Here is a 281,307-nt window from a genome sequence, read left to right as displayed (position 1 = left end):
CATTTTTCACTTTCACTTGATGAGGGCCTTCACTACATCTGTGAACCTCTTCACCTTGGCCATATAAGGCAGCATATCCACACTCAGATTGCCCTCCCACTTAGGGGTGGGGTCTTGTCTGGTGGACACACCAGGGGTCAGGACCTTGGGGTACCTGAGAATCCCACCCCCTCCCCTAGACAACAAGCGCGGGCCTCACTTGCAGGGGAGTGTGTATGCTGCAGTTTCTCAGAACAGGGTGGGGTGCTGTGTACTGCCAAGGACACGCCGCAGGGGACACAGCTGGTTGGAGGGGCTGCGGGCCCAGGAGCAGGGTGAGCCAGAGGCCACGCATCACCCTCTGGCTGCCTGAGGCTGAGGAGGGGCCTGGGAGGGGCTGAGTGAGGTCTGCTCCACACAGGGGTGTTGGGCAGGCATCCATGTAGTCCAGAGAGCAGGGGCGATCACCCTACCCGCCTTGGGAAGCAGCCTGAACTCCCGGTGCCCACAACTCCTGCTCAGCTGCCTTGGTCTAGGGCCACCCCTCTGGAAGGGAGGGGAGCGTTTGAACCCAGAGCCCCTCTCAACACTGACAGCTGCCCCCAGGCCCAGGGCGATCCTGGAGGGCAGCTCTCCCCAAGCCACACCCCCTCCCTGAGCCTGGTGCCCACTGTGGAGGCAGCCAGGAAAGGCTCTGGGACGCACGCAACCACAAGTGCATCGTTTTTCTGTCTCAGCCTTCTCGAGCTCTTTCTCACGATGTGAAGACTATTATTTCAGGCCCTACCAAACCCTGCTATTTCCATGAGGTTTCCAAGGAAGGCAGCCCATGAGTCATTCTTGCCGGGGTGATGGAACTTTGAACAGCATCCACCGAAGCAGACGTTTGTACAGCAGGTTTAACTAGAGCCCTTCTCTGTAATTCTGCCGGCAGCAGGCGCAGCAGACTCAACTGGAGAGTGTTTCTGGATGATCGTTCCAGAGGCTTCTGCACAGGTGTACTCTGACGGGGCAATGGGAGGGAATTCCCTGAAGGCCTAAGTGCAGGGGGGCGGGAGAGGCCCTCAGACTCTGTTGCAGACCCCGGAGAGTCCGGCCAGGGGACATCAAGGCCACAGGCAGAGTGTCTGTCTCAGTCTGATGGTCAGGTTGGGATGCCCATCTGTCAGGGTGCTCAGCTGTCGGCAGTCCCGCCCACCAGGTGTGTGGGGACAGTGAGTGACACCAGGGGACATCAAGGCCGCAGGCAGAGTGTCTGTCTCAGTCTGATGGTCGAGTTGGGGTACCCAACCATCGGGGTCCTCACCTGTCGGCAGTCCCACCCACCGGGTGTGTGGAGACGGTGAGTGACACTGTCTTGGCTTTCCTACTTGTTGACATCTTGAGGAAGTGTTGACGCAGACACTACACCCCTGGCCTGGCTAAGGTTCATAGGTTTGTCTCTTCAACCCTGCCCCACCCACCTACCAGTCCCCTGAGGAGGGGGACAGGTATCTGTGGGGCTCCTCAGGCTGAACCGTGGCCGCCCACCTCTCTTGTATGATGCTGTGATGGGCAGCTTTGCCTTTATGCAGAAACAGTGTTTTTCCCTAATGCCAAAAGTGACAGGCCTGCAGAAACAGGAAGAAACTGACTTCCCAGGGAGCAGGCCCCTTGTTAAACAAGCATGAAGACTCTCAGACTGGTGACAGCAGAGTGCAGACCCAGCTTGGGGTCCCACGTGCCCTCGAGGTTCTGGCTGGCTGAGTAGCCCCAGGAGCATAGGGCAGGCACGACTCTCATGCTGGCAGTACGGTTGGCCTCATTCAACCGGGACACCGTGCACTACCACTCCCAGCTGGGCTGGCACTCTTCTTGGCCAGAGAAGATCTGGCGAGTGCCACGGTCGCATCTTGCCTGCACGGCATAGCTAGATCCTCCCAGGCTTTGGCGGGTCCCTTCGGAACCACAGGCTTCCCGGGAAGATCCTGGAGCCTGTGTCCATTCACCCTGGAGAACCACTATCCTGGGAGGATGCTGGCAGCAGGACCCCTTGTTTCTTGTTTGTTTCCCAGTTTGATGGGGGAATTGTGAGTGTCCCATGGGCTCAGGGATGGAGGCATCCATGAATGCAGCCCCAGGGGACGACTATCAGAGGGTGGCCCAGTGCCCTCTTGCAAACAGGGCAGCCCTGGATTTGGGGACATGGTGGGCCAGTGGCCCCTGGAAGGCTTGTTCCCTCCTGCTCCTTCTGGAAGGTGTCCCCAGTCAACATGATCAGAGGGCATGCTGAGAGTGTGCCCCAGAACTCAGACTCCCCTCCTGACTCACTGTGGGGGTGGGCAGGGCAGAGGGAGGGTCTGCAGTTCAAAACTGTGCTGTAGAGGCTTCTTGGGTTCCCACCCACCTGGCAGTCTGAGATGGGATGTCACCTCCATGTGGGAGGCTCTGGTGGGGGGACATCAGCCATCCCCTGGCTCTGGCTGCGCCGTGGACTGGCCCAGTCAGTGCCACAGCCAGGTCAGGCCCAGACCCCACTTGTCCTGCCAGATGAATGTTGGGCCTTCCATGAAGCACGCTGGCAACTGGCTCAGTGGACCCCGAGATGGGTCTGAGATAGTGACCGCCCTCGTTCCTGCTCAGCAGTTCAGGGGGCACGCGTGGTGCGTGGCTGGCCTCCAGCAACACTGACTTCAGATGAACAATGTGTCCCGTTGGGTCTCAGCCCTCCGCTCCATAACTGGGACCAGCAGCACACACACACAGGGTGTAACGCCAACACCTGCTTTGCTCAGAAACCCTGCTCTCCATGTCACCTGGGGACAAGTTCAGAGTAGGGGCTGTGACCTGAACATTTACGATCGGAGACCTGGGATCCAGGCCAGGGGTAGAAGCGCTTTGTCCTCAGTCCAGCCTGAGGGCTTCAAAAGGGCAGAGTAGGCAGGTGGCTGTGAGTGGGACCAAGTGAGTTGACGGGAGGCCCTGACTAGGGAGTCAGAGGTGGGATGTGGGGGTGATGAAGAGTCAAGGGGCTGAGGCAGGTATTCATTCCAACCAGGGTGCAAGTCAAGGGTCCCCAGCTGAGGTGTACCAGGTCATGGGGCTGGCGTGGTGGGTGTGAGCAGTGCCTGGGGGGTGGGGAGAGGGAGGGTGTTAACATCACACAAACACATCCAGCTTGTTCTCATCAGGATGGACTTTATTGAGAGCATCCAACATCTCATAATTACAAGAGAAGGCACGTGCACGGCAGTGGCCATCCGTTCTGGATGCCCCCACGTGGCGAGTCCCCACTGCCCAAGGCCAGAGCCCACCCCTGCCCTGAGAACTACAGGGGGCCCCACAGATGAACCACGCCTTCCCCGGGGCTCCCAGGGCAGATGAGCCTCAGTGGGTGCAGCTCCCTCTTCCCGGAGTCAGGGGTCTTCCAGGTGCTCAGCCAGCTCCCCTTGGGTCTGTGGACCCTCAGATCCCACTGGACGCCAGTGCCCGTCACTTCCAACCCAGCGAGAACAGGCAGGCACTCCCTAACGGGTCAGACGGCCCCTCCTCCCACTGCACTGTGGCCCCAGGACAGCCCCTGGGACCACGGTTTCCCCATCAGCAATGCTTCCCAACAGAAGAAAACCTAAGGAAGCTGTCCCTTCCCACCCAGCTGCTGCTTCTGACTGGGTCCCCGTCGTCTAGCCCCTCATGCAGGGGCAGCATAGACCCCTGCATCGTGTGGGGCTCTTGACAATGGACACAAAGTGCCTTGCAGACAAGATGTCCTGGAGGCAGCAGGCGGCCTGTCCCTACAGCTGCCTTCATTCTCGAAGTTCCCTGAGGTTGACAGAAATCCATCCCGTGACCGAGTCACAACTGGCATGGAGAAAACACGTGAGCAATGCCCTCACCTTAACAAGAGTGAACCTGTCATGGAGGACACGCCTGCTCCCACACCAGACTTCGGGAAAGCATTTATTAGGATGGCCGCAAAGCCCACCCTGAGGAGGAGCCACACGAAGGTGGTCCTGGGAGACAGGAGGCACCCAGCCATGACCCACCCAGCAGAGGGCACAGGGCGGTCTACCCAGCAGCCTCTCCTGCCCCTGCCGGGTGCCATCTGCAACAAGATTTTGGCTTCCCAGGGATGCAGCCCTGTGCCTGGGCTCAGCCTGGGGTTGTCCCCAGAGGCTGCAGCTGGGAGCCCCCTTCCCAGGTTCGGGAAGACACTGGGCTTCAGCGCAGGGTCCCGCTGACTTGGGGTCACTCCATGTCCTCCTGCAACTCCTGCTTGTGCAGGCTCTGGAGCCGGCTGACCACGGTCTGGTGGACGGCCTCCAGTCCCTCGATGTCCAGCTCTTGCAGCAGCATCAGGATGGCTGTCAGGATGTTGTTCTGGGGACAGAGAGTCACTGCCTGAGAGCCACATCTGTGACACTGGGCCACCCACACTATACACACACACACACACATCACCAGAGCACAGCCTTCAGAGGGGCAGCCTTCCAGACAGACCCAGGCGGACAGAAGCCGTGGCCGTGGCTGGGGTACAGCGCTTGCCGCCTGCAGGGACTTCCTACGAACTGACTCACCTCCTGCTCACAGCCCTGAGGCTCAGAGAGGCTGAGTAATGGGCCCTCATCACACAGCTGGTCAGCAATGGAGCAGAGATCAGAAGCAGGTGATCAGTAACATGTGCTCAAATGCACATGGGGTTAGTGTGTGATGAGCACACACGTTCACATGACCACACCTGGGTTCCACCTGCATTTGAGCAGGGAAACACCACTTCTACTGGGAAAATCCGGGAAAGATTTTACACGAAGGGGCTCTTTGAGCTGATCCTTCTTGTGGGATGACTGGAGGGATGGCCACAAATCAGAGCATGTGGCCCATGTGGACCCGCTTGGGATGCTGGCCCCTGGCATCTGCAACGCCCTAAGGCTCCTGCTCCCTCAAATCTCACTAACTGCCCATGTCCCCAGGTCTTCCTGGCCACTAGCACCCACACTCAGAAGATTGTGGGGGGCTGGATGCCATAGGGCCACCCAACCTGGGTGACCACAGGGACCCCTGGAAGCAGGGCCAGACCCTTCTGTCCTCTGCTTTCAGAGCAAGCATCCTGTTTGAGCAGGTACGATAGTCTTTTGCATGTATCTATAGCAGGCACGGAGTCGAACCAGCACCTTCAAACCCTGGTCCACTCTCCTCGGCAGAGGCCTTGCCATGGGGGTGGGGTTGGGAGCTCCTGGCCTTAGCCCAGCCGCTGGGCAGACCTGCCACCGGCGACAGTACACACCTGGGGCTCCTCCTGAAACGCGTGGAAGGTGTGTGCAGGGACCCGGAGCTGTCCACACAGCCACCTTGCGGAAGAGCAGGCTGTGGTCCCAGGGGGCAGTGGCCCTCTGGGGCAGGGCCGGGTGAAGGAGACTGGCCACAGGCCCACTGACTGCTCTCTGCATCGGCCTTTGGCCCGCGGCCACACCCACCGCAGCCCTGGGGGGACGCCTTCTGGTGGGACAGGGCCTCTGTGTGTCCACCTCTGCACCTCTGGTGAACTCTGCACCCATTTCAAGCTGTCGCTGCACAAATGAGTGAGGAGGCCCTGCTGTGGCTTCGGGCAGCCCTGCTTGGACGTGGCGCCGGCCTTTGTGAGCCCACAGGGAGGTCACAGCACCCTACGGCGTGCGTCAGGCCGAGCAGGGGCTGGAGCAGATGCTAGGGGGTCCTGGCCATTCCCACAGACCCTGGTCCTGTTCGGACAGCCCCTCCCCTCGTGCCCAGATGGCGAGGTCCCCTCCAAGTTCTCCCTGCCAAAGACTGGGTCAGGGGATGGCTCCGAACCTGCTGGGGGGAGGGGCACACAGGGAAGCTGCTGTGCCGGCCAGAGGACATGGAGCGAGAAACAGCTCTGCCCTTCGGAGGTAGGGCGGCCCTTGAGCAGGGACGAGCCCGGGCACAAGCCGCAGCGACTCGAGCAGCAGATGGAGGAGACCCTGGAGGGAGCTGGTCTTCACTGATGTACCCCTGCCGCCCACGTGACCTAGCTCAGCCAACACCCGTGACCCTCACAGGGAAGGCTGTGGAGGCCTGCCCCGCCCCCGCCCCTGCTGGAGCATCCCCACCTCCGACAGCAGGCGGAAGGGCTCTTTCCAAGCAGCAACCTCTCTGGGTCAAGCACTGCCACAGTGACCTTCCCACCCCCTGGGCCCGCCCTTGGCACAGCCCCCTGTGCTGGGGACCCCACTGCCCACACAGGCACCCCCTCTCTGCTTGCCATGTCTGACCAGCTTAGATCTGGATGCAGACATTGGACCCAGATGGCTGGCATCCCACCCCCTGGGACCTGGCTTTGTGCTTCACTGCAGTGTCTCCAGCCCCGTCTCTCAGCTCTCAGCCCCCACTGTCCACATTCTGGGAAGGGGGAACCAGGGCCACCTCCGGCCAGGTGGCCTCATCACACTCACCCTGCTCGCGCAACTGCTTGTGGCCTCCCGCTGCGAGAACGGAGGAAACCGGTCCCGGGACGTGGGCTTCAGGCCAAGCTGCCCCTGGTCGCTGCTGGCAGGAGGAGGACAGTGGGGCATGAGGCCTGAGGCGACTGGAGCCCAGCCCTCACCGTCCACACATCTGTGGGTCCAGGCCTGGCGCCCCAGGGCTCAGGGAGCAGAAGACTCCTAAAAGTAGACCCTGCCCACCTGCAGGGAAACCGCCACTCCAGACTCTGCTTCTGGGGTTTGGGAGCAGTGGACAGGGGGGTGGGGCAGCACGACTTCTCTCAGCCCTGGGGTCACCTCCCTCCCCCGGAGCTCACACAGGACGGGGGCACTAACACACACGACATGAGCCCCAGACACAGAGGGGGGCCTGCAGCTGCCCCTGCCAGGCGACAGCCACATGCCCTCCCGCCACGCCATGGGAGAGCCACACACCCTCCTGCCACGCCACAGGACAGCCATGTGCCCTCCTGCCATGCCGCGGGACAGCCAGCAGGTGGCCCTCGTTTGCAAGTGGATGCCTGGCCTGGGGCCCACTGAGAACAATGGTCTTCACCATGTTCTCCCGTCCAGTTTCTGCCCACAAACATCCATCAGCTGAGGTGCCCTGTGGGTCAGAAAGGGCCCTTCCTTGGCCTGCACGCCCTGCCATCCCCAGGACTCCTGACCAGTGGCTCGGGTGGCCAGGGCCACAGGGCTTCCCTCCCGTGCAGCCAGCCCCATATCTCCACCAGCTCACTGCCCAAGTCCACTGCTCCCCAGGAGGGCTGGTCTTGCACTTGGCACGAGCTGCCTGCCCTGAGCCTTCTCTCAGCCATGCAGCTGACACCAGGCGGGAGCCCAGAGCCAGACCAGAAACAAGCACACACAGCCCACCCCCAGCCCCGGAAGTGCAGTCGCGGGAGGGCCGGGAGGCCCCAGGGCTACACCTGGCCTCCCCCTCGCCGAGGCTCAGGGGATCCTGTGTCGTCTCAGTGGTGGCGTCCACAGCACTTCGGGTGTAGGACAGCTCAGGCGGGCTGCTCCCCAAGTCCTCTCTGCTGGGGGCCGTGACCTCCTCTCCCTCCATCAGCGCTCGGGACACCTCTTCCTCCGTCACAGCTGGGGGTGGGGGGCAGTGCAGAAGCATCAGTGGCTTCACCGCACATGAGCCCACCCGGCCCAGCCTGGCTGTCCCCTCGGCTCAGCGCGGTCCCCTTTGGAGAGGTGGCTCAGTCCTCAGGCCGGCCTCTCGGGCACCTGTGATGGGGCGGGGGGGATATAAGGGCACCCACCCTGGTTGTCCAGCTTCTGCAGCTGCGGCAGGGTGCGCAGGACGGTCATGCGGTAGAGGTGGGGGCAGGTGCCACAGCAGGGGTTCTCGGCCAGCCAGAGCACGCGCAGGCGCGGGAGGCCCTTCAGGTGGACGAGCTCTGCCAGGCTGGGTATGCGGTTCTTGCGCAGGTACAGCTCGCTTAGCTGCCGGCAGCGGCTCACGGGCTCCAGGCTGGAGATGCTGTTGACACTGCATGGACGCGGCCGTCAGTGCTGGCCCGGGGCCCCCACCCCACCACGCAGACGAGCGCTGCCAGCCAGTACCCACCTGCCCTCTCCTTAGGGTGGAGGGCAAGGGAACCCGTAGGCCCAAGAGAAAGCTTCACCCTCCAGCTGCAGTGGGAGTGGCAGCCCCTACTCTGTTGAGGCTTCGAGGAGTCCATGTCAGGGTGGGAGTCCTCCCCGACAGGACAGGGGACTGAGGACTCCGTGGGACACACCAGTGAGCCCAAAATGGGCAGTAGCCAGGAAAACCCATGGTGAATCTAAGCAAGCCCATTCAAGCCCCACACGACCATGACCTTAGCACTGAACTTCGAAACCCCATGTTCACAAAAGAATTAACTACAGAATTAAACTGAGCGAACCAGAAAGAGGAAATCACCCAGACACCAGGCAGAGACCTGCAGGTTTCAGCTGACAGAGCAGGGTCACCTCCTGCACACCCAGATGGACCAGTCATGAATGCAGGCTGTTTGAGGTGGGTGGCTGACCATAAGCCTCAGGCCGTGCGGGACCTGCCCGTCCTGCCAGACTGTCTGGACCACTCTCCGTTGGATGCTGGGCTGGGCATCCTAGCATCACTGCCACCACACCTGACACTGTCACTGAAGCAGCGGGACAAGGGCGCCACCGTCTCAGCACAAGTGAACCCAGGCTCTGGGATCCTCACAATGGGGGAGCCACACAAGCCTTCGGGGTGGAGGCTTCGGTGAGGTCGAGGGCTTGAGCCGGCAGGGGCTGAGAGACCCCTCCTTGACCACTGGGCTATGGCTGCTGTTGCTACAGATCCATACATTGGATCTGTATACACTGGACACTGTATGTCCCCAGATCCATACATTGAGATCCTGACCCCCAGTGCAGTGGTGTGAGGAGGCGGGGCCCCCATGGGTGGGGCCAGCGCTCTTGTGAAACGGACCCCCAGAGCTGTCCGAACCTTCCGCCAGGTGAGGAGACAGGGCGCCGTCCCCAGACACTGGTTTTGGACTTGTGGCTTCTGAACTATGAGGGACAAATGCCTGTGACATCCCATCAGAGCAGCCAGACCCGACTAAGCCTTCCCACCCACGGGCACTGAGTGGGAACGTCATCGCACAGGACTGCCGCCCAGTGGCCTGGGGATGGTGGCTTAGCCGCAGGGCCCCCCAGTTCCAGCAGGACTAGAAGTCCAGGCCACAGCCCCGGGCACTGTCCCGCTTCGGGCCGCAGCAATGAGAACCCCTGTGGTACAAGGGGCCTCAGGCTCAGAGGCTGGGGACTTGCCCCAGAGCCCTCGGACAGCACTTGGCAGAGACGGGGTTAAGTCCACGCCTGCTCCAAGTTTCCTACTATTTGGGGAATGAAAGGTAAGGCCTTCTAGGCGCACATCCCCCTGACTGTCAGCTTCACTGACAATCATGACAGGTAAGTGACAGCAGACACCAGGCGCTTGCACACACTGGCTGCTCCGTCTTCCCCACTGCATCGCCTCCTCCTCGCCTCCCACCTCTACAGTCACCATCTTACAGCTGGGGGAGCTGAGGCACAAGGGCCGAGCTGGGCCCAGGCAGGGAAGGGGGCTCCAGGCCCACTCCTTCATTCATTCCTTCATCCTGCAAGCAGGTGCCAGCCCCAGCCTGTCAGGTCAGGGCTGGGGGTGGGTGAGCACAAGGTGGGTGGCAGAAGGCACCCAGGGTGACCCTCGAAGGCACAAAGGACAAGCGGGGTCTCAGGAAGGACAGGGTGGCCAGTGTGATGGGGAAGGTAAGTCTCAGGACCTGCATGGGAACCAGGGCCTGCGACCCCACACGACCCCACACACAGGGCAAGTCCCAAGACCTTCTGAGCTGCCAAGCAAGGAGTTAGCCTTCATTGCAGCGCTTCAATCTCCACATGGTTTACATGTGGGGACCTGCAGAAAGCACTCCAGCATCTGCAGGGGCAGCCTCCTCCACAGACCCAGAGTGGGTGGGCAGAGTTCAGGTGGGAAGAGACTTCCTCTTTCCCTCACCTTCCAAATGCCCCCACCCCACCTGGAGCCTGGAGCCCCAAAGGCAGCATTTGGCTCATTCAAGGTTTCCTTAGTCTGTTAAAAGGTGTATGACCCTGGAACAGTAACTATTATCAAGGACAGACGATGCGGTGCAGGAAGTTGGCAGAGCTCCGGGCACTGATGGAGCCAGGAGGGAGACAAGGCTGGCACTGGGGGCGCTGGGACAGACACAGCCACTCTGGGCGGCACCCCATGACCCCGGGACAGGCGGGGAAAGCTCAGGGGGAGGCCTGGGTGCCCTCCAGGAAGGAGAGCAGAGCTAAGGAGCAGCTAAGCCCTGGTGCCACCTCGGTGTGGCCTGCAGAAGCAGCCCTCCCAGACCACAGTTGGGAGTTATCAAAGGATAATCAGTTATTTAGGTTATTGACCAGCCCATGGGAGGGATATGGACACTCTCCTCATCTTCCAGCCCTGGTGACTTAGGAGGGATGGCCAGCCGGGGTTCAGTACCTGAGGGTGATCACTTCCAGGCTGGGCATTTCTCGGCAAATGGAGATCTACAAAGGAAAAGAAAGTGACTGCAAACATCACAGGATGCTGGCATGTGACATCACACCTCTCCAGCAGCCAAGAGAACCCAGGGGGAGCTGCTGCCCAACCCCTGTCAAGGGCCCAAGTGGAGAAGCCTCCCCCCTCCCAACTAGGAACACGCAGGGCTTTGCAGCCCACTCTCCTCTGCAGCCTAGACGTCCCCTCTGCCTGATGGAGAGATGGCACCCTCTCCACAACTCCAACCAGCATCATTACCACCAAATGCTGCCAGCCATCGAGATGGGGCATTCCTAACTGTAGATATCCTCAAAGGATCTCAGTGAGGAGATCTCAATGGACAGAGAACCTTTCTCTCTACTGTCCCTGACATCCAAAGAAAGGACAGAAGCCCCTTCTTGCCAACAGAGCTGTTCTGATATGGAGACAGGCTCAAAACTAGACGTGAGAACGTGTTAACACTGACTTAGGGGAAAGGGGCAGTGGGGCACAAGCTGGTCCACGAAGACCCTGTAACCTGCAAGGCTGATGAGCAGTGGAGCCCCGAATATGTGTGTGTGTGTCTGCCAGACAGCGGGCATGGGGCCAGAGGGGCCTCCTGACATCAACAAGCTGTCTGGTCAGAATGCTTCACATTTCCAGTGGATCTATTTTCTGCTATAGTAGTGTTTTGCTTTGTTTTTGCCGTTACAGAATCAGGTGCAACAGGCTTTTCTGGAGGGCTCGGACACTCAGAATGTCCAACTTTGCTTTTCAGGACAGGTACAGTTCAAGTTCCAAAACAGAAGTCAATAAGAACCAACTGCTGGGCACCACACTCGGTGTGAGCTGGAGACATTCATCCCAGGACTGGGGGGTGGGGGTGGGGGTTGGAGTTTGGAAGAAAACGAGTCACAGACACTCAGCTCTGCCCAGCTCCTCTCTCTGCCCCTGCCCGGCCCTCATCTATTCCTGCCATGGGAATAGGGGGTGAAGATGGATCTGACCAGGGAAGGGGCTGAAGTGAGGAAACTCCTTAGGGACATGAAGTCCAAGAACCTATTAAAAAATTTAAAAAAGACCCCCTCCCCCAAGCCAAGTGCACTGCTCCTTAAAAGTCAACCAAGCCCACGGTGCCCTTCCTCAGGTGGGAGAGGTCTGCATCCTGGATTAGCCCCCTCCTCTGTGAGGCCTGCTTCTCATCCGCAGGAGGATGTGTGAAGGGATTTCAGAATTAACTTGGGGCTACAGAACCTCTTTTCACAAGTGGTTCTTCCTTACTAAAGCTGCTAAAGTAACAAATGGACGGGGGCCTGGATGGGATAGGTGTGGGTCTGTCCACTTAACCCTCCTCCCAGGGATCAGGGACCATTTGGAGATGATCAGCATGGTACTTACATCAGTGAGACGGCTGCCCCTGGGGAGAGAAAAGACATATGCACTTTTAGTTTATCAAAGCTGAATAAAAAAACTAAAAACAAAAATTAATGACAAACGTCTACAAACTTTAAGAGTCTACGACTTTGGACTCCCCTGGTGGTACAGTGGATAAGAATCTGCCTGCCAGTGCAGGAGACATGGGTTCCATCCCTGGTCTGGGAAGATTCCACATGTAAGTAAGCTTGTGCACTGTAACTATAGAGCCTGTGCTCTAGAGTCCATGAGCTGCAGCCCAGGTGCCTACAGCCTGTGCTCCGCAAGTGAAGCCACTGTGATGAGAAAAGCCCACGTACTACAACTAGAGGATAGCTCCCGCTTGCCACAACTAGAGAAAAAGCCTGCATGTAGCAACAAAGGCCCAGCACAGCCAAAAATTAAATACCTGAGTTTTTAAAAAATAATCTATACGTGAGGAAAAAAAAGCGTCTATGATTTCAATGACAAAGTAAAAGAAAACTTTCCCAGATAACTGACAAAGGTGCCCAAAATCATTTCCTGGTTGATTTTGGACAAAACGATTTGATGCTGGCGGCTCCTCTTCAGACTAAGCAGTGGCAGAGGCTGCCCCATCTGAAGGACACAAAGACTTACTCATTCTCAAGGCTGCGTGCCCAGGAATAATTCCCTGACTAACAGATAAACAAGGGAGTCTTTGTAACAGGACACGTTCAAAGGCTGAACTTATGATTTATGAAACACACTTCAGAAAGCCTGAAATGGGGTCGTTGTGCCTCCCTCCTGAGGGGAAGGCTGACTGCTCACGCAGAACAAAGGCATGCATTGTTGAAAACAAATGACAGGAATGCTGTGGCCAAAATACCAGATGTGCGGGGCAAAGAGAAAGGCTTTTAATGAGCAGGCAGATCTCACTGCAGTCGATCTGCCCAAAACCAGCAGGAGGATCACCCGCTTCTGGCTGAGTGCCAGCTGAACTGTCCAGGGCACGGAGGCACTCGGTGCCCTGCTTGGAGTCCCCAGTGAACACAGGCAGACCTTTCAGGAGTTCCAGGAGCACTCGTGGTCCTTCCTTGGCTTAGGTAGCCCTGGCCACCCTGTCTTTGAGGCTGCACTGACGCCAAAGCACCTGTATCTCTAACCATTACCTCCAAGACAGTGGGGACAACGCATCCCTACCCAGGGCTCAATTACAACAGTGTTTACTGAAGCATCACTTTGGAGTTTCAGTTTCCTTTCTTTGCCCTAGAAAGGGTGTTAACCACCTTGATCTCCCATCTCATCAGCAGGCTTGGCTCCCAGGACTGCTGGCAATTTCAGAAAAGACACCTCTCTACAGAGAACTGTCTGCCCCACTATAGCCATCTAGAAGCCCAAGAGCCAGTCTTCAAGGGAATTCCGAGGAGGGCAGGTTTGGAGCTGTGTGTGAAACACCACCGGTCAGGAGGGACGAAAATTCTGGAATGGTCTTGCCAAAGGCCCCCTGAGCTTATGCAACACCTCCCAAAGGCTGGGCGGACCAGACATGGGCCAGGAAGGTGAGGCCCAGGTGTCCCCCCCCCGCCCCCCCCGCCGCCATTCCAAACCCCTCTGCATCCTCCGCAGGCCCTTGCAGGCCCCGCTCCAGAGAAGAGGTGGCGGGCAGGGGTCCCCGTTCCAGGGCGGAGGTTCTGGACAGGGGTCTCCATTCCTAGAAAGTTCTTCCCAGTCCTGCCCCAGGGCGGGGGTCCGGGGAAGGGTTGCCGGGCAGCGGGGAGGACGCGCCGGGACGGGCTCTGGCCTCTGGTCCTCACCAGCAGTTGAGCTTCCTCACGCTGTGAAGCTCCGAGGCCTTGGCCCGGGACAGGACCATCTTCCGCGTCAGCTTCATGGCCCGCCAGGACCCCAGACGCCTCTCAAACCTCTCGCTACCTCGGCGGATGTTGGCCAGGCCGGCGCGCGTCTCCAAGGGGCGGGGCCCGCGTCGTTAGGTGCGCGTCCTGAGAGCCCATTGGCCCCCTGTGAGGGGACGGGCCGGCGCGAGTGCAGTGGGGCCGCTTGGGCTTCCGTTTCGCGTCTTAGCTCCTCCCCCACCTGCTCCGACCAGTCCCTGGAGCCGCTAGCCCCGTCCTACGCGTGCGCAGTGATGGTGACGCAGAGCTCTGAGGTAGCTCTGCGGCGACCGGATTGGAAGCGCCAGTCGGCTGTGAGCGACCTCGCCCGAGTCTCAAATCCTAACCCAGGTCCCCATCCCCACCCCCAACCCCGAACTCCAACCCCTGGCCCCAGTCCTCGCCCCGAGGCTGGTGAGTTAGAAGTGATGGTCTCTTAACTGCCCTGAATTAGGCCCCTTCACTGAAGTGTTGAAACGAGAAATCTAGAAGAGTTTTAGGGCTGCGCTGATTCCTCTCTCAGCGTTTAAGGAAAGAAGGCAGGTGCCAAAGGTAACAGAGACCTCACAAGTAGTCAGACATTTTAGAAATCAAAGGGTTGCTTGGGCTGCAAAGTACATTAAGACAGGTGTCCGAGATCTCAGACCTCAGAGGTGACAAGACCAAACTCAGCCTCACCTCGGACGCCTTTCCCACTGGACCCTGGTCCTGTGTTTGGCCTGTCCAGCCCAGTCTCAGCAAAGATCCTGTTGTCACCCCCACCCTGATCTCTGCGCACCCTCATTGTCTGATTTTGTTCCTCTTCCCTCCCTCACAAGTGGTATCTAGTATTCTTGGCCTGTCATTTGTAAGATCCTCCGCCCTTGAGGTCTCCTCAGTTAAGTTGTCACTCAGTCGTGTCCGACTCTTTGCGACCCCATGGACTGCAGCATGCCAGGCCTCCCTGTCCATCACCAACTCCTGGAGTTTCCTCAAACTCATGTCCATTGAGTCAGTGATGCCATCCAACCATCTCATCCTCTGTCGTCCCCTTCTCCTCCTGCCTTCAATCTTTCCCAGCATCAAGGTCTTTTCAAATGAGTCAGCTCTTCACATCAGGTGGCCAAAGTATTGGAGTTTCAGCTTCAACATCAGTCTTTCCAAATGAACATTCAGGACTGATTTCCTTTAGGATGGACTGGTTGGATCTCCTTGCAGTCCATGGGACTCTCAAGAGTCTTCTCCAACACCATAGTTCAAAGGCATCAATTCTTCGGTGCTCAGCTTTCTTTATAGTCCAGCTCTCCCGTCCACACGTGACTACTGGAAAAACCATAGCCTTGACTAGACGGACCTTTGTTGGCAAAGTAATGTCTCTGCTTTTTAATATGCTCTCTAGGTTGATATCCTAGTAACTTTCCATCCAATGGCCCCTCACTGCTCCTTATCTGTAAATCCCCCTAGTCCTTGTTGAATTTGAAGTTGAGCCCGGTCTGTCTCTAAGTGCAATAGTCTTGAATAAAGTCTTCCTTACCCTTTTAACAAGTGTCAGGATAATTTTTTTCTTTCACAAGGGTCAGAGGTGGCTTTGCCAGGGTGTCACAGCAATATGCGAAGCCCAGGGTCCTGGTGGGGGACTTGCCTGTATGAGGGACTCCTGGCACAACCAGGGGCCATGATTCAGTGGGGGAGAGTGGAATTTTGCTGTAGCCCGTTATGTTTATTATAAAGACAATACAGGGGATTCTAAAAGAGAAAAGCATCCCCACAGTAGTTTAAATGCTGCATTTCCTGTATTTCGTCCGGTGTGCTGTATTTTGCAGGGACATGTAGTGTTGCAAAGGGTTTATCAGTCAAGTCTTGGCCCGAGCCCCCTCATCCATGCCTGGGTTCTTCTGTACAGTGGGTGGGCCCAGCAACAGTCTTAAGTGAGTAGAACCGGTGTGAGGGGTTCGGGCAGAGAGCACGGCCAGCTGGAGCACAGGTGTCCCAGACCCACATGCCACCTGCACTGGTTTACTAGCCCGTGTGGCCACACGGGGGCTCCTCTGATCAGCTGGTGAAGGATGGCTGGCTCAGTGCTAGCTGCAGGATGTCTCCCTCTGGTGGTCCCGAAAGACTCCTGAAGGCCAGTGCCCGCAACAGGCAGCACTTCGAGCAGGGCGCTGGCCTGAGATTTGGTTTGATCCCGCTGAAGGTGTTAGTCACTCAGTCCAGAGTCTTTGTGACCCCATGGATTGTAACCTTCCCCAGGCTCCTCTTTCCATGGGATTCTCCAGGCAAGAATACTGGACTGGGTTGCCAGTCCCTTCTCCAGGGAATCTTCCCAACCCAGGGATTGAACCTGGTCTCCAGCATTGCAGGCAGATTCTTTACCATCTGAGCCACCAGGGAAGCCCTTGATCCCTCTAGCAGGCTAGTGTGTCAGCCTGTTACTCCTTTGTGAGTGCCGGCAGGAGACTGCAACTCCTGGGTCACAGGCAAAGGACGGCTTATTCCTTGTGGCACTGACACATATACATCAGTGCCCCCACATCCGAGTTTCACAGGAGCGACTTGGTGGGCTCCGTGGATGCTCACTGCCTGTGCCGTGGGCGCACATGGTACTGAGAGGGATCAGGGAGCTGTGGATCCACCACTTTTCCAGCCAGTAGTGAGCGATCCCCATCTTTGTCCAGGGGTGACGACCCTCATGTCTTAAGGTTACCAGCTGTAGGAACAACCAAAGGAAACAGCCTTGCCACCTTGGCACACCAGCAAGACCTGTAGGTGAGCAAGCGGTCTAGGGGCCCGGCCGCCACGTGGAGTGCCTGTCCGTCTGCTCTGTGTGGAGGGCAGTGTGCCGATGTTGGATTGTGCATAGGCTCACAGGCAGGTAGGGATGGCCTGACCCTGCTGGTGGTGGGGGAGGGGGGGCCAAAAGGAGAGAGATGGAGAATCAGGGCAAGGAGGTCTGGAAGGGGCGCTAGGTGTAGGCTGGCAGGTGGAGATGCTCATACCCTGCTGTGAGGCTGCGGGGCACCCACCACGGATGAGGCGCTGGACAAGCGGGTAGACAGCCCATCGATGACCGTCAGTCTCTTTCCTCAGCCAGCCTGGTACTGGCTGGTGGGTCAGACAGGGTGTGGCCATGGTGGCCGGGATGGAGGCTGAACACGGTATCGTCCCTTGGAGAGACTGGGCAGTGATGCGCTCCAGCGGGATGGACACATTCTGGATCTGGGCTTAGCTTCCTGCCTGCGGGGACTCAGCCAGTACCACGGTCTTGGGGCTCATTGTGGTTTGATCCACCAGCACAGGATCGGTCCCACACATTGCATCAGACTAGAGGGCCCACTTCAGGGACCCCAAGGCCCTTTGTGATCTGGCCCCCACCCCTTCCCCTCATCTCATGCCACACTCCCCTGGCGCACTTCCTGATGGTCCTCAAATATACGACTTGAGTTCACTTCAAGGCCTTTGCACCTGCTCTTCCCTGGATCCAGATGCCTTTCATTGATTGTTATGGCATGATCCATCACTTCCTCAGAAAGTGGATCACTTCCTCTATCCGCCCTGCTGAGAAAGGCCTTCCCAGCTACATTCCCACCAACACTGTGACCTCCAGTTCCTGCCCTGCTGACCTCAATGTTTATCATGTCCCTTGTGCTTTATGCCGTTCTCCCCGTGGACTGTGGGCCTGGGCTCTTCTCCCTGGAGCCCCAGCCCCTAGACATGGTCTCCCTGTAGTAAGGCTTCAGGAGGTGCCTGTGGGCTGGCCGACTGATGAGCATGCAGGGTCTGCAGGTGCCTTTGATGCCAGCTCTGGCAGGTTCCCAAGTCACCGTTCCCTCATCATCCACTGGGGGTAAGAAGATTTCCTTCCACGCTGGATCACAAAGTCTGCAAACAGATGTGGGAACTTGGCATGATGCGTAGTGTGTGGGGGGCCCAGGCTGAGTGACTGAGCCTTTCTGCCCTCCTCCACTGACAGTGACCCTGGCTGGTGCAGAAAGCCATTGAGATGGACGGATGGACTCTGTGGCAGAACACAGAAAGGACTTGTAGAGAGAAGAGTGGCCTGTGTTTATTCATTTTATTCCATGTCCTGACTGTCTGGGTCATTTCCACCTCCATTCTCATCACTGTCACTGCAGAATGTATGGGTAATCTGGTAGAACTTTCTGGAAGGGCACTCAGCCACTAGGGTGTCCACGGTCTTTACCCTCCTGGGCAGCACACCATGCCCACTTACTTCCATGGGCAGTCTTTTCTGATTAGACGTTTCTAGGATGGAGGCCATCTTTTGACCTCATCAATGAAGTAATGAAGGAAAACAATGTTGTCCCCCAGCATGAAGCCCACTACTCTTCATCCTCTCTCTCGAGCAGGGGTCAGCAACCTATAGCCCACAGGCCAGATCCAGCCACTGCCTGTTCTTGTAGATAAAGTTTCATTGGCACATAGCCAGGCCCTCTGCTTGTTCTTGTAAATAAAGTTTTATTGGCACACAGTCAGACCTACCTGCTTGTGTTTTGCCAATGGCTGCTCTCTGGCTGCAAGGACAGAGTTGAGTAGTTCAAACGGAGGTGCAAAACCTAACGATTTACCATCTGGCCCCCTATAAAAAAAGTCTGTAGTCCCTCTCTAGGCTTCTCATGAAGCTTCAGCACGGGCAGAGCCTGTCTAGGGGCTGGGGCTCCCAGCCCCCATACTCTCCCCTCCTTCCTCTGCCAACCCTCCTCAGCTCCTCCTCCAAGGAGCCAACAGCCTCGCCTCTCTATTTCAATGTATTATTCATGACAAGAGCGTGCCATGCTAGTCAGATCACACTCTTTTTCAGTGACTGTGGTTTTCTCTGGCTGGAAGAGCAAGGGGCTTTATGTCTTTGGCATGATGTCTGTGCTGGAACAAAGTCCTCTCCCCTGTGTTTCCTTTATCTGAACTTGAAACACCCCTCAGTCAGGATCAGTACTTGCTGATCTTGTACTCTATGGTTCCTGCTTCTTATTTTTATGGAAAAGATGTTTCATAATTGCTTTTGCAGTGGTGTCTGGCCAATGGAGCATGACCTGCTTGTGAAATATGTGGTTTTCTAGGAGGGAAGGAGCCCCAGAGGGGACACTGTGGGCACAAATGTTTTGTCAGAAGCCTGGTTCATGAGATACTCAGCCTTAAGTGATGTTCCCACGGAGGCCCTGGGATACATGGAAATGAAAGCCACCCTGTCCGACGGCTCTTCAGTTACTGCTCTCTCATGAAATATTAACTTTCCTTTAGTACGCTTTCAGACGTGAGATGACTCTCGGGCCAGAGGGCATCGGGGAAGGAGCCCTGGGTGAGAGTGTGGACAGAGCTGCTGACAAGCAGCTGTGGACACGGGTGGGTCTCCACTTCCTTCACCGGCTGACTAGGGTCTGAGATGCCTCTTAGGGGTTGTGGCCATCCGTGTAGCAGGATAACTCCCGTGATAGCCACTCACTGAGCACCTGCTGCTCTGAGGATGCAGCTGTGGTGGCTGGCGCCTATGCCCCTGCAGTGTGAAGTCCTGCAGGCCAGACCTGCAGTCCTGTGGACCAGCCATGATGGCGAGGCGCTGTGCCCTGCAGTGGGCAGCCCTGCAGACGAGAGCTGTTGGGTAACAGCCACCATTGCTGGTGCCAACCACCTTGGAAGAGAGACTCCAGTCATCTTCAAAGTACCTTGAGAAAACGATTGAGTGCTGTACAAGGAGCTCTGATGGGTTCTGACACTTACCCCAAGCTGCTTGGAAACCTCTGGGTGGCGGGCGAGTGAGACAGGAGCCAGCCATTGGCCAGTGCACCTGGGGCACTTTGGTCCATGAACCTGGCAGCTTTTCAGAGAGGCAGAGGCAGATGGGGCAAAAGGCCCTCCAGAGGAGGATGCTCTGGGCAGGAGTCTGGACACTGCATCCATGCACCCAGAGGAGGAAATGAGGGTCAGCTGGCAGCCCTGGGCCCTGCCATCAGAGGAGGCACAGGACCCTATTCACTTCCCTAGATCATGAGGCCGCATGGAGTGGCAGCCAGGAAGGAGAGGGCAGAGGGCCGCTGTGGGGTGAGAGATTTGTGGTGAGGGAGTTTGGAGTTGTAGGAAGAGCTTCGATCAGGTTTTCAGGAGTCAGCATTCAGTCCTCTGTGCTCCAGCCAGAAGGACTGGGAAGGGCCATGCAGCCGGGGTGGGGATAAGGCACCTGTGGGTCTGGGGCAGCACCTGCTGGGTGAACCCTATGCGGGGCTCCTCCTGGCACCTTGGATCCTGCCTTACAGGGAATGGGCTCCTGGCTTGGGGCCCCTAGGAAGATGGGTGAGGGCAGGAGCAGACCGGTAGGGGAAGTGGTTCACCCAGTCTCCAGGACCCCGTGTCAGACACAACCCCAGCCAGTCCTGCGCCCCACCTCCCTGCGGTTAGGACTTGATGAGAAGCGCTTCCTCCGGGTTCACACTTGGCGCCAGCCTCTTGGGAGGGGATCTGGGGAGGCGGACCGCGCTCTAGAGGGCTAGTCTCTCCTCCTGGGCTCTGGTCCGGAGCGCGGGACTGGGCGGACTGCGCTCTCCGGAGCCGTGACGCGGAGCGCGCTGCGCGGGCCCCGCGGGACCAGGGCTGCGGTCCTGCTCGGCGGCGGCGACAGCGCGAGTGACGCGCGAGCGCGGGCCTCTCTCAGCAGGTACGCACGCCGGCCTGAGGTGGAGGGAACAGAGGCGCTGCGGAGCCGCGTATCAAGGGGAGGATGCCCCAGGATCCAGGAGGAGGGTCGGGCCGGCACGAGGGTCGGAGCCCAGGCTGGGGTGCGTGGGCCAAGGGATGCGGAGACCCAGGCATCAGTCTGGGTCCGGGCGCGGGGGCGGGAGCTGGGGGTCGGGGAAGACTGCAGCAAGCTCCAAGGTGTGAGTGCGCCGGGGTGCAGAGGGCTGGGCGCGGCTCGGGCTGCGCTGCGGGGCTGCAGCGGGGTTGCGGGACTGCTGCGGCAGGCAGGCGGCTGGCCGGGTGCGGATGTCCGCTGGGCTGCGGCGCGGGGCGCAGGCGCTGCGCCACGGCTGGGCGCGGTCTGTCCGGAGGCGCCGTGTAGTGACTTGGGGACATCTGGGACTTACTTAGCTATCTCAGGCTCTTCCTCTGACCCCCGCCCCCAAGACCTCTCGGCCCAGTTCCGTGGTTGGCGGTTCCTTTGCCCCTCACCCGCGTGTGGCTATTTTTAATCTTGAAAGTGCTGTCACAGCCAGGATTTCAGGATGCTGGAGGAGGAGCGCAGGGAGCCCCTACAGGGTTAGAGTGGAGAGTGGGCGCACACAGGGCCGCAGCCACTGTGCCAGACCAGCACGTGGATCTGTTAACCGGTGAGTCTTCTGGGCTGGGGAGAGCGCGGTACCAGAAGGAGCCCTGTCTGGGTGTCCCCATGGGAACATTCACGCAGTGCTCCTGTCAGCCCCCTCACTCCTCTCTAGGGCTGCAGCTTCACGTTTTGTCAGTGTTCTGTGCTGGGCCACGTCTGTAGGTGTGCGTGTTGTTACTATATTCAGCCCTACGGGGTCAGATTCTCTCTCTTCTTGGAAGTCCTTTACTTTTAGAGTTTTCTCAACATATCTGTGCTAATTGTTGTTGTTCAGTCCCTAAATCATGTTCAGCTCTTGGTGACTGCATGGACTGTAGCATGCCAGGCTTCCCTGTCCTTCACCATCTCCCGGAGCTTGCTCAAACTCATGTCCACTGAGTTGGTGATGCCATCCAACTATCTCATCCTCTGTTGTCCCCTTCTCCTCCTGCCCTCAATCTTTCCCAGCATCAGGGTCTTTTCTAATGAGTTGGCTCTTCGCATCAGGTGGCCTAAGTACTGGAGCTTCAGCTTCAGCATCAGTCCTTCCAATGAATATTTTGGATTGACTTCCTTTAGGATTGACTGGTTTCATCTCCTTGCTGTCCAAGGGACTCTCAAGAGTCTTCAACACCACAGTTCAAAAGCATCAATTCTTCCACACTCAGCCTTTTTTATGGTCCAACTCTCACATCTGTTCATGACTACTAGAAAAACCACAGCTTTGACCATATGTAACTTTGTCGGCAAAGTGGTATCTCTGCTTTTTAATACACTTGTCTAGGTTTGTCATAGCTTTTCTTCCAAGGTGCAAGCGTGTTTAATTTTGTAGCTGCAGTCACTGTCTGCAGTGATTTTGGAGCCTGAGACAAAATCTGTCACTGTTTCCATTGTTTCCCCATCTATTTGCCATGAAGTGATGGGACTGGGTGCCATGATCGCTTTTTAAAAGTTGAATTTTAAGCCAGCTTTTCCACTCTCCTCTTTCCCCCTCATCAAGAGGCTCTTTAGTTCCTTTTCAATTTCTGTCATTAGAGTAGTATCATCTGCATATCTGAGGTTGCTAATTGCTCATGGAGAATTTTTGCTATAAAAAAGGGTAGCCAAATTTGCTTTTAGGTGATATGTGAAGAGAGCAACTGATGGTATGATCCTGGGGGAAGAACCCCAGAGAAGGTTTGATGTCCGGAGGGGTGCTGTAAGTTCATTGTCAGCCTAGTTTTCTGGACTCTCCCAGGGCCTAGACTATTGGGCAGGGGTCTGGGTGTGGTGTGGGGGGTGTGGGTGGAGGGGAGGAAGGGGGGTCAGGCCAGACTCCCCCTGCAGCTGGACATGGGAATGGTTACACATGGCTTTCCCCTTCGAAGTCTGATGAGTGGTGGGTGTGAGGAATGGTGTTTGACACGTTTCCTAGGGACCTGTTGGCAGCTGGGATTGAGAAGATGTGAACAAGCCTCTAGTGAGTGTGCTGAGATGGGCATCTACGAATCCGAAAACTGTGAATCTGAGCAAACGCACTTGAGTTTCTTGAGACTAAGTCCTTTATTGCTTCTCCTTCTGTCACTTGTCCCGTACAACAGTGGTCCCTGACCTTTTAGCACCAGGGACCGATTTCGTGGAAGATAATTTCCCCACGGAGTGGGATGGCGGAATGTTTTTGGAATGATTCCCGTGCATTACATTTATTGTGCCCTCTGTCTCTATTATTATTATTACATCTGCTCCCCCTCTGATCATCAGGCAGTAGATCCTGGAGGTTGGGGACCCTGGCTACAGGACTGAGCCCTGGAGAGTCCCGGTCCCCTTACAGATTAGCTGCCCAGTTGTGAGATTCTCAGAGCCTTCTTTTCCTCTTCTGTGACCTGGAACATTTCCTGCTGATCTGCTCCCCTGAGAAGCTGATTGTGAGGCCCCGCGAGCTGCTGACTAGGATAGCAGGCAGCCCTGTAAAGGCCACTTGGGCGTAAGCCCCCTTTGCCACGAGTGGTGTGCCAGCTCCCGAGGACCTCAGGACCAGCACACTCACTGCTTGTCTCAGTGCATCCTGGCTGCTATACAAAGACCACGTTCGGTGGCTCATAAACAGACATTTATTTCTCACAGTTCTGGAGGCTGGCCATCCAAGACTGTGTGGTTGGTGGTTCTGGAGATTGGATGTCCAAGACTGCGTGGTCATGAGCACCCACTTTGGGAGCAGACTCCTGTGTTCTCACGTGGAGGAAGGGGCCGGGGGCTCTCGGGGGTCTCTTTTACAAAGGCATTGATCCCATTCATGTAGGCTTCACCCTCCTGACCCAACCACCTCCTAAATGCCCCATAGGAATTTTAGGGGAACACAGACCATCCCATTCTGCCCCCCCAAATTATGTCCTTCCCACATGCAAAATACACTCACTCCATCCCAACAGCCCCCAAATCTTAACTCACTGCAGCATCCACTCCAAAGTCTCCTCTAAATCAGATGTGGGGAGACCTGAGGTGGATTCACCCTGAGGCATAGTCCTCTCCAGCTGTGAGCCCAGGGAACCAGACAGTCAGTGGCACTGAACTCCAGTTCATATGCTCGACAGACACACAGGAAGGCCAAAGGAACCGAAATGTAGGCGTTGAAGCGAGAAAGGTTTACCGCAGGGCTGAACAAGGACAGATGGGTAGTTTGTGCCCCCCAAATCTGGAACCCCTGAAGGGCTTCAGCAAAGCATTTTTAAAATCCAGGCCATTGGGGCAGGGGGGCAGTGATCACAGGGTATGTGATCAGCTTGTGCACGGCTCTCTGATCAGCTCGTGCACGGCTCTCTGATCTCTCACTGCTTGATGGCAACAGGGCAGGGTCTCAGGGGTTAACATCATCAGTCCTCAGGCTTTAGTAGGTCTGCGGGCTACATGCTTATAATCAAGTTATTAGCACCTTCCATTTGGTGGAGGTGGGGCTTTCACATGTGTAAAACCACGCAGCAAATGTGCAACAGAGGATGTGGGCAACACATCTGCCCTGGGACGGCCCCCTTGTAGGGTCCCGCTTGGTTGCAACAAGCTGTGTGCTTCCAGAACAGAGTGGAAGGCCAGGCAGAGGGTGGACATTCCCATTCTGAAAGGGGAGGTGGGAAAGAAGGCAGGGTGACGGGTCCTAAGAGTGCCCTTTCCTTCTGGGCCTGTGCTGGGAGGGCTGCCCCCTGAGCCGTGAGGTGCCTTGGGGCCCATCTTCCCCTGTCACGGAGGCAAGTCCCAGCCTCTGTTGACTCTGTTGAGATGCTGTCTAATCTCCTTGCTGGATGAAAATGGCCAGCCCACCTCCGTCCCGAGCAAGTGCAGCCATACCCTCTGTGTTCTTCCCTGAATTAGCTTTCTCAACCCTTTCTGTGTCAATAGGCCGAGCACCTCCCAACTCTCTAAGCTGAGTGTTTTGTGATTGGAAGTCCATCTTTAGGTCATTCCTCTCTTCTTGCATTTTCCTGTAAGTACTCAAGAGAAGCTTTGCTGTACTTTCAACACTTTGCCTACCTGTTTCCTCAGTCAAATTTCATCACTCACAAGTTCTATCTTCCACAAAACACCAGGAAAGAAGCAGTTCACCTAGCTCCTTACCTCTTGGTAACACGATTGCCTTTCCTTCAGTTTGCAATAACATGGTCCCTGTTTCCATCTGAGATGCATCAGAATGGCCTTCCCCGTCCCTCTTTCTACTAACATCTGCTTGTGACCACTTAGGTTTCTCTAAGGAGGCTGGGGCACTCCCTACAGCTCTCCTGTCCTGAGCTGTCACCACACTTGTTCTGTCTGTCCGTGGTGATGGAGGCTTTTTCTAGCACTCCGCTAAACTCTTCCACTCTGCACGTTGCTCAGTTCCAAGGCTGCTTTTGCATCTGTAGGTGTTTGTAGCCTCAGCACCCACTCCTGAAAACAATGTCCTGTGTTGTCGTGGTGCCTCCACGTGAGGAAGGTTTGGCTCCCTTCCTCTCCGCAGGTATGGGCATGTCTGGGAGTGACCCTGGCCTAGGAGTGAGGGGGCAGGAGCTGCCCAGGGGGAAGAGTGAGGACAAAGACATGAGACGTGGCCTGAGCCCTGTGTCGAGCCAGTGGCTCGACCCCAAGTACCCCAAGTGCCCAGCACTGAACTGAATGGCCCAGAAGAGGGTGGGCCAGGGAGGCCAGGTGATGGCAGGTGCCTCACTCCCTGACAAATCCCAACCCCCCTTCACCAGAGCACAGTGACCGCATGTTGAAGCTAGATGAAAAGTGTTGGGAGGGGGAACTTCCTCTGCTGCCTGCCTTGGGTTCTTATGGCTGAACTGATAATAATAGTAAAACTGACACAAGACAGATCAGCAGGAGAAAAAAAAACTAATTTAATTTCATGCACCTGGAGGTCCCATAGGAATGGGACCTAAGAAGTGGGCAAAGCAGGCAGCTTTTATACTGTTTAGAAAAAGAAACAATACACTAGTGAGGAATTGACAGGGCAATGAAACTTAAGTTTGAGGTACCCAGTGAGTGAAGGATCTAAAGAGTTTGGGCTTTAGTCAATGAAAGAAGTCACGAGGTTGGTTTACACAGGCCTCTTGGCCCCAAGTCTGCATCTCTGGTGATAGGGTCCTACTGTCTCTGGGTGCAAGGGTGCACCTTTCACAGGAGAGGTTTCTGCCCTGCTCCCAAGGAGACAGAAGGGAGGGTAAGAGTGGCCCTCTTGCGTTGGTTGTCTCTTAAGGAATTTTTGTTGTTGTTCAGTTGCTAAGTAGTATTCACCTTTGCGACCCCATAGACTGCAGCATGCCAGGCTTCCCTGTCTTTCACCATCTCCTGGATTTTACTTAAGTTCATGTCCATTGAGTCAGTGATGCTATCTAACATCTCATCCTTAAAATTCATTCAGTTCAGTCGCTCAGTCGTGTCTGACTCTTTGCGACACCAGGGATTGCAACACGCCAGGCTTTCCTGTCCATCACCAACTCCTGGAGCTTGCTCAAACTCATGTCCATTAAGTCAGTGATGCCATCCAACCATCTCATCCTCTGTCATCCCCTTCTCCTCCTGACTTCAGTCTTTCCCAGCATAACGGTCTTTTCCAAGAGTCAGTTTTTCTTAAATTTTTTAATTCAAAATAATCAGTATGTCTCTGAGGCACATTTTGGGGCCACCTATGCTGGACCCCACAATGGGCAGAGAAACGACTATCAGTGACCATCAGTGACGTCTTGTGTGGGGGAGGGTGATGTGGCCAGAAAGGGCTTCAGGGTGATAGAGGGAGGGAGACCTCATGAGCTGTCCTCTGCCCCTGTTCACACCCTTGAAGCAGCCGGTGGCAGTGGGGGCCTCCCTGGATGACACCTGGGGTGATATGGGTGATGTCCTGAGATGTCACCGTGGGCATCGTGTCTCCAGGGAAGTTCGTGCATGTATTTATTTTCACATTCGTAACCTGAGGGAAGTAGTCATGCTGCTTACTGAGGCCCTGGTGATGGAGACCAGGTCAGAGCAAGGGTTTCAGAAAACAGGATCTGTTTTACTTGGAGGGGCCGTGTCACAGAGTGCAAGTCTCTGCCACTCCCCAAACCAGCTCTGCGGGCAGTGGGGGCTTTTCTCCTTCTGGGAAAACAGAAGGAGTGACTCACGTCTGGAAGCAGGAGGCTGGGACCCCATCATGAGCACTGCGTGTGAGGACCGGGCAGTTTCTCCCCTGGTCTCGGGCTCCCGGGCATCACCAGGTAACACAGGAACAGGGCGGGTGGGCACGGTGCTCTTTCTCTGGTCCTTCACAGTGACCCAAGAGTATGAATGGGTGCCTGGGCCCCGTGGCTATACACGTGCCTCCAGACTGCCCACGCCTGATGAGGCCAGAGCTCGGGCAGTCGGAAGAATGTGCAAGCCAGACGACAGGGGGGCCCCACAGGAGGAAACACCTGACCCATCCCCCCGACCCACTGTAGCAGCCCCGATGGCTGGCTTCTCACCTTGGGTGGTCTTGGGGTGTGGCAGCTTCAAGTGGGATCTCATTCCATGACCGGGAATTGAACCTGGGCTGTGATGATGAGTGCACTGAATCCTAACCACTAGATCACCAGGGACCAGTGGCTAGAGTCAGTCACTAGTGGTTCGGTTCTCGGCTATTTTGAAGAAAGAAATCAGCAAAGAGATGAAAAGTGGTGAGGCAAGTAAAGTGTGTTTTAAGAACAGGCTACTTGCAAATAGACACATGGTCGGGTTCACAGAATTGTGTGCAGCGGGGGCAGCTTAGATCACTTATATGGGGCCATTTTCTGGGTCTTTGTTTTCCTCTGGCCAATTATCCTACTTTCTGCCCATATCTGGGCCGACGCAGGGCCCTCCACTATGTGTACATGCGTCTTCTAGCTGAGACAGATTCCAGCATGAAGGTCTCTGAGAGGTTGACAGGACATATTATGGACTAGTGCGCCTTCCTTTTGGACCCCCACCGAACGTTTCTGTTCTTGTGCAGAGGGGTGGGGGGGGAGTCTCCTTGACCTCAAGGATGAAAACTGAGATTGTCTTGGTTTTATTCCATCAGAGCTTAGCTCCTCTCTGCTCCTGCCAAGGTAATTTTTCCTTGAGATTGTTGGAAGGAGAATTTCCTCAAAATGTCTAATTGCTCACCTTGGGGCCCACCTACCTCCTACCTCATTTCCAGGTCCCCTGGCTTCGAAAGCCAGAGAGAAGTTTGTTTTGAGGTAGCAGGACCAAGCCTGTTCTGCGGAACCTGAGCCGGGCATCGGGATGGAGTCACTGGTGAAGAGGCGTCGGGATCAGGCCAGCTCCAGGGAGGAAGACAGCTTTGGGGTGCGGCCCAGGAGGGTGGCCGACCAGGCCATGGTCCCCAACCTCCGGTGGAGCAGCACCAGCCTCTGCAGGAACAGGAGGTCGCAGCACCTCTTCAGCAACTGTGAAAAGGTAGGTCTGGGGTCACTGGGTCTGCCAGGGCCCTGGTGGGGCACAGTGACCCCCTAGTTTTTCTGGGGACCACAACCCAGCAGAGGGGACTTGGAGAGAACATTGGGGGGCCCAAGTCTGTGCCGCTGGGTTGGTTCCTGTCCTGGTTCCAATTGGGAAAGTGCTGGGTAAGCCCCTACACCCACCCACCTCATTGTGTGATGACTTTGCATCCTTTATCCAACAAGGAAGGCCCGGGCACCAGCTGAGGCCTGGGTTGGCTGCACAGAAAGCCCCAGGCAGGCTTGTGTTGGGGACATTTGAATGTCACACCACTGGTTGGGTGTGAAGATGGTGTCTCACTTCTCAGCCTGGTCCCTCGGATGTGGGCGGGTGTCCTGATACTCACAGTCACCTTTGCACCACACTGTTGCTCCTGAGGAACGCAGCTCTGACCTACAAACTGTAAAGGGCTGTGAAATCCCAGGGGCCCAGGAGGAGCAGATCCCCAGGTTCACTCCTCCCTCTGGGGTCTGCACCTGAGGGCCTCTGGCAGGTGGTGGGGGAGGGCTCAGTGTCCTGTCTCTGAAGGAAGACCCTGAAGGATGTCAGGGTGCACGGGTGGGCCTGATGAGGTATGGGGTGTGGATCTAACTGCCTGAGAATCTCTCAGTGACCTTTTTACCCTCAGCAAAGAAACCTGAGTTCATGGATTCCTGACAACATCAAGAAGAAAGAATGCATATACTTTGTGGAAAGCTCCAAACCATCTGACACTGGGTGAGTGACTTGTTCTGTTCCCACTGGTGGTTCAAACGGTACAGAATCTGCTTGCAATGCAGGAGACCCAGGTTTGATCCCTGGGTTGGGAAGATCCCCTGGAGAAGGGAGTGGTGACCCACTCCAGTGTTCTGGCCTGGAGAATTCCATGGACAGAGGAGCCTGGTGGGTTATAGTCCATGGGGTCACAGAGTCAGACATGACTGACTGACTAACCCATTTCTTTCCCTCTTCCCACATGGAGTAGCTGACCAGGGCAGGGCTGACCAGGCCTCAGGAGGGGACAGCCCCAGTGTATGTACCAGCCTGGGGTGCTCGGAGCATTCCCCTCCAGACGCACCTTAGTCCTCGCTCTGCAGGAAATGGGCCTCACTCTTTATTACTTCTGCTCCTTTGTCGCCTGGTGATGCCGCCTCCACCACGGAGCCCTCCTTGACCACACACAGGATGTAACCCCTCCCTCTACCGCACTCTGTATTTGTCTTTTCTGCTGGTTGCCGGCAGCACTTCTATTATGTGGCTTTGTGGTTTTCTCGAACAAGTTCTGAGCTCTGACCGTGGCTGAGTCACATTATTACTTCCCCACTGGACAGATAGCCAGCGTCCAGCTTAGACTGTGAACAATATAGAGGAGAGAGGCATGCCGTGTCTGGGTGATGGAAGAGGATGATAATCTGGAGCCAGAGGTGCATGATCACCGACGATGATGCTGTTCCTTCTGGGATGTGCCCGGGATGTTGTCACGAAAAGTGCCCCATTTGGGGGTTCACGCTCCAGCTTGGCTCCTCTTCGGACGATAGCCCTCCTTCCTCCTCGGAGGCCATGGGGGACCCCTGCGTCAGAGAAGGTTGCCACCATGATCCAGCTGATGGCCTCAAGTTTGTATTCAGTAGTGATCAGAGTTCAAGTTTAGGCTGATTGCTCTGACCATGTGCAGAGGGCTTTGCAATGAGGTCTCTGGTTTTAGTTTTTAAAATAAGCTTACAACAGTAGCCCCAGAGGAGACTTGTGGTCCCCAGGTTTCCTTGCAGGAGTCATTGGCTCCAAAACCCTTTGAAGAAGGTTATGTGGAGGCCGGGTCTGGTCAGTAGAGGTTCAAGGGGTGCCATCTGTCCAACCTCAGCCCCTCCTGTCCTCTGAATTCTGAACAAATAGCAGAGAAATATCCACAGGAGTCAGTGAGGGTTGGGGTACAGTCTGTATCTGAGTCAGAAATGGGGCTTCTTCCTTGTTCAGTGTTTCTGTCCCTCTTTGAAGGAATGGTGCTCAGGATATGTTTGGCTCTGAAACCTTTCTTGGTACCAGAACCCATGTGAGGAGCAGCCATGAGGTAGGGGGGAGGCAGGGCGGGCTGTCACTTGAGTGCGTGTAACTCCCCGTGGCAGCTTCTTCCTCATATGTCATGAGGTGCTGGTGAGGGGAGGGGAGAGGGGGCAGAGCCCCACCTACCCACGTGGGCCAAGAGCCCTGTGAAAATTCTCTGATTATTCAACTTCTGGGTCTACAGTCTGTAGTTTCCTGCTCTGTGTCAGGCTTGGGAACACTCTGTCGATTGAAGACCTAATCTCATTGGGGGATGGTTGAAAGAGAGGAGAGGAGGGTGTGGTCTATTCTAGGCTGTTACAATTTATGAGAAAGTTTGGGGTGGCCTTGGGCAAGGACACAAGACGGCGTCCTTGTCCTGGCGGCCCCCTCCCCCACATTGGACCCAGCTTCCTCCTCCCTGAATGGAGGTGCTCACAGGTGGTGCTCAGGGGAGCCCTGCAGGTCTAGAAGTGATTTGAGTCCCCTAAGGGGTCATAAGAGCTTCCCAGGTGGCGGTAGTAATAAAGGACCAACTTGCCAATGCAGGAGACATAAGAGATGCAGTTTCAATCCCTGGGTTGGGAAGATCCCCGGAGGAGGGTATGGCAACTCACTCCAGTACTCTTGCCTGGAGAATTCCATGGGCAGAGGAACCTGGCAGGCTATGGTCTCTAAGGTCGTAAGGAGACGGACACAACTGAAGCGATTTAGCACTCCTGCACACGAGGAGTCCTAGAAGAAGGTGGGCTTGGAGTTCCCAATGGCTGGGCCAGTGCTCCCTGGCCTGAGAAGGCCCCGGCCTGAGCAGCGGGACAGGGGTACTGAACCCAGGAGACTGGGGGACAGAGCACACGGTGGGCCTTGGCCTCTTGATCCAGCCTTGGTCCTCTGCACGGCTAGTTAACCCACACAAATTTTATAAGCTATCTTCTATCTAGAACCTTATTTGGCCCTCACAAATTCTGCAGGTTAGGGGTCAGAGAATGTATTTTTCCCCCCATTTAATGATTGAGAAGTTGAGAGTCGGAGCCCCTAAGGCCACACTCTGTAAGCTACAGGGAAACCCATTTTCTCTCTCTAGGTCCAGTCGTGTTTTCCCCTGGTGTTGTTGGGCTCAGGTCTCACCTGGTGTCAGATTTTTTGATTTGCTCTCATCTGTATCTTGTCTTCTAGGTCACCTGTTACTAGCTAAAGTAGGCCTCTAAAAAAAATGTGTAGATTTCCAATTTAACAAGCTGTGAAGAACATAGTTGCTGTCTCCTCTCTGTCCTCCCAAGAATGGCACTAAAGGAGTAAAACAATTTCAACCCACCAAGACAAAGGAGGCGAGGGAGGAGGTGACAGTTGAAAAGAGGTGATGGGGTGTTCTCTTTGGGGGGCCATGTGCATCCCTCTGGCCCCAGATCTAGAAGTCTCTGCTTTGAGCCTGCACCGTGTGCTTTTTTGACCTTTTTATTTTGAAATAACTATAGATTTACAAGAAATTGTAAAGATACTGCAGATGGACCCCACGGTCCCACCAGTGGTCACTTCTACCCCACCATCCATAACCCCTGGCAATCACTCATCTGCTCTTCATTCCTGCAATTGTTTCAGTTGCTGAATGTCATATAAGAGGAATTCTTCATGAGGTGATGTGTCAAGGCTGGCTTTTTTCACCCAGTGGAATGCCTTTGTGATCCGTTCGAGTTGTGTGTGTTGGTCCTAGGCTCCTGTTTACTTCAGAGGAGCCAACTAGCCTAGATCACAATATTTGTAGTGAGGTTTCTGTAGATGACAAATAATTGGATCTTATTATTTTTCATCCATTTTGCCAATCTCTGGGGCTTCCCTGGTGGCTCAGTGGTAAAGAATTTCCCTGCAATGCAGGAGACACAGGAGACATGGATTTGATCTCTGGGTCAGGAGGATCCCTGGAGGAGGAAATGACAACCCACTCCAGTATTCTTGCCTGGAGAATGGACAGAGGAGCCTGGTGGGTTACAGTCCATGAGGGTTGGACACAAAGAGTTGGACACAACTGAGTGACCGACAATTTCACTTTCATTGGTATATGAGGACTTAAGTTTACCATTGTATTTTTTTGTTTATATTTCTCTGTTTTTCTTTTCCTGCCTTTCTGTGGGTTACTTGAACTTTTCTTAGAGTTCCGTCTGATTTGTCTATGCTATTTTTGCCTGTATCTCTTTTATAGCTTTTTAGTGGTTGTTCCAGGTACTACATTTTATATACTTAACTTATCACATATTACTGATATCTACGTGTATTGGGAAATCATACTAGTCTCCCGGTGTTGACATTCACCAGTTTGTGGGAAATGCAGAAACATTCCCACCTTTTACAATGCTTTGTCCTTCCCCATTTATATTATAACTGTTTACAAAATTTCCTCCACATACATATTAGGTCATGGTGCAATTTTCTTCAACCGTCAAACCATACTTCAGAAAATTCAAGAGGAGGAAATGTGTTTATTCACCCACCCATACTTTTACTCTTTCCATTCTTCTTTCTTTGTTTTCAACAAGTTATTGACCAGAGACAGAGCAATACACCTTAACACATCTTTCCTTACCTGAACTCTATTGACTAGAGATGTTTCAACATTCACTTACAGAGCAAATAGCTGGCTGTAGGCGTTAGTGTCTACAAAAATCCCGTGCTTGACAACAAGCTGATATTCCAGAATTCTTCCTTTTATCATTTCCTTTCTGTTTAGAGAATTTCCTCTAGCCATCCTCTTTGGGGAAGTTTGGTTGATGAAATCCCCTGCTTGACAACATGCTGATATTCCAGAATTCTTCCTTTTATCATTTCCTTTCTGTTTAGAGAACTTCCTCCAGCCATCTTCTTTGGGGAAGTTTGTTTGTTGACCAGTTCCCTGGTTTTCTTTCACCTGAGAGTGTCTTGGCATCCCTTTCACGTGGAATGATATTTTTGCTGGATGCAGAATTCTGGGTTTTGTCGTTTTCATCTTTAGAAAAATGTTGTGTGGATTCTTCCTGGCACTGATTTCTGGCTTCTGATTCAAAATCAGTTGTCCAGTTATTTTCCTCCAACAGGTAAGGTATCATTTCCGACTTTCAAGATTTTTGTTGTTAGATTTTAGAAGTTTGATGATTATGTGTCTCTGCTGACTCCATGGCTGGGGTGCCAGTCATGACTCCCCTGGGCTTCCTTTATCCCTGCCGAGGAGAGGAGCAGGCACCAGTTGCCCCTGGTGACCCCCGGCCTTTGCAGGAAGGTGGTGTGCGAGTGCGGCTACCCACGTGAGAAGCACCTGGAGGAGGCCACGTGGCCCCACGCCTTCCAGGGCCAGGAGTGGGACCCGAAAAAGCATGTCAGGGAGATGCCAACAGATGCGTTCGGTGACATCGTCTTCACGGGCTTGGGCCAGAAAGTGGGAAAGGTTGGTTTCCATGACTCCACTGCTCTTACTGGGGACCAGAGCCCACCCTAGGTGACTTCGGTGGCCGGGCCTCCCTAAGGAGGGCGTGGGAGGCTGCAGAACCCACCTGCCCAGTGCTGGGTGGGGGGGCAGGGTGGAGGGCTCTGCATGGCAAATAGAGCTACATGATGCCCTCAGGGGATTTGTTGCCAGGGCTCCAGGAGAGGTGTGGGCGGGGCACAGTAGCGAGTTCAGGGCGTGGCCTGAATGACTTTTGTCACTGCCAGGAGGGAGCAGGGGAGCACACAGCACCCAGGCGGGGTAATGGGCAGTGGGGAGGCCTTGGGGATGGCAGGAGAGTCAGCAGCAGAGGTGGGAGTCCGGCAGGTGGTGGAGCGGGGCGGATCAGGGCTCCAGGCTTGCCTGGGAGCATGGGGGCGCTGGTGGGGCCAGTGGGGGGCCCAGGCCTGGCCGGCATCTCTCTCTGGTGCTGCCAATCTCAGGGTGGTCACCGGGCCAGCAGCGTTGCCAAGCAGACTCGGGCCCCACCCCCACCCTGCTGAATCAGAGTCCCAGCCCCCTGGCTTTAACCTACCTTCTGGAGGGTTCTATGCCAGCTCTTGGGCAGCTGTGCCCTGAGGAGTCTGGGGGGGGGGGGGTCACTTGTTTCTGTGCTGCAGTTCTGGGACCCCCAGCCTCTTGTTGGCTGGGTGCGACCTTCCTCTTCGATTTCTTAGAGTCGCTGCCCACTTGGCCCACTTGGCCCAAGAGGTTGAACAAAGCCTGTTGAATGAGGTGAACTTGGCCCCACAGCCGCCTTCCTCAGCACCACCTCCAAGCCCCGCCCCTCCATGAGCTGCTGTTGGTGCATCACCACGTTGCCTTGTGGGGAGACGGGAGTCAGGCCGTGGGGCTCAGGCTGGGGTGCCCTCAACAGAGAGACCCCGGAGCTGGCCCCCCCGGTGGCCTCTCTTCTCAGCCCTTGCCTCCCCTCTCTCTCAATCCATGACCTGCTTGGAGGCAGCCACTTTTGCTTTGTCTGGACCCAGCATGAGCGTCCACCTGCCTGCCTGAGGCTGTCAGGCATGGCTGGGGCAGGGTGGCCAGGCTCTGGGTCTGGGTTGGCCAACCACTGACCCCCGGGGTCTTCTGACCTCCCTGCAGTACGTCCGCCTCTCCCAGGACACTCCCTCCAGCCTGATTTACCAGCTCATGACCGAGCAGTGGGGCCTGGATGCGCCCAACCTGCTCATCTCCGTGACCGGTGGGGCCAAGGACTTCAACATGAAGCCCAGGCTAAAGAGCGTTTTCCGAAGAGGACTCCTCAAGGTGGCCCAGACCTCAGGTAGAGCAGGGACAGAGGGACTGAAGCCCAGACCACAGGTGGTGCTCAGGCCTGGGAGTGCTGGGCAGGCGGGAGGACCCCTGGAAGGCAGAGTCAGGGCCTTGGACTGGCCAGCCTTTGTGGGTCACTGAGTTGGGCCCAGGCCCGGGCAAGGTGGGGAGTGTCTGATCAAACTCACCCACTTCCGGCCGCTGTGCCTGGCTTACTCATGGTGCAGACCCAGCTCTGGTTGGCTCCCCACTGATGATGCTTCGAAACAGAAGCATTTAGAGAAAGTTCTGAGATGCCGTGTTCCTGAGAGCAGGACAGAGGGAGGGAATGGGGAGCTGGGGGAGAGGGCAGGGCCTACAGTCAGAGCCGGGGTCACCTTCCTGTCCCCACCTAACTGAGCATCGTGGGACATCACGGGTCCTGACTGCCACTGGGAGACCTGATCGTGGTGGGGCTCACACCTGACAATGAGTTTGAAAGCCCTGGAGCAGAGAGTCTGCACAACACCCGGTGTCTCTCTGCTCCTCCCCAGGGGCCTGGGTCATCACCGGGGGGTCCCACACTGGCGTGATGAAGCAGGTGGGCGAGGCGGTGCGGGACTTCAGCCTGAGTGGCAGCTTCTGTGATGGGGAAGTGGTCACCATTGGGATCGCCACGTGGGGCGCCCTGCACAACCGGGAGAACCTGATCCACCCCATGGTGAGCTGGAGGCTGCTTCTGGGCAGGGAGGGGGGGGGGGGGTCGTAGCACAGCAGGGAGGTGGTATGGTAGGATCTTAGCCAGTGGTCGGTGAACAGGCCACCACTTGGACACCACGGTAAGTGCAGTGTCAGGGGAAGTGGCTGGATAGGGATGTGGGAGACCCAGGCTCAAATCCCCCCCCCCAACCCCCCAGATCCTGGTGACCCCAGGAGAGTAAGCACCTTGTCTGGACTCTGGTTTCCTCCCTCGAGATCATAGGATGGGTGCACCTAAGAGTTGCCAGAGCTGCTGCTGGTCTGGGGGCCCTCCTAACACCACTCTGATGAGAAATGGACTTGGCAAAGGTGTAGCTTGGCTGGGAGCATACAGCCTACCAGCATCTGGGTTGTCATATCCCTGAGCCTGGCCTTTTAGCCCAGGGCTTAATGGTTCCCTGATTCCCCTCCCATGAGCTTCTCTTCTGAGCTTGAAGACAGAGCCTTCCCGCGTCCATACACTAGGGTGCAGGCCTGAGAAGCAATTGCTTAAATGTGGGGATGTCAGTTGGAAAAAAGAACTGATTCATTCAATAAGATTTTTTGAGGACACAGCAGATTTGGCATAATGCGCACGTGGAAGCTTGGAGGGAAACACTGGCCCCAAAATAAAATTCTCCTTGACACCCTGAGGAGGTGTGATGACAACTGTCCCACGAGGTGTGACTTATGAGCGAGGCTCCGGCCTTCCTGGGGCGGGGGAGGTGTGTGTTCACTTCCTGGGGAGCGCTTCCTCTGCAAAGTGACTCCTCGTGTCACTCACAGACGCTAGTCACCAGACAGCTGGCCCCTCGGCACCTGTCCTTCCGTGTCCATGTCACAGATGTGCTTAATGGACCGGACGGGCTCTGTCCTGAATGCTGGTTACACAGAGTGGAAATCTGAGGCCGAGAGATACTGGCTGACTTCCAGCGTCACGCTCCACTTTTCTCCTCATCTGGAGTTCAGAGGACTTCCGGCAGCACCACCTGGCTCTCCTCTGTGGCATCCAGGGGCCGTGTGCACGGGTCCATAACCACCTCTCCTGGACCTGTGTCCCAAGTGACCACAGAACCGGTGGCTTAAAGCAACCGAACTGTACTCTCGCATTTCTGAACACCAGAAGTCTGAGACCAGTACCACTTGGCCAGAATTGAGATGTGGGCAGGGCCAGGCTCCCTCCAGTGGCTGGAAGCTGAACTCCCTGCCTCTTCCAGCTCAGGTGCATGCCACTTTCTTGGCTTGTGCCCGCATCGCTGCTGTCTCTGCTCTTGGTCATGTGACCTCCTCCTCGTCTAGGGACACTTGTCATGGCATTTAGGACCCACCTGGATAATCTGTGCTAAGATCCTTAGCTTCATCACATGACCAAAGACCGTGTTTCCAGATGACAGAACATTCACAGCCTCTAGGTTTTAGAACCTGACATCTTGGTGGGGGGTATCACTTATCCCGCCTGCTAGAGCACCCATTCCTGGCGTGAAAGATGTAGAGCTGTCTGTCTGTCCTGCCCACCTCTCTCCACCCACAGGGCGGCTTCCCTGCCAAGTACATCATGGATGAGGAAGGCCAAGGGCACCTGACCTGCCTGGACAGCAACCACTCCCACTTCATCCTTGTGGACGACGGGACCCACGGCCGCTATGGTGTCGAGATTCCCCTGAGGACGAAGCTGGAGAAGTTCATATCACAACAGACCAAGGAGAGGGGAGGTGAGTGGGGCCCGCTTTCCAGGGTGCTTGGAGGAGATGGGAGCGGGCTGGTCCAGGGGTCTGGGGCTCGGCTGGCCATAGCCAGGACATTTGGTGGGTGGGGTGCTGGGGTGGCCATTAGAACACACCTGGACATCTGTATACTTGGCCAGGGGATCATCTTTTCATGCCCCTTTAACAGCAGAAGGAAAGGCCAGGCAGGCACTCGGGACACAGAGCACCCTGTGGTCCCTTCACTACACACACATCTCAGTTCGGAAACCAGAGCGTGAAGGAGTCAAAGCTCAGGCTTTGACTTCATTTCCCCTGTGGCTGGGGTGGGATGGATCCTAGGGCTCTGGGAGGTCAAACACACAGGGTTCTGCACATGTTTTGCTGGTTGGTTGGACACCTTTGAGCTGAGGTCTTCAAGCTCTCCTGCATATTGGGTTGTTAGGCTGCAGCTGGCAGGAGTGGGGAGGGGCCCAGGGGATGCTCAGAGCCCACGGTCCTGAACTGTGCTCCCTGCTTCATCCTAGGCGTGGCTATCAAGATCCCGATTGTCTGCGTGGTGCTGGAAGGGGGCCCCGGCACTCTGAACGTGAGTCCTGCAGGGGATGGGCCTCTTGGGTCAAGTCCTGTGGTGGGTGAGTAACTGCCCAGAGTGCTGTGGCCTGCCTCCCATGGAAGCTGTCGGCAAGAGAGGGCAGAGAGCCTGTCCACTAACGGAGGGAGGTGCATTCACCATGCACAGTCTCTCTGGGTGGGTGTGTTGGAGCCCCCTGAGAGGCCCTGCCACGGGAGGGTCAGCCCTGGAGCTTGACCAGCACAGAGCAAAGAGGGGTTCCAGAGGGACTGCAGCCCTGTAGGACCCCCGGACAGCCTGTTGGGGGCTTCTAGAGCTCTGCACTCAGGCTCCCAGGAGGAGTCCTCAAAGTACAGCCCTTGGCACCCCCCACCCCCAGCTCCTTTACATTCAGCAGCTGAATGTAAAGCAGGTGCTGACTCATGGCCGTGGAGCTTCATGCAGAACCACTGTCCAGCAGGGAGTGTGCCTGCCTTGTGGCACTCGGGCCAAACTGACCTCTGCCATAGGATTGTAGGGTGATTGCGATTGCAGGATTGCCCTGGAGAAGCTGAACTCCCTGCCTCCTCCAGCTCTGGTGGATGCCACTTTCTTGGCTTGTGCCCGCATGGCTCCAGTCTCTGCTCTTGGTCACGTGACGGCAGCCATGGGTCCCGTCGTCCACAAGGATGAAGTGGGAGTGGTTGCTGTCCAGGAAGGTCAGGTGCCCTTGGCCTTCCTCATCCATGATGTACTCGGCAGGGAGGCTGCCCTGGGGATGGAGAGAGATGGGCAGGACAGACAGACAGCTCTACATCTTTCATGCCAGGAATGGGTGCTCTAGCAGGCGGGATAAGTGATACCCCCCACCAAGATGTCAGGTCCTAAAACCTAGAGTCTGTGAATGTTCTGTCATCTGGAAACACGGTCTTTGGTCATGTGATGAAGCTAAGGATCTTAGCACGGATTATCCAGGTGGGTCCTAAATGCCATGACAAGTGTCCCTAGACGAGGAGGAGGTCACATGACCAAGAGCAGAGACAGCAGCGATGCGGGCATAAGCCAAGAAAGTGGCATGCACCTGAGCTGGAAGAGGCAGGGAGTTCAGCTTCTCCTGGGCAACCGCTGGAGGGAGCCTGGCCCTGCCCACGTCTTGATTTGGGGCAGATCATGACGTTTTGTTTATGTTTAGTAACCTCAGGGGGTCAGCACAGGTCCTGGGGTGCCTTGGGGGGCAGGATGTGTCTGATCCCCCCAACTCCCTCTGAGGCTCTCCGGCAGGGCTGCCCAGAGCAGGCCATCCTTCCTGCTGTGGTGGTGCCCATTCCTCATGGTGCTCTCCCCCTGATCTCTGGGGGTCTCCCTCCATGTCCTTGTCTTACCCTGGGTCTCAAGGAGGGTGTGAAACTCTGGCCCAGGCAGCACCCCTTCTTTCTTCTTAACGTGTCCACAGGTTAAGGGGTGGAAACATTCCAATCTTTCATGACAGTGGTGTCAAGTGACAGGCCTGAGAGAGGTGGCATGTTGGGTGTGTACCCCATGTATATCAGAATCAGCCCCCTCCCCTCTGAGCAGAGGAACACACCAAGAAAATGTCTTCAGTAAACTTCCCAGCAGGGCTTTCCTGGTGGCTCAGTGGTAAGGAATCCCCCTGCCAAAGCAGGAGACGCAGGTTCGATCCCTGGGTCAGAAGATCCCCTAGAGAAGGCAATGGCAACCCACTGCAGTATTCTTGCCTGGAGGATCCCATGGACAGAGGAGCCTGCCAGGCTACAGTGCATAGGGTCACAAAGAACCAACCACGACTGAGCAACTAAACAGCAACAACAAACCTTCACCGTAGCCAGACAGCAGGGCTCTCAGAGAACACTCTCTTTTAGGCGGGGTGCGTGTGGGTGGGCTCATGCTGGCCCCTGTGTTGCAGACCATCTACAACGCTATCAACAACGGCACCCCCTGCGTGGTGGTGGAGGGCTCGGGCCGTGTGGCTGACGTCATCGCACAGGTAGCCGGCCTGCCCATCTCTGAGATCACAATCTCCCTGATTCAGCAGAAGCTGAGCATGTTCTTCCAGGGGATGTTTGAGACCTTCACGATCATCGAGTGGACAAAAAAGGTGAGGCTGACGGGTACGTCATTCACCAGGTGTGAACCTGCAGCCCATAGGTTAGACACTGTCAGCCTGGTCGGTGGGACCAGGACACACATAACCAAGACTCAGAGGCCCTGGCCAACCTGGGGTGGGCACGGGAGCCATCTGCAGGGGTGGGGACTGTGAGCTGGGCAGGCAGGGAGCTGTCAGCTGAGGCAGCAGGCTGCCCTGCAAGGGAGGATGTGCTGGGCCTCCGCCTGCAGAACTCCAGGCAGGCAGGTAACACGGGTATGAGCCACGGCCATCCTGGAAAGAGGACCCTGTGCCCCGGGTGGGCATGAGGCTGGTGCTGGGGCCCTAGGGGTGGCAGAGGGGTGGGGAGCCCAGATTCAGGCCACTGGGGTGCTGCAAGTGACGGCAGTGGGTAGCAGGGCCCACCTTCTGGGGTTGTCAAGGTGGGGGGACATGTAGATGTGTCAGATGGGGGCCCCCGAGTGGCTCTGGGAGCCATGTGGTGTTCTGGGGGTTGTTTCACATGCACCCCCAGATAGAGGCATCCATGGCCCACCCCGTCCTAGGACCAGCATTCCAGAGGGAAACCCATCACCAGTGGTTTTGGAGACTCGAGTCCTGGGAGGGAGCTAGTTCCACCCAAAGAGGGGACCGTCACTCCCCCGTGGGAGGAGATGCTGAGTGGAAGCACAGGGAGCTGGGGCATGACCCTGCGGCTACACGTCCAGGGACAGATCATTCAAAGAGGACCCAGCCTTGCTTCGCGTGCCTGCCTATCCTCTCTCCTTGTTTTGGGACCGTTTTAGATTGTTGGGAAAGAGCACAGGTCATAGGGGGTTTCTGTTTACCTTCACCCAGCTCCCTGCTGCCAGTACCCTACGCGAACCCAGCCCGGGTGCCAGAACCAAGCCGTCAGCTCTGGTTCATCCCTGCTGACCAGACTCGGGCTATCCGGATGGCTGGGACCTGAACCATTAGCCTGTTGTCTTCATTGACTCTTTTCTTTCTCTCTTCCTAGTGTGACATTTTCTAGCTAGCCCACTGGATTCCAAAGATTTTTCTGGAATGTTACCATATGAACTGGATGAGAGTGGGCTGCTCTGGTTGAGGGAGTGGGCGGGGGTCTCTGGGACATGGCTTTCTGCCTATCCCCTCAACTCCTCAGCAGTGAGCCTCATGGGCGCCCCCACCCCGAATGGTCTGACTTGGACCCTTCTCCTGACCCGTGGGGACTATTATAGCCCAGGGCCACGATTGCCCTGCATTTCAGTAATTTTGCTGTAAAACGCATCGGTACTTTGCTCTTCCATAGCTAGAGTGGGAGATGACACCAGGTACAGGCAGGTGAAGACCTTGCAAGACTTCTTCTAGAGACCTTACAGACAGGCTTCTTGCTGGGCTGGGAGGGGTGGTGGTGCAGGAGTGTACATGGGTCGTCTCTCCAAGTCCTGGAAAGAAGGAGCTTCTCTTTCACGTCTTTTGAGTCAGTTAGATCATCTGGGGCATTTGAAATGGGCCTCAGAATTGGTCAAATCCCCAGTGCAGATTTTGGGGGTCCTGTTGAGCTCTGCAGAGGGATGCATGGCCTGGCCCCAGCCTCCAAAGAGGGGCAGGTGTGAAGGAGAGTGGCTAGGTGAGCCCTCGACACCCACAAGGCCCTTGGCTTGTAGAGAGTGCCCCCCGCTCCTGCCACTCTCCAGCCCCTGTGGTCCTACTGACCCTGCAGTCCGGCCATGCCCTGAGCCCCGGGGGCTGGACTCACCTGTCCTAAGGTCCCCTGACCGCTGTTTCCTGGCAGGATTCTTTGTGGGATGGAGGCAATCAGGGCCTGTCTGACCTTTGGTTTCCCCAGCAGTAAGCTGGGGCTGACAAAGCAGCTGGGGTCTGTGTCTGTCATGTGCTCTGTAGATGCTAAACCAGATTGTTAAATCTCCTGCAGATTCACGTTTAAGTGCCTGACGAGGGCCTTTCAGGGCAAGTGGAGAAGCTTGGTTCTAACCACGTCCGATTTCAGGCCTTGCGGACCGTCTGTGCCCACCAGCCAAAGACCAAGAAGAGGGCTGTGGTTGCGGATGGCGGCTGGTGGGGGGAGGGCAGCAGGCAGCCCAGGGCGAGCAGGACAAGTTTCATGGGCAGCATAGCGGCCCTCTCTCTTCTGTCTTCTTGTGGCCTCAGCAGACCTCTTAAGGTTCTGGGGGATGTTTTCACTGTGGGCGTCAGGTCAGCTCCTCACGGAGCTGGTGTGTATTCGCCGGCAGGCCTTTGGCCTTCCCTCAGTTAGCTTGTAAATTATTCAGGCGTTTCTCAGAAGTGGGTCTAATCTGCTGAGGTTTAAAGGAGCTTGTGTTATCAATCCATGGCTGAGTCAAGGCATGAAAATGGTGCTTCATACATGCCAGTCTTCAGCCGGGGGGCTGCCCTTGATGGTGGCTCTTGTTCAGTGGGGAGGGGCCCCCCAGAGCTGTGATCACTGATTCACTCCACAGGCCTTGGAGCTGGTCTGCCCCGTGGTGGGTAGATGGGTGCAGCCCTGGGAGGACGTGGATATCTGCCTTTGGGGGTCTTCTTGCTGACTCACAGCCAGCACCACATTGCTGGTGTCAGGAGGAGTGCTGGCCCCCTCTCAGAAGTCCTGCTCTCTTGTCTGCAGGTCAGGGGTGACTGGGACTTAGACTCAGAGGAGTCTACCTGGGACTTTCCCAGTAAGTACTACCTGGGAAAGTACTTACTTAGTACCTGGTCAACACACACGTGCAGTAGCTACTCCATCCTGTGAATCAGGAGTAGGGTTAAATCCAGGAGAAGTTTTGGCTAAAAGATGGGGTGGGTTTGGGAAGAGAGACATTTTGGGCATTTTGGAGTTGACATGAAAGCGGGATCCTGAGGGATGGGGACGGTTGGGGTCTTAGAGGTGGAGGCAGGGTGTACAAGGGGCCCTCTAGGTGGGAGAAGTCTCTTTATAGAGGGTACAGATGCAAGAGCCATGTCCAGGCTGAGGGGAAGGGGGTGGGGGCAGGCAGGAAAGAAGGTGGGACTGGGTGTGGTGGCCTGGGAGCTGGGAGTGGAGTCTGAAGCTTTGGGGTGTGAGGAACCAGGCGAGGCCCACCCCCACCTCAGGGTGAAGGTTCAATGAAGCAGTGACTGGTGGCAGGTCTTGTCGTTCAGTCGTTCAGTCGTGTCCAACTCTTTGTGACCCCATGGACTGCAGCACTCCAGTCTTCCCTGTCTTTCACCATCTCCTGGAGTTTGCTCAAACTCATGTCCATTGAGTCGGTGGTGCCATCCAACCATCTCATCCTCTGTCATCCCCTTCTCTTCCTGCCTTCAATCTTTCCCCGCAACAGGATCTTTTCCAGTGAGTCAACTCTTCCCATCAGGTGGCCAAAGTATTGGGGCTTCAGCTTCAGGATCAGGCCTTCCAGTGAATATTCAGGGTTGATTTCCTTTAGGATTGACTGGTTTGATCACCTTGCAGTCCAAGGGACTCTCAAGAGTCTTCTCCAACACCACAGTTCAATTTTGATTGATGCTTCTGAACTGTGGCAGTTCTGGCAGCTGAGAGATGATAGGTAGATGAGATCGATGACAGCTAGATAGAAAGGTGACAGGAAATAGAGGATAGATAGCTTGGTGATTGATAGCTAGGTAGGCAGGGCCCAGGCAGAGGACCAGGCAGAGATCTTCAGTTAAGTATCGCTGGGTGTTGAACAGATACCACTGATCAGTGAGTTGGATATTCTACCCCAAAGGCCACTCGAAAACACCATGTGTTTCGTCCTCATGCATCTTCATCTTCATCACCATCTGGGCGTAGGGGCGAGGCGGTGGCCCTGGCCACATGGCAGGCGGGACTCCTGCCCGGGGCTCCGGTTCTGCATCCAGGGCCTTGGTTCTGCAGGTGCCCTTTGAAGAGGTGGGGGAACCTCATGCGGGAAATGCCTGTTGCAGATTCAAGACATCGTCCGGAGGCGGCAGCTGCTCACTGTGTTCCGGGAAGGGAAGGATGGCCAGCAGGACGTGGACGTGGCCATCTTGCAGGCCTTGCTGAAAGGTGAGGGTCAGGCGAGGAGAGGATGTGGGGGAGGAGCCAGAGTCCTAGTCCAGAGGAGCCAGAAAACCACCCATGGGCAGACATGCTGGTCAGAGAGCAGCTGGACCTTGCCAGGCCCACCTCACACTCTCCCTGGGCAGGTGGTACCAGTCACTGATGTTGGGGTTTAAGCGCCTTTCTCAACTCACCTTCTTACCTGAAATCTGAGTGCAGCCTGTACTGACTTACCCCTTCCTGGTCATCACAGTTCCTCATAAAATTCTGGGGTAGGAAGAAAGAGCCTCGGAGGTCTGTTCCTATCTCCTGTCTAACTCCTGTGCCTCCAGGGACAGAGTCCAAGTGCAGGGGAGACTCCAAACGTAGGCATCCACTAGACCAGTAGAGCTCTTGGCCGACTTCCACTCCTTAGTCTGACTGCTGCCCTTTGGCTTGCTCTCCCGGGACCCACACTTCACTCTTCCTCTCCCATTCTGGGGCGAGACCTATGCTTCCCTGTCCTTCCTGCTGGCATGGACCTCATGACATCCCTGGCGCCCAGGAGCATTTGTTCTGGGCTGAATGGCCCCTCACCCCGGATGGAGGCAGGCCCCAGGACAGCAGCCATGGCAGATGTTCATGGTAGGGGGTCAGCTCATTCACTGTTTCTGGGTACTTGTCCCTACACCATGGGTGTGGGTCCAGGCTGCTCTGCACCCTCACCCACACTTGGTCCTTTCAGCCCTTGAAGCTGTAGCCCTCCTGGTGGGTGTGAAGCCAGATCGCTGTATGGTTTGAATTTGTGTCTCTGGGCTTGTTGGCCATTTGCATTTCATCTTGATGAAGTGTCTGTGAGATCTTTTGTCCATGTTTAATTGGTTATTTGTCTTTTTTGTGGAGGTTTAAGAGTTCTTGGTATATCCTTGTGCAAATCCTGTGTTGGACCTATATGCTGGGATGTTTTCTCTTGGTTCATGGTCTGCTTTTATACGTCCTCCAAGGTATCTTTAGGGAGCAGAAGGGATATACATGTATCTATTCATTTTTTTGCCACACCAGATGGCCTGTGGGATCTTAGTTCCCCAACTGGGATCAAACCCACAACCCCCTGCAGTGGAAGTTTGAAGTCTTAACCACTGGACCACCAGGGAAGTCCTAAAGAAAGCTTTTAGTTTACCAATTGGTAACATTTTAGTTTACCAATTTTTTTCCTTCATTATTTATGCTCTTTGCACCCCAAGAAATCTTTTCCTTTCCTGCAGTTGCAAATACTTTCTTCCATAGCCACAGCCCTTTAAGTGTAGGTTTGTGATTCATCTCAGGTTACTTTTTGTGTGTGTTGTGAGGTAAGGGTCAGAGTTCTTTTTTCTTCCCTAAATAACAACCCATGTTTTAAAATGTTAGTCCAGAAAGAGCAGAAACTAGTTGGGCAAATAGTTGCACTGGTTCTGCAAACAAGGCAAAGAAGGACATGTGATGACTTTCGTGGTCTAAGTTTTGAAAGTGAATGTTAAAGTGCCTGCCTTCCAGAGAACCCTGTCTCCTTTAAACTTAGGGCAGGGTGCTTGAGCAGGACCTGGGGCCAGGGCTGGGAACTGGGGTAAGCAAGAGTGGAGATGGAAACCCAAAGACGGTCTGATGGTACCCTGAAAGTAAAAGTGATTGTATGAAGGCATATGTATGGTGGGGTCGGGGGGTGGTGGTGTGGTTTGTAACTGAGCACCTTATTTATTCAATTGAAATGATAGAGATGGCTTGTTGACCCCACCCTGACTTTGTTGGGCTTTGAAGTGGCTCTGAGACCCAGATTGAAGTCCCCAGTGCATGTGCTTCTACCTACAGCTTCTCAGAGCCTCGACCACTTTGGCCATGAGAACTGGGACCACCAGCTGAAGCTGGCAGTGGCGTGGAACCGCGTGGACATTGCCCAGAGTGAGATCTTCACCGATGAGCGACAGTGGAAGGTAAGACTGCCGGGGGCTGCCCTAAGGAGGGGCTTGCTGGGGCTTGTCCAGATTCTGGCCCTGTCCTTGGTGAGGGCACCCGGCATGCCTCCTCCTCCCAAAATGGGAGACGACAGCATTCCTGTCTTGGGGGTGCCAAGATCGGGGCCCAAAGGCTGATGGCCAAGTACATGACCCCCATGTCCCCCTCTCAGCCCTCAGAGCTGTACCCCATGATGGTGGCTGCCCTCATCACCAACAAGCCTGAGTTCGTGAGGCTCTTCCTGGAGAATGGGGTGCAGCTGAAGGAGTTCGTCTCCCAGGCCACCCTGTTCTACCTGTACCAGAACCTGGAGCCCACCTGCCTGTTCCACTACAAGCTGCACAAGGTGCTTTCTGGGGAGCCCGAGCACCTGGACCCCAGCGTGCTCTTGTACCATGTGGCCCAGGTGCTCCGGGAGCTCCTCGGGGACTCCACACAGCCACTATACTCCCGGCCCCACTCCAGCGACCGGCAGCGCCTCCTCCCGGTGCCCAGCATCAAAATCAATGTGAGTGCTGGCCAGCTTTGGAGCTCTGAAACACGCACTTTTATTGATATTGGGAAAGTCAGCTCTCGCTGTCATAACACAGATGGGGCAGGTTACATGGCGGGCATCTTCTTCTCCCTTCTCTGGAGGCTGGAAGTCAAGGTCTTGGTGCTGACAGGTGAGCTTCTGGTGAGGCCTCTCCTCCTGGTCTGCAGAGGACCGAGCACTTTCTGGCTCCATCCTCAGAGCGTCCAGTATGGCTTCCTTTTCTCCTAGGCACCCTAGGGCTAGGGTCCTGTTGGATCAGGGCCCCACTTCTATGGCCTCCCTTAACCTTAATCACGTACGTAAAGTTGTTGTTCAGTTGCTCAGTTGTGTCTGATTCTTTGTGACCCCATGGACTGCAGCACACCAGGCTTCCCTGTCCTTCACCATCTCTTGGAGCTTGCTCAAACTTCTGTCCATTAAGTTGATGATACCATCCAACAATCTTGTCCTCTGTCATCCCCTTCTCTTACTGCCCTCAATCTTTCCCAGCAGTAGGGTCTTTCCAATGAGTCGGCTCTTCATATCAGGTGGCCAAAGTACTGGAGTTTCAGCTTCAGCATCAGTCCTTCCGATGAATATTCAGGACTGATTTCCTTTAGGATTAACTGGTTTGATCTCCTTGTAGTCCAATGAACTCTCAAGAGTCTTCAACACCACAGTTCAAAAGCGTCAATCCTTTGGCACTCGATCTTCTTTATGGTCCAACTCTCACATCCATACTACTCGAAAAAACCATAGCTTTGACTATATGTACCTTTGTCAGCAAAGTGATGTCTCTGCTTTTTAGTATGCTGTCTATGTTTGTCATAGCTTTTCTTCCAAGAAGCAAGCATCTTTTAATTTCATGGCAGCAGTCACTGTCTGCAGTGATTTTGGAGCCCCAAAAATAAAGTTTGTCACTGTTTCCATTATTAAACTATTTGCCATGAAGTGATGGGACCAGATGCCATGATCCTAGTTTTTTGAATGTTGGGTTTTTAAGCCAGCTTTTTTACTCTCCTCTTTCACCTTCTTCAAGAGGCTCTTTAGTTCTTCTCTTTCTGCCATAAGGGTGGTGTCATCTGCATATCTGAGGTTGTTGATATTTCTTCTGGCAGTCTTGATTCCAGCTGTGTTTCATCCAGCCCATGTGTAAAGTCTCATCTCCAAATAGTCACACTAGGGTTGGGGCTTCAGCATATGAAAGTGGTGGACACAATTCAGTCCAGGAGCTCCCTTTCTAAGAACTTTCAACAGTACAAAAAATTATGCGGGAAAATGCTGTCCCCTGTACCCCTTCCCCTGAGCCCTGCTCACACCATTGGTGTTTGTGTGGCCAGGTCGGCATAGCTCATCTGTGTCTGCATGAGACGCACATGTGTGGCAATAACAGGAGGAGGGGTTTTCTAGTCTGAATCTTTATTTGATGGGGACCCTGCAGTTTCCAAACATTAAGTGTAATGCTGGCATCTGTGGTATATTTATGTGACTGAAACTCCTCTCAAGATTCAATAAGGTTTTACAAATGACACCTCAGGGCTGAACTTTGTCAGATGCCTTCTGAGAAGTTGAAATGCTCTTCTTCTTTGACATATGAATTTGGTGAATTATAAGTCATTATTACTTTTTATCCCTATTTTGAATCTCAACTTGATTGTAGATGTATTTAATCTGATGCTGGATTCCCAACATTTTTAGGAATTTACAGTGGTGCTAGTGTAAAGAACCCACCTGCCAAAGCAGGAGATGTAAGAGGCGTTGGTTCAACCTCTGCATCTGGAAGATCCCCTGGAGGAGGGCAGGCAACCCACTCTAGTATTGTTGCCTGGGAAATCCCATGGACAGAGGAGACTGGCAGGCTACAGTTCATGGGGTCGCAAAGAGTCAGACAAGACCAAAAGGACTTAGAGCATCAGAATGTTGTCTTTAATTGTAGTTTTATTTGGGGAGAGTTGTATATGTCAGGTTCTGCTATCAATTTTATGTTAGCTTTGTGAAAACATTGGGAAGAGTTTCTTCTTTCTCTGCCCTGGGACAGTTTATGTGGCTGGAGTTCACTGCCTCTTACACGCTTGGCAGACTCCCCTGGGAGTCCAGCAGGCCCACTGCCTTTTTGCGTAGTAACTCTGATAACTTTCTATTTTTCTTTCCTGATGGTCCTGATGTTTAGGTTTTCTGTCTCTTCTAAGATCACCGTGATTTTGCTTTTTTCCCGCTAGAAAATTATGTACTTCCTTCAGGCTTGCAAATCCGTCCATTGTCCTAGGTGAGCTGTGCCCTAGCTGAGACTGAAGTGGCTGTGGCTTGGTTTTGTGTTGGTCCTTTAATGGACCGGAACCTGGTGGTCTGGAGTCGATGATAAGAAAGTAAGAGAGAGAAAGAGGCTGATAACTTGTTGGTCCTTTAATGGACCGAAACCTGGTGGTCCGGGGTTGACGATAAGAAAGTAAGAGAGAGAAAGAGGCTGATATCCCTGGTTTACGTGGAAAGCCAATAGAGTCCTGTTCTTAGGGCTCGCGATGCTGCACGTAGGCACCAGGCGCCCTCTCGAGTGGGTGAAGGCACAGTGCACCTTCTCGAGAGGATCTTAGAAGCCCGGGCAAGAAAGTGAGCTCAGCGGGCCTCCGCGCTTCAAGGAATTAGCCAGAAATAGAGAGATAGAGAGAGAGAGAAAGAAAGAAAGACACGAGGACCCAAGCTCTGATGGAGCAAAGGTGTTTTAATCAACATGGCCTGGGCATATATACTGTCTTACAAGGTGGTTATTCTCAGCAAAGATAAAGATTAAAATTCCAGACTTACAAAACAGAAGACGATCCCTATCAAAGAGAGATTTGCAAACAATAACTTTTTCGTAAGAAGGAAGAGGGTACTTATCACAGTAATGAGAAATGCCTGGATTCCTCAGCCCCGGGAAAGGCGTGCCTCTCCTCTTAATTCCTGAATATTCAGGAATCAATAAGGGCCAGAGGGTTCCTGACAGATCCAAAACAGCACACAGGAAGCCTTTTGTTAAATGCTTCCTGACAGTTTTGTACATTCATGGTGCTAGTTTTCTTGATTCCAGTATATTTAAGATGCCTAGTTGGAAAATGCTTATGAAAGTACCAAGTGGAAGCTCATATTGAACCATGTCTGTAATTTAAGAAGATGAATTAACTTTTCTTTCTCTTTTTCATAAAGATGAGCCTTCAGACAATTTCTGAAATCACTTAAAGTGTCGTTTTGTGTGTGATGTGGGAAATGTGTTCTCTGGGAATTGCTTCCAGACTGTCTGAGGATGTGTTTATTTACAGATGGGCCAGGAAGCCTGGAATCACTGTAGACTGTGTCACTATAGACTGAGTGTGTCTGGGGCCAGAGCCCTCCCACTCACACATGGCTCTGTCTGTCTGGTCTTTCTTGCTGGTCTTCTCTGCAAGAGACACTGCAGGTTCCCTTGAGGAGGTCACAGCATGAATCTATTAACAGACTGTCTTAGAATTTTACTTCATAGAGAAAGACTTTGATGTCATCACACAAGACCAAGGAACAGTGGGATGCCTGGCGAGTAGCAGGAGTCTACAAATGATGTGGGTGGTAACTAGTGTTGCACTTCCTGGGTGTTTCTTCATGTCTCCAGAGTGGTGCTTAAGAAACCCTAGTGTGCGTGAGTGTGCATGAGAACCATCTGAGTGTTGTTGGAAAAGTGGCTTTCAGGGCTCGTCCTCCAAGGATAGTGGGGCTGAGCTCAGGTCCTGCACCCTCAACAGGTGTCCCCACCCCAGGTGGGGTCGCTGACTGTCCGCTGCTCACAGGTGCAGGGAGTGAGTCTCCAGCCCTTGTACAAGCGTTCATCAGGCCAAGCAACCTTCACCATAGATCCGGTCCGTGATCTTCTCATTTGGGCCATCGTGCAGAACCGCCGGGAGCTGGCAGAAATCATCTGGGCTCAGGTCAGCAGACTGAAACTATCAGTGGACCAGTGACAGGGCTCCAGCCCCATGGCTGCCCGGGTCAGGGGACTCTGTAGGCTCATTCCATCCCTGGAGGGGCCGCTTCTCTTCCCACTGATGGTTGGAGGGCTCAGGCATGATCTGTTACTAAGATGGGTGCTTCCCAGATGCCGTCGCCCCAGGCTGTGGCTGGGCTGTCTGGGAACTCCCACCAGTCAGCCAGGCAGCTCCTGGTCACTGGGCCTGAGTGTGGCTTCGTTGCCAATGAAGGAGACTGGCCAGGCAGCTCCTGGTCACCGGGCCTACATGGGGCTTTATCACCCATGGCGGGGACTGGCTAGGCAGCTCCCTAAGAAACGGAACACTGCAGGCCAGGACTCCCCGCATGGTTTTCCTGTATTTCAAGCTGGCTTTCCTCTTAACAGGAAAGTAAAGTTTCATAGTTTTTCTCAGAGAGGTCTTGCTTTTCTGAGCCAGCATTTCCAGGCTGCTCTCAGAGCCGGCTCCCTCAGGGTCCTGGCAGAGGCTCTGGCAACCTGCCCCCTCACCAAGGTTCTAGGAGGTGTGCCCTCTCCCAAGGTGCTTGGGGGACGGGGTGGGCGACAGAGCCGGCCTGACTGTGGCCTTGAGTATGCCTGGTGGGGCTTATTGGCCAGAAAAACCAAACTCAGGTTTTCAGGCTCTGACACCAACCCCTTACCCGGGCCAGTGTTGCCCTCAGACCCAGGGCCTCTGGGCTGAGTATTGAGAGCCTCCTGTGAGATTCTCTTGGCACCCCTCTGGTGCCTCGGACTGGGGGTGCCACCAAGGGTGAGGCCCCTGGCCTTGGACAGGGTCATATAATGGCCAGGTCCCAGCTTCTCCTCTTTGCGGGGTGGGGGTGGGGGGGCGCTCCTTGTATGGGGTTGACCAGATGCCTGGAGATCTCTGGGCCTTGTACCAGCAGGGCTATTTGAGTGTCTGTGTCTAGTCTGTATTCTTGGGGAGCAAGGGGATTGCCTGGCCTGCAGGAGACTGACCGCCAGCAGGGCTTGCATGTGACCTGGGGTGAGCCCAGAGGTTTATGTGGAAGGAGCACACACTGAGTCCGCGCCCTGCAGCCTGTGCTGTCTCAGGGCCTTTGCTCTCATCAGCCTGGGCGGCGGCGTGTGGGAGGTCCCGGGGCAGGACCATCCAGAGCCTCATGGTGGCTCCCTCGGGGTACCCAGAGCGAGGACTGCATCGCGGCAGCCTTGGCCTGCAGCAAGATCCTGAAGGAGTTGTCCAAAGAGGAGGAGGACACGGACAGCTTGGAGGAGATGCTGGTGCTCGCGGACGAGTATGAACAGAGAGCCATTGGTGAGCTTCTGGGGCCACAGCCTCAGACCCGGGCCCGGCTCCTCATGGGTGACCCTGGGGTCCTCGCCCCATCCCTGTGCCCGCTGTGCTGTGAGGAGGGGCCGCGCTCCACCACTGCCTACAGCTCCCCCTGGTGAGGATCCGGCTGCTGTGATGAGAACTTCTCCCATCCAGGGGTCTTCACCGAGTGCTACCGGAAGGATGAGGAGAGGGCTCAGAAGCTGCTGGTCCGTGTGTCGGAGGCCTGGGGCAGGACCACCTGCCTGCAGCTGGCCCTGGAGGCCAAGGACATGAAGTTCGTGTCTCACGGGGGCATCCAGGTGACATTCTGGGGCCCTCCTTCCAGAAAGACCTGCCTTGGGCTGCAGGAGTGGACACAGCCTCCTATGCACCATGTCAGGTCCTGTGGGGACCCAGGGATGGCGCTGGTCATCGGTCACCTGCTGCAGACAGGCACACCCTCTCCTCCCTGTTTGCTGAGGAGAGAGCCAATGCTGAGTGAGAGCGGATGGTTAGTTGTGAAGGCGGTGGCTCACCTCTGCACAGGATGGGAGCCCCCTCCAGGGCCAGGCCTCAGCTCTCCCGACCCCTGCTACCTAGGGTCTCAGGAGGGATACATGGAAGCTCACAGGACACTCTGGTGTTGCCTTGGTGACATGACATGTGTACTGCACCGGAGGGACCCTCAGAGCCCTGGCGCTTCCTTGGAGCACAGTCTCTTCTGTCACTACATCCACGGCACCATCCTGAGTTGGCCATGTTGGATCCCAGGGGCTTGGTGGGGAGGCGTTCTGCCCACACTGGCCACCCCCAGGGAGAGCTCAGGGGGCTAGCTGGTGAGAGTGGGGCAAGGGGATATAGCCCGGCTCCGGGTTGAGCCCCACTTTCTGGCCTGGGAGAGCCTGGTCCAGGAGAGCCTGATCCTGCCCCCAGAGCCTCTTCCTGGGCTGGCAGACTCAGGGCCGGACCAGAGCTGCCCACTGCACTGCCAATCACGTCACCTGTGGGCCTGGCAGGGTGCAGTGCTTGAACCTGCAGAGTCGCTCCTCCTCGGGAGTCTCAGGGAGCACAGGGTCAGGGCGGGTGGGGGGCCCGTCACCCTGAAACCCGCCCTCTGTCCGCAGGCCTTCCTGACCAAGGTGTGGTGGGGCCAGCTCGGCGTGGACAATGGGCTCTGGCGTGTGGTGCTGTGCATGTTGGTCTTCCCGCTGCTCTACACCGGCCTCATCTCCTTCAGGTGCCAGCCCAGCTGCAGGGCCGTTGGGGATTAGGGCTGGACCTCCCTTCCCAAATACCCACTCTGGGAGTCTTCACTGCTGCCACTAGTCCCAGGATGGAGGGGATTCACGCTGGGGAGGGGTGAGAACTGCCATCGCCCAGTATCTACCGGGGGCAAGTCCCACCATGGCCTGAGGATTTTGTGATAGCCCTAAAGGAACCTGAGAGCCCTTCGGGGACCTCTTTGCAGGGCCGTCTGGCCGAGCCCCCACCATAGCCATGCGTGCAGGGTGGGTGGCCAGCCGCGAGTCCTGGGCCTCCCTTCTGTGGTGTGACCTGTGGCTGAGCTGGCCCCTCACGGCCATGGTCTCCCCTGCCCTCGTCTTCCGCAGGAACCAGCAGCTGCAGGCAGAGGGGCGCCCGGCCCGCGTCCGTGCCTTCTTCAGCGCGCCCGTGGTCGTCTTCCACATGAACATCCTGTCCTACTTCGCCTTCCTCTGCCTGTTTGCCTACGTGCTCATGGTGGACTTCCAGGCCCAGCCCTCCGGCTGCGAGTACCTCGTCTACGTCTGGCTCTTCTCCCTGGTGTGCGAGGAGCTGCGGCAGGTGGGCCAGCCCGCTCCCACTCCACCCGCGGACCCTCCTACCCCCAGGAGCACCCTGGGCTCAGTCACTTTCTCATGGAGCCCTTGGCCCCATGCTGTCCACAGTGAGCCACATGTGGGCGCTGAGAGCTGGGCGAGGTCCCTTGGAAAGTGTGGCTTGTGGTCCGCCAGCCCCTCCTGCCCCTGCTCCTCCTCCACCCGACCCCCTCAAGGCATTGGTTTTTGCTTGAAACTCTCTTATCACCCCAAGGGTGACATCACTCAGTGGTGTCCTGGACTTTGCGAGTCCCTGGCTCCCCTGTGAAGGATGATGCAAAGTGTGGGGGTCCCCTCTTCGGAGGGGAGCTGGGCTCAGTCGGGGCCACCTCTCCTGCTAGCAGCCCCTCCCCGATTCTCAGCTGCCCAGGAAGTGAGGCCAGTTTGCTGGTGGGGAACTGAGAAGGATGACCCACAGCCCCGCATGTCCCTGCTCCCCTCTCCAGCTCTTCTACGACCCCGACGGGAACGGGCTGCGGAAGGCGGTGATCGTGTACTTCAGTGACTTCTGGAACAAGCTGGACGTGTGTGCTATCCTGCTCTTCATTGCGGGGCTGACCTGCCGGTGAGTGGCCTCCCCTCCAGGTGGCCCTCCCGTCCCATCAAGGGAGCAGCCTGCGCAGGGCTGGGCTGGGGTGAGGCTGGGAGCTGGGGTCCTCTCGTGGTTTCAGCACCTCTCTGGATATGTCTGTGCCAAGGGTGCCCTGCCCACTCGGGGACAGGGAGGAGCCGGAGAAGAGACGTGGGCTCTGTCACCATGGGGAGCTATCTGGTGGGAGTGCCCGCATCCCAGCCGGGGGCCCTGACCTCTCCACAGTCCATCAAGGGCACGTGTCTACCCTGCGTGACCCCTTCATGAGCAGGAGGGGCTGGGCCAGCCTGCTGCTTCCCAGGACGCCCACGAGGAGGCCCAGCTTCTCTGCCTTGAGGGTGGCCTTCCGGACCCTCCTGGAGGCTCTGCTCCTGAACTTACACCCAGTTTTAGTGCTTTGGGGTCTGGGGTCACAATGGGGCTGGGGCCAGGCCCAGGGCGGCCAGCTGAGGCCCTGCTCCTTGTCAGGCTTGTGCCCTCACTGCTGTACCTGGGGCCGGGGCTGCTGGGCAGGGGGCTAGGGCCAGGCCCGGGGCGGCCAGCTGAGGCCCTGCTCCCCTGCAGACTCATGCCCTCGCTGCTATACACTGGGCGCGTCATCCTCTCCCTGGACTTCACCATGTTCTGCCTGCGGCTCATGCACATCTTCACCATCAGCAAGACGCTGGGGCCCAAGATTATCATCGTGAAGCGGATGGTAAGTGGGGGCCCAAGGCACCCCAGGATGGATGATAAGGGGGACTTTGTAGCACCCTGGAATGATGGTAAGGGGGGCCTGAGCCACCCCGGGGCACAGCACACCCCACGGGACCCCAAGTCACCACTCTGCTTCCACACCCTAGCGTGCCTGTCTCGGGTCTTGCCTGTATGTTGCCTCTTCCAGGCAGCCTTCCCTGATATCACAGCTCATTCCTGACCCCTGTTATAGCTCCTGTCGCTCCCCTTCTTGGGTCATGGTCACAACCCTTCCTACTCCTCATGGGGTGTCCAGCGCCGCTCTAGGCTGTCCCCTGGAGCTCCTGGCTCCATGCAGCCATGCTGTGAGGGTTGATGGAGTCTTGTCCACTGCAGGGCACTTGGGGGCCCCCCTGTGGGCAGGGACAGTGTGGGGTGGTGTGGCTGCAACTGGTGCCCCCCTCCCACAGATGAAGGACGTCTTCTTCTTCCTCTTCCTGCTGGCTGTGTGGGTCGTGTCCTTCGGGGTGGCCAAGCAGGCTATCCTCATCCACAACGAGACGCGAGTGGAGTGGATCTTCCGAGGGGCCGTCTACCACTCGTATCTCACCATCTTCGGGCAGCTCCCAACCTACATTGACGGTAGGAGGGGCCCTGACAGCTGTGGAAAAGGAGGTGCCACCCTTGTGGGGTTCCTCCAGGGTCACAGAAGTGGGAGGAGGGAGGACTGGGCACATCCCACTAGCTCAACACTGCCTAGGGGCCGTGGCTCCTGAAGAAAGAGATGGGTGCACTTGGGGTCCCATCAGCTGAGTGGGGCAGGCATCAGCTGGCCGCAGCTGGGCTGTACCTCGCAGCTGCAGGGAGATCAAAGTGGGTCGGGGATGTGGCCTGGGGCATCAGCTGACACCCCCTCCTCCCCCATCAAATGCCACCTGATTCCTTCTGTTCCTCCCACTGCAGTCAGACATAAGTCTTCCTTTTTTGAGTGGAGAGAACATAGAGTTTGTTCTCTGTCACGGCTTCATTGAGATGAATTCACATACCATAAAACTCACCTGTAAAAAGTGTCCACTTCCATGGTTTTTAGTATATTTACAGAATCTAATTTTAGAACACTTGCATCACTCCCAAAAGTCACCCCATACCCTTTAGTAGTCACCCCCCCCCCCAACTGCAGGTGACCTGTTGTCTACTGTCTCTATTGATGATGGTGTTTTTCAGTAGCAAAGTCATGTCGGTCTCTTTGCGACCCCATGAACTGCAGCGCACCAGGCTTCTCTGTCCTTCACTGTCTCCCGGAGCTTGTTCAGATTCATGTCCATCGAGTCGATGATGCCATCCCACCATCTCATCTTCTGTCACCCTTCTCCTGCCCTCATTCTTTCCCAGCATCAGAGTAGAATGTGCCTTTTCCGGACACTTCACATGTGTGTGTCTTTTGTGTCTTGCCTCTTTTACTCAGTGTAATGTTTTTTAATCATCTGTATTGTCACCTGTATCCGTGTTTAATTCCTCCAGGGGATCTTCCTGACCCAGAAATCAGTTGACTGTTAACAAAAGGGTTTATCTCTTCTATTCCTATTATCTATGTGTCTGTCCTGGTGCCAACACCATGGTCCTGGCTAGTGTAGCTTTAAAGGAAGTGTGAGTCCTTCAGCTTTGTTCTATTTTTCATGATTGTTTTGGCCTCTGGGTCCCTTGGGTCCACATGAATTTTCGGGTGATCTAGTCAATTTCTCCAAAAAAAAACATCCAGGAGGATTTTGATTATAAACATGGGATTTCTTCCACGTATTTAGATCTTTAATTTCTTTCCATAGTATATTTTACTTTTCAGTATATAGGTTGTACTTCTTTTGTTAAACTTATTCCTAAATGTTTTTATTCTTTTTCATGCTGTTGTAAGTAGAATTGTTTTATTAATTGGATTGTTTACTGTATAGAAAAACATTATATGTTGTATATTGAACTTGTATTCTGAAACCTTGATGAACTTCTTTATTAGTTCTAATAGTTTTTAGGTGCCTTTTGGGGGACTTGCTACGATCATGTCATCTGCAAATACTTGTTCCTTTCCAATCCGGATGTCTTTTTCTTCTTTTTTTTTAAGTATTTAATTTTGGCTGTTCTGGGTCTTCACTGCTGCACGAGGCTTTCTCTAGATAGAATGAGTGGAGGCTACTCTCCAGTTGCAGTGTGGGGGCTTCTCTTTGTGTTGGCTTCCTTAGTTGTGGAGCACGGCTCTCGGGTGTGGGGGCTTCAGTAGTTTTAGTGCACAGGCTTAGTTGCCCCGAGGCATGTGGAATCTTTCTGGACCAGGGATTGAACCTATGTCCCCTGCATTGCAAGGCAGATTCCTAACCACTGGACCACCAGGGAAAGCCCTTATCGCAGATTTTTAAATGCACGGAGTATATAGTTATGTTTTGTAATACTATGTATCCTTTACTTTTCTGCAAATGTGGAGCTGTGTTTTGGTTTGTAATCACTTGCTCCATACAGAAATGTCGCCTCTGCAGCACTTTTCCTTTCTGACGTCTCCCTTTGCTTTACGACAGTTGTTCATTTTCTCTTTGACGTCTTTCCTGCCACATTCTGCTCCCAGGGTTAGGACCTGTGACTTAGATGACATAGTCCCTCCTGTGGATGACATACCCCCAGGAAGTGCCCTGGTGGGGTGCTTGGATCCCAGGGAGGCATGTGCCAGTCTGGAGTGCAGGTCTGGCTCTTGGGCTTTCCTGGCAGCTGAACTTCCTGCCCGCGAGGATGCTTGGTGTAGACAGTTGGCCCTCTCTGGGCTTCCCTTGGGCTTGAGCTGACAGCTGAGGTCACCCAGATGTGCAGGGGTCCAGGCCTGTAAGGTTGTTGCCCGAGGGCCCCTGTGACTCCACTTGGCTTTCTGGACTCACTTGCCCCCTCATCCCGACCCAGGCGTGAACTTCAGACCAGACCAGTGCAGCCCCAATGGCACGGACCCCTACAAGCCCAAGTGCCCCGAGATCGACCAGGCACGGCAGGAGCCCATGTTCCCCGAGTGGCTGACCGTCCTCCTGCTCTGCCTCTACCTGCTCTTCACCAATATCCTGCTGCTCAACCTGCTCATCGCCATGTTCAAGTGAGTGCTACGTGTGGGCTGCACACCCCACTGCCTGCCCGCCCCCCTCCCCCCGGCCCACGGCGGTATGGATGGTGCAGAGCCTGGGACCCAGGACCCAGCTCAACCCAGGCTGACCTGGTGACCATGGCGTCCAACACGGGCACTATTGGTGGGGGGCAGCCCACGGGCCCTGTGCTCGGAGACCATGGGCTGGGGTGCTGAAGTCTCACTCCTCCCGCCCCGGCAGAGGGAGGTGGATGATGGGCAGCAACTTGGCTGAGGTCATCTCTGGTGGTGGACGCGTGTGTGTCACACTTGTTAAGAATCCTGTGATGCAAGATGACCTGTCTTTGCTCTCCATGTAAAGCAGGCGTACAGGGCCAGCCCTGACCGTGGTGCCCAGGAGGCTGACTCTGTGGCTCAGGGCATCGCCACCCCCTCAGGCCCCTCCAGGCCTCTGCAGAAGGGCCCTTGGGACCCGTGGCCAGTTTGGGCACGGTTTCTCTTCTCTTCATCAGCTAGGGTGATGAGGTCACCACTTGCTGACTTACCATGTACTCTGAACAGTGAGAGACCCTGCCCCAGTGCTGGGCTGTGATAGACAGAGGCCAGAGACCCAGTGGGCAGTGGCTGTGTCTCAGCCCTGCCCAGCCTTCCTCCCCTCCTCTGAGGACCTCTGTCAGAGATTTGGGCCAGCTGACATCTACCCTCACGAGACACAGGGTGTGGAGAATGAGCATGTCGGCCTGTTGAAGACACTGTCCCTTCTGTTTGTCAGATTCAGGGGAATCAGACCCTTTTAGGGTCCAGTGCAGGACACCATCCATCTCCCAACACACGCAGCTCTGTTTTGTCCTCTAGCGAGGTTTGTAGGCTCTAAAATCTAGGTCTTCTTTCTTCCTTCTCCTCTGGGCCCCCAGGTGCTCAGCTGCCTTTCCTGTGCCTGGGTTGCCCTCCCTGGCGTGCCTTTGTGGGCCGTCACGGCGCACACTTAGGCAGTGACACAGTTGGTATAACCTAGCTTGCGGGGCCCCTGCTCCCGGTAACCAGTGCTCCCCGCCCCCTGTAGCTACACCTTCCAGCAGGTGCAGGAGCGCACGGACCAGATCTGGAAGTTCCAGCGCCACGACCTGATCGAGGAGTACCAGGGCAGGCCCCCCGCCCCACCCCCCTTCATCCTCCTCAGCCACCTGCACCTCTTCATCAAGAGGGTCGTGCTGAAGATCCCCGCCAAGCGGCATAAGCAGTTCAGTAAGCTGTCCCTCCCTGGTCCCCAGAGCCGCGTCTGGGGCGCAGCCGGGTTCAGGGGGCAGCTCCTCTGAGCGTCCCGGAAGCTCGGGCTGGGGGAGGGGAGATGCAGTCCACTCAGGCCCCTGGACTCCCGCCAGCCCACTGGGGTTGGGCGTGGACGGGCTTCTCTGCCCCTCCCTGCGGGGCCCCCAGTGGGTCAGAGGCTCCCCTTCCCGGACAGAGAACAAGCTGGAGAAGAATGAGGAGGCGGCCCTCCTGTCCTGGGAGATCTACCTGAAGGAGAACTACCTGCAGGAACAGCAGTTCCAGCGGAAGCAGAGGCCAGAGCAGAAGATTCAGGACATCAGTGACAAGTACGGGGCTGGGGATCTCTGCAGGGCTGACGCTGCAGCCCTGTGGTCCCTGAAATGTCTGTCACTTTGTTGTGGAGCAGGAGGCTCTGGGAGAAGGTGGCTCAGAAACTCCGGGGGAAAAGACCAGGGTGTTTGGATGGATGCTTGGCTGTGGAAGTGTTCTTCCTATGAACACATAGGCCCAACGGATGCAATTCCTACATTGTAGCAAACTTCTTGGAGAAGGCAATGGCGACCCACTCCAGTTCTCTTGCCTGGAAAATCCCATGGATGGAGGAGCCCGGTAGGGTGCAGTCCATGGGATCACTAAGAGTTGGACACGACTGAGCGACTTCACTTTCACTTTTCACTTTCATGCATTGGAGAAGGAAATGGCAACCCACTCCAGTGTTCTTGCCTGGAGAATCTCAGGTACGGGGGAGCCTGGTGGGCTGCCATCTATGGGGTCGCACAGAGTCGGACATGACTGAAGCGACTTGGCAGCAGCAGCAGCAGCAGCAAACTAAGACCAAAACCAGCAAACATTTCCCAAATAACAGTGTCCCCTCCCCCTTCCAGAGTCCCCACTGGTGCCCGGAGGCAGCGTCCCCTCCTCTGCCCAGAGGCCGCTCTGTCCCTCCTGAGTTTGTGACTGACAGCCTTTAGGCATATGGAGGTGAGGAAGCAGGTGTGTGTCCTCGGCACACCTGCACCTCTGGCCGGCCACGCCCCTGCGGCTGTCGGGTGGCCCTGTGAGCCTGGGGCATCGCTGGCTGCGAGGTCTTCCCCCTGGGCCACTAGGCGGTGCTCATTCTCTATGGAACCGTTGAGTGTAAATCCTTCCAAATTAAGAGGAAGAAGCCTGAAACTGGAGCCGAAGGAGCCTGTGCTGCTGGATGTGCAGGCTGCCCACGTGCAAAGGGCACCAGGCTCTCTCCGCGCCCAGACCCAGGGTCAGCCGTGGGACTCAGCTGTGTCCTCTTGCAGGGTGGATACCACAGTGGACCTGCTGGAAATGGCAACTCTGAAGCAGTCGGGCGCTGTGGAGCAGAGACTGGCCTCCCTGGAGGAGCAGGTGGGCTCCGGGCTGGGACCCTCTGCTTCTGGGGACGGTTCCAATGGCCCTCCTGGCCAAGCCCCGGGTGTCACGTGGCTGCCTGGGGAAGAGGGGGTTGGGGAGCTGGGCATCCCGTGTGCGGGCACCTATTGCCCAATCTTGTTTTGCACATGCGTTCCAGGTGGCCCAGACAGCCACAGCATTGCACTGGATTGTGAAGGCCCTGAGGGACAGTGGCTTTGGCTCGGAAGAAGGTGTCCCCACTTTTGGTGAGTGGGTGGCTGTGCCAGCGGCTGGTCTCTACCCACCTGTGCTCTGTTGTGTCCAGGTGTCTGTGGGGTGGAGAGGAGCAGGCCCAGACCCTTGGGGTTCATGACTCACCCCATGGCTACATGTGCTGAGCGTGGCCAAGTCCCCCGGCTTGACCAGGCTGGGGGATTCCAGAGGTAGCCTGGCCCAGGCCCCCTGACCTCCCCGTGTGCATCAGGTCCAGCAGACCCGAGACCCGCTCACTTTGACTGGGTGACAGAAAGCACGTCTTTGCTCCCGGATTTGCAGCTGGCCAAGAAATGGTCACGAGCAACCCTCCTGGGCTGTTGCTGTCCCCAAAGGAGCCATCTGCCCTTTCAGCCAGACAGGCTTCTGGAAGGGCTTATGCATCCTGCTGATTACCAAACGCTCTGCTGGGAGCTGCCGCAGGCAATGGGGGCCTGAGCCCAGGCCTCAGTCCTCCTGGGCTGTAGTAATGGGGACCCTGGGGAGGGTGCTTTCTTTGGGGCTGGCGTTCAAAGTGGGCTCAGAGAGGTGGAGGTGGCCTGGAAAATTGGGGGAAAGGACCTCAGTGGGTGGCCCTGTCCCTGTCCCCGTTCCCAGTACCCCAGAAGGCCTCAGCGGGGCAGGACCCTGAGCTGGACAGCAGATCAAAGGTGGAGGACCCCGGCGATGCCTACCACGTGAATGCCCGGCACCTGCTCTACCCGAGTTGCTCTGTCCTGAGATTCCCGGTGCCCAACGAGAAGGTGCCCTGGGAGGTGAGTGCCTGTGCTGGCCTTACCCACCAGGCTGCAGGGGCCCAGTGTCCTGGGGGGAGTGGCCTGGGCCCCAGGCTAGCTGAACCCACTGCAGCCTCGAAAGGCCATGAGGGACAGATGAAGAGGGAAGCGCGGTCCACGAGACCCAAGGGGTGGAGCTGGGCCATGAACCTGGACACTGGGGCTGCTATCCACACAGGGTCCACTGCCCCGCTTGTCCTCAAGCCCCCATCCCCAGAGAACAACCCCTATCCCCTTTCTGAGTGCTGGGGAGGCTGGAGGTGGAGAGTGAGAGGGAGCGAAGGAGGAGGCCTGGGGGTGTGCCCCCCACAGGCCGTCTCTGGTTTTCCTGGCACATCCCGGGCTGTCACTCCTCCTGTCTCTGCCAGGGGACTCCTCCCTCTGGAGTCCAGCCTAGCCCCCCGTCCTCCCTCCTGGGGAGACTCCCCTTGACCACGGCTGGCCCAGGTGTGTGTCCTCAGGTCAGCCCAGCGCGGACTTCCGCATCCTGTGGGCGCTCCCGGGGCTCTGCAGTCAGCTGTGCTGGGTGCCGGCCAGCCTGGGGTGGTGACCGTCTGAGTCAAGGAGACCCTGTGTCCCGCAGACGGAGTTCCTCATGTACAACCCGCCCTTCTACACGGCCGACAGGAAGGACAAGGACCTGGTGGACCCCGTGGGGGAGTGAGTACCCTGCTTCCTGCGTGGGTGGGCTCCCCATCCTCCCTGGGGGCTGGAACATGCTGGGATGCATGTGGCTGGGGGCGCCTGTGGCCAGGGAGGAGCCCCCCTGGTGGACGAGGGGTCACTGTGGCCACTCTGCCTCCCGCCATCTCTGTTGGGGATTCAACCTCTCCTCTCCCTTCCAGTGCCCTAGAACCTCTGTTCAAGATCAGCTACAACTCGGTAGACGGGCCGCTGGACCGGCGCAGCTTCCATGGAGTCTATGCAGTGCGGGACGGGCTCCCCCTGTGAGTGTACCCACCCCCTCCCCCTTCTCCAGCCTTCCTCAGCCACCTCTGTGGTTTTCCTTCTGGGGTCAGGCTTCGTCTCCAGCAAAGTTGATGTTTTTCTGATTTGTTGTTCAGTCACTCAGTCATGTCCAACTCTTTGGGACCCCATGGACTGCAGCACGCCAGGCTTCCCTGTCCTTCATTATCTCCTGGAGTTTGCCCAAACTCATATCCATTGAGTCGATGATGCCATGCAACCATCTCATCCTCTGCTTCCCTGCTCCTCCTTCCCTCAATCTTTCCCAGCATGAGGGTCTTTTCCAATGAGTTAGCTCTTCGCATCAAGTGGCCAAAGTATTAGAGCTTCGGCTTCAGCATCAGTCCTTCCAATGAACATTCAGGGTTGATTTAAATTTTTCTGATAAAAACAAACAAGCTATGGAAGAAAGAAACATCAACATAAAGTACTTTCTTACCAACCCCAGAGGCCCACACTTGGCCGTCTCCCTGGACACGTGTGGAGGGGTGGGGACAGTGAGCTGGGCCTGCTGGCCCGGGCACTGTGCCCTGGTTCTCTGACACAGCCTTTAGGACCTCCATTCCTGAGGTGTAGAGACAGGGTCAAACATGGACCCCATTGTGAGAATAAAGCAGGGGCAATGTTAAAGGGCTGCTGGGCTGACTTTTCCAGGTCTGTGCTGTAGAGACGGTATGCCCCACTGCACAGGTGTGGAATCAATGTAGAGACGAAAGGGGACCTGTGGCGTCAGGCCCAGCAGGCCCTTGGTGGATGCCTACTGTGTGCTGGCCTGGGGTCTGAGGGTCGCTGGGGAGGCTGCACACCAGGCAGAGGCCAGGGATAGGATCACAGTCAGCTGGGATTTGGAGATCCCATGGAGCAGGAGTTGTTGAGGGAAACTGCCTGCGGGAGGAGGTGGGTGGTGGGCCTCTGGGAACGTTCTGGAACAGGGAGGGGTGATCACTGGGATAGAAGCTGCGGGACGGGGTGGTGGAGATGAGTGGGGCAGGAAAACTGAGGTGACCAGGAGTGTCCCCAGCCCTGGACGGGGGAGGGCATGGGTGGGGGACATGGTGTGCAGGAAGAGAACAGGGCCAAGTGTCACAGGCAGAGGCGGGGACCGTCGATGCCAGCTCACAGGCCAGCTGAGGCCCTCGAGCACGGTGCCATGGTCAGTCAGGTGCTCTTTGTGGGGGATGTCTGCGGTGGGGCTGGTTTCTGCTCCCAGAGGCCCCTTTCCTCTCCAGCCCACCCCAAGGTAGCCGCCGCCCACCCTGGAGCCCCTGAGAGGCGGGGTTTGCAGTGGACAGCCCCAGTGCATGACGCAGAGTCACCCAGCCTGGTCAAGGGGCCCTTGGGCTCTAGGGTCTGGTCTGGGCCTCCTCCCTTGTCCTGTCCAGGGGAGCTGCCTGAGCTCCAAGAACCCTGGGCCAGGGCAGCTGTGGGTGGAGCTGGCACACAGCCCCTGCAGAGCCCTTGCCTGCTGCCCTGGCTGGGGTCTCCAGCTGCTGGAGGTGGGCTGAGCTGACCCCTGTCTACCCAGGAACCCCATGGGCCGCACGGGACTGCGTGGCCGCGGGGACCTCAGCTGCTTCGGCCCCAATCACACGCTGCAGCCTGTGATCACCCGGTGAGTAGCCCCCGATGAGCACAGTGTCACCCAGCGCGCCACCCAGTGGTGGGGCAGGGGATGAATGTGGGTGCTGCCAGGAGAGCCCAAACCCTTCTTCCCTGCAGGCTGACTCACTTCCCTGTGGGTCCTCTCCTTCAGAGGCCCCCTGGGGAGGACTTTGTCACTATGCAAAGATCCATGCCAATTCACCCTTCACTTCCAGAGTGACAGAGGGGGAAGGGCTGGGTCCAGGGCATGAGCTTCTTTAAGGCTTTTGGTAGAAAAATACTGTCCAACAAGGCTGACCCGTTCTGGTTGGACTGGAGGTTACAGGAGCAGATGGTTCCTCTCCCCTGGAGCAGGTGCTGGTGGCCTAGCAGGTGGCCTCCCAGGCGGGGGCAGGGGCAGGCTAACCCTTCCCCCTGCATCCTCCTGCAGCTGGAGGCGGAGCCTGGATGGTGCCATCTGCAGGAAGAGCGTCAAGAAGATGCTGGAGGTGCTGGTGGTGAAGCGTGGCCCCTCCGAGCACTGGATGCTGCCTGGGGTGAGCCCCCCGCTGTCCCCGGCCCCGCGCTCTTTTGCCTTCTCTGCCACCGACAGGTCACCAGCCACCAGCAGTCGCTGCCCTGGACAGCTTGGATGCTGTCCCCATTCTGAAAGACAAAGGCTGGTCCTTGCCTTAGAAGGAGTGCTCTCTCGTAGCTCTTCGTTTGGTGGTTGTGAAGATGGGTTCAGGTGCTCTTCGGAGTGTAAGCACCGACTGAGCACCTGCTGGGTCCAGGCACCAGGCTCAGGGCTGGGGCTGCCCCTGCAGAGCTCAGGGTTGGGGCGGGGCATCTTGGGCATGCACCTACCCTGGCCTTGGCGCCTAAGCTGAGCCCCGAGGGCAGGACGGTGTTGCTGGGGGCACGGCGGGGCATACACGTGTCCTCAGCTCGGGGCAGCAGCTATTTGCAGGACTGATGGGCTCATGGCAACATAACTGGGGTGTGTTCTGCTGGGCCTGTCCCGTCCAAGCGGTCCAACCACTCGGATTCTGACCTGTCCATCTGCCTTCTGTTCTCCCAAACCCTGTTGTTACTCTAGGGTCAGAACAGACAGGTCCAGGCAGGAGGACCGTGCACCCGCAGGCCCCAGGCCAGTGTCCCAGTACAGCTCTCCCCTCCCCGAGCCTGCCCCTGAAGTCCATAATCTACCCCAGCTCAGCAGGAATTCACTGGGTTTTCCCGGCATCCACCCGGGAGGGCAGCAAGTTAATGCGTGTGCATGGGGCAGACCACCTGAGGGTCTTTAGACCCCAGCCAGGATTCCAGGCTCTAGGCGGTCTGGCTTCTGCAGCCAAGACCCCTGTGCCCTCCAGGTGAGGGAGGGGGCTCTGAGCCCAAGCTAGGCTGTCTCCTCCAGAGGATTCTACAGCACCCTTCAACCTCTTTCTCCAGCACTTCAGTCTCTCTTAACAATGGGCATCTTCCTGGGTAATGTCAATGGGCAGCTGTCCCCTGAGGGACAGCTGAAGATCCCGCCACCCCAGGCAGTGCGGGGCAGGGCATCTCCCAGGCCGGAGCAGTAGATGTGATGTGGGCTGAGAGGTGCCCTAGATGGGTGGAGAGGGGAGTGTAGGTGCAGGCCCGTGTCCAGGGCAGGGTGCGTCAGGAGTGGCCAGGAGCCCAGTGCACTGGATCAGAGGCTGGAGGTGGGGTGGGGATGCACACAGATGAGACACAGCCCTCTAGCTGGTGGCCAGGTGGCAGAGGTCAGGGCGCTGGCTCCCCCACAGTGCCCGGTACCCCTCAAAGGCTGTGACACCCTGGCCTCACGGGCTGACATGGACAGTGGGCTCTGGGCAATGTCACTCTGGCCCTAAGGCGGCTGCTGCCAGAGGCTCATCTGCCTGAGGCTCCAGGGGGCTGGCCCGCTGCCCATGCCGAGTGGGTGGCCAGAGGACGCAGGTCCCAAACCACCCTGCCCACCTGCCCCCGTCTTCCTCTCTGCTCAGGGCTCCCGGGAGCCAGGAGAGGTGCTGCCCCGGAAGCTAAAGCAGGTCCTGCGAAGAGAGTTCTGGTCTTCCTTTGAGAGCTTGCTGACTCAGGGCATGGAGGTGAGGTGGCTCTTCACTTTGCTCCCATCTGTGCGTCTGGGCCCTGGGGTGTGTGTTTGTGCCGGCTGCTGGGCAGGCTGCAGGATCTGGGTGGGGAGCCTGCCCCACTGCCCACAGCTCCTGGAGGGAGAACTGGGACCATGTGACCTGGCTCTGGGCCCCTCGCCTTCCTTCCCTGTCTGGGCTTTCTCCTCCTGAGGTCAAGGACGGCCTACAGCCTCTGTTGCCCTTGGGTCAGGGCAGGCCTGGTGGCCAGCTCACATTCACTCTTGCCCTGAGCACAGCTGGGCACAAAGACAGAACTTGCTTTTTCAGTGAATTTCCAAAGGCCATAGTTTTAGGTCTATATTTCCAAATCCACCTTGCTCTTTTTCACAACCACGTAGCATTCTGTGCCATGATTTATTTAAGAAGTCCTCCAAGTGAGTGTCTGAGTCATTGGTTCTGCCTCTGTTGCATCTCAGGATGAAGTAGGCAATTGCTGATATTTACAGCTTGACCTACAAACCCAGCAGTTCCGTGTGGTTTGTCTGCTGCAGCCCCTGAAGGAGCATCACCGTCTCTTTTCTTTACTTAGTAAAAAATAATTAAACTTTATTTGTTGAGGTTAAATCTAAGCAACATATAATGAGCCATTCTGAAGTGAGCAGTTCAGTGGCCTTTGGTGCATGGACAGCCTGGTGTGGTTCCTGCCTCTGTCTAGTTCAAGAATGTTCTGTCACCCCCAAAAGGGAGCCCGTACCCTTGAGCAGTCACCCCCTTCACCACCCACTCCAGTCCCTGGCACCCACGAGGCTGCCTTCTGTCTCCGTGGATTTGCCTGTTCTGGACATTCATTGTCGGTGGAATCATTTAGCGTGAGGCCTTTGGTATCTGGCTTCTTTTACTTAGTCTGAAGGTCCACCCATCCTTTTTAATCCTTCCAAGGGCAGTCGAGGCAGGTCTGGATGCCAAGATGCCAGGCCAAAGAGCAAGAGGGTGACGAGCGAGGCTGTGAGCCCCTATGATGGGTCAGTCGAGTTGAAGGCTGTGCTGGGGGCAGGAGGACGAGGCGGGGAGAGGCCAGGTGGGGCTCAGGCATGGTGGACAGCCGTGCTCACAGTGGCCCAGGCCCAGAGAAGGCTTGGGGCACTCCCTTTGGGAGAAAGCCAGGGGATCAGGGGTCCATCACACCTGTGCTGCCTCCCAGGTGTACAAAGGATACGTGGATGACCCCAGGAACACGGACAATGCCTGGATCGAGACGGTGGCTGTGAGCATCCACTTCCAAGACCAGAGCAATATGGAGCTCAAGAGGCTGAACTCTGTATGTGGCCTGGGTTTCAGGCTTGGAGGAACGGGGGCTGGGGACATCGGTGCTCCGGAGTGGCCCTGGGGCCTTCAGGGAGGAGTCTCAGGGGTTCCCCGGCCTGGGGCCAGAGCTGGCCAGGACCAGAGAACGGGGCTGTGGAGTTTGAGTTGTACCAGAGGGTCCGTGGGGGCAGCCGGGAGAGGCCAGAGGGCAGCAGCAGGTGGGTGGGGCAGAGGAGGACCCTGGGGCCTCCAGGCTCGTGCCCAGGTGAGGCTGGTTCATGCACCCTTGTGGGGATATCGTCCTGTGTACTTTGACCCCCCTACAGACCCCGAATCCAGAACTGGGCCAGGAAGTCCCAGGAAACAAAACCCATGCCTTGTCTGCAGGACAGAAAACCCCAGAATAAGGCTATTACCCCCTCCCCCCCCCAACCCTTTCAAGGTTTCTGGGGCTTCACAGGCATTTTCTGATTTGTGCCTGAAGGGGATGATCTTAGCACCGTTCAGTAGAAATGCAAAGGGAGCGGTTGCTAGCCAGTCTGTAGCAGGGCTGGGAGCCAGGTCTTGGGGTCTCCACTGTCCTTCTGCCATCTATGGGCTCGGGGTGTGGGGGTGAGGGCAGGGCCGCTCAGGAGGGACTCAGGACTCACCTCTGTTTCCACAGCATCTGTACTCCTGTGACGAGGGGATGGCCATTCGCTGGCAGGTGGTGGATGAGCGCATTCCCCTGTATGACAACCACAAGGCCATCCTCCAGAAAGTGGCTGCCTGGTTCGAGGCCTACTACTGACCAGAGACCCAGCCTGGCTGGCTCTGTGGGGGCCGGCGGGGTTGGTCCGTCTACGGCCCACTGGGAGTGTCTGCCCCTCATGGCCAGCTCATGAACTGGAGGCATTGGGGTGCTCTGGGAGGAGGGCTGAGCAGGGCACAGGCAGGCTCTGGCCATGAGGCAGGGCCTTAGGGTCAAGGTGGCCACTGGGACTCCGCCAGCCAACACTGCCTCTCCTGAGCCTGCTGGTGGCCTGTGGACGCCCTCCTGGCCACATCCTCTGAGCAGCACGTCCACCCCAGCAGTGCATCTGCCCCAGGCCAGTGCTCCCCGGAGAGTCAGCACTCCCTGTGGCCTCCTCCTCAGGCCCACGGCCCCGAGAGGGCCTCCACTGTGCCCTGACTCAGACCCTCACCTGGCCTGGGGCAGCCTGGGACCCCAGTTCCCATGACCGTCAGGCTTGAGTCCCATGGTGGGGCAGGAGGGCAAGCTCCCACCTCCTCCTGAGTTGCAGAGGTCTCAGCCTGTGGGCTGTCCCGGGCCCAGGTGGGGAGGACGCAGAAGCACCAGGGGTAGGACCTCTCCTGCACATGGTGCTCCCTCCCCGCTCCTCCAGGGAGGAGTGGGTGGTGGGTGTGGACTGAGGGGCCACCCAGTTTAGTATCAGCAACTCATAGACCGTCAGCAGCCTTGGGATGTTGTGCAAACCCTGCACCAAACCTGCCCTCCCCACCAGTGTCACTGGTCTCTTGTTTGTCCCTCAGATGGAGTTGCAGACATGAGCAGTGGTGGGGGTTGCGTCTGAGTCACAGGACTTCTTCCAGCCACAGCCAAGCTTCCCGGGGCCCAAGGGGGTCTCCTGTGGACACCCTGCAGCCCCCTAGTCCAAACTCATGACTGCTCCTCCAATCAGCAACCTTCCCAACACACACACACACCCCTTCCCTCTTCCTCATTTTCCTAGACCCCAGCTCTAGCCTCCAACCTGGGGCTCAGCCGCTTATGCTTTCCCCTGCCCCCACCCTGCAGGTGCTCAGGCACTGTGGGGTCCTTGGTTTTTTTGTTTTTTTTTTTTTTTCATCTAGAATTACAGATCCAGCCAAACTAGCGCTTAAGTGGCAGCACCAAATAAAGACATTTAAAATGCATAAAGTTACTCGCTCAGTCGTGTCTGGCTCTCTGTGACCCCATGGACTGTAACTCACTCCTTCTCTATCCATGGAATTCTCCAGGCAAGAATACGAGAATGGGTGGCCATGCCCTTCTCCAGGGGTCTGCCCCCTCCCAGGGATCAAACCTGGGTCTCTCGCATTGCAGGTAGATTCTTTACTGTCTGAAACTGTGCTTCTCATGCATCCTTTCCGAAAGAACTTCTCAAAGAATTACAGAAAAGCGAAACACACTGTCTTAGTTAGCTTGGGCTGTGTAACAAAGGACCACAGCCGGACCACTCACTTTCCTGCAGTCCTAGAGGCTGGGAGTGGCGGTCAGGCGTGGGTAGGTTGGTTCCTGCTGAAGCTTCTGCCTCTCTTGTTTCTGGCCGCCTCATTCCACATCCTCATGTGGTCTTTCCTCGGAGTGTGCAGGGAAGGACGGATCTCTAGTTCTCCTCTTAGAGGGGCACTGATTCCGCCATGTCTGGGCCCTACCATATGACCTACCGTATGACCTCAATTAACCTTATTTCCTTTGCTCCAAATACAGCCACATGGGATTGGGGCTTCAACATAGGGATTTGGGGAAGGGATACAAACAGGTGTCAAGCACAAACAGGACACAAACATCTGGCTCCCCCGGTGTCTCAGTGGTAAAGAATCTGCCTGCAATGCAGGAGACGTGGGTTCGATTCCTGGGTCAGGAAGATCCCCTGGAGAAGGAAATGCCAACTCACTCCGGTATTCTTACCTGGGAAATCCCATGGGCGGAGGAGCCTGGTGGGCTGTAGTCCATGGGGTCACAAAAGAGTCGAACGTGAGTTTAGTAACTAAACAACAACACAGAACATTTGGTCCATCACACACACACGTAACCAAAAGTGGGGTCCAGTTTCTCACTGCTCAAAAGACCATAAAGAGGCCAGGTTGGTGGAAAGGAAAGTTTGTTTTATTTTGGATGCCAGCAACAGGGGTAGGGGAAGGGTGGACACCTGTCCAAAAGCTGACTTCCCCCACTTTACTGACAATCAGTGGGCAAGAATGTTCATGGACAGAGGGAGGGACTCCACACAGAAACAGCACAGTCAGCTCTGACTGTCATCTGGTGATTGGTCCTCAGTGGTCTGAGCAGCGTCACCCTGATTGTCTCAAGTTCATTAATCTTCAGTTCCAGGGCCGGCTTGTTCCCATTTCCTTGAGGCCAGTTCTTGGAATTGTGGCAGCTTATGTCATAGCTACACTCTGGTCATTATGCATCAATAGTTAACTTCTGCACCTGGTAAGGGCTTCAGTATCTACAGGACAGCTCACAGGAGATGGCTCAGAATATTCTCTATAGCACTGGAGGAAGAATTAAAGGTCCTTGACTCAGCTTCCTGACTATTATTGTTTTGTCCCATTTGACTGTTTTCCTCTGCTTTTGTATTTTTTCACTTCTCTGATTAAACTTGTTCTTGGCTAAAGTTTCTCTACAGACAAAAGGCAGGCAGAGAACATGAGAGGGAAGGACCTGTTTCACACATAGACTGAGCTCTGCGGAAGCAAAGAAACTACTAAATGTAGGGCTAAGTTTTACCACTGTTGAGGCATAATGTAAAAAGAAAATTTAATGATAGTTCTTATAGAAATCCCAGCTTGTGTCCCTGGGAGCTGGCAGAGGAATGAACGCAGCCAATACAAGTAGAGATAAGGTCTCCTCTTGTCACAAGGAAGAAATAGATGCTGACCGTCACAGTGCTGGGGGAAGAATGCAGGCAGTGAGGCCTGCAAATGTATATCACAGTCCAGGTAACCTCCAGAGGATGGAGAGAGAGGAATAACATCAAACTACCAGAGGAACCAAGGGGAAACCTAGTCAAAGAAAGAGAAAATAGCAGTAGAAGATGGTTCACATGGAATAAGATGGCAGAAAAGAATAAAAACTTATTAGCAATTATGACACAAAGTGTGAGTCTCATATTGGGATAAAAGATAACAACAAATTTCTCTTCTTTTCTGTGTATTTTCCTCTATCACCCCAAAGAGACATGTTTTAGCTGACAATAGTAGGGAGTCAGCCTACCAAACACTCTCCAAAGAAAAGGTGTGGATGCAGGTCCAGCAGAGGACAGAACTTAAGGTTTGAGTTTGTCCTTTTAAGAAAAAAGGGGGAATTTGAGTGGGAAAAGGTACAAATCCATTAAGAAGGTAGCAGTTTTGTGAACTGCTATCCATCTTCCCAGGTGACTCAGTGGTAAAGACCCCACCTGCCAACGTAGGAGACGTGGGAGCAATCCCTGGGTCAGGAAAATCCCCTGGAGTAGGAAATGGCAACCCACTCCAGGATTCTTACCTGGGAAATCCCATGGACAGAGGAGCCTGGCAGGCTACAGTCCATGGGGTCATAAGAGTCAAGACTCAACTGAACACAAACTTCCATCTAGCATCATATCTTTTAAAATATGAAATGCAAAATTGGTAGAAATTCCAGGAGAAATGGGCAAACTCACAGTAATGTTTAAGATTTTTCTTTTAGAAATCAAGGAATCAAGGCGCAAACAAAAAATAGGGCAAAATTTGAATAACGCAATCAACAGGATTGAGGTCATTCTGTGCAGTGTTTGTGAGCATGTTTACCTAAATATTGTGAAAGTGTTAGTTGCTCAGTCATGTCTGACTCTTTGTGACCATGTGGACTGTAGCTTACCAGGCTCCTCTGTCCATGGAATTCTCCAGGCAAGGATACTGGAGTGGATAGCCATTCCCTTCTCCAGGGGATCTTCCTGACCTACAGAGTGAACCCAGGTGTCCTACATTGCAGGCAGATTCTTTACTGTCTGAGCCACCAGGAAAGCCCCTTACCTACCTATTACCTACCTTACCTACATGTGCGTATTTATACATAAATACGTGTTATATGTTATACATGTACATCATGTCTCATTTCCACATATATTTGTTTATATTTAAATTGTGTGCAATATATTTTTTGGGTACAATCTGTATAATACATATTTGTATAATAAAGGATGTATAACATGCACATCTATGTACGCATGTTCTATGGTGTGTGTGTGATTGTGTACCCATCCCAATAACAAGGTCCAGAGGTGACACATGGTTCTCAGACACGGACTATTCACAGCAGTGAGCGTACGTCACACCACCAAGGAGGTCTCAGCAGCTTCCCAAGGCAGCTTTGTCACTGTGGTCACACTCCACCCACAGCACCGGAGGCAGCCATGCACCGGAAGAGGACAGGAAATACCTCAGTGGGTCCAGGTGTCTGCCTGGGACGTGAGTGACCGGTCCCCCTGACCAGCTGGGAGGGAACCCAAGTGGTAACCAGGGCAGGACACTGGTCCCTGCCCCCACATTCAGCCCTCCCTGGATGGAGGGCTTCTGTCCTCACTCTGGATCCTCTAGTTTCCTGGGCAAGAGGACCAATGGGGAGCGACCGTGTCTCCAGGGGCAGAGCAGTTGCTGGCCCTGGGTTTCCGGTTAGCACTAGGTCCAGGGCCACCCCACCGCCTAGGATTCAGAGCAAGAGAGACCTGCGGGCTGGGTGCTGCTTATGGAATGCCCAGGGTGGGGGGGCTATGCATGCTTCCACGCCCCTCTGCCTCTGCCCGAGACCTGCACTGGGGCAGCTAGAACAAGACAATGAGAGGGTCCAAGTCACAGCCTCAGGGTTGTGGCTGGAAGTCTCAGAAAGGAACAGTTAAGACCTTAACTGCACTTATTTGAAAATCAAGAGTGAAAGTAAATTATCTGAGTTTATGACTCAAAAAGCTCAAAAAATAGCTACAGAATCAACAGAGGCTCAGAGGCTCAGACAGGGGCTCAGACAGGGACTAACTCAGATGTAACCAAAGAGGGAAAAATTAAGAACTGGCATGGTGAATTTATTCAAAACTCAATTCTTGAAGAAGAGCAACAAAATTAACAAAACTTGGACAAGAGGAAGAGTGAGAGACCAGGGGAGGGGGTGTGTGTACTGGTGCGGGGCAGGGGAGACTGCTGTGGAATTCCCAGGTCTACTGGATAGGCTGTCGGTGGGGTTGTTGCTCAGGCCCAGAAATCCAGGAATTCCCGGAGATCCAGGAATCTGGGGGATTAGGAGGAAGTGAGAATGGCCCAAGCTGCTGAGGATAGTTTTACCATTGGCAGTCCATCCATGGAGGCTCTTTGCGAGCTCAGGCCCTGCCTGTGTGGTTCTGGACAGAGGGTTCTGCCGGGGGTCCTGGGTCTGCTCTCTTTGAGGGGTTCCAGCCCCTGCCCATGAGCAGGCTGCAGTCAGCAGTGCACTGCAAGTCAAGGGTTCTGGCTGAGGGTTCCCCCAGCTGGGCGAGGGCAGGAACTGGGACCAGCAGGGGTCAGTGTGGAGGCTGGGGGCAGTGTGGAGGCTGGGGTTGCTGAGGGTGGAGCTGGGCACAGCGGATGGGGAGGTGGGAGAGCAAGGTAGCAGCACACATAAGGCCAGCCGGCCACACCCCAGAAGGGCCTGTCCTAGGCTGCTCTGGGGCCCCTACCTGGGGAGGCGGCATCTCCTTGGGAGACGTCTCCAAGGTAGGCGTCCCTACCTTGGGATGTTTGTTCATCCCACCACTGTGGCTGCAGCCCCTCCTGGTTCATCCCCAGGGAGACACACTCAGCCCTCACTAGCAAAACAACCTGCCTGATGGGGAAGCAATTAACCAGTGGGAGCCTCCTGTTTTATCCCTTGGGTCAGGAGGCCTGGATTCTGGGTGGATAAATGGGTGAGATAATCGACCTGGAGCCCAATTACAGTTATGAGGGAGGCTACAGTGAGTGGGCGGACCACGTGGCCAGGATGGCATTGGAAGGCTGCTGGTGTTTCTGAGAGCAGACTTGTGGTCTAGAGTGGTCAGTGAGCCAGGCTTTCACAGGGCCCTGTGGCCTGGGCCTGGACCTGGCCAGCTGCCATCACCTCCTGCAGGGACTCCGATCTCATCAACCAGTGAGGCCACAGCCCATGAGGACCAGGAGGACAGCATTATGCCCTAAATGGGTCCACGCACCCATCCATCCATTGCTATATTCACCACCCACACGTGTGATCACCTGTGAACACACATGTGGCCAGCACATCCCCGCTTTCTTTTACTGAGGAATTACATGCCCTCAGTTACCTGCACACATCTGAAGCCTAGCAGCTTGGAGGGTTTTTCACTGATGTCCAGATCATGACACAGAACACCCAGGCCCAGAAGTCCCCTCGAGCCCCTTCCCCTCCCCGCCTCTGCCACCTAGGCATGTTACCCATTTTGGAACTTTCCATAAACAGAAGTCACAGAGGGAACTCTGAGTGTTTGTCCCCTCCCCTGACATAATAATGTCAAGATGTATCCACACCCACACTGTAGTTTTGGGTGGTAATCACATTGATTTGTTTAACTTAAATATTTAAAATATTCCATAATTTGGGGGCTCCCCTCTTCAATCTACTATATAATAAAAACATTGCAGGAGTTTCATGGCTCATCTTACTTATCTCGTAAAAGACACTTGAGAGTAAGATTTGAGGGGTTCCTACACATGTAGACGTCCACTACATGGCCACTACACATCCAGGGGAGAGCATGACCTCAGGGCTCCCACCCTACTCAGGAGGTAGGGTGAGCTAACATGACCCTTGGGGACTGTGATGAGAAATGATAGTTGATACCAAACCCTAAAGTGACCAGCAACACAGCAGAGTCCCAGCTAAGAGTTAACTACACAGAGAAAATGGGCTCAAAAATTACTCAGTCCAAAAGAAGGTAGGAAAAGAGGGGAAAAGGAACAGAGCCGAGGGACAAATGGGGCAGAAATGGGACAGACAGGAGCTTATTACTCCGAGGATGTGGGTGGCCAGAGCCAGGATGTCACCTACACCACCAGACTTACTGTGACCCCATTTCCCACTGTGCCTAGGTCTATTCCAGGACCCCACATTCCATTCAGTTGCTATTTTTCCTTAGTCTTTTCCAGTTTGTAACAGTGGCTCAGTCTTTTCTCATCTTTTCTCATCTTTCCATTTTGGAAGTGTACTGATCAGTCACTTTGTAAAATGCCTTTCAATTTGGGTGTGTCTGATGCGTTGTTATGACCAACCTAAATAGCATATTAAAAAGTAGAAACATTACTTTGCCAACAAAGGTCTGTCTGGTCAAGGCTATGGTTTTTCCAGTGGTCATGTATGGATGTGAGAGTTGGACTGTGAAGAAAGCTGAGCGCAAAAAATTGACGCTTTTGAACTGTGGTGTTGGAGAAGACTGTTGCGAGTCCCTTGGACTGCAAGGAGATCCAACCAGTCCATCCTAAAGGAGATCAGTCCTGGGTGTTCATTGGAAGGACTGATGCTGAAGCTGAAACTCCAATACTTTGGCCACCTCATGCAAAGAGTTGACTCATTGGAAAAGACCCTGATCCTGGGAGGGATTGGGGGCAGGAGGAGAAGGGGACAACAGAGGATGAGATGGCTGGATGGCATCACCAACTCGATGGGCATGAGTTTGAGTAAACTCCGGGAGTTTGTGATGGACATGGAGGCCTGGCATGCTGCGATTCATGGGGTCGCAAAGAGTCGGACACGACTGAGCGACTGAACTAACTGACTGAACTGACTGATGCCTTCTTATGATTGGAAAAAGACTGTGCCTTTTTGGCAAGAAAACCACGGAAGTGATGCTATGTCTTTCTCAGTCCATGTATCAGGAGCTACATGATGACAGCCTGTCTTATTACTGATGATATTAACTTTGCTGTTGCTGCTAAGTCACTTCAGTCGTGTCCGACTCTGTGCGACCCCATAGACAGCAGCTCACCAGGCTCCCCCGTCTGTGGGATTCTCCAGGCAAGAACACTGGAGTGGGTTGCCATTTCCTTCTCCAAAGCATGAAAGTGAAAAGTGAAAGTGAAGTCGCTCAGTCGTGTCCGACTCTTAGCGACCCCATGGACTGCAGCCTACCAGGCTCATCCATGGGATTTTCCAGGCAAGAGCATTGGAGTGGGGTGCCATTGCCTTCTCCGGATATTAACCTTAGTCACATACATAAGGTAGTTTCTGCTGTGTTTCTTCACTGTAAATCTACTATTTCTTCCTTCGCAGTTCATAAATATATTGAAGATGATACTTTGATTCTATGGAAACTTAAGGAAACTAAATATAAAGACATAGGAGGGAGGAAGGATAAATTGGGAGATTAGGATAAAATAGATGACTATGCAGATATACACTATAATATATAAAATAGATAACTAATAAGAACCTGCTGTACCACACAGATTGTTGTTCAGTTGCTCAGTCACGTCCAACTCTTTGTTACCCCATGGACTGCAGCATGCCAGGCTTCCCTGTCCTTCACCATCTTCTGGGGCTTGCTCTGGATCCATTTAGTCAGTGATGCAATCCAAACTTCTCATCCTCTGTCGTCCCCTCAGCGCATTTAGTTATCTATTCTATCCTAATCTCCCAATTTAATCAGCACAGAGAACTCTACTCAATTCTTTGCAATGGCCTATATGGGAAAAGAATTCTTTAAAAAAAAAAAAAAAGAGACATAAGTATATGTATAACTGATTCACTTTGCTGTATAGTTGAAACCAACACAGCATTGTAAATCAACTACACACCAATAAAAATTTTTTAAAAAGACACAGGAAGCTAAAAACAAAAAGAGTGGAGGAAGGTAACTCATCTTTTGATGTTCATCCATCAAAAAAGAGAGTTGGAGTGGCTACTAATGTCAGAAAAGTAGAATTCAGGGCAAAGAATCTGGGGATAAGGAGGCTCTTTTCTTTCTTTTTTTTTTTTTTTAAAGTGTAGTTAATATTTTATTGTCACTTATCAGATGGCAGTAAGGTATATAATCTTCATACTTGATCTTTCCTTTGTGTAAATAAAAAAAATTACAAGTTTAAACAGCCAATGGCTGGCCATGTCTTCAGAAAACATGATTAGATTAATTCATTAATGGTGGCTTCAAGTTTTTCCTTATTAGCTCCAGAAAATTCACCCACCTTCTGTCCCTTTTTGAAAAACTGGAAGGTTGGCATGCATTTGACTTCACACTCTGCAGCAACATCCTGACAGTCATCCACATCTACTTCAAGGAACACCACGTTGGAATATTTTTCAGAGAGAGAATGAAAGGCTTGATCATTTTGCAAGGCCCACACCACGTGGCTGAGAAGTCGACTACTACGAGTTTCTCTCCTGCACTGTTCAAGGCTTCCTGAAAAGCGTACTTGCTCTCAATCTGCTTCACCATCTTGGCAGCTGGGGATCTGACGAACGACCTGACGGCGCAACCGGTGGAAACGGATCCAAGGCGTTGGACGGAGCTTGGAGGCTCTTTTCATAATGGTAAAGCGGTCAATTAATCAAGAGGACATACTAATCTGAATAAAACAAAAATGTGATAGGACTTCAAGCAGTAATAGACAGATCTCAGGAGCCTCAGTCCACCTCTCTCAATTATTAAGTAGCAAGTGGATGGAAAATAAGTAATCACTAGTAGTGGAAGGAAGCTTCCTTATACTGATAAGGACAGCTACAAAACTCTACAGTCAACATTATTCCTAATGGTGAAAGATTGAATGTTCCCCCCTAGGGTCCGGAGGAACAAGATATCTCACTCTCACTCCTCCTTTTCATTATTGAACTAGGGCTCTAGCCAGTGCAATTAGGCATGAAAATGAAGTAAAAGACATTCAGACTGGGAAGAAAAGTATAATACTCTTTTTACTTATAGATAACACAATTGTGTTAATGTATGTAGAAAATCTTAAGGTGTCTACTAAAAAGGTGTCTACTAATTAGTTCTAGTAACTAATAAGTGAGTTTAGCAAAATCCAGACCAGTATGCAAATGCCAATTTTATTTCCATATATTAGCTTTTAACAAAGATACACTGAACTTAAAATACTATTTACAGTAACATTGAAAAATTAGATAAATCTGACAAAAGATGTATGAAACCAAAAACTATAAAACACATATGAAAGAAATAAAAGAAGCTCTAAATGAGAAGATATACCATGTTCATAGAATGGCATACTCAATATTGTCAAGATGTTAATTCTCTTAAACTGATCTGTAGATTCAATGCAATCCCAAACAAAATTCCACTAGACTCTTTTGGTAGAATTTGTCAAGATGATTCTAAAACTCATGAGGCAAAGCAAAGGGTCCTGGATGACCAAAAGAACTTTATGAAAGAACAAAGTTAGAAGATTTATATTACTTGACTTCAAGAAATACTGTAAAGCTTCAGTAATGAAGACAGCTTGGAACATTTGCATAAAAATAGACAAATAGACCAACTGAACATAGAAAGTACACAATAGACTCATACAAATACAGACCTCTGATTTTCAATAGAGATGCAGAGATAATTCAGTAGAAAAAGGATCATTTAAAAAAAAAAAAAAACAGTCCTGGAAAACTAAACATCCATTTGCACAAAAAATAAACTTCAAATGGTATCTCACACCATACACCAAATGCAAAATGTAAGTGCACTATATAAGGTTTGTTACTTATGACACCAGAAGGATGAGCCATAAAAATGAAAACATTGATACATTGAACTTCATCAGAATTAAAAATTTCTCTTTGAAAAACTTTTAACAAAATGAAAAGATAATCCACAGAATCAGAGGAATATATACAAATCAAATGTCTGGTAAAGGAATTGTATCCAGAATATATAAGGAATTCTCAAAACTCAACAATAAGAAAACAACTCAATTAAAAGAGGGTGAAAGATTTGAACAAAACACTTCCTTAAAGAAGATAGACAGCAAACAAGCAGATAAAGACATTCAAGTTATGAAATACAAATTAAGTGAAAACAATGAAGTGAAATACAAATTAAAACCACAATGAAATGTACTCCTACACACTTATTAGAATCTCTAAAATTAAAAACAGTGACCATACCAAGTGCTGGTGCTGCTTTGGAGCATATACAGAACAGGAGTGTAAAATTGTACAATCACTTTGGCAGTTTCTTAGAAGTTAAACATAAGCCACCATAAGAGCCAGCCAATCCACCCCTAGATATTTATCTGAGAAATCAAGAGTATTTGTCCAAACAAAGATTGTACACAATGTTCATATCAGCTCTGGTTGTAACAGCAGACAACTGGAAACAACCCAGATCTCCACAAGCAGGTGAGTAGATATGCAAACTGTGGAACATTCATGCAATGACTCATTACTCAGCACTAAAAGGAATAACCACTGATAAACGCACCAGCACCTGGTGAACCCAAATTAATCACTCTGAGTGAAAGAAGCGAGACAAAACATATATATCTATGATTCCATTTATATAAATTACAGGAAATGCAAACTGATCTAGCAACAGAGTGGATCTGTGCTTGCCTGGCGATGGGCATCAGAGGGGATGGATTGAAAAGGTGAAACTTTGGAGTATTTTGTGGTGTTGGTTTCACGGGTGTATACAAACGTCAAAATGTAACAAATTTGAATATGTGGTTGATCGTATATTTACACTACAATCAAGCTGTCATTATAAAAAAAAAAAAAAACCTAAGAATGGCTCAGATCGAGTTTAAAAGCCTCGACCACCATATTCCCTACGCTCCTCGGAATGCCCATGTAAGGGCCCTCAGACGCTGGGTGGAGAGGTGAAAGTGAGGATATGGGGGGTGGGCAGGAAGTGACCCAGGAGGACGGAGACCTAACTCCATTAACGCTTTGGCTGCCGTTGGAACCAGACCTGCGAGGGAGGCTCAGCAGGGTCTTCGCACTGACCCAAGGGTCTCCAACCTCCCTGCTGGCTCCTCCACCCCCCATCACCTTATCCCTTCCATCGCCTTCATGGCCCCCATCCTGGGGGCCAGGGGCAGGGTTGGACTTGGGCAGGGGCGGGGCTCTCGCGCCCCCACGGCCCCGCCCACATCCCAAGAGACACACTCCTGTCTAAAATCCTGCTCCCAGGTCCGCTCCACGCCTTCCCACAGGCTACGCCCCCAGGCCCCGCCCCGTGCAGCCTCTACGGCCCCTCCCAAGGCTCCGCCCCTCGTCTTTACGACTCGCGTTGTCCAGGCCGCGTCCTGCACACAGGCTCCGCCCATGCCCCGCCCCCAAGTATCAGGCCCTTCGTCGTCCAAGCCACGCCCCTTACCACAGCTCCGCCTCCAGACCCCTCCCAGGACCGCCCCGCCCCGCCTCTCGCCCGCAGGCACCGCCCCACGAGCTCAGGCCGAGCCGCGTGTCTCCCGAGCGGCCGCGGACGTGGGCTCAGGCCTCGGGATAGCGGCCGCGCTCGGGCGTGGCGCCGGGTCGGTCTCCGAGCGGCAGGGATCCTCAAGCACAGCAGTCTCCTGTCGCGGCCGCGCAGGTAAAGCCCCCGCCCTACCCCAGAGCGTGGACACCCTGCCCCCGTCCATCCCCCTCCCTGGAGTCCCGGGGCTCCCTAGGGTCTGGGGCCCGAGGGTCTCTAGGTCCGATATCCGGGGTCCCCGGGGCCGGAGTCCCGCCTGCCCAGGCCCCGCGCGGCCCCGCCACTCCACGCCCAACGCGGGCCGCGCGCCCAGGGCTTGGCTTTTCTCTTTTCTCATTTTCTCTTTTTCAAACATAATTGAAATAAAAGGCGCCCATGCGGGTGGTTGTTCCTAATAGGACCGACAGAGAAGAGCTTTAATATTAATAATTGTCAAAGGGATTGTAACGATTAGCAAAGAGCTGAGCTTCTGACAGCAGCCTAGCCCCAGGGCGATGAGACTGCCCGCCTGGTTCTCAGGCGCGGCCAACCATCACCCCTACATTCCAGTTTCTTAAGAAAACCCTGCAGCCCCAGTCTTCCTGCTTTCCAGCTTTGAGCTGCTAGAAAGGGGTGGACTCCCATTACCCGGTGCTGTCCAAGCCATTGACCCCCTAGGGTGTGTGGTGGGTGTGTCCAGGGCAGGGTGGAGGCAGTAAATCACAGAGACCCCCGCTGGTCAAGAGTGTCTGGAAGTCAGAGTGTGCCCGCAGGTCCCCAGCTGGATCACAGCCAGCAATGCTGATGGCTCCTCTCTTTTAGAACCAAAAGAGGACACCTGGCATGTGAGGGAGGAGAGTTTACATCTGCGCGATGGTCCTTGCACAGCGACGACCAGGCCGTGGGGCAGCGTGTAGCCCGCAGCCCTGAGCGACAGCAGCATCCTGCCTGTCCCCAGATGGTCAGCATGGGCCCAACAGGCAGACAAAGCCCCTCCTCCCTGCCAGTCCCTGCAGGAGGGCCCTGTCTGCTCCTGCTCTTCTGCCTGAGGCTGGGTGCCTCCTGCCCACAAAACTGCCAGTGCCCTGACCACGCGGGGGCGGTGGCTGTCCACTGCAGCGCGAGGGGCCTGCAGGAGGTCCCTAAGGACATCCCCGCGGACACTGTGCTCCTGAAGCTCGATGCCAACAAGATCGCCCGCATCCCCAATGGGGCCTTCCAGCACCTGTACCAGCTGAGAGAGCTGGACCTGTCGCAGAACGCCATTGAGACCATCGGCCCTGCTGCCTTCTCAGGCCTGGCCGGGGGCCTACGGCTGCTGGACCTATCTCACAACCGCCTCCGGAGGATCCCCAAGGACGCGCTGGGCAAGCTCAGTGCCAAGATCCGCCTGGCGCACAACCCGCTGCACTGCGAGTGTGCCCTGCAAGAGGCCCTGTGGGAGCTGAAGCTGGACCCCGACTCCGTGGATGAGATCGCCTGCCACACCTCGGTGCAGGAGGAGTACGTGGGCAAGCCACTGATCCAGGCCCTCGACTCTGGCGTCAGCTTCTGTAGCGTCCACCACAAGACCACCGATGTGGCCATGCTGGTCACCATGTTCGGCTGGTTCGCCATGGTGATCACCTACGTTGTGTACTACGTGCGGCAGAACCAGGAGGATGCCAGGAGGCACCTGGAGTACCTCAAGTCCCTGCCCAGCACCCCCGTGTCCAAGGACCCCACCAGCCCTGCGCCCTAGTGCCCACCCGCCTCCCACCGCTGCCGTGGCAAATGGGACTGGCTCTGCCACTGGTGTCCCTCAGGGAGGTGGTGACGTGGCTGATTCTGCCCCGTGCTCCACTCCCACAGAGCATTTTCCTTCAGGTCCAGCAGTTTATCCATCTGACCCACTGATGGATGGGGAGACGGGCTCAGAGAAATGGGAGGTCTCGGGCAGGAAGCGGTCCATTCAGGACGTAAAGCCAGGCCGTCCATCCCCAATGTGTTCCTTCCACTCTGGGAGCCTGTCCCACGGGGCGCCCATAGGGTGGACAAGCATTCAGGGATGGAAGAGTGCCTGCCCATGAGTGAGGCTCCCCAAGGAGGTGGGGCGCAGCTCATCAGTTGAAGTTACGGGTCGTCTACACTGTGGAGCTGCTTTACCTCTTCTTCCCCAGTATGTCCCAAACACATCTGACCACAGGCTCCCTGCAGAGCCAAGTGGTAGAGACCAGGTTTTTCTAGAGAGGTAAGTGGAACGTGTAACCTTTGAACAACTCTTGTTTATTCTCAGAGTGTTTGTTAAGAGTAACACGTACCAAATTTCAGTCCAGCGAGAAGGAAACAAAACAAAATCAAAAACCAAAAAAATAATTAAACCACAGAGAGAACCTGAGACAGGTCCAGCGTGGCTCATGGGAAGCCGTGTCAGCAGCCAGATAAGGGTAGCCCTGCCCACCTCTTGCCCCGCGGGCTGTGTCCCGCCAGGGAGCCCATCATCGGGGGTCGCTACGTGCCTTGCTTTTCTACTCACTGAAGCAGCTCCTTTCCAGTGGTTGAGAGCCAAAGGGAGGACCAATGTCTGATGCTTCAAGGCGGGCTGCTTCCTCTCTCCAGGAACAAGAACTCTCTCTCTCCTTCTCAGCTTTGCTGCCAGGAATCTCAGAGCAACTTTACTGCTCGGTTTTCCTATCTAATTCATGTTCAGGGTAGACCTTACCTCCACCTACATACCCCAACTCTTGTCTTTGCAGTTTTATTTTTTAATGGCCTTTTTGTATAAGTGTTTATATTTTAAACCACTTCAGATATTTTGAGGGGGAGCAAACTCGGGGTACACTGCTCGTGGATCTGAGGTATAAAGGACAGGAAGGGCAAAGGTGTATGAAGGTCTGTACTGGGAAAGCGTCACGTGGCCAGACATGGGAAGCACATTTACGCATGGATGCAGAGATGCGGTGCCCGCAGCCGAGAGACCAGAAGCGGCAGCAGAAACCTGAAAAGCACATTTGAGCAAGGTCATGACTTTTCAGTTGTGGTGCATTAAAGAGAAAATGACCAGCAGATGCCAACCCTCGTCCTCGCCCCAGCGCCCCACCTGCCCTTGCTGGGGGCACAGCGAGCACCGTGTGAACAGGGGGCTCCGTGCTGAGTGTGGGGTGGGCGCCTCTCTGCCCACTGCCCACTAGGGTGCGGGGATGGAGGGCAGGGCTCAGACGATGCTCCGAATGACCTCAGTCCTCAGGAAACTGATGGCCTGCCCACCCTTCCAGTGACCGCTAAAGCCCAGCAGCCAGCCCTGGGCGCCAGTCCACTTGTGGGACAGACGCCGTGGGAGTAGGTGAGTGTGGGCCGACTGACTGGGGGACACAGGCTCTGTGGGTGAATCGGGCCCCTTCCCGCCTCCATCCCGGGGTGCACACAGCAGGGAGGGGTCCTGCCACACAAGGAGCTCATCACCCCACAGGTTTGGGGACGTGACCCTGGGTCCCTGGGTCAGGAGAAGAGAGGGAATTGAGGCCTGGATGGTGGTGGGGACAGACGCCAGGGTCCTGCTGCCTTGGCTCAGGTCCCACAGGGGCCAGTCAGCCTGGGCACCTCCAGGGCCTTTCCTCGCTGCTCGCACTCGGAATCAGCTCAGAGCCTCATGCCCCCAGGTGCTCTTCTGGGGACACACGGGGCACATGCAGGGCTTTCCCCTCATCCTTTGCTGCTGCTCGGAGCCCAGTGCCCTGCCAGCTTTCCCCCAGGTGTGGGCCTGCTGGCTCTTGTCCACACAGCTGGGAAGAGGAAGTGGGCCCAGGACCCCAGAGCACCCAAGAAGGGTCCTCTCCCTCTTGTCTTGAGCCCAGCGGCAGGGGGCTACCAGGCCCTCCTGGCCTTTCTGGGCTCCTCAGCCCTCGTGCAGTCTCCTGGCAGAGGGTACCTCCCTCCCAAGACCACCAGGATCCCACTCCCAGGAGCAGAAACTCCTTCCTGCTTACTGGAGCCCCCGTCAGCCCTGGGCTCTCCTGGGAACCCAGCCCTCCCTTTGCCCCTTGCCCCCTCGTTTCTCTGTCCTTCCTTCCCCTCCTTAAGGGACTCCTGAAGATGACACCCAGCATCTCTTGCTGCCATGTGTGAGCCTGGACACCCCACCACCTTCACGGGCCCTTGGACTGACCTCCCAGACCCACCTCAGCACCCTGAGCGTGCATCTGCCTGTCTCCTAGTTCTGCAGAGGCCAGGGTCCAGCCAGCCCAGTTGAGGGGACCGGTGTTGACAGTGGTGGGGACGTGGCAATGGGGATGCCTCAGTCGGGTGGCAGGGAGGCAGCAGCTTTTGGGGTGTGGGTGGACCCCAGCTCTCATCACAGTCAGTCCAGAAAAAGCCATCTGCATACAACCCTGCTCAGCCCTGTCCACCGAGCCCCTCCTGCCTTGGGAGGTGGTTCTTCACAGGTTCTGGGGGTCAGGGGGTGATGATTTTGGGGGAGTTTATGGGGCTGAGGGGTGGCATGAGCAGACTGGCCTGACAGCCACCTCAGCTGGGCCTGTCTTCCTTCTCACAGGAGTTGGGGTCTCGATTCTGGGAGGCCTAAGGGCAGAGGGAAGGGGAGGGGCAGCCCCCCAGGAGCCCGGCCCCCTTGCCCACCACTCTGGGCTGGGGTGGGACTTCGTGCTGGCTTGGTCCCTGGCCTCAGCATGGATGGTCCCCTTGGAAACCAGAGCCCCACCCTTGACCTTGACACTGACCCTAGGCAGGGATCCCCACACTTGCAGCCTCCTGACAAGCCCTGACAGTCCTCTTTGGACTTTGGGACCCCAGGCTCTCTCAGGTGGTCCAGCAGTGGGGAATGAGCAGATGTACCGTGAGCCCCCAGCAGAGCCACTGGGACACAGGCTGTCCCTGGCATGGAGCCACCTTCCCGGGACCTCCGGCGGGCACAGCAGCAATGGTGGGCACAGGCCGGGCACTCCCAGGGCACCGTCCCGGAGCAGCACTGTGTACCTGCCCTGCTGGCCACGTGCCTGCCCAGCACTCCCTGGGCTCCCTTGCAGCGGGTTCTCCAGGATCCTGGCCTGAGTTCTGGAGAGCAGGCCCAGCGGACCATGGAGGAGATGGAATGGTCTGGACTCTTGGCAGGAGCCTGCGGTGGTTACCTGGAAGCTTGGCCCCAGACCCAATCCTACTGTCCTCCCCATTGTCTTTGAACCTTCAATAAACCTCTGAGTTCATGTCAGCTGGAGTGGACTCTGTTGTTGCGGCTCGGTGACCCCACCAGGTCTGACCCACCCTCACGCCGACCTTGCCAAGTCATGGAGCCGCCAGCCGCACGAGCCGAGGACTGGAAGAACCAGGTCGGAATGGGGTGTGGTGGATGCTGAGCCTGCCTGGACGGCTGGACCGGCTTATGATGGCCATTTGTCAGGCTTTAGGAATTTTGTGAGCCAGCTGACATCATGATGGAGGCTTGAGGTTGCCTACAGGAGAGTCTATCTCAAGGCCCTTGACAGCAGCTACAATCAGGATCCTCCCTCCTGCCCAGGGAGGCAGTTAGCACCACTTCTGGGCTCCCTTGGGAGCACCATGGGCCCCCAGCAAGCAGGTTCTACTTTCATATCATCCCTGCTTCAGGCTGGTTCTGAGGGAACAGTGGCCCCTAAAGACATCCAGGCCCTGGTCCTGGGAGCCTGTGAAGATCGGGGATGGGCAGCAGCAAGGACTGTGGGGGGTGCAGGTGCCCAGGAAGCTGGGAGAGGCTGGGACAGGGTGTTCTCTGGAGCCTCTGGGAGGAAGCGGCCCCATATAACTTGGTTTAGCCCAGGAAGATCCATGTCAGCCTCTGACCTCCAGAATTTTGAGAAAACAAATTCGTGCTGTTTAGGCTGCTGAATGTGGGTCCTTTGTTACAGCAGCTTCAGGGGGCTGAAACAGTCTCCCCAGTTTGAGAGCGGCCAGCGTGCCCAGAGCAGATGGCTAGCCTCGCCCTGTGGCCACCCTGCTCATCCTCACTGAGCCCTGGTCCTTGGGGTCAGTGCATGGTCCCTGCCTCGGCCAAGTGACCAGGAGTGACCTCGGGAACTCACCTCACATGTCAGCCAGAAGACACCCTCCAGATGAAGGGCTGAAGTGTAGGGGCTGCAGCGGGACGGGAAGTCAGAGTCTGCCAGCCTCCATGCCCCCCCCCACACCACACACGTGCACACCGCGCACCTACACTGTGCAAGCATGCACACACACTCCTGAACACACGCTGGGGAGGGAGGGGAGGACTTGTCAGCCCCTAAGCTGGGGCCCTGCGGGCAGATGTGGGGGCTTCCGGAGTGCAGGCTGGGGTAGGGGTGGGGTCAGGAGGAGGAGGCCACGTGTCAGGAGGGAAGGCTCTTCAGGGGGCAGCAGCTTGGACCCAGCTTGGAGGAAGGGCCTCTGGGTGGGCACCCAGTCCAGAGTGCATGAAAGTAGGCTGGGTTTGGGGGGGCTGTACATGGGGGGCCCACTACAGAGGACGTGCTGACCGACAGGGTGAGGTCCGGTCTCAGCAGTGGCCAAGCCACACAGCCTTGTAGGAACCGTGTGCGGAAATCAGCACTCAGGCCCCAGAGGGCACCCTGGGCAGGCTGCCTGCTGGGAGGGGGCGGCGGCTGCGAAGGCATGTGGGCGGCGGGTACTGCCAGGCAGGGCGCCTCAGGGAATTCCCACCAGGCCCTGGCACGGTCGGTAATATTTCTATTTTCAGACAAGAAACCCAAGACTCCAAGGTCCAGGGGAAGAAATGACAGACAGGAGTTGGCTTGTGGGCAGAGTGGAGCTGGAATCCAGGCCTTCTGACACCCAGGCCTGGAAGTTCTCACTTGGGCCCTGGAGTGTTGTCAAAACAAAGAAGCGAGTCCTGGGTTTCGCCCTGGTTTGGAGAAGGGCCAGCGTCAGCGGCCTCGCGGGTCCCCTCCCTGCCGGCAGCTGCGCTGGCCAGGAGAGGGGATGCCCCTGCTGGGACCCAGGCCTGCCAGGGTCTACATCTCTACCCATGGTGACAACACTGGCCACAGAGGGTGTTGCAGGGTTGGCTCGGCTGTCAGAAGTAGCCCTGTGCCCGTCTGGGGTTCTGTGCAAAGGGCAATGGGGAGACAGTTCCCCAGAGAGACAAGCCCATGGCTGGCCTTCCCTGTGAGCCCAGCAGCTCTCAGAGGAGAGGGGCCTTCGGAGGAAGGGCTGGAAGAAGGAAGGAAGGAAGAAGCAGGAGAGAGAGATTCAGAGAGAGGGGCCGCTGGGGTGGGAGGCCGACTCGGGAGCCCACATTAGCAGCCGACCCTCACTAACGGATGGGGCAGCCAAGGCCGGAAGCACTGATAGGGCTTTCCCAAGGCTGTTGAGCTGCTGAACGCCCAGCGGGGCTGTAACCAGGCTGCCAGGCAGCAGTGGATGGCGGAGAGACGTCCAGGAGATGCCTTCCACAGCCGGGCAGTGACATGGGAACACTTAAGACGCTGAGAAAACCCTGAAGGAAGAACGCATTTATGTCAAGACTCCGTAACCACAGTCGCCAGACTTAGGGTTTTGGCAGGTGTGTCGCTCTCAAAACAGAGGATGCTGAGCTGTCTGTCACCTGTTGAATGTCCCTCTTCTCATCAAGTCACACCGGCTCCCAGTGCCCCATCAGCCTGGGGCAGGGACCCCATGAGAATGCTCACCCTGTCTTTGTACCCTCCGCGACTCACGCCGTCCCACCCCTGACTCACTCAGACCCTCGGCAGGTCGGCAATGAGGCCCGGAGACTTCTCTGGGCAGGGTTACCTCCGTGCTGGAATTCTCTCAGGGGCCTGTCTTCTGAGATGGTGTGCAGGGTGGGCACTCAGGCCCCTCGGCACAGCTCCGAGCCGCTGCCCCTGCCAGGCTCCACCAGGGCAGCCCTTCCACCCACATGGGTGAACTGGAGGAGGTCCCCTTGGGTGGGCACCCACCGTTCTGCTCCCCAGAGCACTTAGCACCCTGCTATCTCGGCTCAGCTGGCATCCCCCTGTACCCACCTCTGGCACCAGCCAGGGTAGACTTTGCTTGGCTGGAAGGCCTGTGTCCTGCTGTCCCTGCAAGATGGTCACCAGCCGTGGAGAGCGGTGCTGCCAGAGGGCAGCCCTGCATGCGGTCAGATGGGTCCAGTTCCCTGCCAGGCTCCCCGGGCATAGCGTTCTCCCAACTTCCCGTCCTTGCCCCAGGCTGAGAAGTCGCCTTGGAATCAGAGCCAGTCAGTCTGGGCGTCACAGTGATCAGGACATCAAGACTGAGGTTTTCCACACCAGTAACTTGTAAACAGAACTGCTTCGCTCAGATTTTAACTGTTTAGCAGCCCCAGGAGAAGGAGAAGGACCTAGGCATGTCCTGGTCACTGCAGCCGGCCCCGGAGCGCCTGTAGTTTTTACGTTGGCCAGAGGCGCTGTGGGTGTGACACTAATTTAAGTCTCTTTTGCACCGTTTGGTGGAAGGGAAGGCACAGACAGCAATTCGGGGAGGGGGGGGGTGGGTGCGGTGAAGAAGACGCCACTGCCCACCGTGGTCTTGGAGGTGGAGGAAGTACTGAGACCCCAGGATGTGGGTGCTTCTCTAATCTGGAAAAGGAGGGAACATTCACTCCTGGAGCCCCAGAAGGAACCAGCCCTGCCCCATCTTGTCTTTGGCCCAGTGAGACCCGGGTGGGACCCCTGACTCCAGGGCTGTGAGGCAATGCAGCCCCTGTTGTTTTAAGCCACTAAATGCGTGCTAATTCTGGCCCAGAGACACAAGTCTAAGGCAGGGGCTTCTGTGGTTTTGTAAACACACAAGTGGTGCTGGTCTGCAGTCCTGTCTCCACGGAAATGAAGTACGACAGGTAGGGTGGGCTCAGATTCTGATATACCCTTCATGGTCAAATGAGCTCTCAACGTTCTCATGCTGATTCTAGTAGGTTCTATCAACAGAGAGACTGTCCATGGGGCATCACCCTTTGTCTTTCTCACATCCTGTCTCTCTGCCCTTTGCTCTCACCACAGAGGCCAGGACTGGCTGGACTTTGATACACAAACAGTGGTGCCACCCGGCTGCTGGGCACATCCATGATTATAATCTGAGGGCTCGACAGTCCCATGGTAAATACCCCGCTGGCCTCTGGCCTGAGAGCTTCTTTGTTATTATGGGAATTATAGACGTGGAAGCGGGTCCCCAAGCTGGAGAACTGCTTGGAGGTTTGTTATAGAGCGAAGCCATCGCGGACCCAATGGCCCCCGCTCCCAGATGTTTACCAAGGGAAATAAGCACCTGTCCACACAAATTATCCAGTGATGTTTATAGAAGCCCCAAACAGAAACAACCCCAGAGCAGATAAATAGGAAGGGTGATGGACTATTGATACGATGGACTGAAGCCACAAGCAAATGGCAAAAAGCAGCAATGAAAGCAGAGAGCCTGCGGGTGCGACAGCTCGGATGAGTGTCAGAAACACTAGGCGGAGAGAGGGACACAGACAGTGCCCTTCATGGTGCCATGGGAGGGACGCCTGAGGCAGGCAGGACTTCCGGAGACAGAAAGCAGATTGCATGTATGTGTGTGTGTATGTGAGGGGGTGACCGGAAGGGGCACAGGAGACTCCTGGGGGGTGGAAATGCTCCTGGCTTTGTTGAGGGTGGTTCCCCATATGTGTACAATTAGCAAAACTCACTGAATGGAACCCTTAAGTTTGGTGTATTTTTAATCAAATCAAATCAAATAAATCAAAATAAAATTAAGCAAAGATAAGGGCCTTTGACAAAATTAAAAATAACATTTGAGTCATGCAAACAGCCACAGGCTCTCTGAGATGCCCTTTTTCTTCCTCTGGGTTTGCTCTCACGTTGCTGGCATAGCGGATGGTTTCAAGGGCTCTTCTAATATTGACCGTCTTTCTGTGAGAGGAGAAACTGTCTTTGAGTATTACGTGTTACTGATGACTTTGACTCAGGAGCATGTGGTTTAAATCTGTAAATCTACTATCAAAATGCAACAGGCTCAGCATTTTCTTTCCAATGGGATTTTAAGTCCAACTTTGTTCAGGAAAACTGGTAGGCAGATGACAAGGATGAGGGGCTGCCGTTGTCCACTTGCGGGTCCAGGAGCTGTGCTGGGGCCACAGGGCACCCACGTCACGTTGCCGTGGTGTCGCCTGAGGGAGGTGGGTCCTCTAGGGACTAAGGTTGAGGGGATTCAGTAACTGGCTAAGTTAAAACAGTGAGTGAGAGAACTTGGGTGGTCACTCCGCTCAGTCTGACAGGAAAGCCGTTCTCTTCACAGTCCTGCTGGACTGGGTCTTCTCAGCAGTGAACACCTGGAGCCCTGCTCTGGGGGTGGGGATGGGAGCCCCTGGAGCACCTGCTCTGAAGTTCCAGAGGCGAAGTGGGCATGAATGAGTTAACAGGCATGAGCGTCTGCATTTCTGCAGATGTTCTTCATTGAGGTAGGCAGGTGAGAGTGAAGGGAGTGTTCTGCGCACTGCGTAGGGTGTGGTGGACCGGCTCTGGTCACGGGCCTGGGAGGTCTCTCTGAGGGGCGACGAAGCTAAGGACAGGCAGGTCAGCCTGAGGAAGGAATGGGCTGGGCGGGACAGGGGAGGCAGGCGGGCAGTTGTTCAGCGCCTGGAGGTCACCTGGGACTCTGGGTTCTCTAGCCACTGGAGGATGTAAGCGTGGCTGGGACTGTGTGGTCACGTGTGCGGCTCCAGCCCGGGCAGCTGGTACACAGTGAACACTTTGAGTGTGAGCAGATGCCACGGCCGCCCAGACCCTCGGGCAGCACCAAGCTTCAGCTCTGAACCTGAACTGCCCAGACACGGCTCCTGTCCAGAAGGGATGTGCACGTGTGTGCATTTGTGTAGGAGCTTGTGAGCGTGTCAGCATATGTGGGGGATGTGTGCATGTGTGGGGATGTGTGTGTATGTGTGTGTGTGTGTGGCAGAGGCTGGGGCTATGTTGGTGGTGGTGAGATTAACGACATTAATGCCTACAGGAAATGTCCAGCAACCCCAAGGCAGGACTGCTGACCACGGTGAAAACAAGACAACTTTGCCAGCAGTTCTGCCCTGACAGATTGAGAAGTAGGTAAAGTCTGGTCTGGTGGCGCTGATGGAAGAGGTGCAATTCACACATCTGGTCACCCTTCTGCTAGGTCAGGTTTCAGGGAGGGGAGCCCTGAAGGTAAGGAGAAGGTGCAAAAACTGCCACAGACAGTATTTCTCCAGGAAACCATGACCCTGAGGAAGGAACCGCAAAGAAAAGCAATTTGTGCAAAGATGTTCTTGAAGTGTTGTTTATCACAGTAAAGGCTGTTGAATCTCCGTGGATTAACAAAAGATGATCAGGCCAGCAAATTCCCGGATATTCCCTCAAAGCATGCAACATGGTTGTCAAAATGACAAGGATGTGGCCACATCACAGAGCGTGCTAACTCCCGGGAGCTGCACGTGCCTTGGGAATGTTTATCAATGGGACAGACGCTCGAGAGCTGACTTGAAAAGATATAATACTGGCATGCTCTCTGCGGTCATTCCCCCTGTGGTTTGCACTTATAACTCAAACAGATCTTGATTGATGCATTCTGTTTCCACCCACCAGAGCAGAGATAAGATATTGTCGGAGCCGCAGTGGCACTGCTTGGCCAGGACAAAACCCCGAGCGGGGACAGAAGGCGGTTGCTCCCTCTGTGTTGCTGGTATGCTGGTGACATCAGTGTCCGTCGTCTGCCTCCTTCCTCCCCGGGCACCAGATGGGCATCTGGATCACCCAGGGGGAGAGAAGCCGCTTAGGTGGGTGCTTCTGGAGTGTGGACAGTCCCCAGTGGGCCCCTCTCCTATAGACAAACCCGGGAATGGGAGCAAACACAGCTGTCCTGACTCTTGGGCACCTTGGCCCATTTAGGCATTTTGTTCTTGGGGGGCGGATTGGGGGCTCTCCAGGGAAACAGTGTGTGGAGAGAAGATGCTGGCAGGGTTGGTTCAGGGGATTGTGGAGGCTGCTGAGCCCCAGACCTGCAGGGAGGAGGGCCTGGTGGAAATCCAGGTAGCCGACAGGCAGTGCCAGGTCTAGTGTGGCCTCCTAGGGAGCCCCCATGCTCAGGGAGGCCCCCACACCACGGAGGGTGAGCCCTTTATCCAGAGCCCATGGACTTAATGTTCATGTCACCAGACACACAAAAGCCAACCATCCCTGGCGTGGAGATGGGTCTGAGGCCCGCTGTGCTCCTGGCCCAGATGGCCTCCCCTCTCCTGTGAGGATGCCCTGGCTCTGGGGGCACTTCCAGGGCCCACCTGCAGAAGGACCACTGAGACATGATACATCATGGACCCCAGCCCCCAGCCGACCCTGCCTGAGGCTGCATGCCTCCAAGCCCTGGACCCTCCCCTTGTCCCTCTCACAACTGCTCAGGCCTGGCCTCAGATCCAGTTAAAATCAGAACCCTTAGCAGACCCCCACACCCCTCTCAGGGAGGGTGGGCGATTGAGCGTCAGAATCAAAACAGGATGCCCACTTGGATCTGAACCTCAGATAAACACCAAATACCCCTTTACTACACAATTTTTAAAAAAGCATTCATTGTTTATCTGCAATTCAAGCTTAACTGGGGAGCCTACATTTTTCTCTGGAACCCATGACCCAACCTCCCTGCACCAGCAGACCCATAGCCCTTCTGCCCAGCCCATGAGGCCCCCAGCTGCCCAGGGCAGGGACCAAGCCAGGTCTTAGGGACAATGACAGCAAGAGGATGTGGATCCAGCAGGTGCCCGGGGGCGGCAGGAGCAGAGCCTGACTTGCGTGCAGGCACATCCTTTTTCCTAGTACTGAGTGTATATAGGGGTGGGGGTTCTTTGCCCTGGGAATTACCCTGGGGGCATCCTAGCCACAGGACTTCTCTCTCACACAGTGCCCCTGGCCTGCACCCCTTCTCACCCTCCACTCTGCCATTCCCCCAGGCAGGGGACATCCTTGACCAAGGTCAACCTCAGCCTCTCCAAGGCACATGGCTGACCTGCTGGCTTGGAGTAGTCTCTAGAAAAATCCCTGCTTTGGGAAATGAAGAGGGTCCCAGTTACGATCCTGAGACTCCAAATCTGGCCTGGATGGAGGGGGAGCAGATGTACACAGATTCCTTCTTGGGTGGTTAGGCTGACACAGTTCTCACCTGCAGCTGACCACAGGCAGCCAGGACTCCCATTGGCTGTGTGATCCTGTGCAAGAACCAATGAGAATTTGAGATGGAAATAGCAGAGCATTAAACCAAGCATGGGGCCTTCCTGCCGCTGAGGTCTTGGCTCCCACAACCCATCTTAGAACAGGTGGGCCTGGGTGATGGAACAGGCCTGTCTTGGCTACCGCCCTGTGGTCTGGACCCCAAGGGCCTTCCCAGCAAATCTCCTGGCATGCAGGATTTCCTTTCCACCCAGGGGGCTTCCTAGTGGTGATGGCACCTCCATCCTCCTCCCCAGGTTCCCAGGCTATTGCCATGTCACACCTGGCATCCATCTCCAGGAGGCTGGAAGCCCTCGCCCAGTGGAGGGTCAGGAGTTGGACACGGGAGGAGCTGGGCTAGTGCTGGCCCCAAGGAGGCATTCCAAGTCCACCTGGCACACCCACAAGGCCGTGTGGAGCCCAGGGAGGCCTGCCTGGATGCAGAGGCATGAGGGTCCATCTGCCAGGCGTCTCCCATGGGAGAGAGAGACTGGACCCACGCCACGCATGCTTGGGATTCCTGACCTGACCCTACCCCACCGCATTCGTGGGAAAACTGAGGCTGGAGGAAGATGCTCCTGCAGAGAGAGGTGTGCTGGTGACCAGGGATGCAAGGGTACATCAGGCCGAGGTGGCCAAGTGAGTGCTGTGGCCCTGGGCTGCGCTCGCTGGGGGTCTAGTTCCCACCAGAAACACACAGACACAGCAGTACTTTTTGTAAGAAGCATCATAAATATATTTCAGTATAGACAGAACACAATAAATAGCTGGTACAAATATGTGAGGCAGCACGAAGCCGGTCCCTGCATCATGGCTCCCCAGCCAGAGCTGAGTGTCTGGTTACGTGGTGGACACGGTGGGAAGGTGACCAGGCCCTGCTGTTTTTGAGGTAAAACTTTGTATGAACTTTTCCTTTAAAGCAAAATCCCTGCAGGACAGCAGACTTGCAGGAGCAGCTCTGGTCTTCAGCTTGGATGCTCACAGAGCCACCTGTCTGGTCACCACAGTTGTCTAGGATATGATGTCGCAGCTGGACAAGGGCCAGAGAAAGCGAGTTAGTGGCTCTGGAAGCCACAACTTCTCCCACTTGTCCCACTCCCCAGAGGTTTTTGGGGTTCCTGTGGGGTTCTGGGGTGTGGCCACGCAGGTCTAGCTCCTGGGGTTCTGAGCCCATCACCCCGTTCTCAGCTTCAGCACCCGGGACAGCGGTTCCTTGGCGCTGGAGTAGACCAGGTAGGAGCCGGCCGCCGTGCGGAAGGCCTCCCAGTCCCTGCAGCCGAAGGTTGGGAGGCTGTGCACGGCCACGAAGCCTTCATACCCCTGCCACCTGTGGGGAGAGATGCCATCAGCTTCCAGGCTGGGACACTGGCCCCAGGGAGAGGAGTGAGTGTCTGGGCTGCTCCCTCTCCCTGAGGCTCCCACCCCACCCCTCCCTGACCCTCGCCAGGGTCCCACCTGCCTTTCCCACCCCTCACAGCATGAGGGTCCATGCATCCCAGCCCCCAAACCTCCCCAGGTTCCAATCGTGGGGAGCTGGGCCAGGAGGGGCCTTAGCCTGTAAAGAGGGAAACTGAGACCCGGAAAGGGGAACGTGCCCTGTCCAAGACGATTCAAGATCATCCTGGAATTTCTAGATAACTGAGAAACTTAGATCAGCAGTAAAAACATTAGAAATACAGAGGCAAAGGTGCTTTTATTTGCAGACATAGTTATACTTCTAGAACTCCCATGAGACATTTCTTTAGAAAACTATTAAAACTAATAAGATACTGTGGTTGCGTGACCAGACACAACAATTGATTGACACACAGATGAAAATGGACATGTGCTTACAATACTCGGAAAACTCCTGGAAGGGAAGGTCGTGAGAACGCCATGGTGCCTCTAAGACGAAGTGTAAAATTTTACTGAAGGACACATGAAAAATAGAGAGATCTACCACAGCCTTGGATGGAAATGTTTAATAGGATAGCACACTAATAACTCTCACATTAGTGTATCCTCTCACTGCATCTCCAGCCAGAACCCAAAGTTGTGTCAGCAGGGCTAGCGGTCACCTAGCTGACCCAGGGGCCTGATCCAGACTCAGCCCTCACTCAGGTGCACCCAGTGCTAGCTGACCCACGGGGCTCCAGGACCTGTGACTCGCTCTGAGCCTGTGGTCATTCATGGGGAAGGTGGGCCCACCCAGGTGAACCGAGGTGTCTAGCAGGGGCATGGCCTTTACCTGTAAATAATACTGTTTACCGAGAAGGTATTTCCATCAAAGGAGTTTGCAACCACCAGGAAATAGTCTTCTCCCACCGAGAAGAACTCCCAGTCCAGAGCACTGTGGGAGCAAGTGAGCAGAATTAGGACCTGGAGATGCTGCCTGGGGACTTGGGGGCTGGTATCCGGCTGGTTCTCCCCCTAATCTCAGGATTCAGGGGGCTAGGTCCCACCTCCAAAATCCACAGAAGGAGGAGCAGTTTCCTCAGTCATACAACCAGTTGGTCTATTCCAGGGAAATGCAAATTAGTTGTTCACTTTTTAAACTTAAAAAATTTAATTGTAATAAAATACATATAACACAAAACTTTCTATTTTATTCATTTTCAAATGGACATTTAAGCTTAGTGGCATTGGGTACCTTCACACTGACACGCAACCATCACCACATCCATCTCCAGAATTTCTCCATCTTCCAAACTGAAGCTCTGTCCCCAGGAAACACTCACTCCACATCCCCTCCCCCAGGCCCTGGCCCCCACCATCTACCTCCTGTCCCTATGGATCTGCAACTCCAGGGACTTCGGGTAAGTGAATCACAAAATATTTGTCCTTCTGTGTCTGGCTTATGTCACTAAGCATAATATCCTCAAGGTTCCTCCGTAGTGTCAGGTGTCAGGATGTCCTTTTTTGAGGCTGAACAATATTCTACTGTAAGAATGGACCACATTCATCTGTCTATGGACACTCAGGCTACAAGGGTGAACACTGAAGCTCTGAACATGGATGCAAAAGTTGTTCACTTGGAAGAGGTTGAAATAGAGGAACAGTCCTAAACTCGTGGCCACTCCCTAAAAGTCTGCAGCGCCCCCTGGAGGCGAGAACTTGAGGACACTGGCTGTGAGGTCACCCTTCACATGCTTCTTCGCTGACTCCAGTTCAGTTCAGGTGCCAGCAGGGTCTGCTGACGTAGAGACGTCCCCCTAAATTTGGAAGTTGTAGTTCTTACTGCAAACAGGCCACTGCATCCTGTTTTCAACAAACGCCCCTGAACTTGCTAAGGGTGAGTCTGTGCTCAGAGACATCTTAGTTCTTAGGGATCTGACAGAGGGCTTCTGGGAAGGACATCCTAGAGCCCTGTCTATCCCAGGAGGCCAACCTGGGCATCAGCCGTGGTCCCTAGTAACCGCTCTAATTACTGCAGGCCCACTTTACAGATGAGGAAACTGAGGCTGCAGCCTTGCAGGAGTCACTCAGATGCCCAAGGCCAGGCCAGTGCATCTGCATCCAGAGGCCTCAGGGTTATGGCCTGTTCAGGCAGCACACAGTCACACTCTCTTGGTTGATACTCACCCCGGGTTCCTTCTCAGTGGGGCATTGAGGGCACTGGCCTAGAGCTCCAACAGAACCCTGGGCATGAGACGGCCACAGAGGTACCTGGGGACATGCAGGGGGGCAAGGCCAGTGGGGGCCCTGGGGCTCCTGACTCTTCCTTCTTCTGTTATCTGGAATCCTGTCTCGGCCACTTCCAGCCAGGGCCAGCTGTGATTCATCATTAAGAAAAAGTGGTGACTGTGGCCACGCTCACTGAGGGGTTTCATGCAGTGTGGCATGGGTGGGGGCGGTAGTGCGGCCGTGTGGTCCCATGTGCAGTATTCTGCCAACGGTAACTGGTTCTGGAACCAAGGCCCATGGCCTTGCTTTTGCAACAAAATGTTGACTGCACCGTCTTCCCCCACAGCTCGCATCAGAAGCTGCTGGGGCTTAACCCAGTAGGAAATCAAGGTCTGGCATGACTTCCAAATCATTAGGGCAGCAAGTCTGCTGACAGTAACGTGAAGCATATTTTTAATCCTTCAGAACCACACCATTTGGTCGAATGGTGGAAATAGACAAATATCCATCAGCTGATGAAAGGTAAACAAAGTGTGATAAACACAGTGGAATATTACTCAATCATTAAAAGAGTGAGGCACTAAGATACAATGTGGATGAACCTTGAAAACATGACAAGTAAAAGAAGCCAGACACATTTTGATGCAATGTCCAGATGGGGAAACCCAGAGGGACAGAAAGTAGGCTGGTGGGTCCCAGGGGCTGCAGAGGTCGGGGCAATAACAGCTGAGGGGTGGGGTTTCTTTTCAAGGTAATGAATATGTTCTAAAGTCACTGTGGAAATGGTTGTACACATATGCAAATTTCATTTAAAAAAAACCTGCAAAACTAAATTCTAAAAAAAACAAGCACGCGAGCCACAGCTTTTGAAAGCAGTTAGAGTCAAGGCTACAGCAGGAGCCGGGGTCACTCAGCTGGCCGTGTGGAAGGTCTGCGGGCGTGGACAGCGAGGCCTCTTCACACCTGTGGGCAGGGCGGTGGGCCCCGCGGACCCATAGATGCTCAGGTGCGTGCCCTGCGGTCTGGGCGGCTTCGGAGGTCGTAGGGCCGGGGCCCCTGGATCCCCGCCCCGGCCGCCCGCCACCCGCGTACCTGCAAGTGCGGATCTCCTGGAAGCGGACGAACGTCTGCGCGGTGACGTTCAGCTCGTATATGACCGAGTTGATGACGTAGGAGTCGTTCTGCACTCGCATCTCGACGTCGTAGCGGTGACTGTTCGCCACGGCGAGGAAGACCCTCTCCCCAATGTAGAAAACCTCCCAGTCTGCGGCGCCAAACGTCTGGGACCATGAGAGGGAAGCCGAGAGCATGCTGTGGGCAGAGACCCTCAGGATGGCCACCCACGCGGCTCCAGCCTCTGCACTCCGGGCGTCAAGCAGGCGCCCCTCCTGCAGGCACTGTCCTTTCCCAGCCTCCTCCAAGGCCAGTCAAAGGCCCATCTGCCTAGAGAGCTTCTTACCACCTGTGCTGCCCCTTCCCCAGGCCCCAGTGTGCCCTGGAAAAGGCCCAACTGCTATAACACCTCTTCCAGGGAGCCCTCTCTGCTCCCTCCAGTTATGAACTCAGAAGCAACATCTAGGTGCCTCCTGAGTTACTTACTACACACTCTCCCTGGCCTGAGGTTGTCCTCTGGCTCTCTGGACAGCCCCATCTTGTGTAGGCTACTCCTACAAAATCACTTATCAACCTGGAGGGTGAAGTGTGCATGGGCCCATGGGGCTGGACTTACACGAATGGCCGGCTGCCAAGCCTTGGCTGCAGACCTCAAACTGCATGAGCTGATTTACACGTGGGCCCACCAGGAGGTTTATGACCAGCATCTCTGGGATGCTGGGCTGGGAGTGCATGGGGAAGGGGAGGACCAGACGAGTCCAGGTCTATCCCTGTTCTGAGAAACAAAGGAGTGACCACACCAGATGGCAGCTTCAGTGGGGGGGATAACACGGCAGCTCCCCGAAACAGGGGCCTGTGGTTGGTGGAACTGTGCAAAAGCTCCTGAGGACTCCAAACCACAGCCTGACGAGGCTGCTGGGGCCTGAGTTCCTGTGTCAGCACAAAGGGGTTGACTCTGTCTGTTCCCATAAGCAGGTGAGGGCTGCGGCAGCTCTGATGGACACTTTGCATTGAAATTGTCTTTAAATGTTTTGCCTCTTGACTTTTGACTTGTGATACTGGTGGAGAGACCGACCTGCCTGTTGATAATAATCATAAACTCTGGATACAATCAGAGAAGGAAATGGCAACCTACTCCAATATTCTTGCAGGGAAAATTCCACGGACAGAGGAGACTGGTGGGCTATAGTCCCATGGGGTCACAAAGAGTCGGACACAACTGAAGTGACTAAGCACTGGATACAATACTTAAAAATGTACACAATGGCTTGAAGTTTCTGGAGAAGGGCCAAGGGCAGGCAGAAAGTGGAGGGGAGATGATGGCCCTTGAACGCATGTTCGTCTGACTCTCCCTCTGAGGACATTCCTGGTCTTGTGGCATATGGGCTTGGCACTCAAGTAGAGGCAGCAGCCTGGCTGGACACAGACCTTGAACTGCATGAGCTGATTTACACATGGGCCTACGTGTAAATAAAAGGACATTTATGACCAGCATCTCTGGGATGCTGGGGTGGGAGTGCATGGGGAAGGGGAGGACCAGACGAGTCCAGATCCAAGGTTAGGGTTTGGGGCTTGCAGAGTGTCTAGAAACCAAAGGAGACTAGCCTAGGAAGGAGGAACTCTCAGTAGGGGGAGGCTCCAGTATCTCCTTATTAACTTCTCTCAAGTCCATTTAAGCTCCTGAAGTGCATACACAGGGGACAGGACCCCAGGGACCCAGAGACAAACAACAGCTGGGCAGCTGGAGGAACTGACCAGAGAGTTAGACAGCGGGGGAACCAGCAGGTAAATGTGACCTATGATCAGGAGAAGAAACAGCAAGTAGAAATAGGTTGACACAGCACAAATACTGGAGTGAACAGACACAAACTTTATAGTAACTGTGATCAGAACCTATAGGCAAATATGTATGTAATCAACAATAAGATGGGGAGATTTGGAGAGTTATGAAAACTCTAAAAGGAGGCAAATAGAAATCCTGTACCTGAAAAGCAAAATGCCTGTATTCACAAATCTATTGCATGGGATCAAAAGCTACCTAGACAATCCAGAAGAAAGGATCTATGAACTAGAAGATACACCAATAGAAATTATCTGATTTGAAGCACAGAAGGGGGGGAATGTTTGCAATGAAAGTAAACAGAGCCTCAGTGATAATATAACACAGTCTAGTGCATGAAGCTAGGGCAAACCTAGACAGCTTATTAAAAAACAGACATTACTTTGCTGACAAAGGTCTATATAATCCAAGTTATGGTTTTTTCAGTAGTCATGTATGGATGTGGGAGTTGGACCATAATGAAGGCTGAGCACTGAAGAAATGCTGCTTCTGAGTTGTGGTGTTGGAGAAGTCTTGAGAGTCCCTTGGACTGCAAGGAGATCAAACCAGTCAATCCTAAAGGAAATCAACCCTGAATATTCATTGGAAGGACTGATGTTGAAATTGAAGTTCCAATATTTTGGCTGCCTGATGAGAAGAGCCAACTCATTGGAAAAGATGATTCTGGGAAAGACAAGGCAGGAGGGGAAGGGGGCAACAGAGTATGAGATGGTTGGATGACATCACTGACTCAATGGACATAAGTTTGAGTAAACTCCGGGAGATGGTGATGAACAGGGAAACCTGGAGTGCTGCCGTTCATGGAGTCACAAAGAGTTGGACATGACTTAGTGACTGAATAGCAACAACAATGTGCATGTAATTGGATCACAGAAGGAAAGGAAAGGAGAATGAGGCAGAAAAACATTTAAGTAAATGTTGGCTAAAATTTCTCCAAATATGATTAAAACCACCAAACCACAGATCCAAGATCAGAGACCCCAAACAGAATAAATACAATCCCCCCCCCCATAACCTCAACACATCATATTAAATATCTAAGGATAGACAGAGAAGATTGCAGAAGCAGCCAGAGGAAAAAGACATTTGCTATAGGGAAACAGTGGTACCAAAGGTACCCAACTTCTCATCAGAAACAGCTGAAGCTCGATGTCAATGGAAAAACATCTTTAAAGGAAATGAAAGAAAACCATGAACCCAGAATTCTACAACCAGTGAAAACATCCTTCACTGTAATGTTACTTTCAGATAAAAGTGATAGAATGAACTGCCAGCAGACCTGCTTTACAAGCAGTCCTGAAGGAAGCTACAGAGGGTGAAACTCTACAAGGAGCACAGTGTCTGCAAGAAGCACGCAGAGGGCGCTGGGAACGGTGAGCTGGGTGTCAAGACAACTCACTGTTTACAGCAAACAAGAGGACAAGCTGAGGAGCTCATACCCTAAGTAGACATGTGAGTTTATACATGCTCCCCATAGCCCAATGGACAGGTAAGGATAAATGAGATCATGTAGTTGTAAGGTTATCACATTATATGTAAAGTATAATATTAATTCAAAGATAGATTGTACACGTGAAACTAACACAACATTATTTGTCAACTATACTCCAATATAAATTTTAAAATTTTTTAAAACTTGAATTGAACATATTAACACAAGGCCTTCCCTCGTAGCTCAGACAGTAAAGCATCTGCCTGCAATACAGGAGACCTGAGTTCAATTCCTGGGTTGGGAAGACCCCCTGGAGACGGAAATGGCAACCTACTTCAGTATTCTTGCCTGGAGAATTCCATGGACAGAGGAGCCTGGAGGGCTACAGTCCATGGGATTGCAAAGAGTCAGACACGACTGACCGACTGACACACACATGGTTAATTAAAAAATAAAAAATAGATTGCAGTGTGGATACGGGGTGGGGCAGAGGAGTATGAGATGAGTTGGGAGATTAGGATTGATATATATATACACCACCATGCACAAAAAAGATACCTAGTGGGAAGCTGCCGTATTGCACATGGAGCTCAGCTTGATGCTCTGTGATGACCTAGTTCAGTGGGATGGGGGTGGGAGGTCTAAGAGGGAAGGGATATATGTATACCACAGCTGATTGACTTCCTGGTACAGCAGAAAATAACAACAGTGTAAAGCAATTATAGTCCAGTCAAAAATAGATTGCAGTTAGTTTAACATGTATATTGTGATGGCTGAAGCACACAATTACACAACAAACTGTCTTTTGTATAAAAAAGAGGGGATAGAAGGCTATGGATATGACAAAGAACTTGTTTTATATCTAATGCATAAGGAACTCCTACATATCAATAATGACAGGCAAAAAAATGAAAGTATGGGCAAAGACTTGAATATGCATTTTGCAAAAGGGACTCTGGCAAACCAGCAGGTGGGTGGACATGTGCCATCGTTAGTTACCAGGGTACTGTGACTTAAAAACCACACGGTGGTGCTGCTTCACACCTTGTAAGAAAGACTAAAAATACAGACAAAACCTGGTGTTGGCTAGAGTGTGGGATGACTGGCACTCACGCTGTTTTGGGGAGTGTATAAAATGGTAGAACTGTTTTGGAAAACCGCTTGGCAATTTCTTAAGAAGTTAAACATCCGCCTACCTCATGGCCTAGAATTCCACTCCTAGGGTTTTACTCAAGAAAAAGTAAAAACAATTTGCCCACAGAAAGCCATGTATGAGATGCCTTTAGTAGAATTATTCATAATAGTGAAAATCTGGAAACAGCTCAGGTCGTACAAAGAATTGAGCCTAGAAGCCACACAGCGATCAGTTTCTGGACCCGGCTGCTTCCTGGGGACACGTGCCTACCCCGAGGTAGGCAGTCCTGGCCGGCCAAAGCTGGTCACCGCGATGTCCAACGATGCTGGAGGGACCATTGCATTCCCAGCCCATGTGGGAAGGGGCTCTGTCTTCCTTGACTCCGACCGGCGGGGCACGGGTCTGCGGACCACCCCTCCTCGGAGGTCCCTTCCGGCTTGTACAATCCGCCCAGCGCAGCCTCTGGTCCCCGCGGGTCCGGTACCCCGCCAGCCGCTCGCCTGGTGTTTTCTCCACGTCCAGCAGAGGGCGCGGTTGCCCGTTCTACCGCCCGGTGCGCGGAGGCCCGGCCACCACCGCCTCGCGCACCCCACCCCACCCCCGCCCCGCGGCTGAGGGTCGCGGGGGCCGAGAAACAGGCTTGGGCCCATTCGAAGGTCGGAAATAAGGGAGCTCAAGCTAAAAGAGTGACTCACAGGACAAGGACAGGGACCAGGGCACCTGGCGTCGCCGACCCTGCCGGACCAGGAGCTGGGCTGAGGCCTTCCTGGGTTAGCACCCTCTCCTCACCGCGGGTCGGAGGTGGCACTATTTCTGTCCCCTGGGGCCACGTCGCAACTTCCGAGCTGGGGGGACCCTTGGGCCCGTGGGGCCTCCAGCCTCATCAGAGGACCGACGTTAGAGACTCACAAGACTGTGCAGAGTGACACACACGTGCCAGCCCAACCAGGTTGCAGAAACCACGGGAGTGGCCAGACTGTGAATCGCTGGTTCTGCCCCACCCTTTGCTGATGAGACCACCGCAGTGGGAAACTCACACGCATGCACACACCTGCACGCACCCATGTATACACGTGCACACACCTGCATGGATGCGATTTTACACACAATCCTGCACGCATGCATCTGCATACATGTGCACATAACTGCAAGCGCCCACATGCACACACCTGCACATGTACACACCCACACGGAACAAGCGGCCAGGGCTGGTCTGAGAAGGGGTCTCCCCCAGATCACCAGAGCTTCCTTTCAGCTCCGAGCCACTCCACCCTCAGCTCATGGCCTTGAGCCCCAGCAAGAAGGGGTTGGCCTGCAGACAAGGGTCAGTAAAAGGGATGTCTGGGCCTGGGAACTGGGAGAAGAGGGCCCGAGCCCAACGGGAAGGACGGGGTCGTGGCCAGCGGCTGGGGAGGGGAGGAGCATCCAGGTGGGCGTGGCTTAGAGGGGCTCTCGCCTCGCCTCCGGTCTCTGCGCCCAGTCGGGGGCGCCCGATACATCAAGTACGGGGTGCCTCATTCAGTTTGAGTTTCAGATTAAAATGATGTTTCAGTCCATGTGTATGGGCACGCTTTTACTAAAAACTGATTCGTTGTTTATCTGGCTTTCACATTGAAATGATGCTGCTGCTGCAAAGTCGCTTCAGTCGTGTCCAACCCTGTGCGACCCCATAGACAGCAGCCCACCAGGCTCCTCTTTCCCTGTGATTCTCCAGACAAGAATACTGGAGTGGGTTGCCATTTCCTTCGCCAATGCATGAAAGTAAAAAGTGAAAGTAAAGTCGCTCAGTGGTGTCCAGCTCTTTGAGACCCCATGGACTGTAGCCTACCAGGCTCCTCCGTCCATGGGATTTTCCAGGCAAGAGTACTGGAGTGGGTTGCTATTGCCTTCTCCTTCACACTGAAATAGGCTTCCTGTATTTTATTTGCTAGGGGCTAGCAGAGTCCATCAGGTGGCCACCTGACTGCCAGTCATTGGCTGGCAGTGAGCTTCCCTCGAAGCCTGGGGCCCACACCTGCGCCCTCAGCCAGAGGCTGGGCTCCTCCCATTCGGAAGTAAACCGGGGAGAATCCCAGCCCAGGGCTGCACCAGCCTGGGCAGGGGTGAGCTGGCCTGAGGCCCCGCTGTCAGGCCACTCCTGGATTCTGAGCGTATTAGGGACACGTCAGGGAGAGAAGAAATTCCCACATCAAACAGCCCTGCCAAACCCTGCTTGGCACCAGAGCAAGGCAGCCGGGCACCTGCTGGGCTGGGTGGACCCTTCCCGCCCTTCTTTGAGTGGAATTCCCCGGAGCCCTGCCCTGGAATCCCCTGGAACTGCGCCTGCCTGGGCCTGGAGCACCTCGAGGGAGGATGGTGCTTCTGGGACTTGGCAGCCAGAGCACCTGGAGCCCTTGACAGTGCCCTAGAGGGGGGGTGGGCTCCCAGGGATCAGCAGATTGCTTGTTGGCCAGGAGGCCCTTGGGTTCCGGCTTTGATGGAGAAGAGAACCCAGGTCTCGGAGTGCCTGGGGAGGGAGGACCAGGTGACTGCCAGGAGAAGGCAGGCAGGTCCCAAAGGACCCTGCGGGATTCAGCCCTTGACCCTGTGGGCAGTTGCCTAAGTCTCCCCTCCTGGGAGACTGCAGGGGGCAGCACACTCCCTGGCCAACTTTGGGGTGCCCTCCAGCTCTACCCCAGTACAGCGACCCCTCCACACCTTGCTCTTCCCTGGGCTGCCTGGTCCACTGCCAGCTCCAGCCTCACAGAGCAAACGGAAGCATAGGAGGAAGGGCCCTGGCCCTGGTGAGCACACGGGCCGGTCCCTTCCAGGGCTGACCACCGGGGGCACTCTCACAACACCCTCCTTACAGACGGCTGCCTCCTTCATTTGTGGACAGTTACATTCTTGGGGCTTCCCTGGTGGCTCAAGCAGTAAAGAATCTGCCTAAACGCAGGAGACTGGGTTCAATCCCTGGATGGGGAAGATCCCCTGGGGGAGGCCATGGCAACTCGCTCCAGTATTCTTGCCTGGAGAATCCCATGGACAGAGGAGCCGGGCAGGCTACAGTCCATGGGGTTGCAGAGTTAGACACCACTAAAGTGACTTAGCATGCACGCACATTCTTGGTGGAGACTGCCTTTCTGACAAACCCCAGCTTCATTCTCTGTCTCCTTAAACTCACTGATGACTCTGGGCAGCTCCTCTGCCTGTCCCTCCCCAGCCCTGATAAGTGGTTTCCCAGGGAGCTTCATTGGCCCTCTTCTTGGAGACCCTGTCAGCCTTCAGCCCACACCCTGCCAGAAATACTCCATTGCCCTTGGTTCTCATTTCTGCCAGTGGCCCCTCCCAGCAACAACCCCCAGTCTTGGTCCACTGCAGCCCCTCCCCTCCCCCACCCCCTCCACTCCAGGTCTACACGTGATGACTGTAACCACAGATCCCAGAGCCAGACAGCTCAGGGAGCAGAAGTCCCAGCAGCTGGAGGCTGGGTCTCTGTAGGTGAAGCCCATCCTTCCTTGACACGCCCAGCTTCCACTTCCTTTGGTCCAAGATGGTGAGGCCAACTGGTTGGAGCCTTGGTCTCTGCCACCTGGAGGAAGATTCTAGAATTCCTGGTGGGAGAGGTGGGGAGGTCTGGAAGGGGTTGCCGGGGAATGCATCAGGGTGGACAGCTGATCTTCCATGCACCCCTGGGCTGCAGACCCAGCATAAGCACAACCTTCCTCATGAGCTGAACTCACCCTGCCAGTGAGGGACCCACCTGATGCCCCTCTCAGCGCTGTCTGTGTGCACAGCGCCACAAATGCAGCAGCCTGCGTCCCTTGCCCGGCCATCCCTTCAGAAAGGGCTCCCCTCGAGGTTAGCGCCTCTCTACACACACTTCAAACTTCAACGCCTGCTTCAAACTCATGTGAGGCCATGAGAGATGCTGCAAAGCTCCAAACCAAGTGCAAACATATGAAGGTATCTTCAGGACCTAAGAGGATTTAAACACCATACAAAAACAGCTGGCAGAACATGAAAATGGGATCTGGTGGGTTCTGAGGGACTCACTGGGTGCAAAGAGACTCGGCTCATAAGAGAAGGCAGGGTCCTCAGGTGTGTGTGGGCACGGGGAGCAGCAGTGCCCCCCTTGCAGCCCCCAGAGTCAGCTCCCAGGGCAGCTCTGCCCACCGGCTGGAGACGCGTCCTCTCGCAGCCACTGTGGTTCTGCCCACCCCTGCCCCCGCCCTGCACTTCTGGCTGATTCTTCCAGCCAGCGTCACACCCCTGGGCTGGCTCTGGTTTGGGGCATGGAGCCCAGATGGCCCCCATCCTGGCTCAGTTGGGCCTGTCTCTGCCCCTCGGCCCAGTCTTCCTTCTGAGGATGCCCCGTGTCCGAGGCTGGACACAGACTGGAGCCAGATCCTGATGCTGCCTGAAAATACAGAGTTTCAGGGGCTCACAGCTCTGGAGCCAGTATACTGGGGAGCGTTCAAGGAGATGGGCCAGAACCTGGAAGGGATCTGAGATATTCTGCATGACAGACAGTGGCAGGAACGAACGCCGCTCTGAGAAATTCAGGCTGACTGTTTCCCCATGGTGTCCAGAGAACACAGAGGCCCGGCACGTGGCCTTCTGGTCAACCACACAGGTCCCTAGCTGGGCTGTCACACCAGGCAAGTGACATGAAGAGGCTTCCTGCAGCTGGTCGGGGAGTGCAGTTTGGAGATTATCATCCTATGTGACCTCTCCTGTTTGCACAAAAGGCCAGTTTAGAAGGCACCTCATCAAGGGCCTCAACCAGACCCCTAGCTCCCTGGGGCACAAGCCACCAGTGACAATGCCGCCCCCTGCCATGCTCAACATGAAATATAAACAGAAAACAAAGGGTCCTCCAGATATGTGATAAAAGACCTGGAACATGAGAGTCAGGCTAAAATATATACATACACTCATACTGGAATAAACCGAGCTGGTTCTAGAAACAAACCAGAATTTTTTAAAACTATAATGATCTTCAAAAGTATTCAAGAAGATACTGTATTTATAGAGTAAATATAGAATGGCATGAAGAGGAAGAGTTCTTGGATATTAGAAAGACGATTCCTAGTTTTATGAGAAGATGTTCCTCAACATGATCGGAGAATAAAGATAGGGAAAGATTCTAGGTTGAAAAGATAACTCAACCCAGGAGATCTGAAAGCCTTCTAACCAGTGTGCCGGGGTGGGGTGGTATATGGAATGATCAAGAAAAACCAAGAAAATCTCCCAGGCCTGGAAAAGCACACCTTGAAGTTGAAAGGGCCCTGAAACTAAGCAGTCAAGAGGCCCAGGGAACCACTGTGAAGAAACCTGTGGGCACTGAGGGCAGAGAAGGTCAATGCAAGGGCACCTGGTGAGGCAGAGGGGCCACTGCGCCCCTGGCTTCTGGGAGGCAGGGGGCCGCCCTCCGTGTTCTCAAGGGAATGACCTCTACCCTAAAATCCTGTACACCATTTATCAGGCCGGGCGAGGGACACGGCCACCACGAGCGTCCACACTTCCTGCCACAGACGGTGGTTCTCACTGAGAGGAAGCTGGCGAGGTCATGGCTCCCCCAGCCTGTGGTTGGGCCATCAGGCCACGTGACCCATGTGGCTGTGGAGGGTGAGGGGTGGGCTGTGACCCCTCAGTCCAGATTTGATGTGGGCTCGCTCTGCTCTATACCCATTGGCTGACTTTGGTCACGTGACCTGGCCCAGCTGCAGGGATGCTGGGGAGCGTGGGGAAGTACCTAGAAGGGGGCGTCCCTGAGGTGTCACCCGAAAACCTGAGGTCAACTGGGACACTGGAGATCAGAATGGGATGTGGTGGCTCCAGCCAAAGATGGCAGTAAAGGAAAGTTCCAGAAAAGGGACCACTGTCAGCTCTAGAGACAGTTGGCCTGGATGCACAGGCAGGAGGGCCCAGGAGGACGGGCTGCAGGGGAAGAGGGCTCTTTGTGGACACAAGCTGACCAGAGACCTCGCGGTTGCGAGGGGAGCAGTGACACACGGTGGAAACCCAGGAGGCACCGAGGACGCAGTGCTCACAGGAGCCTGGGGACAGGCAGGACCAGCAAGAAGCCGGGGGATGTTACTATGTGCAGAGATGGTGGTTTTCTTCCCCCACAAAGGAGAGGAGTGGGAGGGAGGGAGGGATATGGGAAGAAGCAACTAGGAACTTGTGGAAAAGTGTCCTGTGTAGCACCTGGGGTCCATGCGTGAAGTTAGCCACGTGCTGGGCTTGTGGTATGAAAAGAGTCTGACCTGCATGCAAGGCCTGTCCCCAGGGGCTGGCCCGGAGGTTGTCCCAGCCCACCACTGAGAAGGGAGTGGTCAAAACACACCCTTGGCTCTGCAAGAACGAGCTTATGACGTGGCCAGGATGATGCAAATGCCGACCTCGACTGTTCATTTTAGTCATCCATGAGGGCTTGGGCTTCCCAGGTGGCTCAGTGGTAAAGAATCTGCCTGCTAATGCAGGAGACTCAGGTTTGATCCCTGGGTCAGAAAGATCCCCTGGAGTAGGAAATGGCAACCTGCTCCTGTATTCTTGCCTGGAAATCCTATGGACAGAGGAGCCTGGTGGGCCACAGTCCATGAGGTTGAACAGAGTTGGACCTGACTCAGCAACTGAGCACGTGGGGGCTTGGTCTGGGGTCTGACACTGAGAGGGACAAGCCAGGCAGCTGGGAGGGAGGAGGGCAAGGGAAGGTAGAAGAGGGTCTGGACCCCATATCATCATCCTAGACCACGGTGGGGCCCGAGGAGGAGCTGCCAACACCGCCCACTAGCCTGGGACTGGTCAGTACACGCATGGTTCACCGGGGCGTTCAGTGCTGCCCCGCCTAATAAAGCCTCTCGCTGCCTCAGTCTGATGCTTTGCCAGGCAGCCCACAACGGCTGGAACCAGCTAAGGGATGATCTCAGAGAAAGTGAAAAGTGCTGTCCCCACAGCTGGCCAGGTCAGGGGCCAGCTGCTGGCTGCCTCAGGACAAGAGCGTGACACCCACATAAAGGCAGGTTAGACTGTGGGGCCCGCCAGGGGGCCAGGGGACCCATCTGAGCACATGTACTGGTGGGAGCTCCGTGCCAGGGAAGCCCTTCCACCTCATCTGCAGGCTCCCTCACCTGACCTCTAGGGAGGCACCTGGTGTGGACAGGCCTGGGTCTGGGAAGGGTGTGTGTGGGGGTGCCATGGGGAGCACAGGGTCCTCACCAGAAAGGACTGGAAGAGCTGGAAGGAGCCGCCCAGCCGCACATACAGGTGGGACTGCAGCCGCGTGGACGTGCCATTGAAGGCGTTGGCCACAGCCAGAAAGGCGTAGGGCCCCACCGTGAAGAACTCCCAGTCGTAGGCGCCCGAAGTGGCGATGGTCTGGTTGGCCTCGAAGAGCCGGGTCCCCGGGTTCCACTTGTAGATGACGCTGTCAATGTTATGGTTGTCGCCTGGAAGCCGAGCAGCATTGAGGGAGGGAGACTTCTGTGGCTTCATGCCAGCGCCCTGGGACCAGGCCCCATGGGACCCTGCCCCAGGCCCTGCAGCCCGTCCAACCAGCTGGACCCTGATCTCCTGCACCCTTCCCGGGTCCCCAGCCACGTTACCCATCACGTGACCTTCCTGCCTCTGTGCCCCATGAGAACCCTCGGTGGCCCAGCCTTTGGGGGACTCCAGACCCCTGTGATTATCTAGTGTGTTGGAGGTGGGACTCCCCACCCCCTCTGCAGCCTCACCCTTCACTCTGCTTGCCTTCCCCTTCATGCTCCCTCCCCCCAGACATCAGACCTCTGCGGGCTGGAAGCCCTGTCCCCACACTGTGCTCCTTAGGGCCTCCCACTCCCCCCCACACACCCCGCTGGGTCAGCCTCTCCTGGGACACTTACTGTCCTCAGAGGTACCTGGTAGCAGGCTCCTGGGATCCCTCTGCCCATGAGTGGTGGTGGGGTCTCCTCCCTAGCCCCCCACAGAGCTCCCTGGCAGGTTGTAGACTCAGGTAAACTCTGAGTCTTGGAACCTGCAGAGGCTGGAGACACTCTGCAGGGCCAGTTGCCCCCAGGGTCCTGTCCCCCTTGAGTTATAGCACCCGAAAGGGCTTGCTGCGGTCACTCAGGACAGTCATCTGGCCCAGAAGCCAGGTTTCCCAGGCCCTCCTAGGCCTGTCCCCACGTACCCATTGCATCTCAGAGTTTGTGCCCAGAATGGATGGGGGCAGGGACCCCTCCCACCTGAACAGGTGAGAGGGTGCTCAGGAGTGTCCACCTTCAGACGCCACTGTGATACAGCAGAGCCTGAGGATGCAGGCCAGGTGAGCTTTATTATACATTTCTGATGAAACACACTGACCGCTGCAGGCGATCACGCCCAAGCCCAGAGTCAAGGCCACAGCTCCTACCTTCCCGATGGTTGGCCACGGCCAGGAAGTGCTCGCCGGCCACCTCAAAGGCCTCCCAGTCCCGGGCACTGTGGGTGGGCACCCTCTGGTATGGCGTGAACCTCAGCCTTCTCTGGCTCCACTTGTAAATGACCGAGAACTCCTGACCCTTCTCATTCGGCTCAAAATTAGCCACAGCCAGGAAGATCTGGGGAGAGGACCAGAACAGGGTTCTCACCATCTGAGTGAGGGGCTGGTGCTCTGGGTTTCTTAATGTCAGCCCTGGGACACAGGCTGAGCCCCAGGAAAGAGGATGAGCCCTGGACAGAGGATGAACCCGGGGACACAGGCCAAGCCCCGGGACAGAGGCTGAGCCCTGGGATGGAGGCTGAACCCCAGGGTAGAGGCCAAGCCCTGGGACAGAGGCCGAGCCCCGGGGCAGAGGCTGAGCCCTGGGACAGAGGCTGAACCCCGGGGTAGAGGCCAAGCTCCAGGACAGAGGATTAGCCCAGGACAGAAGATAAGCCCGGGACAGAGGCCAAGCCCCAGGACAGAGGCCGAGCCCCAGGACAGAGGATGAGCCCAGGACTGGCGTGGCCCCATGAGTCAGGGCAGGCCCCAGGACGTGGCACTGACTCCAGATCTTAATTACTCTAAGACCGGTAGCCAGGCCCATGTTTACCAGCCTATTAGCTCTGTTTTTATCTCCCAAACCCAGGGAAAGCCTTATGCACAGCAATGTGCATCACTCAGACAAGGAGGAGAGAGCTTAATACCCTGCTGTCTGTCAAGAAGCACGTGTGTGTCACACACTTGAGGACCATGTGGCAACGCCCTACGTGTGACACAACCCAGAGGCCCAGGTCACAGGTCATGTGATGTGACAGAAGCCGGAGGCCTAGGGTGGGGGGCTCACTTGCTGTAGCTGAAGCAGCCCCAGGGACCCTCTGTCTGCTTAGGGGACCGGACAGATTTTTCTTATTTTTCTGAATTTCCCAATTTTTTGATATAAAGTTATTTTTTATTAGGAAAAAGTAAAAATCTTTCAAATGTCATCAACCATAAGACCAGAGAGCCAGTCACTCCTTCACCAGGCTACCCTGGAGTGCAGGACCCTGACAGTCAGCAGGGACCGGAAACAGAGATTTGTCTGTTTTACTCAGTTTTGTCCCCACTGCATGGGCCTTAGGGGTGGGGTGTGCAGGGCTGGAACTGGGCACATTGGTGACTGACTTGAGAGCAGGCATGGGAGGGGGCCCAGGGATCCTGCCATTTGGAGTGGAGGGTTAGAAGGAGCTGGGAAGGAAATGCTTATCTCAAGGGGGCAGCCCTCTCAGTCCCACCCTTGGGCTTACTGCCCAACACAGTCCTGGTGAAAGGAAGGGGGCCGCCTGCCAGGCTCTCCCAGCCAAGGCCTCAGGTCCAGCCCTCACCACATCACCTGTCCCCTCCATCAGGACAGCACGTGTCCCCCATGTTTACAGGGCCAATAGAAGGAGGCCGGGATGGAGCCCCATTTCCTCTCCCGTTTAGGTCAGATAAAGAAAGCTGAGCACCAAAGAATTGATGCTTTTGAGCTGTGGTACTGGAGAAGACTCTTGAGAGTCCCTTGGACTGCAAGGAGATCCAACCAGTCCATCATAAAGGAAACCAGTCCTGAATATTCCTTGGAAGGACTGATGCTAAATCTGAAGCTCCAACACTTTGGCCATCTAATGCGAAGAACTGACTCATTGGAAAAGACCCTGATGCTAGGAAAGATTGAAGGAAGAAGGAGAAGGGGACAACAGAGGATGAGATGGTTGGATGGCATCACTGACTCGACGGACATGAGTTTGAGCAGGCTCCGGGAGTTGGTGATGGACAGGGAAGCTTGGTGTGCTGCAGTCCATGGGGTCGCAAAGAGTCAGACATGACTGAGCGACTGAACTGAACTTAGGTCAGATTATCTCAGAGCTCTAAGGAGGCAGTGGCAGGTCTGCACGGAGTGGGAAATGTCTCAGCAGCGATCTGTGTCCATTTTGTAGGAAACGGAACAGATTTTCTCAGTCACATTCCAGACCAAGAGACGCAGGTGTGTCTGATTCAAAAGTCATATAGAAGCTGTATGAGGCTCTGAAACCAGTAGAAATGCTTTTCCCCATAAAATCTACATAAAGTGAAAGTCACTTGGTCATGTCTGACTCTTTGAGACCCCCATGGTCTGTAGCCCACCAGGTTCCTCTGTTCATGGAATTCTCCAGGCAAGGATACTGGAGTGGGTTGCCATTTCCTTCTCCAGGAGATCTTCCCAACCCAGGGATTGAACCCAAGTCTCCCACATTGCAGGCAGATTCTTCAACATCTGAGCCACCAGGGAAGCCCAAAATCTACCTAAGGAGACCCAACCCTCGGACTCTGTGGGTTTTTCCAAGATAAAAACCAACACAGTCGCACACATGAACTTGCCTTTTTCCCGATGGTGAAGTGTCTCCAGGACTGGGCCTGGTGCGTGGGGATGTCCTGGTATGAAGCAAACTTGCCGTCAGTCCACTTGTAGATGGCGGATGTGGTTTTCCGGTTGGCAGTTGCTACAAAGAGCCCGGCCTCAGGGATGACAAAGACCTCAATGCCCAGAGTCTCTGAGTTAGTGAACAGGCTCTGATGCTCCTCCACATAATCCAGCCTTTCTTTGGCTTGTGATAGAGACATGGAGACCGGTTAAGGCTTCCCAGAACAGAAGCTCTGATGGACAACATCCAGGAGTGACCCCAGGGCCCTGGGACATGACCCTTAACATGAGGTCAGGCGAGTGGCCCTAAGTCCTGTGCTACCCTCATCTGGAGGCCCAGCAAAGGAGATTCTGGTCCCTGAATGGGCTTTAGGGCCTGCAGAACCTCCAGGGACACTTGCTGGATGGAAGTGACATGTCAGGTCCTTACTAGACATTTCACAAGGCTCCAGGCTTCCACAAAACGCTGTGCCCGAATGTGAACTAGAGAGTAGAGGCCATGGCTCCTGGACAGCCCCCTGGAGCCAGTTCCCATTTCCCAGGGACCCCCACCCTCAGACGGCTTCTCTCCTCATCTCCCTGCCAACAGCCCTACTCTTGGGCTTCGGGCACCATCACATCCCATCTGACCGGAGAGGGAGGAGAGGATGAGGACAGTGGATGGGGCACCCTGGAGAAGGCCCATGGTCTACCCTAGTTGGGAAGATGGATGAGAGCCTGCCAGCCCACGAGTCCAGCCCAGGAGGGCGCTTGTTTCCAGGTGAAACACTCAAGCTCGCTGCTCTGTGAGGTTCATTCCCTATTCCTATGTAACACTGTCTCTGAGAAGACCCCTAGGCCCCTGGAGCCCTGCATGTCTCACCTGCTAACACGGAGACCCACTCACTGCCCACGCACAGGTATAGCCCCTTGCGGCTGGCATCGAACCAGAACTGGGCATCCTCCGCTTTGGTGCACGGAGGCCGGGGTCCCAGCGTCACCTTCATGTCAGTTTCTGATGGGGGTGACAAGAAGACAAATGTCCTGTGGGTATGTGCTCCCCAGAGGGAGGCGGTGTCAAAGGTGTCAGGTGACCCCTGATCCCTGCGTTCCTGCCAGGAAACACTCAGGTTTGTCAACGAGGCCTCTGGGAGGCAGGGAGACCTAAGAGCCCAGGGCTTGCCCTCGCCATCTGTGCACAGGACCCGGACATGCCCCTGAAGTCCAGCCACCTGCCCACCAAGTTCTTCCCCAAACCCCAGCTCCTCTGAGAACCCTCAGTAATCATGCTGCCTCGCTCTCTCCTCCATCTAAGACTCACTAGCACAGGTTCAGCTAACTTCTGTCTGCTTGGTTCTCAGGCACCTTGACCCCCACATTCCTGGTCATCACGGCTTCATCCAGGTCCAGCCCTGTCCTGATGATGCCACGTGGCCTCCCTACAGTGACTTCCGAGCTAAGACCCCAGTGGCCAGGCAGTGAAACAGAGCATCCTCAACCTCGCCAAGTGCCCGGCAGAGGCCTTGGGGGTCAGACTCCTGTTCAAGGCCATGAGACTCTAGGAATTTGGGGATGCTGGCCCAAGACTGGGTCTAAGGGCCGACTTGCTCAAGGGGCTCCCCTGACTTGTGAAGCAAGGGCCGTGAGGCTCTAGAAGGAGTCAGGGGTCTCCCCACCTCCCCAGTAGGAGTTGGGGTTGTTAGTGGAGAGAGTTTTGGATTCTCCATGGCAGGGGGTATGACTTAAATAAAGTCAAAACTGACTTTACACTGGGGAGGTGCAAACACAAATGAAAGACACCAGTGCTGGGGACCTTCTAGGCTGAGGGGTCCCAAAAATAGAACTGAACCTTATGAAGATCAGGGTCCCCATTGGGGGGTTGAGGTTTGGTGTCTGTTGGAGAGGGAAGGGGAGAACGGGCCCCAGATGCTGCTCTGGGGCAAAGCAGGTGGCAGGTGGGAGTCAGAGAAGGAATTCGTGTCAGCTCAGCCCCGGGTCCCAGGTAGGATGAGCGGTCCATCAAGGGCACCGTCTGGCGGGGCTTAAGCAGCCGACAAGGGAGCCCTGCAGAAGGAGGGTGGATCTGAGAGCATTGTCTGCCTCCCCAGGGAGGGGGTCATCTGCATCAGGCCCCAGTTATCCGTTCGTCCACATGATAAGCACCCTCCTGTCTTATGCCTGGGGAACCTGAGGGTGACCAGGCTTTTGGGGTCTACCGTCAGCGTGGGGAGGGGCAGCTTTGGCCTACTAACCATAGGGGTATTTCAGCACCTCGTTGTCTTCCGGCTTCCCTGTGAGGCCATGCAGGATAGCGGGGATGGACAGCACAGCGAGCTCAGGATTCATGCAGGGACAGAGCCTCGGGGTGGCATCCGAGCCAGGCAGCAGAACCAGCTGCCTCACCAGGCCCTGCAGGGGGGGTGCAGGGCACTCAGACCTGTGCTGTTGGAGGGCCCGATGACCCCTGGGCTCAGCCCACCCAGACCCTGAGGGAGGGGTGGCCAAGAGAGAGGAGTCTGCCTATAGGTTAGGGGGCACTGGGAGCAATAGTGGAGAGCTGTGCACGGTTCTAAGGTGATTACACCATGGAACAGGTTCTTCCTGTGGACTGACCTAGAATAACTGGGTGCATTGGTCATTCATCTGTATGTCCACTCATTTGTCCATCTGTCCACTTATCTGCCCATCCATCTATTCATCTCTCTGTTCATCCATCCATCTCTTTGTCCAGCCATCCATTCTTCCATCCTCCCACCCAAATGCCCATTCATTCATCCATCCATCCATCTATACATTCATTCATCTATCTGTTCACCTAGCTATCCTCCCATCTGTCCATCTACCATCTTTCTATTACTCTGTCCATCCATCTAGCTGTCCATCCATCCATCCATCCAAGCATGCCATTGGTAAATATTCAGATCTCACCTCTTACGCACAAGGCATGGTTCTCAACACTGGACACAGCAAGAAACAAAAGCCCATATCCTCACTGAGCAAGGTCCCCCCACTCACACTTCAAGGGGGAGACAGGCAATGACCAAACACTGGTCTGAAGGAGGTCATGGCTATAAAGACCATCCAGAGAGGGGATGAGAGGGCTGGGTGTGGGGGCATCTTCTCAGGGGTGGGCAAGGCCTTCATGGTACAAGGGCACAAGGCAAGGCCCCAAGGTCACTGGAGTGCAACACGGCAGGACTGGGGACTCACGCTCCAGGAGGAGGGCACAGCAGGTGCAAAGGGCCTGTAGGGGAGCGTGCCTAGCTAGCAGGGGTCTCCTCTGAGCCCTATGCTCCCCATTCCCATTTGGCACACACAACTGTTTAATTAGAGCATTGGAGTGCCAAGCCAGTGGTGACAGCCCCCAGGAGCACTGGTGTTGGAGGGCCTGGGGGGCAGCGCCTCCATCCTTACCGTGAACCGGCCTTTGGTCCTCCGCCGACTGCCAATGAAGAACCGGGCTCCTCGCACAGACAGGGTGGCTGGGAAGGGCATGTCAGCCATTCTGAAAACATTGGAGGGTGGTTTTAGGGCCATGGGAGAGCAGACTGGGGGCCTACTTATGCAGAAAGGAGAGCGGGCAGCACCGTGAGGCTGTATCAGTGTCTAGGAGCAGCTGTGACCAGCTCCACCAACTGGGTGCCTTAAACAACAGAAGTGTGTTCCCTCATGGTGCTGGAGGCCAGAAGTTGAGACCAAGGTGTCAGCTGGGTTTGTCCCCTCTGAAGACTGGAGGGGAGTCTCTTTCAGCTCCCGGAGCTCCTGGCTTGTGACCAAATCATGTGGCCTCTCCTCTGCTCCTCTTTTTATCGGGTCACCAATCACTGACTCAGGGCCGCCCTCCTCCAGCATGACCTCAACTGAGTTTGGTTATCCCTGCAGGGATTCTGCATCCAAACAACACCCCATTCCCGGTTCTGGCAGATGTGAATTTGGAGGACATGCTTTGCCTCAGGACAGGGTCTTCTACAAAAGCGTGTGCTGCAGAAGTGCTCAGTGGCCCCTCTCCATCTCACAGAGGCCTCCAGTGGCTTCTGTCCACATGGGGTCCCAAGCCTGCCCCCATCCTCCGAGCCCAGGGCGAAGGGACAGTTGGTGTCAGAGCTAGAGGGGGTTCACCTTGTTGGTGACCCAGGGGATGTAGGAAGATGTGGCCGGAGTTGGGATTGAACAATTTCTCGTCTGGAGCATGCCTGGGGTTGTGTCAAAGCTATGAAGGTTGTTCTGCACATTTACTTGGGAGTTTTGCTGACTGTTTATTCCCTCATCCCAGAAAAGGACACTGAGTCAGAGAGGTTACATGATGGGTTGAAAGTCACAAAGCAAGACCTGCGCCTCAGGACTTCCCTGGTGGTCCAGTGGTTAAGAACCTGCCTTCCAATGCAGGGGACATGGGTTCCATCCCTGGTCTGAGAACTAAGATGCCACATGCTGTGGGGCAACTAAGCCTGTGCAACACAACTACTGAGCCCCAGAACTCTGGAGCCGGGGGACACATCTAGACAGAAAGCTCTGCACCAGGAGGAAAGACCCCCCCCCTTGCTGGGTCAACTGAAACCAGACCTGAGCAAAAAATAAATACATACATGAAAGTGAAAGTGAATTTGCTCAGTCCTGTCTGACTCTTTGCCACCCTGGACTGTAGCCTACCAGGCTCCTCCGTCCATGGAATTTTCCAGGCAAGAGTACTGGAGTGGGTTGACATTTCCTTCTCCAGGGGATCTTCCCCACCCAGGGATCGAATTCGGGTGTCCCGCATTGCAGGCAGACGCTTTACCGTCTGAGCCACCAGGGAAGCCCCCCAAAATACATACATATAGGGGGAAGAAAGCCCTGGGCTGGATCAGCTGCAGCTCCTTTTGGGCTCCTGGTGCCGGAGTTCACCCTGACCTTCCTCTGGGCCTTTAAGTAACGCTACCAACTCTTTAGCAGTGCTTTTACCGGGTCAAGTCCAATCCACCCAGCGAGGACACGGGCAGGCTTCGGCTCCCTTCCCACCCGTGCGCCCCCCCACCCACCGCTTTTCCAGCGGGGCAGCTCCAGGTCCACCAACCGAGCCTGGCGCTCCTCCTCCAGCCGGACCGCATCCGCCAGGGCTCAGGCCCTAGGCCCGGGGCCACGTGTGCACTGCGAGCTGTCCCAGGGCGGCCACATGCACCGGCTGGCTGTGTGGACCCACCTTGCCAGGCAGCACACAGCCCCACGCGACCCTCTCAGGGTGTCGCAGTACCTACATGTCCACGGCGGGGCCGCAGTCCGTAGTGAGCGAAAAGGAGCCCTCGGACACGGCCAAGACCAGCACGTGCCACTGGCCGTCCACCAGAGCCGGGCTGCGGAAGGACACGCGGGTCTGCCAGGCGCCTGCCCCGTCCTCGCTGAGGAAGAGGAAGTGCAGCTGGGTGGGCGAGTAGCGCAGGCCCAGCAGCAGCGAGTCGCGCTCCTCGGCCACCACCGCCAGCAGGTACTCATTCTTCTGCAAGAGAGGGGCCGGGGGTGGGGCGGGTGAGGCGAGGGGCGGGGCACTGAGGGGCGGGGAGGGTGAGGGGGTGGGGCGGGTGAGGCGAGGGGCGGGGCACTGAGGGGCGGGGAGGGTGAGGGGGTGGGGCGGGTGAGGTGAGGGGCGGGGCACTGAGGGGCGGGGAGGGTGAGGGGGTGGGGCGGGTGAGGCGAGGGGCGGGGAGGGTGAGGGGGTGGGGCGGGTGAGGCGAGGGGCGGGGCACTGAGGGGCGGGGAGGGTGAGGGGGTGGGGCGGGTGAGGTGAGGGGCGGGGCACTGAGGGGCGGGGAGGGTGAGGGGGTGGGGCGGGTGAGGCGAGGGGCGGGGCACTGAGGGGCGGGGAGGGTGAGGGGGTGGGGCGGGTGAGGCGAGGGGCGGGGCACTGAGGGGCGGGGAGGGTGAGGGGGTGGGGTGGGTGAGGCGAGGGGCGGGGCACTGAGGGGCGGGGAGGGTGAGGGGGTGGGGCGGGTGAGGCGAGGGGCGGGGCACTGAGGGGCGGGGAGGGTGAGGGGGTGGGGCGGGTGAGGCGAGGGGCGGGGCACTGAGGGGCGGGGAGGGTGAGGGGGTGGGGCGGGTGAGGCGAGGGGCGGGGCACTGAGGGGCGGGGAGGGTGAGGGGGTGGGGCGGGTGAGGCGAGGGGCGGGGCACTGAGGGGCGGGGAGGGTGAGGGGGTGGGGCGGGTGAGGCGAGGGGCGGGGCACTGAGGGGCGGGGAGGGTGAGGGGGTGGGGCGGGTGAGGTGAGGGGCGGGGCAGGCGAGGGGAGGGGCACTGAGGGGCGGGGAGGGTGAGGGGCGGGGCAGGTGAGGTGATGGGCGGGGCAGGTGAAGTGAGGGGCGGGGCATTGAGAGGCAGGGCGGGTGACGGGGCGTGGCGGGTGAAGGGGCGGGGCAGGTGAGGGGGCGGAGCAGGTGAGGGAGCAGGTGGGGGCAGTTGAGAGCGGGGGCTCCAGACTGCAGTGCCTGAGGCAGTAACCAGAGTCTGTGATAAAACCAAACAAACCCCTCGTGTCCCTGAGGACAGCTACTGTCAGTGAAGCAGAAAGCTGCAAGGGGTTTGTTGGCGAGGATGTAGAGAAATCGGAGGCCCTGTGCACTGTTGGTGGGGATGGAAAATGGAGTAGGGGTAATTATAATAAAAAACAGTAAGGAACGTTGGGGTACATGTGCCTTTTTGAACTGTGGATTTCTCAGGTTATATGCTTTCCAATTAAGAAATTAAAAAATAAAACAATAACGAGACTCCTCAAAAAATTTATGTGGAATTACCATCTGACTTAGCAATTCCACTTTTGGCAGACACCCCAAAGGACAGACAGCAGTGTCCGGAAGAGGCAATTGTACACCCCTGTTCTTACATGCATCACTCTCAGTAGTTAAAATGTCACAGCAACCAGTGTCCATCAATGAAGAAATAATAAGTAAGATGTGGTGCATTCATGCAGTGAGATATTATTTAACCTTAAAAAGGAAGTTCTGACATCAATATGGATAAACCTTGAGGATATTATGCTGAGTGATGTAAGCCAGTCACAGAAGGACAGCTAGTGTACAATGCACTCATATGAGACCGCTGAAGGGGTCAGATCCAGAGACAGAAAGTAGAGTGGGTACCAGGAGCTGGGGGTGTTGGGGAGCTATTATTCAGTGTCTGTAGAGGTCCATTTTGGGGAGGATGAGAAAGGTTCTGGAGGTGGGCGGTGGTGATCGCTGCACAACAGTGTGACTGACCTTAACGCCACTGAACCATACACCTTAAAAGGGCTAGAAGGGAAATTCCACTTTACGTGTATTTTACCACAATTTTAAAAACCTCTCACAACCTGCGTGACCACCTTCTCCAAACACCAGCAACCCCAGCTGAGCATCACTTTCCAGCTTGAACCACAGAGAGACCATACATACTTGACTGTTTGTTAATGCAACTTAGAGTCTGTTCATTTCTAGCCTAAAAATAAAGAAGGCTGAGAGCCAAAGAATTGATGCTTTCAAACTGTGGTGCTGGAGAAGACTCTTGAGAGTTCCTTGGACAGCAAGGAGATCAAATCAGTCAATCCTAAAGGAAATCAACTCTGAATATTCATTGGAAGGACTGATGTTGAAGCTGAAGCGCCAATACTTTGGCCACCTGATGCGAAGAGCCGACTCACTAGAAAAGACCCTGATGCTAGGAAAGAATGAGGGCAAGAGGAGAAGAGGGTGACAGAGAATGAGATGGTTGGCTGGCATCACCAACTCAACAGACATGAGTTTGAGCAAACTCCGGGAAATAGTGAGGGACAGGGAAGCTTGGCATGCTGCAGTCCATGGAATCACAAAAAGTCAGACACAACTTAATGACTGAACAACAATTTCTAGCCTAATATCACAAAAAGGTAAAGAATCGAAAGTGATTAAATCTGCATGCTAAGCAGCTATGTAAAATATAGAATATAATCTTTTAGCAAGTCTTTGCCCATGCGAAAGTATGAGTGAAAATTTCACACAAGTATTACACTAAAGTGGAAGGCCTTCATGGTCCTCATGTTTAATTTAACACCTAATTTAGTAACATCCATGTGAAGAGTTTGGGTCACTTGGCCTCTGGCCACTCCGGCGCCAAGGGAGCACTCGTGGCCCCTGCGCTTATCCTCCCCGAGAAGGGATTTCCAGGAGCTAGTGCTCAGGAGTGTGTGCCTGAGGGCCAGTGGGACAAAATGCTCACGGTGGTGGTTGGGGCAAGGTAGGAGTTGGGAAAGACGCTGATGTCACAGCCAGCGCATGCAGGCTGGACAGGCACCTCCACTACCCCCACGTTCATCTCCCAGGACCACAGGACCTGAGCAACCTAGTCCTTCCCAGCGAGGAAAGGCACCCCACCCAGTGTGCCTGCCCAGAGGAGTCAGGCCATTGCCCTTCCGGTGCCTTGTCACTCACCCCTAGAAACACTTGTAGCTGGAGAAGACCAGTGTCTGGTCAAAACCCTGGGTTTACCCTCAGTGAAGGTGAGATGAAGGGAGCAGATCAGGTGATGAACTGAATTTATTTATCCCAGTGCCCAAGGAAGTGCACCCAAGGTTGGAAGTCGAGTGACCCAGACAGAGGACCTGCAGGGGTAGCGGGGCTGATGACCCAGAGACAGCTGGAGGCGATTCCTGGGAGGCAGGAGCCCTGGGAGACGTGAGGTTGGGGTTCCTGGAGCAGGAGTGAGAGGTCAGTCGGTCAGGACAGTGGAGACATCGGGGAACCTGTCCTGAGTGAGGGCAGCCACCCAGCCCAGGTCAGGACAGAGGGAGGCTGGGAGGACCGAGTCACAGGTGGCACCTGAGCCTGGCTGGCCCTCAGGTGACATGCCAGGTCAGCAGCAGGGCTCTGGGGCCGAGATGGGGACATAGCAGGCGGGGCGGGAGCACGCGGGCTGGCAGAGGAGGGACACGGAGGAGGCCGGGCGGCAGCAGCTGGGCTGGCAGGAGGAGGCGGGGACGCAGCAGGCGGGGCGGCACACGGGGCGGCAGAGGAGGGACACGGAGGAGGAGGGTCTGCAGCAGGACGAGGGGGCTGAGCAGGGGGAGGCCTCACAGCACACGGGCCTGCAGCAGACAGGCCTGCAGCAGACGGGCTCACAGCAGGCCTGCTGGCAGGGGGAGGAGGTGCAGCAGGAGAGCTGGCAGGAGGAGGTGGGCACATAGCAGGCGGGGCAGGAGCATGCGGGTCGGCAGAGGAGGGACACACAGGAGGCCGGGCGGCAGCAGCTGGGCTGGCAGGAGGAGGCGGGGATGCAGCAGGCGGGGCGGCACACGGGGCGGCAGAGGAGGGACACGGAGGAGGAGGATTTGCAGCAGGAGGATGGGGCTGAGCAGGGGGAGGCCTCACAGCACACGGGCCTGCAGCAGACAGGCCTGCAGCAGACGGGCTCACAGCAGGCCTGCAGGCAGGGGGAGGAGGTGCAGCAGGAGGACTGGCAGCTAGACTGCTGGCAGCCCAAGGCTGGGCAGGAGCTGCTGCAGGCTGGCTGGCAGCAGGGGCTGGACTGGCAGCTCACTGGGGCACAGAGGAGGGTCAGGCGGGGGGCCGGGTCGCAGCAGCCGGGGGCACAGCAGGGGGGCTCGCAGCAGCTCTCTGGACAGTCATAGCTCAGGTCGCTGGAGCAGACAGACAGGGTGGAGGCAGCCATGGTGGAGGCGGTAGGGCTGGAGGACGGTTTGAGTGTGTGTGAGTGTGTGAGCTGTGTGTGTGAGGTGCTTGGGGATGCAGGGCTTTTATACCTGGCCCCTGGCTTCTGTTGTCTCCACAGGAGCCTCCCAGGCCCTCCCTTCCTTGTTGGGGTTGAGAGCTGGCTGCAGGAGCCCCTCATTAGTGCTGGTGTAGCGTCCACAATAGTTTTCACTCATTAAACCTGTGAGTATAAATATCCCATGTTGCAGGATGTTTTCCCATTTCTCCATTGTTTGGCTCCAGAAAAGATATAGAAAATATCTGAGGTAAGATCCTAAAGGAAATGAACCCTGAATATTCATTGGAAGGACTGATGCTGAAGCTGAAGCTCCAATACTTTGGCCACCTGATTCAAAGAGCTGACTCCTTAGAAAAGACCCTGATGCTGGGAAATATTAATGCAGGAGCAGAAGGAGACAAAAGTGGACATGTTGGTTAGATAGCATCATTGACTCAATGGACATAAGTTTGTGCAAGCTCTGGGAGGTGGTGAAGAACAGGGAAGCCTGTTGTGCTGTAGTCCACGGGGTTATGAAGAGTGGGACACAACTGAGCAACTGAACTATAGGAACAATGCTGAGTGAAGGAAGGAAGGAAAGCAGGAAGTTTCCTCAGCAAGGAAGTTTCTATAAATAGATGAGGAAGCCCAGGCATAGAGAAGTTAAGCAACCATCTCCAGGTCACACAGCCCAAAGTATCAGGACTGGGACTGGAAGCCAGCCATCTGTATATAGGATTGAGGTTCTTATCCAGGCCTTCCCCCACACCAACTTCAATGCTAGACGCAGAAGGAAGCAGTGTCCAAGGAAATTTACCACCAGGCAGCTGAGCTGAAAATTTATAACAGAGGCGGGAAAGAGCAAAATTATCACCACAGAAAATCAACTCTGTGGTTTTCAGCACAAACACTGCTAGTTCCTCCAAACCACAGAGGTAAAGTATGCATGCTTGCTCAGGGGCTCAGTCGTGTCCATCTCTTTGTGACCCCATGGATTGTAGCCTGCCAGGTTCCTCTGTCCATGGGATTCTCCAGGCAAGAATACTGGAGTGAGGTGCCACTTCTTACTCCAACAGAGGTAAAGTATAAACCCCAAAATACAATGAGAAAAATTGTAATAAACAGACCATGTGTTTCGCTGACACCAAACATGATCGCTCAGTTGCTAACAAGGAAGAAGAAAGAGCTAGACAGTAAAGACAGGACTGAACTTGAACCACTCTGAGCTGAGTGCACCAAGGTGCATGTGTTTTTACTGGAAGGGCCTCATGAATTCAAGAGCATTGGATTCTTAGAGCCCACCCTAGTCATACATTGGCAGTTTTTAAATGAACCGAATGAAGGGCAGCTCCACTTCCAGGCAGGAAGAAACGGCCAACAGTCTGGAAATGAACCCTGACGGGGCGGACCCCAGACCTCTCCCATCAAACAGTGAAAGACACAGAGCTTCTAGGGGAACACTGCGGACTAAGGCTTATTTTTCCTATTTTCAAATTATTACATCTTTCTCCTGCTTTGGCAGGCCAATTCTTTACCACTAGTGCCACCTGGGAATCCCCTTATATCTTTCTCAAGTAAAGAGAACAGCAGTGTATTTTCACATAAGCTAGAGCTTGGAAAACACTCTACGCATGTTTCCCTCTTGGAGAAACATCTAAAGAGACAAGACAAATGATGGGCCTCCCCTGGAGGTCCAGGGGTTAAGAAGCCATCTTCCAGTGCATGGGGTGTGGATTTAGTCCCTGGTCAGGGTGCCAAGACCCCACACGCCCCTCAGCCAGAAAAGTCGAAACATAAAAAAGAAGCAGTGTGGGAACAAATTCAATAAAGACTTTAAAAATGGCCCACCTTAAAAAAATCTTGAAAACAAAAACCAGAAAGAAAGAAGACAAAGGGCCAAGTGAGGAAATATACAGGACCACGTGGGAAATTGGGCAGGTATAAGCGAGAAGGAGAGAAAGAAAAGTCTAAACAGCCAGAGCGATGGGTTCTGTTGGTACACAGAGTCTGATCCTTCCCAGGCAGCGACCCTGGTGAGGGTCTGATACTTTATATATATCAGATGTATTGAAACATAAAGCTTTTGGATTGTTGTTGTTGTTCAGTTGCTAAGTCAAGTCCAATTCTTGGCGACCCTATGGACTGCAGCATGCGAGGCTCCTCTGTCCTCCACTATCTCTCAGAGTTTGCTCAAATTCATATCCAGAGTCGATGATGCTATCTAAGCATCTCACCCTCTGCCTCCCGCTTCTCCTTTTGCTGTCAATCTTTCCCAACATTAGAGTCTTATATCTAATGAGTCAGCTCTTTGCATCAAGTGGCCAAAGTATTGGAGCTTCACCTTCAGCATAAATCCTTCCAATGAATATTCAGCCTTGATCTTGCTGTCCAAGGGACTCTCAAGAGTCTTCTCCAACACCACAGTTCAAAAGCATCAGTTCCTTGATGCTCAGCCTTGTTTATGGTCCAACACTCACATCCATACACGACTACTGGAAAAACTATAGCCTTGACTAGACAGACCTTTGTTGGCAAAGTAATATGTCTGCTTCTTAATATGCTGTCTAGGATGGTCACAGCTTTTCTTCTAAGGAGCAAGCATCTTTTCATTTCATGGCTGCAGTCACCATCTGCAGTGATTTTGGAGCCCCCCAAAATAAAGTCTGTCACTGTTTCCATTGTTTCCCCATCTATTTCCCATGAAATGGTGGGACCAGATGCCATGATCTTAGTTTTTTGAATATTGAGTTCATGTCAGCTTTTTCACTCTCCTCTTTCACCCTCATCAAGAGGCTCTTTAGTTTCTCTTCACTTTCTGCCATAAGGGTGGTATCATCTGCATAACTGAGGTTGTTGATATTTCTCCTAGCCATCTTGATTCCAACTTGTACTTCATCCTGCCTGGCATTTTGGATGATGTACTCTGCATATCAGCAAAATAAGCAGGTTGACAATATACAGCCTTGATACTCCTTTCCCAATTTGGAACCAGTCCACTGTTAAATGTCCAGTCTAATCATTGCTTCTTGACCCACATACAGGTTTCTCAGGAGACAGGTAAGGTGGTCTGGTATTCCCATCTTTTTAAAACTTTTGCATATATTGGGTTTAATTAAATGTAATTAAATAAATTCTACCTGTCTTTTTCACTTTTAAATGTGGCTATTATAATAGTTGGGCTTCCCCTGTGGCTCTGCAGGAAAGAATTCTCCTGTCAGCAGGAACTGCAGGAGACACATATTTGATCCCTGGGTCAGGAAGATCCCCTGGAAGAGGGCACAGAAACCCACTCCTGTACTCTTGCCTGGAGAATCTCATGGACAGAAGAGTCGGGCAGGTTATAGTCCATAAGGTAACAAAGAATCAGAAACACTTGAAGCAACTCAGCACATATGCATGCATATTATAAAGGTACAATTATATTTGAGGCACCAAGTCAAGGCCCATCACAGTCCTACAAGTGTTTGCCTAGCCAGCACTGTCCCGACAGGGCCAAGGTATGTCCCTCCTATCCACATTTCCCAAGAGGGATAGCTGCCTTAATACTTGAATTCCTGAGGGCATCACCCAGTGAGCACCTGCCATTTCCAAATAGCCCATCCCCCATGGCTGTTGGTCCCTGGGATGGATAATTTCAAGTGTCCACTTGACCAGGCCACAGTGCCCAGTTGTCTGGGTAAACATGTCTGGATGTCATGACATGGTTGTTTCTTAGGTGAGTTCAACAATGAAATCAGTGGACTCTTAGTAAAACAGATCGCCCTACAAAATGTGGCTGGGCCACACCCAAGCAGTTGAAGACCTTGAGACCAGACTGATGTCCCCCAAAGAGAAAGAGATTCTACCAGCAGGTCATCTGTAGCTGCAACACCAACTCTTCCCAGGAATCTCACCATACACATTTGGGTCTTGCCTGCCTCTAAACTGTGAGCTAGCTCCTCAACATCAATCTCTGCATATGTGCACATGTCTTATTGGTTCTTTCTCTGGAGAACCCTGACTCACACAGGCTCCCAACATCACTGCATGTGGCTCTCACCATCCACACCTCTGCACACAGAGGAAAGCACTCACACTCATGTCCAGGGCACTAGAGAACGGCTGGCACCAGCCTGTCTGATGCTGTTTCTGGAGTAAGCTTTACTTATTCAAGGCAGATGTTTATTAAACGGGGTCTCCTTTGTCCCTACTGAGGCCCCATGTTCCTAGTGTGCAAGCCCAGGGCCTGAACATGGGCCCCACTCCCCCCCATCACTAGCTTCATGCGGGGTCTACAGGTGAGCAGGATACTCTGGACTGGAGGCTGCAGGAGAACCTCGGCCACAGGACACCCAGGCAGTGAGGAGCAGGGCGTGGGGGAGCCGAGCCTGATAATGTTACTGTCCTGGACGCAGCTCAAGGCCAGGTTTCTAAACCAGCCCAGCCCACTGTCCACAACAAAGGTCTTTCCTAGGGTTTGAACAGATATGCACTCCAGACACAGAGATGGCATGACAGTGACTTTATTTGTTAACAGGCAGACGCCTCACCTAGGTCAGGACAAAATCATGACCAACAAGGATGGAGAGCAGGATGCTGGCTGAATCTCAGGGCCTGGAGGGAACCAGGAGCCAGTCCAGCCTGCTAATAGGAAATCCTGGGGCAGAAGGAGACCCCAGACTGGGCTCAAGGCTACAGAAGTTTCAGGTGAAAGTGAGCGTTGGCCCTGGAAGGAGTTGGCAATGTGCCAGGTCAGCAACATGGCTCCGGGGCCACGGTTGGGATGCAGCAAGCAGGGCGGGAGCATGCGGGCCGGCAGAGCAGGGACACGCAGGAGGCCGGGCGGCAGCAGCTGGGCTGGCAGGAGGAGGCGGGCACGCAGCAGGCGGGGCGGCACACAGGACGGCAGAGAAGGGACACAGAGGAGGAGGGTCTGCAACTGACCGAGGAGCAGGGGTTGGGCTGGCAGCACAAGGAGGCTGAGCAGGGGGATGACTCACAGCACACGGGCCTGCAGCAAACAGGCGTGCAACAGACAGGCCTACAGCAGACCGGCCTGCAGCAGACAGGCTCACAGCAGACGGGCCTGCAGCAGATGGGCTCACAGCAGACGGGCCTGCAGCAGACGGGCTCGCAGCAGACGGGCGTGCAGCAGACGGGCTTACAGCAGGCCTGCGGGCAGGGGGAGGAGGTGCAGCAGGAGGACTGGCAGCTAGATGTCTGGCAGCATGAGGCCAGGCATGAGCTGCTGCAGGCTGGCTGGCAGCAGGGGCTGGACTCGCAGCTCACTGGGGCGCAGAGGAGGGTCAGGCGGGAGGCCGGAGCGCCGCAGCTGGGGGCACAGCAGGGGGGCTCACAGCAGCTCTCTGGACAGTCGTCCACCTGCCAGGAGGAGCTGGTGCAGGAGTCATAGGACCCGGGCAAGCAGACCCGGCTCCTGTAGCTCAGGTCACTAGAGCAGACGGACAAGGCGGAAGTGGCCATAGTGGAGGCAGTGGGGCTGGAGGAGGGTGAGGATGTGAGTGTGTGTGAGTGAGTGAGTGTGTGAGTGCTACTCAGGGCTCTGTGCCTTTTATACCCGGTCCAGGTGTGTGTTGGTCCGGCTGAAGGCTCCCTGAGTCTTCCCTTTCCTTGTTGGTGTTTTGAGCCCTTATTACTTCTTGTTTATCTACACAAGAGATGGCTGCTTGTAAAATGCATGTCCTGGTTGAGTGCTGGGTCACTCCTGAGCTGTGTGAGGTTCTCTAAGGAAACACAGGACTAATCTAGGGTCCCGAAGCCCCACCCGTGTGTGCCTGCCAGCTGCTCCCCACCCAGCTGTCTCCAAGGCTCTGCAGGTGAGTGGCTGTGATCCCCCCATCTCAGTGACTGGGCATCTCAGAGCTCAAAGTTGGGACAGTGCTGTCACCTGCTGTAGGACGTCCCTCTCAAGCACCAGGGCTGAACAGTGGACAGACCAGCCAAAGGGAGAAGGAGTGATTGAGAAGAACCAAGACATGTCTCAAGCACAGAGCAGGATGGAGGGAAGGTCCAGCTCTATCAGCTGGGGTCTCCGGAGAGAGAACGTGCACAGCAAAAGGAGAAACAGAACATTTTCCAGAGAGAAGGGAAAGAGACATGGTGCTTCAGATTTGGAACTTTGACCAAACACAGGACAAGATGAATGGAAAACGGTGCACATCTGACACACTGGTGAAATGTCTGACACCAAATACGAGGAAACAGCCTAAAAGCTTCCAGAGAGTTTGGCATCTGACTTCGCTCAGCCAATGAACATTCCTGAAGACAGTGGAACCAAATATTGAAAGTCTGAGGGAAGTGCATTATCAGATGGATGGAGATGAGAGCATTTAGGATAAGACAGCTATTCTGAAAAGAAGCCACTCATACACTGTCTACAAAAACCACCTTGAGAGTACACAGTCCAGAAAAAGAGCGAGCCCAAAGGCAGGAGAATATAAAGAATATTAATAAAGAATAGCACAGTCAGCACACAGCAGCCTAAGGGAGAGGAAGTCCATTGCCTGACCCTGTAGGAGCAAGCACTGCTAGCTGCCCTACCCCTCTGGCCTTCGGTCCACTCTTTGCCATGTGCAGTTTTGAGTTTTGAGTTTTGACAAACGCAGACACACCCCCACCAGAGCTTACAGGCCCCGAACTCCTGTTCCACTTAAATCAGCCCCTCCCTCGGTCCAAAGCCCAATGCAAGTGCTGATTCAAAATCACTGCAGTGGTGTCTTTAGTAGGAGGTCACATACATGGAATTGTACACCAGGTGGCCTTTGGGGTCTGGCTTCTTTCGCTCATTAAATGCAGTGGCCGTGGTGATGTGGGCATCCGAGGCTCATCCCTTTTCCTGCTGCATACTGTCCGTGGTGAGGGTGCCCCACCATTTGTTCATTGGGCAGTTGGGAGACATTTTCATGACTCCCTCCTTTTGCTGATTATGAACAAACCTGCTGTCAACGCTTTTTGTGTACAGGTTTTTGTGTGATCGTGTTTTCACTTCTCCAGGATAAACACACAGGCGAGGCATAGCTGGATTGGATGGGAACTGTCTGTTTAGCTTGATAGGAACCTGCTAAGGTCTTTCCACAAGTGGCTGTGCCATTCTGCATTCCCACCAGCAATGCGTGAACATTCTCGTGGCTGTGTATCCGTGGCCAACATCGATATTGTGAGGTTTTTAATTTAGTCCATTCTAATAGGCGTGAGGGCTTCCCAGGTGGCTCGGTGGTTAAGAATCCACCTGCCAATGCAGGAGATGTGAGTTCCATCTCTGGGGTGGGAAAATCCTCTGAAGAGGGAAATAGCACCCCATCCAGTATTCTTGCCTGGGAGATCCCATGGACAGAGGAGTCTGGCAGGCTATAGTCCATGGGGTCACAAAGAGTTACACACAACTTAGTGACTAAACAGGGCTTCCCTCATAGCTCAGTTGGTAAAGAATCCACCTGCAATGCAGGAGACCCTGGTTCAATTCCTGGGTCGGGAAGATCTGCTAGAGAAGGGATAGGTTACCCACTTCAGTGTTCTTGGACTACCCTTGTGGCTCAGCTGGTAAAGAATATGCCTGCAATATGGGAGACCTGGGTTTGATCCCTGGGTTGGGAAGATCCCCTGGAGAAGGGAAAGGCTACCCACTCCAGTATTCTGGCCTGGAGAATTAAGAGTCAGACACAACTGAGCAACTTTCACTTCACTTCACTTAGTGACTAAACAACAACTTTAGGTATGCAGTAGTACCTTAGTACTGGAGAAAGCACTGGCGACCCACTCCAGTACTCTTGCCTGGGAAATCCCAGGGACAGAGGAGCCTGGCAGGCTGCAGTCATGGGGTGGCTAAGAGTCGGACACGACTGAGTGACTTCACTTTCACTTTTCTCTTTCATGCATTGGAGAAGGATATGGCAACCCACTCCAGTGTTCTTGCCTGGAGAATCCCAGGGACGGAGGAGCCTAGTGGGCTGCCGTCTATGGGGTCGCACAGAGTTGGACACGACTGATGCGACTTAGCAGCAGCAGCAGTACCTTAGCAGAATTCAAACTTGCATTTCCCCAAAGACCAGTGATATGTTGAGGTTCTCTAATCTAAAACGTAAAAGGCATGTAAGTTGAAAAAGTAGAAGTAAAATCATCTCTGTTCACTGATGTTATATGTGCATAATCCTTCTATATAAAAAATTTTAAAAATTCCATGCCTACACACAAAACCATTACCACTCTTAAGTGAATTCAGAAAAGCAGTAGGATACAAAGTCAGTATATAAAAAATAGTTGCATTTCTACACACTACTAGGGAATAACCATAAAAGGAAATTACAAAACCGATTCCATTTAGAATAACATCAAAAAAGTAAAATACTGAGGAATTAATCAAGGAGGTCGAAAACTTATACAGTGAAAACTACAAATCATTGTTGAAAGAAACGAAGAAAATATAAGTAAATGGAAAGACACCCCAGACTTATGGATTGGAAGCTTTAAAATTGTTAAGATATCATTACTATCCAAAGCAATCTATATATTTAATGCAGTTGCATTAAAAAACAAAATCAAACATCAAACAAAATCAAAACACAAAATCAACATCTGGATAACTTTTCGCAGAAATAAAAAAACCCATTCTAAAATTCATATGGAATCTTAAGGGACCCTGTCTAACCAAGAAAAAAAAAAAAAAACGAAAACAAAACAAAAACCCTGAAAAAGAACAAAGCTAGAGGGATCCTACTTCCTGATTTCAAAACTCACTACAAGGCAACAGTAATCAAATAGAGTGGTCCTGGCACAAATTCAGACACAGAGATCAATGGAAGAGAACACAGGGTTCAAAAATAAACCCTCACACATTAGGTCAAACCATTTTTGACAAGGCATTAAGTCCATTCACTGGAGAAAAGACAGTCTTTTCAACAAATGGTTCTAGGAAAATTGGATATTCACATGCATAAGAATGAAGTTAGATCCATACCTAACATCATACACAAAATTAACTCAAAGTGGACCCTCAATCTAAATGTAAGACCTGTAACTCTAAAACTCTTTGAAGAAAAAATAGGACAAGCCTTTACAACCTTGAATTTGGCAGTCATTTCCTGGATGTGACACCAATGACACAGTCAACATAAGAAAATAGAAAAAGTGGACTTCACGAAAATTTTAAATATTTTTCATCAAAATGTTGTATCAACAGAGAACAAAGGTAACCCAAAGAAGTGTGAGAAAACATTTGAAAATCGTATATCTGATAAGAGATTGATATCCAGAATGGATAGAGAACTCCTAAAACTCAATAACAACAACAAAAAATCTAGCTCAAAAATGAGCAAAGGGCACAAACAGACATTTTTCCAAAGAAGATATACAAATATCCAATAAGCACAGAAAATATACTCAATATAACTAATCATTAGAGAAATGCAAATCAAAACTACAGTGAAGTACCACCTGACACCTCCTAGTATAATGATAATTCATTTTAAGAAGCAACTTAAATATTGGTGAGACTGTGAAGAAACTGGAACACTTGTACACTGTTGGTGGGAACATGAACTGGTACAGCTATGTGGAAATCAGTATGATGGTTCCTCAATAAATTAAAAGTAGAATTACTGTATGATCCAGTATTTCTACTGGGTCTATGCTGAAAAGAATTGAAAGCAGAATCTTGAAGAGATATTTATAAAACCACATTCACAGAAGCATTTTTCACAATAGCTGAAAAGTGGAAGCAATTCAGGTGTTCACTGATGGGTGAATGGATAAGCAAAATGTGATATACACATAGAATGGAATATTATTCACCCTTAAAAAGGAAGTAAATTTGGCACTATTATGGATGAACCATGAGGACATTATGGTAAGATAAATAAGCCAGCCACAAAACGACAAATACTTTGTGATTTCACTTACACGAAGTACTTTAGAGATAAAAAGTAGAATGATGCTTTCCAGGGGCTGTGACAAAGGAAGTATGGGAATTGTTTAATTTGTATAGAGTTTCTTTTGCAAGATAGAGTTCCAAGTATGGATAGTGGTGATGGTTACACAAGGTTATGAATGTATTTAATACCATTGAACTGTACACTTTAAAGTGGTTAAGGTTGTAAAATTTGTGTTATGAATATTTTACCTTAATAAAAAAATAGAAAAAGGCTATCAAGACATGAAGGAACATGAAGGAAATGTAAATGCACATTACTAAGTGAAAGAAGCCAATCTGAAAAGTTTCCATTCCTGCTGGTTCTGAGGATATGACATTCTGGAAAAGACAAAACTATGGAGTCGGTAAAAAGATAAGTGGTTGCCAGGGGTTAGCAGAGAAGAAGAAATGAATAGATGGAGCACAGAGGATTTTAGGGCAGGGAAATTATTCCGTAATGGTCCATATGTGTTACCATAATACATTTATCAAAACACATAGAACTTAGCAACAGCAAGGGTGAACTCTTGTAAACTATGGACTTTGGGTGATATTAACATGTCAGTGTAGGTTTATCCATTATAACGAATGTAGCCCATTTGTAACAAATGCATCAAATCACAAGACACTGATGGTGGGGTAGGCTGTGCTTGTGTGAGGGTGGGGATATATAGGAACTCTGTACTTCCCACTCAGTTTTGCTGTGAACCTAAAACTGCCCTAAAAAAACAAGATATGTTAAAGTGATACATGTCAGGGGATGTTTAACAGTATGATTCCTGTGTGCTATATCCTATCTCTCTTGAGCCCCTTGTTCCTTATCAGCTCCTGTCAGGAGCTAGAGGAGCGGGAAGCCACTCCCGGGACTGAGATCAAAGAGATGGGATGCTTGCATAGGATTTCCCTCATTAGCTTTTCCATTTGGTGAAAGGGATTATTTATGACCCTCTTTTTGTATGGACTGCCTTTTGGCCTTATGGCCTCTATTGCTCCTTGTTTCCTTGGTAACTTGTAAAGTCTGGTCTTTTGATCTTTATCTGAAGAAGCTACCTTGTTTTAAGGTATATATACTCACACAAAATTCAAGAAAGCTCCCTTGTTCCACCAGAGACCTGGGTCCCCATGTCCTTCTCTCTCTCTCTCTCTCTCTCTCTCTCTTTCTGGCTGGTTCCCTGGAGCGCAGAGGCCTGCCGAGCTCATTTTCCTGCCTGGGCTTTGAAGACCTCTCAAGACTTTTTGAGAGGGCGTCCTGCGTCTACATAAGTGGAACAGACCTGTCCAAGGGCTTTATGGGTTTTCTGCATAACCCAGGGAATATTAGCCTCTTTCCTTCTTTCACTTTCTTATCATTGACTCCAGACCACCAGGTTCCGGTCCATTAAAGGACCCCAACAGATACAGGACAATTAAGGATATCTGGTTTTTTTAAAGTGAGTTTTGGTTATTTGTGTTTTCAAGGTATGAGTCCATATCACCTTAACTGCTTATTGCATTCCCTGGGGTCTGTGCTAATTTCTCCTCTTCCATTCCTACTATGTTATCTCAGAGTTGAGGCAACATCCTTCGGAAGAGCCAACCCATGTCCTGAGAATTATGAATATGCCCAACATTCTCCTCCTGCTCATCTCTATCTCCTTCCTCCCTCTCCTCTTCTTCATGTAACTCTGTGAACCTCTCTGGGTGTCCCTCACTGTGGAGAATCTTTTCACCATTAACCTAGAAGTTTTATTATCAGTGCTGTAGTTGGAGAAACCTTGAGGCTACTGGAAGAATAAGACTGAAATCCAGAGGCAGGAGACTTAAGTCCCAAACCTGATAACACCAGAGAACTCCTGACTACAGGGAACATTAAGTAATAAGAGATGATTCAAAAGCCTCCATACCTACTCTGAAACCATCCACCACCCAAGAGCCAATAAGTTCCAGAGCAAGACATACCACGCAAATTCTCCAGCTACGCAGGAACATAACCCTGAGTGTCAACATACAGGCTGCCCAAAGTCACACCAAACACATAGACCCATCTCAAAACTCACTACTGGACACTCCATTGCACTCCAGAGAGAAGAAATCCAGTTCCATGCACCAGAACACTGAAGCAAGCTTCCCTAACCAAGAAACCTTGACAAGCCAATTATCCAACCCCACCCACTGGGAGAAACCTCCACAATAAAAAGGAACCACAGACCACCAGAATACAGAAAGGCGACTCCAAACACAGCAATCTAAACAATATGAAAAGGCAGAGAAATACCCAACAGGTAAAGGAACATGAAAAATGCCCACCAAGCCAAACAAAAGAGGAGGAGATAGGGAATCTACCTGAAAAAGAATTTAGAATAATGATAATAAAAATGATCCAAAATCTTGAAAACAAAATGGAGTTACAGGTAAATAGCCTGGAGACAAGGATTGAGAAGATGCAAGAATGTTTAACAAGGACCTAGAAGAAATGAAAAAGAGTCAAGTAAAAATGAATAATGCAATAAATGAGATCAAAAACACTCTGGAGGGAACCAACAGTAGAATAACAGAGGCAGAAGATAGGATAAGTGAGGTAGAAGATAAAATGGTGGAAATAAGTGAAGCAGAGAGGAAAAAAGAAAAAAGAATCAAAAGAAATGAGGACAACCTCAGGGACCTCTGGGACAATGTGAAATGCCCCAACATTCAAATCATAGGAGTCCCAGAAGAAGAAGACAAAAAGAAAGGCCATGAGAAAAATACTCGAGGAGATAATAGCTAAAAACGTCCCTAAAATGGGAAAGGAAATAATTACACAAGTCCAAGAAACCCAGAGAGTCCCAAACAGGATAAACCCAAGGTGAAACACCCCAAGACACATATTAATCAAATTAACAAAGATCAAACACAAAGAACAAATATTAAAAGCAGCAAGGGAGAAACAACAAATAACACACAAAGGGATTCCCATAAGGATAACAGCTGATCTATCAATAGAAACCCTTCAGGCCAGAAGGGAATGGCAGGACATACTTAAAGTAATGAAAGAGAATAACCTACAACCCAGATTACTGTCCCCGGAAAAGATCTCATTCAGATATGAAGGAGAATTCAAAAGCTTTATAGACAAGCAAAAGCTGAGAGAATTCAGCACCACCAAACCAGCTCTTCAACAAATGCTAAAGGATCTTCTCTAGACAGGAAACACAGAAAGGTTGTCTAAATGCAAATCCAAAACAGCAAAGTAAATGGCAGTGGGACCATACCTATCAATAATTACCTTAAATGTAAATGGGTTGAGTGCCCCAACCAAAAGACAAAGACCGGCTGAATGGATACAAAAACAAGACCCCTATAAATGCTGTCTACAAGAGACCCACCTCAAAACAAGGGACACATACAGACTGTAAGTGAAGGGCTGGAAAAAAATATTTCACGCAAATGGAGACCAAAAGAAAGCAGGAGTCGCAATACTCATATCAGATAAAATAGACTTTAAAACAAAGGCTGTGAAAAGAGACAAAGAAGGACACTACATAATGGTCAAAGGATCAATCCAAGAAGAAGATAGAACAATTATAAATATATATGCACCCAACATAGGAGCACCGCAATATGTAAGGCAAATGCTAACGAGTATGAAAGGGGAAATTAACAATAATGCAATAATAGTGGGAGACTTTAATACCCCACTCACACCTATGGATAGATCAACTAAACAGAAAATTAACAAGGAAACACTTTAAATGACACAATGGACCAGCTAGACCTAATTGATATATCTATAGGACATTTCACCTCAAAACAATCAATTTCACCTTTTTCTCAAGTGCACATGGAACCTTCTCCAGAATAGATTACATCCTGGGCCATAAATCTAGCCCTGGTAAATTCAGAAAAATTGAAATCATTCCAGTCATCTTTTCTGGCCACAATGCAGTAAGATTAGATCTCAATTACAGGAAAAAAAAACTATTAAAAATTCAAACATATGGAGGCTAAATAACATGCTTCTGAATAACCAACAAATCATAGAAGAAATCAAAAAAGAAATCAAAATATGCATAGAAACGAATGAAAATGAAAACACAACAACCCAAAACCTATGGGACACTGTAAAAGCAGTGCTAAGGGGAAGGTTCATAGCATTACAGACTTACCTGAAGAAACAAGAAAAAAGTCAAATAAATAACCTAGCTCTACACCTAAAGCAACCAGAGAAGGAAGAAATGCAGAACCCCAGGGTTAGTAGAAGGAAAGAAGTCTTAAAAACTAGAGCATAAGCACTGTTTATAATAGCCAGGACATGGAAGCAACCTAGATGCCCATCAGCAGATGAATGGATAAGGAAGCTGTGGTACATATACACCATGGAATATTACTCAGCCATTAAAAAGAATTCATTTGAATCAGTTCTAATGAGATGGATGAAACTGGAGCCCATTATACAGAGTGAATGAAGTAAGTCAGAAAGATAAAGACCAATACAGTATACTAACACATATATATGGAATTTAGAAAGATGGTAACGATAACCCCATATGCAAAACAGAAAAAGAGACACAGATGTACAGAACAGACTTTTGAACTCTGTGGGAGAAGGTGAGGGTGGGATGTTTCGGAAGAACAGCATGCATATTATCTATGGTGAAACAGATCACCAGCCCAGGTGGGATGCATGAGACAAGTGCTCGGGCCTGGTGCACTGGGAAGACCCAGAGGAATCGGGTGGAGAGGGAAGTGGGAGGGGGGATCGGGATGGGGAATACATGTAACTCTATGGCTGATTCATATCAATGTATGACAAAACCCACTGAAATGTTGTGAAGTAATTAGCCTCCAACTAATAAAAAAAAAAAACAAAAAACAAAAAAAACTAGAGCATAAATAAATGCAAAAGAGGGGGAGGAGCCAAGATGGCGGAGGAGTAGGACGGGGAGACCACTTTCTCTCCTACAAATTCATCAAAAGAATAACTGAACGCAGAGCAAACTTCGCAAAACAACTTCTGATCACTAGCTGAGGTCATCAGGCGCCCAGAAAAGCAACCCATTGTCTTCGAAAGGAGGTAGGACAAAATATAAAAGATAAAAAGTGAAACAAAAGAGCTAAGGACGGAGATCCGTCCCGGGAGCTCTTAGGCGGCATTGCTTGGGGTAGGGTCCGGGCCTGAGTGCCCTGAGGACAATCGGAGGGAGCTTCTGTGAGTTGCCAACTTGAACTGTGGGAGACCAAAGGAGAGAGAGTAAATTAGCCGGCCCGAACACACTGCCGGCTGTTCGCAGAACAAAGAGACCGAGAGGGTCCAGAGAGGAGCTCGCAGGCTGCGGACCGGCCCAGCCCCGCTGGAGGCAGGAGGCAGGGGGGAGGGGAAGGTCGCGGCGAGACACAGGGCGCAGGCACCCGACCGGCGCGGGCGGGGACTGGGGCTGGGGACGCGGAGGGCAGAAGGCGCGCGCACCCGACTGGCGGCAGCGGAAACTGAGACTGGGTCCGCGGAAGGGAGGGGGAGCGCCACACCTGGGGAGAGTGCGCCCACCGAGCCCCTGGCTGCCTGGACCGCTCTGACGGGGAAGGCACTGAGAGCAGGCGCAGCTTTCCCCTCCGCGCTTTTGTGGAACACCCGAGGGCTGGAACCTCGCGCAGCGCGGGGCGCGCTCCATATAGAACAGCCGGGAGCCTGAGCAGCGCAGAGGAGAGAGCAGCGTCAGCCCCTCCTGGCAGCCCCAGCCCATCCCCGCGGTGCAAGCCCCGTGGCGCAAGCCCCGTGGCGCAAGCCCCTCCCCGCAGAGCGACGGAACTAGCTGCCTGAATAAGAGTCCACCTCCGCCCGCCTGTGTCAGGGCGGAAATGAGGCTCTGAAGAGACCGGCAAACAGAAGCCAAATAAACAAAGGGAACCGCTTCAGAAGGGACTGGTGCAACAGATTAAAATCCCTCTAGGAAACATTGTCTACACCAGAGGAGCCTGTAGATATCGAGAAGCGTAAGCTGGAACGAGGAGCTATCTGAAACTGAGCCGAACCCACACTGACCGCAACAGCTCCAGAGAAACTCCTAGATATAATTTTACTTTTTTCTCTTTTTTTTCTTTTTTTCTTTTTTATTTTCCTTTAAAATCCCCTATTACTCCCCCATTACTCCTTAACTTTCATTTCCATAGACTTTTACGATTTTTTAATTAGGGGGAAAAAAAAATTTTTTTTTTCCTTTTTTTTTTTTCTTTTTTTTTTTTCTTTTTCTTTCTTTTTTTTCTTTCCTTTCTCTCTTCTATTTTCTATTTTTCTTTTTATCTTATTTCTTTTAAAGTCCTCTAGTACTCCTCTACTACTCCTTAATTTTCATTTTCAATACACTATAACCTTACAAAAAAAAAAAAAAAAGAAGAGAAGCCCTATTTTTAAACCGAAGATTATTCTCTCCCAATCTTGACTCTCTGTTTTCTACCTCAGAACACCTCTATTTCCTCCTTTCCCCTTCTCTTCCCAATCCAATTCTGTGAATCTTTGTAGGTGACTGGGCTACGGAGAACACTCTGGGAACAGACAGCTGTGTAGATCTGTCTCTCTCCTCTTGAGTCCCCCTTTTTCTCCTCCTGTTCATCTCTATCTCCCTCCTCCCTCTCCTCTTCTTCATGTGACTCTGTGAACCTCTCTGGGTGTCCCTAACGGGGGAGAATCTTTTAGCCATTAACCTAGAAGTTTTCTTATCAGGGCTGCATAGTTGGAGAAGTCCTGAGACTACAGGAAGAATAAAACTGAAATCCAGAGGCAGGAGACTTAAGCCCAAAACCTGAGAACACCAGAAAACTCCTGACTACAAGGAACTTTAAGTAATAAGTGACTGTCCAAAAGCCTCCATACCTACACTGAAACCAACCACCACACAAGAGCCAATAAGTTTCAGAGCAAGACATACCACGCAAATTCTCCAGCAACGCAGGAACATAGCCCTGAACATCAACATACAGGCTGCCCAAGGTCACACCTAACACATAGACCCATCTCAAAACTCATTACTGGGCACTCCATTGCTCTCCAAAGAGTAGAAATCAAGTTCCACGCACCAGAACACTGATGCAAGCTTCCCTAACCAGGAAACCTTGACAAGCCAATCGTCTAACCCCACCCACTGGGTTAATCCTCCACAACAAAAAGGAACCACAGACCTCCAGAATACAGAAAGCCCATTCCAGATACAGCAATCTAAACAAGATGAAAAGGCAAAGAAATACCCAACAGGTAAAGGAACATGAAAAATGCCCACCAAGCCAAACAAAAGAGGAGGAGAAAGGGAATCTACCTGAAAAAGAATTTAGAATAATGATAATAAAAATGATCCAAAATCTTGAAAACAAAATGGAGTTACAGATAAATAGCCTGGAAACAAAGATTGAAAAGATTCAAGAACTGTTTAATAAAGACCTAGAAGAAATAAAAAAGAGTCAATTACAAATGAATAATGCAATGAATGAGATCAAAAACACTTTGGAGGGAACCAAGAGTAGAATAACGGAGGCAGAAGATAGGATAAGTGAGGTAGAAGATAAAATGGTGGAAATAAATGAAGCAGAGAGGAAAAAAGAAAAAAGGATCAAAAGAAATGAGGACAACCTCAGGGACCTCTGGGACACTGTGAAACGCCCCAACATTCGAATCATAGGAGTTCCAGAAGAAGAAGACAAAAAGAAGGGCCATGAGAAAATACTCGAGGAGATAATAGCTGAAAACTTCCCTAAAATGGGGAAGGAAATAGCCACCCAAGTCCAAGAAACCCAGAGAGTCCCAAACAGGATAAACCCAAGGCGAAACACCCCAAGACACATATTAATCAAATTAACAAAGATCAAACACAAAGAACAAATATTAAAAGCAGCAAGGGAAAAACAACAAATAACACACAAAGGGATTCCCATAAGGATAACAGCTGATCTATCAATAGAAACCCTCCAGGCCAGAAGGGAATGGCAGGACGTACTGAAAGTAATGAAAGAGAATAACCTACAACCTAGATTACTGTATCCAGCAAGGATCTCATTCAGATATGAAGGAGAATTCAAAAGCTTTACAGATAAGCAAAAGCTGAGAGAATTCAGCACCACCAAACCAGCTCTTCAACAAATGCTAAAGGATCTTCTCTAGACAGGAAATGCAGAAAGGTTTTATAAATGTGAACCCAAAACAACAAAGTAAATGGCAACGGGACCACACCTATCAATAATTACCCTAAATGTAAATGGGTTGAATGCCCCAACCAAAAGACAAAGATTGGCTGAATGGATACAAAAACAAGACCCCTATATATGCTGTCTACAAGAGACCCACCTCAAAACAAGAGACACATACAGACTAAAAGTGAAGGGCTGGAAAAAAATATTTCATGCAAACGGAGACCAAAAGAAAGCAGGAGTCGCAATACTCATATCAGATAAAATAGACTTTCAAATAAAGGAAGTGAAAAGAGACAAAGAAGGACACTACATAATGATCAAAGGATCAATCAAAAAAGAAGATATAACAATTATAAATATATATGCACCCAACATAGGAGCACCGCAATATGTACGGCAAACGCTAACAAGTATGAAAGAGGAAATTAATAGTAACACAATAATAGTGGGAGACTTTAATACCCCACTCACAACTATGGATAGATCAACTAAACAGAAAATTAACAAGGAAACACAAACCTTAAATGACACAATGGACCAGCTAGACCTAATTGATATCTATAGGACATTTCACCCCAAAACAATCAACTTCACCTTTTTCTCAAGTGCACACGGAACATTCTCCAGAATAGATCACATCCTGGGCCATAAATCTGGTCTTGGAAAATTCAAAAAAATTGAAATCATTCCAGTCATCTTTTCTGACCACAGTGCAGTAAGATTAGATCTCAATTACAGGAAAAAAAAACTATTAAAAATTCAAACATATGGAGGCTAAATAACACGCTTCTGAATAACCAACAAATCATAGAAGAAATCAAAAAAGAAATCAAAATATGCATAGAAACGAATGAAAATGAAAACACAACAACCCAAAACCTATGGGACACTGTAAAAGCAGTGCTAAGGGGAAGGTTCATAGCATTACAGGCTTACATCAAGAAACAGGAAAAAAACCAATTAAATAACCTAACTCTACACCTAAAGCAATTAGAGAAGGAAGAAATGAAGAACCCCAGAGTTAGCAGAAGGAAAGAAATCTTAAAAATCAGGGCAGAAATAAATGCAAAAGAAACTAAAGAGACCATAGCAAAAATCAACAAAGCTAAAAGCTGGTTTTTTGAAAAAATAAACAAAATTGACAAACCATTAGCAAGACTCATTAAGAAACAAAGAGAGAAAAACCAAATTAACAAAATTAGAAATGAAAATGGAGAGATCACAACAGACAACACTGAAATACAAAGGATCATAAGAGACTACTACCAGCAGCTCTATGCCAATAAAATGGACAACTTGGATGAAATGGACAAATTCTTAGAAAAGTATAACTTTCCAAAACTGAACCAGGAAGAAATAGAAGATCTTAACAGACCCATCACAAGCAAGGAAATCGAAACTGTCATCAAAAATCTTCCAGCAACCAAAAGCCCAGGACCAGATGGCTTCACAGCTGAATTCTACCAAAAATTTAGAGAAGAGCTAACACCTATCTTACTCAAACTCTTCCAGAAAATTGCAGAAGAAGGTAAGCTTCCAAACTCATTCTATGAGGCCACCATCACCCTAATTCCAAAACCAGACAAAGATGCCACAAAAAAAGAAAACTACAGGCCAATATCACTGATGAACATAGATGCAAAAATCCTTAACAAAATTCTAGCAAACAGAATCCAACAACATATTAAAAAAATCATACACCATGACCAAGTGGGCTTTATCCCAGGAATGCAAGGATTCTTTAATATCCGCAAATCAATCAATGTAATACACCACATTAACAAATTGAAAGATAAAAACCATATGATTATCTCAATAGATGCAGAGAAAGCCTTTGACAAAATTCAACACTCATTTATGATTAAAACTCTCCAAAAAGCAGGAATAGAAGGAACATACCTCAACATAATAAAAGCTATATATGACAAACCCACAGCAAGCATCACCCTCAATGGTGAAAAATTGAAGGCATTTCCCCTGAAATCAGGAACAAGACAAGGGTGCCCACTCTCACCACTACTATTCAACATAGTGTTGGAAGTGCTGGCCACAGCAATCAGAGCAGAAAAAGAAGTAAAAGGAATCCAGATAGGAAAAGAAGAAGTGAAACTCTCACTGTTTGCAGATGACATGATCCTCTACATAGAAAACCCTAAAGATTCTACCAGAAAATTACTAGAGCTAATCAATGAATATAGTAAAGTTGCAGGATATAAAATTAACACACAGAAATCCCTTGCATTCCTATATACTAACAATGAAAAAACAGACAGAGAAATTAAGGAAACAATACCATTCACCATTGCAACAAAAAGAATAAAATACTTAGGAGTATATCTACCTAAAGAAACAAAGGACCTATACATAGAAAACTATAAAACACTGATGAAAGAAATCAAAGAGGACACAAACAGATGGAGAAACATACCGTGTTCATGGATTGGAAGAATTAATATTGTCAAAATGGCTATTCTACCCAAAGCAGTCTATAGATTCAATGCAATCCCTATCAAGCTACCAACGGTATTTTTCACAGAACTAGACCAAAGAATTTCACAATTTGTATGGAAATACAAAAAACCTCGAATAGCCAAAGTAATCTTGAGAAAGAAGAATGGAACTGGAGGAATCAACCTGCCTGACTTCAGACTCTACTACAAAGCCACAGTCATCAAGACAGTATGGTACTGGCACAAAGACAGAAATATAGATCAATGGAACAGAATAGAAAGCCCAGAGATAAATCCACGAACCTATGGACACCTTATCTTTGACAAAGGAGGCAAGGATATACAATGGAAAAAAGACAACCTCTTTAACAAGTGGTGCTGGGAAAACTGGTCAACCACTTGTAAAAGAATGAAACTAGAACACTTTCTAACACCATACACAAAAATAAACTCAAAATGGATTAAAGATCTAAATGTAAGACCAGAAACTATAAAACTCCTAGAGGAGAACATAGGCAAAACACTCTCCGACATAAATCAAAGCAAGATCCTCTATGACCCACCTCCCAGAATATTGGAAATAAAAGCAAAACTAAACAAATGGGACCTAATGAAACTTAAAAGCTTTTGCACTACAAAGGAAACTATAAGTAAGGTGAAAAGACAGCCCTCAGATTGGGAGAAAATAATAGCAAATGAAGAAACAGACAAAGGATTAATCTCAAAAATATACAAGCAACTCCTGCAGCTCAATTCCAGAAAAATAAATGACCCAATCAAAAAATGGGCCAAAGAACTAAACAGACACTTCTCCAAAGAAGACATACAGATGGCTAACAAACACATGAAAAGATGCTCAACATCACTCATTATTAGAGAAATGCAAATCAAAACCACAATGAGGTACCATTACACGCCAGCCAGGATGGCTGCTATCCAAAAGTCTACAAGCAATAAATGCTGGAGAGGGTGTGGAGAAAAGGGAACCCTCTTACACTGTTGGTGGGAATGCAAACTAGTACAGCCGCTATGGAAAACAGTGTGGAGATTCCTTAAAAAACTGGACATAGAACTGCCATATGACCCAGCAATCCCACTTCTGGGCATACACACTGAGGAAACCAGATCTGAAAGAGACACGTGCACCCCAATGTTCATCGCAGCACTGTTTATAATAGCCAGGACATGGAAGCAACCTAGATGCCCATCAGCAGATGAATGGATAAGGAAGCTGTGGTACATATACACCATGGAATATTACTCAGCCATTAAAAAGAATTCATTTGAACCAGTCCTAATGAGATGGATGAAGCTGGAGCCCATTATACAGAGTGAAGTAAGCCAGAAAGATAAAGAACATTACAGCATACTGACACATGTATATGGAATTTAGAAAGGTGATAACGATAACCCTATATGCAGAACAGAAAAAGAGACACAGAAATACAGAACAGACTTTTGAACTTTGTGGGAGAATGTGAGGGTGGGATATTTCAAAAGAACAGCATGTATACTATCTATGGTGAAACAGATCACCAGCCCAGGAGGGATGCACGAGACAAGTGCTCCGGCCTGGTGCACTGGGAAGACCCGGAGGAATCGGGTGGAGAGGGAGGTGGGAGGGGGGATCGGGATTGGGAATACATGTAAATCCATGGCTGATTCATATCAATGTATGACAAAACCCACTGGAAAAAAAATAAATAAATAAATAAAAACAACTGGGCTATATGATGAAAAAAAAAAAAAAATAAATAAATAAATGCAAAAGAAACAAAAGAGACCATAGCAAAAATCAACAAAGCTAGAAGCTGGTTTTTTGTGAAGTTTGTTCTGCGTTGAATTGTTCTTTTGATGAATTTGTAGGGGCGAAAGTGGTCTCCCCATCCTATGCCTCCGCCATCTTGGCTCCTTCCTCCAAAAGCTGGTTTTTTGAAAAGATAAACAAAATTGACAAGCTGCTAGCAAGACTCATTAAGAAACAAAGGGAGGAGAACCAAATTAACAAAATTAGAAATGAAAATGGAGAGATCACAACAGACAACACTGAAATACAAAGGATCATGAGAGACTACTACCAGCAGCTCTATGCCAATAAAATAGACAACTTGGAAGAAATGGGGGACAAATTCTTAGAAAAGTATAACTTTCCAAAACTGAACCAGGAAGAAATAGAAGATCTTAACAGACCCATCACAAGCACGGAAATTGAAACTGTAATCAGAAATCTTCCAGCAAACAAAAGCCCAGGACCAGATGGCTTCACAGCTGAATTCTACCAAAAATTTAGAGAAGAGCTAACACCTATCTTACTCAAACTCTTCCAGAAAATTGCAGAAGAAGGAAAACTTCCAAACTCATTCTATGAGGCCACCATCACCCTAATTCCAAAACCAGACAAAGATGCCACAAAAGAAGAAAACTACAGGCCAATATCACTGATGACCATATATGCAAAAATCCTTAACAAAATTATAGCGAACAGAATCCAACAACATATTAAAAAGATCATACATCATGACCAAGTGGGCTTTATCCCAGGAATGCAAGGATTCTTTAATATCCGCAAATCAATCAATGTAATACACCACATTAACACATTGAAAGATAAAAACCATATGATTATCTCAATAGATGCAGGAAAAGCCTTTGACAAAATTCAGCATCCATTTAAGATAAAAACTCCAGAAAGCAGGAATAGAAGGAACATACCCCAACATAATAAAACCTATATATGACAAACCCACAGCAAACATAATCCTCAATGGTGAAAAATTGAATGCATTTCCCCTAAAACCAGGAACAAGACAAGGGTGCCCATTCTCACCACTACTATTCAACATAGTTTTGGCAGTTTTAGCTACAGCAATCAGAGCAGAAAAAGAAATAAAAGGAATCCAGATAGGAAAAGAAGAAGTAAAACTCTCACTGTTTGCAGATAACATGATCCTCTACATAGAAAACCCTAAAGACTCTACCAGAAAATTACTAGAGCTAATCAATGAATATAGTAAAGTTGCAGGATATAAAATTAACACACAGAAATCCCTTGTATTCCTATACACTAACAATGAGAAAACAGGAAGAGAAATTAAGGAAACAATATCATTCACCATTGCAACAAAAAGAATAAAATACTTAGGAGTATATCTACCTAAAGAAACAAAAGACCTATCTGTAGAAAACTATAAAACACTGATGAAAGAAATCAAAGAGGACACAAATAGATGGAGAAATATACCGTGTTCATGGATTGGAAGGATCAATACTGTGAAAATGAGCATACTACCCAAAGCAATCTATAGATTCAATGCAATCCCTATCAAGCTACCAACGGTATTCTTCACAGAACTAGAACAAATAATTTCACAATTTGTATGGAAATACAAAAAACCTTGAATAGCCAAAGCAATCTTGAGAAAGAAGAATGGAACTGGAGGAATCAACCTGCCTGACTTCAGGCTCTACTACAAAGCCACAGTCATCAAGACAGTATGGTACTGGAACAAAGACAGAAACATAGATCAATGGAACAAAATGGAAAGCCCAGAGATAAATCCATGAACCTACGGACACCTTATCTTCGACAAAGGAGGCAAGAATATACAATGGAAAAAAGACAACCTCTTTAACAAGTGGTGCTGGGAAAACTGGTCAACCACTTGTAAAAGAATGAAACTAGAACACTTTCTAACACCATACACAAAAATAAACTCAAAATGGATTAAAGATCTAAATGTAAGACCAGAAACTATAAAACTCCTAGAGGAGAACATAGGCAAAACAGTCTCTGACATAAATCACAGCAAGATCCTCTATGACCCACCTCCCAGAATATTGGAAATAAAAGCAAAAATAAACAAATGGGACCTAATTAAACTTAAAAGCTTTTGTACAACAAAGGAAACTATAAGCAAGGTGAAAAGACAGCATTCAGAATGGGAGAAAATAATAGCAAATGAAGCAACAGACAAAGGATTAATCTGAAAAATATACAAGTAACTCCTGCAGCTCAATTCTAGAAAAATTAATGACCCAATCAAAAATGGGGCCAAAGATCTAAACAGACATTTCTCCAAAGAAGACATACAGATGGCTAACAAACACATGAAAAGATGCTCAATATCACTCATTATCAGAGAAATAAATCAAAACCTCAATGAGGTACCATTACACGCCAGTCAGAGTGGTTGCTATCCAAAAGTCTACAAGCAATAAAAGCTGGAAAGGGTGTGGAGAAAAGGGAACCCTCCTACACTGTTGGTGCGAATGCAAACTAGTACAGCCACTATGGAGAACAGTGTGGAGATTCCTTAAAAAACTGGAAATAGAACTGCCATATGACCCAGCAATCCCACTCCTGGGCATACACACCAAGGAAACCAGATCTGAAAGAGACACATGTACCCCAGTGTTCATTGCAGAACTGTTTATAATTGCCAGGTCATGGAAGCAACTTAGATGCCCATCAGCAGAAGAATGGATAAGGAAGCTATGGTACATATACACAATGGAATATTACCCAGCCATTATAAAGAATTCATTTGAAGCAGTTCTAATGAGATGGATGAAACTGGAGCCCATTATACAGAGTGAAGTAAGCCAGAAAGATAAAGACCAATACAGTATACTAAAGCATATATATGGAATTTAAAAAGTTGGTAACAATAACCCTATATGCAAAACAGAAAAAGAGACACAGTTGTACAGAACAGACTTTTGGACTCAATGCTCAATGGGAGAAGGCAAGGGTGGGATGTTCTGAGAGAATAGCATTGAAACAAGTATACTATCAAGGGTGAAACAGATCACCAGCCTAGGTTGGATGCATGAGACAAGTGCTCAGGGCTGGTGCACTGGGGAAGACCCAGAGGGATGGGATGGAGAGGGAGGCGGGAGTGGGGATCAGGATGGGGAACACATGTAAATCCATGGCTGATTCATGTCAATGTATGGCAAAAGCCACTACAATATTGTAAAGTAATTAGCCTCCAATAATAAAAATAAATGGAAAAAAAATAAAAATTAAAAAAAAAAAAGAAAAAAAAATTTAGGAGAGTATGGGAAGGATTCCAGACTATTCCTGGATTCTCATCTGGAAGACAATCCTCAAGGGCAACAGGGAATACAGGAGAAAAGCTAGCTAAAAAAAAAAAAAAGAATATGTCCAACAGGCTGGTGGGGGCAGGTCCTTTTAAGGGTCTCTTTCAACTCTGAGAATCAGTCCAACTAACTTTATGGGTTTTCCCAGGCTTGGCCTCACACCTGTTTCCTTATCATTTCTCAGGGGACACTTAAGGGAGACCCTCCGTGGACAGGGGAGTTCCTCAGAACAGCTCTCTTCTCTCTGGCATCCTGGCTCCAGACACCAGCTGCCCCACACTGCCCGCAATTCACAGACCATCTCTAAAACTGAGGGATCCACGGTGTTCCACCTGGATTTCTGGCCTGGGTCCTGGAACCACTCTTGAGGTGGTGAGCTGGGCCACTGTGAGGCCCACTCTGTTTCTTTTCCCTCCCAGGTGGGCCTGTACTGTCCTCCTCAAGTCCAGCGTCTCAAGCTCCTTGTGTCCTGACCTTGTTAGCTCTCTGGATCAGTCAGGTGGGAAGGTCACCAAGGCCCTCACACCTCACACGGTTGGAGCAGGCCTCCCCACTCCCACCACATTTCTGCTAAAAGTGCAGACCCACTGGCGGACCAAAAGGGGTGACCCCAGCCACACGCAGGTTGTGTTACATGGGGTCCTTGGGCCACCCGCATGGAGCGGACTCAAGGGGCCAGTTGGCCAATATGTTTCAAGTGGGCAGGAACAGTCCAGGGAGCCTGAGGAACCCCTAGACCATGAGAGGTCTTCAGGAGACCAGCCGCGGGCCAGGGCCAGAGCAGGCACTGACTTCCTGGAGAAGCAGGAGCCCCACCTGGGGACTCTGCCCAGAGAAGTCAGGCCCCTGCCTTTTGGGGTCTCAGTCACTTACTGCTGGGGGTTCCCCAGTGAGTCAGACGGTGAAGAACTTGCCTGCAGTGTAGGAGATCCAGGTCGATCCCTGATTCAGAAAGATCCCCTAAGAAGGGAATGGCAACCCACTCCAGTATCCTTGCCTGGAGAATTGTATGGACAGAGGAACCTGGTGTCTACAGCCCATGGGGGTCTCAAAGAGTCAGACATGACTGAGTGACTTACACACTCATCTACTGCCAGACATACTCGCGGCTGGAGGAGACTAGTGTCAGTTCACAATCGTGTGTTTCCTTCCACCCCTACACCCACCCCACCAGAGAATCACATGAAGGGAGCAGATCAGGTAATGTACTGAGTTTATTTATCCCGGTGCCCAAGAGGGTGCACCCAAGGTTGGAAGTCGAGTGACCCAGACAGAGGACCTGGAGGGGTAGGGGGGCAGGTGACCCAGAGACAGCTGGAGGTGACTCCTGGGAGGCAGGAAACCCTGGAAGCCATGAGGTCGGGGTTCCTGGAGCATGAGTGAGAGGTCAGTGGGACAGTGGAGACATCGGGGATCCTCTCCTGAGTGAGGGCAGCCACGCAGCCTAGGTCAGGACAGATGATCGAGTCACAGGTAGAACCTGATCCTGGCTGGCCCTGGGGTCACATGCCAGGTTAGCAGCAGGGCTCTGAGGCAGGGACGCAGCAAGCAGGGCGGGAGCACGCGGGCCGGCACAGGAGGGACACGGAGGAGGCCGGGCGGCAGCAGCTGGGCTGGCAGGAGGAGGCGGGGACGCAGCAGGCGGGGCGGCACACAGGACGGCAGAGGAGGGACACGGAGGAGGAGGGTCTGCAGCAGGAGGAGGGGGCTGAGCAGGGGGAGGCCTCACAGCACACGGGCCTGCAGCAGACAGGCTCACAGCACACGGGCCTGCAGCAGACAGGAGTGCAGCAGAGAGGTGTGCAGCAGACGGGCCTGCAGCAGACGGGCTCACAGCAGACGGGCTCGCAGCAGACGGGCCTGCAGCAGACAGGCTCACAGCAGACGGGCTCACAGCAGACCTGCGGGCAGGGAGAGGAGGTGCAGCAGGAGGACTGGCAGCTAGACTGCTGGCAGCCCAAGGCCAGGCAGGAACTGCTGCAGGCTGGCTGGCAGCAGGGGCTGGATTCGCAGCTCACTGGGGCACAGAGAAGGGTCAGGCGGGGGGCCGGGGCGCAGCAGCCGGGGGCACAGCAGGGGGGCTCGCAGCAGCTCTCTGGACAGTCATAGCTCAGGTCGCTGGAGCAGACAGACAGGGTGGAGGCGGCCATGGTGGAGGCGGTGGGGCTGGAGGACGGTTTGAGTGTGTGTGAGTGTGTGAGCTGTGTGTGTGAGGTGCTTGGGGATGCAGGGCTTTTATACCTGGCCCCTAGCTTGTGTTGTTCCTACAGAGGCCTCCCAACCCTCCCTTCCTGTTGGCGTTGAGAGCTGGCTGCAGGAGCCCCTCATTAGTGCTGGTGTAGTTTCCACAATAGTTTTCACTCATTAAACCTGTGAGTATAAATATCCCATGTTGCAGGATGTTTTTCCATTTCTCCGTTGTTTGGTTCCAAAAAGATAGAGAAAATATCTGAGGTAAGATTCTAAACGAAACGAACCCTGAATAATCATTGGAGGGATTGATGCTGAAGCTGAAGCTCCAATCCTTTGGCCACCTGATTCAAAGAGCTGACTCCTTAGAAAAGACCCTGATGCTGGGAAAGATTAAAGCAGGAGGAGAAGGGGACAACAGAGGATGAGTTGGTTAGATGGTAACATTGACTCAATGGACGTGAGTTTCAGCAAGCTCTGGGAGTTGTTGAAGGACAGGGAATCCTGTTGTGCTGTAGTCCATGGGGTCACGAACAGTGGGACACAACTGAGCAACTGAACAAGAGGAACAGTGCTGAGTGAGGTTTAGAGGTGAATATGTCTCTAAATTGGTGAATTTAGATGTTGCAGCTCTCCTCTGATTGAGGTACAGAGCTTTTTAATATTTTGACTTTTATGCATTTTAAAATTTAGGTGTAATGTGACATGTGCACGTCTGTATAATGCAAGTAGTTCAGGGGATGTGACCATGGAACCAGGTGAGGGTCATGTTCAGCAGGGGCTGCTGGGAGATCCTGGCACCCCACCTCCAGCAGCTGCTCTGCCAGCAGGAAGCATGGTGAGAGGGACATCCGGTCCCCTGCAGCCCAGCCAGTGTGCCTGAGAGGAGGGTTAATGGAGCGTGGTCATACGTGCAGTCTGTTACGAGGTCTCTTCAGAGAGCAGTGCTCATAGGTGTCTGAGTCAGGGGCCACGTTCCTCAACCTTTCACCCAAACCCAACTGCTCACAGCACACCCTGTGCACCCCACACTGCTCAGCCGAGCACCCTGCCCCTCTGGCCAGAGTTTGTCTTCCTCAAGGGTGATGCCCTGAAAGAGTCAGAGAGAGGGAGGGTCTCCTCCTGGAGGCCCCGCATGTGAGCAGCAGAGACTCGAGAACACGAGGCAACACCCAAAAGTAAAGCTCAGGCAAGAGTTGGTTTTCCATGTGAATACAAGAAGATGTGATCCCAGGGGGCCTGAAACAGAAAGTCAGCATGGGCTGACTGTGGGAAAAACGGTGACATATGGGCCATGGTCATCATGGTGGTGCTGACCATGGCTGTGGGGTCAGATGACAGTGTCTGAGCACCTGTTCTAGGCCAGGTGGTTATCTGAACCCTCTACACCTGCCAAGTCACTTGATTTCACATCCTCTCAGCAAGGAAGTTTCTGTAAATAGATGAGGAAGCCCAGGCATAGAGAACTTAAGCAACCATCTCCAGGTCACACAGCCCAAAGTATCAGGACTGGGACTGGAAGCCTGCCGTCTGTATATAAGATCCAGGCTCTTACCCAGGCCTTCCCCCAGGCCCACTTCAGTGCTAGACACAGAAGGAAGCCTGTGTCCAAGGAAATCTACCACAAGGCAGCCGTGCTAAAAATTTACAACAGAGGCAGGAAAGAGCAGTTAACCCCACAGAAAATCAACTCTGTGGTTTTCAGCACAAACACTGCTAGTTCCCCCAAACCACAGAGGTAAAGTATGCATGCTTGCTCAGGGGCTCAGTCGTGCCTGACTCTTTGTGACCCCATGGAACTGTAGCCCGCCAGGTCCTCTGTCCATGGGATTCTCCAGGCAAGAATACTGGAGTGAGGTGCCACTTCTTACTCCAAAAGAGTGTAGTGAAACTTTCTCAGTCATGTCTGACTTTTTGTGACCCCACAGATTATACAGTCCATGGAATTCTCCAGGCCAAAATACTGGAGTGGGTAGCCTTTCCATTCTCTAGGGGATCTTCCCAACCCCGGGATAGAACAAGGTCTCCCACATTGCAGGCAGATCTTTACCAGTTGAGCCACAAGGGAAGCCCAACGAGGTAAAGCATATATCCCCAAATATGATGAGAGAAAATGTAGTAAACAGATCATGTGTTTCACTGATACCAAACGTGATTGCTCAGTTGCTAACAAGGAAGAAGGAAGAGCTAGGATACAACACTAAAGACAGGACTGAACATGAACCACTCTGAGCTGAGTGCACCAAGGTGCATGTGTTTGGACTGGAAGGTCTCATGAATTCAAGAGCATCGGATTTTTAGAGCCAACCATGAACATACATTCACTCACTTCAGTTCAGTCACTCAGTCATGTCTGACTGCGTCCTCAAGGACTGCAGCATGCCAGGCCTCACTGTCCATCACCAACTCCTGGAGTTTACTCAAACTCATGTACATTGAGTTGGTGATGCCATCCAACCATTTCATCCTCTGTCGCCCCCTTCTCCTGCCCTCAATCTTTCCCAGCATCAGGGCCTTTTCAGTTGAGTCAGTTCTTCGAAAAAGGTGGCCAAAGGATTGGAGTTTCAGCTTCAGCATCAGTCCTTCTGACGAACATTCAGGACTGATTTCGTCTAGAATGGACTTGTTGGATCTCCTTGCAGCCCAAGGGACTCTCAAGAGTCTTCTCCAACACCACAGTTCAAAAGCATCAATTCTTCCGTGCTCAGCTTTCTTTATAGTCCAATTCTCACATCCATACACAACTACTGGAAAAACCATAGCTTTGACTAGACAGACCTTTGTTGGCAAAGTACTGTCTCTGCTTTTTAATATGCTGTTTAGGTTGGTCATACATTTTTCTCCAGGGAGTAAGCTTCTTTTAATTTCATGGCTGCAGTCATCCTCTGCAGTGATTTTGGAGCCCCCCAAAATAAAATCTGCCACTGTTTCCACTGTTTCTCCATTTGTTTGCCATGAAGTGATAGGACTAGATGCCATGATCTTTGTTTTCTGAATGTTGAGTTTTAAGCCAATTTTTTCACTCTTCTCTTTCACTTTCATCAAGAGGTTCTTTAGTTCTTCTTCACTTTCTGCCATAAGGGTGGGGTCATCTGCACATCTGAGGTTCTTGATATTTCTCCTAGCAATCTCGATTCCAGCTTGTGCTTCTTAAGCCCATCATTTCTCATGATGTACTCTGCATATAAGTTAAATAAGCACAGTGACAATATACAGCCTTGACATACTCATTTCCTATTTGGAACCAGTCTGTTGTTCCACATCCAGTTCTAACTCTTGCTTCCTGACTTGCATACAGATTTCTCAAGAGGCAGGTCATGTGGTCTGGTATTCACATCTCTTTCAGAATTTTCTACAGTTTATTGTGATCCACATAGTCAAAGGCTTTGGCATAGTCAATAAAGCAGAAATTGATGTTTTTCTGGAACTGTCTTGCTTTTCCTTTTTTTTTTTTTCTCTTGTTTTTCAATGATCCAGTGGATGTTGGCTGTTTGATCTCTGGTTCCTTTACCTTTACGAAAACCAGCTTGAACATCTGATAGTTCACAAGTCACCTACTGTTGAAGGCTGGCTTGGAGAATATGAGCATTAATTTGCTAGTGTGTGAGATGAGTGCAATTGTGTGGTAGTTGGAGCATTCTTTGGCATTGCCTTTCTTAGGGATTGGAGTGGAAACTGACCTTTTCCAGTTATTGGCCACTGCTGAGTTTTCCAAATTGGCAGTTTTTAAGTGAACTGAATGAAGGGCAGCTCCACCTCCAGGCAGGAAAAATCAGCCTACAGTCTGGGCTGGAGATGAACTATTACCGGGTGGACCCCCGACCTTTCCCACCAAACAGTGAAAGGCACAGACCTTCAAGGGAAACACTGGGGACTGAGGCTAACATTTCCTATTTTCAAATTATTACATCTTTCTCCTGCATTGGCAGGCCAATTCTTTACTGCTAGTGTCACCTGAGTAGCCCATTATATCTTTCTTATGTAAAGAGAACAGCAGTGTATTTTCACATAAAAAAAGACCTTAGAAACACTCTGTGCATGTTTCCCTCTTGGAGAAACATTTAAAGAGACAAGACAATTGATGGACCTCCCCTGGAGGTCCAGGGGTTAAGGATCCACCTTCCAGTGCATGGGGTGTGGGTTCGGTCCCTGGTCAGGGAGCCAGTGACCCCACATGCCCCTCAGCCAGAAAAACCAAATCATAAAAAAGAAGCAATGTGGCAACAAATTCAAGAAAGACTTTAAAAATGGTCCACTTAAAAAAATCTTAAAAAGAAAAACCAGAAAGAAAGAAGACAAAGGGCCAAGTGAGGAAACATACAGGAGCATGTGGGGAATTGGGCAGGTGTAGGTGAGAAGGAGAGGAAGAAAAGTCTAAACAGCCAGAGCAATGGGTTCAGTTGGTCACACACAGTCTGAACCTTCCCAGACAGTGACCCTCATGAGGTTCTGATTCTTCTTTTATATCAGGTGTATTGAGACGCTAAGCTTTTGGATTGTTGTTGTTGGTCAGTTGCTAAGTTAAGTCCAATTATTTTGACCCTATGGACTGTAGCATGCGAGGCTCCTCTGTCCTCCACTATGTCCCAGAGTTTGCTCAAATCATACCCACTGAGTCGATGACACTATCTAAGCATCTCACCTTCAACCGCCTGCTTATCCTTTTGCCATCAATCTTTCCCAACATTAGAGTGTTTTCTAATGAGTCAGCTCTTCACATCAGGTGGCCAAATATTGGAGCTTCAGCTTTAGCATCAGTCCTTCCAATGAATATTCAGGCTTGATCTCCTTGCTGTCCAAGGGACTTTCAGGAGTCTTCTCCAACACCACAGTTCAAAAGCATCAATTCTCTGATGCTCAGCCTTCTTTATGGTCCAATTCTCAAATCCATACATGACTACTGGAAAAACTATAGCTTTGACTATATAGACCTTTGTTGGCAAAGTAATATGTCTGCTTCTTAATATGTTGTCTAGGTGGGTCATAGGTTTTCTTCCAAGGAGCAAGCATCTTTTAATTTTATGGCTACAGTCACCATCTGCAGTGATTTTGGAGCCCCCCAAAAGAAAGTCTGTCACTGTTTCCATTTTTCCACATCTATTTCCCAGGAAATGATGGGACCGGATGCCATGATCTTAGTTTTTTGAATGTTGAGTTTCATGTCAGCTTTTTCACTCTCCTCTTTCACCCTCATCAAGAGGCTCTTCAGTTTCTCTTCACTTTCTGCCATAAGGGTGGTATCATCTGCATAACTGAGGTTGTTGATATTTCTCCTAGCCATCTTAATTCTAGCTTGTACTTTATGCCGCCTGGCATTTCGGATGATGGACTCTGCATATAAACTAAATAAGCAGGGTTACAATATACAGCCTTGATACTCCTTTCCCAATTTGGAACCATTCTACTATTATATATCCAGTTCTAATCATTGCTTCTTGACCCACATACAGGTGTCTCAGGAGATAGGTAAGGTGGTCTGGTATTCCCATCTCTTTAAAAATTTTGTACAGATTCAATTTAATAAAATGCAATTAAATGAACTCTACCTGTCTTTTTTCACTTTTAAATTTTGTTATTATAATAGTTGGGCTTCTCCTGTGGCTCAGCAGTAAAGAATTCACATGCCAGCAGGAACTGCAGGAGACACAGATTTGATCCCCAGGTCAGGATGATCCCTTGGAGGAGGGCACAGAAACCCACTCCTGCACTCTTGCCTGGAGAATCTCATGGACAGAAGAGTCAGGCAGGTAACAGTCCCTAAGGTCACAAAGAATCAGACACACTTGAAGCAACTCAGCACACATGCATGCGTATTGTAATAGGAACAATTACATTTTAGGCCCCCAGTCAAGGCCCTTCACACTGCCCTCAAGGTGTTTGCCTACCCAGCACTGTCTCGACAGGGCCAGGCTATGTCCGTCCTTCTTGTATTTCCCAAGAGGGATAGCTGCCTTAATACCTGAATTCCTGAGGGCATCACCCAGTGAGCACCTGCTATTTCCAAATACCCCATCCTCCTTGGCTGTCGGTCCCTGTGATGGATACTTTCAAGTGTCAACTTGATCAGGCCATGGTGCCCAGTTGTCTGAGTAAACATGACTGGATGTCATGACACAGTTGTTTCTTGGGTGAGATCAACACTGAAATCAGTGGACTCTGAGTAAAACAGATCGCCCTACAAAATGTGGCTGGGCCACACCCAAGCAGTTGAAGACCTTGAAACTAGACTGAGGTCCCCCATGGAAAAAGGCATTCTACCAGCAGGTCATTTGTAGCTACAATACCAACTCTTCCCAGGAAGCTCACCGTACAGATGTGGGGCTTGCCTGCCTCTAAACTGTGAGCTAGCTCCTCAACATCAATCTCTGCATATGCGCACATGTCTTATTGGTTCTTTGTCTGGAGAACCCTGACTCACACAGGCTCCCAACATCACTGCATGTGGCTCTCACCATCAAGACCTCCACATACAGAGGAAAACACTCACACTCATGTCCAGGGCACTAGAGAATGGCTGGCACCAGCCTGTCTGACGCTGTTTCTGGAGTAAGCTTTATGTATTCAAAGCAAATGTTAATTAAACAGGGTCTCTTTTGTCCCTAGTAAGGCCCCATGTTCCTAGTGTGCAAGCATGGGGCCTGAACATCTGCCCCACTCCTCCCCATCACTCACTTCATGCGGGGTCTGCAGGTGAGCAGGATACTCTGGACTGGAGGCTGCAGGAGAACCTCGGCCACAGGACACCCAGGCAGAGAGGAGCAGGGTGTGGGGAGCCGAGCCTGATGATGTTACTGTCCTGGACGCAGCTCAAGGCCAGGTTTCTAAACCAGCCCAGCCCACTGTCCACAACAAAGGTCTTTCCCAAGGTTTGACCAGATATGCACTCCAGGCACAGAGATGGCATGACAGTGACTTTATTTGTTAACAGGCAGACCCCTCACCTAGGTATGGACAAAATCCATGACCAACAAGGATGGAGAGCAGGATGCTGGCTGAATCTCAGGGCCTGGAGGGAACCAGGAGCCAGCCTAGGCGGCTACTAGAAAATTCTGGGGCAGAAGGAGACCCCAGACTGGGCTCAAGGCTACAGAAATTTCAGGTGAAAGTGAGCGTTGGCCCTGGAAGGAGTTGGCAATGTGCCAGGTCAGCAACAGGGCTCCGGGGCCAAGGTTGGGATGCAGCAAGCAGGGCGGGAGCATGCGGGCCGGCAGAGCAGGGACACGCAGGAGGCCGGGCGGCAGCAGCTGGGCTGGCAGGAGGAGGCGGGCACGCAGCAGGCGGGGCGGCACACAGGACGGCAGAGCAGGGACACGGAGGAGGAGGGTCTGCAACTGACCGAGGAGCAGGGGTTGGGCTGGCAGCACAAGGAGGCTGAGCAAGGGGAGGACTCACAGCACACGGGCCTGCAGCAGACAGGCGTGCAACAGACAGGCGTGCAGCAAACTGGCCTGCAGCAGACGGGCCTGCAGCAGATGGGTTCACAGCAGGCCTGCGGGCAGGGGGAGGAGGTGCAGCAGGAGGACTGGCAGCTAGATGTCTGGCAGCATGAGGCCAGGCAGGAGCTGCTGCAGGCTGGCTGGCAGCAGGGGCTGGACTCGCAGCTCACTGGGGCGCAGAGGAGGGTCAGGCGGGGGGCCGGGGTGCAGCAGCTGGGGGCACAGCAGGGGGGCTCGCAGCAGCTCTCTGGACAGTCGTCCACCTGCCAGGAGGAACCGGTGCAGGAGTCATAGGACCCGGGCAAGCAGACCCGGCTCCCGTAGCTCAGGTCACTAGAGCAGACGGACAAGGCGGAAGTGGCCATGGTGGAGGTGGTGGGGCTGGAGGAGGGTGAGGATGTGAGTGTGTGTGAGTGAGTGAGTGTGTGAGTGCTACTCAGGGCTCTGTGCCTTTTATACCCGGTCCAGGTGTGTGTTGGTCCGGCTGAAGGCTCCCTGAGGCTTCCCTTTCCTTGTTGGTGTTTTGAGCCCTTATTACTTCTTGTTTATTTACACAAGAGTTGGCCGCTTGTAAAATGCATGTCCTGGTTGAGGGCAGGATCACCCCAGAGCTGTGTGAGGTTCTCTAAGGAAAAACAGGATTATCTAGGGTCCCGAAGCCCCACCTGTGTGTGCCTGCCAGCTGCTCCCCTCTCACCTGTCTCCAAGGCTCTGCAGGTGAAGGGCTGTGATCCCCCCATCTCAGTGACTGGGCATCTCAGAGCTCAAAGTTGGGACAGTGCTGTCACCTGCTGTAGAACGTCCCTCTCAAGCACCAGGGCTGAACAGTGGACAGACCAGCCAAAGGGAGAAGGAGTGATTGAGAAGAACCAAGACATGTCTCAAGCACAAGGCAGGATGGAAGGAAGGCCAGCTCCATCATCCGGGGTCTCCAGAGAGAGAACGTGGGCAGCAAAGGGAGAAACAGAACATTTTCCAGAGAGAAGCGAAAGAAACATAGTGCTTCAGATTTGGAACTTTGACCAAACACAGGACAAGATGAATGGAAAACGGTGCCTATCTGACACACTGGTGAAATGTCTGACACCAAATACGAGGAAACAGCCTAAAAGCTTCCAGAGAGTTTGGCATCCGACTTCGCTCAGCCAATGAACATTCCTGAAGACAGTGGAACCAAATATTGAAAGTCTGAGGGAAGTGCATTATCAGGTGGATGGAGATGAGAGCATTTAAGATAAGACCGCTATTCTGAAAAGAAGCCACTCATACACTATCTACAAAAACCACCTTGAGAGTACACAGTCCAGAAAAAGAGCGAGCCCAAAGGTAGGAGAATATAACAAATATTGATAAAGAACAGCACAGTCAGCACACAGCAGCCTAAGGGAGAGGAAGTCCATTGCTTGACCCTGTAGGAGCAAGCACTGCTAGCTGCCCTACCCCTCTGGCCTTCGACCCACTCTTTGCCATGTGCAGTTCTCTGAGTTTTGAGTTTTGACAAACGCAGACACACCCCCACCAGAGCTTACAGGCCCCGAACTCCTGTTCCACTTAAATCAGCCCCTCCCTCGGTCCAAAGCCCAATGCAAGTGCTGATTCAAAATCACTGCAGTGGTGTCTTTAGTAGGAGGTCACATACATGGAATTGTACACCAGGTGGCCTTTGGGGTCTGGCTTCTTTCGCTCATTAAATGCAGTGGCCGTGGTGATGTGGGCATCCGAGGCTCATCCCTTTTCCTGCTGCATACTGTCCGTGGTGAGGGTGCCCCACCATTTGTTCATTGGGCAGTTGGGAGACATTTTCATGACTCCCTCCTTTTGCTGATTATGAACAAACCTGCTGTCAACGCTTTTTGTGTACAGGTTTTTGTGTGATCGTGTTTTCACTTCTCCAGGATAAACACACAGGCGAGGCATAGCTGGATTGGATGGGAACTGTCTGTTTAGCTTGATAGGAACCTGCTAAGGTCTTTCCACAAGTGGCTGTGCCATTCTGCATTCCCACCAGCAATGCGTGAACATTCTCGTGGCTGTGTATCTGTGGCCAACATCGATATTGTGAGGTTTTTAATTTAGTCCATTCTAATAGGCGTGAGGGCTTCCCAGGTGGCTCGGTGGTTAAGAATCCACCTGCCAATGCAGGAGATGTGAGTTCCATCTCTGGGGTGGGAAAATCCTCTGAAGAGGGAAATAGCACCCCATCCAGTATTCTTGCCTGGGAGATCCCATGGACAGAGGAGTCTGGCAGGCTATAGTCCATGGGGTCACAAAGAGTTACACACAACTTAGTGACTAAACAGGGCTTCCCTCATAGCTCAGTTGGTAAAGAATCCACCTGCAATGCAGGAGACCCTGGTTCAATTCCTGGGTCGGGAAGATCTGCTAGAGAAGGGATAGGTTACCCACTTCAGTGTTCTTGGACTACCCTTGTGGCTCAGCTGGTAAAGAATATGCCTGCAATGTGGGAGACCTGGGTTTGATCCCTGGGTTGGGAAGATCCCCTGGAGAAGGGAAAGGCTACCCACTCCAGTATTCTGGCCTGGAGAATTAAGAGTCAGACACAACTGAGCAACTTTCACTTCACTTCACTTAGTGACTAAACAACAACTTTAGGTATGCAGTAGTACCTTAGTACTGGAGAAAGCACTGGCGACCCACTCCAGTACTCTTGCCTGGGAAATCCCAGGGACAGAGGAGCCTGGCAGGCTGCAGTCATGGGGTGGCTAAGAGTCGGACACGACTGAGTGACTTCACTTTCACTTTTCTCTTTCATGCATTGGAGAAGGATATGGCAACCCACTCCAGTGTTCTTGCCTGGAGAATCCCAGGGACGGAGGAGCCTAGTGGGCTGCCGTCTATGGGGTCGCACAGAGTTGGACACGACTGATGCGACTTAGCAGCAGCAGCAGTACCTTAGCAGAATTCAAACTTGCATTTCCCCAAAGACCAGTGATATGTTGAGGTTCTCTAATCTAAAACGTAAAAGGCATGTAAGTTGAAAAAGTAGAAGTAAAATCATCTCTGTTCACTGATGTTATATGTGCATAATCCTTCTATATAAAAAATTTTAAAAATTCCATGCCTACACACAAAACCATTACCACTCTTAAGTGAATTCAGAAAAGCAGTAGGATACAAAGTCAGTATATAAAAAATAGTTGCATTTCTACACACTACTAGGGAATAACCATAAAAGGAAATTACAAAACCGATTCCATTTAGAATAACATCAAAAAAGTAAAATACTGAGGAATTAATCAAGGAGGTCGAAAACTTATACAGTGAAAACTACAAATCATTGTTGAAAGAAACGAAAGAAAATATAAGTAAATGGAAAGACACCCCAGATTTATGGATTGGAAGCTTTAAAATTGTTGAGATATCATTACTATCCAAAGCAATCTATATATTTAATGCAGTTGCATTAAAAAACAAAATCAAACATCAAACAAAATCAAAACACAAAATCAACATCTGGATAACTTTTTGCAGAAATAAAAAAACCCATTCTAAAATTCATATGGAATCTTAAGGGACCCTGTCTAACCAAAAAAAAAAAAAAAAAAAAAAAACGAAAACAAAACAAAACAAAAACCCTGAAAAAGAACAAAGCCAGAGGGATCCTACTTCCTGATTTCAAAACTAACTACAAAGCAACAGTAATCAAATAGAGTGGTCCTGGCACAAATTCAGACACAGAGATCAATGGAAGAGAACACAGGGTCCAAAAATAAACCCTCACACATTAGGTCAAACCATTTTTGACAAGGCATTAAGTCCATTCACTGGAGAAAAGACAGTCTTTTCAACAAATGGTTCTAGGAAAATTGGATATTCACATGCATAAGAATGAAGTTAGATCCATACCTAACATCATACACAAAATTAACTCAAAGTGGACCCTCAATCTAAATGTAAGACCTGTAACTCTAAAACTCTTTGAAGAAAAAATAGGACAAGCCTTTACAACCTTGAATTTGGCAGTCATTTCCTGGATATGAAACCAATGACACAGTCAACATAAGAAAATAGAAAAAGTGGACTTCACGAAAATTTTAAATATTTTTCATCAAAATGTTGTATCAACAGAGAACAAAGGTAACCCAAAGAAATGTGAGAAAACATTTGAAAATCACATATCTGATAAGAGACTGATATCCAGAATGGATAGAGAACTCCTAAAACTCAATAACAGCAACCAAAAACCTAACTCAAGAATGAGCAAAGGGCACAAACAGACATTTTTCCAAAGAAGATATACAAATGGCCAATAAGCACATGAAAATATACTCAATGTAGCTAATCATTAGAGAAATGCAAATCAAAACTACAGAGAGGTGCCACCTGACACCTCCTAGTATAATGACCATTTATTTAAAAAAAAAACTTAAATATTGGTGAGAATGTGAAGAAATCGGAACACTTGTACACTGTTGGTGGGAACATGAACTGGTACAGCTATGTGGAAATCAGTATGATGGTTCCTCAATAAATTAAAAGTAGAATTACTGTATGATTCAGTAATTCTACTGGGTCTATGCTGAAAAGAATTGAAAGCTGAATCTTGAAGAGATATTTGGGAAACCACATTCAGAGAAGCATTTTTCACAATAGCTGAAAAGTGGAAGCAATTCAGGTGTTCACTGATGGATGAGTGGATAAGCAAAATGTGGTATACACATAGAATGGAGTATTATCCACCCTTTAAAAGGGAGTAAATCTGGCACTATTATGGATAAACCATGAGGACACTATGGTAAGATAAATAAGCCAGCCACAAAACGACAAATACTTTGAGGTTTCACTTACACGAAGTACTTTAAAGATAAAAAGTAGAATGATGCTTTCCAGGGGCTGTGAGAGGAAGTATGCGAATTGTCGTTTAATGTGTATAGAGTTTGTTTTGCAAGATAAAGAGTTCTGTGTTTGGATAATGGTGATGGTTACACAAGGTTATGAATGTATTTAATACCATTGAACTGTACACTTTAAAGTGGTTAAGGTTGTAAACTTTGTGTTATGACTATATTACCTCAATAAAAAATTTTAAAAAGGCTATCAAGGCATGAAGAAACATGGAGGAAACTTAAATGCACATTACTAAGTGAAAGAAACCAATCTGAAAAGTTTCCATTCCTGATGGTTCCAAGGATATGACACTCTGGAAAAGACACACTATGGAGTCAGTAAAAAGATCAGTGGTTGCCAGGGGTTAGCAGGGAAGAAGAGATGAATAGATGGAGCACAGAGGATTTTTAGGGCAGGGAAACTGTTCCGCAATGTTTATAGGTGTTATAACACTGTTCCATAGGTGTTATAATACATTTATCAAAACACATAGAACTTAGCAACAGCAAGAGTGAACTCTAATGTAAACTACGGACTTTGGGTGATATTAACATGTCAGTGTAGGTTTATCCATTATAACGAATGTAGCCCATTTGTAACAAATGCATCAAATCACAAGACACTGAGGGTGGGGATACATAGGAACTCTCTACTTCCCACTCAGTTTTGCTGTGAACCTAAAACTGACCTAAAAAACAAGATATATTAAGTTTCTACAGGACAATTCAGGAGATCTCACACAAGGAGGCTGAGATGCTGTACTTGAGGAGGATAGCACAGGCCCACCTGGGAGGGAAAAGAAACAGAGGGGGTCTCACAGCTGCCCAGCTCCCCACCTCGAGAGTGATTCCAGGTCCCAGGCCAGAAACCCAGATGGAGCGCCATGGATTTAAGTGAGTGATTTAAAATTTAAGTGAATTTTGGTTATTTGTGTCTTCGAGGAATGAGTCCATATCACCTTAATTGCTTATTGCATTCCCTTTTAATATCTGCTAATTTCTTCTCTTCCATTCCCACTATTTTATCTTAGAGTTGAGGCAACATCCTTCAGAAGAGCCAACCCATGTCCTGAAAATTATGAACATTTCCAACAGGCAGGTGGGGGCAGGTCCTTTTAAGGGTCTCTTTCATCTCTGTGAATCAGTCCAGCTAACTTTATGGGTTTTCCCAGGCTCAGCCTCACACCTGTTTCCTTATCATTTCTCAGGGGACACTTAAGGGAGACCCTACGTGGACAGGGGAGTTCCTCAGAACAGCTCTCTTCTCTCTGGCATCCTGGCTCCAGACACCAGCTGCCCCACACTGCCCCCAAATCGCAGTCCAGCTCTAAAACTGAGGGATCCATGGCGCTCCACCTGGGTTTCTGGCCTGGGTCCTGGACTCACTCTAGAGGTGGTGAGCTGGGCCACTGTGAGGCCCACTCTGTTTCTTTTCCCTCCCAGGTGGGCCTGTGCTGTCCTCCTCAAGTCCAGCATCTCAAGCTCCTTGTGTCCTGACCTTGTTAGCTCTCTGGATCAGTCAGGTGGGAAGGTCATCCAGGCCCTCTCACCCCACACAGTTGGAGCAGGCCTCCCCACTCCCACCACATTTCTGCTAAAAGTGCAGACCCACTGGCAGACCAAAAGGGGTGACCCCAGCCACACGCAGGTTGTGTTACATGGGGTCCTTGGTGCACCCGCATGGAGTGGACTCAAGGGGCCAGTAGGCCCATATGTTTCAAGTGGGCAGGAACAGTCCAGGAGCCTGAGAAACCCCTAGACCATGAGAGGTCTGCAGGGGACGAGCCGTGGGCCAGGGCCAGAGCAGGCACTGACTTCCTGGAGAAGCAGGAGCCCCACCTGGGGACCCTGCCCAGAGGAGTCAGGCCCCTGCCTTTTGGGGTCTCAGTCACTTACTGCTGGGGGTTCCCCAGTGAGTCAGACGGTGAAGAACCTGCCTGCAGTGCAGGAGATCCAGGTCGATCCCTGAGTCAGGAAGATCCGCTGGAGAATGGAATGGCAACCCATTCCAGTATTCTTGCCTGGAGAACACCATGGACAGAGGAGCCTGGAGGGCTACAGTCCATGGGGGTCTCAAAGAGTCGGACATGACTGAGTGACTTACACACTCACTCACTGCCAGACATACTCGCGGCTGGAGGAGACTAGTGTCAGTTCACAATCGTGTGTTTCCTTCCACCCCTACACCCACCCCACCAGAGAATCACATGAAGGGAGCAGATCAGGTGATGAAGTGAGTTTATTTATCCAGGTGCCTGAGAGGGCGCTGACAGGTTGGAAGTCGAGGCCTAGTGTCCCATACAGAGGACCTGGAGGGGTAGGGGGGCAGGTGACCCAGAGACAGCTGGAGGCGACTCCTGGGAGGCAGAAACCCTGGAAGCCGTGAGGTCGGGGTTCCTGGGGCAGGAGTAAGAGGTCAGTTGTTCAGGACAGTGGAGACATCGGGGATCCTCTCCTGAGTGACGGCAGCCACCGAGCTCAGGTCAGGACAGATGATCGAGTCACAGGTGGAACCTGAGCCTGGCTGGCCCTGGGGTCACATGCCAGGTTAGCAGCAGGGCTCTGAGGCAGGGACGCAGCAAGCAGGGCGGGAACATGTGGGCTGGCAGAGGAGGGACACAGAGGAGGCCGGGCAGCAGCAGCTGGGCTGGCAGGAGGAGGCGGGGACGCAGCAGGCTGGGCGGCACACGGGGCGGCAGAGCAGGGACACGGAGGAGGAGGGTCTGCAGCAGGAGGAGGGGGCTGAGCAGGGGGAGGCCTCACAGCACACGGGCCTGAGGCAGACAGGCCTGCAGCAGACGGGCCTGCAGCAGACGGGCTCGCAGCAGACAGGCCTGCAGCAGACGGGCTCGCAGCAGACGGGCCTGCAGCAGACGGGCTCGCAGCAGACGGGCCTGCAGCAGGCCTGCGGGCAGGGAGAGGAGGTGCAGCAGGAGGACTGGCAGCTAGACTGCTGGCAGCCCAAGGCTGGGCAGGAACTGCTGCAGGCTGGCTGGCAGCAGGGGCTGGACTCGCAGCTCACTGGGGCACAAAGGAGGGTCAGGCGGGGGGCCGGGGCGCAGCAGCTGGGGGCACAGCAGGGGGGCTCGCAGTAGCTCTCTGGACAGCTGTAGCTCAGGTCGCTGGAGCAGACAGACAGGGTGGAGGCGGCCATGGTAGAGGCGGTTGGGCTGGACGACGGTTTGAGTGTGTGTGAGTGTGTGAGCTGTGTGTGTGAGGTGCTTGGGGATGCAGGGCTTTTATACCTGGCCCCTGGCTTCTGTTGTCCCCACAGGAGACTCCCAGGCCCTCCCTTCCTTGTTGGGGTTGAGAGCTGGCTGCAGGAGCCCCTCATTAGTGCTGACATAGTTTCCACAACAGTTTTCACTCATTAAACCTGTGAGTATAAATATCCCATGTTGCAGGATGTTTTCCCATCTCTTCGTTGTTTGGCTCCAGAAAAGATATAGAAAATATCTGAGGTAAGATCCTAAAGGAAATGAACCCTGAATATTCATTGGAAGGACTGATGCTGAAGCCGAAGCTCCAATCCTTTGGCCACCGAATTCAAAGAGCTGACTCCTTAGAAAAGACCCTGATGCTGGGAAAGATTAAAGCAGGAGGAGAAGGGACAACAGAGGATGAGTTGGTTAGATGGCAAGACTGATCAATGGACATGAGTTTCAGCAAGCTCTGGGAAATGGTGAAGAACAGGGAATCCTGTTGTGTTGTAGTCCATGAGGTCACGGGAGTGGGACACGACCGAGCACCTGAACAAGAGGAACAATGCTGAGTGAGGTTTAGATGTGAACATATCTCTAAATTGGTGAATTTAGGTGTCCCAGCTCTCTTATGTTTGAGGTGTGTGTGTTAGTCGCTCAGTCGTGTCCAACTCATTTCGACCCCTAGGCTGCAGCCCACAGGCTCTTCTGTCAATGCAAGGATTTCCAGGCAAGGATTCTGGAGTGGGTTGCCATTTCCTTCTTCACTGCTTGAGGTAGAGTACTTCTAATATTATTTTGACTTTTACACATCTTAAAATTTAGGTGTAAAGTGACATGTGCACGTCTGTAAAATGCAAGTGGTCCAGGGGATGTGACCGTGGAACCAGGTGAGGGTCATGTTCAGCAGGGGCTGCTGGGAGATCCTGGCACCCCACCTCCAGTGGCTGCTCTGTCAGTAGGAGGCATGATAAATGGGACATCCAGTCCCCTGCAGCCCAGCCAGTGTGCCTGAGAGGAGCATTAACGGAGCGTGGTCATACGTGGTGTCTGTTAGGCGGTCTCTTCAGGGAGCAGCACTCACAGGTGTCTGAGTCAGAGGCCGAGCATATCAACCTTTCACCCAAACCCAATTGCTCACAGCACACCCTGTGCACCCCACACTTATCAGCCGAGCAACCTGCCCCTCTGGCCAGAGTTTGTCTTCCTCAAGGGTGATGCCCTGAAAGACTCAGAGAGAGGGAGGGTCTCCTCCTGGAGGCCCCACGAGTGAGCAGCAGAGACTCAAGAACCTGAGGCAACACCCAAAAGTAAAGCTCAGGCAGGAGTTGGTTTTCCGTGTGGATACAAGAAGATGTGGTCCCAGGGAGCCTGGAACAGAAAGTCAGCAAGGGCTGACTCTGGGGAAGGCCGTGACATCTGGGCAGCATCATGGTGGTGCTGACCGTGGCTGTGGGGTCAGATGACAGTGTCTGAGCACCTGTTCTAGGCCAGGTGGTGATCTGAACCCTCTACACCTGCCAAGTCACTTGATTTCACATCCACTCAGCACACAAGATTCTGTAAATAGATGAGGAAGCCCAGGCACAGAGAACTTAAGCAACCATCTCCAGGTCACACAGCCCAAAGTATCAGGACTGGGACTGGAAGCCAGCCATCTGTATATAAGTTCGAGGCTCTTACCCAGGCCTTCCCCCAGGCCTACTTCAGTGCCAGACACAGAAGGAAGCATGTGTCCAAGGAAATCTACCACCAGGTAGCCGTGCTGAAAATTTACAACAGAGGTGGGAAAGAGCAAAATTAACCCCACAGAAAATCAACTCTGGTTTTCAGCACAAACACTGTTAGTTCCTCCAAACCACACAGGTAAACTATGGATGCTCTCTCAGGGGCTCAGTCATGCCCGACTCCTTGTGAGTCCATGGACGGTAGCCCGCCAGGTTCCTCTGTCCATGGGATTCTCCAGGCAAGAATACTGGATGAGGTGCCACTTCTTACTCCAACAGAGTGTAGTGAAAGTTGCTCAGTCGTGTCTGACTTTTTGCAACCCCATAGATTATACAGTCCATGGAATTCTCCAGGCCAGAATACTGGAGTGGGTAGGCTTTCCTTTCTTCAGGGGATCTTCCCAACCCAGGGATCAAACCCAGGTCTCCCTCATTGTAGGCAGATTCTTTACCAGCTGAGCCACAAGTGAAGCCCAACAGTGGTAAAGCATATATCCCCAAATATAATGAGAGAAAATGTAATAAATAGACCATGTGTTCTGCCTACACCAAACCTGAAACTCAGTTGCTAACAAGGAAGAAGGAAGAGCTAGGATACAACAGTAAAGACAGGACTGAACACGAATCACTCTGAGCTGAGTGCACCACGGTGCATGTGTTTGGACTGGAAGGGACTCAGGAATTCAAGAGCATCAGATTTTTAGAGCCCACTATAAATATACATTCAGTCAGTTCAGTTCAGTCGCTCAGTCATGTCTGACTGCGACCCCTTGGACCACATGGGGACCACAGGGAGGCCAGGCCTCCCTGTCCATCACTAACTCCTGGAGTTTACTCAAACTCATGTCCATTGAGTCAGAGATGCCATCCAACCATCTCATCCCCTGTCATCCCCTTCTCCTCCGGCCTTCAATCTTTCCCAGCATCAGGGCCTTTTCAAATGAGTCAGCTCTTTGCATCAGGTGGCAAAAGGATTGGAGTTTCACTTCAGCATCAGTCCTTCTGACGAACATTCAGGACTGATTTCCTTTAGGATGGACGGGTTGGATCTCCTTGCAGTCCAAGGGACTCTCAAGGGTCTTCTCCAACACCACAGTTCACAAGCATCAATTCTTCTGCACTCAGCTTTCTTCATAGTCTAACTCTCACATCCATACATGACTACTGGAAAAACCATAGCTTTGACTAGACAGACCTTTGTTGGCAAAGTAATGTCTCTGCTTTTTAATATGCTATCTAGGTTGTTCATAATGTTTCTTCAACCTATTTGCCATGAAGTGATGGGACTAGATGCCATGATCTTTGTTTTCTGAATATTGAGTTTTAAGCCAATTTTTTCACTCTTCTCTTTCACTTTCATCAAGGGGTTCTTTAGCTCTTCTTCACTTTCTGCCATAAGGGTGGGGTCATCTGCACATCTGAGGTTCTTGATATTTCTCCTAGCAATCTTGATTCCAGCTTGTGCTTCTTAAGCCCATCATTTCTCATGATGTACTCTGCATATAAGTTAAATAAGCACAGTGACAATATACAGCCTTGACATACTCATTTCCTATTTGGAACCAGTCTGTTGTTCCACATCCAGTTCTAACTCTTGCTTCCTGACTTGCATACAGATTTCTCAAGAGGCAGGTCATGTGGTCTGGTATTCACATCTCTTTCAGAATTTTCTACAGTTTATTGTGATCCACAAAGTCAAAGGCTTTGGCATAGTCAATAAAGCAGAAATCGATGTTTTTCTGGAACTCTCTTGCTTTTTTGATGATCCAGCGGATGTTTGCAATTTGATCTCTGGTTCCTCTGCCTTTTCTAAAACCAGCTGGAACATCTGGTAGTTCACAGTTCACATACTGTTGAAGGCTGGCTTGGAGAATTTTGAGCATTACTTTGCTAGTGTGTGAGATGAGTGCAATTGTGCGGTAGTTGGAGCATTCATTGGCATTGCTTTTCTTAGGGACTGGAATGGAAACTGACCTTTTCCAGTCCTGTGGCCACTGCTGAGTTTTTCAAATTGGCAGTTTTTAAGTGAACTGAATGAAGGGCAGCTCCATCTCCAGGCAGGAAAAATCAGCCTACAGTCTGGGCTGGAGATGAACTATTACCGGGCGGACCCCCGACCTTTCCCACCAAACAGTGAAAGGCACAGACCTTCAAGGGAAACACTGGGGACTGAGGCTGACATTTCCTATTTTCAAATTATTACATCTTTCTCCTGCGCTGGCAGGCCAACTCTTTTCCGCTAGTGCCACCTGAGTAGCCCATTATATCTTTCTCAAGTAAAGAAAACGGCAGTGTATTTTCACATAAACAAGAGCTTGGAAAACACTCTACGCATGTTTCCCTCTTGGAGAAACATTTAAAGAGACAAGACAAATGACGGGCCTCCCCTGGAAGTCCAGGGGTTAAGGATCCACCTTCCAGTGCATGGGGTGTGGGTTCGGTCCTGGCCAGGGAGATAAGACCCCACATGTCCTTTGGCCAGAAAAACCAAATCATAAAAAAGAAGCAACGTGGGAACAAATTCAGTAAAGACTTTAAAAATGGTCCAGGTTAAAAAAAATCTTCAAAAGAAAAACCAGAAAGAAAGAAGACAAAGGCCCAATTGAGGAAACATACAGAAGCACGTGGGGAATTGGGCAGGTGTAGGTGAGAAGGAGAGGAAGCAAAGTCTAAAGAGCCAGAGCGATGGGTTCAGTTGGTCACACACAGTCTGATCCTTCCCAGGCAGCGACCCTGGTGAGTTCTGATACTTCTTCAATATCAGGTATACTGAAACGCTAAGCTTTTGGATTGTTGTTGTTGATCAGTCGCTGAGTTAAGTCCAATACTTTGTGACCCTATTGAATGCAGCATGCGAGGCTCCTCTGTCCTCCACTATGTCCCAGAGTTTGCTTAAATTCACACCCACAGAGTCGAAGATGTGATCTAGGCATCTCACCCTCTGCCGCCCACTTCTTCTTTTGCCATGAATCTTTCCCAACATTAGAGTCTTTTCAAATGATGAGAACTTTGTCTCAGGTGCCCAGAGTATTGGAGCTTCAGCTTTAGCATCAGTCCTTCCAATGAATATTCAGGCTTGAAATTGGTGTCCAAGGGACTCTCAAGAGTCTTTTCCAACACCACAGTTCGAAGCATCAATTCTTAGGTAAGCTTACCATATTCAAGGCAGATGTTTATTAAATGGGGTCTCCTTTGTCCCTACTGAGGCCCCATGTTCCTAGTGTGCAAGCATGGGGCCTCAACATCTGCCCGACTCCCCCATATGACTCACTTCATGCAGGGTCTACAGGTGAGCTGGATACTCTGGACTGGAGACTGCAGGAGAACCTCGGCCACAGGACACCAGGCAGTGAGGAGCAGGGTGTGGGGAGCCGAGCCTGATGATGTTACTGTCCTGGACTCAGTTCAAGGCCAGGTTTCTAAACCAGCCCAGCCCACTGTCCACAACAAAGGTCTTTCCCAGGGTTTGACCAGATATGCACTCCAGGCACAGAGATGGCATGACAGTGACTTTATTTGTTAACAGGCAGACCCCTCACTTAGGTCAGGACAAAATCCATGAACAACAAGGATGGAGAGCAGGATGCTGGCTGAATCTCAGGGCCTGGAGGGAACCAGGAGCCAGCCCAGCCTGCTAACAGGAAATTCTGGGGCAGGAGACCCCAGACTGGGCTGAGGGCTACAGAAGTTCAGGTGAAAGTGAGCATTGGCCCTGGAAGGAGTTGGCAATGTGCCAGGTCAGCAACAGGGCTCCGGGGCCAAGGTTGGGATGCAGCAAGCAGGGCGGGAGCATGCGGGCCGGCAGAGCAGGGACACGCAGGAGGCCGGGCGGCAGCAGCTGGGCTGGCAGGAGGAGGCGGGCACGCAGCAGGCAGGGCGGCACACAGGACGGCAGAGCAGGGACACAGAGGAGGAGGGTCTGCAACTGACCGAGGAGCAGGGGTTGGGCTGGCAGCACAAGGAGGCTGAGCAGGGGGAGGACTCACAGCACACGGGCCTGCAGCAGACAGGCGTGCAACAGACGGGCCTGCAGCAGACGGGCCTGCAGCAGACGGGCTTACAGCAGAAGGGCCTACAGCAGACCGGCCTGCAGCAGATGGGCCTGCAGCAGACGGGCTTACAGCAGACGGGCCTGCAGCAGACGGGCTTGCAGCAGACGGGCTCACAGCAGTCTTGCTGGCAGGGGGAGGAGGTGCAGCAGGAGGGCTGGCAGCAGGGGCTGGACTCGCAGCTCACTGGGGCACAGAGGAGGGTCAGGCGGGGGGCCGGGGCGCAGCAGCTGGGGGCACAGCAGGGGGGCTCGCAGTAGCTCTCTGGACAGCTGTAGCTCAGGTCGCTGGAGCAGACAGACAGGGTGGAGGCGGCCATGGTAGAGGCGGTTGGGCTGGACGACGGTTTGAGTGTGTGTGAGTGTGTGAGCTGTGTGTGTGAGGTGCTTGGGGATGCAGGGCTTTTATACCTGGCCCCTGGCTTCTGTTGTCCCCACAGGAGACTCCCAGGCCCTCCCTTCCTTGTTGGGGTTGAGAGCTGGCTGCAGGAGCCCCTCATTAGTGCTGACATAGTTTCCACAACAGTTTTCACTCATTAAACCTGTGAGTATAAATATCCCATGTTGCAGGATGTTTTCCCATCTCTCCGTTGTTTGGCTCCAGAAAAGATATAGAAAATATCTGAGGTAAGATCCTAAAGGAAATGAACCCTGAATATTCATTGGAAGGACTGATGCTGGAGCCGAAGCTCCAATCCTTTGGTCACCTGATTCAAAGAGCTGACTCATTAGAAAAGATCCTGATGCTGGGAAAGATTAAAGCAGGAGGAGAAGGGACAACTGAGGATGAGTTGGTTAGATGGCAAGACTGATCAATGGCCATGAGTTTCAGCAAGCTCTGGGAGATGGTGAAGGACAGGGAATCCTGTTGTGCTGTAGTCCATGGGGTCACGAAGGCTGGGACACGACTGAGCTACTGAACAAGAGGAACTATGCTGAGTGAGGTTTAGAGGTGAACATATCTCTCAATTGGTGAATTTAGATGTCGCAGCTCTCCTCTGTTTGAGGCACAGTACTTTTAATATTATTTTGACTTTTACGCATTTTAAAATTTAGGTGTAATGTGACATGTGCATGTCTGTAAAATGCAAGTGGGATGTGACCGTGGAACCAGCTGAGGGTCATGTTCAGGTGTAATGTAGGGTGTAATGTAACATGTGCATGTCTGTAAAATGCAAGTGGGATGTGACCACATCCAGGGGATGTGACCATGGAACCAGGTATGTGTCATATCAGCAGGGGTTGCTGGGAGATTCTGGCACCCCACCTCCAGCAGCTGCTCTGTCAGTAGGAGGCATGATGAATGGGACAACCAGTGCCCTGCAGCCCAGCCAGTGTGCCTGAGAGGAGCGTTAATGGAGTGTGGTCATACGTGGCATCTGTTAGGAGATCTCTTCAGGGAGCAGCGCTCACAGGTGTCTGAGTCAGGGGCCGAGTTCCTCAACGTTTCACCCAAACCCAACTGTTCACAGCACACCCTGTGCACCCCACACTTCTCAGCCAAGCAACCTGCCCCTCTGGCCAGAGTTGGTCTTCCTCAAAGGTGATGCCCTGAAAGACTCAGAGAGAGGGAGGGTCTCCTCCTGGAGGCCCCACGAGTGAGCAGCAGAGACTCGAGAACGCGAGGCAACACCCAAAAGTAAAGCTCAGGTAAGAGTTGATTTTCCTTGTGGATACAAGAAGATGTGGTCCCAGGGAGCCTGGAACAGAAAGTCAGCAAGGGCTGACTCTGGGGAAGGCCGTGACATCTGGGCAGCATCATGGTGGTGCTGACCGTGGCTGTGGGGTCAGATGACAGTGTCTGAGCACCTGTTCTAGGCCAGGTGGTGATCTGAATGCTCTACACCTGCCAAGTCACTTGATTTCACATCCACTCCGCACGCAAGATTCTGTAAATAGTTGAGAAGCCCAGGCACAGAGAACTTAAGGAACCATCTCCAGGTCACACAGCCCAAAGTATCAGGACTGGGACTGGAAGCCTGCCGTCTGTATATAGGACTCTTACCCAGGCCTTCCCCCAGGCCAAATTCAGTGCAAGACACAGAAGGAAGCATGTGTCCAAGGCAATTTACCTCCAGGCAGCTGTGCTGAAAATTTACAACAGAGGTGGGAAAGAGAAAAATTAACCCCACAGAAAATCAACTCTGTGGTTTTCACACAAACACTGTTAGTTCCCCCAAACCACAGAGGTAAAGTATGCATGCTTGCTCAGGGGCTCAGTCGTGCCTGACTCTTTGTGACCCCATGGAACTGTAGCCCGCCAGGTCCTCTGTCCATGGGATTCTCCAAGCAAGAATACTGGATGAGGTGCCACTTCTTACTCCAACAGAGTGTAGTGAAAGTTGCTCAGTCGTGTCTGACTTTTTGCCACCCCATGGATTATACAGGCCATTGAATTCTCCAGGCCAGAATACTGGAGTGGGTAGCCTTTCCTTTCTCCAGGGGATCTTCCCAACCCAGGGATCGAATACAGGTCTCCCGCATTGCAGGCAGATTCTTTACCAGCTGAGCCACAAGGGAAGCCAAACAGAGGTAAAGCATAAATCCCCAAATATGATGAGAGAAAATGTAGTAAACAGACCATGTGTTTCGCCGACACCAAACGTGACCGCTCAGTTGCTAACAGGGAAGAAGGAAGAACTAGGAAAAGACAATAAAGACAGGGCTGAACACGAACCACTCTGAGCGGAGTGCACCAAGGTGCATGTGTTTGGACTGGAAGGGCCTCAGGAATTCAAGAGCATCTGATTTTTAGAGCCCACCATAAACATACATTCAGATAGTCCAGCCCAATCGCTCAGTCATGTCTGACTGCGACCCCATGGACCACAGCATGCCAGGCCTCCCTGTCCATCACTAACTCCTGGAGTTTACTCAAACTCATGTCCATTGAGTCGGTGATGCCATCCAACCATCTCATCCTCTGTCATCCCCTTCTCCACCTGTCTTCAATCTTTGCCAGCATCACCGTCTTTTCAAATGAGTCAGCTCTTCCCATCAGGAGGCCAAAGGATTAGAGTTTCAGCTTCAGTATCAGTCCTTTGATGAACATTCAGGACTGATTTCCTTTAGGATGGACTGGTTGGATCTCCTTACAGTCCAAGGGACTCTCAAGACTCTTCCCCAACACCACAGTTCACAAGCATCAATTCTTCGGTGCTCAGCTTTCTTCATAGTCCAACTCTCACATCCATACACAACTACTGGAAAAAACATAGCTTTGACTAGACAGACCTTTGTTGGCAAAGCAGTGTCTCTCCTTTTTAATATGCTGTCTAGGTTGGGCATAACTCTTCTTCCAAGGAGTAAGCGTCTTTTTATTTCATGGCTGCTATCACCACCTGCAATGATTTTGGAGACCAAAAAATAAAGTCAGTCACTGTTTCCACTGTTTCTATCTATCTGCCATGAAGTGATGGGACCAGATGCCATGATCTTTGTTTTCTGAATGATGAGCTTTAAGCCAATTTTTTCACTCTCCTCTTTCACTTTCATCAAGTGGTTCTTTAGTTCTCCTTCACTTTCTGCCATAAGGGTGGTGTCATCTGCATATCTGAGGTTCTTGATATTTCTCCCAGCAATCTTGATTCCAGCTTGTCCTTCAGCCAGCCCGGCCTTTCTCATGATGTAGTCTGCATATAAGTTAAATAAGCATGGTGACAACATACAGCCTTGATGTACTCCTTTTCCTATTTGGAACCAGTCTGTTGTTCCACATGCAGGTTTAAGTGTTGCTTCCTGACCTGCATACAGCTTTCTCATGGGGCAGGTCAGGTGGTCTGGTATTCCCATCTCTTTCAGAATTTTCCACAGTTTATTATGATCCACACAGTCGAAGGCTTTGGCATAGTCAATAAAGCAGAAATCGATATTTTTCTGGAACTCTCTTGCCTTTTTGATATCCGGCGTATGTCTGCAATTTGATCTCTGGTTCCTCTGCCTTTTCTAAAACCAGCTGGAACATCTGGTAGTTCACAGTTCACATACTGTTGAAGGCTGGCTTGGAGAATTTTGAGCATCACTCTGCTAGTGTGTGAGATGAGTGCAATTGTGCAGTAGTTGGAGCATTCATTGGCATTGCCTTTCTTAGGGACTGGAATGGAAACTGACCTTTTCCAGTCCTGTGGCCACTGCTGAGTTTTCCAAATTGGCAGTTTTTAAATGAACTGAATGAAGGGCAGCTCCACCTCCAGGCAGGAAAAATCAGCCTACAGTCTGGGCTGGAGATGAACTATTACCGGGCGGACCCCCGACCTTTCCCACAAAACAGTGAAAGGCACAGACCTTCAAGGGAAACACTGGGGTTGAGGCTGATGTTTCCTATTTTCAAATTATTACATCTTTCACCTGCGTTGGCAGGCCAACTCTTTTCCGCTAGTGCCACCTGAGTAGCCCATTATATCCTTCTCAAGTAAAGATAACGGCAGTGTATTTTCACATAAGCAAGAGCTTCGAAAAACTCTACGCATGTTTCCCACTTGGAGAAACATTTAAAGAGACAAGACAAATGATGGGCCTCCCCTGGAGGTCCAGGGGTTAAGGATCCACCTTCCAGTGCATGGAGTGTGGGTTCAGCCCCTGGTCAGGGAGCCAAGACCGCACATGCCCTTTGGCCGGAAAAACCAAATCATAAAACAGAAGCAACGTGGGAACAAATTCAATAAAGACTTTAAAAATGGTCCAGGTTAAAAAAAATCTTCAAAAGAAAAACCAGAAAGAAAGAAGACAAAGGCCCGAGTGAGGAAACATACAGGAGCATGTGGGGAATTGGGCAGGTGTAGGTGAGAAGCAGAGGAAGAAAAGCCTTAGGAGCCAGAGCGATGGGTTCAGTTGGTCACACACAGTCTGATCCTTCCCAGGCAGCGACCCTGGTGAGGTTCTGATACTTCCTCAATATCAGGTGTACTGAAACACTAAGCTTTTGGATTGTTGTCGTTTGTCAGTAGCTTTGTGCACATGGCTTATTGGTTCTTTCTCTGGAGAACCCTGACTCACACAGGCTCCCTACATCACTGCAGTGGCTCTCACCATCCACACCTCTGCACACAGAGGAAAGCACTCACACTCATGTCCAGGGCACTAGAGGACAGCTGGCACCAGCCTGTCTGACGCTGCTTCTGGAGTAAGCTTCACGTATTCAAGGCAGATGTTTATTAAACGGGGTGTCCTTTGTCACTAGAGAGGCCCCATGTTCCCAGTCTGCAAGCCCGGGGCCTGAACATCTGCCCCACTCCCCCCCCGCCCCCATCACTCACGTCATGCACGGTCTACAGGTGAGCAGGATGCTCTGGACTGGAGGCTGCAGTAGCTCTATGGCCACAGCACACCCAGGCAGAGAGGAGCAGGGCGTGGGGAAGTCGAGCCTGATGATGTTACTGTCCTCGACTCAGCTCAAGACCAGGTTTCTAACCCAGCCCAGCCCACTGTCCACAACAAAGGTCTTTCCCAGGGTTTGACCAGATATGCACTCCAGGCATAGAGATGGCATGACAGTGACTTTATTTGTTAACAGGCAGACCCCTCACCTAGGTATGGACAAAATCCATGATCAACAAGGATGGAGAGCAGGATGCTGGCTGAGTCTCAGGGCCTGGAAGGAACCAGGAGCCAGCCCAGCCTGCTAACAGGAAATTCTGGGGCAGGAGACCCCAGACTGGGCTGAGGGCTACAGAAGTTCAGGTGAAAGTGAGCGTTGGCCCTGGAAGGAGTTGGCAATGTGCCAGGTCAGCAACAGGGCTCCGGGGCCAAGGTTGGGATGCAGCAAGCAGGGCGGGAGCATGCGGGCCGGCAGAGCAGGGACACGCAGGAGGCCGGGCGGCAGCAGCTGGGCTGGCAGGAGGAGGCGGGCACGCAGCAGGCGGGGCGGCACACAGGACGGCAGAGCAGGGACACAGAGGAGGAGGGTCTGCAACTGACCGAGGAGCAGGGGTTGGGCTGGCAGCACAAGGAGGCTGAGCAGGGGGAGGACTCACAGCACACGGGCCTGCAGCAGACAGGAGTGCAACAGACAGGCGTGCAGCAGACCGGCCTGCATCAGACGGGCTCACAGCAGACGGGCCTGCAGCAGACGGGCCTGCAGCAGATGGGCTCACAGCAGACCGGCCTGCAGCAGACGGGCTCACAGCAGACGGGCCTGCAGCAGACGGGCCTGCAGCAGACGGGCTCACAGCAGTCTTGCTGGCAGGGGGAGGAGGTGCAGCAGGAGGGCTGGCAGCAGGGGCTGGACTCGCAGCTCACTGGGGCACAGAGGAGGGTCAGGCGGGGGGCCAGGGCGCAGCAGCTGGGGGCACAGCAGGGGGGCTCGCAGTAGCTCTCTGGACAGCTGTAGCTCAGGTCGTTGGAGCAGACAGACAGGGTGGAGGCGGCCATGGTAGAGGCGGTTGGGCTGGTCGACGGTTTGAGTGTGTGTGAGTGTGTGAGCTGTGTGTGTGAGGTGCTTGGGGATGCAGGGCTTTTATACCTGGCCCCTGGCTTCTGTTGTCCCCACAGGAGACTCCCAGGCCCTCCCTTCCTTGTTGGGGTTGAGAGCTGGCTGCAGGAGCCCCTCATTAGTGCTGACATAGTTTCCACAACAGTTTTCACTCATTAAACCTGTGAGTATAAATATCCCATGTTGCAGGATGTTTTCCCATCTCTCCGTTGTTTGGCTCCAGAAAAGATATAGAAAATATCTGAGGTAAGATCCTAAAGGAAATGAACCCTGAATATTCATTGGAAGGACTGATGCTGAAGCCGAAGCTCCAATCCTTTGGTCACCTAATTCAAAGAGCTGACTCATTAGAAAAGATCCTGATGCTGGGAAAGATTAAAGCAGGAGGAGAAGGGACAACTGAGGATGAGTTGGTTAGATGGCAAGACTGACTCAATGGCCATGAGTTTCAGCAAGCTCTGGGAGATGGTGAAGGACAGGGAATCCTGTTGTACTGTAGTCCATGGGGTCACGAAGGCTGGGACACGACTGAGCTACTGAACAAGAGGAACTATGCTGAGTGAGGTTTAGAGGTGAACATATCTCTCAATTGGTGAATTTAGATGTCGCAGCTCTCCTCTGTTTGAGGCACAGTACTTTTAATATTATTTGACTTTTACGCATTTTAAAATTTAGGTGTAATGTGACATGTGCATGTCTGTAAAATGCAAGTGGGATGTGACCGTGGAACCAGGTGAGGGTCATGTTCAGCAGGGGCTGCTGGGAGATCCTGGCACCCCACCTCCAGCAGCTGCTCTGTCAGTAGGAGGCATGATAAATGGGACATCCAGTCCCCTGCAGCCCAGCCAGTGTGCCTGAGAGGAGCGTTAATGGAGCGTGGTCATACATGGCATCTGTTAGGAGATCTCTTCAGGGAGCAGCGCTCACAGGTGTCTGAGTCAGGAGCCGAGTTCCTCAACCTTTCACCCAAACCCAACTGTTGACAGCACACCCTGTTCACCCCACCCTTCTCAGCTGAGCAACCTTCCCCTCTGGCCAGAGTTTGTCTTCCTCAAAGGTGATGGCCCAGAAAGACTCAGAGAGAGGGAGGGTCTCCTCCTGGAGGCCCCGCGTGTGAGCTGCAGAGACTTGAGAACCTGAGGCAACAGGCAAAAGTAAAGCTCAGGCAAGAGTTGGTTTTCCTTGTGGATACAAGAAGATGTGGTCCCAGGGAGCCTGAAACAGAAAGTCAGCAAGGGCTGACTCTGGGGAAGACCGTGACATCTGGGCAGCATCATGGTGGTGCTGACCGTGGCTGTGGGGTCAGATGACAGTGTCTGAGCACCTGTTCTAGGTCAGGTTGTGACCTGAACGCTCTACACCTGCCAAGTCACTTGATTTCACATCAACTCCGCACGCAAGATTCTGTAAATAGTTGAGAAGCCCAGGCACAGAGAACTTAAGGAACCATCTACAGGTCACACAGCCCAAAGTATCAGGACTTGGACTGGAAGCCAGCCATCTGTATATAGGACCGAGGCCTTACCCAGGCCTTCCCCCAGGCCAACTTCAGTGCTAGATAGAGAAGGAAGGATGTGTCCAAGGCAATTTACCTCCAGGCAGCTGTGCTGAAAATTTACAACAGAGGTGGGAAAGAGAAAAATTAACCCCACAGAAAATCAACTCTGTGGTTTTCACACAAACACTGTTAGTTCCTCCAAACCACAGAGGTAAAGTATGCATGCTTGCTCAGGGGCTCAGTCGTGCCTGACTCTTTGTGACCCCATGGAACTGTAGCCCGCCAGGTCCTCTGTCCATGGGATTCTCCAAGCAAGAATACTGGATGAGGTGCCACTTCTTACTCCAACAGTAAGACAACTCAGTCGTGTCTGACTTTTTGCCACCCCATGGATTATACAGGCCATTGAATTCTCCAGGCCAGAATACTGGAGTGGGTAGCCTTTCCTTTCTCCAGGGGATCTTCCCAACCCAGGGATCGAATACAGGTCTCCCGCATTGCAGGCAGATTCTTTACCAGCTGAGCCACAAGGGAAGCCAAACAGAGGTAAAGCATAAATCCCCAAATATGATGAGAGAAAATGTAGTAAACAGACCATGTGTTTCGCTGACACCAAACGTGACCGCTCAGTTGCTAACAGGGAAGAAGGAAGAACTAGGAAAAGACAATAAAGACAGGGCTGAACACGAACCACTCTGAGCGGAGTGCACCAAGGTGCATGTGTTTGGACTGGAAGGGCCTCAGGAATTCAAGAGCATCTGATTTTTAGAGACCACCACAAACACACATTCAGTGAGTTCATTCCAGTCGCTCAGTCATGTCTGACTGCGACCCCATGGACCACAGCACGCCAGGCCTCCCTGTCCATCACTAACTCCTGGAGTTTACTCAAACTCATGTCCATTGAGTCGGTGATGCCATCCAACCATCTCATCCTCTGTCATCCCCTTCTCCACCTGTCTTCAATCTTTGCCAGCATCACCGTCTTTTCAAATGAGTCAGCTCTTCGCATCAGGAGGCCAAAGGATTAGAGTTTCAGCTTCAGCATCAGTCCTTTGATGAACATTCAGGACTGATTTCCTTTAGGATGGACTGGTTGGATCTCCTTGCAGTCCAAGGGACTCTCAAGACTCTTCTCCAACACCACAGTTCACAAGCATCAATTCTTCTGCACTCAGCTTTCTTCATAGTCCAATTCTCAAATCCATACACAACTACTGGAAAAAACATAGCTTTGACTAGACAGACCTTTGTTGGCAAAGCAGTGTCTCTCCTTTTTAATATGCTGTCTAGGTTGGGCATAACTTTTCTTCCAAGGAGTAAGCGTCTTTTTATTTCATGGCTGCTATCACCATCTGCAGTGATTTTGGAGCCCAAAAAATAAAGTCAGTCACTGTTTCCACTGTTTCTATCTATCTGCCATGAAGTGATGGGACCAGATGCCATGATCTTTGTTTTCTGAATGATGAGCTTTAAGCCAATTTTTTCACTCTCCTCTTTCACTTTCATCAAGTGGTTCTTTAGTTCTCCCTCACTTTCTGCCATACGGGTGGTGTCATCTGCATATCTGAGGTTCTTGATATTTCTCCCAGCAATCTTGATTCCAGCTTGTCCTTCAGCCAGCCCGGCCTTTCTCATGATGTAGTCTGCATATAAGTTAAATAAGCATGGTGACAACATACAGCCTTGATGTACTCCTTTTCCTATTTGGAACCAGTCTGTTGTTCCACATGCAGGTTTAAGTGTTGCTTCCTGACCTGCATACAGCTTTCTCAAGGGGCAGGTCAGGTGGTCTGGTATTCCCATCTCTTTCAGAATTTTCCACAGTTTATTATGATCCACACAGTCGAAGGCTTTGGCATAGTCAGTAAAGCAGAAATCGATGTTTTTCTGGAACTCTCTTGCTTTTTTGATGATCCGGCGGATGTCTGCAATTTGATCTCTGGTTCCTCTGCCTTTTCTAAAACCAGCTGGAACATCTGGTAGTTCACAGTTCACATACTGTTGAAGGCTGGCTTGGAGAATTTTGAGCATCACTCTGCTAGTGTGTGAGATGAGTGCAATTGTGCAGTAGTTGGAGCATTCATTGGCATTGCCTTTCTTAGGGACTGGAATGGAAACTGACCTTTTCCAGTCCTGTGGCCACTGCTGAGTTTTCCAAATTGGCAGTTTTTAAATGAACTGAATGAAGGGCAGCTCCACCTCCAGGCAGGAAAAATCAGCCTACAGTCTGGGCTGGAGATGAACTATTACCGGGCGGACCCCCGACCTTTCCCACCAAACAGTGAAAGGCACAGACCTTCAAGGGAAACACTGGGGACTGAGGCTGACGTTTCCTATTTTCAAATTATTACATCTTTCACCTGCGTTGGCAGGCCAACTCTTTTCTGCTAGTGCCACCTGAGTAGCCCATTATATCCTTCTCAAGTAAAGAGAACAGCCGCGTATTTTCACATAAGCAAAAGCTTGGAAAAACTCTACGCATGTTTCCCACTTGGAGAAACATTTAAAGAGACAAGACAAATGATGGGCCTCCCCTGGAGATCCAGGGGTTAAGGATCCACCTTCCAGTGCATGGGGTGTGGGTTCGGTCCTGGTCAGGGAGCCGAGACCCCACACGTCCTTCGGCCAGAAAAACCAAATCATAAAACAGAAGCAACGTGGGAACAAATTCAATAAAGACTTTAAAAGTGGTCCAGGTTAAAAAAAATCTTCAAAAGAAAAACCAGAAAGAAAGAAGACAAAGGCCCGAGTGAGGAAACATACAGGAGCATGTGGGGAATTGGGCAGGTGTAGGTGAGAAGCAGAGGAAGAAAAGCCTAAAGAGCCAGAGCGATGGGTTCAGTTGGTCACACACAGTCTGATCCTTCCCAGGCAGCGACCCTGGTGAGGTTCTGATACTTCCTCAATATCAGGTGTACTGAAACACTAAGCTTTTGGATTGTTGTCGTTTGTCAGTAGCTTTGTGCACATGGCTTATTGGTTCTTTCTCTGGTGAACCCTGACTCACACAGGCTCCCAACATCACTGCATGTGGCTCTCACCATCCACACCTCTGCACACAGAGGAAAGCACTCACACTCATGTCCAGGGCACTAGAGGACAGCTGGCACCAGCCTGTCTGACGCTGCTTCTGGAGTAAGCTTCACGTATTCAAGGCAGATGTTTATTAAACAAAGGGGTCTCCTTTGTCCCTAGAGAGGCCCCATGTTCCCAGTCTGCAAGCCCGGGGCCTGAACATCTGCCCCACCACCCCCCCATCACTCACGTCATGCACGGTCTACAGGTGAGCAGGATGCTCTGGACTGGAGGCTGCAGTAGATCTATGGCCACAGCACACCCAGGCAGAGAGGAGCAGGGCGTGGGGGAGCCGAGCCTGATGATGTTACTGTTCTGAACCCAGCTCAAGACCAGGTTTCTAACCCAGCCCAGCCCACTGTCCACAACAAAGGTCTTTCCCAGGGTTTGACCAGATATGCACTCCAGGCACAGAGATGGCATGACAGTGACTTTATTTGTTAACAGGCAGACCCCTCACCTAGGTCAGGACAAAATCCATGACCAACAAGGATGGAGAGCAGGATGCTGGCTGAGTCTCAGGGCCTGGAAGGAACCAGGAGCCAGTGAAGCCTGCTAACAGGAAATCCTGGGGCAGAAGGAGACCCCAGACTGGGCTCAAGGCTACAGAAGTTTCAGGTGAAAGTGAGCGTTGGCCCTGGAAGGAGTTGGCAATGTGCCAGGTCAGCAACAGGGCTCCGGGGCCAAGGTTGGGATGCAGCAAGCAGGGCGGGAGCATGCGGGCCGGCAGAGCAGGGCCACGCAGGAGGCCGGGCGGCAGCAGCTGGGCTGGCAGGAGGAGGCGGGCACGCAGCAGGCGGGGCGGCACACAGGACGGCAGAGAAGGGACACAGAGGAGGAGGGTCTGCAACTGACCGAGGAGCAGGGATTGGGCTGGCAGCACAAGGAGGCTGAGCAGGGGGAGGACTCACAGCACACGGGCCTGCAGCAGACAGGCGTGCAACAGACGGGCCTGCTGCAGACAGGCGTGCAACAGACAGGCGTGCAACAGACAGGCCTGCAGCAGACGGGCTCGCAGCAGACGGGCCTGCTGCAGACGGGCCTGCAGCAGATGGGCTCACAGCAGACCGGCCTGCAGCAGACGGGCTCACAGCAGACGGGCCTGCAGCAGACGGGCTCACAGCAGTCTTGCTGGCAGGGGGAGGAGGTGCAGCAGGAGGGCTGGCAGCAGGGGCTGGACTCGCAGCTCACTGGGGCACAGAGGAGGGTCAGGCGGGGGGCCGGGGCGCAGCAGCTGGGGGCACAGCAGGGGGGCTCGCAGTAGCTCTCTGGACAGTTGTAGCTCAGGTCGTTGGAGCAGACAGACAGGGTGGAGGCGGCCATGGTAGAGGCGGTTGGGCTGGACGACGGTTTGAGTGTGTGTGAGTGTGTGAGCTGTATGTGTGAGGTGCTTGGGGATGCAGGGCTTTTATACCTGGCCCCTGGCTTCTGTTGTCCCCACAGGAGACTCCCAGGCCCTCCCTTCCTTGTTGGGGTTGAGAGCTGGCTGCAGGAGCCCCTCATTAGTGCTGACATAGTTTCCACAACAGTTTTCACTCATTAAACCTGTGAGTATAAATATCCCATGTTGCAGGATGTTTTCCCATCTCTCCGTTGTTTGGCTCCAGAAAAGATATAGAAAATATCTGAGGTAAGATCCTAAAGGAAATGAACCCTGAATATTCATTGGAAGGACTGATCCTGGAGCCGAAGCTCCAATCCTTTGGTCACCTAATTCAAAGGGCTGACTCATTAGAAAAGATCCTGATGCTGGGAAAGATTAAAGCAGGAGGAGAAGGGACAACTGAGGATGAGTTGGTTAGATGGCAAGACTGACTCAATGGCCATGAGTTTCAGCAAGCTCTGGGAGATGGTGAAGGACAGGGAATCCTGTTGTACTGTAGTCCATGGGGTCACGAAAAGTGGGACACGACTGAGCTACTGAACAAGAGGAACTATGCTGAGTGAGGTTTAGAGGTGAACATATCTCTCAATTGGTGAATTTAGATGTCGCAGCTCTCCTCTGTTTGAGGCACAGTACTTTTAATATTATTTTGACTTTTACGCATTTTAAAATTTAGGTGTAATGTGACATGTGCATGTCTGTAAAATGCAAGTGGGATGTGACCACATCCAGGGGATGTGACCGAGGAACCAGCTGAGGGTCATGTTCAGGTGTAATGTAGGCTGTAATGTAACATGTGCATGTCTGTAAAATACAAGTGTGATGTGACCACATCCAGGGGATGTGACCATGGAACCAGGTATGTGTCATCTTCAGCACGGGCTGCTGGGAGATTCTGGCACCCCACCTCCAGCAGCTGCTCTGTCAGTAGGAGGCATGATGAATGGGACATCCAGTCCCCTGCAGCCCAGCCAGTGTGCCTGAGAGGAGCGTTAATGGAGTGTGGTCATACGTGGCATCTGTTAGGAGATCTCTTCAGGGAGCAGCGCTCACAGGTGTCTGAGTCAGGGGCCGAGTTCCTCAACGTTTCACCCAAACCCAACTGTTCACAGCACACCCTGTTCACCCCACACTTCTCAGCTGAGCAACCTGCCCCTCTGGCCAGAGTTGGTCTTCCTCAAAGGTGATGGCCCAGAAAGACTCAGAGAGAGGGAGGGTCTCCTCCTGGAGGCCCCACGAGTGAGCAGCAGAGACTCGAGAACGCGAGGCAACACCCAAAAGTAAAGCTCAGGTAAGAGTTGATTTTCCTTGTGGATACAAGAAGATGTGGTCCCAGGGAGCCTGAAACAGAAAGTCAGCAAGAGCTGACTCTGGGGAAGGCCGTGACATCTGGGCAGCATCATGGTGGTGCTGACCATGGCTGTGGGGTCAGATGACAGTGTCTGAGCACCTGTTCTAGGTCAGGTGGTGACCTGAACGCTCTACACCTGCCAAGTCACTTGATTTCACATCCACTCCGCACGCAAGATTCTGTAAATAGTTGAGAAGCCCAGGCACAGAGAACTTAAGGAACCATCTCCAGGTCACACAGCCCAAAGTATCAGGACTTGGACTGGAAGCCAGCCGTCTGTAGATAGGATGGATGCTCTTACTCAGGCCTTCCCCCAGGCCAAATTCAGTGCTAGATACAGAAGGAAGCATGTGTCCAAGGCAGTTTACCTCCAGGCAGCTGTGCTGAAAATTTACAACAGAGGTGGGAAAGAGAAAAATTAACCCCACAGAAAATCAACTCTGTGGTTTTCACACAAACACTGCTAGTTCCCTCAAACCACAGAGGTAAAGTATGCATGCTTGCTCAGGGGCTCAGTCGTGCCTGACTCTTTGTGACCCCATGGAACTGTAGCCCGCCAGGTTCCTCTGTCCATGGGATTCTCCAAGCAAGAATACTGGATGAGGTGCCACTTCTTACTCTAACAGAGTGTAGTGAAAGTTGCTCAGTCGTGTCTGACTTTTTGCCACCCCATGGATTATACAGGCCATTGAATTCTCCAGGCCAGAACACTGGAGTGGGTAGCCTTTCCTTTCTCCAGGGGATCTTCCCAACCCAGGGATCGAATACAGGTCTCCCGCATTGCAGGCAGATTCTTTACCAGCTGAGCCACAAGGGAAGCCAAACAGAGGTAAAGCATAAATCCCCAAATATGATGAGAGAAAATGTAGTAAACAGACCATGTGTTTCGCCGACACCAAACGTGACCGCTCAGTTGCTAACAGGGAAGAAGGAAGAACTAGGAAAAGACAATAAAGACAGGGCTGAACACGAACCACTCTGAGCGGAGTGCACCAAGGTGCATGTGTTTGGACTGGAAGGGCCTCAGGAATTCAAGAGCATCTGATTTTTAGAGCCCACCATAAACATACATTCAGATAGTCCAGCCCAATCGCTCAGTCATGTCTGACTGCGACCCCATGGACCACAGCACGCCAGGCCTCCCTGTCCATCACTAACTCCTGGAGTTTACTCAAACTCATGTCCATTGAGTCGGTGATGCCATCCAACCATCTCATCCTCTGTCATCCCCTTCTCCACCTGTCTTCAATCTTTGCCAGCATCACCGTCTTTTCAAATAGGTCAGCTCTTCCCATCAGGAGGCCAAAGGATTAGAGTTTCAGCTTCAGTATCAGTCCTTTGATGAACATTCAGGACTGATTTCCTTTAGGATGGACTGGTTGGATCTCCTTACAGTCCAAGGGACTCTCAAGACTCTTCTCCAACACCACAGTTCACAAGCATCAATTCTTCGGTGCTCAGCTTTCTTCATAGTCCAACTCTCACATCCATACACAACTACTGGAAAAAACATAGCTTTGACTAGACAGACCTTTGTTGGCAAAGTAGTGTCTCTCCTTTTTAATATGCTGTCTAGGTTGTGCATAACTTTTCTTCCAAGGAGTAAGCGTCTTTTTATTTCATGGCTGCTATCACCACCTGCAATGATTTTGGAGCCCAAAAAATAAAGTCAGTCACTGTTTCCACTGTTTCTATCTATCTGCCATGAAGTGATGGGACCAGATGCCATGATCTTTGTTTTCTGAATGATGAGCTTTAAGCCAATTTTTTCACTCTCCTCTTTCACTTTCATCAAGTGGTTCTTTAGTTCTCCTTCACTTTCTGCCATAAGGGTGGTGTCATCTGCATATCTGAGGTTCTTGATATTTCTCCCAGCAATCTTGATTCCAGCTTGTCCTTCAGCCAGCCCGGCCTTTCTCATGATGTAGTCTGCATATAAGTTAAATAAGCATGGTGACAACATACAGCCTTGATGTACTCCTTTTCCTATTTGGAACCAGTCTGTTGTTCCACATGCAGGTTTAACTGTTGCTTCCTGACCTGCATACAGCTTTCTCATGGGGCAGGTCAGGTAGTCTGGTATTCCCATCTCTTTCAGAATTTTCCACAGTTTATTATGATCCACACAGTCGAAGGCTTTGGCATAGTCAGTAAAGCAGAAATCGATGTTTTTCTGGAACTCTCTTGCTTTTTTGATGATCCGGCGGATGTCTGCAATTTGATCTCTGGTTCCTCTGCCTTTTCTAAAACCAGCTGGAACATCTGGTAGTTCACAGTTCACATACTGTTGAAGGCTGGCTTGGAGAATTTTGAGCATCACTCTGCTAGTGTGTGAGATGAGTGCAATTGTGCAGTAGTTGGAGCATTCATTGGCATTGCCTTTCTTAGGGACTGGAATGGAAACTGACCTTTTCCAGTCCTGTGGCCACTGCTGAGTTTTCCAAATTGGCAGTTTTTAAATGAACTGAATGAAGGGCAGCTCCATCTCCAGGCAGGAAAAATCAGCCTACAGTCTGGGCTGGAGATGAACTATTACCGGGCGGACCCCCGACCTTTCCCACCAAACAGTGAAAGGCACAGACCTTCAAGGGAAACACTGGGGACTGAGGCTGACGTTTCCTATTTTCAAATTATTACATCTTTCACCTGCGTTGGCAGGCCAACTCTTTTCCGCTAGTGCCACCTGAGTAGCCCATTATATCCTTCTCAAGTAAAGATAACGGCAGTGTATTTTCACATAAGCAAGAGCTTCGAAAAACTCTACGCATGTTTCCCACTTGGAGAAACATTTAAAGAGACAAGACAAATGATGGGCCTCCCCTGGAGGTCCAGGGGTTAAGGATCCACCTTCCAGTGCATGGAGTGTGGGTTCAGCCCCTGGTCAGGGAGCCAAGACCGCACATGCCCTTTGGCCGGAAAAACCAAATCATAAAACAGAAGCAACGTGGGAACAAATTCAATAAAGACTTTAAAAGTGGTCCAGGTTAAAAAAAATCTTCAAAAGAAAAACCAGAAAGAAAGAAGACAAAGGCCCGAGTGAGGAAACATACAGGAGCATGTGGGGAATTGGGCAGGTGTAGGTGAGAAGCAGAGGAAGAAAAGCCTTAGGAGCCAGAGCGATGGGTTCAGTTGGTCACACACAGTCTGATCCTTCCCAGGCAGCGACCCTGGTGAGGTTCTGATACTTCCTCAATATCAGGTGTACTGAAACACTAAGCTTTTGGATTGTTGTCGTTTGTCAGTAGCTTTGTGCATATGGCTTATTGGTTCTTTCTCTGGAGAACCCTGACTCACACAGGCTCCCAACATCACTGCATGTGGCTCTCACCATCCACACCTCTGCACACAGAGGAAAGCACTCACACTCATGTCCAGGGCACTAGAGGACAGCTGGCACCAGCCTGTCTGACGCTGCTTCTGGAGTAAGCTTCACGTATTCAAGGCAGATGTTTATTAAACGGGGTGTCCTTTGTCACTAGTGAGGCCCCATGTTCCCAGTCTGCAAGCCCGGGGCCTGAACATCTGCCCCACTCCCCCCCATCACTCGCTTCATGCGGGGTCTACAGGTGAGCAGGATGCTCTGGACTGGAGGCTGCAGTAGATTTATGGGCACAGGACACCCAGGCAGAGAGGAGCAGGGCGTGGGGGAGCCGAGCCTGATGATGTTACTGTTCTGAACCCAGCTCAAGACCAGGTTTCTAACCCAGCCCAGCCCACTGTCCACAACAAAGGTCTTTCCCAGGGTTTGACCAGATATGCACTCCAGGCACAGAAATGGCATGACAGTGACTTTATTTGTTAACAGGCAGACCCCTCACCTAGGTCAGGACAAAATCCATGACCAACAAGGATGGAGAGCAGGATGCTGGCTGAGTCTCAGGGCCTGGAAGGAACCAGGAGCCAGTGAAGCCTGCTAACAGGAAATTCTGGGGCAGAAGGAGACCCCAGACTGGGCTCAAGGCTACAGAAGTTTCAGGTGAAAGTGAGCGTTGGCCCTGGAAGGAGTTGGCAATGTGCCAGGTCAGCAACAGGGCTCCGGGGCCACGGTTGGGATGCAGCAAGCAGGGCGGGAGCATGCGGGCCGGCAGAGCAGGGACACGCAGGAGGCCGGGCGGCAGCAGCTGGGCTGGCAGGAGGAGGCGGGCACGCAGCAGGCGGGGCGGCACACAGGACGGCAGAGCAGGGACACAGAGGAGGAGGGTCTGCAACTGACCGAGGAGCAGGGGTTGGGCTGGCAGCACAAGGAGGCTGAGCAGGGGGAGGACTCACAGCACACGGGCCTGCAGCAGACCGGCGTGCAACAGACAGGCGTGCAGCAGACCGGCCTGCAGCAGACGGGCTCACAGCAGACGGGCTTGCAGCAGACGGGCTCACAGCAGTCTTGCTGGCAGGGGGAGGAGGTGCAGCAGGAGGACTGGCAGCTAGACTGCTGGCAGCTCAAGACCAGGTAGGAGCTGCTGCAGGCTGGCTGGCAGCAGGGGCTGGACTTGCAGCTCACTGGGGCGCAGAGGAGGGTCAGGCAGGGGGCTGGGGCACAGCAGCTTGGGGCACAGCAGGGGGGCTCACAGCAGCTCTCTGGACAGTCGTCCACCTGCCAGGAGGAGTCGGCGCAGGAGTCATAGGACCCGGGCAGGCAGACCCGGCTGCTGTAGCTCAGGTCGCTGGAACAGGCAGACAGGGTGGAGAAAGCCATGGTGGGGTTGTGGGGCCAGAGGAGGGTGAGGATGTGAGTGTGAGTGAGTGTGTGTGTGAGTGCCCAGAGCTGCCAGCTTTATACCTCTCCTCTGTGTTGTGTGTTGTCTGGCAGCAGCCTGATGAAGTCTTTCCTTCCTTGTTTTTGTTTAGTGTCATGCTCTGTTTTGGCAGCACTGGTCACTGTCTGTAAATACCTTTGGGTGGTGCGGCTCCTGAGTGGAGGCAGGGATATCCTGCCCATGTTTATCTCCAGAGGAAAGATAATAACAAAGCTTTTGATGCCTTTGCAAGGACATTAGCAGTCACATAACTTTCTGAGAGCAAAGGTCCTCTGCTCCAGTAGGGACAGCAGCTACTCTTGTAAACAAAACTCCTAGTCCCAAGGAAGGGAAGAGAGCCAATCCCAGAATCAGGGCTTTGACAGAAGGAGTGGACAGGTCAGGCCATGCCCCACTAGCGTGGCTGCAGGGTGTGAGCTGATAGAGCAGGCTGCATTTTTGAGCTATACTGTGGTTGTTGAGGGAGATGAGGGGACCTGTGTCTACCAGGAGTGAACCCTGGGTCAGATGTGAGGGGCTGTGTCCTCCTGGGGCAGAGACTGGCTCACAGAGAAGGGCTCGGATGCCAATGCAGGCTAGCCCAGAGAGAATGACCACTGGAACAATTGCCTTTTGCTGCATTGCAGCTGAGCTTTTATAGAAGTTGAACAAAAGAGTCTTAATGCTCACACCTTCCTCCTCTCCTCACAGTCCAGACAATGTCAGGGGCTCCTGCAGCCCTGGGTGCTGATTAGAACAACATCTCCTCCCTCAAGGACCCCTTCCACTGGTAGGAGTTCACCAGGATGAGGTCCTGGAGTCTGCATAGCAAAGGTCAGTAGGAGGGCCTGGTTGTCCACGAGTCTTGTGCACAGACATCTGCACAATGCGTCTCCAGAACTCCATCTAGAGCTGTGATCTAGTGACCACAACGGCATCTGGCCATGACCCTATGTGTCTGCATTTTTCAGCCATTGTGTTCTTCCAAGTCTTTGAAGGGGCAAGGGCAGGACCTTGGTGATGCCCTTGTCTACAGGTAGCCCCCAGATTCCATAGAAGACTTGTCAGGGGCCAGTGGGCTTCTGAGTTCCAGCCTTCACTGACCTCTGATGAGTGGGGCTGGGGACTCGACTATAGGACTGCGTGGCAGTCAGACCACAATGGAGAAATATTACCTTAAAGAAATAATAGGTTAAAACTGCATAAATGTATTGAATAACTTTAACCTACACATCCAGGAGGTTGAATAAATTCCAAATGAGATACACACATAAGAGTCACAAACAGACACATCCTAGTAAATACACTGAAAGTCAAAAACATGGAGAAAATCTCAAAAGGAGAAGGAGAAAAATGCTGAGTCACTCACAAGGTAATCCCAGTAAGACTTACAGCTGGCTTCCCATCAGAAACAATGGAGACCCGAGTCAATGGGACCATGTATTCTCAAATTGCTCAAAGTATAAACTGTCAATCAATAATGCTATATACACTCTCTGACATAAATCACACAAGGATCCTCTCTGATCCACCTCCCAGAGTAATGGAAATAAAAGCAAAAATAAACAAATGGGACCTAATTAAACTTAAAAGCTTTTGCACAACAAAGGAAACTATAAGTAAGGTGAAAAGACAGCCTTCAGAATGGGAGAAAATAATAGCAAATGAAGCAACTGACAAAGAATTAATCTCAAAAATATACAAGCAACTCCTGTAGCTCAATTCCAGAAAAATAAATGACCCAATCAAAAAATGGGCCAAATAACTAAACAGACATTTCTCCAAGGAAGACATACAGATGGCTAACAAACACATGAAAAGATGCTCAACATCACTCGTTATCAGAGAAATGCAAATCAAAACCACAATGAGGTACCATCTCATGACAGTCAGAATGGCTGCTACCCAAAAATCTAAAAACAATAAATGCTGGAGAGGGTATGGAGAAAAGGGAACCCTCTTACACTGTTGGTGGGAATGCAAACTAGTATAGCCACTATGGGGAACAGTGTGGAGATTCCTTAAAAAACTGGAAATAGAACTGCCATATGACCCAGTAATCCCACTGCTGGGCATACACACCGAGGAAGCCAGAATTGAAAGAGACATGTGTACCCCAATGTTCATCGCAGCACTGTTTATAATAGCCAGGACATGGATGTCTCTGTGTCAACAACGAAGACTCAGCACAACCAAAAAAATTTTTTTAAGTTATTTAAAAAAAAATTTTTTTTAAAGCTAATTCTATAAAGCTCTTAGAGAAAACTTTGGGATAAATCTTCATGTCCTCAGATCTGGCACTGGATTCTAAGATATGGCTTTAAAAGTATAAGCAAGAAAAAAAATAGGTAAATATGACTTCATCAAAATTAAAACATTTTGTACTTCAAAGGAGACCATCAAGAAAGTGAAAATACAATCCATAGAATGGGGGAAAATATTTGAAAATCCTGTATAGCACAAGGATATATATATAGGATATATAAAGAACTCTCATAACACAACAATTTAAAAGGCAAATAATCCAATTAAAAACTAGGCAGAGGACTTGAATAGACATTCCTCCAAAGAAGAGACGTAAATGGCTGGTATGCACATGAAAAAATACACACCATCACTACTCATCAAGGGAATGAAATCAAAGCCACAGTGAGATACTGCTTCATGCCCACAAAGGTCACTAGAATAATGAAGTCAGATACCAACAAGGGTTGGGGAGGATGTGGAGAAACCGCCACCTTCATCCAGGGCTGATGGGGATGTCAGATGGTGCAGCGACTTTGGGAGACAGTCTGGCAGTTTCTAAAATGTTAACCCATTGATGTAAGAGCCATCAACTGCACTAAGTATATACCCAAGAGAGATGAAAATCCATGCCAGTACAAAAATGTGCACATGAATGTTTATAGTAGCATTATTCATAATATCCAGAAGATAGCAACAAGCCAAATGTCCATCAGTGATGGATGGGGTGATCAAAATGTGGTATATCCTCACAGTAATCTATGGTGTGGCCACAAAAACGAGTGAAGCCCTGATACACGTTATGACACGGGTGAACCTTGGACACATACCACATAAGCCAGTTACAAAGACCATATATTATATGATTCCAGTGCTATGAAACGTCCAGGCAAACCCAAAGATAATGTAAAGTCAACGGGTTGCTGCCTAGGGCTGGGGGTGGGGAGTGTGGGGTGAAGGGTGGGAGCCAATGGGCTAAGGGCTTCCTTCTGAGGTAACAGGCATGAGCTACAACAGGCTGTGGTGAGGGTTGTGCTTGGAGGTTGACTGCACCCAACGCCCTGACATGTGCACCTCAGATATCTGAATCATGGCTCAACAAACCTGTTTTTAAAAGGTTACTGAGAATCACAGGAAATAAGGAGATGGAGTCAATTTTCTGGGAGACCCGCGGATTGAATCTTGTTCAAGAAAGTAGTTGACATGACAAAGACTTCTACCTGAGAACTGAAAATTACATAAAATAGAAGACAATGGAAATTAAAGTACTGAAAATGCAATGGCTGGAGCTGAAAACTCAGCAGATGGGTTTGCAGGTAGATTGTGCAGAATGAAAGCAGAGAGGATGATCGAGCAGAAGTCCCTGGAGAGTATCAGGATGGAATCACAGTTGACAGAAAACCCACAGCAAGAGTCTCGGTTATGGAAGGATGGGGCTTTCCAGGTGGCTCAGTGGTAAAACATCCACCTGCCAATTCAGGTGACGTGGGTTCAATCCCTAGGTCGGGAAGATCTCTTGGAGGAGGAAATGACAACCCACTCCAGTATTCTTCCCTGGAAAATTCCATGGGCAGAGGAGCCTGGTGGGCTACAGTCTATGGAGTCACAAAGAGTTGGACACAACTGAGCCCGCATGGACACTGCTAAGAGAAGATGGAGGATCCTGACTTGGAACATGAAGGATGGGTTGCATGCCTAGCAATTGCCTCTCCCGGACCCTGCGGAACCTTCCAAAGTGCTCCCGTCCTGGCAGGAGAGGATGGGGATGTTAGCTGGATCTGGGCTGGATGGGACTGCAAATCACAGGTAAGCAGACCCCAGAAGGGTATGTTTTGTTATTTTGTTCACATTTCCTGCCATAGGACGTCAAAGTAAAACCTGCGGCATCATCCCTCGCCTTTGACAGCTAAGCACACCGGAAAGTTACAGCTGCTATACAGACCCTTGGCGACGGTCACGCAGGCCCTGCCTGCACACTCACAGCAATGGGCACCTCAGTACCTACCAAGGCCGGCCACTCTTGACCTCTTGATGGGCGGGTCGTGCCCTCTGCACACTCTGGCATGGGGAACACGCAAAGGCACAGGGGTAAAGCCACAGGCTCTACAGGTAGAGCAGGAGGAGTCACTGACCTTAGGGGGCAGGCTGGGGACTCTCAAGGTCACAACGATGGAAAATTCCTCCGGGAAGAGGTCACATCTGAAGAAAATCCTCGAAGCAGGGAAGCTCAGGGCATGGGGCGTGGCGGCTGAGAGCTGGAGTCCTCGTGCGCCTTGGACCTGCATCACCCTGACCCCGACTGCAGAGCCATCGGGAGGGACCGCCTCTGCCAGCACATCCAGGGGCCGCAGGTCTGTGTCAAGGAAATCACAGGTGGGTTACAGGGTGCCCGGGTGTGACTTCAGCATCTTCACAAGAGCTCTGCAAGCTGGGTGTCACAACTTCCCTCTAACCAGTGAGCAGACAGAGGCACAGATTGCTTACAACCCAATGGTCTGCCGTGATCTCTCCTCCCCACGCCTCCACCCTGTCCTCCGACTGACAGGCGCTGTGCTGGGCCTGCTGGAGGTCCAGGAAGGCCCTGCCTAGCCCCAGGTGCCCAGGAGACAGGCTCCCACGCGGGAAGCATCCGGGTCTGGACGTGGCAGGTACCGCATCCATGCCCTGCAGAGCCGTCTGTAAGGTTCCCTGTGCTGCTGGAGGGCGGGCACCTGACAAGACCTGGGCTCACCCTGGCGCGGGCACTGCCTCCTCCACACGCTGTAGAGGAGCAAGCAGGCTCCTGTTCTGAAGTTCAAGGTCATCAGACAAAACACACCCAAGGCCAGATGGTAGGAAAGGACAGTGGGGAGCCGGGTGAGCACCTGTGACTAGTGGCGGGGGTCGTGTCAACCCCACCACCCCCTGGCCCCACAGTGGGAGGGAAGGACTGGCTCGGGGCAGAGCCCATGGCTGCCCCTTGGACCCTTCCAGACTTGGCCACCATGTGTCAGGCCTTGGCTGGGATAAGTGACAGGCACGTGCAAATGAAAAGCCACGCCCCAGAGCTGTCTCCCTAGGGGCCTGGCGGTCCTGCTAGGAGACCTGAGCCTGAATGGAGCTGGCGGTCAGGGCACTATGGGGATGGGTCAGCAAAGTCAGCAGGGCTGCGGCCATGAGAACAAAGGACGCACCAGTGCACTCCCACCGCACTCAGGCCCAGCCCCACCCGCCCCAAGGCTGCTCTGCTCGGCCCCAGAGGGTGACCAGAGGGGGCTTTGTGGAGGCTCCCACCTGCGGGGTGTCACAAACGGGGAGGATGAAGCAGAAGACAAGGAGCGTGTTTTCTCCATTAGATTAAGGGGATTTAGGAAGGGAAAGGTCTCTCCAAACCAGCTAAGAGGAAAAACACTGAGTCCAGAGAAGAGAGGAGTGAAGTGAAAGTCGCTCAATTGTGTCTGCCTTTTTGGAACCCCATGGGCTATACAGTCCATGGAATTCTGCAGGCCAGAATACTGGAGTGGGGAGCCTTTCCCTTCTCCAGGGGATCTTCCCAATTCAGGGACCGAACCCAGGTCTCCTGCATTGCAGGTGGATTCTTTACCAGATGAGCCACAAGGGAAGCCCAGGAATACTGGAGTGGGTAGCCTATCCCTTTTCCAGCGGAACTTCCTGACCCAGGAATTGAACCGGGGTCTCCTGCATTGCGGGCGATAGCCACTCCAAGTCAGAGCACAAAACGTGGAAGGTCAGCGTTGAGAGGGACCAGAGCAGACCAGGGTGGGTGGGGGGAGGGGCGAGGTCCAGAGAACAGAGGGATTCTACCCAGAAGGCAGGAGATTCTTATGGGGAAAGTGGGTGGCCTCAACAAGCAAGGAACCTGGGCTCTTAAAACCAGACCACACTGTCCCACCCCCAGTGCTCAACAAGTTTCAGAGTTAGGGGCCATCAAGCCTGGGGCACAGCCAGGGATGCTGACATCCTCCTGGAGAGGGCCAAGGGGCATCCTCGTGTGTCTGGAGGCACCCACCGGCTGTGGACCTACCTGAGGGTGCAGGGACTGAGGGCAGATCGGACACCGATTTTAGGCTCACGCCAGCTGGGCAGCAGCGCTGGGGACCCAGGGATGTGGTGGCCTGAGCAGGGTCTGGGAGGACAGACAGGCGAGACCCTTTGGAGGATGTGGTGAGGGAGGGATGGATGCTGCTCTGTGATGGGAGGGCCGGTCACAATTGTCATTTCCACCACTGAACATGAGAAGCGGCACATGGTGGGGCCTTCGCTTTGGAAAGCACGCATGCTGCAAACTACACTACTCAAGGATTGGGCTCTGATGTACCTGAACGTCAAGGGCAGGAGCATTAGCTGTATGTGTCGGGGGCAGGGCTCTCAGGCAGATGCCATGGTCGGAGGTGGAGGGGAGTCTGTTTCGGGAGCCGGATCCTGACCCCAGCCTTGGGCTGCCCAGGTGAGGGGTGAGGTTGTACCTGGGAAGGGCCCCTGGAGAGCCTGGGGCTGTAAGTGAACATTGCTCACCCTAAATTCACCCCCAAAATGAGAGACACAGGGTACATGGGCCTTGCCTGGCAGTGGGCCCACTGTCAAGGTTTTAGCTATGGCCCCACAGAGATCCAGCCCCTCCTTCAAGAAATATGTGCCCTCCACCAGGCAGGCTGCCCAGCTGCTGGGGCAAGACTTGACCTGGCCAAGCCCCAGGCACGGCAACTAGGGAGACCTGGATTCCACTAATCCCAGCTCAAGCCTCTCCCTCCATTGTTAACTGAGACAGCCTCTTCCTGGTACCCTGCCCCCCCACCACTCCACTACCCACTGTGCAGCCCGAGCAGCCTCCACACCCCCGCCCTGCCGAGAGTTCTGCAGGTTAAAGAGACGGTGTGTTCGTCTTCCTGGGGAAGTCCTGCTCATGCAGGAACCACTGAATGACTGATTTCATAAAGGTCAGTGTTCACAAAGGACATTTGGACATGCAGTGATGGAGTTCAGCAAGATAACTCTAATAGATGTGGCACGGTCACCAGCACCTCCTGGGAGGCTGGACACACAGATGGACAATGGGCAAGCCATAGACATGGCCAAGAGAGGTCTGCCCTACAACCTCTGCAGTGACCAGCCTGGAAGCCAGCCCACAGCCTTTGCACTGTTGCCCAGAACGTGGTCAGTGACCACCAGCTTCCCTAACATTTGTCCCCAAGTCCAGTTCAGGGCCACACGGAGAAAACCAGACCTGCTCCTTGACCAGGGCACATGGGCACAGCTTCTGATCCACCCCGCTTCGCACGCCAACAGCCTCCATCAGACCACACCCGGGCCTTTCTGGCCACTCCAGGCTGTGCCTGAGCCTCTGCCAAACCCAGGTGACAGTGGCAGACCGCCTGCTGGAGCCAGCGTGAAATAGACTGGCTTGTTCTCCTTTGGGTCTTGTTCTCATTCGGGTGGTCTTCATCTATTCCACAAAAGCTTCTTGAAATGCCAGTTTCCAAAATAAACAGTTGTCCCCTGGTGCTCATAATTTAGCAAAGAGGGTGTAGCAGCCGCAGAGATAAACTCAAAGTTGGCTACACATAGGTCGTAACCCCGACCTCATCCTCGTAAGACCTGGCCCAAGATTGACTCGCTGCACCTTCTGAGCCTCAATTGCCTCATCTGTAAGATGGGAGGGTGGTGACCGGCCCTGTCAGTTACTCAGCGCAGCTGAAGAAAGAGTTGAGCAACCTGGGGCTGGAGGAGCTGATCACAGCAACAGACAAGGCAGAAAGCAAAACCCTATCTTCCCCTGGAAGGGAGCCCACTGGGGCCAGGCCAGGGACCCTGGGACAAAAGCCTCCTGCAGAATGAGTCCCGGGGCAGGAGAGGGAGAAGAAGGAAGGGCCAGAGTGTGAAGTGTCTTCACAGGAGGCCTGAGAGGAGGCCCGGGGCTGGGGACGAAGAGCTCCCTCTAGAATGGCAGTGCCTGGCTGTGTCCCGAACCTGGGCAGGGCAGCATCCTGGGGAGGCCTGTGGGGAGGCCTGAGGTTGGCCGAGAGAGTATGCAAAGCGTTTCTGGCCAGAAGCCAGGCTCCTCATGCCTGAGAATAATCCCTTAGGGAGGCCTCCTGTACGGGGACTGGGGACTGTGAAGACTGAGGTTATTCGTTGGGTGGGGGGTGGCGAGGAACAACTGCCTTTGTTGGATGCCCAGGTGTGAGCCACAGGCCAGCTTCAGATGGTCTCTGAGATGGCCCCTCCATTAGAGGTGGGAAGGGAGGGAGAACAGCCAACGAGGTCTTCTTCACTCTGGATTTCATTGAGTTCCCTGGGAGCTCAGGGACTAGGAGCAAGTTCACTGCCAAGAATTAGGGGTCCCTGCAGGGCAGTGAGACTGACCACACTGCCCGAGCAACAGAGAGTCCAGTTTGGGCCCAAGGAGAGGCAGATGGACCAGTGACGGGGTGAGATGAGAGCTCAGACACCCCCAGGTAGGATGACAGCAGTTCAGGCACCGTGGAGGTATAGTTAGTAAGGAGGGATGGTTGACCTGTGGGTGGTGATGGGAAAGTTGGGGTTCAGCAGAGAGAAAAACCCAGGCCCATTCCTCTCTGAACAGGGCACACAGAGTCAGCTCCAGGCAGGGTGGGAAGTGGGACCTCCAAGTTAGAGGGAGAGGTTGGGGGCTGTCTTTGTGATCTGAGGTTAAGGAAGGTTTCTCAGCACTAGATAACAAACCATCAGAAGGAAGCTGGATCATCTGCTCACATCAAAAGAAGAATTTCTGCCCAAGAAAGGACACCATGGGCCACACTGTATTCACAGAACAGAGCCCGGTCGGGATTTAAAACTGACAAGGAGTTGACACACAGCAGGAGCAAGACACCCAGGACACCAGCAAGGAAAACATGAGAACAGTCGTTGCCCCGAAGGCAGGCAACCTGAGAAAGAAACAGCCCAAACAGCCTGATCAGTCAGACAAAAGCAAATTACACAGCGACAAGGTATAATTTCCCCCTGTTACACTGGTTAAAAAAAGAAACAGGAAAAAATATTCAGATGGAGCCCAGAAGCAACCTATGCATCCATCGACAGGTGAGCAGAAGAATATGTGGTACATATACACAATGGAATATTACTCAGCCATAAAAAAGAATGAATTAATGCCATTTGCAGCAACATGGATGAAACTAGAGAGTATTATACTAGGCAGAGAAAATCACACAAAGACAATACCACATGATGTCACTTATATGTGGAACCTAATGTATCACACAAATGAACTTATCGGCAAAATAGAAACAGACGTAGACACACAGAGGACAGACCTCTGGTTGCCAAGAAGTGGGGTCGGGGAGGGAAGGATTGGGAATTTGGGATTGGCAGATGCAGACTATTCTATGTAGGATGGATAAACAACAAGGGATCACTGTAGAGCACAGGCGATCATATTCAGTATCCTATCATAAACCATAATGAAAAAGAATATAAAAGAGAAGGCATATGTATATGTATAGTATAACGGAATCGCTTCACTGTACAGAATAAATTAACAATATTGTAAATCAGCCAGATTTCAACTTAAATAAAAGATGGAGCACAAAAGGGGGAAATCGTTCCTGTCCCTGTTCTGTGTTTAAATCGGCTTTTCTTCACTTTTTAAAAAGGCGCTGAAGGGATGTGGAGGGAGGCTGGGCCACTGGGCTTCGATGGGATGGGCTGTCTCGGCTTGAGCCTGGCATATCCCTTGGACGTCCACAGCCTGGAAAGCCACAGCTGTGTGGTGACCGAGCCACGGAAGCTACAGGGGAGGTGTCAAGAGAGCAGGATGCCAGCAATGAATGACCGGCAGGCGTGAAGAGCCCCCAGGGTCAGCTTGGGCTAAGCCCTTCTCTTGCATCCACACTTTTGAACTCACACACATCCCCTCCCTCATCACCCTCCAAGGTCTGTGTTAGCCCCGGAGCCAAGGGCTCTCAGAATGCGGGAAGTTGTCCAGAGGGCCCATCAGAGGGTACAGTGACAATCGTGGCCGTGGCACAAGCTCTCCTGCAACCTGACCTCTCAGAGGCCTGGACCCCCTTTCCTGTGGGGTTGCGGGAGGGATTGGAACATCGTCAGGCAGGCAGGAGCTGCCCCCCGAGTCAGACTGCCTCCCAGTGACAGGCAGATGGACCGCCCACCCCGCAAGGCCAGTGCAGTCAGTCCTGTGCTAGGCCACTTTGTAGGTCCCACTTTAACATTCCTGTGAATTTTCGAGAAGCTCTGTGTCTGCCTATGAAAGGACAGCTGCTGGGGCTGCAAGCAGGTCCCCTAAGAGCCACGTGGCTGGCAAGCAGCTGACTTTAGTTCACGTCGTGTAAACAGGTAACAGGGCTTCCAGGATCCCTCAGTCAGCTGACGCAGGGAAGTCCACACACGGAGTGGAACCAGTCCAAACCTGAACCTTCCGTTCTCAGATGTTCTCTATAGGGTCCAGCAACTGCCTGACCTCACCAGGCGCTTGGATATTCAGGAGACAAAGACAGCACGCGCATCACGCAGGCAGTGGGGCTGGCACGCAGACAGGGGGTTGGCACAGGATGCTCAGCTGCCCGCAGGGTCCCACCCACAGAAGGCGCCGCCAGTGGTCCAAAGAGCCTCCTCCCTGTCTTCTCCTGCCAGGAGCAGAGGTGGGTGAGGCCAGGATGGAGGGGCAGCACCCGCCCCAGGGACCTTTGCAATAGAAACACCGCTCACTCCTGCAGGGCACGATTATCCCGTGATCCAGCCAGCTTTTCATGTTCCCTTTTCGCGTGTCCTCCTGGTGAGTGAAAACAAGACAGTGATGAATGGGGCTGCAGTGGCCTCGGGCTACAGGAGGTGGAAGTCCAAACACTCAGCAACTAGAGGCTCGGCTGCTTCCAAATCCTGTGCGTGCGAGTGCTCTGACTCTATTATCCTGAAAACTCATGCAATGATGAAATCAGAGTGAAAAGAGCCATGGAGACCAGACCATTCCAAGCCTCCAGTTACAGACCAGGATGGCCAGCACAGAGAGGCGTGTGGATGCAGCTGAAGGAGAGGAAAGGTCTGTGGTCCCAGGGCTTCCAGGAGAAAAGGAAGATGGTATCAAGTCAACCATAGAGGCTTCGCTTGAAGAAACTTAAACTAAAAGGGCAAATGGAATCCACCGTGAGCAGAAGGGAGGAGAAGGATGAAAATCACTGTGACCGAAACAAAAGGAAAATTCACCGAAACCAAAGCTGGGTCTTGGAGAAGATCAATAAAATTGATAAACTTCTACCAGACTGATGGGGGCGGGGGTGGAATAAGAAGAAACGATGTATCAATGTCAAAAAAGGAAAAATGAGTTATCATTGAACATTTTTCAAAAGTTAATAGAAAAGAGATTCACAGACATAGAGAACAGGTTTGTGGTTGCCAGGGGGGAGGGGAGAGGGGAAGGGATGGAGTGGGAGCTTGGGATTAACAGATGCAAACTATTATCTATAGGGTGGATAAACAGCAAGGTGTCACTATGGAGCACAGGCAACTATATTCAATATCCTGTGATTAATGTATCAATGTCAAAAAAGGAAAAATGAGATATCATTGAACATTTTTCAAAAGTTAATAGAAAAGAGACTCACAGACATAGAGAACAGGTTTGTGGTTGCCGGGGGGAGGGGAGAGGGCAAGGGATGGAGTGGGAGCTTGGGATTAACAGATGCAAACTATTATCTATAGGGTGGATAAACAGCAAGGTGTCACTGTGGAGCACAGGCAACTATATTCAATATCCTGTGATTAAACCACAATGGAAAAGAATTTGAAAATGAATATATATATATATGTATAACTGAATCACTTTGCAGTACAGCAGAAGTTAATATAAGATTGTAAGTCGGTTATACTTCAATAAAATAAAATTTTAAAAGGAGGAATTAAAAGAACAATGAAGAGACTCTACAATAGCATTATGCCTGCATATCCGCATCTTAGACGAAATGGACCAGTCCCTTGATAGGCAGAGACTGTAACTGAGTAGGACCCTTCCTGGGACAGACCCTCCCTCCACATCCTCCACCTGCCTCTTGTTCGTAGAAAAACTTTTCATACTGTTCGTGGGGTTCTCGCGGCAAGAATACTGGAACAGTTTGCCATTTCCTTTTCTAGTGGACCACATTTTGTCAGAACTCTTCTGACGAATGACTCATCTGTCTTGGGTGGCCCGACATAGCATGGCTCATAGTTTCATTGAGTTACCCAAGCCCCATTGCCACAACAAGGCTGTGATCCATGAAGGGTTAGTGAATAGTGATGTCCCAATGCTGGTTTCAAAGACTTGGTAGCTGATCTACACTTCCATGTGATGTTAACACCAGAGAAAGCTGGAGAGGGGCATATGTGACTTCTTTGTGCTCCTTGTGTGGTTATTCCATAAAATAAACTAAAAAAATCACCCCACAAGTTCAGACCATGCCTGGACCAGCAGAAGGCCTATGTGTGCTCTGAACCTGTCAGGCCACCTGCTGCCTGCACCCTGCCCTTCATGAATGTCCCCGAGGAAGGAGAAAGGATGCCTGCTAGACTCCTTCCACCCAGAGCCTGGCCTTGCATCAGCCTCAGGGCAGGGACAGCACTTACCAGGGGCTGGTTGTGTCCCGAGAAGATGCTGCTGCCCCAGCCCCAGTACCTGTGAGTTTGACCTTATTTGGAAATAGGGTCTTTGCAGATTAATCAAGGTATGATGAGGTCTTCTGGGTGTCTCTTAATCCCACCTGACTCGTGTTCTCATCGAAAGGGGAAGTTTGGACGCAGACATGTGCCCGTGTGGAAAATGCCCTGTGATGATGGAAGCAGAGACTGGAGTGATGCTTCTACAAGTGATGGAACCCCAAGAATTGCCAGAAAAGTCACAGAATCCAGGGGAGAGCTAAGAGACCCTGGGACAGCTTGTCCCCCAGAGCCTCAGACAGTGTTAACCTCCGACGTCTGACGTCCAGACTAAGACCCATTCGTGTTGTGTGAGCCGGCCAGTCTGTGGGGCTGTCACCACTGCCTTGAACACTGGGCCAGGGCTGCCTGCTGACCAGGACTCACATTATCGTTATTTAGAACCAAACACACCTCCTCTCTGACCTTCCAGCCACACAACATTGTTCAGCCAGACCGGCAACCCCAGGAGTACTCACCCTGACCAGGCCAGGACCCAGCGCCCACAGACACGGGTCCACCTCTGCTCCTAGTGACACTGGTGAAAACAAGATAGCTTACACTCCACCCAGGGTTGCTTTCTAGGCCAAAAACAAGTAAAGACGTTCAAAGCTGACTTCAAGAGAGAACTGAGCTCCTGGGACAGGAACAGTTGCCACTTGTTCTCTGAATCTGCTCTCAACAGCGACCAGGAGGGAGGGTGTAGAACCTCCCCCAGGACAATACACACACCAGGAGGGGAAACCAAAACCAGCGGCCCGGACACTTCACACACTCACTCACGCACACACTCACATCCTCACCTTCCTCCAGCCCCTCCACCACCACCATGGTTGCCTCTACCTTGCTACGGCAGCCGGATCTGCCTGCCCGGGTCCTGTGACTCCTGCACCGGCTCCTCCTGATGGACGGAGGAGGATAACTGTCCAGAGAGCTGCTGCGAGGCCCCCTGCTGCGCCCCCAGCTGCTGCGCCCCGGGCCCCCGCCTGACCCTCCTCTGCACCCCAGTGAGCTGCGAGTCCAGCCCCTGCTGCCAACTAGCCTGTAGCTACTCCTGCCCGGCCTCATGTGGCCAGCAGTCCAGCTGCCAGCCCTCCTGCTGCACCTCCTCCCCCTGCCAGCAGGGCTGCTGCAGGCCCGTCTGCTGCAGGCCCATCTGCTACACAGGGAGGATCCCCTGGAGGAGGAAATGGCACCCCACTCCAGTATTCTTGCCTGAAAAGTCCCATGGACAGAGGAGCCTGGTGAGCTGCAGTCCATGAGGTCACAAAGAGTCGGACATGCCTGAGGGGCTGAGCATGCACTGTTGCACACCAGTCTGCTGCAAGCCTGTCATTCACACACCTGCCTGTTACACACAAGTCTGTTGCATACCTGTCTGCTGCAAGCCTGTTAAACACCTGTTTGTTACACATCTGTCTGCACACACCTGTGTATCACACACCTGTATGCTGCAAGCCTGTCTGCCTTTCAATCATTGTACCTGGAGATTTCTCTTTAATGCTAATTTTAAGTTGGTCTTCTGGTGTTGAATTTGCTCAGTTTTTGTCTGGCATCATTTTGTTTCACCTTCACCTTTGATGGTGTTCTTACAGGTTTGCAGTTATTTTCTTTCAGCCCCCTTAAAGATGCCCTCTCACTGCCTCCTAACTTTCCTCTTTTCTGATGGGAAAACTACTATAAATCTTCTGCTGCAACTATGAAGTTAATGTTTACTTTTCCTCTGATTGTTTTCAACAATTAATCTTTATCTTTGACTTTCATCAGCTTCATTATGATGCACTTAGGTGTGCTTCGTTAATATTTAGTTCTCTTAAGGTTTAGTTCTCTTAAGGTTTATATTATTGCTTGAGTTTGTAGCTTGAATCTTTGTTTTAGAAAAATATTTACCATGATCTCTTCAAATATCCCCCATTATATCTCTTGCTTTCATTTTGGGCTCCAAGGAGGAAAAAAAAAAGTGAAATTGCTTCACCACGTTCTCCCATATTTATTCAGTTACCTTCCCTCCTTTTTACGCTCTAACCGCATCCTAAATGCTTCATAGCTTCTATCAGTAATCCACCCTCTGGCCGTCTCTTCTACTATTAAATCCACCTATCAAGTCATAAATACTGTTATTACATTTTTGCAATTTTTTGAGTCCAGAATTTCTACTTACTTCTTTTATAATATTTCAGTTTTAGATAAAACTGTCCATCCTTACATCTGTTTTCTTAAGCATATTCATCCCAGTTACTTTAAAAAGCTGTGTCTGACAGCTCTGATGCTGTGTCACCGATGGGTTTGTTTCTACTGTCTGTTTTATCTCTTGGTGCTACTCTTGGCATGACTCTCATCCTTGATTGAATGTCTGAGGTTGTATATGCAAACTCCTAGCAGCTCTGAAGTTTTCTCTTCTCCTGAAGAGATTCACTGCACCCTGGGCAGATGGCTTGGGTGTGGCAGAGGACTGTTATTGTTGTGAGGCTGGGGGGCAAACTCTGTAAGCGCTGGTCTTTGTCTGGTTTTCCCCACTCCCAGGACTGAGCTCTCTGGGGTCCTGGCTGAGAACTGCTTCTTTTTGGCTAGTCTTAACTCTGGGTTTTGTCTCCTTGGTAGACACTGCAAAAACTCTGCTCGGCTTTCTGTGACTTTCTGATGACCTTCTAAGTATCTTCCCTGCACAGTGTGAAACTCAGCAGATGCCTTGAGGGTTGAATCTACATTTCTAGAGATCTACCTCCCATTTCTCTGGGATCGTGTCCCCTCGAGTCCTTGCTGCCTCCGTGTTCACAAACCCCATGTAATTTTCTCCAGCCCCCTGAGATCTCGGGAGCTCTGCTGGCTTCTCTTCATTGTAGTTGCAGCCTTTGGCCATGTTTCTCCTCTGTGCACTCAATGCCAAGACTTGTCAGCCACATTTCAGGGAAAAGCCATCAGGAAAAGCTGGCTCACCTCTGTTAGTTCCCTAACATTCAACAAGTTTGCCTCTCAATTCTTAGTTTCATCAGCAGCCCTCCAAAGCTTTGAACAGACGTTTGAGTTTTATCCAGCTTTTCAAGTTCTCCTCGGCAGGAGAGTATCTGGCACTGGCTCCTTATCATAGATGGAAACAGACATCTCTCCTTCTCTCTTCCTCTCTGTGTGTGTCTGTCTGTTTCTCTCTCTGTCTCATGCATTCCCAGTCTATAAGATGAGATCTTATAGATCTCCAGAGAGGCCAGGAACCTGAGCACAAGAGGCCAGGTTCAAATGTATTTTATTTGTATAACTCAAAATATGCAGACAGACAACTCAGCCCACAATTTGACTGAAATCCTAGACCTCTCTCTTGCCTTCCATAGACTTCCAAGGAGTCGAGAGGCCTGGACTGAGCCCCATTGTTGGAAGCACAGAACAGCCAGGAAGGGTGAGAATTTGAGCACCCAGCCTTAGCAGAAGCATCAGTGCCCCCCAGAGTCCTCCCACGGGGGGAGGTATCAGTCCTCCAGGCCGATGCACACCATACTGCACTGGACCTGGTAGTCACAGCATCACAGGGCACCAAGAACTTGACTTTCCTAGGCTGGCAGCTCAGGGCTTGGCTTGTTCATCTTTGCATTTCTGAGCCTGCTGCACAGATAAGCAGGTCCCCAGGTGTGCACACAGCAGTCCCGGGTATCACTCAGTTAGGCTAGATGGATCTCTCATGCAGCCAGTGCAGACCCCTGACACATTACTGCAGACATATTCCCTTCCTACCTTGATATTATGTTCTGTCATAAATGTCATAAAAGTTATGACCAACCTAGACAGCATATTAAAAAGCAGAGACATTACTTTGCCAACAAAGGTCTGTCTAGTCAAAGTTATGGTTTTTCCAGTAGTCGTGTATGGATGTGAGAGTTGGATCATAAAGAAAGCTGAGTGCTGAAGAACTGATGCTTTTGAACTGTGGTGTTGGAAAAGACTTTTTAGAGTCCCTTGGACTGCAAGGAGATCCAACCAGTCCATCCTAAAGGAAATCAGTACTGAATATTCATTGGAAGGACTGATGCTGAAGATGAAACTCCAATACTTGGGCCACCTGATGCGAAGAATTGACTCATTTGAAAAGACCCTGATGCTGGGAAAGATTGAAGGCGGGAAGAGAAAGGGATGACAGAGGATGAGATGGTTGGATGGCATCACCGACTCAATGGACATGAGTTTGAGTAAACTCCAGGAGTTGGTGAATGGACAGGGAGGCCTGGCATGCTGCAGTCTATGGGGTCGCAAAGACTCGGACACGACTGAGCAACGAACTGAACTGAAAGGTGCTCAGGATGTGTCAGCAGACTTCCAGATACATTCAAGAGTTTTAAGAGCTGAGCAATACCTCATAAAACCAAACAAAAACTGGCACTAATGAGAGATCACGGGGTCCAAAATACCAATCAGGAAGATAGGGTGTTGTGAGCTTCTTTGGAACAACACACAACACAGAGGAGGGGTATAAAGCCAACAGCCTGAGCACCTCACACACACACACACACACACACACACACACACACAAACACACTCAAACCCTCCTCCAGCTCCTCCACCTCCACCATGGCCACCTCCACCCTGTCTGTCTGCTCCAGCGACCTGAGCTATGACTGTCCAGAGAGCTGCTGTGAGCCCCCCTGCTGTGCCCCCAGCTGCTGCGCCCCGGCCCCCCGCCTGACCCTCCTCTGCGCCCCAGTGAGCTGCGAGTCCAGTCCCTGCTGCCAGCCAGCCTGCAGCAGCTCCTGCCTGGCCTTGGGCTGCCAGCAGTCTAGCTGCCAGTCCTCCTGCTGCACCTCCTCCCCTTGCCAGCAGGCCTGCTGTGAGCCCGTCTGCTGCAGGCCTGTCTGCTGCAGGCCTGTCTGTTGCACACCTGTCTGTTGCACACCTGTCTGTTGCACACCTGTGTGCTATGAAGCCTCCCCCTGTTCTATCTCCTCATGCTGCCAGCCGTCTAGCTGCCAGTCCTCCTGCTGCACCTCCTCCCCCTGCCAGCAGGCCTGCTGTGAGCCCGTCTGCTGCAGGCCTGTCTGCTGCAGGCCCGTGTGCTGTGAGGCCTCCCCCTGCTCAGCCCCCTCGTCCTGCTGCAGACCCTCCTCCTCCGTGTCCCTCCTCTGCCGCCCCGTGTGCCGCCCTGCCTGCTGTGCGCCCACCTCCTCTTGCCAGCCCAGCTGCTGCCGCCCAGCCTCCTCTGTGTCCCTGCTCTGCCAGCCCGCATGCTCCCGCCCAGCCTGCTGTGTTCCCGCCTTGGCCCTGGGGCCCTGCTGCTGAGTGTTCCTCTCAAGGTCACCCCAAAGTGTGAGAGCTCACAGTCATCTGCAACCTTGGACTCCTTACTGATAGCCTAGACAGCTTTCCCGTCGCCGCCCCAGGCCCTGCCGTGAAGGCTGCCAGGTCACCCCTCCTGGGAACGGCACACCCACTTCTTCCAGTGCTAACTCCCCTCCCCCCACCCTGTCCTGTGTCAACCTTCCCTCCACAACCTGGCTTGGCAGCCCAGCTCTCCCAGGGGTTTGAGCCTCACGTGACATGAAGGAAGAGAAGATAAATGCTTGGAGTTGGTTTCTCATCCTCGCCCTCTGAGCTCTGCTGCAACCCCTGTTCCTCTGCTCGTTCCTAAGCTGGTTTCAATTTTCCCTCCCCTGTGAGCCGTCAGTCCCTTCCAATAAATTCCTTTCCTGATCAGTTTAACCTCAGTTCATTTCTGTTGTTTCCAACGAAGACCCTTGCTGGACACTCCCCCATGTAAGGTGGTCCTGGGTCACTCCCAAGGGCTTCTGTTCCTGCCCCTTCGGTGGTGTCCCGGAGCCCCCACTCCAGAAAGATGAGCCCCCTGGCCCTGGGCAGGAGAGCGCACAGCAGGCCTGGGACACTATCCTCAGGAGGGCCTCGGGAGGCCTGTGTCTAGCACCCCTCGACTTCTCCCCAGGCCATGGTCCCTGTGCTGATTTACTCTGTGTTGAGTCCTGTGAGATCTAGGGGATCACCAGACCTCTGGTGGTGCAGACCCCAATACCCATCAGACTGGCAAAAATGTTCACGTTTGAGAACAACAAGCATGGTCTGAAGTATATGAAACAAGATCTGCTCTGAGATGCAGGCAAGGTTTCCAGTTTTCAGAGTAGGTTAGTAACACCTGGGAAAGCTGCAAGGGTGCACAACTTACCCACCCCCCCCGGGGGGAGGTGGGGCCTCCTGGAGATGATATCACGTGTCTGCATATGACACCCACACAGGTCATCTCGCAGCAATGCTGAAAATAACCTAAGTGCCCCTCAGTAGGAGAATGGACAATTAAACCACAGCGTGTACACACAAGGCAGATACACAGTAGTTAAAGCAGCTGAACCAGGGAAACACATCTAGGAGTGAATTCCAAAACATAACATTGAGTAAAAAAAAAATCATATTGCTGATTAATACATACAGAGTAATACATATACACAGGTCAAAACACTACTTTGACTACACAACTATAAACATGTCTATGAAACTACAAAAATATCCGTGGGAATGACAGACACCAGCCTCAGAACAGTGGCTTGCCTGGTGGAGGCATGTGGAGAGTGCATGGTACCTGTGATGTGCAGTAAATTCGGCAAAATGTAGAAGACTTGTTACTTGTTACTGATTTGTAGATGCGTGGGTGTTTATTATACTATTTTCTATACTTTCTGAAATATAATAAAAAAAAAACTACCTAGAAAAGTAAAAGGCTGTTACACAGACCACATTCCTGAGCCAGATTCAATAAGATAAACTTGCAGTAATTAAAAGAAAATTTCCTCTGGAGAATTCAAAGGTGGTCTCTCCACTTCCCAGGTAGTGCTAGTGGTAAAGAATCCACCCACCAATGTGGGAGACATAAGAGAGGAGGGTTAGATCCCTGGATGGGGCAGATCCCTTGGAAGAGGGCATGGCAACCCACTACAGTATTCTTGCCTGGAGAATCCCCATGGACAGAGGAGCCTGTTGAGCTACAGTCCACAGGGTCACAAAGAGTTGGACATGACTGAAGCGACTTAGCACACCAGTTGAGGAAACAGAAACCTAATTACAAACTCTCTAAAAATAAATGAAGCAAGTACTACACCCCAGGACACATGCAGTTTAGGTAAAGTAGTACCCAGGGAGTAAATGAAATCCTTAAAGACATATAGCACAGAGTAGGTGGAATTGAAAACAAAATCTCAACTCTGAAAGTTAGGAAAACTTCAGAAAGGAGAGGAAAGAAATAAATTAGCAAAATTAAGGAACTAAGAACAAAGAAAGAAACAGTAAACATAAACAACAACAGTAAATATTTGCTTTTAAAAGATCTATAAAAGAATTTAAATGTCAACAAATCTAAAAGAAAACTGAGCTAACTGAAGGTAAAGAAAAAGTTTATGAGAAAAAGCTACATCTGGGCATCAACACAAGCAAAATTTTTAGGTGAAGATGGTAATTTTCTAGGAATATCAACCTTGGAATCAGTGCAAGAAAAGGTATAGAACTTGAATGGCAGTGATCACAAAGGAACTTAAGATAGGGAATGCTTTCTGGGGCAGTTGGTACCAGATCCAGACACTGGTACAATGACAGAAAATAGACCAATGGAACTCAGTTGTGTCCAGTAACTGCCCACACCTGTGCTGACACTTGGTTCACAATCAGGGTGTCACTGGAATTTCATAGGTGGTGATAGTACTGGACGACCAGAATATCCACATGGGAGGAAGTGAGCTTTGCCTATCCTCACAGCACACACACACATATTGACTGGAGGTAGATTATAGAGCTGAATGTGGAAGGCAAAATATTGAAGATCTAGAATAATACACTGAACAATGTCTTCATGACATTGTGGTAGGCAAAGACTTTTGAAGCAGGACATAAAAAAACATTAAGCATAAAAGGAAAGAATCAATAAATTGGACTTCATTAGAATTAAGAACTATTCACAGAGAGGTAAAACTGTCATTATATGCAGATGACATGATACTACACATGGAAAACCAAAAAGATTCCACACAAAAGCTACTAGAACTGATAAATGAATTCAGCAGGGTAGCATGATACAAGATTAACACACAGAAATCAGTTGCATTTCTTTACACTAACAATGACATATCAGAAAGGGAAAAGAAAAAAAAAAACATTCTTTTAAAATTGCATCCAAAATAAAATAAAATAAAATTGCATCCAACAAAAGACACAACTTGGGAATAAACCTGATCACAGAGGTGAAAGACTTATATGCGGAGAACTATAATATATCAATAAAGGAAACTGAAGATGATTCAAAGAAGTGAAAAGATATTCCATGCTCTTGGTTTGGAAGAATTAATATTGTTAAAATGGCTGTGCTACCCAAAGCAATCTACAGATTTAAAGTAACCCCTATCAAATTACCCACATTTTTCTCAGAACTAGAACAAATAGTTCTGAAATTTATATGGTACCATAAAAGTCCAAGAATTGCCAAAGCAAGCCTGAAGAAAGAGAACAAAACTGGAGGCATAGCCTTCAAGACTTCAGACAATACTACAAAGTTACAGTAATCAAACACCACAGCATTAGCACAGAAACAGACATGGGTCATATATGGATCAATAGAACAGACTAGAGAGCCCAGAAATAAATCCATACACCTACAGTCAATTAATCTTCAACAAAGGAGGCAAGAATATACAATAGAGAAAAGACGGTCTTTTCAGCAAGTCGTGCTGGGAAAGCTGGACATCAAAATGCAAATCAATGAAGTAAGAAAAGATTGTCACACCCTACACAAAACTCAAAATGGCTTAAAAACATAAATGTAAGACATGACACCATAAACTCCTAGAAGAGAACATAGGCAAAACATTCTCTGACATAAGTCGTATCAATGATTTCTTAGGTCAATCTCCCAAGGCAATAGAAATAAAAGTAAAAATAAACAAATAGGACCTAATCAAACTGATAAGCTTTTGTTCAGCAAAGAAAACCATAAACAAACAAAAAGACAACCTACAGACTGGGAGAAAATATTTGCAAATGATGCAACTGATAAGGACTTAATTTCCAAAATATATAAATAGCTCATACAACTCAATAAAAACAACAACAACAAAATCAAAAAGTGGGCAGATGATCTAAGTAGACATTTCTCCAAAGAAGACATACAGATGGGCCACAGGCACATGAAAAGAAGCTCAGCATCACTAATTATTGGAGAAATGCAAATCAAAATTACAATGAGGTACTACCTCACATTGGCCACAATGGCCATCATCTAAAAATCTACAAATAATAAATGCTGGAGGGGGTGTGGAGAAAAGGGAGCCATCCCCACACTGTTGGTGGGAATGTAAATTGGTTCAGTCACTATAGAGAACAGTATGGAGGTTCCCTGAAAAATTAAAAATTGAGTTACCATATGATACAGCAATCCCACTCCTAGGCATATATCCAGAGAAAACTGCAATTTGAAGAGAAATTTGCATCTCTATGCTCATCGCAGCAGTGTTTACAATAGCCAAGACACGGAAGCACCTACATGTTCATTGATAGGTGAATGGCTAAAGAAGGTGAGATATATATATAAAAGAATGGAATTTTTTAAAAAATGAAATAATGCCATTTGCAGCAACATGGACCTTATCATACATAATCAACATGGAGATTATCATATTAAGTGAAGTATATCAGACAGAGACAAATACTGTATAATATCACTTACGCATGAAATCTAAAATATGACACAAATGAACTTATTTATGAAACAGAAACAAATTCACAGACATAGAGAACAGACTTGTGGCTGCCAAGGGAAAGTGGGATGAGGAATAACTTAGGAGTTGGGAATTAGGAGATACACACTACTATATATAAAATGAAAATAAGGACCTACTGTACAGAACAGGGAACTATATCCAATATCCTGTAATAAATCATAATGGAAAATAACATGAAAAAGAATATGTATATATGTATAACTGAATCACTATACTCCAATAAAAAGAACTATTCATCAAAAGACACCATGGGTCTTTCCTGGTGGCTAGTGGTAAAGAATCTACCTGCCAATGCAGGAGACATGAGTTCAACCCTTGATCCAGAAAGATCCCACATGCCGCAGAGCAACTAAGTGCCACAACTACTGAAGCCTGCATGCTCTAGAGCCCATGCTCCACAAAAAGAGAAACCATTGCAATGTGAAGCCCATGCACCACAACAGGAAAGTAGCCCCTGCTCTCCACAATGGAGAAAAAAAAAAAACAACCTGTGAAGCAACAAAGAACCATCATAGCCAAAAATAAATAAATGAAATTTTTCAAAAAAGAAAGACACCATGAACTCACACATCCATTGGAATGACTCATATTAAAAAAAGACTAATGACACCCAGTGTCACAAGGAAGTGGAGGAACCAGAATTCCTACACATTTGCTGTTTTGAAGATAGAATGTGACCATATACACACTTACATTCCTCAACATGCTGGGGAAAGAGTCCATACTGCATATTCCAATTTACACGCAACTTCAGAAAAGACAAATGTAGTCTAGATGGAGAGGAGAACTATGGTTCAGGGTCAGGAGTGGGTGGGATTGACTCTGAAGGAGCACATAGCAACTCTGGAGATGACGGGGAAGCTCTAGATCTTGCTGTGGTTTTGGTCTCATGGTGCCCATGTTTCCCAAAACTCAGCAAATGAAACTTTGAATAAGTCCATTTTGTATGTAAAGCATGCCTCTATGAAGCTGACTTCTTGAAAAGGACACCCTCAAGAAAAAAAAAAAAGAAAATGAAAATCACAGCCCTGGACCTGGATAAGCCGGATGCAAGTGACTGTCTTGTGGGGGGTGGGCTGCAACCACTTGCACCAGCTCTCGAGGGCTGACTGTGCATCACTGTGCATTTGCTAACATCACACTGGTAGCAAAGCTGAGGGTGTCCACACTGTGGAAACTGACAAACACAACAAACCAGGGCTTTCTTGTTTTTGTTTTACAGCCAGATGGTTATTATATATTTACCGGCACAAAACTGCATAGATACAAAGATAACTCATATTCAGAATGCATAATAAATTTCTACAAATCAGTAAGAAATGCAACTAACCCTACTAAAAAATCAAATGACTTGAACAGGCACCTCCCAAGAAAAGATATCTGAATGTTCAACTTTACTGCATCAGGGATGCAAATTAATTCAACATTGTGTACTGAAATGGAGCAGGACCCTGTGGTCTTGACCCCCATGTCTTCAGCCTACCTTTTGTCTATAGAAAACTTTCACCAAAGAATAATTTTAATCAGAGAAGTGAGAAAACAGAAGCAAAGGAAAACAGTCCAATAAGACTAAATAACAGTTTAGTCATTAAGCAAAGTCAAGGACCTTCAGTTTCTTCTCAAGGGCAATATACTCTGAGTCATCTCCTGTGAGCTGTCTTATAGATACTGAAACCCCCACTGGGTGAAAGAAGCTACCTACATTAGGACCAGACTGTAACCATGACATAAGATGCCAAATTCTGAGAACTGGCTCCAAAGAAATGGGAACAAACTGACCCTGGAACTGAATATTAACGGTACTCAGTCAAGATGATGCTGGTCAGGCAACCAATGACCAATTTCCAGATGACTGTCAGAGCTGACTGTGCTGTTTCTCCAGGTAACTTCTCCCTCCAGCAATAAAACCTCTTACCCTCTTATTGTTGGTGGGGGCCAAGGTGGTGGAGGGGAGGGGAAGCCAGCTTTTGGTCAAGAGTCTGCCCTCCCCCACCTGCCAGCATCCAAAATAAAGCAAACTTTCCTGTCCTCCAAAGTTCCGTCTATATTGGCTTTTGAGCAAGCAGCTGGACCCTGCTTTCAGTAACAGTAACCCTATATTTTCCGTAAGGGATAAAAACACCTTTAAAAAAAACTATAGAGCAACTGAAATTCATAAAACTCACTTGTGGGGAAGTAACTCTGTAAAAAGTTGTTGGTAAGGACATGCTAACCTACAGATATCCTGTTCATATAACCCAACATTTCAACACTTGGGTATATACCAAAGAGAAATTAGTGAATACACCCACCAAAATATACAAGAATTTTTATAGCAGCATCTTTCTTATTAGCCAAAATCTAGAAATAATCCAAATCTCCATCACCGGGAAAGAGAATATTAAGTAAAAAAAATATTAAGAGAATATTAATAAAAAGTAAAAAAAAATATTAAAAAAAATATTAAGTAAGTGGGGTTTAATGCAATGGTTTTCATCACAGCAGAACAATGAGCTATGACTCAGGCAGCCACATGGATGCTTATTACTGATGTTTGTTGAGTAAAATAATGAACAAAAAAGGAGAGAGAACAGATGAAACTAGTCAATGGGAGGCGAAGGTGGAAATGTGACTCCTCCTAGGGGGAAGTGAGTTAACTAAGAAACAGCACAGAGGGATAGCTAGAATTCTGGAAATGTTCTCCACCTCCAAAAAAAAATACTGCAGGAAAACTTTCCCAATCCAGAAGACCATCCCAAGCTAAACTATCAGTCAAGTATAAGGGCAGAATAAGGCATTTTTAGTTATGCTAGACTCATAAATTAATCTCCCATTAACCTGTTTTCAGAAAACCAATTGAGGGTGTGCTCCACCCAAATAAGGGCATAAACTTTGAAAGAAAAAGATACAGCATTGGGGAAATAAGACACCCATGATAGGAGAGATATGAAGGAAAATCTAAAGACAATAGTGAAGAGAGATCCTTGAATGATACCTGCACATCTGGCTTAGAGAAGAGCCAATGGATCAGTTTAGTTCAGTTGCTCAGTCGTGTACGACTTTGAGACTCTGTGGAGTGTAACACACCAGGCCTCCCTGTCCATCACCAATTCCTGGAGCTTGCTCAAGCTCATGTCCATTGTGTTGGTGATGTCATCCAACCATCTCATCCTCTGTCATCCCCTTCTCCTCCTGTCTTCAATCTTTCCCAGCATCAGGGTATTTTCCAATGAGTCAGTTCTTCCCACCAGGTGGCCAAAGTATTGGAGTTTCAGCTTCAGCATCAGTCCTTCCAAAGAATATTCAGGACTGATCTCCTTTAGGATGGACTGGTTTGATCTCCTTGTAGTCCAAGGGACTCTCAAGAGTCTTCTCCAACACCAAAGTTTAAAAGCATCAATTCTTCAGTGCTCAGCTTTCTTTATGATCCAACTCTCACATCCATACATGACTACTGGAAAAACTATAGCTTTGACTAGATGGACCTTTTTTGGCAAAGTAATGTAATGTCTCTGCTTTTTAACATGCTGTCTAGGTTTGTCATTTATCAGCCAATAGATATAGACCCACAGATCCAGAGGGCTCCAGAAGATGGATTTCCAAAAATAAATGAGCCAATAGATTCCCTATTATGTTGGAACCTCTTGAATGAGCTTGGGATGAATTACTCAGAGAACCTGGGAATGGTTTATTGATAGGTACACAGAAGAATTAACACTTTCAAATTGTGGTGTTGAAGAAGACTCTTGAGAATCCCTTGGGCTGCAAGATCAAACTAGTCAATCCTAAAGGAAATCAACCCTGAATATTCATTGGAAGGACTGATGCTTAAGCTGAAACACCAATACTTTGGCCCCCTGATATGAAGAGTTGACTCCTTGGAAAAGACCTTGATGATGTTAAAGACTGAGGGCAAAAAAAGAAGAGGGTGTCAGAGGACGAGATGGTTGGATAGCGTCACCAACACAAGGGACATGAATTTGAGCAAACTCCAGGGGATGGTGAAGAACAGGGAAGCCTGGTATGCTGCCGTCCATGGGAGTCACAAAGAGTCAGTCATGACTTGGCAACTGAACAACAACAAAAGAAAGATAAGCAAATAAACACAAGAAGCAATTGTTTAAGAAATGAAAAACACAAGCAAAAACAAAACATGTATAAATAAGGAAGTTAAATATTGTTTCACTACACAGACTTGGCTATGGACAATGTTCAATTAAAATATTGATAATAATACAGATTTTGACCATGAGTTTAACCAAATATTGGGGTTTCACTGCCTTCTGACTATGCAGAGAGGGAGTTTTACTGGGGCTGATGGAAAACAAGAGAAAGGCTTCCTTCTACAATAGGAAATCAGATCATATCTAAACCTGAAAACTCAGACATAACATAATATGCATATACGTAACTGCAAGATAAATAGAACTAAAAACAGCGCTTCAGATGATCACTGGAAAAGACGCATATAGGGATGAGCCATGGACACCCTGCCACCAGGTCAGCAGATGGAAAGGCTAAGAGGGCACCCTCCCAACAGGATACCTGTTGTTCAACACAAGAGGGTCTGCAACATGTGTGGAGCATCTGTAGGCACAAAACATCCTGGGACCAGAATTCATATCAAAGAAACACAAGCAAAGAGGTGGAGAGTGCAGTCAAGGCTCTACAGACGTACCCAGAGAGTCTGCATCTCAATGCTTGCTTTTAAGACAAAAAAAAAAAAAAAAAAACACAAAAAAACAAAAAACCTCCAGTCATCAGAAGTCTCAATGACAGTGTGATAAACATCTCACAGTAAATAAACTAATAACCTCATCTGGGAACATCCTCTGAGCAGTAACGAGGAAAAGGAATGTCTGCTGAGCCTCAGGTGAGGTACAGCATCCCAGGGAGGGATATAAAAGCCCCAATGCCCAGAGCACCTCACCCACTCACCCACAAATCACACCCCCAACCAGAACACCTCTCAGCACAAACCCCCAGCATGGCCGACACCTGCTGTTCCAGGACTTGTGTTGTTGCTGCATCCACCTTGTCTGTTTGCTCCAGCGACTTGAGCTGTGGCAACTGGGTCAGCTCGCCCAGTGCCTGCATCGGCTCCTCCTGGCAGGTGGATGATTGCCAGGAGACCTGCTGCGAGCCCCCCTGCTGTGCCCCCAGCTGCTGTGCCCCAGCCCCGCGCCTGACCCTCATCTGTGCTCCAGTGAGCTGCGAGTCCAGCCCCTGCTGCCAAGCAGCCTGCAGCAGCTCCTCTCCCTGCCAGCAGGCCTGCTGCGTGCCTGTCTGCTGCAGGCCCGTCTCCTGTGCACCTGTGTGCTGCAGGCCCATCTGCTGCAGGCCCATCTGCTGCAGGCCAGTCTCTTGTGCACCTGTGTGCTGCAGGCCCGTCTGCTGCACATCTGTCTGTTGCACTCCTGTCTGCTGCAGGCCCGTGTGCTGTGAGGCCTCCCCCTGCTCAGCCCCCTCATCTTGCTGCAGACCCTCCTCCTCTGTGTCCCTCCTCTGCCGTCCCGTGTGCTGCCCCGCCTGCTGCGTGCCCACCTCCTCCTGCCAGCCCAGCTGCTGCCGCCCGGCCTCCTCTCTGTCCCTCCTCTGCCAACCCTCATGCTCCAGCCCAGCCTGCTGAGTCCCTGCCTGGGTCTTGGAGCCCTGCTGCTGGCGTGACGTGTCCCCTTGGAGCCAGCAGGTTCCAGGGATCTTGCCCTCCATCAGACACACTTGAGCTCTCTGATCCCCCTGGCTTGCTCAGCCTGTCCTCCCCAAGTCTGGCTCAGCACACAGAAAAGACCAGACCCCACTGCCCCCAAGCTCTGGCCAAGCTCTGGGGGCCTGACCTGCTCAGGGAACTCTTCTCCTGACCTTGGCCCGTGAGTGCCCTGGCTGCTCCATACCTGCTTCCTTGATCCCAGATCATCCTGGGCCCTGCAGACCCTGGTCATGACCTGAGCAGTGTTGCTCTGCATCTCTGAGCACCAATAAAATTTCTGCTCCCCTTACTGGGTCTCCGTGCTGACACCTGGGGCAGGAGGGGTGGGTGTGAGGCCTAGCCCTCCTTTACATCATCAGATCTGGGGAACCTAAGTGGCTCCTGCACCTGACACCTGTCCAGCTTGTGCCACTGTTCTGCTGTCCAGGCATCACCCCAGCCCTGAAGCTTTGCTCTTGGGCAAGTCCTGTAGGTACCACCTGGGCTCAGATCAAAGACCCCCCCAACTCCCTGTGGTAGAGGCAGCCTCTCCAGTCCCAGGGACCGCCAGGACCCAGCAGTGCTGGGAGGGGGACACGGGGTGACTGTGGCAATTGGCTGGTCCAGCATCCAGAGGGGTGCACCATCCCAAGAGGGTGGGTGTCCTGGACTCACTCACACATTCACAGACACTGGGATGCCCTGGGCTCCAGCATGTGCCAGTTGCTGGGAAGCAGAAAGCAGACAAACTGCAGCTTCTGGAGCCCCACCTCCCTGCTGCCTGCCAGGCTGGCCTGGTGGAGAGCTGATGGGAAAGGCTAGACCTCAGGTGGTGAGGATGGACAAAGCCCTGAACAGTGTGAGCACTTGTCTGATCATGGGCAGGAGACACATGGGAACACACGTGTCCAATGGAGCCATATTCGGTGTCACACACAACCAAGCATCGGAGAACAGACTCCTGGAGTTGAAGTCCTGAGCAGAGGTGAAGACACTGGTGACATGACAATCACCTCATTGCCCACAAGGGGTTCTAGGTCTTTACTCCTTAACAACAGTGTAGATTCACAGCACAGGGGCACACGTTTTTCGATCTTTGCCAAGTTGATAAAGAAAAACTCATGTGGGAGGGAGGTTCAAGAGGGAGGGGACATATGTATATCTATGGCTGATTCATGTTCATGTATGGCAGAAACCAATACAATATTGTAAAACAATTACTCTTCAACTAAAAATTTAAACAAAGATTTAGGCAAGTAGTATCTTGAGAATAAAGAGCAGGGAACATGTATGTAGTTAAATGTAAAAATGAAAAGAAAACAAAAATTTTATCATGGTTTCTTTTGCCTGAACACAGAGCATCCCAAAGTGTGGGTCCACCATTATTGATTTATTAGCCCTAAGTGGACACACACTTAAAGTCTCCCTGTGTGTGCTCACTCAGTCATGTCCGACTCTTTGCGGCCCCATGGACTGTAGCCCACCAGACTCCTCTGTCCACGGAATTTTCCAGGCAAGAATACTGGACTGGGTTGCCATTTCCTACTCCAGGGGATCTTCCCAACCCAGGGGCCAAACCTACATATCTTGCATTTCCTGCATTGGCAGGTGGATTCTTTACCACTGTGCCACCTGGGAAGCCTCAAAGTCTCCCTACTTCTGACTACTACAAACATCACCACTAAAAGAGTCCTCAGCACATACCTGTGGCACTAGTGAACACGGTGCTTAAATTCCCAGACATGGGATTGCCCCATCAAAGTGTTTGCTGATTTTAGATTCTGGATGATATTGACAAATACCCCAAAAGGGACTTTTCAAAATTGTGCCCGCTAAGAGTGATGTCAGGAAAGACAGGGACTAGAGAACTCTAAGGGCTCACTCCCCACAGAAACACCAAAGAAACGGGCAAAACTCTCAGAATAAGCCACAGCTGAACTCTGGAAATGGTAAAAGTTTTACAACAACCAGGAAAAGGCTCCACCAAGAAAAAAGGAACTGAGGCAGGTAGGAGAGCTTGGTGGCATTTTATCAGAGCCTCACCCCACCAACACCACCACTCCACTCCCCCACCCCTGTCCCCCAGCTCAGCAGCAATCTTGAAGGCAGCAGCCTGTGTGCTGGTGAGGTTCCTGGTGCTGAAGGGAGCAAGAAGACCTAATTCTGAAAGAAGTGTGGCTGTCTGCTTTAACCTGTTGGTGGCTTCTGGAAGGACTCACACTAAGGACTTGCCTTCATTTCTCATAACTCAGAACTCTCTGGAGGCAGAAAGGTGACTGCATGGACAGTGCTTGTCAGATCAACTGGCTGCTATGCCAGGGGGAAAATATCAGTTGTGACAAACAAGATGCCCCAAAGAGCCTAAGACAAAGATCTGTGAAGTGAGATGCTTTGTGGAACGGGACTTTCAGATCTACCACAGCCTCCTGAGGGCAAGAAGAGTCTGAGCATTCTCATGAGGGGACACAAGCTGAGAAGGCCCTTTGCACTCACCTCTGGCCCCACCTCCGGGGGAGGAAGTGGAGGTGAAGGCAGAGTCGTAAACTGCCCGGCTGAGGTCTGAAATCATTCCCTGACTCACAAACAAGAGTACAACTACACAGACTGGAAAAAATATTTTCGGCTCCAATGTTTCAGGAACTTTCTGTCAAACCACTACCTGACCACTAAGCTAATGGAACATGAGAAAGGGTACAGTCATTCCAAAACAAGTTCAGAAGAGTCATCAAACAAAACAACAAGTCACAACAATCAGCAACCACAAACTACAAGGAGGGAGGAAAACCTGATGTTCAGAATTATTGCACTATCATATTCAAGATCTGCCATTTCCATAAAAAATTGTGCAGTATGTAAAGAAAAAGTATGGCTCATTGGCACTCAAAAAAAAAAAAAAAAAGAAGAAGAAGAAGAAGAAAGAAAAGCAATTAGAAGAAAATGTCCCTGAAGAAGCCCAGGAATTGAAATTACTAAACAAAGTCTTAAATCAACTCTTAATGTACCCAAGTAGTTCAAGGAAACCATGAACAAAGGTTAAGTCTCACGAAATAGAACAGCAATATAGAGACAGAAATTACATTTTTTAAAAAGTACCAAAAAGAATTTTGTTGAAATGTATAAAAACTGAAACGAAGATCTCACTGAAAGGGCTCAATAGCACATTTGAGGAGGCAGAAGAATTAGTAAATGTGAAAATAAGTCAGTTGAAAGACTACTTGAGGAGCAGATGGGAGAAAAGAATGAAGATAAATGAAGAGAACTCAAGAGACCTGTGGGACAGCATCAAGTGTACCAGCATACACTTAACAGGAGTTCCAGGAAGAGAGAAGAGAAAGGAGCAGAAAAAATTATTTGAAGAAATAATGGCCAAAAACTCCCCACATTTGAGGAAACATGCGAATCTACATGTCCAAGAAGCTCAATGATCTCCAAGTAGAATAAATTCAAATAATCACACACTGAAACATGTTCCAGGTAAATTATCCAAAGACAATGATAGGATTTACAAGCAGCAAGAAGAGAATTAACACCCAATTTATTATTAGAAACTTTGATTAGATGCAGAGGATGACTTTTAAAGTGCTGAAAGAAAAAACTGCCCACCAAGAAGTCTACATCCGGCAAAACTACCCCTCAAAAACGAGAGAGAAATTAAGACACTTCCAGGTAAATAAAAACTGAAAGAGCCCATAGTTATTAGACATGCCCTACAAGATATGATAATTCAGATTGAGATAAAAGGGCACCAAACAGTAACTTGAGACAATATAAAGAAATCAAGAACATCAGGAAAATTGTCCGTTTTAGTAGTTTGTGTTTGTGAGATTTCCATTTTTCTAGGTTATCTAACTTTTTATCAATAGTTGCTCATAGTGCTCCCGTATAATCCTTTTTGTTTATGAAATGTCAGTAGTGATGTCCCCATTTTTATATCTGATTGTAGTAACTTGAGACTTTTCCTTTTTTCTTAGTTGATCTAGTTAAATGTTTGTTGATGGTGCTGCTCTTTTCAAAGAACTAACTTTTAGATTCATTGACTATCTCTATTTTTCTAGTTTCTATTCTTTCATCTGAGTTCTAATCTTTATTTCCTTCCTTCTGCTACCTAAGGGTTTAGTTTGTTATTCTTCTTCTAGTTCCTTGAAGTGTAAAGTTAGATTCTTAATCTGAGATTTTTCTTCTTTTTTAATGCAATTGTTAACAGGTATAAATTTTCCCCTTAGCATTGTTTTTGCTGTATCCTGTAAGTATTGGCTTGCTGTGTTTTCATTTACATTCACTTGAAAAGTATTTGCTAACTTACCTTTTGATTCTTTTGGTTGTTTAAGACTGTACTGTTTTTATTTCCACTTGTTTGTGAATTTTCCAGTTTTCCTTTTGTTAATTGATTTCTAGTTTCTTTCTATTGTGGTCAGAGAAGATATTCTGTATGATTTCAATCTTTTAAAATTTACTGAGATTTGTCTTATGGCTTAACACACAGTCTAATCTGGAGAATGTCCCAAGTGCACCTGAAAAAACAATGTGTACCCTATTGTTGAGTGTTTTGTATGAATGCTAGTCTGGCTGGTTTATAGTGTCCTTCAAGGCCTCTATTTCATTACTGAACTTTGATCTAGTTGTTCAATTTCATTGTTTAGTAATGGAAATAACATTAATTATTTTTTTAAAAAATGCTAATTCTCTCTTCATTCTGTCGATTTTCACTTTATATAGTTTAAGTCTATTGTTAGGAGCATATAGGCTTATAATTGTTATATCTTCTTGATATAGTAACATTTTTATCAATATTTAATTTCCTTATTTGCCCCTTACTACAATTTTTGACTCAAAGTTTATTTTGTCTAATTTTATGATTGCTATCCATCTCTCTTGGTTATTATTTTCATGAAAATATCCCCATCCTTTCACTTTCAGTCTATTGTATCTTTAGCTCTAAAGTGAGTGAACTGACTCAAAAAGAAATAGGCAAGACATAAATCAAGTAACAAGACTAAATCAGTAATCAAAAACCTCACCAAAAGGAAAAGCCCAGGACCAGCTCAATGCTGAATTCTACTAAACACTAAATCACTACCAATCTTTCTCAACTCTTTCCAAAACAGAAGATATGGGAACACTTTCTAACCACTTTCTAACTGATTCTATGAGGTCAACACCATCCTGATATCAAAGCCACACAAAGACTAAGAAAAGGGAAAAAGAAAACTACAGACTGAAATTCCTTATAGATACAGATTTTTTAAATCCTCAGCAAAATACAATCAAATAAATCCAGCAGCATATTAAAAGGATATCCACATTGTGGATGTACACCACAACTAAGTGGGATTTATCCAAAGAATGCGAGAGTGATTCACCATGTGAAAACCAGTCACGTAATGCACCACATTGATAAAATAAAGGGGGGGGGGACCCCACATGATCATCTCAATTGATACAGGAGAAGAATTTGAAAATAGACAACATTCCCACCAACAGTGTAAGAGGGTTCATTTTTCTCCACACCCTCTCCAGCATTTATTGCTTGTAGACTTTTGGATAGCAGCCATCTTGACTGGCGTGTAATGGTACCTCATTGTGGTTTTGGTTTGCATTTCTCTGATAATGAGTGATGTTGAGCATCTTTTCATGTATTTGTTAGCCATCTGTATGTCTTCTTTGGAGAAATGTCTGTTTAGATCTTTGGCCCCTTTTTTGATTGGGTCATTTATTTTTCTGGAATTGAGCTGCAGGAGTTGCTTGTATATTTTTCAGATTAATCCTTTGTCTGTTGCTTCATTGGCTATTATTTTCTCCCATTCTGAAGGCTGTCTTTTCATCTTGCTTATAGTTTCCTTTGCTGTGCAAAAGCTTTTAAATTTAATTAGGTCCCATTTGTTTATTTTTGCTTTTATTTCCAATATTCTGGGAGGTGGGTCATAGAGGATCCTGCTGTGATTTATGTTGGAGACTGTTTTGCCTATGTTCTCCTCTAGGAGTTTTATAGTTTCTGGTCTTACATTTAGATCTTTAATCCATTTTGAGTTTATTTTTGTGTATGGTGTTAGAAGGTGTTCTAGTGTCATTCTTTTACAAGTGGTTGACCAGTTTTCCCAGCACCACTTGTTAAAGAGGTTGTCTTTTTTCCATTGTATATCCTTGCCTCCTTTGTCGAAGATAAGGTGTCCGTAGGTTCATGGATTTATCTCTGGGCTTTCTATTCTGTTCCATTGATCTATGTTTCTGTCTTTGTGCCAGTACCATACTGTCTTGATGACTGTGGCTTTGTAGTAGAGCCTGAAGTCAGGCAGGTTGATTTCTCAAGTTCCATTCTTCTTTCTCAAGATTGCTTTGGCTATTCAAGGTTTTTTGTATTTCCATACAAATTGTGAAATTATTTGTTCTAGTTCTGTGAAAAATACCATTGGTAGCTTGATAGGGATTGCATTGAATCTATAGATTGCTTTGGGTAGTATGCTCATTTTCACAATATTGATCCTTCCAATCCATGAACATGGTACATTTCTCCATCTATTTGTGTCCTCTTTGATTTCTTTCATCAGTGTTTTATAGTTTTCTACAGATAGGTCTTTTGTTTCTTTAGGTAGATATACTCCTAAGTATTTTATTCTTTTTGTTGCAATGGTGAATGGTATTGTTTCCTTAATTTCTCTTTCTGTTTTCTCATTGTTAGTGTATAGGAATGCAAGGGATTTCTGTGTGTTAATTTTATATCCTGCAACATTACTGTATTCATTGATTAGCTATAGTAATTTTCTGGAGAGTCTTTAGGGTTTTCTATGTAGAGGATCATGTCACCTGCAAACAGTGAGAGTTTTACTTCTTCTTTTCCTATCTGGATTCCTTTTATTTCTTTTCCTGCTCTGATTGCTGTGGCCAACACTTCCAAAACTATGTTGAATAGTAGTGGTGAGAGTGGACACCCTTGTCTTATTCCTGACTTTATGGGTGGAGATTCCTTAAAAAACTGGAAATAGAACTGCCATATGACCCAGCAATCCCACTCCTGAGCATACACACTGAGGAAAATAGATCTGAAAGAGACATGTGCACCCCAATGTTCATCGCAGCACTGTTTATAATTGCCAGGACATGGAAGCAACCTAGATGCCCATCAGCAGATGAATGGATAAGGAAGCTATGGTACATATACACAATGGAATATTACTCAGACATTAAGAAGAACTCATTTGAAGCAGTTCTAATGAGATGGATGAAACTGGAGCCCACTGTACAGAGTGAAGTAAGAGAGAAAGATAAAGATCAATACAGTATACTAATGCATATATATGGAATTTAAAAAGATGGTAACAATAACCCTATATGCAAAACAGAAAAAGAGACACAGATGTACAGAACAGACTTTGAGACTCTGTGGGAGAAGGCGAGGGTGGGATGTTCTGAGAGAACAGCATTGAAACAAGTATACTATCAAGGGTGAAACAGATCACCAGCCCAAGTTGGATGCATGAGACAAGTGCTCAGGGCTGGTGCACTGGGAAGACTCAGAGGGATCGGATGGGGAGGGAGGGAGGAGGGGGATCGGGATGGGGAACACATGTAAATCCATGGCTGATTCATGTCAATGTATGGCAAAAACCAATATTGTAAAGTAATTAGCCTTCAACTAAAAAAAAAAAAAGATAATAATTGGATTGATTGTTCTCAGTAACTATTTATTTTCATATGAAATTCAACTAGCTTTTAGCAATAAAAACAATTGAAACAAAGATTCTGTCTCCCGTGAACTCAAAATAAAAGGACTAAATATATATTTTTATATAATTAAGATTTCTTTAAAAAAATTAGCTGGAAAATTTAGTGTCTTTACTCAATTTGTTTTCCGTTAACAATCTAATGACAACAATTTTGTAAAAATTTATTATTGGAAGACTAACTCAGAAGTACCAGCTGCAATTTAAAATTTTACTAATCCTAATCTGAAGTACATATAATTCACTTTTTATATTGCACGTTTCATAACTAAAGTCTCTTACTGCTCTTTAAAGGGGATGGCATAGTTCAAAAGTGAAAATTTTATCTTAGTGAATTTGATTCAGTTGTTACACTGGAATATGTAGAATTAAACTTTTCAAGTGAAGTAAGTTTATATAAACAATTTGAGTGAACAATGATAAAATTATTATGGTCATACATGTTTTCTTCTATCTTCTGTGGCAGTTTTCCTAGTTTGTAAAACTAGAATTGAAATTCATGAGTTGTAGTGATGAACATTTTTAACTTTACTAGATGATACCAAATTTCCTTCTAAAGTAGTTTTTAACAATTTATACTACCTGCAGCCTGGATGCTCCTGATGCTTTCCATCCTGGCCAGCATTTGGTATTGAGAGATACTTAAATTTTGTTGTTGTTGTTGCCAATCTGATAATGAGTTATTTTCTTTTATGTTCCTCTGACTACCTGTGAATATGAGCATGTTTTCTTTTGTTTATTGGACAAAAGAAAAAATGTTTCATGTTTCTTCTGTGAATTGTCTGTTTACATTATTTGCTATGGGAATAGGATTGTTTATTATGTTGATTTGTAGGAGTGCTTTAAGTATGCTGCATGCTAATTATGTAAAGATTGTATGCATTTTAAATGGCTTCTCTCTCAGCAAGTGGGCTTATTTTTAAAAAATTTTTTGTAACATCTATTGGTATGCACAAACAAATTTTAATTTTAATAAATTTTAAAGTATCAAGAAAAAAAATGAAAGAAAATAGACAACACTCTTTCAAGATAGAAACACTCAGAAAACTAAGAGTACAGAGAATTTCCTCAACTGTATAACAGAGGTCATTTTGAAAAACCCATAGTCATCAACATGCTCAGTGGTAAAATATTGAAAACTTTTCCCTACAATCAGGAAAAAGACAATGATGTCCACTTTCACCACTTCTAGTCAATGCTGTCCTGGAAGTTCTAGTCAGAGAAATTAGGCAAGAAAAAGAAGTAAAAGATACCCAAATTAGAAAGAAAGAAATAAAACTTAGTACAGAGCTACAGTCTTCTAAATAGTGGTACTGACATGAGGATAGACATAATAGATCAATGGAATAAAACTGAGAGTCCAGAAATAAAACCATACATCTATGGTCTGCTGATTTTCAACAAGATTATCAAGACCATTCAATGGGGAAAGAATAGTCTCTTCAATAAATGGTGCTGGGACAACTAATAGTTACAAGCAAAAGAATGAAGTTGAACCCTACCATACACCATATACAAAAAGTAACTCAAAATGCCTCAAAGATCTAATTATAAGAGCTAAAACTACAACTTTTAGAAGAGAACATAAAGATAAATCGACATGACCTTAGATTTGGCAACAGTTTCTTAGATATGACACCAAAAGCACAAGCAACAAATAAAAAAAAAAATTCAACTTCATAAAAATTAAAAAGCTTTGTATATTGATGGACAACATCAAGAAAGTGAAAAGGCAGCCCACAGAATGGAAGAAAATATTTGCAAATCATAATTCTGATAAGGGTCTAATATTCAGAAAACAAAGAACTACAACTCAACAACAAAAAGACAGACAATCCAATTAAAAATGGTCCCTGCGTTAGGAAGATCCCCTGGAAAAGGAAATGGCAACCCACTCCAGTACTCTTGCCTGAAAAATTCCATGGACAGAGGAGCCCGGTGGGCTACAGTCCATGGGGTCACAAAGAGTCGGACATGACTGAGAGACTTCACTTTCTTTTCTTTCTTTCTTTCAAAGCACTTTGATAGACACCTCTCCAAAGAAGATATACAAACAGCCAACAGCCAACAAGCACACGAAAGGAAGCCCAGTATCAGTGGTCATCAGAGAAATGCAAATCAAAATCAAAAGGAGATGCCACTTCCAACTCACTAAGGAGGCTATAGTTTAAAGAAAAAAACAGAAAATAACAAGTGTTGGCAAGTATGTGGAAACTACTAGTAGGAATGTAAAGTGTTGCCCCTGAGTGAAAACCTGCCAGGCAGTACCTCTAAATGTTAAACACAGAGCCACCATATGACCCAGAAATTTCACTCCTAGCTATACACCCAAGAAGTTAAAAAGCAATGTTCAATCAAAAACTTATACAAAATGTTCAAAGCAGCATTAGTCACATTAACCAAAAGGTGGAAATGACCGAAATGTTCATCAACTGATGAATGGATAAATAAATTGTGGTCTATCCATATAATGGAATATTATCCCTAAAAGGAATGAAGCACTGACACATACTACAATGTGGATGAACCTTGAAAACATGCTGAGTGAAAAAAGTCAACGCAAAAGGTGCATATTGTATGATTCCATTTACATGAAATGTGCAGAACAGGCAAAGCTGTAGTGAAAGAAAGCAGATTAGTGATTGACAAGGGCTGGAAGGGACTGCTTAATAGTACAGGATATTCTTTTGGAGTGATGAAAATGTTCTAGAACTGGGTGGTGGTCATGGCTGCACATGTGACTGTACTAAATGTCACTGAATTGTACACTTCAAAATGGAGGAAATAATAAGTTTCATATTATGTGAAAAAAAGCATGACTGTTTAAGAGTGAGCCCCCACACGCAGCAGCATTGGAAATGTTTAGCTTTGTAAATCTTGGTTCATCTTACAGGTGGGACATTTATGTTTTAATTTGGGAAACTTTCATTGTTGACATCAAGTAGTTTTTCATATGATTATTGAAAACAAATGTTTTTAATTTTGTTCGATATTTTATATATTATATTGTTTTAGTTTAATCACTTTAAAATGTTCATATTAACTTTTCATCCATCATGCAAATTGCAAATATTTTCTGGCAATTCAATATTCTCGATTTGTACACAAAAAAGATTCCCTTTGGATTTTTATTGAAATTACATCAAGGACAGATTGTTCTCCAGCTTCTCCACACCACCTTCATCCACGCCTGTCTCATGATTAAATCCTGATCCAAGACCTGCCTCTCAGGACAACTGACCATGGGCTCTGGGGGAAGTGGTTTAGCACTCAAAGTTCAGTCCTTGGATCTGGTCATCCTAACGTGCCAGGGAGCCCCAGCATCACTGGAACAGTCCATCTCCTACTTAGGGGAGGGAAGATCCTCTTCTGTTCCCAGGCCCCATCCTCCTTGCTGACATGGGGACCACAGAAGTTCACAGAGCCCGCCAATAAGGCACTGTCCTCTCCTGCTGCCTTTTCCCCCAAACGGATACCTCTGTCCTCTTCTCCCCAATCACAGGCCAGGCCAGCTAAGCCAGGTGAGGCCTTACACACAGACTGGACCCACACAGTGCATGTTCTCATGGGCCTGGAGCACTCACAAGGTGCCCACACATATGACCTGCCTGGGAGGGCCGAGGGGTTAGCCACGGGAAGGCTGCAGGGTGCCTCCAGGTGTCCTGTAGAGCCAGTCTCAGGCCACCATCCGGCACCCTGCCAGGAGTGACCCCAAATTTTATGAGCTGAGCAAGGACATCTTATGACAGTGGGGCTGACCCTAATGAGAGTCCTCACAGGGCCCCATGCCAACCAGGAAGAGCGGGCGTGGAAGCCTCTGTTGGGACAACACACACGCCCAGGAGGGGTATATAAGCCACTGTTCTGAGCCCGTCACACACACACATACTCACGCACACACACACCTCCTCCAGCTCCACCATGGCCTTCTCCAACCTGTCTGCTTGCTCCAGCGACCTGAGCTACAGCAGCCGGATCTGCCTGCCCGGGTCCTATGACTCCTGCACCGACTCCTCCTGGCAGGTGGACGACTGTCCAGAGAGCTGCTGCGAGCCCCCCTGCTGTGCCCCCAGCTGCTGCGCCCCGGCCCCCCGCCTGACCCTCCTCTGCGCCCCAGTGAGCTGCGAGTCCAGTCCCTGCTGCCAGCCAGCCTGCAGCAGCTCATGCCTGGCCTTGGGCTGCCAGCAGTCTAGCTGCCAGTCCTCCTGCTGCACCTCCTCCCCCTGCCAGCAGGCCTGCTGTGAGCCCGTCTGCTGCAGGCCTGTCTGCTGCACTCCTGTCTGTTGCACACCTGTCTGTTGCACACCTGTGTGCTATGAAGCCTCCCCCTGTTCTACCTCCTCATGCTGCCAGCAGTCTAGCTGCCAGCCCTCCTGCTGCACCTCCTCCCCCTGCCAGCAGGCCTGCTGTGAGCCCGTCTGCTGCAGGCCTGTCTGCTGCAGGCCCGTGTGCTGTGAGCCTGTCTGCTGCAGGCCCGTGTGCTGTGAGGCCTCCCCCTGCTCAACCCCCTCGTCCTGCTGCAGACCCTCCTCCTCCGTGTCCCTCCTCTGCCGCCCCGTGTGCCGCCCCGCCTGCTACGTGCCCACCTCCTCCTGCCAGCCCAGCTGCTACCGCCCAGCCTCCTCCGTGTCCCTCCTCTGCCGCCCCGTGTGCCGCCCTGCCTGCTGCGTGCCTGCCTCCTCCTGCCAGCCCAGCTGCTGCCGCCCGGCCTCCTCCGTGTCCCTGCTCTGCCGGCCCGCATGCTCTCGCCCAGCCTGCTGTGTCCCTGCCTTGACCCCGGAGCCCTGCTGCTGACTTGGCTGGCATGTTCCCTCAGGGCCAGCCAGGCTCCAGGGTCCCTCAACAGAGAGGCTCAGCTCAAATATATCAGCCCTTAACCTCCCCCAGGACTTTAACCCCAGAAAGGACACCCACAGGCCGACTCCTCTGTGTCACCAGGAATGACAAGGACTCCTCATCCTCTAGGGTCTTCTCAGCAGTTGCTGCCAAGGTCATCCTAGAGCCTAAGCCCAGGCTGAGTCATCACAGCGGGTCTGGTTCTCTGGGTCCCGCCCCTCATCGCAGCCCCGCCCCCTCCAGGCCCCGCCCCCTCTGTTCCCAGCCTCTCCTCCACAGGACCTGCCGGCTTAGCCTGATAAACTCCGCTTCTTCACTCCACAAGCTTCCTCATCCCATGTCCTCTCCTGATCTGAGTGTGGTGGTGGCAGGGGCTCTGGGGAGAGGCGCATACCACCCTCAGAACTCCAAATAGAACCTCCCATGACCCTTCCTTGGAGAAGAGAACCAGGAAGGCCCCGGAGTTGGGACCTGGCGAGACAGGGCGTGGCCACCCTGTGCTTCAGGCCGAGGTTGCTCTGTCCAGGCCTCCCCCACAAAGCCGAGGAGTGGCCAAACACCCCAAGGTCAATCACGAGACCTTGGAGGCCTGCCGCTCTGCAACCCAGCCACATTCTGCCTCTCTCCCGTGACACTTGGAGCCCTCCCTCCCCGGTGAGGTCCCGAGGACAGTGAATAGTGTTTCCTCAGCTCTGAATGCTGCTTATCAAAGGCGTACTGTGTCCATCCTGAAGGCTCCACGCAGATCCCCTCACAAGAACCCACCATGGGGTCCCAGCTGCCACCGTTGCTTTGACCCCAGCATCCATGCCAGGCTGCTCCCAGCTTACGATTGGGACAGCAGGACACAGGCCTCGTGCTCTAACTATATATCCACCTGCTGAGGCATTAGAGCTCTGGGGAGGGCCAAGGTGCTGCCCACCAGGCCCTCCTTCCTTCCTGCTCCCCACGCAGAGGAGTCTGGTCAACCTGGGCATGTCAAGGCCCTTCCCCATTCTGCTCCCCCTCTTACTCTTCCCACAGGCATCCCCAAAATAAACTTCTAGCAAGTCTATCCTGTGCTGGCATTGGCTTCTTGGAGAACCCAAAAGGACTCTTGCAGCCTCATTTTAGTGCATAAAGAGGGGAGGGAGGGAGGGAGACAGGGGGAGGGGGAGGGAGGGGTGGAGGAATGAGTGATTAAGCTATGGCCCAGTGCCAGAGCAACACCTTACATGAAAAATTCACACCAGCCTTTGCATACAAGTGTGCTCAGTCATTTCAGTCATATCCAACTCTTTGCAACCCCATAGACTGTGGCCTGCCAGGCTCCTCTATGCATGGGATTCTCCAGGCAAGAATACTGGAGTGGGTTGCCATGCCCTCCTTCCAGGGGATGTTTCTGACCCAGGGATCGAACCCATGTCTTCTGTGTCTCCTGCACTGCAGATGAAGTCTTTACCACTGAGTCACCACTGAAACCCCACACCAGTCTCTGTTTGCCTTTAAATTACTTCAATCTATTCTGAGGAATTTTGGCAAAATTTTCACCTCAATATGCATGTATCTCAGTCTAAACCCATAATGAATTCATCTACTCATTTCTTGTGGACATCACCTTTTCCTGGCTGCTGGAAAGATCTGAGTGCACTAAGATACAAAACAAAGACTTGTGCTAATAAGGCAACAAAGGAAATAATATGAAATCATAAACAGAATCAATTAATCCAAAAAGAAAGCATAAAATGAGGAAAAGGGGAGGAAGAGTATGGGACAAATAGCATTATCACACTAAACATAGGTTGTCTGCATGCTCCAATTAAGATGGAGACTGGTTGACTGAAGTTGACCTAACTTTATGCTGACTATGAGAAATGCACTTTAAATACAAAATGAAAATGGGTTAAAAATAAAAAGTTGGAAAGAGATATATCATGTTAACATTAACCAAAAGAAACCTGGGAAGTTTATCAATACCTAAAATATAGTTTCCAGATCAAAAACTATTGCCAGGGATGGAGAGGATACTTTCACAAAGATAAAATAGTCACTCAACCCTAAATATTGATGCATCTAAATGTATGATGCTTCAAAATGTATGAAGCAAAAACTGATTGACCTGCAATGAGAAACAGACAAATCTACTCTTACAGCTTGAGATTTCAATAATCCTCTCTCAATAACTTATAAAACATGGAGACAGAACGTCAGGAAGGATATAGACTACTGAGTGGCTCAGTAGTGAAGAATCTGCCTGCAATGCAGGAGACACAGGTAGACACGGGTTCAATTCCTAGGTCAGGAAGTTTCCCTGGAGAAAGAAATGGCAAAACACTCCAGTATTCTTGCCTGGGAAATCCCATGGACAGAGGAGACTGGTGGTCTACAGTCCATGGGATTGCAGAGAGTCAGACATGACTTAGTGACTGAACATGAACATATTAACCAGTGAACTATTTTGACAGTAAAAAAACACTCCACCCCCAAACAGAAAAACCTTTCATTTTCAATCAAAGCAAAACATGTATCAAGAAAGTTCACATTTGTTAAGATAGACTATTTGGGGGCTATAAAAGCAAGTCTCTGTAAATCTGAAAATATTTGAATCACAAAACAGGTATTTTCTGACCACATTGGGATTAAATTAGAAACCCAGGAACAGAAAGATCTCGTAAAATCCCCAACTACTTAGAAATGAAATAGACTTCTAAATAAAACATAAATCAGGAAATGAAGAAAAAAGGAAATCAGGAAATATTTTGACATGTATAAAAGTGAAAATATAACATATCAAAATTCGTGGGATGTTGCTAAAGTGATGCTGAGTGGGACATTTGTAGCACTGAATGTCCTTGTCTGAGAAGAAGAAAACTCTCAAATAAATGACCTCGGCTTCCGCCTTGAGAAGCTAGAAGGCAAATTAAATTCAAAACAGAAAACCAAAACCAAAGATCAGAGCAGAAAATCAATGGAATGAGAAACAGAAAAATAAAAGAGAAAATCAAATAAGCCAAAAGCTGTTTCCTTGTGAAAATGGGTAAAATCGAATAATCTTTATCCATACTGACCAGCAAGCCAAACAGAGAAGATACTAATCACCAATATCAAGAATGAGAGATGTGACATCACTAGAAATCCTACAGACATTGGAAGTGTAATAAGGGAACATTATGAGTCACTTTATGCCCACAAATTTGACAAACTAAGTGGAACAGATTAATTAGTTAGAAGACACAAACTATCAAAAATCACTCAAGAAGAAATATATAAACTGAATAGCCATCAGAGAAGTTGGATTTATAGTTAAAAACCTTTCCATAACCCACCTGCCCATTGACAGGTGAATGGTTAGCAAACTGAGAAAAATATATACCTTGGAGTCTTACTCTGCAGTAAAAAGGAGCAAATTATTGACACACACCACAGCCTGAGTGGATCTCAAGGGAGTTGTGTGGATTGAAAAAAGTCAATCTCAAAAACTGACATATTGTAGGATGCAAAAAAATGTTCAAAACTACTGTACAATTGCACTCATTTCACATGCTAGTAAGGTTATGCTTAAAATCGTCAAGCTAGGCTTCAGCAGTACCTGAACAAGAACTTCCAGATGTACAAGGTAGATTTAGAAAAGGCAGAGGAACCAGAGGCCAAATTGCTAACATTCATTGGATCGTAGAGAAAACAAGGGAATTCCAGAAAAACGTCTACTTCTGCTTCATTGACTATGCTAAAGCCTTTGATTGTGTAGTTCACAACAAACTGTGGAAAATTCTTAGAGATGATCAGACCACCTTACCTGCCTCCTGAGAAACCTGTATGCAGATTAAGAAGTAATAGTTAGAACCCAACATGGAACACCTGACTGGTTCAAAATTGGGCAAGAAATACCACAAGGCTGTATATTGTCACCCTGCTTGTGTAATTTATATGCAGAGTAAATCATGTGGAATGCCTGGCTGGATGAATCACAAGCTGGAATCAAGATTGCCAGGAGAAATATCAACAACCTCAGATTTGCATAGGATACCAGTCTAACTGCAGAAAGTGAAGAGGAACTATAGAGCCTCTTGATGAAGGTGAAAAAGGACAGTGAAAAAGCTGGCTTAAAACTCAACATTCAAAAAACTAAGATCATGGCATTTGGTCCTGTCACTTCCATGCAAATAGATAGGGAAAAAGTAGAAGCAGTGACAGAATCTGCCTGTGATGCAGGAGACTCAGGTTCAGTCTGGGTCAGGAAGATCCCCTGGAAGAGGGCATGGTAGCTCACTCCAGTATTCTTGCCTGGAGAATCCCATGGACAGAGGAGGCTGGTGGGCTGCAGTCCGTAGGGTCGCAGAGCGTCGGCCACGACTGAGCAACTAACACTTTCCCTGCTGACAGACACACGGCTAGTGCCCGCTTCCGCCTGCTGCCTTCCAGCCTTTCAGTGCTGGAAGCCAGGACAGTAGCCAGGTGGCTTCTGTTCAGGGTGGCTCTGACTTGTAGGAAACTCTTTTCTTGAGCTTACATCCACTCCTCTGCCACCCTGGCTCCCGGTCCAGCCTTCAGTGAAGCTTTCAGTGAAGCTTATTCCTGGAAAGCCCTCTGGGAAATTGCAGGCAGCTGCAAGTTAGGCTCTGCCTACCGCCGCCCCATTACTCTTTCCTTAAAGAGCCCAGGATCAAGCTTCTCAATGGAGACGCTGGGAGAACAGCCCTTTGGATTCAGCAGCCTGGGCTGCCCCTCCCCACAGAGTGCTCCCAACCTTGATGTCCCAGGAGCATGGCTTTCTCAGAAGAGCCCCCATCCCAGGACAGGAGTTCCATGCTGGCCTCGGCTTGTCCAGGACAGCAAATGGCAAGCAGACAGGGCTTAGGGGAAAATCACAAAAAAGCCAGCATTGAGGCTCAGAGATTTATTTTTTATAGATCGCTAAGCTTTCATGGATAAGAAAAGTAAGGTGGATGTCCCGCCTCTATGGGATGTAGGTCTGTCACCGATTCAGCATTGAGATGCGTGGACAGAATCCTGTTAATTAGACAAGGAGAGGCCTTTCGAGATCAATAGCAGAGCATCGCTTTTCTGGACGGTCTGTCAGTAGCAGGGAGGGGTTCCACAGGGGAGGGGCCTGCAGATGAGGGCAGGGCGGGAGGGCTGGCAGGCGGGGGCCACACACACAGTGGGCTGGCAGCTCACGAGGACACACACGGGCCTGCAGCTCACAGGGACCCACACTGCTGGCTGGCAGCTCACGGGCACACAGCAGGACGCCTGGCAGGGGCTGGGCTCGCAGTAGGAGGCCACTGGGCAGCATGGGGATGGGCACCTGCTGGCAGGTTGGCACAGCAGAGCCACACGGCAGGCACTGCAGGGGCTCCCGCAGCCCAAAGTGGGGCAGCAGACAGCAGGGCAGGCCGGCTGGCACGAGCTGGGCACACAGCAAATGTCCTGGCAGGAGCTGGGCACACAGCAGGCCGGCTGGCAGCTCACAGGGCAGCTGGTGTCACACATGGTGGTTTGGGGCTGGGAGGGGTTGGGGCGGAGGACGGGGCTGGTCTGGAGGCTCCCTCCCCAGGGTGTCCTTTATACCCAGGCCATGGCGTCCTGGCAATGAGGCCCTGGGTGTCTTCCTCGTGGCCGCCTGCTGTTTTTCCTCCTCCTCCCCCTGAGGGTCTCTTCCTGGAGCTTCCGGCAGCGGTGACACAGTTCATGACGCTCCCTGAGCTGGAGGCTGACAGTGACCCAGTGGCCCTGGGATTTCTGGAATCAGAGCCTGGGTTGGATGGGGAAGGACCGTCAGGCCAGGACTGGGTCCCCTCATGATTTTCAAGGTCCTCTCCAGTTTAACCACCCTGTCATCTGTCCACACAAGCACAGTCACACTCACTACACCAGTGCCCGCATTTGATTTGTCATCCAGAAGGTTCTCCTTCGGGGTTGGGCTCCTCACTGGGGGCTGTGGCCACGTTATTGCCATAATCATAACAACAGGGTTCCAGTTCATGCCAGGGCTGAGCTAAGCATTTTACATGGACTGTCTTGTAACCAATCAGTTATCAACCCTGCCACCATTCAAGGGGCTGGCAACACAGATATCCAGTCAGGAAGACCTGGAAGGTCCTGTAATGCATGCAGGTTCCACCCCTGAGAATGGAGAAGCTCTGAAGCTGCTCGGTCTCACTCTGCAATCTGTGGTCTTTACATTGCTCCTAACGGAGTGGGATTTAGATGTGGTATATGATTCTTGGATCTGTAAATTGGAATTTTCCTAATCAGATTTGGGGGGTTTGTCCCTTATTTCTTCAAAATATCCTTAGGCTTCGGTGTCATTCTTTTCTCCTAATGAGGTTGAAATTACTTGCATGTTAGCCTTTCTGATATGGTCTCAAAAACCCTCTTCATTTTTTTTTATTTCTTTGTCCCTCTTCTTCAGATTGGATACTTTCTACTGACATGTCTTCAAGCTCACTGACTTTCTTCTTCCATAGCCCGGGTTGTGCTGACTGGTCCTCAGGCTCTATGATCTGAGACTGTCCCCCTACACTGGCTCTCTGGCACCCCATGCTGTGGGATTTCCCACTGCTCCTGGAACATGTCTGTTTCTGCAGCAAGGTCCTCACACCTGCTCCTTGCTGCCTCTGCCTAGAGCACCCACCACCCCTGACCTTTCACTGTATCCACTGTCAGCTCAGCATCACCTCCTCCCAGAGGCCCCCAGATCACCCACCAGGACTCACTTCTCCACTGAACCTGCTTTCCTTTCTGGGCCTCAGCCCCCACCCCCCAGAATGCATTGATTTTTCATTCACTCATTTATCCATTGCCCTGGAGGGCTCATGAAGTTGGACGTCTGTACCCCAGCACACAGAATAATCTGCTGCCTGAGCAAATCGGTTCTTGCATGATTACAATAAGGCAGGAGCTGACAGACTTTCTGTAAAGGCAGAGAGTAAGCATCTCAAGCTTTGTAGCTATGTGGTTTTGCTCACAGCAACCCAACATTGTAGGGAAAAGCAGCCTTAGACACAGTAAATGCATGTGTGTGGCTATGCCCCAAAGAACTTCATTGACACACAGGCAACAAAGCAGATTTTCCCCAGAGAATGAAGTTTGCAGGCTCCTGCTTCAGTGTTTTCCTATGCAAAATATAAAAGCTCGAGGGCTTCCCTGGCGGCTCAGACAGTAAAGCATCTGCCTGCAACGCAGGAGACCCAGGTTCAATCCCTGGGTTGGGAAGATTCCCTGGAGAAGGAAATGGCAACCCACCCCAGTACCCTTGCATGAAAAATTCCATGGACTGAGAAGCCTGGTAGGCTACAGTCCATGGGGTCACAAAGAGTCAGACATGACTGAGCAACTTCACTTTCACTTTCACATGCAAAGTAAAAGCTCAAAATATACAATGGCCTCAAAGTCTTCACTGACAGCATGGGATTAAAAGGAGTAAAAGGATACAGTACTTTTAGTCAATCTGGGGATGCCCCATGCACAATGATAGCCTGGAGAAACACCATGAACCCCATGGAAAGGCAAACTAGAATATCCTGTTTAGAGGGAGGAACTGGCCTCAAAGCCAAATTAATTTATGGAGGAGAATAGCCCAGAAAAGCGTGCCCCAGGATAATAAGATGTTGGGGAAACACAGTGGCAACAACCACAAGGAAGTCAACAGTTGTGCTTCTATGTTGCTGGGACGCCCACAACCTGGGTATAAAAGCTGCCAAGACAGGCAGCCTGCAGACAGACATCACCAGCTCTCCTCCCAACACCAGCCAGCCCCACGCCACCATGTGCCACACCAGCTGCTCCTCAGGCTGCCAGGCTGCCTGCCTGCCCAGCCTCTGCCAGCCGTCCTACAGCACGTCCAGCCCCTGCCACACGTCCTGCTTCACGTCCAGCCCCTGCCAGGCTGCCTGCGTGCCCGTGAGTTACAGGCCAGCCATACGCCTGCCAGTGACCTACACGCCCACTCTGTGTGTGACTCCTTCCTGCCAGTCCTCTGTGTGCCTGCCCGTGCGCTACAGGCCGGCCGTGTATGTGGTCCCCTCCTGCCAGTCCTCAGGGTGCTACCAGCCCTCCCGCCCCACCCTGGTCTGCAGACCTGTCTCCTGTAGCACCCCTTCCTGCTTGTGATCACGACCCTCCTCCCAGATGCTCCCAGTGCAGACCGGATCACTCCTATACCCCTCCCAGCACGAGTCCTCAGGGGGCCTCCAGGTCTGAATGTGGCAGATGAAAAGCATGATCGACCAACCTCTGAACCTGGGTGAGAACGTGGCAGGATGATCTGGTCCCTTCTGTGAACTGGTGCATCCGCCCTTACCCAGAGGAAGCCCTGGTTCCCAGGATCCTTCTTTGTCTTCAGCAGGAAACCACACCCCACGTGAGCCAAATACAAATAAACCATGCTATCTCAATGCAGCCTATCCCGTTTTATCTTCACATATTTTGAAGTTTTCTTCTTGAAAGTGTATACAAATCATAAGTACAGAGGACTCTCCTCAAAGAACCCTCTTGACAGCTCAGCTGAAGGTGGAGGGTCCTTGGTGGGTGGAGGGTGGGGAAGGTATGTCCCCACATCAGCCACTCGAGACTCACATTGTGGGTGGGGAAGGACTTCCCCTACCTCTGAGTGACGGGTGGGAAACAGGCCCAGACCCAGGTCCAACCTGGTGCCTAAAGGATGACCACACAGGGAGGCCAGAAGGCTCACACAAACCAACCACACACACAAAGGGGAGTCCGACCATCCCAGGGAGAGGAGACAGATCTGAGAAAGCCTCACCCCTCAGGCTCAGGCACATAGGGCCTGCCAGGGTTGACCCTGGGCCAAGACCAGAGAGCCCCGCTTTCCTCCTGGCTCCAGCCTGGCCAGCACAGCTGCCTGAGCAGCATCAGGCCCCAGCAGGGGCAGCTAAAGAATGTAGGACGGAGCAAACACCCTGTGTCCACAACCCCTGTCCTCAGCACAAGATGCTGACAACCACACAAGGAATCTGAGGTCACTGGTACCCGGATGGTCCTCAGAAAACACCAAAACCCAAACCGAGGTCAACATCTGAGCAGGCTGATTCAAATGTCCCCACACACTGATGACCTGATACCTATTCGCAGGAAGAAACACAGTTTATGTCCATTTAAATGAACACATCTGAGGTTGACAAAACTTAAAAGACATTCAAAAAAGCAGTGAAAAATCAATTCATTGTCAAGAGACAAAGTAGTCAATACAACTGGACTCCAGGTGACCCAGATGCTGCAGTCATGAAACTGAAATTTAAAAATAAATGTGACTAATATGTTAAAGGGTTGAGTGTAAAACACGGACCACACATATGAACAGATGGGGAATTGCTGCAGAGAGAAGGAAAATAGAGGAAAGGGTCAGATGGAAAGTATAGAAATAAAAATACAATATCAAAGATGAATTCCTTCAGTGGGCTCTTGAGTAGACCTGACAGGCAAGTGCGGAACTGATGAACTTGAAGATGGGGAAATAGAAACTACCATATTCAAACGCAAAGAGCAAGATGGTGGGGGTGGGGATAAGAACAGATTCTGGGACAATATCAAACTATCATTGATGTAACTAGAGTCCAGAGAGAGAAAAGGCATAGAATTTATCTCTTCATAGAAGAAATATTTGAAGAAATCATATCTGAGAAATTTTCTACAAGTGATGAAAGACCTAAGCCTAAAAACACCAGAGCACCTCAAGTGGGATAAGTATATTCTCCCTTCCCCACCCCTGAGCAAAAAAAAAAAATGACCTGGACATATCATATTAAAATAGTGCTGTCAAAAAAAAAAAAAAGTGGAAATCTTGAAAGCACTCATATGAGAAATACATGCCATGCACAGAAGAGTAAAAATAAGAATTACATCAGAGTTCTAACTAGAAATTATACAATCCAAAAGACAATGGAATGACGTCTATAAAATACTAAAAGGAAAATTTGTCAGCCCACAAAACTGGGAAAAATCTTTCAAAATTGAAAGTGAAATAAACACTTAGATAAACAAAAAATGAGAGAGATCAGCAGATGATATATGCTACAGGAAATATTAAGAAAATTTCTTCAGGTCAAGGAGTATGATAGCATAGAGAATCTTGGGCCTACACAAGGAAAAGAATGGCTCTAGAAATTATTTTAAAGAGAAGATAAATACAAAAGTCATTATTAGATAGCTGTCTAGAGCAAATATAGTAATAGTGCACTGTGGGATTCTTAATAAATGGAAAAGTAAAATATGACAATAACACAAAGGATATGAAAGGGACATGGAAGTGCTATGCTGTGGAATCCTGACGGTATGGATGCAACGGTAGAATATTGTCTGGAAGCAGACTGTGTTATATTAAAGGTGTAGAGTATAAAGTCTAGGTCAAGCAGCATCCAAGAGATGTATAAGTGATGAGCTAAAAGTAGAGATTAAATGGAATAATTAAAAATATTAGACCTAAAAAGAAGGAAATGAGGAAAAAGAACAGACGGGACAAACTGAACACAGCTAGCAAGATGGTATTCTACCTTTAAAAATTGTAACAATTACATTATATGCAAAATGTCTAAATGTCAAAATCAAAAGACAGAGATTTTCACATTGGATCAAAAAGCAGTACCCAACCATAAGCTGTCTATCAGAAATCCCACTCAGGGCTCAAATTTCCTCCCTCTGAGTGATGTCCAGCTGGTCTGTCTTCCCCAGGGGCTACAGAGCCATGCAGGCAGGAGTCTGGGCCCGTTACCCCAGGGTTCTCCCCTCCTTCCCAACACCAGGTCCCCACACCGGCAGGCAGGACGCCCAAATGTCCCCACAGCAAGAGGCCCAGCGGGGAATTGAGCGGAAGAGCTGAGCAACATGCCCCAGCCCCATGCACAGCTTGCAAAGACACCCCAGGGCATGTGAGTGTTGGCGCCCACCAGGGACACCCAGGGACTGGCAGGACGGGTACACCGGGACCCTGACTCCTCAGGCAGTTTGCCCACCTCACACCACCAGTAGGGCCCAGTGGCCAGCACGAGCCCTGCCCGGCTCCAGCACGGCCACTCCCACCCCAGAGACTGCAGGCTGTCCTTGCTGGACTGGCTTCACGGGGCACCCAGCACCGGGACAGGAAAGTGCAAAGAGGATCAACAGCACAAAGAGCGGCCGCGTTGCCGGGACACACATCCCGGGTAACAAAGGCTGCTGGGGAGGGACCCGCAGAGCGGACCAGCAGCCCCACCACCATGTGCCGCGTCGGCTCGCCCGCCGGCTGCGGTGCCCTGGGCTGCGCCCCCATCTGCTGCCCGCCCCTGGTGTGTGGGGGTGCCTGCGACTCCCCCGACCCCAGCGGGTCTCCGCCGTGCTGTCCCGGTGACTGCATGGTCGCAGCCTGCCAGCCGCTCTGCCACCCTCACTGCGCGTGCAGCCCCGCCTGCTGCATTCCTGTGACCTGCCAGACCGTGCCGTGTGAGCCCCACACCTGCTTCTGCGTGCCTCTCTTGATCTGCATCCCCGCCTGCTGCTGACGCCACAGCGGGTGAAGCCATGGCTCCTGAGCCCGGACGCTGAGCTGTCAGTCAAAGGTCTTCACCCTCTGGTTCTGCCCTCCGTGGGGAACAAGCTCTGCAGGCCCCACAACTGGCTGATCACCAAAGACCCTACCTGCTCCTGGTGGGTTGCTGAACCAGGAGCCCACCCCACTGGCTGGTTAATAAACGCATCCACCCAGCTCCCTCTCCTCCGAAATGGTCAGGAGCCCACGCCCCGGGACTGGGAGGGCAGTTTGTGTGTGCAAAGGGGCTGGGGGGCAGGACTGGGAACTGGCCTGTCCTCGTGAGGATGTCCTAAGGAGGTGCCCAAGCTTGGTGCCCACCTCTGTCCTCCCTGCCCTCGTGGTCTTGCCTGCAGCCTGCGAGGCTGGCCAAGCGCCACACTGCCCTTGGTCATGAACCAGGGGACGCTCGGCCACTCCCGTGAAGAGCCCTGACCCGGGGGTCTAGCACCAGGACGGAAGGGGGTGTGGTGACAGCCCAGCCAGGCTGCTTCCCCAGCCGCCCCATTCCAGCCTCTGCCTGGCCCTCAGCAGGGAGAAGCAGCACCCGTCTTCTGAGCACCTGGGGTACCCGGCCAGTGTGCTGGCCGCCACGACGTCTAGCCAAGGGAGCTCCTGGTCGTGGATGCTCGGGGATGGAGAGGAGCGGGGCTGTAGGCCCTCCCCTCACGTCCACCTCCACACCCACTGAGGAGGCCCAGGGCAGACGGCCTTGAGTCACTGCAGTAGAGTCCTGGCCATGGTGAGTGAGGTGACCCTCAGATGACCACGCAGGTCAGGGTGAATGTGCAGCAATGCCTACACACCTGCCGGGCCCCCAGCAATCTGCCGTCCTCCCCTCCCTCACATGACGTGTGTAGCCTGGTGTGGTGGTCTGTGCGCGGGCTGGAAAAGAATTCCCAGATATGAGACAGAATGAGAGGAGAATAGAGTTTATTAGAGTGGGAGACGCAGCTAAAACGGGGCCGGCTCAGCAGAAAGCCGACTTCGAAAGTGAAGACTTGGTCAGCTAAAATATAATTCTGGCATTGCATTTAATGTTATGGACGATCGTCCTCACAAGCCACGTAATCCTTTTTCCACTTGTAACTTCTCTTCAGACAGTTTTAGTTTAGCTTCATGTACCTTACAGTAGGCAGAGAGGAGGATCCAGCCTGCCACCCAGCACGGCACATTCTAATCCTTTCTAAACTGGCGCTAGCCACCAACATTCAATAACTTCTAAAGGTTCAGTCCACTTTAACGTAAGGTTCCAATTCTCACACAATCCAGTGAATATGTCCCATTCATTAGCTAATAAGCAATACGGTGGATTGTCCCATCCAGGAATAAAAGATTCATCCACTTTAAACTCTTTCTTCTTAAAGACTGGCATTCTGTTTCATGAATCCTGCTCACAGTGCCAATTCGATGTTTCGCCTAAACTTTTAACTTTCGTTTCAGGTTGAAAGGATTCATTAACAAAAGAAATCACTCATTATACACAAACAATATTTAGTAGAGAATTACCAATATTTAATAGAGCATTATCTAACTTACTTTCAATATACAAACATTAAAATAACAGAGCAATAGAAACAGTAGAGGAAGGTAACACACACACGTCACCTAACTGGGCCAACCAACATCCAGCCTCACACAGTGCTGGGAAGTCCCACGTAACAGCAGTCTGGAGTCCCACTGGGGAAAAGGTCCTGGGCAGCATGTCTGCTCCATGGTTCAGACTTCAAAACTGCAGTTTTGGGGATTCCTGCTTATAATTCCAGGCCACAAACTGATATCATCGTCAGTTTGTGAGCAAACTGCAGCTCTGGTTTATGTTAATCTTTTTTACAATGCTGTTTGTTTTATCTTGTGGGTCTCAGGATGTTGCTAAACCCGAAGTGTGGCTGGCCAGACCTCCTCCACGGGCTCAAGAATTCCAAGACCTCCTCCCTAAGTTATCTGTAGTGCCTCTCAGCTTGCACTTGTGAGCAGGCACATAGTCAGGGCAGCGTCCAGACAGGTCAGGAGCAAGGCTGGAGGCCTGCCTGCTCTCCTTTCTTGTCTCTGAAGCCTGGACAAGACCACTTCCATTTAATCCCCTAACACCAGGGGGGCTCAGCACCCCATCACCACGTGCCTGGCATGGTTGTACCACATCTACAAGCCCCTGTTGCCTGGGTAGCCACATGCCTGCCTATCACATCAGTGTTCCCATCTGTAAGGTGGGTCATCACTGACTCAGGAGTGCTCCGTGAGATATGGTTTACAATGAGCTGCACACACTTCCCTGAGGCCCCCAGCCCACTGGGCAGCATTAACACAACTGAGAACCTGAGAGTGAGCTCACAACCCCCAACACAGTGCGTGCTGTCCACATGTCCACACACCAAGGACGGCAGACACAACAGATGTCCCCAGAACTTCACGCTGTGGGTTCTTATCCACAGACTTGTAAGCAAGCGTGCTTTAACATCCATGGAACTAAAAAATGGGATGAAAAACATGAGAAAGGAATAAGATGCTATTTTAAAAAACAGATATATCTGAGAGAGTCAAAGACAACTGCTAAAGCCAAAACATATAAAAATCATTGCAAGAAAAGCCCACAGCCTGGGTGGGATGGCAAGCTGGGGAGACCAGTGCACACGAACCAAACACTCACCTAAAAAAAATTACACAGAAACTAAGACATTTATTTAAAAAATGACAAGCAGCCAGTAGACTTGGGAGATAGAGAAGGGTCAGTACACGTCACATGGTTCTCCAGAGAGAAGCGGGGAGAGGCGACACTCAGGAACAGAGACCAGATTCCAGAAAAGAAAGGACACAGTTACGAAGAAATCCACGTGGTGAAAACAGAGAACACTCAGGTCAGGGAGCATCCACAGCACCAGAGGGATGGGCTGGGGCCTGGGACCCTTCGCTGAAGGGCCTGCACCTGGACAAATGTCGTCTCCAGCTACAGACACCAAGAAACTAGAGGGACTAAAAGTAACTGCCTGAATGTGCAGTTGGAACAGATTGTGGACAAAAGACAGAAAAAGACCAAAAACCCGACTGCCACTTCCAAGGTGTCAGGAGCAAAGGCAGGGTCCAGCTCACACCCCCTGCACACAATAGCACGAAGGGGGTGGGCAGACCACCCAGGACACCTCTCTGGCCCGACCCCTGGACCTGCCACCGCCCTCACCCATTTAAGGAACCAGCTCGCACGCCTCCTCGGGGAGAGAGCGGGGCACCTGTTACTTGTTCTCCCTCCCTTCACTGCAGCACGAGTTCCAATAAAGCCCTGCCTGAATTTCTCACCTGACCTCTCATCAATTCCTGCTGATGGAGATGGCCAAGCACCTGGGTGGTCACAAAAGGAGCAGGTTGGCCACAAAGGACAATGAAGAGGGGACTTCTCAGCAGTGACAAAACCTGGCGGATTCCAAGGAAGAAAGGGCAAAGCCTCCAACACAGAGAAGACACACACTCTTCTCAGAACACGGCAGAGCAAGCAGACCAACAGCATTCAAGGGCAATGTATTCAAAATCTGAAATTTTTCAATTACTTTTCTCTAGCTTTAGATGAATCTTGCTGAAATGAGACTTTGTTAACTAATAGTTTGGGTACATTTTGTCTCAAAGAATTTCCAATGTCATGAGGAAATGTCACAGTGGCCTAAAAAAAAAAAATTGTGCACAGTGTATAAATACATGTGGACCTTTTACATCTGTCAAAGAAGAATTTCAGCTAGATATCCCCTAAAACGGTATTTATCACAAGATGATACCCTGTTATAACAGGCCAGAAACTGACTTTACTGTCACTTTGAAACAAGGGACTGACATTTCACTTTTGACTTTTTTCCACTGTATGACATATTGAAAATATCTGTGCTGTTTTCTGAAGCTTGTGTATGAAAAGTATCATGGAAAAGTAGTTAAAATCACTCAATATACGCATAGCAAAATCAGGGGCAGAAATTAAACAGAAACAGCTATCCACAGAGACCGACAAGGTCAAAAGATGGTTCTCTGAAAAGACAAGTCTTTGGCTTGTGGAACTGGCTGGCAGAATAAAACAGAAGCACAATAAAGGCCCCTAGGAAACTGGGACTGAAAATTATGCCAGAACTACAGGAATGAGAGATTTTTAATACAATCATTGGCTATTGCAGCAATTTTGTCCCAATAAATTCTCTAAAGATATTAAAACTTACTGTGATGAATTTATTAGAAATGTAAATAACCTTTAGACCCTAAAGAAACTGAATCAGGATTTAGAATCTTCCTGCCAAGACCATACCAGAGACGGTCTAGGAATAAATGTCTCCAAAGTGACACAAAGCCTCCCAGAGAATACAAAGATGAGATAGCTCCCTCACTATATGAGGTGAGACTCCCCTGAGCACCTAAAGGTAAAGGTAAAGACTGTCAACAAAAGGAACCATGTCCGATGCGATTCAAACAGCTCGGAGCACATCATTCCTGCTAGAGGATGGGGCAGTGGTTACTCAGGAGGATGGGGCTGGGGGCCACTAGAAGAAGCCTTAGATGGTGTCGGGGGTGGGTATCCCCACTTCCTAGACCTAGAGGCAGTTATAGGCAGTGCCCACTCTGTGAAAAGCCATCAAGTTTTGACCTTGTTTTGTGTCCTTTTCTACATGAGCATCACCCTGTAAAAAATATATAAAATAGAAAATAAAGTTCCTAAGACATTTCACAACGACCAGGCTGTCCACACTTGGAACATCCGATGATGGTGGCTGTGGTTTAACATATGGAACAGCCAGTCTCACACCTGCTGGCAGCATAGTTTGGGAACAACCCCTTTGTGGTGAGATTTGCACCCTCTGGAGTTGGTGAAGGCATGCACAGTGACACGCGAACAGGGCCCTTCTCAACAGACATGCTCAAGAGACACTGACACAAGGAAGAAGTCAAAAGAGTGAAAATTTGCAGCATTTGTGGGAGGAACTACAAAGTCAGAATGACCTAAGCATCTGTGACTGGAGACTAAATTTATGGATCCCAGTATATTTGGACAGTGGAATATTATATAGCCCTGAACAGATGCCAAGAGCTGGCATATCTGCAAGGATGAATTACTCCAATGTAACGTGGAGGGGGAAAGCAAGTTACAAACAGATACACAGCCTATGACAACATCTGAACTTTAAAACATAGCAAGGATCTAATGTATTGTCTCAGAACCTGGATGAAGAAATGAACTGGGGAGAGAAACCCCAAGTTCACCCGGGGGTTCCTGGGAGGAGAGCCAGGGAAGATGCTTCAAAGGCAATAAAACCCATTTCCCAGCTGCGGCTCTGCTGGCATCTTTATCTTGCTCGCAGCCCACCCAGCAACAAAGCTACAGCCCCTGCCGTACCCCCCACACCATCCTCACTCGCTCAGTGAGCTTCACAGGAATTACCATAGGCCAGCTTAACCACCCGCAGAGCCAGCCCAGCGTGTGTGCATGCATACCTGTGTGTGTGGGCACGCGTGTGTGCCTGGAGTTGGTGAAGGCACGCACACACAAGCATGGCACTTCTCGACAGACGTGCTCAAGATACACTGACACAAGGAAGGAATTAAAAGAGTGAAAATTTGCAGCATTTGTGGTAGGAGCACACTCATGTGGTCCAGATGGATATGGGCCAGAGGAACTGCCTGCAGTAACAGCCTGGAGCCAGGAGAGGGCGGCAGACGAAGACGCCGAGACGCGGCTTCGCCGGGAAGCTGGGGCTCACATCTCCATCCCCGCGCGCACCCCTCCTGAGACAGGAAACCCGGGGGCCATAGTTCTGAGTCTCCCTCTTGGTCACACAGGTTCTGAATCCCTTACCATAATCCCTCTTATGTTCTCACAATTCTTTACCTTGGATTTTCATTATATGAGGTTCTTACCATGTGGCCTGTTGGCTAACATTTTCTAAGACTCTGACGTGGCAAGCATCATGCCCAAAGCTCACATATGTTATTTCTAATCTCTTCTACAACTCTGCAAGAGAGCTCCCTTCTTGAGATGAGGGAAAGGCAGTTCAGAACGGATAAAGAACTTGCCCCAGCTGAGACTGAAGCCCACACTTGCCTACCTCCACAGGCCACAACGCGCTCAGCCGTGCTGTGAGCTCCACCAGCGGCCTGGAAAGTAGAGTCCAGACTAACCTGAAAGCAGAGAACCGGTTCTGCTTCTGCAGGCAAGGCGGGCTGTGGAGGCCGTGATGGCCGTCAGACCCGCGGTGCGCTGCGCGCAGCAAGCCCACACCGTGGGGGGAGAGGGCGTGCGCCCCGTGCTGCCTGCGGGTGCGTGCGTGAGTGTGCGTGTGCACGTGTGTGCGTGCCCTATACGTGTTTACGCTGCATGTGGGCACGTGCGTCAGTGTATGTGTCGAGTGGGAGCACTTACATGTGTGTTTGTGTGTGTGTGCTGCATACATGTATCCTTTGGGTGTGCACATGCATGTGAGAGTTATACCTCCAAGCTGACTGGTTCCATTTCTGGCTCAGTTTTACCCAAAGTCCTTGAAATGTAAACAATAGGAATATGTTCCAGATCACCTGGACAGATCAGTTCTATCATCTGCCTCCAGGACATAAATTAAAAGGTTGGAAATCGGGTTGTCAGCAGTGAGAAAGTCACAGGAAGGACTGTGTCCCCTTGCCTGTGGGCGGGGACTGCCACCATCCTTAACAGCAAGCGGAGGAAGCGCAGGCTTCAAGGGCTGCCCCTGGGGATCTGGGGTGCCTCCCACCACACTGCCTGTCCAGGATCCCCCACTGTATTGTGCATCTGGTCCCCTGAGGGGCAGATACCTGGAAGGTGCACGGAGCAGGGCTCTCTCTACAATTGGAAACGAAGACGAGACCACAACCATGGTGCTTGTGTGTCTCAAACCACACCCATCTCACCATCTTAGAAAAGCTCCCAGGAAAATCCATGACAAAATAAACCCCCAGAAACAAAAGGCATGGAATTTGAGGTTGCTTCAGAGCATGTGGCAGGGAGTCAATTTACCTACATCTCCAGCTAGGTGAAGCTGGTCCCGCTGTGCACACCAATTCCCTGCCTGGCACTATCCTGCAGGGCTGGCCTCTACCCCGTGCTGTCATTCTCTCTGCTGAGCACCCTTCTCAGGGTGGAGCTTGGCTTGGCCTAAACAGAAAGGTCACAGATGCCAATAGGAGGAGGAGGAGCAAGGACAGACCACAGCCATGTCCTCCCGCCTGCTGTCCACTCGGCCCCTGCACGCCAGCCCTCCACTGGCGTAGGTCTAACCTGAAATAGTCCCTCGAGCAGACAGTGGGTAGGGGTTTAGACCGATAAACCATATGTAACAGCCGTGTGGAGAAAACCTAGCTATAGTACAAAGAGTGGAAAAAGAAAGTTCCAGAAGATTACACTTGGGATAGCGCCCTTCCAACATCGTGGGAAACCAGCAAATCAGAAATTCTACCTTTCAAGAACACAGAGATGTGGATCCCCTCTATGATGTTAAAGGTAATGGAATAATAAACATATGTTTCTAGCTGAAACGTACCCAAGAAGTCAGGGGCAAGTCACTGCCCGAGCCTCCTGCACCTGGGCCTCATTGACCACTCCCTCTGCCCAAAACCTCCCACATACCCATGAGCCGCTGGGGACGGGGATCACTGAAGAGGTGATCAGCCTTAAATTCTTGGTAACAGCCTGGTGGTGGCTGTAGTCGCTCAGTCGTGTCCAACTCTTTGCAACCCCGTGGACTGAAGCCCACCAGACTCCTCCAACCATGGAATTTCCCAGGCAGGAATACTGGAGTGGGTTGCCATTTCCTTCTCTAGGGGATCTTCCCAACCCAGGGATCAAACCTGGGTCTCCTGCCTTGCAGGCAGATTCTTTACCACTAGCACCACCAGGGAAGCCCTGGTAATAGCCTAGCTAGCCAGAAAACAGACATGAAAAACAGCTAAGAAGAGACTGTTGCATGGGGAAAGCACAGTTTATTTGGGTCACATGGGGTGTGGGTTCCTGCTGGAGACAGAGAAGGACCCTGGGAACCAGGGCTTCCTGGGGGGAATGCAACAGTTCACAGAAGGGTCCAGATCATCCTGCCATGTTCTTGCCCGGGTTCAGAGGTCGGTTTAGTGTGCTTTTTTCATCTGCCACGTGCAGAACCTGGAGGCCCACTGAGGACTTGTACTGGGAGGGGTGCAGGAGTGACCCCGTCTGCATTGGGAGCAGCTGGGAGGAGGCTTGTAATCACAAGCAGGAAGGGGTGCTACAGGAGACGGGTCTGCAGACCAGGGTGGGGCGGGAGGGCTGGTAGCACCCGGAGGACTGGCAGGAGGGGGCGACATACACGGTCGGCCTGTAGCGCACGGGCAGGCACACAGCCGGCTTAAAACTCACAGGCACATACAGGGCAGGCCTGCAGCTCACAGGCAGGCGCACAGAGGGCTGGCAGGAGGGAGTCACACACACGGCTGGCCTGTAGCTCACGGGCAGGCAGGACGGCTGGCAGGGGCTGGACGAGCTGTAGGATGGCTGGCAGGAGCTGGGCACGCAGGCAGCCTGACAGGGGCTGGACGTGCTGTAGGACGGCTGGCAGGAGCTGGGCACACAGGCAGCCTGGCAGCCTGAGGAGTAGCTGGTGTGGCACATGGTGGCGTGGAGCTGGCTGGTGTCGGGAGGAAGGTGGGTGATGTCTGCAGATTGCTTCCCTGCGCGGCCTTTATACCCAGGCCGTGGGCGTCTGGACAACACAGACGCGACTGTTGTCTTCCTTGTTTTGCCTCTTCCGGGCTATCTCCCAGGACATAGTTTTCTGTTGTAGATTTTTTAGTTGCTCGTTTGGCTTTTACTTCCCTTCATGACTAATTGCCCCTCAAGCTCTTGTTCACTTGGCAACCTGCCTGAGTGCCTTACTGGCTCTGTCTGGATTCTGCTTCATTCCTTAAAATTTTACCCGACCCACTTTTGTACGAATCTCCAGATGGCCCTCCCTGTGTGACACTGGTCCTCAAACAGCCACGGAAACCACCCTCCTCCCATGTCAGCTCCACCGTGGAGCAAGGAGAGCAGAGTCCATCTGTCTGACCCCCGAGTGTCCAGCGTGTCAAGCTGAAGGTGGGGCACCAGAGGACATAGGAAGGATGGGGACTCCTCACCCACAGGGTCCAGAGGACAAAGCACTGAGTCTTGGAAAACTTCTGGTGGGTGGTGACCTTGGTCCTTCCTCTTGAGATAGCCTCATAGTTAGAGAAGCAAGTGACAAAGCCAGAAGAGGCCAGGGGTCGGCACTGGAAGCACCTAGTGTCTGAGCAGGAGGAGCATCAGAAAGGACCCCCAGTAAATCTTCAGAAGAAGGAGGGGCTCTCTACGCTCAGTTCAGGACCACTGGAGGCTATGGAGAAGCTGCTGCAGGATTAAGAGGAGACCTCTGCTGGCGTCCCACTGAGACCCCACAGCCTGCACCTATGGAACAGGGGCCCCTCCCTCACCCTGAAGGGGGACCTGCTCCAGATCCATCCTGACAGCCTGGCCAACCCATGACAAGACTTCCAGGGAAGACAGTTTGGAAATGAAGTGTCACCAAAATGGAGAGCTTGGGAAGCACTTTGGAGTTTCCGCAAATACACCCTGACAAAGTATAAAACCAAACCCCCATAAACAAGCTTGAGGCGACCAGTTAGTAAGTGACTGTTCACTAGACAAAAAAGTGAATCATCAGGAAAAGATAAGAGAATGTAGGCTCTCTGAATGTTCATAATTTCTAGTCTATAATCAAAAATCACTAGACATAAAAGATATAGGAAAGGGCTTCCCTGGGGGCTGGGTGGTAAAGAATCCACCTTCCAATGCAGGAGACATGGGTTCCATCCCTGATCCAGGAAGATCCCACATGCTGCGGAGCAACTAAACACGTGTGTCACAACTATTAAGCCTGTGCTCTAGGGCCCAGGAGCCACAACGATTGAGCACACGTGCCACAACTACTGAAACCCTCACAGCAATGAAGACCCAGCACAGCCAAAAGTAAATAAATAAGTAAAAATTTTAAGAAAGATTTAGGAAAATATAATTCATAATTAAAGGAAAAAAACACAGTGATGCAGCATGAGATGGTCCAGATATTGGTCTAGCAGGTAATGACTTAGAGCAGCTGTATGTTTAAAGAATCAAAGGAAGATATGTTCAAAGAATCAAAGGAAAAGATTATATCCCTGAGTTAGTAGATAGAAAATCTTAGTTGAGGAATGGCAATTTTTAATAGATAAGAAATCTCAGCTGAGGGAGGGGGGATTCTAGAACTGAGGAGCACAATAGCTGAAATAAAATATCCATTGGGTGGGCCTTACAGCAGGCTGGAGGTGGAAGAAGAAAGAGTGAATGTGAAGATCTATGAATAAAAATTATCCAATCTGAAGGAGAAAGAAGAATTAAGAAAAATGAGAACTGTGAATCAATATCAAACAGTCTAAAATATATGTAAGTTCAATCTCAGAAGCTGATTTGAAACAATTTACAGATCCAGGAATCTTAGAAAACCCAAAAGCAGTATAAATATAAATAAAACCAGATCTGGGCACTTAATCATTAGAGATGAAAACCAAATAAAAAGAAGTATCTTCAAAGCAATGAGTGAAAAAACACTCTACGTACAAGAAAAAGAACACAGCTGACTTTTCATCAAACACAGTGAAAGACAGAAGACAGTAGGCTGACATCAGTAAAATGATAAAAGACCAAAACTGCCAATCAAGAATTCTAGATCTAGCGAAGAAAAAAAGAAAAAGAAATCCTCAAAGCTGAGGGTGAAGTAAAACAACTTCAGAAAAACAAAAGCAAGAGGATTCCTCACCAGCAGACTTGCATTAGAAGAAATACTGAGGTGGAATATTCCTTGAAGTGGAATACAAATGGGCTCAGGTAGACACTGGCTGTACTGGAATAAGTAACACAGGAGAGGTAGAAAGCAGGTGAGTACAGAAGGTTAGCTTTTCACTCTTCTAGAGCCTGACTTGTAAGACAACTGACAATTTCAAATGTATTGATACTATTCAGTTAACAAGGTCATACGTGGACATATGGTCACATGGGGCTGCCCTGAATTTTCTTTAGCTATAGTTTTGACTTGTGGTCAGAACACAAGGAGGAGTGTGTGGAGGGCTGAAATCATGGGCTACAGGGGCTTGTCTAGGGGCCACAAGGTCATTTGCTGTGTGGTCTCAGGTCAGCTCAGTCCCCTAGTTTTGCAAGTTCTGACCATGCTTTAGCCCCTGAGACCACAGTGGTCTTCAGCCTCAGAGTGACTTCATTACTGGGGTGTCTGACTCTTCATAGGACTTCCCGGGGCGGCCCCTCTGTGTCCCTCTTTCCCTGTGTGCCTCGGAGGAGGGGGCAGCACTGCCCTGAGAGATGGCCACACCAATAAACAGCACCCACCGCAGAATAACGTGCTAAGGCCGACGTGTAGACAGAACACAGGGTGGGAGTGGGGCAGGAGGAGCTCGTAATCCACACTCCAGCAGCTGCCCCCTGCCTGGAGGAGGACCCCAGTCTCCCACACTGGCTCCAACCTGCCTCACAGGGCCTGGCTGACCAGACCCTTGGGTGGGGAGAGGAATCGAAGGTGGTTCAGCCCCCTCTCCACCCCAGTCCTCCTGGGACCTACCTAGGGCTGCCTGACCTGGTTGGGCAACCCTGAGTTGGAAGCTCATGGGGGGGGGGGGGTCACACCCTTAAGCCTTGATCTTCAGGGCCAAACAAGATGAATATTTTCATCTGCCTGCCCCTCGCTCTTGTCTGTGTCAACTAATTCCGGCCTGTGGGCTATGTCACCAGTGAACCCCTAAGTCCCAGCTCTGTTAGACGCCAAGTAAGGACCACAGATTCCACAGTGAGACCAAGCAGCTTCAGAGCTGCTCCATTCGCAGGGGTGGAACCTGCATGCATTACAGGACCTTCCAGGTCTTCCTGACTGGACATCTGTATTGTCGGCCCCTTGAATGGTGGCAGGGTTGATAACTGATCAGTTATGAGACACTCCATGTAAAATAAAGACACTCAGACTTGGCACAAAGCTGGAGCCCTGTTGCTATAATTATGGCAAAAATGTGGCCACAGCCCTCAATGAGGAGCCTGACCCCGAGGGAGAAACTTCTGGATGACAAATCAAATGGGGCACTGGTGTAGTGAGTGTGACTGTGCTTGTGTGGACAGATGACAGGGTGGTTAAACTGGAGAGGACCTTGAAAATCATGAGGGGACCCAGTCCTGGCCTGACGGTCCTTCCCCATCCAACCCAAGCTCTGATTCCAGAAATCCCAGGGCCACTGGGTCACTGTCAGCCTCCAGCTCAGGGAGCTTCCTGAACTGAGTCACTGCTGCCAGAAGCTCCAGGAAGAGACCCTCAGGGGGAGGAGGAGGAAAAACAGCAGGCGGCCATGAGGAAGACACCCAGGGCCTCATTGCCAGGACGCCATGGCCTGGGTATAAAGGACACCCTGGGGAGGGAGCCTCCAGACCAGCCCCATCCTCTGCCCCGATCCCTCCCAGCCCCAAACCACCATGTGTGACACCAGCTGCCCTGTGAGCTGCCAGCCGGCCTGCTGTGTGCCCAGCTCCTGCCAGGACATTTGCTGTGTGCCCAGCTCGTGCCAGCCGGCCTGCCCTGCTGTCTGCTGCCCCACTTTGGGCTGCGGGAGCCCCTGCAGTGCCCGCCGTGTGGCTCTGCTGTGCCAACCTGCTGGCAGGTGCCCATCCCCATGCTGCCCAGTGGCCTCCTACTGCGAGCCCAGCCCCTGCCAGGTGTCCTGCTGTGTGCCCGTGAGCTGCCAGCCAGCAGTGTGGGTCCCTGTGAGCTGCAGGCCCGTGTGTGTCCTCGTGAGCTGCCAGCCCACCGTGTGTGTGGCCCCCGCCTGCCAGCCCTCCCGCCCTGCCCTCATCTGCAGGCCCCTCCCCTGTGGAACCCCTCCCTGCTACTGACAGACCGTCCAGAAAAGCGATGCTCTGCTATTGATCTCGAAAGGCCTCTCCTTGTCTAATTAACAGGATTCTGTCCACGCATCTCAATGCTGAATTGGTGACAGACCTACATCCCATAGAGGCGGGACATCCACCTTACTTTTCTTATCCATGAAAGCTTAGCGATCTATAAAAAATAAATCTCTGAGCCTCAATGCTGGCTTTTTTGTGATTTTCCCCTAAGCCCTGTCTGCTTGCCATTTGCTGTCCTGGACAAGCCGAGGCCAGCATGGAACTCCTGTCCTGGGATGGGGGCTCTTCTGAGAAAGCCATGCTCCTGGGACATCAAGGTTGGGAGCACTCTGTGGGGAGGGGCAGCCCAGGCTGCTGAATCCAAAGGGCTGTTCTCCCAGCGTCTCCATTGAGAAGCTTGATCCTGGGCTCTTTAAGGAAAGAGTAATGGGGCGGCGGTAGGCAGAGCCTAACTTGCAGCTGCCTGCAATTTCCCAGAGGGCTTTCCAGGAATAAGGTTCACTGCAAGCTTCATTGAAGGCTGGACCAAAAGCCAGGGTGGCAGAGGAGCAGAAGTAAGCTCAAGAAAAGAGTTTCCTACAAGTCAGAGCCACCCTGAACAGAAGCCACCTGGCTACTGTCCTGGCTTCCAGCACTGAAAGGCTGGAAGGCAGCAGGCGGAAGCGGGCACCAGCCGTGTGTCCGTCAGCAGGGAAAGTGTTAGTTGCTCAGTCGTGGCCGACGCTTTGCAACCCTACGGACTGCAGCCCACCAGCCTCCTCTGTCCATGGGATTCTCCAGGCAAGAATACTGGAGTGAGCTTCCATGCCCTCTTCCAGGGAATCTTCCTGACCCAGACTGAACCTGAGTCTCCTGCATCACAGGCAGATTCTTTACCATCTGAGCCACCAGGTCAGCAGGGGAGCTGGTCATGAAGCCTGACTCGGTAACAGAAGAAAATCAGTACAACAGCAGGGATGAATCTCAAAAATACCACCCTGGTGGAGGGAGCCCGGCACAAGGGCACCTGCGGTGTGACTCCGTTCAGGTGAAGCCCTGAGATGAGCTGAACTAATGTGTGACTTGAAAATACACGAAGAGTGGCTGCTTCTGAAGGCTGGGGTTAAGTTGACTGGGTGGAGCGGGAGGGAGGTTCTGGGTCAAGACCACTGAACACTACTTAATGCTCCACCTCCTAGCACGTTCGAGTGGTGTGTACTGCTGTTGCTAACCTAGAAATCCTTCAGAAAGTAAGACACATGGACGAGGGTTTCCTGGGCAGGTACCTGAGGAAGCAAAGCACAGGGTCCGTGGTGGACTCTCACAGTGGACGTGTGGACACTCTCTGTTTAAGCCTTTCAACTTCCCGTATGTTTGAAATTCTTCACACAATGAAAATAAAGAATTGAAAATATAGTTAAAATGAAAGAATTAAAATATTCGTGAAAAGAACAGGAGCCACATATGGGGTTCCTGCTCTGGATGGGGAATTAAACCGAGAGCTTCCATGCCACAGCCAAGTGAACTGGGGTGCGGCCCGAGGAAACCAGGTCCCGACCCCCAGGTGGAGTAACAGTGGAGTCCAGGTCAGCCGGATGTCCAGAGTGCGGGTGGCTGTGACAAAGCCAGTCTTCCAGTTCAAGGTGGGGGCTCAGCCCACCCACCATCCCAAGACCCACGGTGGGGCCCCAGGGAATCAGCTTACAGACAAGTGAGGGACTCGACACCTGAGACGGAGGCAGAGGAGAGCGTGCTGACCACAAGGTGGGGCAGCAGAGGTGGGGACCAGCCTGGCCGGGAGCCCCATGGCACTCTGCCCCCTGCAGGCAGGACTGGGGGAAGGAGGGTGGGACGTGGCCACGTGGACCCAGGGAGAATGCCCAGCGGTCGCACATCCACCCAGGATGTGTGTATCTCCAGCAGCAATATTGACACCTCATGGGAGGAGTGGGGGTGAGGCTACCAGGCAGCTGCTGGCAACCTCAGCACAGAGCTCTCTTGTTCCTGCATCTGGGTTCCCATCTCCTACTCCAAAATGAAGTCCACCGCCTGACAGACCCCCACCCCGATCCCAGGTGTCACTTCCCCAGGTAGACGAGAGTCCTCTAATACAGCACAGTGTGACACACACAGTGGAAAGGAGCCTGGACCACTAAGGACCACCCCACCCTCACCTCAGCAAACGAGGAAAAGTTGTGGCATGAAAAAGAAGACCAGACCAGGAGGCAGAAAATATAAGAAGGAGGAGAGACATTTTAAAAAATCCCTAAATGTAACTCAAAGACATTCGAGAAGATGCTACAACCAGAAAACAAGGATAAGAAGCTTTGAAAAGGAAAAAAATTAGAAAACTTACCAAAATGGTCCAGATTTTTAAAATAGCTTCTGTAGTTAGAAGTGGGATGGGGAATCCAGAGACCTGTTACTTTGTCTTCCTTCCTTCCCCTCCCCCCGTAGCCCATCCCTCATCCCCCTCTTTGTATTCTTCTTCCCCTCCTCTCTCTTTCTCTCTCTGACACATGTCCTCTCCTCTGAAGTGTCTCCCCAGGACTTGGTGTTAAAACCTTGCCAATTTGAGTCCCCCTGTCTCTCTCTACAAGCTTTAAGGAATCATGGAGTTGGCATGAACATCATCATTGGGTATCAAGGTGGAGAACTGACAGCAAAAAATGACCTTCACCTGTATGACTCCAATGTCTTAAATTGTTAACACAGTATGATGAACTCAATTCAGTTCAGTTCAGTCGCTCAGTTGTGTCCAACTCTTTGCGGCCCCATGGACTGCAGCACACTAGGCCTCCCTGTCCATCACCAACTCCCGGAGTTTCCTCAAACTCATGTCCATTGAGTCGGTGATGCCATCCAACCATCTCATCCTTTGTTGTCCCCTTCTCCTCCTGCCTTCAATCTTTCCCAACATCAGGGTCTTTTCAAATGAGTCAGCTCTTCGCATCAGGTGACCAAAATATTGGAGCTTCAGCTTCAACATCAGTTCTTCCGATGAACATTCAGGACTGATTTCCTTTAGGATGGACTGGTTGGATCTCCTTGCAGTCCAAGGGACTCTCAAGAGTCTTCTCCAACACCACAGTTCAAAAGCATCAATTCTTTGGTGCTCAGCTTTCTTTATGGTCCAAATCTCACATCCATACATGACTACTGGAAAAACCATAGCCTTGACTAGACAGACCTTTGTTGGCAAAGTAATGTCTCTGCTTTTTAATATGCTATCTAGGATGGTCATAACTTTTCTTCCAAGGAGTAGGTGTCTTTTAATTTCATGGCTGCAGTCACCATCTGCAGTGATTTTGGAGCCCCAAAAAATAAAGTCAGCCACTGTTTCCATTGTTTCTCCATCTGTTTGCCATGAAGTGATGGGACCAGATGCCATGATCTTTGTTTTCTGAATGTTGAGCTTTAAGCCAATTTTTTCAGTCTTCTCTTTCACTTTCGTCTAGAGGCCCTTTAGTTCTTCTTCACTGTCTGCCATAAGGGTGGTGTCATCTGCATATCTGAGGTTATTGATATTTCTCCCAGCAATCTTGATTCCAGCTTGTACTTCCTCCAGCCCAGCGTTTCTCATGATGTATTCTGCATATAAGTTAAATAAGCATGGTGACAATATACAGCCTTGATGTACTCCTTTTCCTATTTGGAACCAGTCTATTGTTCCATGTCCAGTTCTAACTGTTGCTTCCTGACCTGCATACAGGTTTCTCAACAGGCAGGTCAGGTGGTCTGGTATTCCCATCTCTTTCAGAATTTTCCACAGTTTGTTGTGATCCACACAGTCAAAGGCTTTGGCATAGTCAATAAAGCAGAAATAGATGTTTTTCTGGAACTCTGAGTTTTTTTGATGATCCAGTGGATGTTGGCAATTTGATCTCTGGTTCCTCTGCCTTTTCTAAATCCAGCTTGAACATCTGGAAGTTCATGATTCACATATTGTTGAAGCCTGGCTTGGAGAATTTTGAGCATTACTTTACTAGCGTGTGAGATGAGTGCAATTGTGCGGTAGTTTGAGCATTCTTTGGCATTGCCTTTCTTAGGGATTGGAATGAAAACTGACCTTACCCAGTCCTGTGGCCACTGCTGAGTTTTCCAAATTTGCTGGCATATTGAGTGTAGCACTTTCACAGCATCATCTTTTAGGATTTGAAATAGCTCAGCTGGAATTCCATCATCTCCACTAGCTTTGTTCATAGTGATGCTGCCCAAGGCCCACTTGACTTCACATTCCAGGATGTCTGGCTCTAGGTGAGTGATGACACCATCATGATTATCTGGGTCATGAAGATCTTTTTTGTACAGTTCTTCTGTGCACTCTTGCCACCTCTTCTTAATATCTTCTGCTTCTGTTAGGTCCATACCATTTTTGTCCTTTATTGAGCCCATCGTTGCATGAAATGTTCCCATGGTATCTCTAATTTTCTTGAAGAGATCTCTAGTCTTTCCCATTCTATTGTTTTCCTCTATTTCTTTTCACTGATCACTGAGGAAGGCTTTCTTATCTCTCCTTGCTATTCTCTGGAACTCGCATTCAAATAGGTATATCTTTCCTTTTTTCCTTTACTATTTGCTTCTCTTCTTTTCACAGCTTTTTGTAAGGACTCCTCAGACAGCCATTTTGCTTTTTTGCATTTCTTTTTCTTGGGGATGGTCTTACTCCCTATCTCCTGTACGATGTCATGAACCTCCATCCATAGTTCATGAGGCACTCTGTCTATCAAATCTAGTCCCTTAAATCTACTTCTCACTTCCACTGTATAATCATTAGGGATTTGATTTAGGTCATACCTGAATGGTCTAGTGGTTTTCCCTACTTTCTTCAATTTAAGTCTGAATTTGGGAATAAGGAGTTCATGGTCTGAGACACAGTCAGCTCCTAGTCTTGTTTTTGCTGACTGTATAGAGCCTCTCCATCTTTGGCTGCAAAGAACTAGTCATGACTTATGGCTGTCTTCCTCTATAATAAACTTATTATTTTCAAGAATTCTTAAGTCCCCATCAACACACTAAGAATTGAAAAACTGACACATAATACTTACCAAGGACCTATTCATCCATATTATACCAACCATAAAAATGCACAAGAGAAGGACACTATGTATTAATAAAAGATTTAATTCATCAAGATGATATCCTTATATCCTTAAATATATATATGCACCACACAACAGAGACCCAAAAATATATGAAGCAAACGTTGGCAGAATTGAAGTGAGAACCAGACAGTTCTGTGATAATAGTTGAAGCCTTGGATACCCCATGTTCAATAATGGACAAAACATCTAGGCAGATCAATAAGGAAACAGAGGACTTGAACAACACTGCAAATCAACTAGCCAAAACAAGCACACAGAACACACCACCCATCAACAACACATTAAATGCTCTCCAGGACAAGCCATATGTTAGGACACAAAACAAGCCTCACTGAATTAAAAAAAAAAAAAAAACGAAACTGAAATCATACAAAGGGTCTTTTCCAATCACAATGGAATGAAATTAGACATCAATAACTGTCTAGAGCCTCTCCATCTTTGGCTGCAAAGAACTAGCCATGACTTACAGCTGTCTTCCTCTATAATCAACTTATTATTTTCAAGAAAGAAACTAGAAAACTCACAATATGTGGAAATTAAACAACAGATAATTTTTTTAATGGGGGTCAAAGACAAAAGTTGGGAAATTAGAAAATACTAATAATGAATTAAAATGAAAACACAATGTATCAAACCTATGGGATGCAGTGAAGGCTGTGCAGAGGGGAAGCTGAGCCTCTAAATGGTCCAGTGGTTGAAAATCTGCCTTCCAATACAGCGTATGTGGGTTTGATTCATGGTCAGGAAACTAAGTGAGCCACAACTACTGAGCCTGCACACCTCAACTAGAAAGAAACCTGTAGGCTTCAAAGAAGACCCCACATGCCACAACTAAGACCCAATGCAGCCAAATATTAAATAAATATTTTAAAAAGAATGATCACAAATCAATAAACTAACTTTATACCTTGAGGAGCTAGAAAAGAGAAAACGAAATCTAAAGATAGAAGGAAGGAAATACTGAAATTAGAGTGAAAATAAATGGCATAACAGACAGAAAAACAGCAGAGAATTAACAAAATCAAGTTTGACTCCTTGGAAAGATATACAGATAGACTAGCAAAGAAAAAAGAGAAAAGGTACAATAACTAAACTCAGAATTGAAAGTAGGGATATTACCATGAACTGCAGAGAAATAAAAAGCATTATAAAAGAATACCAAGGGAAATTTTGTATGCCAACAAATTATAACCTAGATGAAATAGAAAATTTTCCATAAATATGCAAATTAACAAAACTGACTAAAAAAGAAACAGAAAATCTCAACAGACCTATAACAAAATATTGGATCATTAATCAATAATCTCACAGGGAAAAAAGGCCCAGGACCAGATGGCTTCATTGGTGAATTCTACCAGCGTATAATAAACTAACGCCAAACCTTCTCAGGCTTTTCCAAAAGCCAGACGAGAGAACACTTCCTAACTCATTCTGTGATGCCAGCATTTCCCAGAAGTAAGGAAAATTACCCACCAATATATTTCATGAACATAGATCCAAAAATGCTCAACAAAACACTAGGAAACTGACTCCAATAGCATACCAAAATGATTATATACCATGACCAAGTGCCATTTATACCAGGAATGCAAGGTTGCCTCAACATTTTTTTTAAAAACTAAGCAATGTAATATACCACATTAACAGAATGAAGGAAAAAAAGATACAAGTTCTCAGACTACCCTGGTTGTACAGTGAATAAGAACCTACCTGCCAATGCAGGGGTCACAGGTTCAATCCCTGGTTCAGGAAGATTCCATGTGCCACAGCTACTGAGCCCTTGCTCTAGAGCCCATGATTTAGAGCCCACGCTCTAGAGCCCACGAGCCACAACTAACAATGAGGTCCATGCTCCTAGAGCCTGTGCTCCACAATAAGAGAAAGTCTTCCCACAGAAACAAAGAGCCACTGCAACCAAAAATTTAAAAATAAATAAAATAAATAATCTTTAGAAGACATGATCTCAATTGATGCAGAAAAGGATTTTGACAAAAGCCAACACAATTTCATAATTTTAAAAAATACTCAGGAAATTAGGAATAGAAGAGAAATTCTTCAACATCATAAAAGGGGTATGTGAGAAATCCACAGCTAACATGACACTCAACACACCCTTTGTTGGTGTATGAATTGAGGAGAAAATAACATGCCAATGAAGAGAGTATTTAAAAAGAACAAAGCATGCTAGTGATTCAACTGAGTGTTGAGAAGTAAGGGGATAATAGCGAGAAGCCCCAGAAAGATGCTTGGTGGTGGGGCTGTGAGAAGCTGCTGGCCATCTAGAGTCCACCCACAGGATGGACTCCAGCATACTGGACACCACCCCTGGGGCTGGACCTCTGTTGCATGGATCTCCCGGGCTCCAGCTCCTCAGGAGTTTACTGAGTTGAGTGACCTGTCATGGGATTATGACGAGCGTCCTCTGGACCTGCTCCGACAACAAGGAAGCAGATGCTGCTGGGCCCCCGTGATGCAACAACACACACCCCAGAGCTGTATATAAGCTCCACCATCTAAGAACATCACACAGCCTCACCCATCCACTCCCTCACACACTCACACCTCTTCCAGCCCCACCGCCTCCATCATGGCCGCCTCCGCCCTGTCCGTCTGCTCCAGTGACCTGAGCTACAACTGTCCAGAGAGCTACTGCGAGCCCCGCTGCTGTGCCCCCAGCTGCTGCGCCCCGGCCCCCCGCCTGACCCTCCTCTGCGCCCCAGTGAGCTGCGAGTCCAGCCCCTGCTGCCAGCCAGCCTGCAGCAGCTCCTGCCCGGCCTTGGGCTGCAAGCAGTCCAGCTGCCAGTCCTCCTGCTGCACCTCCTCCCCCTGCCCGCAGGCCTGCTGCGAGCCCGTCTGCTGCAGGCCCGTCTGCTGCGAGCCCGTCTGCTGCAGGCCCGTCTGCTGCGAGCCCGTCTGCTGCAGGCCCGTCTGCTGCACTCCTGTCTGCCTCAGGCCCGTGTGCTGTGAGGCCTCCCCCTGCTCAGCCCCCTCATCCTGCTGCAGACCCTCCTCCTCCGTGTCCCTCCTCTGCCGCCCCGTGTGCCGCCCTGCCTGCTGTGTCCCCACCTCGGCCCCGGAGCCCTGCTGCTGACCAGGCACATCCCCCCAGGGCCAGCCAGGCACCATAGGGCAACCCCCCACCACCAGCCTCATGCCGCCTTCAGGGTTTCTCCAGGAGCTCTGAGCTACATGGACACCCCTTCGTTCTCTCTGCCCAGGAGTGGGGTCCGCTCAAACCCCAGATGACCGTGCCCGTACCCACTGCCCACTCCTTCTGGGACCCAGTGCTCAGGCCTGGGGACCAGGTTTCACAATCCAGGCCCCAGTGGTCTCACCTCGGAAGCTGCTTGAAAACATAATAAACCTGACTGCATTTAATGGTGTTTTACTTCTTCCAGTCATTTCTGGTAGCATTGCCAGCCAGTCTCCACAGAGGCCAGGGCACGTGCACTGCCCGGGTCCTCGCTGCCCTTCTGTCCCCAGCCACACAGGCCTCCTGGGGGCCGCGCCCCAGGCAGGCCTAGCACCCAGGTCCTGTCCTAGGAGCCAGCTGGGCCAGCAGGTCCTCAGCAGCGGCCAGTCGCAGGCACAGGAACTTCACTGCCCTGGGCATCTCCTGGCCCCCTGCAGTGGGGTGCTGGCAGGACACAGGATTCAGACCACTAGGTGGAGAGGACAAGGCCTCTGCCTGCAGTGGGAGGACTCGGAGCCTGGGCAAGCGGCCCCTCTCAGTCCCTTGAGCTTTCCTGCCCCACCTTCCTTCATCAGCACCTACAACCCCTCTGTCCATAGTCCTTGCTCCAGCCACATGCCCTGAGGTCTTTTCTAACATAAACAATGAGTGAGAGTCAGCCCCCATACCTCCCAGCTCACCACACCCCCAGAGCTTCCACACAGTTCTCCAGTCCCTTCTCCACCTTGACACCCTCCCCTCTACACTCCCACCCCCGTGTTGCTGACCCTATTCCTGGCCTGGTCACCAAAGGCCCCTTGGCAAAGGTCAGTGTCCCCTCGACCTTGTCCTGTGGACCTAACCCTGCAGAATTTAGCCCTCGACTTGGGGACAGGTCCCTCTGCTCCTCCTCACCCTTCAGTCTTCCAGGGCCTTCACCCTGACCTCTGTCCACCTCCTCACTCCTGCATCTGGACCTTCTGATGCATCTCAGGGCCTCTCCTGGGCTCCAAGCCACTCATGGCACCTCCAGACATGAGCCCACCACAGGACCTGTGGAAGTCCTGCGTGGACCACCCAAAGCTGAATTAGCACTTTCCCCAACTAGCCTCCACTCACACTCCATCCCCAGGGTGTGGGTCCCCTGCTGGGCCAGCTGGACTCCGCCCCCACCCCCATCCCACTGTCCTGGGCCTGAGCCTGAGGCTCTCTGTGTTTGGGGTCTGTCCCTGCCTCTCACAGGCACCATTTCCCCTGCTCAGGCTGACGCTGCCGTGTGTTTGCTAAACGGCTCTGAACAGAGGACAGGGCCAGGGTCCCAGCTTCAGGGCCCCTGTGGCTGCCAACAGCCCGTCCTCAGCATAAGAGGCTGTGCTTGGAGGACTCCCAGTGATGCACATTCTTCTACAGAATTTATTCTGGGAAGAAACTGTCATTGTCCAGTAAAACATGTCAATTTTGGAGAAAGAAGAAAAGTTTACAGGTTTGGGGGAAACTCTGCCTTCCAGGGTCCCTCAAGATATCAGCTCAAAACCCCAAATGCTAAAAATAAATCAAACTTTCAAAACTTTTTTGAATTGTTAAGAATCAATAAAAATTGCTTTAATTTATAAAACAGACTTCCCTGGCAGTCTAGTTGATAGGGATAGAATGAAGGGACAAAATAGGTGATTAAATAGTAAATCCCACTAGGGGATTGTAAGTAAAAAATATGAGAGACCCCTGTAAGTTAATGATTACTCGAGAAAGTAGGTTTCAGTTCAGTTCAGTTCAGTTGCTCAGTCGTGTCTGACTCTTTGCGACCCCATGAATCGCCGCACGCCAGGCCTCCCTCTCCATCACCAACTCCCGGAGTCTACTCAAACTCATGTCCATCGAGTCGGTGATGCCATCCAACCATCTCATCCTCTGTCGCCCCCTCCTCTTCCTGCCCCTAATCCCTCCAAGCATCAGGGTCTTTTCCAATAAGTCAACTCTTCGCATGAGGTGGCCAAAGTACTGGAGTTTCAGCTTCAGCATCAGTCCTTCCAATGAACACCCAGGACTGATCTCCTTTAGGATGGACTGGTTGGATCTCTTTGTAGTCCAAGGGACTCTCAAGAGTCTTCTCCAACACCACAGTTCAAAAGCATCAATTCTTCGGCACTCAGCTTTCTTCACAGTCCAACTCTCACTTCCATACGTGACCACTGGAAAAACCATAGCCTTGACTAGACGGACCTTTGTTGGCAAAGTAATGTCTCTGCTTTTTAATATGCTGTCTAGGTTGGTCATAACTTTCCTTCCAAGGAGTAAGTGTCTTTTAATTTCATGGCTGCAATCACCATCTTCAGTGATTTTGGAGCCCAAAAAAATAAAGTCTGACACTGTTTCCACTTTCTCCCCATCTATTTCCCATGAAGTGATACTTAACCATAAAACCAAATAGGCTTGCTTAGCAACAAAACTATGCAACAGAAGTACAAGACATGTCCCAAACCAACAAACCAATGGTGACATGAGACCCACATCCTGCCCAATGAGCTCAATCAGTTGTTCCACATGCTGAGTCACTTCAGTTGTGTCCAATTCTTTGTGACCCTATAGACCATAGCCCACCAGTTTTCTCTGTCCATGGGATTTCTCTAGGCAAGAATATTGGAGTGGGTTGCCATTTCCTCCTTCAGGAGATCTTCCAAACCCAGGGATCAAAACCATGAGCACCATCAGTTAGTAACCCCCAAAGCTTGTTCTTTGGCCTTTAAGACACACTCTTTGCACAATATCCCCAAAACAATAAAACAATAGTAGAAAATAGGGCCTGCAACCTGCCCAATGGTGTCACCAAGTCAATGATCCCCAAACAGCTCTGTGCACACAGAAAATAATCACTTATGGGAAGGTGACTTTTCAAACTGAAAGACACTCATTGTACTGAGACCTGAAAATTTTCTGAATTGTTATGACAGTCCTGGCCTGACCATCTAGGGAGGGACAGGTAAATTCCCCTGCCCCACCCAGGGAGGAACTAATGATGGAAACATGGCGTCTCCTAAGAAAGACAGAGAAGTTCTCCTCTCCTCCCCACTTTTCCGTTGATTAGAAAACTGTGTCTGCTAAGTTATCAGGGCATGGCATTTCTCACCTATCCACTTGTAAGCCTCACAGTGTCCTATTCTAGTAAGTGAAAGTGAGAGTGTTAGTCGCTCAGTCGTGTCTAACTCTTTGTGACCCCACGGACTGTAGCCACCAGGCTGCTCTGTCCATGGGATTAAGAATACTGGGTTGCCGTTCGCTTCTCCAGAGGATCTTCCTGACCCAGGGATGAAACCCAGGTCTCCTGCATAGCAGGTGGATTCTTTACCATCTGAGCCACCAGGGAAGCCTATTCTAATAAACCACTTCTTATCTACCACTTTGCTCTCACTGAATGCTTCTCTGCCCTGACACATAAAGGACTATGATGCCGGAGCACTTCAGAGGCCCCCTGAAATGACACCAATTGGTTTCACAGTGACTAAGGCCTCATGCTTCCAAAGCAGGAGGCTTGGGTTCAATCCCTGGTTGGGGAACTAAGATCTTATATGCTGCAGGGGGCAGCCAAAAAGCAAAAATAAGTAAGTAAATAATTATTTTAAAGGCCAGAGCGCGGGCAGCAGAGTTTCAGGCAGCAGAGGAGAGCTGACGCTCAGCTGCCTGGGCAGGGCTGAGCCTTCACCTGCGCCCTGGGTGCTCCTGAAGCGTGTGCGGGAAGATGGAGAGAAGGTGAATGGAGGCGGGAAGAGAGGAGAGCAGACCCCTAGAGCTCCCTTTCTGACCCAGAGCCTCCCAGCAACCGCAGCCCGGAAGCTTTTTCTGGATCAGCCCACACCTGTGCACATGACCTTGGGAGGAAAAAGAACTTTGCAGACTGACTGCAACTTGCTGATTAAGGCTCTTGACCAGGAGGAGGGGACGCGAAGACAGGCTGAGGCTGAAGGGAAGTGGCCACAAGCCCAGGATGCCGGGAGGCACAGAAGCTGGAGGAGGCAGGAAGGGCCCTCCCCTCTGGCCATAGGATGCCCTGATCTCAGCTCATTATAACTCTTCTCAGACTTCCGGCCTCAAAACTGTGAGAGAATACAGTTCTGTTGTCTGGATATTTCACATGATCCAGTGTTGACCATTTTGTCACAGCAGCCACAGGAAACCGGTGCAAACGTACATGATAAACAGATTCATAATTTCTAAGTGTTGTGGCTTAAGATGTCATTGAGATGATATAAAAACAATTAATAATGAAATAAACCTTCCTGTCCAGCCAACCACTCCCCGTACACACCATCGAGGGTCAGCCTGCCTTTCTGACCAGCCCCAGACTCCTCGGCCGGGCCTCCCTACCCCCAGCTCCCACCCCTTCATGGTAGCTGTCACATCCCAGCTGCATGCGGACCTCGCTAACCCCTGCCACCTGTGCCACCTGTCTCTCCTCTCCCCAACCCTTCACTCGCAGAGCCGCCCTGACCGCTGAACCTGGCAGGGTCAGGCTCAAACAGCTTTTGGTGACTCTTCCCTCGACCACCGAGTATCCCACCAGGGTGTCCCAGGAACCCACAGACAGAGGTTCAGGCTCAGCTCCCAGGAAAGATGCAGCGGGGGCGGGGTGGGGCAGAGTCTGAGGGGACGTCTGCAAGGAGGCAGGAGGAGAGGCAGAAGGAGCCCCAGCAATCTGTCCAGCGGAAGGAGGGGTGATCCATCCTTGGGAGCCTGAGCAGGTGCCCAGCTTTGTGAGGAGGGGGCAGCCACTCCCAGCCCCACCTGGCTGAGCCTCTGCTGGGCCACCTGCTGTGGCCCGAGCCTCAGGGATGCCTAGATCCTAGCAGGTGGAAACGAGACACGCTGAGCATGGGGACCACTGCCCATAAACATGAGCCCACCCCTGGAGACGCAAAGTCTGTTGGTCTCGGCCACGCCCTTCCTGCAAGCCTTGCCCAAAACAGGGCAGCTGGACACAACCAGCCGGAACCCACCCAGGTAACCCCTCTCCCTCCATCTGCAGGGGCTTGTGACAAACAAAAGAAAAGGGGCCACAAGCCCCAGTAAAGAGCCTCTTTCAGGGCCCAGAATGCAAGTTCCATTCCCTAATCCCCTGGCGCCCAGAATGAGTGCCCAGCAGCCAAGAGCCCCCACTGCCCACGCTGGGTCCACCCTGGCCTTGTACTCCCACACCCACTCAGCACGTGGTCAGGAGCAGCATGGCCCGACACACAGGCAGGACATTTATGAGCTGGGCCTCCATCTCCTGGGAAAACAACGCAGCCCTAATGAGGGTTCCCTGGAGCCAGATCCAAACACCAACCAGGAAAGGAGCGCGTTGTGACCCTCTGTTGGGACAACACACACACACAGAAGAGGGGTATAAAACCGGCAGCCTGAGCACCTCACATACACACTCACACACTCACTCACACACACTCACATTCTCACCCTCCTCCAGCCCCACCGCCTTCACCATGGCCACCTCCGCCTTGTCCGTCTGCTCCAGCGACCTGAGCTATGACTGTCCAGAGAGCTACTGCGAGCCCCCCTGCTGTGCCCCCAGCTGCTGCGCCCCGGCCCCCCGCCTGACCCTCCTCTGTGCCCCAGTGAGCTGCGAGTCCAGCCCCTGCTGCCAGCCCTCCTGCTGCACCTCCTCCCCCTGTCAGCAAGACTGCTGTGAGCCCGTCTGCTGCAGGCCGGTCTGCTGTGAGCCCGTCTGCTGCAGGCCTGTCTGCTGCAGGCCCATCTGCTGTGAGGCCTCCCCCTACTCAGCCCCCTCGTCCTGCTGCAGACCCTCCTCCTCCGTGTCCCTCCTCTGCCGCCCCGTGTGCCGCCCCGCCTGCTGCGAGCCCCCCTGCTGTGCCCCCAGCTGCTGCGCCCCGGCCCCCCGCCTGACCCTCCTCTGCGCCCCAGTGAGCTGCGAGTCCAGCCCCTGCTGCCAGCCAGCCTGCAGCAGCTCCTGCCCAGCCTTGGACTGCCAGCAGTCTAGCTGCCAGTCCTCCTGCTGCACCTCCTCCCCCTGCCCGCAGGCCTGCTGTGAGCCCGTCTGCTGTGAGCCCGTCTGCTGCAGGCCCGTGTGCTGTGAGGCCTCCCCCTGCTCAGCCCCATCCCCCTGCTGCAGACCCTCCTCCTCCGTGTCCCTGCTCTGCCGCCCCGTGTGCCGCCCCGCCTGCTGCGTGCCCACCTCCTCCTGCCAGCCCAGCTGCCGCCGCCCAGCCTCCTCCGTGTCCCTGCTCTGCCAGCCCGTGTGCTCCCGCCCAGCCTGCTGCATCCCCACCTCAGCCCTGGAGCCCTGCTGCTGAGCTGGCATGTCCTCTCAGGGCCACCCAGGTGCTATGGGCCACTCCGTCCCCCTCTGTTGCCAGCCTCTGGCCCCCTTCAGGATCTGACCCAGACCTACATGAACATGCACTGACCTGAAACCCTAATAAGCAGGGCTTAGCCCACCTGCAGCCTCTGGGCCAGGCCCAGATGAACCCAAGACAGCCCCATGTTACTGAGGGTCCACAGGCTTCTCCCGACAGCCATGGACACTGCTGTTCCCCCCAGCCTTTGGGGGCCTTTCTCTTCCTTGTCTCTGCCCCTCCTGTGCTGTGTACCGTCCTCCCACAAGGGTCCTGAGCTGAGTGAATAAACTCGCCATCCTCGCCTCCGCTTGTCCTCTCTCCCAGATAGCCGTATGTGTCACTGTCTCCAGCCTCCCGGCTGACATAAGTAACCCCATCCTCAGCAGCCGTGTCTTTGGAGCATTTCCAAGGGGGTTGAGCTCTAAGGCCCACTGCGGTGGTCCCCCCGGCCCTCGACTCCTGCGTCTGACTCTCCAGGCAGCTCTGGAGGCCTGTGCTATGTGACCGAGACTGTGGTGGCAACCACTGGCCAGTGGGCCCCTTGGCAGGAGGGCCCCCTTGGCCCCATCTGGCTCTCCCTGGTCAGCCTGAGACTCACAGGGGTGGGGCCTCCTGGGACACAGCTGAAGTGGGGCATTCCTGCTGACCCCCAGCTCATCTGCCCTCAAACTTGGCGTTTTATTCAGTCTTCAAATGCCCCAGCCTGCCTTGTCTGTGCCGCAGACCACTGACCCGCCCCCTCCCCAGCCCCTGGTTCAGGCTGGGTGTGGCAGGGCTCAAGGGAGGAAGCCAGAGGGCCAGTGACTTCCAGGGCCCACACTAGGTCCTGAGGCCCAGGCTTGCTGCCTGAGGTCTACCCCTGGGGGCGCTCTGGAGTGCCCCTTATGTTTGCCAGAGCTGACCCTCGCTGCTAACCTGCCTTCCCCTACCTCACCCCTTCCCCAGTGCCACCTCCTAGCTCTTGACATGACCCTCCTAGTGACATGACACTGCTCCCCTCAGGAGGCCATGAAATCCCAAAGGAGGGGGGGGTCAGAGAGACCACCTGACCTCTGATGGGCTCCCCTGGAGACCCTGGTCCAGACTCCCAGAGCTGGGATGGCTTTTCCAGTGCCACTGTCCCCCCCAAAATGGATCTTCTGGGAACCTGTCAGTGGGAGTAGGGCCCTCTTGCAACTAGAATTGGGTAGTGGAAATGGGTGCAGACAGACTCACCCTATGCCCTCTACCTACACTCTGCGGCTGCAGGGTCCTGATCCTGCCTCCCCTACCCCCTGCCCCACAGGACCCTGCCCATGTCTCTTGGGACCCTCTTATGGAGAAGGTGTGAGACATCAACTTCCCCAGCTGTTGTGGCGATAGAAAATCTCCTGGAGCTCTCCCAACCTGGGCCTCCCTATGCCTTCACCAGCTTCCCTCTGGCCAGCTTCACCAACCACCCAGGGACCAGGGAACTGGGGGCTCCAGCTTCCTGTATGCCTCAACTCCTCTGGCCAGCTACTGAAACCCACAGGCCCCTTCTCAAAAACACATATTTAAATGCACTTAATGTAATCTTCCGGGCTTCCCAGGTTGCCTAGATGGTAAAGAATCTGCCAGCAATGCAGGAGACCAGTGTTCAATCCCTGGGTTGGGAAGATCCCCTGGAAAAGGGAATGGCAACCCACTCCAGTATTCTTGCCTGGAGAATTCCATGGACAGAGGAGCCTGGCGGGCTACAGTCCATGGGATCACACAGAGTCAGACACGATTGAGTGACTAACATTAATGTAATCTTCCAGATTGCAAGAAGAGACCATGATCACTACCAATTATCAAAAAAAATTTTTTTTTTCTACTGACTAGTAAGATGTGGGATTTCCCTGGTGGCTCAGTGGTAAAGACTCCACCTCCCAATGCAGGAGACGTGGGTTCCATCCCTGGATTGGGAAGATCCTCTGAAGAAGGAAATGACAACCTGCTCCAGTATTCTTGCCTGGGAAATCCCAAGCTCAAAGAGCCTGGCGAGGCTACGGTCCATGGGGTCACAAAAGAGTTGGACACGACTTAGGTACTAAACAACAACAAAACTAAGATGTGGGCTTTCTCACTAAGACATGAAGAAGAGGGAGCGGCAAGCCTCATTTGGATAGGGGGCAGAAACTTCATGCATATTTGGACGGAGCACAGGGATGCTGGCACCTCAATTGGCGCCTCAGCTGGAGACAGTCCCAGGTGTTGCCAACACCGGGCACATCCGTCACTGGGAGCTGTTGCTTCTGGGTTAATTATGAAGGAGAAGGTGCAGCCAGTTTCACCCACGTTCACGGCAGCTGAATTCCAACCCCCAACTCTGGATGGAGCCACCTGCCTAAGGGACAGAGCACCTGTGTACAGCGGCAGCAGCCAGTCACCACTGACCTTTCCCTGGGGCACCCCAAGTTCAGTGTGCGACACCCCAGACACACGACACGAGGAGCGCGTTGTCCCAGGGAGGGTCATTGCCCAGCCCAGGGGTTCCCAGAGTCGGGTCCCCAGGAGCCTGCACCTGAGTCTGGATACCGCTAACAGTGAGCCCCAGCCAGGCCCCACCGTCCAGCCCACCTGTGCTGGGTGGTGGCCTGGAAGGGTATCGCGTCTCCCTTGGTTCCGTGCACTGCCAGGCCACTGCAGAAACCCGGGAACTGTGTGGAGCCAAAACCACAACCAAACTTCACCTCCAGGCGGCTGTGCTCTGGGTTCTTCCCAGCAGCGCGGAGGTGCGCACACACTCACACACTAATACCCACACGTATTCACACACTTACGCACACTCACATACAGGTGTGCACCCCGCCTTCCCCTCGACACAGGATGACGCCCTTGGTTGACTCACGCCCCGCGGTCCAGGCAGGCCTGCAGAGGCGACGCCGAGGCCGGCACAGTGGCCCCCACCCCGCCCCGCAGGGCCCAAAGGTGGGCAGCTCTGGCCTTTGGGGTCGCCTCCCCTCCCCCTTCCATTACCCGAGGCCGGTGTGGAGGGGCTCACTGGGCTGCAAACCCATCGCGGTGTCACTGTCGAGGGAGTGGCGGGGGCATTCTCCTTTCCCTCGCCCTCCTCCCAGCAGCGAGTAAGTATCCCTGACTTTGCCAGAGATGCTCATTAGATTGGATTTGCCGGAGACCCCCACAAATTCCCTTAAGCGCAGTGCCCCGACCTGGGGGCGGGATGAAAAGTGAGCAGCTAACACAGGGGTCCCCTACCCTGTGCCCCAGGCGCTCCCAGGACCAAGACCCGCTGCTGGAAGGACCGGCTTTCAGGCTTTGTGAGCAGAGCTGGGGGTAGGAGCACGTGGGCATGGCTGAGAGGTGAGAGGAGGGTGAGGTGCTCTGGAGCCCCCAGCCCCCACCCAGAGTGCTCCGGCTGAGCCACGTTCCGCCCCTGCCCACTTCACGTGGAAATGCAGGGCTGGGACACAGAGGGCCCCTGCACTCCCCAGACTCTCAGGACACGGAGAGAAGTGGGCACCCTCCCACCCAAACCAACACCCACACAGAGGTCCCCTCTAAGCCTGGAGCTCAGGATCAACCCAGGAGCACAGGGCAGGGGGGAGGGGGAAATGAGGCAGGTGGGGAGGGCAGGGTTCCAGCTGGAAACAAAGCCCAGACCCCAAAACTCGGAATGGTGACTTCTTAGATTTTGTCCTGGAAAAAGGCCTCCTGGAAATCCATTATTTACTCTTAAAAGTCAAAACCGTAGAAGCAGCGTATGGTGTATGTTGTTGCTATGTTGTTACTTAGTGGCTCAGCCGTGTCCTACTCTTTGTGACCTCATGGACTGTAGCCCACCAGGCTCTTGTCTATGGGATTTTTCAGGCAAGAATACTGGAATGGGTTGCCATGCCCTCCTCCAGGGGACCCAACCTGTGTCTCCTGTGTCTCCTGCATTGCAAGCAGATTCTTTACCCACTTAGCCATCAGGTGAGACTCTTTGTGTATGAGGTTCCATTGCAAAAATGAATAAACTTTGTTTCCTAATTTCTGTGCAATGTCCTAGCTTAATGGTTGAGAATGTTTTAAAAGGAAATGGGTGTCAGGCTGACAGTCTGTCCCCACCTGCAAGCCACCTCCCAGCCCTGCAAAACTGTCAAGCAGGTGAGGTGGACCTCTCAGCCTGGGTCCTCTCACAACTGTGCTAGGCAGCCTCCCCTCCCTGTGGCACATGCAGAGTGGTCCCACGTGCGGGCTCCTGGGGTCACCTGGGCTGTGGGGCTCAGAAGGCTGCTCTTGAACCAGGCGCTGGCCTGGGGCTGGGGCTATTCCCAAGCAGCCTGGTGGTCACAGTACCAGAGGGTGGGGTGGGGTGGGGTAGGGTGGGGGCCAAACCCACGTGGACAGAGGTTCCCTGACCTGAAGCAAGCCGCAGCTCCCAGACTGCCAACTGCTCAGACGGCCTTGCCACGTGAGCCCAGCAGGGGGTGTTGTACCCACACTGACTCCCAGGAACCCGCCTGCGGGCCTCACCAGGCGCGTGGATTCCCCAGCTCACTTCCTGCAGCGTTTTCATTAAAGGAGCCCAAAAGACAGGGTGGGAGAGTTCCTGGGAGCTGCCAGAGGCGGGGCAGAGAGGGCTTCCTGCTACCCCCAGATGCCCTTCACTGAGCTGCCTGCCTGCCTGCTGGCCTGCAGGTTCCACACCCTAGCTAGCTTCTATAATGCAAACCTGTGCCCCACCTCTCCTGGGCACTGCCTTTAGCCCCAGGTATGTGCCCCACCCCAGATCCCAGGTCTGATCCCACCCACAGCCTGCCTTGGGGTCCCCCACGTCCGCTGACAGCTGTGTCCATGTGCCGGGCAGGGCTGCGGTGTGCTGGTGTGCCAGCTCGCAGCCTGGGGCACAACACCTCCCTGGCAGGGGTGTCGAGCAAGTGAAGGAGGGAGGGGGTACTGCAGGTGCCAGATCCATCAGGTACCCACACCTCAGCACAGCCCTGAGTCCTAAGCGAGGAGCCGCCTCTGACTACTCCTGGGATTACAGGGGATGCTGTTCCGACATCCCACAGCAAGTCCAGCCCCTGGACAACTCCGACTCCACCCCCTTCTCTCTGCCCTGCCCCCTACACCCACCAGTGACCCAGCCTTGGGGTCCAGCTGTCCCCATTATGGCTCCCACTGAACCCCTCCACCTTTCCGGTCCGCGTGGAGATGACACCGGGTGAAGATGGGCTGAGTTAGGGGTGGACAGCAGGCTCTTTGGCCACAGCTGCCTTGACCGAAAGCACTGGTCTAGAATTCAGGCCACCAAGCTGTCCCCGCAGGACACACCCAGCCACTTTGCTGGCACTACACGCATTATATCCCCCAGAATTGTGGACTCGGTGTGGGAGCTAGTAGAGTCTTACAGTCATGGTTCACCCTCTGTCCAAGGGCAGCTGGCCCCACTGGGGGAACCAGGGGAGGGGTCTAAGCATCAAAAAACCCAGGCTGACTCTGGGGTCAGGGAAGCCCCGAATCCTGCCTGACCCATTCATCCCAGGGGAGCTCACCCCACACACCCCATGTGTGCCCAGAGCCCCGGCAGACCCGCCTCATCCTCCCAGCCTGAGGCCTCTCCAGCAGCTGCAGCCGGTCTCCCAGCCTGCCCCTACTCCCTGCCCTCCGCAGCCTTGGTCATGCTGACCACCTGCCAAGGTCTTCTCTCCATCTTGGCTGAGGCTCTATGACACTTCACTTGTCCTCAGATGCCCCTGTGCAGCAGGACCAGCCCCAGGCCCCTGCCCTTATCAGAAGGTCTGCCCACCAGACTCTGGGCAGAGATGTGACCTCAATTTCCCCATTGGCAAATCTGGCCACCCCACCTCCTGTAAGAGGCTGCTCTTTCTGGGTCACAGGCTCGGATGGGGTGAAGGGGCAGAGGACTTCAAAACCCAGGGTCACAGGGTTGCATGCAGTCAAGGCCCCAGCACTTCCCAGGCACAGACCCAGGAACAAAGGCCAAGGGAAAGTGAAACCCAAACCCCACACAAACCCTGCAGTGTAAACTCCTGTGCTTTTCAAAACCAAACTCGATCAAAGTGAAGATTTGAGTCCTGACTGGCCATTATCAACTGTCCTGGGAGCGTTCCAAATTTAGCTCAATATTATTTACTTGACTTTTATCTTTCCTCCCTGGTTCGAGGTATTTATAACTGGGTCATCTTTTAACTATCTGCAACATGCCTTCAGGGGAGAGGGGGCGGGCTTTATAAATAACCTTTATTATTACTATGCAGGTTGATTCTGTTCCCAGCGCTGAAGGGAACATGAAGACACATGTCTGTGACTCACCCACCAGGGAGACACCAAGTGCTCAGGACAACGGGCTCGGGTGCTTCACCCCGGCACCCTAGACCTGCATGCAGGTCTGTCCTCCATGCTCTAAGCCAGGGATTGAGGGTTGCAGGTGGGCTTGACCTGTGTGTGGTTTGCAGATCACACGTCCTGAGTTTTCGACTGTGGCAGGTGCAGGGGTCTGGGGGCTCGGAGGCCAGGGCTTCAGTCCTTCCCGACACCCCCACTCCAGGGCTGCTCCTCTTCACCTGCACAATCTGGCTGTTCCCTGGAGGAATGGGGGGGCTGAGGACCTTTATGGACCCCCCCATGTGGGTCAGCATTCCAAACACTGGGATACTGTGGGGGTAGGGGGACATGATGGGCCATGGTCCCATCACTGGGAGCCAAGCTCCATTAGAGCAAAGCGCCACAACGTGCAGGGACCAGAGAGGGTTCCAGGAGCCCAGGACCAGATACTTGAAGGTAAACCCAGAGCCTCACACAAGCCATCCCAGTGCCATCCTGCCCTCGACAACAGCCGGCCAAACCACCACCCTCCATAGCTCTCCCGCAGCCACCATCACTCACTCCCCTTCCTGAAGCCCGGCCTCTGGCTCCCAGGTCTCGTTCTCCCTGTTACTCTGACGTTCAGTGTTAGGTTTTGATCTATAAAGTCTCTCGGTAGAAACTCCAGAAAGTCATGATGAGGTCATGGTCACTGACAGGTCAAGGCGCCCTTTCTAAGGAGGAGGGGGCGGAATCTCCCCTCCAACTCCGCTCTCTGCTTGGGGTTGGGGTGGGGGTCGGCGTGCTAGGGGCTGTCATCACTCATTCTGCATCTCAAGGGACTGCGGCCACCAAGACTGCACAGAGCTGAGAGTGCAGCCTTGGGTTCTCTGTCCAGGGCAGGTGATGGACCTGCCAGCTTCCAGGCCTCATTCCTCCAGCAGGTGTAAGGCCTTCTCGGGAGGCCCAGCAGGTAGGTACCTGTGAAGGGCCTCGGGTGGGGGCGGCAAGGTCTTTGAAAGGAGTCCCCACACTGCTGGCATTGCTATTGTGAGCGCAGGGCTTGCTGCTTTCTTTAATCTCTGCCTCCTCCTGTCCCAGTGCTGCAGTTCCCACAGCCAGCTCCGCACGGTGACCTGAGCTCAGCCTGCCCGCTCCCCTCCAGACCCCCGGCCCGCCCCACCCCCACCCGCACCCCCTCCCCCACTCACCAGTGCAGGGCTCCCATTGCCGGGCGCCGCGGCCCGGGGTCGCCAGGGGCAGGAGCACGACACACAGAGTCAGCAGGGCAGACATGAGGGGCCCGGGTCCCAAGCTCCATCCAGCGGCTCCGCACACGCCCGCGTCGGGGAGGCAGCCGCCGGCTCCTTGCGCACGTGGCTCGGCCCTGGCGGCGACCTCGGCCGGCAGTCACTGTGGCGGCCGCATCCCTGGGGCCGGCGCAGGTGCTGCTGGCACGTCGGGCTGCAGACAGCTCTATCTCATTTCCACCCCGGGCGGGGGTCCTGCCCTGCCGATAGCATCTCGGTGGGCCTGCAATTAGTCATTGGCAAAGCGCATTTTTCCCAAAGGAAAGACAGAAATAGATCATCCGGGAGGGCTGAGAGCGAACCAGAAAACTCCCAGGACCTGTGTCTCCCGGTGCGGACTCCGAGCCCAGGACTGAGGTCGGCCGCCGCTGGGAGGAGGCAGCAGCCGGGCGGGCGGTCCCTGGGCCCGCAGTGGCCGTCCAGGAGGCTGGCTCCCGCGAGGGCTTTTATCTGGTGCCCAGCCTTCCGAGGGTGTGTGGGTTTGTCAACTGCTGGGTTTCAGGAATTTCCCTCCGGAGGGAAGTCAGTCATTCAAGGGAACAGCTAATGAGGAGACAGGAGCGTCCCGGGGGAGGGGCAAGGTGGTGGTTCCTCTCCTCCTGGTCTCTGGGCTCTGACCTCCCCAAGCCACAGTCTACCCGCGAACCTGCTCCAGGCAGGACAGTTACTAAGCGTGATTATACTTTCTGAAATCCCTCTGGGAGTGTGCAAGGACAGACTGGGGAGGGGAGAGAGTTCCCAGGCCCCCAAAGGCACCCCTTCCTTGTTTAGGAGGCAGCGATCTGGTTGTGAACCCCAAGCTCTCCCTGGGAAGCCCCAGCTCCGAGGTGTGGGCGGCTGCCAGTCTGACACAGAAGGTACTTGTGGGGGTGAACAGAGCCTGGGGTCAGGGCTTGTGGGGAGGGACAGGAGGGACAGAGAGAGAGAGAGAGAGAGAGAGAGATGGGCACAGAGAGAGAAATGGGGTCAGAGAGAGGGAGGGAAAGAGAGAGAGGAGGAGGGAGATGGAGAAAGAATATGCTAAAGGCATGGTAAGTCGCTTCAGTCATGTCCGACTCTTTGCGACCCCATGGACGACAGCCTGCCAGGCTCCTCTGTCCATGGGATTCTCCAGGCAAGAATACTGGAGTGTGTTGCCAAGTCCTCCTCCAGGGGATCTTCCCAGCCCAGGGATCGAACCCACGTCTCTTATGTCTCCTGCATTGGCAGGCGGGCTCTTTACCACTAATGTCACCTGGGAAGCCCATGCCAAAGGCGCTTCCCACAAAATAGCCCCTGTGACTCCAGAGATTGTCCCTCTGTCTGTTTCTCCATCTGTCTGTCCACGTACAGGGGGTTTACATCCTAATCACAGGAATTCCTGTCGCCTGAGGAAATCCCACAAGCCCCCCTTACACCTGCCCTGTCACAGGACTGGGAGCCCAGAACCCAGAGAAAGCTCAGCAGGTCCTTCTCCAGATTGGGTCCTATGAGATCCTGAGCAAAGTCACACAGATGCAATGAATTGTCTCCTTCTGTCCAAGGTGCCTAGTCAGCCCTGCATGGCAGGGACCCAAGATATGTGGTGGGCTTAGTTCACAGGAAGCAGCATTTCTGCAATGTGTGTCAAGCACATGGGCTTTGAGGGGCACAGCGAGCGCAGAGGGATGAGGGCCCTCCCTGGGACACGCAAGCACCCATGAGTGGAAGCCTCTGAGGCTTCGGCAACACAGAAAGCCTCGAAGTTTTCTATCCCGGGTTTCCCCGGCTCATGCACCGTGGAAATCACTTTTTCCCACATCACAGGGACGTGTCCCAAGAACCCAGTAGACACAAGCATGTGCAAAAAACAGCAGGACCCTGCTCTGTGGTTGTTCAGAACCTGCAGGAATGGTTTTGGATTTTCCCTCCTGGGAATGCCTGCCCACTCGGATCGCCTAACTGCCTCCAAGTGAAAGCATAGAAAACCTCCCAAGAGTGTCCCCAAACACATCTCGCCTAACTGATGCCAGCCGACCATCTCTCTCTCTTGTGTGTGTCCACTTCTCTTTGGGGCCGTTCAGCTTGGAAGAGAGGCTTATATCCCAACCACGGCTGATGCTTTCTCCAGGAAAAACGGGGAGCGGTGACAGATAAAGGGGAATTTGAAATGACAACTTCGTGTTACAAGAGCATATCACCAAATCCCCTGGTTTTTTCTATTAAACTCACCTGTCCCTTATGCAGACTGTTTAACCTTGATGGTTTTTAATAATTTAAAGACACACACACACCTCAGGAATATGCCATGTTTTGGTATTTAATGACCACTGTTCTAAGGATGTTTGCAAAGATCTCTGAGAACATAAGAGAACACTCAGCATGTGATGGCGAGTCTAGATGGACTTGGGAGGACCTGGCACGCTTGCACAGGGAGCAGAACCGACCCTACACTATCTGCTCCTGGGCCAGCCCCCCTGCCAGGGCTGGGTTCTCACCTGGCACCCAGCCGTGCGCCTGTCAATCTCGGACTCAGCTAGAAAGAAGCACGTGAGGCCATCGTTTCCAGCAAATGCAAGCTAGGATTGCATTTAAAAAGTGGTTTGATAAGAGGTCTCTTTAGGTTATTGAATAAGTGTTTGCTTTTATTATTTTTTTCAATTTTTAAAATTGTATTTACTTTTGACTGCGCTGGATCTTCATTGCTGTGAGGGCTTTTCCTTAGTTGTGGTGAGTAGGCGGCTAACTGCCTAGTTGCGGGACACAAGGTTCTCCCTCCAGTGATGGCTTCTCCTGATGGGGAGTACGGGCTCAGTGGTTGTAGCACCTGGACTTAGTTGCTCTGCTGCATATGGGATTTTCCCAGAGCAGGGATGGAACCCGTGTCCCCTGC

The 281,307-nt window shown here is 51.3% G+C and overlaps 18 protein-coding genes and 2 pseudogenes across 22 annotated transcripts; 7 read left to right on the top strand and 13 right to left on the bottom strand.

The window, feature by feature from the left end:
• Positions 1-3,135: 3,135 nt before the first annotated feature.
• Positions 3,136-13,899, bottom strand: CFAP410 (cilia and flagella associated protein 410). 2 transcript variants are annotated; one of them, XM_061167466.1, is made up of 7 exons: positions 13,665-13,899; positions 11,875-11,893; positions 10,459-10,505; positions 7,715-7,944; positions 7,370-7,541; positions 6,411-6,501; positions 3,136-4,338 (listed from the first exon to the last, which is right to left on the bottom strand). In XM_061167466.1, exons 1-7 carry the CDS (start codon positions 13,739-13,741, stop codon positions 4,207-4,209), a joined length of 768 nt encoding a protein of 255 aa, XP_061023449.1. In that variant the 5' UTR covers positions 13,742-13,899; the 3' UTR covers positions 3,136-4,206. The 2 variants fall into 2 exon arrangements, with proteins under 2 accessions (XP_061023449.1, XP_061023448.1); XM_061167465.1 differs by having other exon boundaries at positions 6,411-6,504; positions 13,665-13,896.
• Positions 13,900-20,169: 6,270 nt separating this feature from the next.
• Positions 20,170-69,390, top strand: TRPM2 (transient receptor potential cation channel subfamily M member 2). Of its 3 annotated transcripts, none has more exons than XM_061167462.1 (33): positions 20,170-20,388; positions 27,677-27,936; positions 28,607-28,695; positions 33,241-33,409; positions 34,553-34,733; positions 35,257-35,423; positions 36,972-37,152; positions 37,671-37,732; positions 39,621-39,812; positions 43,749-43,851; positions 45,670-45,791; positions 45,986-46,321; positions 50,125-50,262; positions 51,471-51,600; positions 51,775-51,920; positions 52,725-52,837; positions 53,211-53,424; positions 53,906-54,024; positions 54,616-54,748; positions 55,197-55,368; positions 57,661-57,844; positions 58,896-59,077; positions 59,298-59,430; positions 60,397-60,484; positions 60,648-60,735; positions 61,340-61,497; positions 62,102-62,178; positions 62,364-62,465; positions 64,010-64,096; positions 64,517-64,622; positions 66,075-66,176; positions 67,366-67,482; positions 68,134-69,390. In XM_061167462.1, exons 2-33 carry the CDS (start codon positions 27,763-27,765, stop codon positions 68,257-68,259), a joined length of 4,491 nt encoding a protein of 1,496 aa, XP_061023445.1. In that variant the 5' UTR covers positions 20,170-20,388; positions 27,677-27,762; the 3' UTR covers positions 68,260-69,390. The 3 variants fall into 3 exon arrangements, with proteins under 3 accessions (XP_061023445.1, XP_061023446.1, XP_061023447.1); XM_061167463.1 differs by lacking the exon at positions 20,170-20,388 and adding an exon at positions 20,941-21,058; XM_061167464.1 differs by lacking the exon at positions 20,170-20,388 and adding an exon at positions 26,269-26,735.
• Positions 69,391-77,226: 7,836 nt separating this feature from the next.
• On the bottom strand, positions 77,227-77,741 carry LOC133074005 (thioredoxin-like; annotated as a pseudogene).
• A 2,870-nt stretch (positions 77,742-80,611) lies between these two features.
• LRRC3 (leucine rich repeat containing 3) lies at positions 80,612-85,814 on the top strand. Of its 2 annotated transcripts, XR_009697027.1 has the most exons (3): positions 80,612-80,749; positions 81,434-83,933; positions 85,400-85,814. XR_009697027.1 is itself a non-coding variant. In XM_061167461.1 (2 exons), the coding sequence occupies exon 2, from the start codon at positions 81,570-81,572 to the stop codon at positions 82,350-82,352; it is 783 nt and encodes a 260-aa protein (XP_061023444.1). In that variant the 5' UTR covers positions 80,612-80,749; positions 81,434-81,569; the 3' UTR covers positions 82,353-85,814. The 2 variants fall into 2 exon arrangements, 1 of the variants encoding a protein (XP_061023444.1); XM_061167461.1 differs by having other exon boundaries at positions 81,434-85,814.
• Positions 85,815-94,534: 8,720 nt separating this feature from the next.
• TSPEAR (thrombospondin type laminin G domain and EAR repeats) lies at positions 94,535-278,888 on the bottom strand. The gene is made up of 12 exons (XM_061167454.1): positions 278,358-278,888; positions 195,318-195,538; positions 118,979-119,217; positions 117,159-117,249; positions 115,997-116,153; positions 114,628-114,759; positions 113,723-113,949; positions 111,296-111,482; positions 110,122-110,351; positions 98,491-98,678; positions 96,023-96,124; positions 94,535-95,122 (listed from the first exon to the last, which is right to left on the bottom strand). The coding sequence occupies exons 1-12, from the start codon at positions 278,440-278,442 to the stop codon at positions 94,969-94,971; spliced, it is 2,013 nt and encodes a 670-aa protein (XP_061023437.1). The 5' UTR covers positions 278,443-278,888; the 3' UTR covers positions 94,535-94,968.
• On the bottom strand, positions 122,575-123,390 carry LOC133074003 (keratin-associated protein 10-11-like). Its single transcript, XM_061167982.1, has one exon. It carries the CDS (start codon positions 123,388-123,390, stop codon positions 122,575-122,577), a length of 816 nt encoding a protein of 271 aa, XP_061023965.1.
• On the bottom strand, positions 128,161-128,892 carry LOC133074004 (keratin-associated protein 10-8-like). Its single transcript, XM_061167983.1, has one exon. It carries the CDS (start codon positions 128,890-128,892, stop codon positions 128,161-128,163), a length of 732 nt encoding a protein of 243 aa, XP_061023966.1.
• Positions 150,534-151,169, bottom strand: LOC133074002 (keratin-associated protein 10-8-like). Its single transcript, XM_061167981.1, has one exon. It carries the CDS (start codon positions 151,167-151,169, stop codon positions 150,534-150,536), a length of 636 nt encoding a protein of 211 aa, XP_061023964.1.
• Positions 158,354-159,010, bottom strand: LOC133073651 (keratin-associated protein 10-8-like). The gene has a single exon (XM_061167457.1). It carries the CDS (start codon positions 159,008-159,010, stop codon positions 158,354-158,356), a length of 657 nt encoding a protein of 218 aa, XP_061023440.1.
• Positions 166,041-166,646, bottom strand: LOC133073654 (keratin-associated protein 10-8-like). The gene has a single exon (XM_061167460.1). The coding sequence runs from the start codon at positions 166,644-166,646 to the stop codon at positions 166,041-166,043; it is 606 nt and encodes a 201-aa protein (XP_061023443.1).
• Positions 172,158-172,787, bottom strand: LOC133073653 (keratin-associated protein 10-8-like). The gene has a single exon (XM_061167458.1). The coding sequence runs from the start codon at positions 172,785-172,787 to the stop codon at positions 172,158-172,160; it is 630 nt and encodes a 209-aa protein (XP_061023441.1).
• Positions 178,192-178,836, bottom strand: LOC133073652 (keratin-associated protein 10-8-like; annotated as a pseudogene).
• LOC133073650 (keratin-associated protein 10-8-like) lies at positions 184,137-184,796 on the bottom strand. Its single transcript, XM_061167456.1, has one exon. It carries the CDS (start codon positions 184,794-184,796, stop codon positions 184,137-184,139), a length of 660 nt encoding a protein of 219 aa, XP_061023439.1.
• LOC133073649 (keratin-associated protein 10-8-like) lies at positions 190,230-190,901 on the bottom strand. The gene has a single exon (XM_061167455.1). The coding sequence runs from the start codon at positions 190,899-190,901 to the stop codon at positions 190,230-190,232; it is 672 nt and encodes a 223-aa protein (XP_061023438.1).
• On the top strand, positions 208,402-209,189 carry LOC133074000 (keratin-associated protein 10-8-like). The gene is made up of 2 exons (XM_061167978.1): positions 208,402-208,799; positions 208,875-209,189. The coding sequence occupies exons 1-2, from the start codon at positions 208,402-208,404 to the stop codon at positions 209,104-209,106; spliced, it is 630 nt and encodes a 209-aa protein (XP_061023961.1). The 3' UTR covers positions 209,107-209,189.
• LOC133074001 (keratin-associated protein 10-8) lies at positions 218,560-219,201 on the top strand. Its single transcript, XM_061167979.1, has one exon. The coding sequence runs from the start codon at positions 218,560-218,562 to the stop codon at positions 219,199-219,201; it is 642 nt and encodes a 213-aa protein (XP_061023962.1).
• LOC133073999 (keratin-associated protein 10-12-like) lies at positions 230,901-231,773 on the top strand. Its single transcript, XM_061167977.1, has one exon. The coding sequence runs from the start codon at positions 230,901-230,903 to the stop codon at positions 231,771-231,773; it is 873 nt and encodes a 290-aa protein (XP_061023960.1).
• Positions 239,565-239,909, top strand: LOC133073827 (keratin-associated protein 12-2-like). Its single transcript, XM_061167825.1, has one exon. The coding sequence runs from the start codon at positions 239,565-239,567 to the stop codon at positions 239,907-239,909; it is 345 nt and encodes a 114-aa protein (XP_061023808.1).
• LOC133073826 (keratin-associated protein 12-2-like) lies at positions 251,531-251,932 on the bottom strand. The gene is made up of 2 exons (XM_061167824.1): positions 251,691-251,932; positions 251,531-251,639 (listed from the first exon to the last, which is right to left on the bottom strand). Exons 1-2 carry the CDS (start codon positions 251,930-251,932, stop codon positions 251,531-251,533), a joined length of 351 nt encoding a protein of 116 aa, XP_061023807.1.
• LOC133073824 (keratin-associated protein 10-8-like) lies at positions 263,942-270,825 on the top strand. Its single transcript, XM_061167823.1, has 3 exons — positions 263,942-264,432; positions 269,982-270,329; positions 270,594-270,825. The coding sequence occupies exons 1-3, from the start codon at positions 263,942-263,944 to the stop codon at positions 270,823-270,825; spliced, it is 1,071 nt and encodes a 356-aa protein (XP_061023806.1).
• Positions 278,889-281,307: the final 2,419 nt, after the last annotated feature.

The sequence above is a fragment of the Dama dama genome, chromosome 19, assembly GCF_033118175.1.
Source record: "Dama dama isolate Ldn47 chromosome 19, ASM3311817v1, whole genome shotgun sequence".
Classification (NCBI taxonomy): Eukaryota; Metazoa; Chordata; class Mammalia; order Artiodactyla; family Cervidae; genus Dama; species Dama dama.
Note: the sequence above shows the minus strand (reverse complement) of the source record. Positions and strands in the feature narration are given on the sequence as shown.

Coding starts and splice junctions, on each gene's coding strand:
- CFAP410 (XM_061167465.1), bottom strand. CDS start 13,741: ATGAAGCTGACGCGGAAGATGGTCCTGTCCCGGGCCAAGGCCTCGGAG. Junction 7,945..10,458: donor CTGGAAGTGATCACCCTCAG/GTACTGAACCCC, acceptor GCGTCCATGCAG/TGTCAACAGCATCTCCAGCC. Junction 4,339..6,410: donor CAAGCAGTTGCGCGAGCAGG/GTGAGTGTGATG, acceptor CTCTGTCCCCAG/AACAACATCCTGACAGCCAT.
- TRPM2 (XM_061167462.1), top strand. CDS start 27,763: ATGGAGTCACTGGTGAAGAGGCGTCGGGATCAGGCCAGCTCCAGGGAG. Junction 51,921..52,724: donor TGTCTCACGGGGGCATCCAG/GTGACATTCTGG, acceptor CTCTGTCCGCAG/GCCTTCCTGACCAAGGTGTG. Junction 59,431..60,396: donor ATTCAGGACATCAGTGACAA/GTACGGGGCTGG, acceptor GTCCTCTTGCAG/GGTGGATACCACAGTGGACC.
- LRRC3 (XM_061167461.1), top strand. CDS start 81,570: ATGGTCAGCATGGGCCCAACAGGCAGACAAAGCCCCTCCTCCCTGCCA.
- LOC133074003 (XM_061167982.1), bottom strand. CDS start 123,390: ATGGCTGCCTCCACCCTGTCTGTCTGCTCCAGCGACCTGAGCTATGAC.
- LOC133074004 (XM_061167983.1), bottom strand. CDS start 128,892: ATGGCCACTTCCGCCTTGTCCGTCTGCTCTAGTGACCTGAGCTACAGG.
- LOC133074002 (XM_061167981.1), bottom strand. CDS start 151,169: ATGGCCGCCTCCACCCTGTCTGTCTGCTCCAGCGACCTGAGCTATGAC.
- LOC133073651 (XM_061167457.1), bottom strand. CDS start 159,010: ATGGCCACTTCCGCCTTGTCCGTCTGCTCTAGTGACCTGAGCTACGGG.
- LOC133073654 (XM_061167460.1), bottom strand. CDS start 166,646: ATGGCCGCCTCCACCCTGTCTGTCTGCTCCAGCGACCTGAGCTACAGC.
- LOC133073653 (XM_061167458.1), bottom strand. CDS start 172,787: ATGGCCGCCTCCACCCTGTCTGTCTGCTCCAGCGACCTGAGCTACAGC.
- LOC133073650 (XM_061167456.1), bottom strand. CDS start 184,796: ATGGCCGCCTCCACCCTGTCTGTCTGCTCCAACGACCTGAGCTACAAC.
- LOC133073649 (XM_061167455.1), bottom strand. CDS start 190,901: ATGGCTTTCTCCACCCTGTCTGCCTGTTCCAGCGACCTGAGCTACAGC.
- LOC133074000 (XM_061167978.1), top strand. CDS start 208,402: ATGGCCACCTCCACCCTGTCTGTCTGCTCCAGCGACCTGAGCTATGAC. Junction 208,800..208,874: donor TGCCAGCCGTCTAGCTGCCA/GTCCTCCTGCTG, acceptor TGTCTGCTGCAG/GCCCGTGTGCTGTGAGGCCT.
- LOC133074001 (XM_061167979.1), top strand. CDS start 218,560: ATGGCCGACACCTGCTGTTCCAGGACTTGTGTTGTTGCTGCATCCACC.
- LOC133073999 (XM_061167977.1), top strand. CDS start 230,901: ATGGCCTTCTCCAACCTGTCTGCTTGCTCCAGCGACCTGAGCTACAGC.
- LOC133073827 (XM_061167825.1), top strand. CDS start 239,565: ATGTGCCACACCAGCTGCTCCTCAGGCTGCCAGGCTGCCTGCCTGCCC.
- LOC133073826 (XM_061167824.1), bottom strand. CDS start 251,932: ATGTGCCACACCAGCTACTCCTCAGGCTGCCAGGCTGCCTGTGTGCCC. Junction 251,640..251,690: donor GTGAGCTGCAGGCCTGCCCT/GTATGTGCCTGT, acceptor CGTGCGCTACAG/GCCGACCGTGTATGTCGCCC.
- LOC133073824 (XM_061167823.1), top strand. CDS start 263,942: ATGGCCGCCTCCGCCCTGTCCGTCTGCTCCAGTGACCTGAGCTACAAC. Junction 264,433..269,981: donor GTCCCCACCTCGGCCCCGGA/GCCCTGCTGCTG, acceptor ACCCTCCTCCAG/CCCCACCGCCTTCACCATGG. Junction 270,330..270,593: donor TGCAGACCCTCCTCCTCCGT/GTCCCTCCTCTG, acceptor CGTCTGCTGCAG/GCCCGTGTGCTGTGAGGCCT.
- TSPEAR (XM_061167454.1), bottom strand. CDS start 278,442: ATGTCTGCCCTGCTGACTCTGTGTGTCGTGCTCCTGCCCCTGGCGACC. Junction 195,539..278,357: donor GCAATGGGAGCCCTGCACTG/GTGAGTGGGGGA, acceptor TCCTTGACACAG/ACCTGCGGCCCCTGGATGTG. Junction 119,218..195,317: donor TCCCCAGCCTGCCCCCTAAG/GTCAGTGACTCC, acceptor CCTCTCTTGCAG/AAGAATGAGTACCTGCTGGC.